The 242,500-nt window shown below is 43.8% G+C and overlaps 7 protein-coding genes and 1 long non-coding RNA gene across 9 annotated transcripts; 3 read left to right on the top strand and 5 right to left on the bottom strand.

The window, feature by feature from the left end:
• Positions 1-31,754: 31,754 nt before the first annotated feature.
• On the top strand, positions 31,755-69,461 carry LOC134456497 (solute carrier family 41 member 1). 2 transcript variants are annotated; one of them, XM_063207861.1, is made up of 13 exons: positions 31,755-31,969; positions 34,114-34,243; positions 34,474-34,595; positions 35,311-35,379; positions 47,180-47,287; positions 47,684-47,755; positions 50,190-50,334; positions 52,374-52,520; positions 54,537-54,681; positions 56,290-56,369; positions 64,655-64,789; positions 65,394-65,542; positions 68,267-69,461. In XM_063207861.1, the coding sequence occupies exons 2-13, from the start codon at positions 34,147-34,149 to the stop codon at positions 68,438-68,440; spliced, it is 1,443 nt and encodes a 480-aa protein (XP_063063931.1). In that variant the 5' UTR covers positions 31,755-31,969; positions 34,114-34,146; the 3' UTR covers positions 68,441-69,461. The 2 variants fall into 2 exon arrangements, with proteins under 2 accessions (XP_063063931.1, XP_063063930.1); XM_063207860.1 differs by having other exon boundaries at positions 34,471-34,595.
• A 3,043-nt stretch (positions 69,462-72,504) lies between these two features.
• Positions 72,505-90,904, bottom strand: LOC134456494 (carbohydrate sulfotransferase 11-like). Its single transcript, XM_063207858.1, has 3 exons — positions 90,406-90,904; positions 77,350-77,432; positions 72,505-73,986 (listed from the first exon to the last, which is right to left on the bottom strand). Exons 1-3 carry the CDS (start codon positions 90,497-90,499, stop codon positions 73,141-73,143), a joined length of 1,023 nt encoding a protein of 340 aa, XP_063063928.1. The 5' UTR covers positions 90,500-90,904; the 3' UTR covers positions 72,505-73,140.
• Positions 90,905-91,296: 392 nt separating this feature from the next.
• On the bottom strand, positions 91,297-99,913 carry LOC134457526 (uncharacterized). The gene is made up of 10 exons (XM_063209535.1): positions 99,715-99,913; positions 99,282-99,342; positions 97,791-97,865; positions 97,406-97,440; positions 97,276-97,307; positions 96,991-97,113; positions 96,111-96,253; positions 92,534-92,765; positions 92,150-92,272; positions 91,297-91,865 (listed from the first exon to the last, which is right to left on the bottom strand). The coding sequence occupies exons 1-10, from the start codon at positions 99,892-99,894 to the stop codon at positions 91,718-91,720; spliced, it is 1,152 nt and encodes a 383-aa protein (XP_063065605.1). The 5' UTR covers positions 99,895-99,913; the 3' UTR covers positions 91,297-91,717.
• Positions 99,914-100,374: 461 nt separating this feature from the next.
• On the bottom strand, positions 100,375-112,722 carry LOC134456405 (mucin-2-like). Its single transcript, XM_063207769.1, has 10 exons — positions 112,535-112,722; positions 111,590-111,740; positions 105,714-105,796; positions 104,930-105,041; positions 104,466-104,524; positions 103,930-104,059; positions 102,700-103,049; positions 102,060-102,248; positions 101,268-101,391; positions 100,375-100,583 (listed from the first exon to the last, which is right to left on the bottom strand). Exons 1-10 carry the CDS (start codon positions 112,637-112,639, stop codon positions 100,375-100,377), a joined length of 1,512 nt encoding a protein of 503 aa, XP_063063839.1. The 5' UTR covers positions 112,640-112,722.
• Positions 112,723-117,282: 4,560 nt separating this feature from the next.
• Positions 117,283-135,428, bottom strand: LOC134456404 (uncharacterized). Its single transcript, XM_063207768.1, has 15 exons — positions 135,190-135,428; positions 134,004-134,090; positions 132,347-132,456; positions 131,398-131,517; positions 130,852-130,925; positions 130,023-130,243; positions 129,030-129,195; positions 127,899-128,102; positions 126,147-126,308; positions 125,019-125,102; positions 123,997-124,132; positions 123,595-123,669; positions 122,836-122,988; positions 121,410-121,534; positions 117,283-117,505 (listed from the first exon to the last, which is right to left on the bottom strand). The coding sequence occupies exons 1-15, from the start codon at positions 135,332-135,334 to the stop codon at positions 117,283-117,285; spliced, it is 2,085 nt and encodes a 694-aa protein (XP_063063838.1). The 5' UTR covers positions 135,335-135,428.
• Positions 135,429-136,235: 807 nt separating this feature from the next.
• Positions 136,236-212,107, top strand: kntc1 (kinetochore associated 1). The gene is made up of 63 exons (XM_063207767.1): positions 136,236-136,413; positions 136,586-136,706; positions 137,273-137,382; positions 138,348-138,426; positions 138,870-138,947; positions 139,460-139,494; positions 139,724-139,834; positions 142,787-142,874; positions 144,568-144,620; positions 144,884-144,996; positions 145,719-145,773; positions 146,071-146,169; positions 146,992-147,041; positions 147,176-147,238; positions 147,600-147,675; positions 148,870-148,995; positions 150,355-150,521; positions 151,229-151,340; positions 151,998-152,141; positions 153,161-153,217; positions 154,745-154,813; positions 159,451-159,570; positions 160,197-160,340; positions 164,292-164,387; positions 165,353-165,456; positions 171,192-171,288; positions 174,401-174,535; positions 175,476-175,595; positions 176,341-176,413; positions 177,447-177,517; positions 177,845-178,085; positions 178,836-178,992; positions 179,894-180,066; positions 180,588-180,688; positions 181,091-181,238; positions 181,696-181,752; positions 182,536-182,690; positions 183,233-183,532; positions 184,862-184,966; positions 185,606-185,734; positions 186,401-186,517; positions 186,932-187,041; positions 187,870-188,128; positions 188,535-188,624; positions 190,465-190,633; positions 190,996-191,054; positions 191,606-191,822; positions 193,021-193,094; positions 194,263-194,473; positions 195,701-195,813; positions 196,089-196,147; positions 198,657-198,735; positions 200,616-200,737; positions 201,287-201,422; positions 202,264-202,359; positions 203,019-203,075; positions 203,311-203,365; positions 204,152-204,215; positions 206,236-206,365; positions 207,044-207,133; positions 208,803-208,957; positions 211,119-211,209; positions 212,028-212,107. Exons 1-63 carry the CDS (start codon positions 136,294-136,296, stop codon positions 212,070-212,072), a joined length of 7,050 nt encoding a protein of 2,349 aa, XP_063063837.1. The 5' UTR covers positions 136,236-136,293; the 3' UTR covers positions 212,073-212,107.
• Positions 212,108-212,208: 101 nt separating this feature from the next.
• Positions 212,209-214,952, bottom strand: LOC134456493 (hydroxycarboxylic acid receptor 2-like). The gene has a single exon (XM_063207857.1). It carries the CDS (start codon positions 213,508-213,510, stop codon positions 212,458-212,460), a length of 1,053 nt encoding a protein of 350 aa, XP_063063927.1. The 5' UTR covers positions 213,511-214,952; the 3' UTR covers positions 212,209-212,457.
• A 12,979-nt stretch (positions 214,953-227,931) lies between these two features.
• On the top strand, positions 227,932-231,490 carry LOC134457525 (uncharacterized). The gene is made up of 3 exons (XR_010036438.1): positions 227,932-227,994; positions 229,330-229,409; positions 231,314-231,490. It is a non-coding gene; the product is annotated as an uncharacterized LOC134457525 (long non-coding RNA).
• The last annotated feature ends 11,010 nt before the right edge of the window (positions 231,491-242,500 follow it).

The raw sequence follows: 242,500 nt of genomic DNA, 5'->3' as shown, positions 1-242,500 counted from the left end.
TGGGAAGAATATTCCCACCGGGAGGATTTTTCCCTTAGCGGCCCTTTTTACCCCCCCACCAACACACACAAAAAAAAAAAAAAAAACACAGCGAACAACATGGTTCCCTAACCAAAAAGACAAAAACCATGAAATCTGCAGTCGTAAGTCTACTACATGTGGACATTAGTGTTGTCAAAATATCAACCTGAAGTGGAGAATTGTAGCCTACACTTGATGAAATAGGCCTATACAGCCATCATCACAGTCCAAAGCATTCACCATAGAACATTGCAGGTTAGGCTACATCACGCTACTGTTCCATGAAAATGTGCACTCCACTGTCATTTTGACAGTTTGTAGGCCTATTGAAATATCGTTTAAGGAAGACAGGATGAGCACGGGCACAAAGTTTTGAGTGTGGGGATTTTTAGAAGAGTAGGTTATAGCTTACAAAAAGTCTATCTACATTGTGCAATAAACCCACCATGCAGCAACTGAGCCAAACCTAGGCTACTTCAAAGCACAACCATAAGTCAACAAAATTAATAACCAAACGGTGTAGGCCTACCTTAAAACGCTGTCTTCGTCGCAGCAAATGTCTTTTTGCAATTACATTTTAATCCACAGTTTAGGCTACACCCAGCACTGCTCACATCAGAATCTTGTGTGGTAATTATTTTGTTCCATTTCTTCAGACATTACATAGGCTACATCCTAAATGTGCCACATATAAAATATATGTATGATATAACATTATTTCGACTGTAAGGAGATATACCGCTAGTTCTAACAAACCAATGCCATCAAAACATGTAGGCCTACAATGTGTTTTCCTGCTTAGCTGCAGTTCACCTCCTTACCACTTGGTGGAGTCTGTTCGTAACCCAAGTCAATAACCACAGAAGTGAATCTGGAGTGGCAGACTGTAAACTGTAACAGTCATGTGGAAATCGGAAAATAAATCACAACTTACTAATATTTCCATTCCTTGGTAACCAATCTAAATATCACAGGTTCTTGAAATACTGAAAACGAAACTATGTTACTAAGATCTAGTAAACTTCCGCGATCTACGGTGTATGAACATTATCAGTAGAGAAGGGGTGTGGCCAATTTACTGTTTGACACCGTCACTGAGGTATTGCGGTCGGGTAGACGGTATATATACTGGTGAGTCATCCACATTCAAGATGAGAATAGAGTCGTAGTTAGTTAACATTTGCAATTACATGAAGACACTCTCAGGCCACTTGTGAATATACTATGCCAAACACTTTAGGGCCGGTTGAGAACATAATGTGGCCGCTGTAATATATTTCGCGGCCGCGGCCCACCGGGACAAGTCCCCGATCTCCCGATGGCCACTCCGCGCCTGGTCAGGTGTCAGGACTTTCTCCCTCTCCCTCTCTCTCTCTCTATCTCTCTCACACGCACACACACACACACACGCACGTACGCACACACACACACACACACACACACACACGTACGCACGCACACACGCACACACACATACACACACACGCACGCACACACACATACACACACACACACACACATTCATATAGGAACGCATGCACGCATACACAACCACACAAACACAAACACACACACACTTACACACACAGGCATTTATCGTGACGCATGCATTCAAGTACGCACACACACACACACACACACAGGCATGCATCGTGAGGCACGCACAACCACACACATGCATGCAGGAACGCACACACACACACACACACACACACACACACACACACACACACACACACACACACACACACACACACACACACACACACACACACATACACACACACACATTCATGCAGGAACGCATGCACGCATACACAACCACACAAACACACACCCACACTCCCACACTCACATACGCACATTGGAACGCATGCACATACACACACACAAAATCTCACAACCATACACACATTCATGCAGGAACGCATGCATAGGCCTACACACACACACACACACACACACAAACACACACACACACACACACACACACACACACACACACACACACACACACACACATGCACACATGCACACACACACACACACGTCGTGAAACCTGAGCTGTTTGGCATGGCGAGGACAGCGAGAAAAGAAAGTGGAGGAGGAAATTCTTTGAGGTAGAAATGCTTCCTGAGGATCCAACTCCAAGCACATGCTGTTCCAAACCTCTCTGGAAAGAGAAAAGAGATCAGGAAATGACAGCCTCTCTGGACAGGGTTGCCAGATGAGGCTGATGATTTCCAGCCCAAAACATGCTCAAAACCCACCTAGAAGCACAAAATCCCGACCAATTCTATTGATGTCTATGGCAGAAATTGGGCGGGTGTTTCTGCTAAATGCCATTTTTACCCGCACACGGCCATCCTAAGCAGCCCAATTGGGCGGGAAACAGCCCAATCTGGCAACACTGTCTCTGGAATGAATGATGACAGTCAAAACGGGTTTCTGTTGCAGTGATGAAGAAAATGTTACTGCAGTTGTAATAATTGTCATGGACTTGTCATTCCCACACACAGCGGCTACAGCTGTTCCTGTGAACTGGAAGTAGCAAGTTGAATGTGAGTACAGAATAGTTAAGACGATGGAATAGATTTCAAATTCTACAACTACATTCAAAAAGAAATCCCAGCCAAACCTCACGCACATCCATTTTAGCCGGGTGCAGAGTCAACATTTTAAGTTCAATGTAAGAAAAGGATGAACCATACACTGATGAACTACCTTTTCATCCTTTTTTTTATTTTCTCTCTATGAAGGCACAGCTATTTTTTTTGTCAAAATTGAGTTTATACTGAAAATGCCCCGTCATAACACCGCCTTAATCTTGTGACCAAGCCTTACTACTAAATGTGTTTTAGAGATGCATATTCTGATGAAGGCCACAAGATGGGAAAGCGCAAGCTCTCTCTTTGTCTATGCAAATGTGCCCACATTTCAGGCATTAATGAGGTACCTCATCTATAAATGTATATGTAGGGTAGATGAGTCAAGTAATGACATCATAATGGGATTGTGCAATGTAAAGGAGAGTGCCACTCAATTCAGATCTGACATATGGAAACACTGGAAAAAGCAGGGGGGGGGGGGGGGGGTTGACTGGATGTTTTATATGTTTGTTTTTGTTGTTTTGTCTTGTAGATAATCTGGACCCTGAGTCTGTTGAATAAAGTTATATATGTCAAATTTTGCAGTAACTAAACTATCCAACCTAATACCCCAACTTTGAAGGCATACAGTGTTGGCATACAGTAGTTACTGCAGGTTGCCTTTGTTTGTAGGGCAGTGTGGGTCATCTGAACGCCCTTGAATGCCCTTGAATGCCCTTGAAATATGGTACCAAAACAGAATGGAGTTGGTTAAGGCCTGCTTACTGTAGCTCCTCTGCACTCGCGTGAGCTTGAGCAGCTTTCTCCCATTGCTTTCCCAACCAGGTCCACATACGCTGGAGGATTCTTCTTTTCAAAGACTTTCTCACGCGCATCTTTGTACTGTAGGGAATCATCAGTGAAAATGGAATAAATAAACAAGGCACTCACACTCAGAAGAATACGAAACCATCTTGGATGGCACATGTATCCACTTTGGGGTATGAAATCAATTTCCTGCATCAAGCGACAGTAAGAGTGCCCTGCTCCCACTGCTGCTCCCAGAGGCGGACTTTCCATTAGGCAAACCTAGGCAATTGCCTAGGGCCCCGACCATATCAGCCCTCCATAGGGGCCCCAACTGTCACATCAGTTGTGATAAACACACCAAAAAAAGTAGGTATGATCTTAATTTGGTGACGTTTTAAATGCATAACTTTTGAGGGCCCCATGTTTATATTTCGCCAAGGGCCCCAAAATGGCTAGATCTGCCTTTGACTACTCCTCCTGGACCCATATGCCAGTCAGGTCTTCACATGCTTTTGGACATCACTCTTCAGTTCCACTGGCATCAAACAAATTCCACCATCCCTGTCACTGCCACTCACCATCAATGAGCTTTCCTAATTTGGTTGTTCTCCATTAAACATCACAGAGAAATCAAGATTGTATTCCTACGAGATGCTGGGTGGTTTAGTCCTGTTGGGTTCCCATGCACCAGGATGTCTTCAGCAGTGATGGGGAAGTTACTTTTTAAAAGTAGTGTGTGCTCGTTACTCGTTACCTATTCAAAAAAGTAGTGCCTTACTTTACTTAGTTATCCCTTGTGGAAAGTAACTTTATGCGTTACTCGTTACTTTTGCGTTACATTCGTCAATCGAGTTTAGGCAGAATCCCTACACACTTCTATCAAGGCAACTACTACAACACAATATGAAAATGTAGCTTTTACCAACAGAATTATCAACTCTGATGGCGCAAACGAAATCGCCACCATCAACAATCATCCTATAAACAAAACGGCTGAGAATGAAATCGCCATCATCAACCTTGCCATTCCGATTAAATTGAGACTGCTGCCAAAGAATATGAAGCCTAATTGCTGCTGCGTTGTCATTTGCCAACATCCTTCTTCCTGAAACGTCACGTTGTCCCAGCGAAACGGCTGAGCTATTGGCACGCCATAATGTAGAGATAAATTGTTGCATATTTTCATAACTCTGTCATGTGTAATTATAACTAAATGGGCATACTTCCAGTGATTGAAAGTTATTGTGGGGGGTTTCCCATCCAAAGTTGCCCCGCTTTCCGCCATGCTGACTCTCCGGAGAGGATCTAACGGCTGTGCTCGCTCTCTCTTCCCGGTGTGCGTCTGACTGCCTCGTGCCTGCCCGCCTGAGATTCTAGAAAGGTTCTAAGTTTGCGCGAATTGTGTGTGTCTCCTCTCCACAGATTTTTTTTTTTTGGAAGGGCAGCATAGAGGCTCCAGTATCAAGACTCAAGAGATACTGGAGCCTCTATGAGCTACAGATGGAGAGATTAATGCGGGGCTGAACCTAAGGTGTCACAGTCAAATCGCACCGATCGGAAAAGTAACGTTTTGCCATATTTAACAAAGAACGGCGTTACGTTACCTAATTTCCCAGTAGTAACGCGTTACACTACTATTTTACGAAAAAAGTAGTTACACTACTGTAACGCGTTACTTTGTACTTTGTACTTTGGGTGTAACGCGTTACACCCAACACTGGTCTTCAGTCACCAACTCACATTTTAAATGTAAACATAGGAGGATATAGGGCACTAAGTAGTGGTGTGGATTGGCACTGCCCTCACGATCCGATTCGATCACGATTCGGGAGGTAGGGATTCGATTCGATCCGATTCTATGCGATCCGATCCGATTCAATTCTACAATGCATTGCAATACATTACATTGCTACTGAAAGCAAAGCATTGGATTGCATCGCCGAATCGATCATTGATTGTTGACACCACTAGTACTAATTGGTTCAAATAATCTACTAAATGCCTATTTCATTCATAGCACACAGATCTCCTCAGCTAGACACCAGAGCCACTAAGTTGTGGAAAGGATAATGAAGCCTGTCCTTTTTGAGACAGTGAGATTGATGGGTGTTAAGAGTTAGAACATGCACTGTTCAGCTCACAGGGTCCGTAGACGATGGGGAATCTATGGGACATCAGAGCAGTATAGCACTATGGGTGATTGGAGCAACAAAATAAGCCCATTCCATTAGACCAGTGGTTCTTAACCTTTTTTCTGAATGCACCCCCTCAGCTTTTCCCAAGACAAGCCGTGCACCCCCATCCCAAATGTCTACACGTGTATACGCACCAAAAAAATGATTTAAGTGATTCATTACAATGATTCTTACTTTAGACATTAACCAATGCTTAAATTAATTTACATGGGGATGAAAACATTTTTGAATTTGGTCTTAATTTGGCCTAATTATAATGTTTGGAAGCAGAATTTTGGTCACAACCTCAAGACTCAATTCCGCGCACCCCCTGAAATCTCTGGTGCACCCCCAGGGGGTTGCCCGCACCAAAGGTTAAGAACCACTGGCTTAGACAACATTACACCCACAGAAGCTGACACTTTAAATCCAAAGCGAGTCACATATATGTACAGAGTACTGGCTACAGTCCCAGGAGCAATGTGCATGGGGTGAGGTGCCTATAGCTCAAGGGAACTTTAGCCATGGATGGATTTGTAGGGGTGGGATTCGAACCTGCAACCCTCTGATCTTAAGACCACCTCCCTAACCATTAGGCATCGGCTGCCACATCCTGCCATCATCTCATCGTGTTCAGACCACCCAGTGTCTCTACAACAGGGGTTCCCAAACTTTTTCTGACAGAGGACCACTTTGTCCCCCCAAAAATGTTCAGGGACCACCTGTCAACTGAATTGACCGTTGACCGGTGCTAATTTCGATGCCGATCCCTTATTTTTTAATTCACATTTACAAGCCTGTCTTATTGTGGAGAAAATATGACTCTAGCTATATTTAGCTTTGCAATAATGTCATGAATATAGCCTACTTCTAGCTTGTCTTTGGACAAGTAGCAATCCCCTCGCGGACCACCTGAGCTCTGTCGCGGACCACACTTTCAGAATCACTGCTCTACAAGGATGAACTGATATGATGTGTCCGACCAGTTTTTGGGGAGAAAATTTCAGTGGTAAAAGTAGGATAGTGTAAGAGATGTGCGCACATCCAGCAAAACAGGTGCTGGATCAAACAAAGGCACGTAGAAGAAGAAGAAGAAACAATCTGCACACTGTTGCTGCCCACCGATTTTAAAAAAAAGTCAGTGGGTCATAGTTACACTCTACCAATGGACAGAAATGTTCTTCATTTATATTTATAGAGACAGACTCCTGTGGCTTGATCAACTGAGGCTGAATGTCTGAGTTAGGCTTGAAATAGAAGGCAAATTATATTTTAAATAACTAAGGCTTAAAATGTGGAGCAGAGTTTCATGTGGACCCATCATTTGCCGATATGACATTTGTATTTAAAGAAAATAAAGATGTCCATGTAGTACAATGGATGGGTAGCTTAGAAAAAATAGTGTGTCATCAAATTATCACATTTATATTTTTTGGATGTGGAGACCTAGTCTCTACTGTTTGTCACTCGTTCAAATTCCTGGAACTATGGCAATGTCGCCAATGCTTTTGTGACATCTATGTTTTCAAGTCTGGAACGTATTTGGCGATGAGTGAAATTCCTAGAAGAATAATAATGTACGCATCACATCACACCGTGTAATATGGGCAAACAACTGGCGCATCGCCACGGCAATTAAAATATTACTGAGCAAAACCCGGCAACACATGCTCCTAATCGGAGGAATTTTAAGTAGGGTTTTGTGTTTTGGCAGCGAACTCAGGAGTAAAACCCACAAGAGTTGGTGGCGGGGGTGTGTGTGTGGGTTGGTTGGGTGTGTGTGTGTGTGTGGGGGGGGGGAGTGGAGAGGGTGCTATGGAGATGTGGGGGAACGTCAAACCCATTTTTTGTAAGGCATTCTTGCACTAGATAAATGAGTCTGTGCTAAAAAAAAAAGAAATAAAAGGTTTATGCATGACATAAATGGGAGCAGACAGTGAGGCACATGCTGCCATTACCAGTGAGACTACAGTGTGTTTAGATTTGGCTCCCCTGACCCAAAAACCCATGCAGCAATTGAGGTAGATATGTCTTTGATCAATACGATACAGTATATTATGGGAAAACTGCACGTGTGGGAGAAAATTTCTATCATTACAGTGCAGACTGCTGTTGGCACAGAACAATGATGCCTATGACTCAGCCACGTCTCTGCTTATTCTTTCATTTCCCTGTTAAAGCCCACGTATACTGTAAAAAATGATATCAGTGATAAATCATGATAGCTTATATAATTAAGTTATTCTCCTATACACTGCAATGGTAACAACATGGTTTAACTTGAAATTTTAAGTTTACCAGCTGCCTCAGAATTCTAAGTTAATTTAAATCTTTATTGTAAGTTCAATGGCAATTCAAAGCTTTACACAACAATAGGGATTTAAATTAACTTGGAATTCTGAGGCAGCTGGTATTTTTGTAGAGTGTAGTAATGGTGGGGTGGCGTCCACGCCAATGTCTTATCCTGGACTTTACATTTTTTCGGCTTTGTTTAATACATTTTTTGATTTTGCATCCAGCTCCAGTGTGCGACTCCTTTCTTCCTTTTATTTTTGTACAGTGTACATGCTGTAATGTGTTTGAAGTGCTGATATATCAAATTTAATGCTTCCATTTCCTCACCAGCGAGGATGATAAGAACAGGATGTCTTCGTTTAACGTGAAAGCCCTTATCTTTTCCAGGAAGCCACGACAATTATACCCTCTGTAATAACATACAGATTTTCCTTCTTTTTCTTTCTTTCTTTCTTTCTTTCTTTCTTTCTTTCTTTCTTTCTTTCTTTTATTTGCACATGCACATTCTGCACGTACAGTAGGCCTACAGGTCTATATTTTGTCCACTTTTCTGCAGCCCTCCAAAACGCACGTTGTTGCAGTAATGTCAAAACCCCTAGTCAAAGAAGTCCGTAAGCTCCTTGTCACCTCGCTGACACATCATAGCGTCCCCGTAGTTAATGTGCCAGTCACTTTTGGCTTTGTACAATGTCCCCTGCGGGCTGGCTGGGTTTGGCATAGTGTTGTAATGATCCCTCCTAACCTATTCAGAAAACAGACACACTAATGGACATCACAGCCATGCTGGGAAATAATGAGAGAGAGAAGGGGGGGGGGGGGGGGGCACAGAGAGTGAGAGAAAGAAAGCAATAGAATATGTGTCTGTGGGAGAGAGAGGGGGGAGACAGAGGGGAAGATAGAGAGAGACACACATAAAGAGAGACAGAGAGGGATGAAGAGAGCAATAAATGTGTGTGTGTGTGTGTGTGTGTGTGTGTGTGTGTGTGTGTGTGTGTGTGTGTGTGTGTGTGTGTGTGTGTGTGTGTGTGTGTGTGTGTGTGTGTGTGTGTGTGTGTGTGTGTGTGTGTGAGTGAGTGAGTGAGAACGAGGGAGAGAGAGAGACAGAGAGGGTGCAACAGAGCGCGACAGAGCGCAAGACAGAGCGGAAAGTAGAGAAAGAGGATCGAGTGCCAAAGCGGCCCGTCTGACACTCGGCCAAGAGAGGCCCCCGAGAGGAGTCCCCTGAGGGGCGAAAGTGAAGCCGCAGAGGAACACTAACACAGAGGCTTTTCGCTCTGCTCGCCTCCTCAACGTATTATTTGCGGTCAGACCCAAAAAAAACTCAAGCTCCCCTCAGAAACTACATTAGGTCCATTGCATGATGGGTAAATGGGGTTGACTTGTGGCCTGGGGTGGAATGGATGGCAGGCGAGGCGAGTCGAGTTGAGTCTTTGGGGGGGTGATGAGGAGGCATGGAGTGGAGGGTAGTAGTGGCACAGGAGAGCAGGGCTGGACTACTGCACAGGCTAGACATGGCTGCAGCCTAGGGGCCCCACAGGTTAGATATGGCTGCAGCCTAGGGGCCCCACAGGTTAGATATGGCTGCAGCCTAGGGGCCCTACCACAGGCTAGATATGGATGCAGCCTATGGGCCCCCACAGGCTTATGGCTGCAGCCTAGGGCCCCCACCACAGGTTAGATATGGCTGCAGCCTAGGGCCCCCACCACAGGCTAGATATGGCTGCAGCCTAGGGCCCCCCACTGGCTTATGGCTGCAGCCTAGGGGCCCTACCACAGGTTAGATATGGCTGCAGCCTCGGGCCCCCACCACAGGCTAGATATGGCTGCAGCCTAGGGCCCCCACCACAGGCTGGCTGCACTGATGCTTGATATGTCTGCAGCCTAGGGCCCCCACCACAGGTTAAATATGGCTGCAGCCTAGGGCCCCCACCACAGGCTATATATGGATGCAGCCTATGGGCCCACACAGGCTTATGGCTGCAGCCTAGGGCCCCCACCACAGGTTAGATGTGGCTGCAGCCTAGGGCCCCCACCACAGGCTAGATATGGCTGCAGCCTAGGGCCCCCCACTGGCTTATGGCTGCAGCCTAGGGCCCCCACCACAGGTTAGATATGGCTGCAGCCTAGGGGCCCTTCCACAGGTTAGATATGGCTGCAGCCTCGGGCCCCCACCGCAGGTTAGATATCTTAGCCCCCCACAGGCTAGATATGGCTGCAGCCTAGGGGGGGCCACAGGCTAGATATGGCTGCAGCCTAGGGGGGCCCACAGGCTAGATATGGCTGCAGCTTAGGGGCAGCACCACAGGCTAGATATGGCTGCAGTCTAGGGGGCCCCACAACAGGTTACTGTAGATATAGCTGCTGCCTAGGGCCCCCACCACAGGCTAGATATGGCTGCAGCGTAGGGGCCCCCACAGGCTAGATATGGCTGCAGCCTAGGGGCCCCCACAGGCTAAATATGGCTGCAGCCTCTGCCCCCCACAGGTTAAATATGGCTGCAGCCTAGGGGCCCCCACAGGCTAGATATGGCTGCAGCCTAGCACCCCCACAGGCTATGGCTGCAGCCTAGGGCCCCCACAGGATAGATATGGCTGCAGCCTAGGGCCCCCACAGGCTAGATATGGCTGCAGCCTAGGGTCCCCACAGGTTAGATATGGCTGCAGCCTAGGGGCCCATACAACAGGCTAGATATGGCTGCAGCCTAGGGGCCCCCACCTGCCAGGAGGTCCCTGATTGGCCAAAAGTTTTTTTTTTTTTTTTAAATGCAGTATTGTGACAAAATGCAATAAACTATTGAAAAATGCATCTGTCATGTTGAGTACAGTTGGTAGACATGTAATCCTTAATTCCTAGCTTGTATACAGTAAGTATGAGAGTGTCTAGCTATGTAAATTTGCCTGTAGCCTAGGGGCCCCACAACAACCTGTAGCCTAGGGGCCCCAGGCCATCTTAATCTGGGCCTGCGGAGGAGGGGGGAAGTTGTGGAGGAGGCCAAGCATCCTGGGAAATTCTGTTTGTGGCAAAAAGCTAAAAACAGCACATTTTTCAGCGTTAATTCAACACTTATAACAATTTAACACTCTAGTTGGCCCCTACTCTATAAGTAAATGAACACTGTGAAATGCACGTATTGTGTGTAATCTAAGTGGATATTCCCCCAAAATAGCCTACCAACTACTACATGTAGGCTACAGTATCTGTGGGATCTTGCAAATTTAAACATCATTTGGGGGCCAAGTTACAAATGTTTCTTTTTCCACTGTTTACACTCAATCAGTAGAGTCTTATCATTATGGTGCCCATTTCCTTTAGTCTGGTCACATGTGTGAGGGCTGAAATTAAAGAGGTTGAGGTTGTGTGTGCTGCGCTGCAGGGTGTGTGATGTGGTGTGAGATCGATCACAATGGGCGATGGGAATGTCATTTTTGGAGTTGTGCCACCATTTGCGTTTGTTACGCTCATTCATTCCTTGTTTGGCCGGTTGGTTGGAATACCAGCTCCAGTGACAACGCCATTTATGCCTGGCAGGCCACAAGGGCTATTGTGTGTGTATGTATGGTGAGCATCTCTCTCTCTCTCTCTCTCTCTCTCTCTCTCTCTCTCTCTCTCTCTCTCTCTCTCTCTGTCTGTCTGATCATGCCTATTTCTATTTCTGGGTTCTGGTTTCCAAGTCTGTGAATGGATGGCATATTTTGATTGATTTCTACAAAGACATTGTATAATGGTCAGTTTTATATGTTAAATTTAAGAAAATTCGAGTAAAGAAGCATGAGGATCACATAGTACATGATTAGTCCAATAGATGGCATATAATGAAAAAAGATTTTAACAAATCATCTTTTCGAACTGTATCCATAGCTACGGTTATAGGGGTACAGGCACAAAAGGAGTCCAGTAGATGGACTGTCCGCATGAGAGGTTATAGAGGAGAATACTAAGCACCCTTTCTAAAGCGCTGACGTTATCTGTAGGCCCTGTGAAAGCTGCTTTAAATAATTCCTCATTGTGCCTGACCCTGGAGCATCTCATATTAAATTTGAGATCTGTTACCCGATACTGCGGGAGAGGAGGGAAGCAAGGCAGCACTGCAATAATGCTCACAAACACTGACAAAGCTTGAATCAACTGTGTGTGTGTGTGTGTGTGTGAGTGTGTGTGTGTGTGTGTGTGTGTGTGTGTGTGTGTGTGTGTGTGTGTGTGTGTGTGTGTGTGTGTGTGTGTGTGTGTGTGTGTGTGTGTGTGTGTGTGTGTGTGTGTGTGTGTGTGTGTGTGAGTGTGTGTAGTCTGTGCTGACATGATAGTAAAATAATAGGCCTGCTAAAAATAGGCCTATTTCAGCCCTCCAGTGGCATACACAACATTGTCCACAACTGGGTCTCCATACTCTGTTAGTCTCCTCTTGCCTGTGGCCAGGTAGACTCTTATCATCTAGTTCAGTGTTTCTCAACAGGGATGCCGGGGCCGTCTCCAAATGTGTTACTTCTACGTTTTTGTGGTATCGGATGCGATGCCATGTCACGGCTTGTTGGTTTGGGGTGCCTTGAAATTTGTCGTGAATTGAAAGGGTGCCTCGTCTACAAAAAGGTTGAGAAACACTAATCTAGTTACCCGATCCATTGCCGGCCAGTGTACAGTACCCCTCCATTTGGCCTGCTCATGTACACGTAAATACAATGCATGCTTGGTTTGCCTCTACACATTGCTAATGAGCCACACTGCCTTTTCATAGCTTCTGGCAAAGACCTTTTACTGCTACTAAAATGAGCATACGTATGCACAAGAGAGAGAGAGAAAAAACGTTTATTTTTTATTTTCGGTTGGCATGAGCTTACATTAGGCACTAGACATTACAGAATTCATAGTTGTTGGCTATTGTGACAGAACAGAAGTAGATGGAATCAGTAATGTTAGGTCCTTTAAACATAAGCCCTGTTGGACAAGGATATTATTATGTAATGTCACAACCTTAGCCTATTAAAATTATAACTAGAGATGCACCGGATCCTGATTTTTAGGATCCTGTCGGATACCGGATCCACTGCTTAAGATCCTGCCGGATCCGGAACCGGATACCGGATCCTACAAAAGGGTTGAAACACATAGCCTACTCACACATGTGGGCCCTTTTTATCACGTTGGCTCTAACTATTTTGACTGAAAAGCCTCGGCTACCGGATCCTGGATCCTGGAACCGGATCCGGATCCTGTGAAAAACCCTATTATCCTGCCGGATCCGGAACCGGATCTTGGATCCTGTACACCTCTAATTATAACTAGAGCATACAGACAGATACAGAGATGAAACTCAGACATGACCGGAGTCCAAACATCCCAAGTCAGTAGGGAAGTGTACGGGGCCGGATTAATGCACAGGCTAGATATGGCTGCAGCCTAGGGGCCCCCACCTGCCAGGGGGCCCCCGATTGGTCAAAAGTGAAAAAAATGCAGAATTATGACAAGATGCAATATTGAATGAATCATCTGTCATGTTAAGTACAATTGGTATATGTGTTGTCCCTAATTCCTAGCATATAATTATGACACTCCATGTCCATGTAAATTTGTCACAAAATTTGCTTTCCGGGGGGCCCCACACATCAACATGTATCCTAGGGGCCCCAGTCCATCTTAATCCGGCCCTGGGCCTGTGAACGTGACAGCCAGAGTCTGTTCCACAAGCCGTAAGACGTTTTATTACTCAGATGTATTTAATGCTCACATAACAAAACAGGTTTTGTAGCTGCTGCATTATGGCCATGTGACGCAGCACAAAATCAGATGCAGGGGGCCGTGTTCAACTAAAGGTGACATTTCAAGAAACCACATCTATTAAAAACGGCTTTCTTTGCTTTTCCCCAAGGGGTAAACATTGTTATTGTAAAGGTTATATATTTGCCTATAGGAAGGTGCCCAACAACCTGCACGAACCTGCAGAGGATTACACAGTTACAGTTATACAATGTGAGGATCAAGATACTTTACAAACGTCTTGCCATAATGAGTCTGGGAACATTCTACTGCTAATGTTGCGCAATACTATTTTAAAAAACAGCTTGTTGTGTAGCCAAAAAATTTTAGTCCCGGGAGTAGCACAATGAAATTCAGATATAATGCATTCATTTTACAGTGTGGATAAAACCACACATCAGTTGAACTCTGTGGCATATTCAAGAACTCTCGAGACATCCCAATTTTCCCCTGAAAAAAAGTTAAATGATATTATTATGTTATACACTGTGAGTTTAAGAGTGAAGTAAGAAGGATCCTGTATAAACTGCAACCACAAATTGCACATAGTATATCTCTGCTGCCCACATGCCAGGGCCATGCCACAGACCACACAGAATACCATTAAGTGGGTGGGGAGAACATAGCTTTGTTTACATTGTGTTTGTGGAGGGTAAAAAGTAAAGACCTGATATGTGGCAACATAGATGTAGAGTGGCATAGCTATACATATGACTTTTATGAAGGATTAAAGCACCACCAAGTGGGGACGCTATGCCGCATCACGCTAAGCCCCCCACATTTGGGCTTGCATGCCCATGGGGACTCCGGTTCAAGTTCGGCCGGGGTAATTTCCCAGTGCTTCCCCATATCTCTCTCCTGCTCATTTCCTGTCTCCTCTCACACTTTCCTATCATAATAAAGGCCACAAATGCCCCCAAAGCATACTTAACACCACCAAGCATTGTCTCCTCTTTCTCATTCAAGAAACCACACAGCCAATATAATACAACAGCTCATCTACTAACAAGAGTCCTTTATTTCCTAGGAGAATGTTCAATACTCATTTAAGAATTGCATTTCTGGAGATTGGACAGTTCAAAAGAAATCAGGGCAGGGCTAGGAGTGAATAACAGCTGGTCTAAATCATGAGATATTCATGAAGGTAGTGAAATGTAACAAAATATTTATTGAATAATGTGTTATGGTTCTTAATGGACTGTTAAACAAATCACAAGAGACCATGTTTCAACTCAACCATTTCAATAACACAAGATGTATTGCGAGTACACCATAGTTTAAGTAGGCTGCTTCTTCATTCAGTCTTGTTTTGACCATTTTATTGTGCCGTTTTTTTACAAGTCTGAAGTTCACGGGTTGCCTAATATTTTGTCATGATACGTCAAAACTATGACAGTGCCAAACAGCAGTCGCTCTCTGCAGGGGTGACAAGAGTTTTCATCCGGTGGGGGCTCAGAGCAGAGGCAGGGCTGGAGAGGGACCACAAACAGGCCCGGGCATTTTGGCATAGACCAACCCCTCATCCCCAGCCCCATACTACAACTATGATGGGCTCAGTCCACTATATTAAAGGGCCGTACACACACGTCGCCACTAGTTACTCGCTCAGCGAATTTAGTCAATAAAATGTCGATGTGTTCCAGCAAGACTCGCAAGCGGGTAGGCGAGTACTGTACAATCGATGCGATGTGGGCGGATCCCGAGTTGAAAATATTTTATCTTCGAGCGAGGCGAGTAAGCAAGCAACCAATTGGAAAGCAGAGTTCGGTACTTCTCGCCTGTTCATTGGCAGTTAAAGCCGCAGGAACTTTCAGCAAACATTCCATGAAAGAGTGGCGAGTAGGCTAGCAAGCGAAAAGCTAGCTTCGTGTAGGATGCGCTGATGGGCCGTCACATTTACATTTTGGTCCGGCCTCTAGGGGAAATTAGAAACCAACAAACGAAAGTCTAGCCCCCCCTGAGGACTGTCGGCTCACCAGGGAAAATGCCCTGTATGCCAGAATAGCCACACATATAGAGTATACCCACTTCAGAAAAGTAGACTACACCACTGACCGGGAAAATGCCCTGCATGCCAGAATAGCCATCCAGCCCTGCCCAGAGTCTGGACCGGGGGGTGGAAGAGGAGGGGGAAGGGGGAAGGGGGAAGAGTTACTGCGGTGCACTGACCCCCTTGAGGTTGCATGGTCTCTTACTACAAATCATTACATTACATTACCTTCAGCCGGCAGTCTTAGAGGGCAACTTAGAGTGAATTACGTGTACAGGAACAAGGACTGTTCCCCTGGAGCGTCGCGAGTTAGATGCCTTAACACAGAGGTTCCCAAACTTTTTCAGCGGGGACCCCACTTTTGGACGTAAGCAGTAGTCTAGTCTACCCACCTTAAAAATTTCAGAGATTTCAGTATACTCACTTAAAGTTGATTGATCCATTATTTAGAAGAGCACAAATATACACCGTATACCCACTTCAAAAATGCTCAAATATACAGTATACCCAGTACCCACTACAAAAAAGTAGACTACACCACTGGACGTTAGAATATTTTTGGCCTGACAAAATTTTATCCTTGGCAATTTGTTTGTACATTAATATTGCTACATTTTCCATTAATAGTTTGTCCACTATAATATTGCTAGAAATCCACAGGACAGCAAAGACATTCATTGATAACTATATAAGTGAATGCTCCAAATTATGGAATTATGATAGCTGTTAACCTGTAGATTTCCCGGTTTTATGCAACGTCCCTTATGTCCGGGACCCCCCTTCAGTACCTCCACAACCCCCCCCAACCCCCAGGGGTCCCGACCCCCAGTTTGGGAACCTCTGCCTTAACCCTCTCATCTCAAGACTATAACTCCCACCTGCCCACTTAAACAGTTAGGGGGTTACTACTCTGGGCCAATGGCATTGACCTTGATCTGATGAATAGTCCTCAAGGCCATTATACAGGACCAGCAAGCTCCATGCTAGAAGTTTGTTTGTGTTCATGAATCACATCATTTTTTTTCTTTTGAGTTTTTTTTTGCGTACAATTGACTTGAATTTTCCAAACCAATCACTTGTCACTCGCAAAATTGGTTTAGAAATTGAATCATATCACCAGACTGTGCACCAGATTATGCAAAGTCGTTGGTAAATGACTGGGTGATTTAATTGGAGATAAGTAATGCATTTTATATGTGGTAAAGGTCTTTCTGCTTAGAGTGCCTACTACTCCTACATTATCAAGATTCAACATTCAACATTCAAGAATTTATTGTCATAGTCAAAAAGGCAACGAAATTGTGTTTGGGGTACAATACTTAGTAGCAGCAGGTTTTCAAGTAAAGTGCAATAAGAGGTAAAAGAGTCACCAGTGCTTGACTTTTAGTGCGGCTCTGAACAAACTTTCATTCATTCACAGTAACTGTAATTGTTGCTGAACATTTCTCTCGGACAGACACAAAGAGCTTTGTTGGGTTATCAAGGAAGCAAGCAGGTGCATGAGGAATGGCTTTATTGCAAATGCAAGTCTGTGCGAATGCCAAGAGTTTTTCAAAAAAATAATACTTTTTGAGCAAATGTACTACTTTTAAGGCCATTCAATTTTGACTTTTTAATTTGTCACCTTTTAATACTTTTTAAAATCCTGCATACACCCTGCATTTACTCCATGAGGTAGATAGACTGTGTTGTTACTGAAAAACACTATAATCCTAACCGCACAAATACACCTACCGCGACAAGAGCGAGGCGAGCGACGGACGTAATTGACTCTGTATTGAGTCGCACTACAAAAGCGATTCTGGAGACTAGAGGCGATTTGCGCTACGAGAGCGACAGTTTGAAGTTGAAATACTCTCAACTTTCTATGACGCGGTTCGTCGACCAGCTGCGACAGCCAATGACTGTATAGAGGTCAGTGACCACCGGCAATGGGAATGTTTGAATGCTTTGCCTTCTGCTTGTAACGGACTTACTGTAGTCGCTTCAATCGCGCGTATCGCTCTGTCGCTTGAATCGCATCTCGCCTGGTCTATTCGTGCGGTAATAAGGACCCACCACAAACTTGATCCAACCGGCTCAGGCTCAGTTTATTGTAAGACAAGTACAGAGATCTAATGAGTTACTCCAGAAAAGTAGGAAGGAAACGGTGTTTCTTTTTTTTTTTAGTTTTACTTTTGACACCTTAGATTTTTTTCTGTATATACAGGCCTAACCATAAGCCTACACTCAGTTTAAATCTGAACTGTGAATACTATACTTGATCCTCTGTAACAGTAAAAACAAGGTGTTCCAGTGCTGATTTCAGGGTTTTTTTTTTTTTTGAGAGACTGTTTTCAGTCTCTAAATAACTCATTACAAATGTTAAGCACCAAATGAACACAGGAGGCTCATTCAGCTAATGCCTGCGTGTTGCTTTCCTCACTCCTCCACTTACTGCTGGCTAAGGGTTGCTATGACATCAGCCTCTGCATGGTAATCGGCCTTCTGTTGCTGCGCTGGCTGCCCTACAGTGCAGACAGGGCTGGACTGGTCATCTGGCACACTGGGCATTTACTGGGGGTTGGCTGATAGTCCTCAGGGGCCCCAATACTGTTGTTTTGTTGTTGTTGTTTCTGTTTGTTTTTCTTTGTTTTTTTTTAAGATGAGGCCGCCCATTTGTCCATCTTAAATGTAGGCAATAGACAGCCACCAATCAAAATATTGTAGAAAACATAGCGGCTGCCGTGTCAAGGGCTGAAAGGACTACTCCAAAAAAATGCTAGGGCCTATTTTTTTGTTTCCAGTCCAGTCCTGCGTACAGATGTTAAAGCTGGCACACAGTGTGCTTGTGAGACCCACCCGAGTTGAATGGCTGGCACCTGTACTGTAGTTGGATGACAGGCAGGCAGGCAAGCAGGCAAGGATGGAGGCAGGCAGGCAGGCAGGGAGACAGGCAGGCAGGCAGGCAGGCAGGCAGGCAGGCAGGCAGGCAGGCAGGCAGGCAGGGAGACAGGCAGGCAGGCAGGCAGGCAGGGAGACAGGCAGGCAGGCAGGCAGGGAGACAGGCAGGCAGGCATGCAGGCACTATGGCTGGCAGGCAGGCAGGCAGGGAGACAGGCAGGCAGGCAGACAGGCTGGCAGGCAGGAAGGCGGGCAGGCAGGCGGGCGGGCAGGCAGGCAGGCAGGCAGGCAAACAGGCAGGCAGGCAGTTCAGACAGGCAAGGAGACAGGGAGACAGGCAGGCAGGCAGGCAGTTCAGGCAGGCAGGCAGGGAGACAGGCAGGCAGGCAGGCAGGCAGGGAGACAGGCAGGCAGGCAGGCACTATGGCAGCTAGGCAGGCAGGCAGTTCAGGGCCCATGATGCCACAAAGGCTGCCGGCCTCTAAAACACTACCACATGCAGATGCAGGGCCAGATTAATGCACAGGTTAGATATGGCTGCAGCTGCAGCCTAGGGGCCCCCACCTGTAAGGGGGCCCCTGATCGGCCAAAAGTGGAAAAAAAAATGCAGAATTGTGACATGGTGCAATATTGAACATTTCATCTGTCGTGTTGAGTGCAGTTGGTAGACATGTTATCTTCAAGTCCCAGCTCGTAATTATGACACTGTGTTAATTTGCTGCGAAATTTGCCTTTCGGGAGGAGCGGCTCACAGCCACCTGTAGCCTAGGGGCCCCAGGACATCTTAATCCGGCCCTGTGCAGAAGGCATAGAGGTGCTTGATAGAGTACAGATGTGTGAAAGAGAGAGCCCACACTATAGCTCCCTCTGGACGGACGTAAAGCTTTACCAGAGAGTGCAATTTCGCTGTCCACCACCGCAGAGTGGAAGGCTATTATGGCACTAGATTTAAATGGACACGATTGGTCGGCAGTTTAGATCCCATTCAGCTTGGCTCTGTGTCCGAAAGGTTCCATGGAGCCAGCCAGGCACGTATAGCCAGTGTGTGCAGGCCTAAAATGCTCGACATCTGGCCATTCGGTTGCACACAAACACAAAGACACCTCAGAATCAAACAAATGTTCCAAGAGAATACTGGCACATGCAGGGCCATAATTGCTGTAAACTTAGCCAAGATAACAATCACAAATCAACCCAGCTCACAGTTTCTTACGATACTTAACACGGCCAGCAAAACTATACAGTGTACTAAACATACAGGTTCCTAGTAGATTGCATTGCATTCCACTTAGCCGATGGATGGATGTATCCAAAGCAACTTACACATTTTTTAGGTTCAGGGTATTGGTTACAGTCCCTGGAGCAATGTGAGGTTAGGTGCCTTGCTCAAGGGCACTTCAGCCATAGACAAAGGTGCTGGCCAGGGTGGGATTTGAACCTGCAACCCTTTTACCCTATAAGGCCAGCGCTTTAACCACTGAGTCATGGCTGCCTCAGTAGATGTTGCCAGGAAAGCTGCCACTGGTTTGCCTGACTAGCCCACGCTAACACACAGTCATAATAACAACACAACACAAAGCACAAAGGGCTCCCAGAGAGGCTTATGTAATAAGAGGTGGACACAGCCAGAAATGTGTGCTGCAGAACCAGAACCTGTCACCAGCTCCACTGCCCTGGTTTACGTTTCCTCCCTGAGCAAGCAGGACTGAGACAAGAAATTAGGCCGGGCATTTTCAGCCAAGAGCGGCCCGCCAGGCATTGAGAGAATCAATGAAGCATGTGTCAACATTTTCGTCATCTAATATGAGTTATTTTGACCACAACAACTAAAATGAATGGTTAAATCTGACTCAGAGGTTTGCGGTAGCGGTATGAGGACTGATACCATTAGGCCTACAAACCGTAATAGGGAAGGCCAGGCCAAAATCATCAACAGTCCACCGGGCAAATGCCCTGTATGCCCTATGGCCACTCCAGCCCTACCCACCAGAGTCCAGAGTCGCTCGCTCCCCTACGTCTCTCCCTCTCCTGTGTTCATCAGAGCCATGCTATGCCTCATGCTTTTCCGTGGCAGTATAATTGACACCACAGAGTACCACTTGAGAAAAAAAAAATCAAAAACAGGAAGAAATCCAAAGGGACGAGTAGTAACGCATCCTGAAGCCTGTTGTCCTGTCAATATGGCCTACTCGTCAAGATGAGCGATAAGCCACTCCAGGAACAAGGTTGGGATTAGGGTTATGTTATCACCTAAACAACAAAAAGAACATCTTCTAATTGGCTGAACAGGTGTCCATTATTTCTCAATGACAGGAGACCTAGGAAGTCATGCGTGCATGCGTGCATGTAACTGACTTCGCGCATAGAATATTTGTTTGGAATGCTGACAATAAAACTTGGCAGAAATGAACAGTTGGGCTGTTTCACACTTCCGCCTTGTTCATTATTTCCCTTATCGGAATACCTCGTCGTTGGCCGTCATTCCTTACTTATCAATCTACAGGTGAAAATGTTTGGGAACCACTGGGCTACTAGGTATCTGATTTTGATGAATCAGCCCCTTTTGACAGCACACCATCCAGGACGTTGACGAATCTGTAACAGTGAGACAGTGGGGTAACACTTTACGGATCGCTAATAAGGTGGTAATTTCATGTTAATTTCATAGTTATTTCAGGGTAATAACTGTTTGTTTTTAGTAACAACAGCATTGTGGTGACACCCTGATGACTCGCAGCGCGTTGACACTTTGTTGACACACACACACACACACACACACACACACACACACACACACACACACACACACACACACACACACACACACACACACACACACACACACACACACACACACACACACACACACACACACAACGCACTGGAAACTGTATGGTTATTTTGCTGTTGTTACTAAGAACAAACAGTTATTATCCTGAAATAACTATGAAATAACTATGAAATTAACACGAAATTTCCACCTTATTAGCGATCCGTAAAGTAAAGTCTTACCGACCGTGTTTATATGCCACACAGGGGACTCATTTAGCGCTGTAAGGACTGGTTTTATTTGGCAACAACTCATTGTGTTCAGTAACATCCCTCTGATTATAAATGATCCACTCCCACTGTATCAGCATGGAAGACATGGCATGATTATGGTTATGTTTCTCTAATCAACAGGGCACGCAGCCTTGGTAAGAAAGAATAAAGGAAAGTTCCAAGAACACACAGAACTGGTCAAGGTTCCCACAAACATTCATTTGTCTCTCTCTCTCTCTCTCCCCGTCTGTCTGTCAGAGAGAGAGAGAGAGAGAGAGAGAGAGAGAGAGAGAGAGAGAGAGAGAGAGAGAGAGAGAGAGAGAGAGAGAGAGAGAGAGAGAGAGAGAGAGAGAGAGAGAGAGAGAGAGAGAGAGAGAGCGAGCAAAGAAACACATGATTATTCTACATTTCTGAGGGGACACACACATACACACACACCTCCATATTTCTCATGAGTAAAAGTGTTTTTTCTTCAGATCAATGAAGGCAATAAGTTGACATCAAGTAAATCCCTCCCGCCGGATCCAAACCAGCTCCAGTGTTTGACCTTTCTTTGCTGGTGGTGTGTGAGAGTAATTTAGTTGCTGCGCTTGAGATGATTTTTCCAGTAAGACAAAGCTCCCCTAACATCCAAAAAAGAAAAAAAAACCAGCATGTCAGTTCGGGGCCAAATCAAGGTTTCGATTAGTGGAGAGAGAGAGAGAGAGAGAGAGAGAGATAGAGAGAAAGAGAGAGAGAGAGAGAGATAGAGAGAAAGAGAGAGAGAGAGAGAGAGAGAGAGAGAGAGAGAGAGATAGAGAGAAAGAGAGAGAGAGAGAGAGAGAGAGAGAGAGAGAGAGAGAGACGGAGAGAGAGGGAGAGAGAGGGAGAGAGAGGGAGAGAGAGGACAGGGAGAAAAAAAACCTTGTATTACACAGTTTGGTTTAATCTCTTTGTGCAATCTTGTTTGTAATCTGTGAGCGTTTTGTAGTGGCTACAGAAGAATGGGGACGCTGTGAGCGTTTTGTAGTGGCTACAGAAGAATGGGGACGCTGTGAGCGTTTTGTAGTGGCTACAGAAGAATGGGGACGCTGTGAGCGTTTTGTAGTGGCTACAGAAGAATGGGGACGCTGTAGTGTGAGCGTTTTGTAGTGGCTACAGAAGAATGGGGAGGCTGTAGTGTGAGCGTTTTGTAGTGGCTACAGAAGAATGGGGACGCTGTATTGCGCTGCGCTGTAGCCTGAGGTTTACTGTAGAGGACTGTGAGCGTTTTGTAGTGGCTACAGAAGAATGGGGACGCTGTAGTGTGAGCGTTTTGTAGTGGCTACAGAAGAATGGGGACGCTGTATTGCGCTGCGCTGTAGCCTGAGGTTTACTGTAGAGGACTATAGATGGACTCAGTGTTTGCCAGAAAATGAGCAACAGCTCCCTCTCTGTCAGGGCTGGACTGGTAATCTGGCATACAGGGAATATTCCTGGTGGGCCGGACTGGTAATCTGGCATACAGGGCATTTTCCTGGTGGGCCGGACTGGTAATCTGGCATACAGGGAATATTCCTGGTGTCTTAGAGTGGTAATCTGGCATACAGGGCATTTTCCTGGTGGGCTGGACTGGTAATCTGGCATACAGGGCATTTTCCTGGTGGGCCGGCCTGGTAATCTGGCATACAGGGAATATTCCTGGTGTCTTGGAGTGGTAATCTGGCATACAGGGCACGAAAAGCTGGACTGGTAATCTGGCATACAGGGCATTTTCCTGGTGGGCCGGCCTGGTAATCTGGCATACAGGGAATATTCCTGGTGTCTTGGAGTGGTAATCTGGCATACAGGGAATATTCCTGGTGTCTTGGAGTGGTAATCTGGCATACAGGGCCTTTTCCTGTTGGGCTGGTGTTGGTTCCGTTTTGTGTTTGTCTTGCTTTTCCCATTGAGACATGCCCACCATTTAGGACGGGGTGGTCCATTGATCCACCTTTAATACACAGTGAGGGGCTGATGGACGCTACAAATGCCCGGGCCGTATTTTGGACCCAGCCCAGTCCTGCTCTCTGCGCTGCCGTCTGCTTTGAACAATACAGCAGGTCGAGTCAATATAACATTTTATTCACCCTTGTCAATGAAATCCAGTTTAGTGCAGGACATCTATTTTTTAATATATTTTTTTCAAACAACATTGAGTTTTCCAAGAAACAGGGCCGTAAAACCAGCTCTGGAAGTAATAACGAACTCCTCACAAAATACACGCCAAGCCCAAGATGAAAAGACATGTGGCCGAATAGAAAACATGGACAAGTGCCTGGTTTGGAGCGTACAGCATACATCTAATAAGGTTAATTGCAAAAAACACACATAACGATGTCTTTTATGATGTTCCCTGGCAATGCTGTACTGTTGTGGCACGTACAACTGCAAACAAGGAATTGTATGAACTTTTATGTTTGTAAGCATCAAAACAAACTCTTCCACTGCTGAGTTGGTGCCAACAAACTTAACATTGAGTACAAGGTCCACTGGTGACATCTTTGAGTGTGACACCATTTTCATCATCATATATTTTTATTTCCCTGATGCATAGATGTTGCCAATAAGAACATGGTGATTGCTGTGTCATTGTTGGGTGCTATGTTTGTTGTTACTACAACATTGCTGAGGAGGTTGCAACAATGTTCAATTCTGTTTGAAATCCAAATAATAAGGTAAGTTAGTTCATTTTCATAATCAGCAGCATGGGTCAGAAAATGTTGCTTGTGAATGGAGGGTCACATTTTAATACTGAGCATTTTATTTCGGCTTTATTTGACATTATTTTAAGTTAGAAAACAATGTCATTCACCACAGAGATGGCCAGAATAAATAAGAAGCGGGTGATTGACAAGTGTAGGAAATATTGTATGTGATGGAGTGACATACAGTTCGACTCCCGACCCGCCAGGTTGGTGGGGGGAGTAATCAACCAGTGCTCTCCCCCATCCTCCTCCATGACTGAGGTACCCTGAGCATGGTACCGTCCCACCGCACTGCTCCCCATGGGGCGCCACTGAGGGCTGCCCCCTTGCACGGGTGAGGCATAAATGCAATTTCGTTGTGTGCAGTGTGCAGTGTTCACTTGTGTGCTGTGGAGTGCTGTGTCACAATGACAATGGGAGTTGGAGTTTCCCAATGGGCTTTCACTTATCACTAGGGCTGAGGATAGACTCTGACTCTTACGCCAATGAGCCTGGCTATTTGGTGTACGATACGATACGATTAGACTTTATTGCCAGTTTTCACTGAAATTCTTTTTGCGTCCCTGAGCAACACTCGCTTAAGACAGGACATAGGCTACACATACCATCACATCACAAGACTATTGCACCACTGACCAAAAAACAAAAACAAGACAAAACAAAACAAAAAATAGAGGACACAGGCCTATATACAAACACGCATACATACATTACATACAACCCACATAACTTGAAGATCCTACCAACATGGAGTGATAACTCTATGCAGTCTTATGACTGATTTAACAAAAGAATCAATCGATGTATGAAAGCATGTTTAAGTCTGTTGCGGTTGAAGCGGGGAACTCTGAAACGCCTACTTGAGGGTAATGGCTGGTATTCTCGGTAAAGAGTGTGTGTGATGTCAGTAGAGATGCAAGTGGCCAGTCGGAGCATGCTTTTGTTATGAGCTTCCTGGAATAGGTTTGCTATGTCTAGGACCGCTATATGTAGCGGTCAGAACCCCATTTTGCTACCCCAGAAAGCCTGGGCTCAAGGCGGGCCAACTCTACTCCCCTTTATTACAAATGGTTTCAGAATGGTATAAGAAACTCAGAACCCCTTCTGTGACTCAACACACTAACGCACCTGACCATGGGGTCACAGGTTAGAGCAGTGGTTCTCAAACTTTTTCCATCATTCCCGCCTTCAGAAGGTCTGAATGCTTCCGAGGGTCTGAATGCTTCATGTCGCACCTCCACCCCATGTCTCTCTCTCCTGTTCACTTCCTGCCTGTTTGTGTGACGGGGTCATTGTGGATCCAATCATGATGCACTTTAACCCTTTATAGCCTCTTACTGCAGATGGGGTCGCCGGCGCGCCTATTCACTATTTGCTGAAAATACTCAACAACTACATCATGACAACATTGGTATGACAGCACCAAGAGCCTTAAGTAACAGATCAAGACATAGCCATTACAATGTTGGTGACAGTAAGGTTACGCTAAGGGTAAGGCATCTGCTGCAAAACAACGCCTGCTAAATGCCTATGCTCTTTTTGGGAAAAGGTGCCCTTAGCCTATAAGAACCTAAATATCTCAGCCTCCGAAGCACACAAAAAACATGAAATGAGTTGCATTTAAAAGCCAAGAGAAGAGCCTTCTCTTGCATTAGAATGTGTTCATTCAGCTCTAACAAACCCACTGTTTTAATTTTTAAAAATCACAAATCTCAAGAGCCTGAGTGCTGTGTCTATGTCGCTCCAGGAGCCTAGGTCAAGGTAGCGTATACAGCATCCAGCCTCAAGCAGTGTTGCCAGATTGGGCTGTTTCCCGCCCAATTGGGCTGCTTAGGATGGCCGTGTGCGGGTAAAAATGGCATTTAGCAGAAAACCCGCCCAATTTTTGCCATATAAATCAATAGAATTGTGCGGTATTTTGTTCTTCTAGGCGGGTTTTGAGCATTTTTTGGGCTGGAAATCATCAGACTCATCTGGCAACCTTGGCCTCAATGGGTTAACAGAACTGGAGTCATAGAGGAGCATAAACAAGTCACACGCCCTCAGGATCTAATCGTCTGGACTTAACAACCTCTAGATACAGTACACACACACTCCCATGGGTCAACTTTGGTCAGTCTTAGTGTTAGTCATGATTTCAAAGGTGTCAGTTCAACACCACAGGTGTTAATGATCACTAAGATTTGATCAAGATGTCACTTGGAGCAATGAGAAGGCAATTAAATTAAGTGTAGAAGAAAATAATAAGTACAATTTGATTCAGATATACAAATCTATCTAAAAAAAAATCCAGACATGTAATGTTAACATACTTCTTTTAACAACCGACAATGAAAAGTAAATAGTTTTTTAATTGCTCTCCAGGGTACAATTATAAAACATAGACAACTGCACTCACTATCTGTCTGGCGCGGAGGTTCAAAGGAACAAAAGTGATGTTTTCCATTTTCATAATTTTGCACATTTCCGGAGGACAAGGAACAATCCATCATTTTTTAGGGCCAATTGTGTCAGAATTAAGTCAGGTCAGGACATTGCGTGCTAAGCTCTTGTATGTATCCATTAAACCTCAAAGCTTAAAAAAAAGGCAAGTGAAAGGTGCACCTGAATTTGAATGGGGGATTTATATTAACAGGGGAGGGGAAGCAGGGAAATTATGCGGACGGTTTCTCATCATCCTCATATTCACATTCACATTCACACACCTAGATGCTGCATCGCCTGATGCATCACTGAAATAAAAGACTAATACAACATTGATGTTAATAAAAGTATGGTTACGGTACTGTCATTTACATAAAAATATATACATACAGTACATGGAACTACAATGGCATTCTGGAAGTGAAAGCCCACCTACTCCAATTTCCATTGCCCTTGTGACACAGCAGCACACAATGGAATTGCATTTATGCCTCACTTGTGCAAGGGGGCAGCCCCCATCGGAACACTACCATGCTCAGGGTACCTCAGGTATGGAGGAGGAGGGTGTGTGTGTGTGTGTGTGTGTGTGTGTGTGTGTGTGTGCTGGCACTAGTTAATTAGGCCTACTCCCCCCACCAACCTCTTGCTGGTCGGGAGTCGAACCAACAAGGCTACAAGTCTGACGTCCTAACCGCTCACCCATGACTGCCCACGAGAACACGTCTGCCCACGAGATGCTGTATCGTTCAAATAAAAGGCCAACACAACATACATAGATATTTAAAATAATATGGATGTGGCCTTGCTGTGTCTCTAATGGTAGGGCACTGGGCTGCTCCCCTGCTGACTCGGGTTCGATTCCAGCCTGGGTGGATTGGAGCCAATTTTGGTCCCCTAGGGTAAATTCTTTCTCTGCACTTTATCCCATTTGGACTAGTGAATCACATTGAAGTACACACACTAGTCCGTAGCAGTGGGCTGCCTGCTGAGCGGCGCCCGGGGAGCAGTGTGGGGGTTAGGTGCCTTGCTCAAGGGCACTTCAGCCGTGGTCCGGTCGGGCATTGAACCGGTAACCCTTGGGTTGCCAACCCAGTGTTCTAACCAGTGTTTGCTGTCGAGTGAACACTGTCTGCTGTCACTTGCTAATGGTCATTCACGCGTTAAGTAAAATCCTGCACACTGTTCATTCCACCAGCAGCCTTTTACATACAGTAATGTAACGTTTCGTTCATCCGACTTTCTTCAGGTAACAATAGGTGCGATCGAGTTCACGTCAACGCATACATGCGCATGTAGACAGCATTGCACCCTGGATGAAAATGCTGCATGACGGTTAGATTTCCTGTCAAACTTCGAAATTTCGTCGATGTTGTTGACGAGGTGACATGTCACATGGTGTCAAACTATCGCGGGATGCATGCGACTGCAATCAGATCTTGCAACCTCTACAGTTGCTTATCCCCTTCACGCGCCCATGAACTGGTTGGTCAACAACTCACTCACATGTGTATATGGGTCTTGTCTCACACCTCTACACAAGTTTGCGCAGGTCCCCACTTCAGCTCCTCCTCACTGCCTGTCCCCCCACTCCTCACACGTGGTGTGTTAGTAGAGCAAACCGGTGCGAGCTCATAGTCTCGTTCATATTTGTGGCCGACTGTAAATGCGCTGTATTTAATAACACCCACATCGTGACAACAAGTTCTCGCTCACGTGCCTTTCGCAACATCGACGCTCGCAACAAACTCGTACGCGCCTAGTGTGCAGGATTTCTTTACACTTGAATGACATCCCCACTGGGATAGTACCCTATGCACCTGCCCAACTACAGAGGCAAAGAGGTGGGATATATAATAAAGAGGAATCGAAACACGCCCACTCAATGCAAAAGCGTGTGCTCAAAATTTGGTCTCCTGACCTAGGGCATTGTCCCTCCTTCTTCTCTTTTCGTGGTGTTTGCACAAGATGTGCGCTACCGCCATCTACAGCGCTAAGGGGACTCCATTTATTCTCGACTTCAAGACTCCGAAGGTCTTCTAATCGAAGGTCTCCTAAAGGGGCGTTCACCCGACGTAAAGTGGATACCAGAAAAGAACCCGCCTGCTTTATCTCACTCTCATATACGATTCTCTGACAGAGGTGTGCAAACGCGTCCTTTTGAACTTGCTAATGGTGGCAAGCGTGTCTGTCAGAGCCCTCATTAATCATGTGGTTTAAACCATGTGACTCTGGACCACTCACTCTTACTGCGGAACAAGGACATTATGTCTTATCTTTAGAATTGTATGATTTAATTGGTTTATTGAGTTCAGAGAGTGAGTGTGAGTGAGTGAGTGAGTGAGTGAGTGTGAGTATTGAATTAATGAACGAACGAACGAATGAATGAATGAATGAATGAAAGAATGAATGAATGAGTGAATGAATGAATGAATGAATGAATGAATGAATGAATGAATGAATGAATGAATGAATGAATGAATGAATGAATGAATGAAACCTTTATTTCCCTGAAGGGAATTTGGCTTGCATTTGTAGGAGCCATAAATGACACAGCTCAATGGGCGTTCAGTAGAGACAGTCGAGTTGGGAGACTACACCCTCCAGCTTAAGGAGATCTGAAGTTGATGTGCTTTCAAGATGTGTATAAAGCCCCCAATGACCGCTAAGTGGGATTTTAAAAAATCTCAGTTCATATCCTCTTCAACTTAATGCTCAAACAGCGATTCCATTCCATTCTAGGCCTGCTGCTGCTGCTGATCTTTGTCTGGAAGGAAGAGCAGTAAGGAGGGGTGAACTGGGATGAAAAAGCAGGCCGGGGGGGCGCTATGGCGCAGCGCGATAAGCCCCCCACATTTGGGCTTGCATGCCCACCCACGGGGGCCCCGGTTCGAGTCCGGCCGGGGTCATTTCCCGATCCTCCCCTGTTTTTCTGTCCCATTCGCTGTCTGTCACCATCTTCGACTGTCCTGTAGTCATCTATTACAAGCTATTCTGACCACAACAGCCAAAATGAATATTTCAATCTGACTCTGAGAGGTCTGCTGTAGCGGCATGAGGACTGATACCACTAGAGTAGAGTAGAGTAGAGTACTTTTATTAATCCCGAAGGAAATTAAGGTAAATTGGAGGGAGGACCAGGCCAAAATCATCAACAGTCCACCGGGCAAATGCCCTGTGTGCCTTATGGCCAATCCAGCCCTGGTAGTAAGTAACCCATTTCTGTGGGCTGGCTGGGGGAGATTTGGCAGTGACGTGAAGCCAGCGGGCTCAGGGCTCAGCTGCTCATCCATCAAGCACTGTGAGGTTACGTAACCACCACACTCTTACTCTTAGAGAGGCTGCCACGCTGCGGTGGGACCGGACCAGCAGGGATATCTTCGAGATTTGAAGTGGAGCTGAAGGGGAACTCAAGAAGCAACAGAGTCATTTTTTTCCCCAACACAAAATCACAACTTTGCAGGGATCTTCTGCCATTTTCCTCACTTCTATTTAATACAGTATACACAGAGGAGTGTCATTGTTTCTGACTATGCAGCACATAGGGTACTTTTTATCTCATAATACGTTTTATGTGAACTTATTCTTCTTAATGTGTTTTTTGTACATTTATTTTCCTTTTTGTCTATGTGTTTGTCTGTGTCTGTAACTATATGTATGCTGCCATTTTGACCAGGACTCCCTGGCAGAGGAGACTCTAGTCTCAATGGGACAATCCTGGCTAAATGAAGGATAAATGAAAATGAAAAAAAATGAAAAAACCTTCAGTTAGCTCATGCATTACACCAGTGATTCCCAAACTGGGGTTCGGGTCCCAAAGGGGGGTCAGCGAGGTACTGGAGGGGTGTCGCGGACAAAAGGGACAACATTACACAAAGCAGGGAAATCCACAGGTTTTGAGAAGAAGATACCGCACACTCTTGTTCATCGTGCTGCAATTAATTAAGAAAACAAAGAGTGTGCGGTATCTTCTTCTCAAAAACTGATCTACCCGCTACCTGCACCTCGAAACCTCTGGTGTGCGTTGGTTTCCTCCTTCAAAAAATCTACAGGTTTATTAACTAACAAGTCGTGAATTATTCTCAGGTCCAAAATGGGGACCCACCCTGCTGAAAAAGTTTGGGAACCACTGAGTCACTACATTGTTTACATCAATATCGTGTGTCATTAATGTGGTCATCCACTCACAGCCGAGATACAGTAGTAGGCCTGTAGGCCTACTTGTAGTTCACTGTAAGCGACAGCTAAGTTTGCTGTAGCAGCCAGCCCCTGAAGGACACTTGAGAGAACATGGAAACAGAAGGGAAAAGTGAAAGCGGCGCGAGGTTGTAAATAGTGGAGACGGCCCAGCGACAGGTGACAGCAGTTTGTCAACGCCACAAGACTTTATTTATAGCCTGTGTGCATCGCTACCGGCAACTCAGAAATCACACTGCCATTGACAGACAGCGCAGAACCTTAAACCACAGTTTATCTTGCTTTAACACCAAGGAATGTATCATGTTATTGACAATACAGAAACTAAAACCACATAGGCCCATTATGTTTCTTTACTTACTACGGGAAATAGGCTAGGTACTAGGCTACCTTATAAATAGTGGTTTAGAGTGTTAAAACTAATCTGTTAAAAACCTTGATCTCTTGTCACAATCTCGAATGGTGTTGGATTAAGCCTGGATTACGACTGAATCTTGTGGGCTGTTTAAAGTGAGCTCTAGATATATGATACTTTTTTAGTAATGTACAAGACACAGCTGAAGTCAAGGGCCAAACTATGGTGAAAGCCAGTAGGCCTATTGGAGAAGCAGCCCTCTGTAGGCCACGCGCAGTGACTGGTGGGCGAGAGGATGGCTCCATCTTGTGGTAGCGAGAAGGATGTGCAGCTACCAACCTCCACAAAAAAACTTTCATTAGGCCTACTGGCTTGTCAAATTAGTTTTCTCAAATGTTAATCATTTGCAGCGATAACAAGAAAACAATTAATACCTTTAGAATCTTGCCATTTTAAATGGCGTAAACGGAATGAATTCAAATGATGGCAATGGCAGCCCTAGCGTATGTATGTAAGAAAGGCATTAAACGTGTGGATGAAGTCTGCGTCTGTCGCGGTTTGCAGCTATGCCATCAGACAGATATGACATCTGCCAACAGAAGTGAAATTTAAGATGCCACTTTACTTTCTGCCCTCCTCAAACACGGGGAGTCCTTGCACTGCATACTAAATTTAGACTATTCAAAGGTCCCCCTCCACATGCGGTGACCTCCTCATTCATTGCTGAAACAATATTTAGGGTAAGTAGGCTAAAGTATTTCTGAATCATTTCTATAACTGTTGGCAGGCCTATATTCAGCACTGCGTGGTGTGTCGTGATTTACGCAGGTACTTCCAGTGTCTTTTTTGCTGTCTATTTTATCGTTACGCACTTGTTACGAGGTGACGTACTGACTCACATGCAGAAAACACCACTGTGCTGTACAAACATGAATAGAGAAGAGTTGTAGTAGCCTATACCTCGTATTGTATGCTTTAAAATGTCAAACTTTTAAGTTGAAGTGAAGGAAAACCTTTCCACGTGTACGTCATCATTTGGAATATGAACATGAACATGGCGCCTCAGTGAACGTTGTGGCAGTGTATGTAAGCCAAGCTGACACCTAGTAAACATGTCCTTAGACTGTTATGTACGCCTTCGAATCATCTGTGAACTCGATACACTGCACACATCGGGAAATTCGCAGCATCGATTAGCAGATGGAGCTCTGCAGTATTCCTTGCCAGCGCGTATCTTTCCGCGGACTGTTGCCTCAATTTAGGAATAGTTCAAACGTCAAAGCAGGGAACGTTGGCGTTTTTGTGTTTTCGGACTAAACATGGTTAGACTTTTGAATGTCTCGTAGTTAGCATGGTGAATCATGTTGTAACGTTTCGTTTTCGTAAAGATTTCCACTGATTTCTTGCTCAGGCTACTTGATGAGGTCAAACGCCAGACCAGGATGCTGTGGTTAAGCGCTAAAGCTAGAGGGAATGTGTCATTACACCCCTTCACTCACTCTGCGTATGGGTCAAAAATATCCATATACAACACAAATTGACAAGAATAATTGAGTTAGGCCTACTGGGGAAAAAAAACATCTGTAAGATCAACACATACGTTCTGGTAGATGGACATGCGCAATGCGTGCGCATCTGGATGCTTTGATTCCAACCCAGTGTCAATGGTTACAGTGACCAGTCAGATTTGTCAGCAACAAGCTACTAGAAGCTAGTGGTGTATAGGGTTATTTCTGGCATTTGAGTGTTCTTACTTTCTTTAACTGCTTGACCACTTTCAGAGGTCATAGATCACCCTCCAAGTTGAAGTTTTCTCCTGAAGCGACAGATTGGCAGGAAAAGTATAGCAAAACAAAATAAAAAATTGAATAATTAATGTTCACCAAAATAAACAAAAGTAAGCTAAATCATATTCCCATGTATTAATAACTGCATCATAATTTGATATATTGCATCTCTCAACATTACACCATTGTCGTTATTTTACGTACAGACGTAGGGGTGCACAGGAAAATGTATCGGTATATGGGTGGGCCTCGTCATGGTTAAGTTTGGGAACCCCTGGGTTAGGTTATGTGAAAGTGGTTCAGTCTCTTTTCAGGTGAGATTAAAAAAAAAAATACATTTATGCGTAGTAGGGCAACATATTGGCTGCATTTTCTATGAAAACAAAGCAGAAGGCCTTCAATTAGGGAGGTTACGTCTTGGTCTCATTGAACTCCCTACTTTTTATATTCATAGTAGCTTTTAAGACCTTGGCTGCTAACCTGTAGCACATATAGGTGTGGTTTGTGTCAGGTCACAAAAAGTATGGTCTCAAAAAGTAAAACAACTTTCATAACATCTATTGCTGGGCAGCCGGTATTCAGCAGCCATAATCCAGTGCCGCATATTCCAAATGGCCTGGTTTGACCTGTCCAAGTGCCCTACCCGGAAAGGTAAAACTAGGTAGGTAATTTGGAATAGATGGCACTGGACTGTAACCTCTGAATTCAGGTTGCCCATCACTATTCTGGCCATATTAGTTTGCCTGTTTCAATGAATTGTCATCACTTTAGCCTCATTATGAAACAGTGTATTCATACCTGGAAACTGCAATGATGAAGATCAAGTTACTCACAACTGCAAATCTCCATCACTACATGAAAAAGACACATCTATATAGTGTGTTGTCATGAACTACTGTATATTCTATTTCAAATATTTTTATATGTTTAATACTGTTTATTGTTTGTCAAGAACCAATCAACTTAGAGCAGCTCCAACGGCCCTGGGTAGAGGCGTGTTTAAGGCAGTGGCGTGGTCTAAGCAGAGACGTTCTATTGGGACTATTGGGATTCTTTGTTTTTCTTTCCAACACTGCGTCATGTGTCTGCTTCAACAGTGGGAGAGCAACTCGGGAGGAGCCACCATCACCATGCCTGAAGATGAAGTCCGCCAGAGGAAGAAGAAGAAGTCCAAGAAGGGGAAGGGCAAGGGGCAGGGTGCGGCAGCTAACGAACAGCAGCTAGCAGGTAGGGCTGTAAATAGTAATCGATATACACTCACCGTTACATTCTTAAGTATCGTAAATCACCTAATCGCTGGCCCCTGCCGAGTGGAAAAAGTAATTGGAAAAAAATCAAATCGAATCGTATCGTGGGGCTTTCTTAAGTATCGAAAATAATCGAATCACTGCCTTTAGAAATCGAACAATATTGAATTGTATTGTCATGGATGCTGTGATCTACACCCCTACTAGCAGGTTTGGACGCCCAGGAAGATGCCAAACTCCTGCCGCCACCTCCACCCAAGAAGCCCGCGGAGACCAAGCCAGTCAAGGCCGCAGCGGAGGAGGAGGAGTCGTCCATCTGGATCTGTCTCCAGGTGCTGTTCCCCTACCTGTTAAGGATGTTCCCCTACCTGTTGATGCTCTTCCCAACACTGTTAAAAAGGACACTGTGTGAGATTTTTAGTTCTTTATTTCTAGAATTCATGCTGTCCATTCATTACCTTTTTCATGAATACTTACCACCACCATCAAATTCTAAGTATTCATTATAACTGGAAAAATTGCACTTTTCATACATGAAAAGGAGGATCTTCTCCATGGTCCACCATTTTGAATTTCCAGAAATAGCCATTTTTAGTTGCAAAAATGACTGTACTTGGACCATACAAAAAATATTTGTTTATTACTTTGTAAACTTTCAAGTAAAGATCACATTTGGCAGTAGGCAGCCCAGTTTCAATGAGCAGCATAGTTGCAGTACCTTTTTTGACCATTTCCTGCACAGTGTCCCTTTAATGCTGTTCCCCTACCTGTTAATGCTCCCAGTTGTGTTTAATTGCATGATGTTTTGGTCCTCAGCCCTTCTTCAAGTGCAACTGAAGTGAGTGATCAATGTATGTCCTGTCCGCAACACTGTTAATGCCCCCAGTTGTTAAATGGCACAACGTTGCAGACCTCAGTGAAGAACGCCATCAAAACACTAGGAGAATTAACAGTGTATGCAGACATTTATCACTCACTTCAGCTATTGTGTTTTGTCCAGCACCTGTATGTGCCACTGATGTGTGCGCTGCGTTGTCTGTTCCCCAGGTGCTGTTCCCGTACCTGCTGGCGGGCATGGGGATGGTGATGGCCGGCATGGTGCTGGACTTTGTGCAGGTGAGACATCAATCTGATCCTTAAGCATAAATTTGCCACATATCAGCTGATGTCGTTCTGTGGTTATTAACGTTTTCTGATGCTGGGCAGCATGTTCTACTAGCTGTCACTCAAATTGTACAGTGTTAAAGATAGCTAAGCCTACAGTACATGGAGTGCATTATTATGCTTCACTGTTAATATGATGTGTGTCATGAAAATCAACTTACCATGCGGTCGCCAACCCAACATCAAATAATACTACAGCCCCCCACGTAGGTTGGTTACAACATTTTCACATAACTGGTATGTTTGTCCATGCTCCAAAGTACACAAGCACAGTTCATAATCATGTTGTACCATGTCCATAAAAGAGCCGATACCGTTTGTGCGTGTGAAATCATCTGTTCATTTCATTTAGATGTCTTTCATTGAGTTATACGGTGTGTATGTGGCTTACAAATGCATACAACAGTCCTTTCTGCCCACTACTCTCTAATATGTGTCCACTGTTCAAGAACATAAGCTTATCATTTCTGTCAACTTAGAAAGGCTAAATACCTATAAAATATGACTTAGAAAACTGACTGATTTTCCTTGCAGGGTGCCTGGTTTGGATTAACCAGAGACATTGGCGTTTTGTTGTGTTTTGATGTGTGGTGAATTTAATCCAGGCATTGGTGGGAAATGCAGTAGTCCTTAGCATTGCAACAGAGGTAACTTCTAAAAGGCAGTTACCTGGTATTGCTCATCAACACAGAGGATATGTGCATGATAACCACTACCGCAAGGGCTTTGCAAGCCTTCACTGTTGTACGAGAAAGCTGATACTGCTGATCAGCAAAGAACAACCCTGTCTTCCTGTGAACAAAATTCAAGAGACACCGCACACTGCTTACTTTTCTTTACTTTATTTCTCGGAGCGAACAACGCGTTTCGCCTGATGACGCATTGGGCGAAACGCGTTGTGCGCTCCGAGAAATAAAGTAAAGAAAAGTAAGCAGTGTGCGGTGTCTCTTGAATTTTGTTCATTGATTCACCTTCTCCTGCCTCACACCTGCACCTGCATTACTGAGGGCTTGTGCACAAGGACTCTCTTGAACCCTGTCTTCCTGTTTGCCTGACTCACAATGGAGTAAATATCACTGCAGATTTTAGCCGGAGAATGGTGCAGTTCTACATCACACATTTCCAGGCAACGTGATGGTAGCACTGTTATGTTCAGTTTTAGTGAATTGCTCAGCTTTTCAAAAAGTCAGTTGCATTTGTCAGACTGACTATTGACTTAAAGTAAACATATAACATCTCATGATGCTGAAGAGTAAACATAAAACATCTTATGATGATGAAGAGTAAACATATAACATCTTATGATGCTGAAGCGTTCCTTCAGAAGCCTAGTCAACTCTAATCGTTCCCCTTGGTGGTCTGTCCTCTCTCAGTGGTGAATGTGCGCTAAGCAGAGGAGGATGGAGGAGGAGGAACATTTGGCAAGCCTAGGCAATTGCCCAGGGCCCCGACCAAATCTGTCCTCCATAGGGGCCCCCAACTGTCAGACCAGTCGCAATAAACACATAAAAAAGTAGGCCTGATTATAACTTGTCACTTGTGAAAAGTAATTGAAGATATGTAAGAGACAAAACACTAAAATAGCACCTTCGCTCCTTCCATGCCAGTTGGTGACGAATTTAAAGAATGACTTTTGAGGGCCACATGAATATATTTTGCCCAGGGCCCCAAAGCGGCCAGATCCGGCCCTGGCGCTACGCTATGCTATGTAGCCAGTTATGCTGCTCAGTGCAAGCCCATCTCTACCAGTGCACCATGGGGTATTTGCCCCTTTATACCCAGCAGCTGTCACAATAAGATCAGAGGGAAATCTACGCCTGGTGGCGGCCTGGCCAGTCTCACATCTTTTTTTTTTTACAGTCACGATGAAAATATTGTTGATGCAACGAGAGCGCGCAGCCGAGCCAAGCAAGCGAGCGACTGACCTGTTATTGAGGATGTCTTTTTAAGCCTATTTTTGCTGACTAATCACATTTACCGTCTCGTCTGGTTTAGGACATCTATTACTTCCTCCATGCTGAAAGCCCCCTTTTCAATTAAGTCTCCCATTTTGATGATACAGATTTTATTTTTTTTTGTCTGGTGGAGGAGCGGAAATTAATAGCCGTGTTAATCCGAGATGAGCGGTGTTTGGAATGCGGTGTGTTTAGCTGGTTACCAGCAGGAGGGGATAGGGTAGAGTAGTGGCCAGGGTCGGATTAATGCACAGGCTAGACATGGCTGCAGCCTAGGGCCCCCCACCTACCAGGGGCCCCCCTTATTAGCCAAAAGTGAAAAAAAAATTGCGAAAGTTGTGACACAATATTGAAAGAAATCATCTATCATGGTGATGAGCACAGTTGGTAGACATTCTATCCTTAATTCCAAGCTTGTAATTATGACACTGTCTATGTAAATTTGTAGCGAAATTTGTCCCCCAGGGGGGGGCTCATAGCAACCTTTAGCCTAGGGGCCCTGAGTCATCTTAATCCGGTCCGGGGTAGTGCAGTCGTGCTGCTGCGCCCATCCTCATCCTCATCCTCATCCTCAGCTGCGGTCTACGTAGGTGCACTTCAGCTTAATCATGGCTCCGGTGGGGGCTGCCTGGCTGCCTGCCTCTCTCCCTGCCTGCCTGCCTGCCTGCCTGCCTGCCTGTCTGCCTGCCTGGCTGCCTGGCTGCCTGGCTGCCTGCCTCTCTCCCTGCCTGCCTGCCTGCCTGCCTGCCTGCCTGCCTGCCTGTGCTGCCTGCCTGCCTGCCTGCCTGCCTGCCTGCCTGCCTGCCTGCCTGCCTCCCTGCCTGCCTGCCTACCTGCCTGCCTGCCTGCCTGCCTGCCTGCCTGCCTGCCTGCCTGCCTGCCTGTGCTGCCTGCCTGCCTGCCTGCCTGCCTGCCTGCCTGCCTGCCTGCCTGTGCTGCCTGCCTGCCTGCCTGCCTGCCTGCCTGTGCTGCCTGCCTGCCTGCCTGCCTGTGCTGCCTGCCTGTGCTGCCTGCCTGCCTGCCTGCCTGCCTGCCTGCCTGCCTGCCTGCCTGCCTGTGCTGCCTGCCTGCCTGCCTGTGCTGCCTGCCTGCCTGCCTGCCTGCCTGCCTGCCTGTGCTGCCTGCCTGCCTGCCTGTGCTGTCTGCCTGCCTGTGCTGCCTGCCTGTGCTGCCTGCCTGCCTGCCTGTGCTGCCTGCCTGCCTGTGCTGTCTGCCTGCCTGCCTGTCTGCCTGCCTTCATCTCCCTGCTCTGGTCTGTTTGTGCCTGCCTGCTTCCTGGCAGCGACGTGTACCAGCGCGTGTAAGCCATCAGACACGACTTTTAAAACCTGCTGCGTGGGTCGGGTACGGACGGTACTGTCTGCCACATCTCTCTTCCTCATCCCTCTTCCTTCCTTCCTCACTCTCTCTCTCACTCTCTCTCTCTCTCTCTCTCTCTCTCTCTCTCTCTCTCTCTCTCTCTCTCTCTCTCTCTCTCTCTCTCTCTCTCTCTCTCTCTCATACACATTTGCTTCAGTGCAATGTGTGTCCCCCCACGCTCCCTTCCTCACTTACTCTATCTCTCTCCATGACGCTTTCTTGGGGGTGGGGAGCAGGCACCGGCATGCAGTCTGCAGCAGGACCATCGAGAGATGACTAGGCAGAGAGAATGAGAGAGAAAGAGAGAGAGAGAGAGAGAGAGAGAATGAGAGAGAGAATGAGAGAGAGAGATGACTTGGGAGGGAAAGAGAGAGAGAGAGAGGGAGGAGGGAGGATAAAAGCATTGTGGTGATGCTGAGTACTAGGGTTGGGTGGGGGATATGTGTATGTGTGTGAAGGAGAGAGCTTGGGGAAATGAGTCAGGGAGGAAGGAGGAGAGGAGAGAAGAGGGGAGGAGAAAAGAGGAGAGGAGAGGCATGAGAGTCGTGAGGAGAGGAGAGGTGTGAGTCGGGGAGGAGGGAGGAGAGGAGAGGCATGAATGGAGAGGAGAGAGGAGAGGAGGGGAGGAGAGGAGAGGAGATGAGAGAAGGAGTGGAGAGGAGAGGAGAGGAGGGTAGGAGAGGAGAGGAGATGAGAGAAGGAGTGGAGAGGAGAGGAGAGGAGAGGAGATGAGTGGAGAGGAGAGGAGATGAGTGGAGAGGAGAGGAGAGGAGATGAGTGGAGAGGAGAGGAGATGAGTGGAGAGGAGAGGAGAGGAGAGGAGATGAGTGGAGAGGAGAGGAGAGGAGATGAGTGGAGAGGAGAGGAGAGGAGAGGAGAGGCGTGAGGAGAGGCGGCGTCTGCAGAAGGGACTTGCCACTCGCTATAGGAGGGGCTAAAACAGACCACCAGAGAGGGAGAGAGAGAGAGAGAGAGAGAGAGAGAGAGAGAGAGAGAGAGAGACAAAGAGGGAGGGGAACGCAGAGAAAGAGATCGAGAGAGAGAGCTAGAGCAAAGAGAGAGATAGAGGGAGAGTGAAAGAGAGAGAGAAGGAAAGGGAGAGAAGGAGAGGGAGGGAGGGAGGGTGACCACACAAAAAAAACACAAAAAGACTTGTGCCATGTGTTAGACTTGTGCCGTGTGTTAGACTTGTGCCGTGTGTTAGACGTGTGCCATGTGTTAGACGTGTGCCATGTGTTTTTGTCAGGTCTTACACCTGTTAGCCCAGAGGGTCCTCTCCAAAATACCCCCAAAGTCTTCCCCAGGCAGAGGACAGCCCTACGCCTGTCTATACCACTGGAGAAGAGGAGAGGAGAGGAGAGGAGAGGAGAGGAGAGGAGGGGAGGGGAGGGGAGAGGAGAGGAAAAAGAGAGGATAAAAGTGGAGAAGAGAGGGGATAGGATAGGAGAGGGGAAGACAGGAGTAGAAGAGAGGAGGGGAGAGGAGAGGGGAGGAGAGGAGAGGAGAAGAGAGGAGATGAGAGGAGAGGAGAGGAGGTAAGGAAATTGATACCTAAAGAAGGGAAGAGAAGAACGGAGCAGTGAGAGATATGGGAGAGTGATAGGGATGCAGTGTGTGTGTGTGTGTTTGCAAGCTGAGAGGTGGATGGGGTTATCACAAGCTCTAAGTGTAGCTCTCGCTGTCGCTCTGAGAGGCACGAGGACTCCAGGAAACGGTGCGTCACGACAGCAGTGACGAAGACTCTCGATCACTCTTCTCTTCCGGACCGGAACAAGACCTGACCAGCCTGCCTCTCTCTCCCTCTCTCTCTCTCCCTCTCTCTCTCTCTCCCCCTACCACGTGGATGCCACTTTGCTTTTTTTCCCCTTTCTGTCACAGTCACGGAGACTGGTGTGTGGAGCAGGACTGGGCAGCATGTTACGGAGACTGGTGTGTGGATCAGGACAACAGGGCAGCGTTACCAAGCAAGGGCATCTGTGGTTTGGCTCGGCTTGGGTTGAAGGTGCACTTCTGTCATTATTGCTACATTTTTACCTGGACTGATGTAAGAAGCTAGTAGGATTGCTTTCTAGACGAAAGTAATTGCTGCATCGAAGTACCTGTACTTTTTTTATGGAGGAAAAAAAAAAGTTGTCTGCTTCGTCTGTCTCACCTGTGGAATTTGAAGGATTTTTTTTCTGTATTGTTTGAAATGAAATCGAAGGATTTTGCTGGAGGATTTTTTGTCAGATAGCTGGAAAATGTTCAACTCTGGTCGGCTTTGTCATAACTTCTGAAGAACCTCTGAACAAGTACAAGAAGAGAAGTATATTTCTTTGGAACTTGGCATTTTTAGAGGCTTCTTAAGACAACCTAGATGTCAATCTACTTCTTCGGAGGAGCTGCAAAAAAAGTCAGCTATGGGAGCACAAGGAAGGGACGGCATAACAGCCACATAACAGGTGCTGCCAGTCGACTGCAGTGAGCATGTTGTATTGCTGCTGAGCCTCTTGACTCTCTGCTGGTTGTATTGCCGCTGAGCCTCTTGACTCTCTGCTTGTTGGGCTGGAAAAAGTCAGTCACGGGAGCTGTAACCTCAAAATCACAAATCAAGTTCCAGTGGACCTACAGTACCTCGGGCATATTGCATCGTGTGGCAGAGTTTGTTTTTATCTCACTGGTGTTGGACTGGGGAAAAAAAAGTCAGGTAGGGCAACTCTAACCTCAAACCTCAAAAACCCCAAAGATCTGGAGCTAGTCAACCGCCGTGAACCGAATCGCGTGGCCCCACAGGTCTTGAGCTGCTGGGAAGAAGTCCGTTAGGGAAACTTTAAACTCAAACTCAAAGTCACAGAACTGTTGCTGTCTGGCTGAGTGTCAGCCTTTGTGGCTGTCCGGCTGGCTGTCAACCTTGTGGCTGTCCGGCTGGCTGTCAACCTTGTGGCTGTCTGGATTTGACCGTCGGATCTTGGGCTGGTGGAAAAGTCGAGGGGGATCCTACCTCAAAGTCACAGAACAGAACAGGGGGCCAGTCGACCGCTGTGAACGTATGGTATCGCACGGCCCCAGTCGACTATTGTGAACCTACTGTGTCCCGTGGTGGCCCTAGTCCGGTAGTTTTGACCGTTGTGAACCTACGGTATCGCACCGCGGGCGGCCCGAGTCTGTTTTGAGCGTGTGCTGTCGGGGATGGGCTGAGTGGTTGGTGGCGGCTGCCATGGTGGTCACTCAGCTGGAGTTGGAGCTGTGCTACCAGGGCTCGAAGCTGCGGGGCTTCACCTGTAAGCTGACGCGCTCCCCGCATGGCTTCCTGCCAGAGAGCTCCTGGCTCATCGCCGCCCAGGTGCTGGTGCCGTACCTGGTGGCCGGCCTGGGGATGGTGGCAGCCGGCATCGTCATGGATGTGGTGCAAGTATGTCATGCGGCTCCTCAGTTCTCACGTGTGTGTGTGTGTGTGTGTGTGTGTGTGTGTGTGTGTGTGTGTGTGTGTGTGTGTGTGTGTGTGTGTGTGTGTGTGTGTGTGTGTGTGTGTGTGTGTGTGTGTGTGTGTCATGGATGTGGTGTAAGTATTTAATGTGGCTCTTCAGTTCTCACTCACTTCAGACTCACAATCCTGTTTCCAGAATGTCAGAAGATTCTATTCTAGAAGATTCTGTTTTAGAATATTCTGTTTTACATGATTCTGTTTTAGAATATTCTGTTTTAGAATATTCTGTTTTAGAATATTCTGTTTTACAAGATTCTGTTTTAGAAGATTCTGTTTTACAAGATTCCGTTTTAGAAGTGTATAGAAACATGTTGAGCACGTGTTTAGCCCTCTACCCTCCCCTCCACATCAAGTACTGCTTATCATGGTGGCAGCTAGCATGCTCATGAATGTGGTGCAAGTATGTTGCTCTTCTCATTCAGCACTCAACATCCTGCTTTAAGAAACCTTTCCTCCACATCAAGTACTTCTTATCTAGAGAAGTGTATATCTAGACCTGTAAGATCAACGGAATGACAATGAATAATTTGATCTTCGTTTACTATTTTGGAAGGGTTATGGGCTGAGTTTTATGTTTAGACAGCAGTTTTAGAGCAGTTTTAGTATTTGACCTTGTGTGTTTAGGGATACACAGTTACTGGCTTTCTATGTGTCTTTTTCTCATTATACTTGATCTAAGTTATGTTATGGATTTTGTATTTTTGGGCAAATCGTAAATCACAAAAATAGTTGAAACCAGATCATATTACGTTATTGGATTTTGCCATAGTTTCTCTGTCCTTAAATTCCTCTAAATATACAAACCTGTATGTAATTTTTTTGTCGAATTTAGATTGACATCAAGTCGAAGTTTGATGCCGACTATTTTCGTACATGTTAATTAATTTAAATTAATTTTGATTCAATAATTATTTAAATCACATCATATCTAAATCATCAAAATAATTGTACTAATTAAAAATCTTCATCATGTAGTTTGTCTCATACAGTGCATCTCCAGGGGCTTTGATAATCATAGTAGTCAATCAGTAATCAGTAATCAGAGTTTGATTTGTGGTTTCCCCCTTTTTGACAAATTTCAAACCATAGTCTGCAGTTAGTATTAACCAAATATTTTCAAAACAAACTCCGTAATGCCAACAGTTTTTCAGCTTCGTGAATGAGTGCATAAGTGTTTTATGATAAAACTTTTATCAAGACCCACAGAAAATTGTGCTCTATGTCCATGTCCACACCACCCCTACCAAAACACAGATCACACTCTTCTCTGATATCAGGAAAAGAAAACGTTCATAACTCTTAATATTCTTTAATAATCATCTGTATAGCATAGGTGGGTACGAAGGCTGAGAAAACCTCACCTGAAGTAGAACTAAAATTATGATTTTGACTATCCACTATTACACTTCTGCCAGCTGTAGCATCAGTTCCTGTATGTTTCGAAGCCTGAAATGTGTGCACAAAGTTGGAGAGGTGACCCCCAAGACCTTGCTGTAAAAATACGTAATTGACATCTATAGACCTCATTGGCAGTTGATGCTATTTTCAATTATGTCTACAGACGTAGTTTTCGTGTGAATGTGGAAACCCTGATCTCATTTCGTAGTACTGTCATCTTTCCATGCATTCAAGTAGGGCTGCACGATGATTAAGGGAAAAAATATATAATCACGATTATTTTGGTCAAAATTGTAATCACGATTATTGATCACGATTATTGATTTTTTTCTGATTTTTTTGAGAATTATAACAAGATGAAATATAACCAAGAATGAATTATTAATACGGGATGAGCAAAATAAAATGAATTGTAATAATTATGCAAAGGCAATAGCATGAAACTTAGGTGGACAGATTTCTGTCCAGAAACAACAGCCTGTCAGTATGTTCTGGCTTCAAGGACGCTCTCAAAGTTAGGTCACTATTGCCACGATTAAATCACAATTGAAATCACGACTGCGATTTTCGATTATTTTCGATTAATTGTGCAGCCCTACATTCAAGGTTGTGGCATTTGGATTTTGGCCCTGTTTCATGTGGTCACTGTCCAGTTTATTTTAAACTTCCTATTTACTGAACGCATGAAACGAAACGAAACACTTGATGACATTTGCAGTGTACTGTAGTAGTCCTCTGTGATATCATGTATTGAAGTGTCACAAGAAGCTGCTCTGCAATATTATGATCGTAAATGTTTATTGCTGGAGGACTTCTCGGTATTAAATGGTGCCCTCACTCACACAGCAGAGTGCCAAGGACAACAGGCGGTGGGGGTGGCGGGTTGACATGACATGGCAGGGTGGCCAAGGGCTCCAGCACGCACACGAGAGGGAGAAGGAGACAGAGAAAGAGAGAGAAGGGGACAGAGAAAGAGAGAGAAGGGGACAGAGAAAGAGAGAGAAGGAGACAGAGAAAGAGAGAGAAGGGGACAGAGAAAGAGAGAGAAGGGGACAGAGAAAGAGAGTGAAGGGGACAGAGAAAGAGAGAGAGGGAGACAGAGAAAGAGAGTGAAGGGGACAGAGAAAGAGAGAGAGGGAGACAGAGAAAGAGAGAGAGGGAGACAGAGAAAGAGAGTGAAGGGGACAGAGAAAGAGAGAGAAGGGGACAGAGAAAGAGAGTGAAGGAGACAGAGAAAGAGAGAGAAGGGGACAGAGAAAGAGAGAGAGAAGGAGACAGAGAAAAAGAGAGAAGGGGACAGAGAAAGAGAGAGAAGGGGACAGAGAGAGTGAAGGAGACAGAAAGAGAGAGTGAAGGGGACAGAGAAAAAGAGAGAAGGGGACAGAGAAAGAGAGAGAAGGAGACAGAGAAAGAGAGAGAAGGAGACAGAGACAGAGAAAGAGAGAGAGGGAGACAGAGAAAGAGAGTGAAGGGGACAGAGAAAGAGAGAGAAGGGGACAGAGAAAGAGAGAGAAGGGGACAGAGAAAGAGAGTGAAGGGGACAGAGAAAGAGAGAGAAGGGGACAGAGAAAGAGAGAGAAGGGGACAGAGAAAGAGAGAGAAGGGGACAGAGAAAGAGAGTGAAGGGGACAGAGAAAGAGAGAGAAGGGGACAGAGAAAGAGAGAGGGTGAAGGGGACAGAGAAAGAGAGAGTGAAGGGGACAGAGAAAGAGAGAGAAGGGGACAGAGAGAGTGAAGGGGACAGAGAAAGAGAGAGTGAAGGGGACAGAGAAAGAGAGAGAAGGGGACAGAGAAAGAGAGAGAAGGGGACAGAGAAAGAGAAAGAGAGAGAAGGGGACAGAGAAAGAGAGAGAAGGGGACAGAGAAAGAGAGAGAAGGGGACAGAGAAAGAGAGAGAAGGGGACAGAGAAAGAGAGAGAAGGAGACAGAGAAAGAGAGTGAAGGGGACAGAGAAAGAGAGAGAGGGAGACAGAGAAAGAGAGAGAGGGAGACAGAGAAAGAGAGAGAGGGAGACAGAGAAAGAGAGTGAAGGGGACAGAGAAAGAGAGAGAAGGGGACAGAGAGAGTGAAGGAGACAGAGAAAGAGAGAGAAGGGGACAGAGTAAGAGAGAGAGAAGGAGACAGAGAAAAAGAGAGAAGGGGACAGAGAAAGAGAGAGAGAAGGAGACAGAGAAAGAGAGAGAGGGAGACAGAGAAAGAGAGTGAAGGGGACAGAGAAAGAGAGAGAAGGGGACAGAGAAAGAGAGAGAAGGGGACAGAGAAAGAGAGAGAAGGGGACAGAGAAAGAGAGAGAAGGGGACAGAGAAAGAGAAAGAGAGAGAAGGGGACAGTTAGACAGTTAAAGTGGTCTCAGACTCTCACTCTAGAGCAGGACAAGTGAACTGGGCTGGCTCCCAGGATAGCCAACAGGGTTGCCAGATGAGTCCGATGATTTCCAGCCCCCAAAAATGCTCAAACCCTCCCTGGAGGCACTGAATCCCACCCAAATTGAATCTAAATTATTTTGATTTCTATTGCCATACATTTGCACACAAAAAACCACAGCCTAAATGCCGTTTTTACCTTTTCACCTGCAGACAGCCCTCCTAAGCAGCCCAATTGGGGGGGGAAACGGACCAATCTGGCAACACTGCACTGATAGCCACGTAACGTGACAGATAGCCGCGGCACTCGAGAGGCCTCTAAAAATACTGCGGCGGCATGCCACTGTAGACAAGCTTTCTTATCTAATCACTTTTAATGTGCCTATTTTGAGAATGCCTTTTAGACTGATGAGTCTGACTGCGCTGGAGCCTGCCTGGGCGCCTCTGATTGTGATTTGCTCTCCTCTTAACAAGCAGTGGCTTTGTAGTTCATCCCTTTTTGATTTTGAGGTTTTTACCTCCGACAAGGAGGTTATGTTTCCGGTCGCGTTGGTTTGTCTGTCTGTCTGTTTATCTGTTTGTCTGTCAGCAGGATATCTCAGAAGGTTATGAACAGATTTTGATTACATTTTGTGGAGTTATTGGAAATGATAAAAGGAACAAGTGATTAAATGTTGGTGGTGATCCGGGTCACGATCCGGATCCAGGCAATTTTGAAAAAGATTCTTCTCCATTGCAGGATAGGGTGAATGTTGACATTCCAGTTTCTAACTCCACAAAAACAAGGCAGAAACATTTGAGAAAAATTAGGGAGCAACATAGTCAAAGTCTTCCTTGGCGAAGGTCTGCACTCTCTGAGTGCCTTTCTGGTGTTATGTGTGGTCTGCACAGGAGGGATCCTTTCTACATGCTGTCACGTTTGCCCATTCCAGTTACTGGATAAACAAATGGGGGTTTTGGGGTCATGTTGAGCGACCTCCAAGTTATGATCTTGTGTAATATGACGCACACAGTACATAAACATGAGTTTTACAACCAGGCGTCTCTTGTCATTGTTTGCTTCAGCTGCCCTTTTGATTTGAACAGGAATGTCAGTGTTGTGGTACTGTACAGTATGTGTGTTGTTTGTGGTCCATACTCTACTTTAGGTGCCAAAACATTACAAATCGTCTAAGCTAATTGTACTCTCATTTTTTACTTTTCTTTCTTAGCACTGGGAGGTTTTTAAAGTCATCACTGAAATATTTATCCTGGTTCCAGCTTTGGTTGGATTGAAGGGAAACCTAGAGATGACCCTGGCATCTCGGCTCTCCACTGCGGTAAGACCACCAGAATACACCAGTATTTGCTAATATTACATGTGTTTTGCTATATTATCAATCAAACCTTTGTTTTGAATGAATGTTCTGAGCAAAGTCTGTCTGTCTGTCTGTCTGTCTGTCTGTCTGTCTGTCTGTCTGTCTGTCTGTCTTCCTGCCTGCCTGTCTGTCTGTCTGCCTGTCTGTCTGTTTGTTTGTTTATCTGTCTGTTGCATCATCTTAAATTTGTAAAATGATATTCAAAGTATTTTCAATCGCTTCCCATCAAAAATATGTGAATATGTTAAAGCCCAGAGAGCTAGTTCATCCAGTGTGCCTCTGTGCTTCAGCTGCCAGTGTGTATTGATTGTGGTTGTCTGTGGACCCCAGTTGACCTGGTCTTTTCTTATTGACTAGGCCAACACGGGCCAAATGGACGACCCTGACAAGCAGTGGATCATGGTGTGCAGCAACCTGGCTCTCATACAGGTACCTCACAGTTTTTTTTTTTTTAATAGGCCTATATTTTTTTTGGTCTTTTTGACTTTATTTATGATAGGACAGCGAAGGTGGTGAAAGAAAGCGAGCGGGGAGAGAGAGACGGGGATGGGCCGGCAAAGGACCTGGGCCGGAAATCGAACCCGGGTCAGCCGCATGGTAGACGAGTGTCCTACCGGTTGACCATGGCAGGGCCTGGTACCTCTTAGCGCAGAGCCTACTCTATGTCAGTGTGGTCTCCCCAAGGGCCAAATCATGTAGCGCAAATGAGGCTGAGGGCCAAACAAATCGCCTGACTGTATGGCCACAGATAGCATAGATATACGTATGTTTTTATTCCAACTTCATGGCTGGTTCTCAGTAATGTCATAGCAATGTTATTATGATGTACTGAAGTTGAGCATTTCCAGCAAATAGTGAATAGGCCCGTTGGCGACCCCATCTGCAGTAAGAGGCTACAGGAACAATCCAATGTACCCATTTCCCACCTCCACACGGGTTAAATAATTGAGTTTAAGATTTCTCCTGTTCTTCTGATTGTTTTCTGGAGTGTGGTGATGTTACTTCTACCGTAGTTCCAAGCTAGCATGTACTGTATCATTCAAGTCAATGAGACCATTTGCTGCTAGCTGCTACCATTCAGTTCAATGCTACATGCTAGCTTGGAGGTACAGTACAAGATGTGTCACCAGTCATATCAGAGAACAGTTGGATGAACAAGGGAACTGTAAAACTCAATTATTTAACTTGAGGGGAGTTGGGAAGTACTGTCAGCACATTTCCAGGAAGAGGGCACTGCTCCTTAAAGTCTACGTCCTCCAGTTCCGTTTAACACTGTATGATTGATTTAATTCAAATGTTATACAAAAAATAGGTTAGACATATAGCTTTTATCCATTACCAAACAAGTTTTTTTTTTTTTTTACTATCATCAAACTTTCCGGTGAATATCACCAACTTGCATAAGTTTAGCCTTAAGCAGAATAACTGAAAAGTAAGAAAAGGTCGCACCATGCACACATTCATTTTATTATGACACGGACGCGTTATGTATGCATGGTGCGACCTTTTCTTTCTTTTCAGTTTTACAATATTTTGGTCAGTCCCTTAAAAAAGAAGAAATAGGCCGATCTGTTTTGGTGAAGCCTGCTCCAACCTTTATGAACCCCAGCCGTAAGCAGAATAAACCTCGTGAACCTGCGTCTCAGTTTAGACCCCTACAGTACAGTGCATCATTTATTTAGCATTGTACACGCACAAGAAGATTAAAATAGCTCTTGTTTAGTGCACTGAAGGTATACGGTACTGTTAGACATACAGGAAGGAAGGCAGGAGAGCAGAGCTACTAGGGGTGTAAATTATAATCGATATGTATCGATGCATCGATCCCACGGCCGAAGATCAAATCGAATCGTATCGTTGGGCATTCTTAAGTATCAGAAATAATCGAATCACTGGCCCTAGACCAATGCCCTAGCTGTTAATTGTGCAACATAATAGAAGGCCAACAGTACAAAGTAATTTGAAAAAAAAAAATCGAATGGAATCAAATCGTACCATATTGTGGGGTATTCTTTAGTATTGAAAGTAATGGAATCGCTGCCTTAAGAAATCGATATCGAATTGTATGGTCATGGAAGCTGTGATTTACACCCCTAAGTCATACCTATGGAAACACGAGACAAATCCTTACATTACACATACTGTGAGCTAACAAACCCTAACAAACACAGTGACAGTGCAAAGTAAAGTCTGCATAGCTCACACACATCGAAGCCATGAGAAAATGATTAGTAATGATTTGTAATGCATGTGCGTTTTGTGTTTGTATGTGTGTCTGTGTGTGCCTGCCTGCCTGTCTGTCTCCCTGTCTCCCTACCTGCCTGCCTGCCCGTCTGTCTCCCTGTCTCCCTGCCTGTCTGTCTGCCTGCCTGTCTGCCTCCCTGCCTGCCTGCCTGTCTGCCCCCCTCCTTGCCTGTCTGTCTGCCTGCCTGTCTGTCCCCCTGTCTGCCTGCCTACCTGCCTGCCTGCCTGTCTGCCTGCCTGTCTGTCTGTCTGTCTGTCTGCCTCCCTCCCTGCCTGCTTGTCTGTCTGCCTCCCTGTCTGTCCCCCTCCCTGTCTGTCTGTCTCCCTGCCTGCCTGCCTGCCTGCCTGCCTGTCTGTCTGTCTGTCCCCCTCCCTGCCTGTCTGTCTCCCTGCCTGCCTGCCTGCCTGCCTGCCTGCCTGCCTGTCTGTCTTCCTGCCTGTCTGCCTGCCTGTCTGTCCCCCTCCCTGCCTGCCTGCCTGCCTGTCTGTCTTCCTGCCTGTCTGCCTGCCTGTCTGTCCCCCTCCCTGCCTGCCTGCCTGCCTGTCTGCCTGTCTGCCTGCCTGTCTGACCCCCTCCCTGCCTGCCTGTCTCCTTGCCTTCCTGTCTGTCCCCCTCCAGGTCCAGGCGACGGTGGTGGGCTTCCTAGCGGCGGTGGCGGCAGTGGGCCTGGGGGCGTTCTCCCGGGGGGGCGTAGAGCTGGACCAGGCGGTCGTGCTGTGTGCCAGCTCCGTCACGACCGCCTTTGTGGCCGCGCTCTCCCTAGGTTAGTGGTTCTCAACCTCTTTTGAACACGCCTCCTCCAGACCTCAACAAAATACCCAACAGTGTTTCCCAACCATTTCTGTCTTGTGTACCCCTAAGCCTTTCTGTTGTGCCCTGAGTACCCCCTAACTCAAGTTCTACTCATCTTCTCTCTTCCAATGTGACTAGCGCACACACATTTGTTATAATTACAATTACATTATCACACATACTGTACATTTGTTATAATTACACATACCCCTTGTTGGGAAACACTGGTCTACAACACCGCAGACTAACACAAGCCAGATCTCCACTCTACCGCGCAACATTATGATGTCAAAGCTATTGTTGAAACCCCCCCTCAGAACGTAATTGTAAACAAGTGTGTCTTTATTGTACTCGAAGTCTACAAGACTTAGTGAAAACATGTGCGGTTTACTGTACTGTCTGTGGTGTGGGCTGTCTCCTGAAAGTTTAGCTGTAAGCAACTTTGAGCTTGACAAAGTTTCACTCTTAAATTCCAAGGTGCCTTTTCAGCAGAATTAAGATGTCTTTAAGCTCAAAGAATAAGTGAAGAACTTCCTTGCAAAAGGACGTATATCCATTTTGGAACATTTTGGCAAGATTACATTTTTGTATTGGGCATTGAATTGTATTGCATTGCAAAATGCATCTTACATAGGTTTAAGTATGTTCTCAAAATATTTGAATGACAAGAATTCACACATAGGTAGATGATAGGACCTCTGAACAGACATTTCCAATAATAAAATGAACGTTACGTCATTTTGCAGCAATACTCTTCAAGTCTACATAGTTGCTTTCAAGTCAAGTCAAGTCAAGTCAAGTCAAGTCAAGTCAAGTCAAGTCAAGTCAAGTCAAGTCAAGTCAAATCGGCTCTATTGTCAATGTCTTTAGATGCACTGGTCATACCAAGAATTGAAATGACTTTCAGCTAAATTCTTTGGATAACGTGACCTGGATGAACGAAAATCTTCAAAATTAACTAAAGAAAATAGACAACCGTGTGGCACCAGATACTTTTTCTTTTCTATTTATGATTCAGTCCTGCTCTGGTTGCACCAGATTGTTACTTTAGCAATGCAGAGAGTACGTATTTCCTTTATTATCTCTCTTGAACCATTAACTGTTTGAGATATTACCATCTGCTAAATGGTAGCCTGAAAGCTCACACTACCAGTCTCCAAAGTAGTTTCTTTCACCAAGCAGTTAGATTGCTGAACTCATGCTGAAGACAACAAGGCACTTTCTTTGTACTTTTTCCACCCCCCTCCCCCCCTCTTTAATTGTTTTTTCCTGAGGAGACAAAAACACAACAATTTTTAGTCTTTGTAGGCTTCAAACCTATAATAAGACGCACACCGCACTTTCTACCTGCACTAAACACATACACACACATACATACACACACACACACACACACACACACACACACACACACACACACACACACACACACACACACACACACACACACACACACACACACACACACACACACACACACACACACACACACACACACACACACACACACACACACACACACACACACACACACACTGCTGCTGGTGTACTTGACAGACCTTTTTAATATTTATTTTCTTCAAATGCTACTATTACCATGTCAGAACGTTATAAAGGACCTTTTAGGAAAAGCACAAAAGCACAACAATACCTCTTAATGTATGTCCTCTACAAGTCTTCTGCTGTCCAGTCTTGCACTTTAAATGTCTGTATGAGCACTGTCTATGTCCATACTGTCTTAAGTCCATGTATAAGTACTGTCTATGTCTATACTGTCTATGTCCTTACCTAGTTTTAGTCTATGTCTGTATGGGAAAGCAAGAAATGTAATTTCAAATTCTTTGTATGACCAGTGCATGTAAAGAAATTGACAATAAAACCTACTTGACTTGACTTGACTTGACAAGAAGTATTAAACAAATCTTCTATCTTGAATCTTGAGCTCTTTGAAGGGTTCGTCAGTAACGGTCCTCCATGTCCCCCTTGTCCTGTTTTTCTGTCTGTGTGCAGGTCTGGTGATGATCGGGGTCATCATCGGCTCCAGGAAGGTGGGCATCAACCCAGACAACGTGGCCACCCCCATCGCGGCCAGTCTTGGAGACCTCATCACCCTCTCACTACTCGCATGGGTCAGCAGCACACTCTTCCACTACAAAGGTCTGTCATTAATACACTCATATACATTGAGTTTTGGCCTTTACTAAGATTTCCTTTTGAAGCAGCAGTTCATTTAGTGTTTTATAACTTGACAATATTTTTCTGTTGCTCGAGATACTTGAGAGTTTCTCGCAGATAAGAACAAAGGTCATATTTAGCACTAGATAATTATGTGCTGATATTATTTCTTAAGTTACTATGGTAAGCATATATGTTGCAAAAATATAATAGACATAATACAGTAATAATTTAAAAAGTATTTAGGCAACACTGTTGAGAAATGTTCTGCAGGCTGGGAAGGCTGTCTTAGCATCTTTTCACCAGTAGAGGTCAGTGTTGGTCTGTAAAGTGCTTCTCTATTCCACCATTCATGATGAACACTTGCCCTGTCTGTGTGAGTGTGCCACTACTGACTGACTCCCAGTGTTAGTCTAATGCTGTTTTGGGGCCTATACTAAGAAGCTGGTCAGGAGTAAACCAGGTTAAAGGGACACTGTGCAAGAAATGGTCAAAACAGGTACTGCAACTATGCTGCTCATTGAAACTGGGCTGCCTATTGCCAAATTTGATCTTTACATATAACGTTTACCAAGTAATAAGCAAATATTTTGTAGTATGGTCCAAGTAGAGTCATTTCTGCAGCTAAAAATGGCTATTTCTGGAAATTCAAAATGGCGGACCATGGAGAAGATCCCCCTTTTCATGTATGAAAAGTGCAATTTTTCCAGTCATAACGAATACGTAGAATTTGATGGTGGTGGTAAGTATTCATGAAAAAGGTAACATTAGTGAATGGGCAGCAAGAATTCTGGAAATAAACAACTAAAAATCTCACACAGTGTCCCTTTAAGTTAAATCATCTAATAGAAGAGCCTGGAGTCCTCATTTTCTGAAGAGTCCAGGCTCTTTTATTTGATGAGTTACCTCTTAACTTAACCTGGTTTGCTCAGCTACTCCTCTTTCTTCCTCTTTCTGAACCAGCTTCTCAGTATTTATACCCCTCTGAAACGTGCTGTCCTCCCTTCTGTGTGTGTGTGTGTCTTCTTCTTCTAATGCTGTTCTCTGGTGTGTGTGTGTGTGTGTGTGTGTGTGTGTGTGTGTGTGTGTGTGTGTGTGTGTGTGTGTGTGTGTGTGTGTGTGTGTGTGTGTGTGTGTGTGTGTGTGTGTGTGTGTGTGTGTAGATGTGTGGTACCTGTCTCCCCTGGTGTGTGTCTTCTTCTTCTAATGCTGTTCTCTGGTGTGTGTGTGTGTGTGTGTGTGTGTGTGTGTGTGTGTGTGTGTGTGTGTGTGTGTGTGTGTGTGTGTGTGTGTGTGTGTGTGTGTGTGTGTGTGTGTAGACGTGTGGTACCTGTCTCCGCTGGTGTGCGTCTTCTTCCTCTAATGCTGATCTCTGGTGTGTGTGTGTGTGTGTGTGTGTGTGTGTGTGTGTGTGTGTGTGTGTGTGTGTGTGTGTGTGTGTGTGTGTGTGTGTGTAGACGTGTGGTACCTGTCTCCACTGGTGTGTGTCTTCTTCCTCTAATGCTGATCTCTGGTGTGTGTGTGTGTGTGTGTGTGTGTGTGTGTGTGTGTGTGTGTGTGTGTGTGTGTGTGTGTGTGTGTGTGTGTGTGTGTGTGTGTGTGTGTGTGTGTGTGTGTGTGTGTGTGTGTGTGTGTGTGTAGACGTGTGGTACCTGTCTCCACTGGTGTGTGTCTTCTTCCTCTAATGCTGTTCTCTGTGTGTGTGTGTGTGTGTGTGTGTGTGTGTGTGTGTGTGTGTGTGTGTGTGTGTGTGTGTGTGTGTGTGTGTGTGTGTGTGTGTGTGTGTGTGTAGACGTGTGGTACCTGTCTCCACTGGTGTGTGTCTTCTTCCTCTAATGCTATTCTCTGTGTGTGTGTGTGTGTGTGTGTGTGTGTGTGTGTGTGTGTGTGTGTAGACGTGTGGTACCTGTCTCCACTGGTGTGTGTCTTCTTCCTCTAATGCTGTTCTCTGTGTGTGTGTGTGTGTGTGTGTGTGTGTGTGTGTGTGTGTGTGTGTAGACGTGTGGTACCTGTCTCCACTGGTGTGTGTCTTCTTCCTGGTTCTCATCCCCGTGTGGGTGGTCATCGCCCGGCGGAGTCCCCAGATCCGCGAGGTGCTGCGATCGGGATGGCAGCCGGTTATAGTGGCCATGTCCATTAGCAGGTACCTCACACACACACACACACACACACACACACACACACACGCACACACACACGCACACACACACACACACACACACACACACACACACACACACACACACACACACACACACACACACACACACAGCCTGTTATAGTGGCCATGTCTATCAGCAGGTAATGGGGAACCTCACACACACACACACACACACACACACACACACACACACACACACACACACACACACACACACACACACACACACACACACACACACACACACACACACAGCCGGTTATAGTGTCCATGTCTATCAGCAGGTAATGGGGAACCTCAGACACACACAGACACAGACACACATCACACACACACAGACACACAGACACACACACACACACACACACACACACACACACACACACACACACACACACACACACACACACACACACACACACACACACACACACACACACACACACACACACACACACACACACACACAGCCTGTCCATCAGCAGGTACTGGGTTACCTCAGACGCACACACGCACGCACGTGCGCACGCACACGCCTGACACATCTTCACTTGTGGGACCATTGATTCACACAGTAACAAAACACGACTAGAAATGCACTCAATGCAGACCTCCGCCAAGGAAACTGTTTGATAGAACATTTGACTATGTTACACAATCATTTTGTTCAAGTCTTTCTGCCTTGTTTTTGTGGAGTTAAAAACTGTAATGTCAAAATTCCCCCTATCCCACAATGGTGAAGAATCTTTTTTAAAAATCCCCCAAAATGTAATAGCTTGTTCCTTTTGTCATTTCCAACAACTCCACAAAGTGTCAAATCAAAATCAAAATCCTTTGAGTTATCCTGCTGATAGAGAGACAAACAAACTGACAGACAGACAAACCAACGCGACCGAAAACATAACGTCCTTGGCGGAGGTAACAATGCTTAATTGTGCTCAGTCCAAACCCACGCTTAAACCAAACAACATGTTCGTAAAACAATCGTTCTGCACTTTTTTTCTTTTTGTTTTGTCATTAACAACAACAGAACCAGGAAAACACAAAGTGTTCCCCATAAATTCATTTTCTGTTTTTTCCAGCTTTGTGTCCTATTGTATGGTCAAATTACAGGTGTACGTACTGAACACATTCACACAGCAAATACAGTAATAGCCTGGTCAGATTACACAGTATTGATTCAAATAGGCTACAGGTTTTCCATAGCTCACACGTTTCTAACATGGCGTCTTGAATGATATTGGATGAACACTGAGTCAAGAACTTTGTCTTTATCGTAGGCATTGCAAAGTTGTTGATGGTGAAGGACAATCATAATAATGAAGGGCAAAAAAAAAAATCCACAAATGTGCAGTTTATCATATAGTACGTATTGTGCTGTAAAATAAACTAAAACAAAAAAACCTACTTTGCATCTGCACTAGTTCTGTATATTTCCTGTGCACTTTGTATCTGCTAGTGATGTTAGCTATGATTATGTCCTCGATTGGAAGTCGCTTTGGCTTAAAAGCGTTTGCCAAATGCAGTGTAATGTAATGTAATTATGCCTATCTAGTACTAATCTGGTATTTATGTTTTTCCTCTGTGCAGCTTTGGAGGTCTGATTCTTGACAGGACAGTGAGTGACCCCAAGTTTGAGGGCATGGCCGTCTTCACTCCTGTTATCAATGGTGAGTTTTCCTGAGCTGTTGTTTTGTAGCCACGGAGACAGTGTGTCTTTCATTAGTCTCACCTTGAGAATTTCAATATATTTACAAAATATTTTTTTTCATAGAATAGAAATTTGCCCTGTGGCTCCTCTGGCAACCTGAAGATCTTTTTTTCTTCTTCTGCCCGGATTTTCAGTGTGGATTAGATTTAGATTTCTGAGATCGCTCCCGTCTTTCCCAGTCAGTCTGGCATTCCTTTTTAAAAATATATATTTTTGGGGGGTTTTCAACTTTATGTGGACAGGTCAGTGAAGAATAGGACAGAAAGTGAGTGGGGAGAGAGAGACGGGGAAGGGTCAGCAAAGGACGCGGGCCGGAATCGAACCGGATCAGCCAGCCGCATAGCAGACCAGTGCCCTACTGTTAACGACAGGCCTTCCTTTTTTATTTCTATGTTTTATGGGCTTTTATGTCTTTATTTTGATAGGACAGTGTGAGATATTGACATTAAGCAAATGGGAGACAGAGGAGGATGGGGCAGGATCGGGAAATTACCTCGGGCCGGAATCAAACCTGGGTCGCCGGTGTAACAGTGTAGTGCCCTACATGGCCGTGGGAAGTAGTTTTTAACATGGGGTGCAGTTTAGGGGGAAAAAAACGGGGGGGGGCAAGGGAGGTAGACAATGTCGGATGCAAAGGAGATCACGTAAAGAAGGGACAGCCAACGCAGAACCGTGAAATTCAAACAAAAAGCTGCTCAGTCAGTGTTCAGTGCCAATTCAACATGAACTGCTTGCACACAACAACAACAACAACAACAACGACGACGACGTTGTAAAGATACCAACAACACACACAACAGGCTATGGCCGGTCAAAATCTGTTTAAGTGGTGACATCTGTGACAGTCATTGCTATGCGGTCATTCCAAAACATTCTCACTTGTTGCAGATTGAGTCCAAACTGAGTAGGCTATGTAAAACGTGTAGAATATGCATTGTCAAGTCCGATCTATTTTCAAGCCTCACGCAACTCTTGCGTCATCTTCAAAACGTGCTATCCACCCCACTATAGTTTTTGCATACATGCAAACATGTACGCAGTGAAATACCATTTGCAGAAATGTTTCCATTAAGAAAAGTAAAAACAACATGATGAGCAGCATGGACACACCGTTTAAAGCGCACGAAAGTTTAAAATGAATAATATCAGTACAACATCTGAGTCCGTCTTCATGGCGCAAACCATCCTTTAGCCGAACCTACTTCAGCATGAACCAACTTTTTCGCAAGGTAAAAACATTCAATGTACCAAAGTCACTGTGCCACGGCGGGCAAAATGAATAACCACAGTGCCTTACCTTAAAACGCTGTCTTGGTTTCAAGACTTTCATCACAAATATTCCACTTGAATCCATGGTGTAACACCCAACACGGCTAGCAAGTGGATGTACTGTAGCTTACACTGTTCGGCTCATTTTCTCACGTTTCTTGTGCCATTTTAACATTACCCCTAATCCAGCAATATGTCATATGTAAAGCTTAATTATGTTGCTTTTGTAACTATTAGGAGGGTAACAAATCAATACAGGAAAATCCCACGACATGTACGCCTCTCAAAACAGAAATGAAATGTTTACTGTTGCATCAGAGTTCTCGCGGGAGTAAAATGGATGACGTAGGCCTTGAGCTACGGGATGCCTTGGGGGACACACAGGTTTGGTTCACCTTAACCACAGATAGGCCTACCTTAACCAAGGGGCGTTGTGAGAAATAGGCTTCTGCTTAACCCGTCAATAAAACTAGCAGTCAGTAGATGGCGACTGTGTACTGCAAATACCAGGCAAAACATCGAGGACCACTATTATAGTAATTCAGACCAGCACGGCCTCGATTCCCGATCGGAGCAGGCAATATGTTATCACGATACATTTTTGTTCTTGCTCCTCCTGATCCCGCAATGCACATTTCTTCTGCACCCCCTGCACCCCAAGCTCCCACAGCAGGGGGTGCAGCTGCACCCCCTGCACCCCTAGTTCCCACGGCTATGGTGCCCTACTGTTTGACCCACGGCAGGGCCCAGTCTGGGGGGAGAGAGAGACGGGACAGGGGTGGCAAATGCCCTCGGGCCGGAATCCAACCCGGGTGGCCGGTGTAGCAGTCGAGTGCCCAGCTGGTTGAGCCACAGCCGGGCCCATTGGCAAAGGTAAAGGGACACTGTGCAGGAAATGGTCAAAAAAGGTACTGCAACTATGCTGCTCATTGAAACTGGGTTGCCTATCGCCAAATTTGATATTTTCGTGAAAGTTTACAAAGTAATTAGCTAATATTTTCTAGTACGGCCCAAGTACAGTCATTTTTGCAGCTATTTCTGGAAATTCAAAATGGCGGACCATGGAGAAGATCCCTCTTTTCATGTATAAAAAGTGCAATTTTTCCAGTCATAATGAATACTAAGAATTTGATGGTGGTGGTAAGTATTCATGTAAAAGGTAACATTAGTGAATGGGTAGCATGAATTCTGGAAATAAACAACAAAAATTCTTGCACAGTGTACCTTTAAAGAATATGCAGAAGGCCAATAAAGTTGAGAACATAAAATAGCCTCCAGTCCAGTGGAATGACTGCAGACCAGCTTGGTTTGGATCCCAATTCCTCTCCTGTCATCTGGCATGCGCTATTACTGTGTCACAAGCATCTGTTCAGTCAACTCCATTCATCTCAACGGCCAGTCCGGCATTATTGGGCCTTTTGAAATGAATGGATGAAAATAATGAAAAGAATGAAATGAAATAAATTAATATCTTTATTGTCATTGTAGAGGTACAATGATTTTTTTAAGTGCAGATGCTCCAGGTGCTTAAAACAACATAAAACAGTATGAACCTACACCTTTAGGCCTACTAAAACACTCAATAAAAAGACTGCAATCATTAACTATCACAACAGACACAGACAGACCACACATACTGTGTACACAGCCTGAGCCCCAGTTGTTAGCAGTGCTACAACAGTAGTTTCTAAACTTCATATTGACGTCCCCCACAGTAACCTTCCCTCAAAGCAATGAGCAGAGAGATGAGTGTATTTAATGGGCCAGTGAATAGACATTGAGATATAGAATGTGCACTGGTGGGTAGACTCCCAAGTTGTATTCAAAGATAGGCAAAGATAGACTGATAGACTGTTTTTAATGTGACACACGTGACCTGAGGAAGGCCGACAGGCCGAAACGTTGTCACATTAAAAACTGTTTATTTAACTTGAGAGTGTGCGGCACTTCTCTCCTCCTGCAATTGTATTTTCTGGTTGCCAGCGCCTCTGTTTCTGGTGTGCGTTTTGCACCTCCACTCACGGATGCTCTAACCACCACGGCACCAGTCACCAGTCTTGTATCATCCTCAGCTCCTGTTATTATGATCTCCAGACGTCTTGATTCATCTCACAGCAGCTAGTCCGGTATTATTGGGCCTTAAGTTACGTCAGTTTATTTGATGGGCCAGTGAAGATGAGAGGGAAAACTCCAGGGGAACTAACCACAGCACCACCCCACCAGTTAGTCTTGTGTCTTCTTGGGACACTCCCAAGTTGTATTCAAAGATGGCCATATTTGTTGTGGTACAGATGCTCTAACCCAGTGGTTCTCAAACCTTTCCCAGCATTACCCCCTTCGGAGGGTTGGTTTTATGAATCAAAGGAAAGGTGACTGGTGAGATATAAAAAGAGGGACGTGTGTTCATTTCCTATGCTATTCAAATTCATGACAATCTATGATATAATGTTGGTGAGGGCTTAAAATGTATTGCTCATTGGAGAGACAGGAAATCATTTCCTTGGGGGGAAAAAATCCAAAATCAGATGTCACACGCCCCCCGCTGTGATGCCTCCGCGGCCCCACAGGGGGGCTTGCGCCCCACTTTGAGAAACATTGCTCTAACCACCACTGCACCACCTCACCAGTTAGTCCTGTGTGGTCTTCAGCTCCTGTTGTAAAGAGCTCTAGACATCCTCATTCATCTCACAGCAGCCAGTCTGGTATTATGTGGCTTTATTTGATGGGCCAGTGAAGATGAGACAGGATGATGGAGATGTTGCGATTAAGGGCAGTCAGGATAAGTGGTTAGGTAGGTCGTCAGACTTGTTGTGGCCCAAAGGTTGCCAGTTCGACTCCTGACCCGCCAGGTTGGTGGGGGGAGTAAATAACCAGTGCTCTCCCCCATCCTCCTCCATGACTGAAGTACCCTGAGCATGGTCACACCGCTTCCTTGAGGCGCCATTGGGGGCTGCCCCCTTCCACGGGTGAGGCATAAATACAATTTTGTTGTGTGCAGTGTACACTACTTGTGTGCTCTGTCACAATGACAATGTGGGTTGGAGTTTCCCAGGTGAGATTAAAGGCTGGATTCCAACCTGGGTCCTCATGGGCATCTGTCTTTTTTTGGAGCTGGGGTGCAGCTCTAATCTGCTCTTCAGCCAGTCTTGTTTTCTTCAGCGTCTGTTATTGATCCGCATACGTGTCCTCCTGGCTCCCCAGGAAATTAGGGGAGGGGGGGAGAGAGAGACAGGGAGGGTTCGGCAAATAACTTCGGGCCGGAATCAAACCCGGGTCACAGGTGTAGCAGTCGAGTGCCCAGCCAATTAAACTACAGCTGGGCCTACCGATTCTTTCCTGTTTGTGGCACTGGGCTGGCACATATGTTTGTTCAAACCACAGCAGCTCCCAGTTTTGTATGGTCATCTTCAACAGCTCTCAGTCTTGTACGGTCATCGGTAACGCTTTACATTACGGTGCAGTTACCATATGTAATTACTGTGTATGTTCTGGGTAACAACAGTGTAACAGAGAGAAGTTTCATGGTATCTAATGGGGGTAATTACAAATTAAATACCATTAATTGGGTAACAACAGGGTAACAGAGAGAAGTTAGATGATTAGATGGTTAGAAAGTACGCAGTAGTTTCATAGTAATTCTTGAGATATGTGTATTACATAGTATTTACTTTGTAATTACCCCTTTTTACCCGTTAGATACCATGTAACTTATCTCTGTTACCCTGTTGTTACGCAGAAAGTACACAGTAAATACTGTACCGTAAAGTGAAGAGTTACCTTTTCATCTTCTTCGTCTTTGTCTTCTTGATCTCAGCTTTTCGGGAGCTCTTCTAATGATCTTCATATTTGTGCTGTCTGACTCATCATGTCCTATTAGGATCCACACTAGAGCGATTAACTCCGTCTGGCAACTTTGAAAGGAAATTTTCCAGAACACCAGCCCCAGACTTGGCAAAGGCCGCGTTCTGGCTGGTGGGATTAAATAATGCCATTAGAATATTCATTAGGTTGTTAAATATTTCAGACGGATAGCGAGGGAAAATTGGTGAAGCCATATGTTGTCACATGGCTGAAAACGCTGGAAAAATCTATAAATCATCAGGACATTTGAGTCCAGGGCTGGACTGGCCAGCGGGCATAGTGGGCATTTCCTGGTGGGCCCCGCACCCTCGTGGTCAGTTCGCTACGGTAATTATGAGGGGCCCCTTTAAGCCAAAAGTGCCCGGGTCCTATTTCTCCACCAGGCCAGCCTCTGTCAGGATGGTATGTATGGAAAAAGATGTATTCCGTGCATACTGTATGTAATCCATGACTCCCACTCAAATGCATTATATGGAAAACGTGTCTGCTATTCACATCATTGGTGGTTTTGGATTGAGTGTCTGTGATGAATACACATGTGTCAAGTGGTGGTTTGAGTTTCTTTTCCGCATGCCTGTTCTGTTCACTGTCTTCTTCTTCTGCGTTCCCCCGTGTCAGAGCGCGTGTTTGGGTATGTCAACTGATGTACGGCTAATTGCTGTACTCAAGTGTGTGCTATACAGTGTATGTTTATATGCATATCTTTGTGTAGCCTTCTATGTTTTGTATCTGTGTATTTGTGTAAGCTGTCAGACACCTTAATTGATAAAAGTACTCTACTCTACTCAGGACCGTTTTAAGACATTGTGGTGCCCCTGGGCACTACAGCCCGCAGGTGCCCCCCCCAATAAACAGTATTTGTAAAGCTTGTGTCATGTGGTGCCCTCTAACTGGCTGTAGTGTAAATGGTTGGTGCCCCTGGGCCACCGTCCCTGACTACTCTACTCTACTCTACTCTACTCTACTCTACTCTACTCTACTCTACTCTACTACTCTTCTACTCTACTCTACTCTACTCTACTCTACTCTACTCTACTACTCTACTCTACTCTACTCTACTCTACTCTACTACTCTACTCCACTCAACTCTACTCTACTCTACTCTACTGGACTCTACTCTACTCTACTCTACTCTACTACTCCACTACTCTACTGTACTCTACTCTACTCTACTACTCTACCCTACTCTACTCTACTCTACTCTACTCTACTACTACTCTACTCTACTGTACTTTACTCTGCTCTACTACTACTACTCTACTACTCTACTCTACTCTACTACTACTCTACTCAACTCTACTCTACTACTCTACTCTACTACCCTACTCTACTACTCTACTCTACTACTTTACTCTACTACTCTACTCTACTCTACTCTACTCTACTCTACTACTCTACTCTACTCTACTACCCTACTCTACTACTCTACTCTACTCTACTCTATTCTACTCTACTCTACTGTACTCTACTCTACTCTACTCTACTCCTCTACTACTCTACTCTACTCTACTCTACTCTACTCTACTCTACTCTACTACTCTACTCTACTCTACTACTCTACTACTCTACTCTACTCTACTACTCCACTACTCTACTGTACTCTACTCTACTCTACTCTACTCTACTACTCTACTCCACTCAACTCTACTCTACTCTACTCTACTCTACTCTACTGGACTCTACTCTACTCTACTCTACTCTACTACTCCACTACTCTACTGTACTCTACTCTACTCTACTACTCTACCCTTCTCTACTCTACTACTCCACTACTCTACTATACTACTACTCTACTCTACTGTACTTTACTCTGCTCTACTACTACTACTCTATTCTACTCTACTACTACTCTACTCAACTCTACTCTACTACTCTACTCTACTCTACTACCCTACTCTACTACTCTACTCTACTACTTTACTCTACTACTCTACTCTACTCTACTACCCTACTCTACTACTCTACTCTACTACTTTACTCTACTACTCTACTCTACTCTACTCTACTCTACTCTACTCTACTCTACTACTACTCTACTCTACTGTACTTTACTCTGCTCTACTACTACTACTCTACTACTCTACTCTACTCTACTACTACTCTACTCAACTCTACTCTACTACTCTACTCTACTACCCTACTCTACTACTCTACTCTACTACTCTACTCTACTACTCTACTCTACTCTACTCTACTCTACTCTACTCTACTCTACTACACTACTCTACTCTACTACCCTACTCTACTACTCCACTCTACTCTACTATTCTACTCTACTCTACTCTACTCTACTCTACTCTACTCTACTACTCTACTACTCTACTCTACTACTCTACTCTACTCTACTCTACTCTACTACTCTACTCTACTCTACTACTCTACTACTCTACTCTACTCTACTACTCCACTACTCTACTGTACTCTACTCTACTCTACTCTACTCTACTACTCTACTCCACTCAACTCTACTCTACTCTACTCTACTCTACTCTACTGGACTCTACTCTACTCTACTCTACTCTACTACTCCACTACTCTACTGTACTCTACTCTACTCTACTACTCTACCCTTCTCTACTCTACTACTCCACTACTCTACTATACTACTACTCTACTCTACTGTACTTTACTCTGCTCTACTACTACTACTCTATTCTACTCTACTACTACTCTACTCAACTCTACTCTACTACTCTACTCTACTCTACTACCCTACTCTACTACTCTACTCTACTACTCTACTCTACTACTTTACTCTACTCTACTACTCTACTACTCTACTCTACTACTTTACTCTACTACTCTACTCTACTCTACTCTATTCTGCTCTACTCTACTCTACTCTACTCTACTCTACTACTCTACTCTACTCTACTACTCTACTCTACTCTACTCTACTACTCCACTCTACTCTACTCTACTCTACTACTCTACTCTACTCTACTCTGCTCTACTCTACTCTACTCTACTCTACTCTACTACTCTACTCTACTCTACTCTACTCTACTCTACTACTCTACTCTACTCTACTCTACTACTACTCTACTCTACTCTACACTCTACTCTACTCTACTCTGCTCTACTCTACTCTACTCTACTCGACTCCTCTACTAGGTGTGGGGGGTAACTTGGTGGCCATCCAGGCCAGTCGTATCTCCACCTTCCTCCACTTCTGGAGTGTCCCGGGGGTCCTGCCCCACAAGATGAGGCAGCACTGGCCCAACCCCTGCGTCACCTTCTTCTCCTCAGGTAAGGCACGGGGGGCATAATATTTTTTTACCTTTATCTGTGTGATAGCACAGTGAAAATATGAGCGAGTGGGAGAGCGAAATGGGGAAGGGTCGACAAAGGACCCAGGCCGGAATGGAACCCTGGTCGCCAGTCTCACTTTCCTGCCTCCATCTCTTGTGTTTCTCTGTTCTCTGTGCTCTGTTTCTCCTTGCATGTCTCTCTCTTTTGCACCCATCCCCCTCCCCTCATCTCTATGTATCTCCCTCCATTTCTTTCTCTCCCTGTCTCTCTCTCCCTCCCTGCATCTCTATGTACCTTTCTTTCTTTCTCTCTCTCTCCCTCCATCTCTAAATTCTCCCTCCATTTCTCCCTCTCGCTCCCTCCCTCCCTCCCCTCTGTTTATCTCGCCCTCCATTTCTTTCTTTCGTTCTTTCGTTCTTTCTTTCTTTCTTTCTTTCTTTCTTTCTTTCTTTCTTTCTTTCTTTCTTTCTTTCTTTCTTTCTTTCTTTCTTTCTTTCTTTCTTTCTTTCTCTCTCCCTCCATCTGTACGTATGTCTCTTTCTTTATTTCTTTCTTTCTTCCTTTCTTCCCCCCTCTCTCCATCTCTCTCTCCCTCCCCCAGGTGTGAACTCCAAGTCAGCGCGTGTCTTGTTCCTGCTGGTGGTGCCGGGCCACTTGGTCTTCCTGTCGGCCATCAGCCTCCTCCAGGGAGGACACACGGCCATCACCGCCGCCTTCACCTGCTGCTACCTCACCGCTGCCCTCCTACAGGTCAATATTACATTACATTACACTACATTACACTATATTACATTACACTACATTACATTATATTACACAGGTCAATATTATATTACACTACACTACACTACACTACATTACACTACACACGGCCATCACCGCCGCCTTCACCTGCTGCTACCTCACCGCTGCCCTCCTACAGGTCAATATTACATTACATTACACTACATTACACTATATTACATTACACTACATTACATTATATTACACAGGTCAATATTATATTACACTACACTACACTACACTACACTACACTACATTACACTACACACGGCCATCACCGCCGCATTCACCTGCTGCTACCTCACCGCTGCCCTCCTACAGGTCAATATTCTACTCTTTCTTCTTTTTTCAACACAATTCAGTTTATTATAGGGACCATGTACAATTAAAACATAAATGTTAACATTGCATGCATTTTAACAGAGTTAGCCTCAGTAGTCTGTAGTCCCTGACAGGACATCAAACATTAAAATAAAATAATAATAATAAAATAAAACAATCAATAACACATGAAAATACACATAAAACAATAAACGAATCACTCATATGGCAAGAGCCCTGCACCACCCCCTCTTTCTTTTCTTTTCTTTTCTTTTCTTTCCTGTGCCAAGTTTGACGAATGGTGACAACAAATTTCTCCTTGGGGACAATAAATGAGTCTCTGTCAGTCTGTCTATCTATCTATCTATCTATCTATCTATCTATCTATCTATCTATCTATCTATCTATCTATCTATCTATCTATCTATCTATCTATCTGTCTATCTATCTGTCTGTCTGTCTGTCTGTCTGTCTGTCTGTCTATCTATCTATCTATCTATCTATCTATCTATCTATCTATCTATCTATCCATCCTGACTTTTCTAATGATTTATTTCATTTGGCAAAGTAGGAAGGAACTGAGATAAATAATTGGAAAAATACTTTTGGAAACACCGCAAGACATTCTGGACTGTTGGAAATATCTTTTTAGTGATCCCCTGATATTTGCATAAAAATCCCCACACCCCCCAGGGCATTTCATCTGGAGCCGAGAGTTGTAAACATTGGTGTGAAAATGTACGAACTGCTGACTCTAATGAGCACACCACTCACCAGATTTAATGTGTGCACAAAAGGAACTGAAAGGAAAAGATAGGTTCGCAACACGGTTCGATGCTCCCAGACAGTTTCGAAACGTTGTGCCATGCATCGGACAGTATGCGGAACTTAATTTTCCTTTCAATTAATGAATGTGTGCGCATTCTCTGACTTTTTACACAAGAATAACTTCTACTTCAGGCTTCTTCTTACTTTCTGAGGAGAGTATCTCCACCCCTGAATAGTGCAATGAATGGAGGTTCAGTACTGAGGAAACACAAGCTTCTCCATAAACAAACAAACAAATATTTGTAATGGACTTCGACCGCTGAGGAACAGTTAAAGGGACACTGTGCAGGAAATGGTCAAAAAAGGTACTGCAATTATGCTGCTCATTGAAACTGGGTGTGCTATCGCCAAATTTGTTATTTACATGAATGTTTACTAAGTAATAAACAAATATTTTCTAGTATGGTCCAACTAGTCCTTTTTGCAGCTAAAAATGGCTATTTTTGGAAATTCAAAATGGCGGACCATGGAGAAGATCCCCCTTTTCATGTATGAAAAGTGCAATTTTTCCAGTCATGATGAATACTTAGAATTTGATGGTGGTGGTAAATATTCCTGAAAAAAGTAACATTAGTGAATGGGCAGCATGAATTCTGGAAATAAACAACTAAAAATCTCACACAGTGTCCCTTTAACCAAACGATGACCAAAACTTGTGGCCAGAGGTCAGTTGATAATATCACTCTGGTCAATATACAGGAATGAAACTAAATGAATTCAAAAAGAGAAATTGAAGCTGTCTGTCCATTACAAATGGGTTGTTGTGTTAGACATATTTATTAATATTTATAACAATATAATGGACATGGACGGAAGTCAGTTATACTGTAATGAAAGTGATGTTTGTTGATGCCGACGGACACAGAGTGACTGCTTGTGGGGCAGCTGTGTCCTAGTGGTTAAAGAGTGAAGAGTTCAATCTAGGGGTTGCAGGTTCGAATCCCCCCCGACCTCTCCCTACACCTCCATCCATGGCTGAAGTGCCCTTGAGCAAGGCACCTAACCTCACATTGCTCCAGGGGCTGTAAACCAATACCCTGAAAATTACTAACTGTAAGTGGCTTTAGATAAAAGCGTCAGCTAAGTGCAATGCAATGTAAAGTAATGGCTGAAGTGCCCTTGAGTAAGGCACCTAACATTGCTCCAGGGACTGTACTTATTTTAACCGAGTCTCTTAGGATAAAAAGCATCAGCTAAATTTAATATAATCTTTAATCTTTAATGCAGGGCTGATAGTATTCAGGCTCCATGCCTGATTTCAGGCTTGACAGAGTTTGCAAAAATAAAAACATTGATAATAATTAGCCATTAGGTTATTCTTATCTCAGAAAGTGTTACATGTTCAGGGTTTTCTTCTACTATCAGGCTTGAACAATGGTCATGCAAAGGCTTTGAATAATGTGTCAAAATAGGCCTACGTTACGTCACTATGCAGTATCTTGTCGTCGTCGTTAGAGCAGGGAAAAAAGTTCAGGCTCAGGATTTTGTTTTCACTATCACCCCTGTTAATGTAATGTAATGTAATGTAATGCTTCTTCGCAGGTGGGTATCCTTCTGTACATGGCCGACCTGATCGTGAGGCTGACGTGGAGGTTGGGTCTGGACCCGGACAACTTCTCCATCCCCTACCTGACGGCACTGGGCGACCTGCTGGGCACCGGCTTCCTGGCCCTCTGCTTCCACCTGGTCTCCATGACGGAGGGCCTGGGGCTGTGACCAGGCTCCAGAAGCCTCCAAGCGGCCCAGGGATCATGGGTCCCGCAAAACGGAGTGGAAAGAAATCCCGTACACTGTCCATTTCAGTGACAAACTTTGGTCAAGTGTCCTCACCTTGTTAGGACGAGCAATGCCCATTTTTTCAAGGTGTATCGTATTATTAATTATTACACTATTATTGGATAGTCTTTGGTGAAATTTGCAAAAAAAAAATGGGCATGGTTACTCGTCCTAGCAAGGCTAGGACCCTTCACTTTGAGAAATACACAGTAATACAATATTTTGGTCATCCAACCTTCTTCAGGTAAAGGAACTTACCGGTACCCTGAAGAAGGTCCGATGGCCGAAACGTTGTATTAATGTTTGTGATGTTGGTGGAATGGACAGTGTACAGGATTTTTTTTTTTTTTTACTCTCGAATGACAACCCCACTGGGATAATATCCTACACACCTGTCCAACTACAGAGATGTGAGAATGTGTCATTTTGATCTCCCTCTAAAAGGACCCATCCCTGTCTCCTCTAAAAGGGACCCATCCCTGAGTGCGTTGCAATATGCGGCCTTATCTCCTCCACTTGTGCTTGTCTCCTCGTCCCGCCTCCTGGCCCCTCCTCCGTGGAGAAAACGATAAAGTTTCCCAGCTGTCAGCCTAGCCACAACAACTTTTGAGGGACTGTTTTTCATTCACCATCCCAATTGAAAATGAGAAAAAGACTTTACAATTGAGCTTTTGCAAGATATTGAAATATAATGCTGTTGTCAGTGATGTCATCATGACATATTACTTCCTGGTACGATGAGACAAGCACAAGTGGAGGAGGCAAGGCCGCATATTGTAACGCACTCCCTGTCTCCTGTCCTGGCCCCTGAGGCGTGGGGTCCGTCAGCCATCTCATCTCGGCCTTGTGGCGGCCGGGCCGGTTCCAGTAAGATGGTGTCGCCCCATGTTGAGGCTGTGGCCATACATGACTCTGCTCTGTTAGCTCTTCAAGAGGACGCTTACTCGGATGGGAAAAACAGTATCTACCTAACTTGTGCTGGTGTGGTGGCAATCCAACATTTTTCAGATAACCTGAAAAATGTAATTATACTGTTGGCACACACAAGCACATGCACAAACGCGTACAAACGTGTGCGCGCACACGCACACACACACACACACACACACACAAACACATACACACACACACACACACACACACACACACACACACACTAGGGGTGGAACGATTGACAAAATTCACGGTGCGGTTCATATCACGGTATCAAGGTCACGGTTCTCGGTTCTCTACGGTTCTTTTTTAGTTCGTGATAAATGGTGCACTGGGAATATTAAACCCTATTTATTTATATAACGATAATTATAAAGTGATGTGCAAGTTTAATCAGCTGTCATCAGCCTTTCAAATGCCCTCTTTCAAGTGGCTAATAGAATCAGACCTATCACTAAATATCCTACATATGGTTTGTATAGGCTTATAATGTGAAAATGGTGTGATTTTAATTGTGTCATCCTCTGATTGGTCTTATATACTAATGTATTAATCAGAGAGACTGGGTAAGATACTCCTAGAATCTCTACTTTACATATTTTTCTGGGCAGTACATGAATTGCGGTTTGCCACGGACTGCATTTCACGGTTCGGTATGGTGTGTGAATTGTACGATTTCGGTTTTCGGTGCGGTTTGTACCATCCCTAACACACACACACACACACACTCACAGACCTCAACTGGATTTAACTGAGACACACACAGACCTGGACTGCAATGGATTGTAAGAAACTGGATGCATATACTGTGTACTGTACACACAACTGGACAGTATTGTTTGGAAAGCAAAGACTTTCTCGTCAAAAATACTTTTTTCTGTGCAACTTGTGATATGAATTAGATGATGTTTACAGTGTCCATGGATGCAGGCTGCATACTGTAGGCTACTAGAAGGGCAAATATAGGCTAAATACGGTACTGTACACTTGTCATATTTTTGCACCAGATTATGGCAGGGGCATTTTAAACGCACTGTAAGAGTAGAGCTTTACCAATACCTGGGTCCTACAGTATACTAAGAAGCCGGTTCAGGAGTAAACCAGGTTTAGATAAGAGGTAAATCATCTAATAGAAGAGCCTGGAGTCCTCATTTTAAGAAAATGAGGACTCCAGGCTCTTCTATTAGATGATTTACCTCTTATCTTAACCTAGTTTACTCCTGAACCAGATTCTTAGTACGGGCCTCTGTGCTTACCATCTCTTTGATGTGGAGATGTGAGAAGACCTGAATCCATGCTGCTTTGCTGTGACTAGCTTGCACTTTAGCCATACATCACGTCATGAATACCATTTTAATAATAACAAACCCATTTCTCATTGACAGAATCTCTCTGACAAATAATTAATCAGATTGTTTCCTTTTACATCTGAAATAGTAATTTGCAATGTGATTTTAACACACGGACTCCCATGACAGTAAAATTACGTTTTTGACATCCATGCGTTGACTCCAAATTGTAAAAATATGTTTCACATTCACAGAATGACTGACATATAAATTATCAGTATTTCCCTTTTACATCTGAAATAGTTATTTGCAATGTCATATTAAGTTCAAATTGTTTTACGTAAATAAAACACTGAATGTCACAAAAGTGCAGGTCTTTATCTTTTTTTTTCTATCTCGGGGTGTGAACAAAACGAGCACCCTGCAACAAAATGTCATGATCAGTTCTACCATGGTCATGGAAACCTTTGTATGTTTTCAAAGCGTTGGAAAATGTTCCCTCACATTTCAACACGTGCACATGGCCCATGGGTGACTGTTATGTAATATTATAGCCGATTACTCCACCACGTAATTCAGAAACTGGAGCTTCTCCTGGTAATGTGATGGTACACTAGGCAACCTTTTGAGCAACACTATTGTGAAATAATTATGTAATATTTTGTTTGTTTATCACTACAACACTTTTATCAGGAGAACTTGGATCAGCAGAGGACGGATTTTTATTATAATTTTATCCGAAACTGATGAGGCGATCATGTCATTGCCCAGCAGCAACATAGCTCAAAAAGCTGCCCTGTGTATCATCCCCTTTAGAGAGGCAAGAGCTCTACTAAGGCAAAGTGCAGTATGGTGTAGTTTTGGAGTTAAGACTGAAAATGGTCTTCACAACACCTCCTCCATGTTGTGTCAAAGCCTTGTGGTCCGAAATGTGTCCCGCCCGTTTTAGAGATATTGCCAAGTCAAATGTGCAGTTACTACAATATCCAACCAATCCAACACCAATACTTTGAAGCCCATTTTCTCAGTTTCAATGTTGGCATAGAACAGTGTTTCTCAAACTTTTCGTGCCATTCCCCCCTTCAGAGGAAGGGTGTCTGTCTGCGCCCCCCTCGAGCAAAATGGTTACGAAAATACAAATAAATAGGCCGTCGCAAAGTTTATTAGAGCCTGATATACACGTACAGTATGGCGTATTATGTTCTCTAAATATTAGTGAATAAATTAATGAATACATTGTGATTGTAAAGGGAATGTGTTGACTTAATGGCAAAGCAGAAAAGTATTAAAAAAGAAAAACCTGACTTCACGCGCCCCCCCTCCAATACCTCCGCGCCCCCCTAGGGGGGCTTCCGCCCCACTTTGAGAAACACTGGCATAGAAGATACTGCAATTTGTCTTTGTAGGGCAGAAGTGCTTCTAGGTGTATGGCGAGCAGCAGGTAGTCTAGTCTAGTCTGCCCCACACTTTACTGTGTACACTACAGGTAGCTTCTATAGTTCAACAAGGCAGGCTCTGATGAGGGTCTCCGCTTCCCCCAGACCACAGCTATGCAGTGCAGTGTTTACACAGGCTGATCATGCTAAATAAAGAGACAAGTCTGGGAAAAAGCAACCTGTGGTGCCCTGTATTTCATTAGAAGGAAAACTGCCCAGTAACACCTAAGACTGCTGCTACAGCTGACACAAATTCAAACTTTTTTTAAAAAAAATGTTAACTTTATGGCTCATTTGATCATTTTTCATTACAACATGAGAGAAAGACCACGCTAGCATCGTAATCTCCAGTTCCTTCGCAATTTTGCTGGTGTTTTATTTATCTTCAAGTAGTCGACAGGAAAAGCAGAGTACATTTTAGGGAGAAAATGTTGTTCGAAATGCTTACTGGTCCACATTGCTTTCATTAAAACTGAATTATGAGATGCCATGGCATGGCTTCACTTAATCTTTCCACACATTAATTAGCAATAAATATGCTTGACAGAATAAATATGAAGTTATGCAACATGCATGGAACAAAGCTGGAAAGAAAGCTGTGTGACTGCGTTTTCCCTTTTTTTTAGAGAGAGGAGTCTTCCTTCTCCACATTCAACTGACACATAATAAGGCACTTTGACACCACAAAAGAGACGCCGTTTTGTGAGGCCTCATGTTGCAATCTCAACAGTCGGGAGTCAATGTACTCACAACGGTTGTTTTTTCACAACGGCTGTGTTGTTTTTCACAGTAGAGATGCTCCATTGAGCAACTCTTTTGTTTCGCCATTTCCTGCCAAAGTCTTTGCATTCAGGGCACGTCTGAGACCTCAAAATCAGTACAAAAGCACAAAAAAAACAAACATTCACAAAGAAAGAAGTAAACATTACTGACATTCACTGTCAATGTACCCATCCATCCATCCTCACATCCATCCTCATCCTCACCTCGAATTCAAGTAAGCTGGTGTGGAATAGTTAAAAAGTAGGAAGTCCATCCTGTAGAGATTAAAGAGTTTTTTCTTGTAGAAGGGGCTTATGTTCTCAAAGTACTTAGCGGCCATGTCCCCGTTGGTGCGTGTGGTCTTGGCCGACGTGGGGAAGCGCACCATGGAGTCCACCCCGGCCAGCTTCAGCAGGTACTGCGAGTCCTGCGCCAGCGTCTCGTACTTGCCCACCACGTCGTAGTGGATGAGGCACGGGTGGCAGAGCGAGTGCACCCGCTCCCAGTGCTCGTTGAAGGGCTCCTCGCGCTGCGTCCTGGGGTCCACCAGGTAGTAGACGAACTCCTCGAAGGTGACGTCGTCGCCGCGCACCAGCGAGCTGGCCTTGGGGTTCACGCGGTGCCGCTCCACGATCTTGGTGCCGTAGCGCCGGTGGAAGGCCGTGTTGTACTTGCGCGTGAACTTGTTGCGGTAGGCCGACACCAGCCGCTCGAACGGTTCGCGGACGAAGATGAACTTCAGGTAGCTCCGGAGACGCCGGTTGATCTCGGCGGGGGAGTACTCGGAGAGCGTGCGCAGGTTCCCCGGCACGTGGGCCTCGTTGGCCGGGATAGCTAAGGGGTCCCTGTAGCGCCCCCTTCCTGTCAGCACCATGAGCACGCGCTTCCAGTTGGTGCAGGCCACCTTGGGCACGTAGCAGTACAGCAGGCCGTGCTCGTCGTCCACCACCAGGTGGCGCAAGTCCTCGGGCGTCAGCACGCGCCGCTTGCGGGTGTACGAGCGGCAGACCTCCTCGAGCAGCTGACGCCGGCCCAGCAGGGACGCCTGCAACGCTGACTGCTCCAGCTGCAGAGGGATTACATTAGATTAGATTAGATTCGATTTGATTAGATTAGATTAGAAAGCTTTTATTAGTACCCAAACACATACATATATACAGAGGCGATTCTAGGGTCAGGTGGGGCCCCAAGCGAAAATGCAAAAAAATGAGCATTTGAACCAAAATCGCCACTACTGTGGTAAAATGTGGGCTGTTATTCACTATCTAGGGGCTTGGGGGCCCCAAGTGGCTGCCTGCCTTGCCTGGTGGTAAGATGCACCTCTGCGTATATATATACATTTATATAAAATGAGGTAAATAGGCCTAAGTAAGACAACAGAACATGCTGACTGGTCCAACAGCAGAGTGAGGGAGGGACAAGAACCAGGAACAGGACGCATAGGAATCATCTGAGACACATGAGGTGTGATACAAAAAAGCAGGTTTAGTCTGGCGGGAATATTAATTTATGCCTCTTTTCCACTGCTGGTTTTCTGGTAGGCCTACAGCTCGAAACAGCGCGACTCGGCCACCACTTTTTGCTTTATGATTGAGCTGTGTCGTTCCTATTCGAAAAGCAAAAAAGTGGCGGCCAAGTAATGTTTTTTCGAGCTGCAGGCCTACCAGAAAGTGCCATTCAGTGGAAAAGAGGCATTAGATGAATATCATCATGTGGTAATGAAGAGAGGCCTGCACTGCAGACTAATCTATCTGCAGAGGAGAGAGACACAAATGATTATAGTGTAAATGAATGTGCGCGCTGTTGATGGTGTCCTCGGTCGTAATATAAGTAGCTTTGGACAAAATCAGTTGCTAATGTACGTAACGTACAACGCAATGTGATAAACGAGACACATGAGAAGGAGTGTGTTCAAGAAAGCAGGTTTTGTAGTTTAATTAACTGGGTGGGGACGTTCCTTCTCAGTATGTATGATGTGGTAAATAATCCTTCTGTAATCAGAGCCCTGTGGCTTTGCTTCAGGAATGAATGAAGCCAAGAGCAGACCATGCCTTCATTAAGAGGTCTAGGACTGAGTCTGAGTCTGAGTTTAACCCCTTAGCGCAGAGCCTATGTTATAACCTAACTGTCACCAACATTGTAATGGCTATGTCTTCATCTGTTACTTAAGGCTCTCTGTAACGTCATACCAATGTTGTTATGATGTAGTTGAGTATTTTCAGCAAATAGTGAATAGCCCCACCGGTGGGCCCATCTGCACTAAGAGGCTACCTTGGGAGTTATTTGTAGAGAGTTACTTGTGCACAATCCCTGGTGCTGAACAAAAAGATTACGTATTTTTGGAAAAAAAGGTTTGTACACTTTGGATTTTTTCTTCTTTAAGTTATTTTTTCTTCTTTTTATTTATCCATTCATTAATGGATAAATAAAAAGAAGAAAAAATAACTTAAAGAAGAAAAAATCCAAAGTGTGCGAACCTTTTTTTCCAAAAATACCTTGGGAGTTATGTCATGTGCCAACTACAGAGACAGCCTACTGGTTTGAGTTTACTTTGTGGGGCTGTAAAACCATTGGGAGTATCAAAGGCAATTTCAAATTCAGTTGATAAGTTAAATTGATTAAGCACAGAAAGCATTTTGGAAATATTATTTTATTGTTGAGAAAAAAAAAAGTTGAGTTGTCTGGAATGCCCGCAGATGGGTTTGGTGAAATCGCATAGACAAATTACTTAAAATTATAGCCAATATGTACGTATAATTGGCCTGAACAAAGACTGCTTTCTGTCAAGTTTTATGATGATTACACTTTGACAACATTTAGGGTGTGTATAAAAACTAAACTCAAATGGTTATAACAACTGACTGAATGCACATGAGGAATCTACCCGTAGTCGTGTTTATTAATCAGCATGAAATTAAATTGTGATGTATACCTCACGACTGTAACATAGTTTATTATAGGAGTAACAGCACAGGAACTGCATGGAAATACTTAAAGCTTTGTAGAGTGCTGCATTAAGCTGTCGGGAAAATGGGGTGAAAAGTTGAACTACATAAATCTATTAGAATCTAAATATGTTTTTAAGCTACTAATAAATATGAGAGACCACTTCAAAAAACTTCACCTACGGTAGGGCGGCAGGTCAGGGTTTTTTTTTCAGCGAAAAAATTAGAAAGCCATCATTCAGCGAGTCACCCCTGAATTCCGGCAGCGTGCCAGCTGTGTGTGTGTGTGTGTGTGAGAGCGTGTGTGTGTGTCTGTGTGTGTGTGTAGGGCAGGGGGCCGTGTGTAAGAAGAAGCTTTGTTTTCTTAGTAATTTCAGTTTTTCCCTCCTGCTTTTAACCCCGTGCCTCCCAGCACCCCTTCCCCTCCTCCAACAAGCATGCAGGGCTGCTAAACAGTGTTGTAGTCTACTTTTTTATGGTGGGTATACTGTATATTTGAGCATTTTTTGAAGTGGGTATACTGTATATATTTGTGCTATTCAAAACAATGGATAAATCAATTTTAAGTGGGTATACTGAAATTCCTGAAATTTAGAAGTGGGTATACTCCGTATACCCGCGTAATACGTAGACTACACCAGTGATGCTAAACCTCAGATAGAGCGCTCTCTGACCCAGACTGAACCAAGAACCTTGAGTGTATACCTTGACTGTATACTAAGAAGCTGGTTCAGGAGTAAACCAGGTTAAGTCGAGCGTTAAATCACCTAATAGAAGAGCCTGGAGTCCTCATTTTCTTTCGATGAGGATTCCAGGCTCTTCTATTAGATGATTTACTCTTATAATAGATGATTTACCTCTTAACTTAACCTGGTTTACTCCTGAACCAGCTTCTTAGTATAGACCCTTGGACTCACACTTGAACCAAAACAGGACAAACGACAACTGCACTTTGGAAGAACAAAAGTATTAGACATTAGAAGACAAATATGACAAAAGGGGAAGTGTAAAATTGATGACAGCTAACTTCACAATCAGTGTTAATAACGACTCAGTGTTACCCAAGCTTGGAAGGGTTGTTTTCTGCAATTAGTGTCATATGACATGAAATGCCCCAACATCGAAAAAATAACTTACCGTGCACAATTTTTGAAAAGGAACTTAAAGGGACACTGTGCAGGAAATGGTCAAAAAAGGTACTGCAACTATGCTGCTCATTATGTATGTATGAAAAAGTGCAATTTTTACAGTCATAGTGAATACTTGGAATTTCATGGTGGTGATAAATATTCATGAAAAAGGTAACATTAGTGAATGGGCAGCATGAATTCTGAAAATTAACAACTAAAAATCTCACACAGTGTCCCTTTAAGAATAAGCAGAATTATTATCTAGTCATCTAGCTAAGGTAGCTAACTATACGTCATTGTTCCTTACTGTAAACTATTAAGTGCTGTGCTGTCGTGAGTGTTTACTGCCGTTACCTGGTCATTGTCATAGAGCGTCTGCAAAGGGCTTCTCCGGGACTTTCCAGTGAAGTTTCGTCTCGGCCCAGCCAGAGTAACCACTACCAGACACACAAAGACATATAGACCACATCAGCAACACACACACACACACACACGAACACGCACGCGCACACACACACAGGAATGACTCATTATACTGTAAAGAAAGAACATTCAGAAGAGAAGAAGGCAAACGACCCAAAAAGACCCCAAATTCTTTCTTTACTTATTTTTTTTTTTACTTTCCTGGCAACAGTGAGTATTTTCATTCAAAGGGAAGTCATCCAGAACAATGCACAGGCCTCCACAATGCATAAGTCTCAGAAAGAAAATGCATCCTACTCCTAGCCTACCACCACCATGGAAGCAGATCGCCTCACAGAAGCTCCTCCTCAGTTATATAGGCTTGCGACTTGGATGATCAATTTCAATATGCTGTTGTATTGCTCACGCTACCCTTGACTTGTCAGTACCCGGTAATGCCACATTTTTTGGCTAAGCCCTTTCCGAGATATGAGCTATTCTAATGGGGGCAGCGTTTGTTTACATTTTTTTTTTTTAAATGAACATAGGCCTACTCCAAGTATTTTCCCAAAAGCTACCGCTGTTTGCTAGTTGTCCGCTGATGTTGCATAACCCTTCTGGGAATACATTTTTTTTAAAATTTGAAATGTAAACAAAGCGCTGCCCCCATTACAATGACCAAGATCTTGGAAAAGGCTGAAGAAGAAGAAGTCCAGGGTAGTGTGAGCATTACAACTGCATGTTGAAATTGACTGAACTGGTCCTTCAACTCATAAAAGTCATCCAGAACAATGCACAGTCCCTCCACAATGCACATTTCTCATAAAGAAAAAACATCCCACTCCTACCCTACCACCACCATGGAAGCAGACCACCTCAGAGAAGCTCCTCCTCAGCTATATAGGCTTGTGACTTGGATGACATGGTTATTAAAGGACCAGTTCAGTCAATTTCAATATGCTGTTGTATTGCTCACGCTACCCTTGACGTGTCAGTACCCGGTAATGCCACATTTTTTGGCTAAGCCCTTTCCGAGATATGAGCTATTCTAATGGGGGCAGCGTTTGTTTACATTTTTTTAATTAACATAGGCCTACTCCAAATATTTTCCCAAAAGCTACCGCTGTTTGCTAGTTGTCCGCTGATGTTGTATAACCTTTCTGGGAATAAATTAAACAAAATGTAATTTGAAATGTAAACAAAGCGCTGCCCCCATTACAATGACCAAGATCTTGGAAAAGGCTGAAGAAGAAAAAAAAAAACAAAAAAAAAACTCAGGTACTGACAAGTCCAGGGTAGTGTGAGCATTACAACTGCATGTTGAAATTGACTGAACTGGTCCTTTAACTCATAAAAGTCATCCAGAACAATACACAGTCCCTCCACAATGCATATTTCTCATAAAGAAAATACATCCCACTCCTACCCTACCACCACCATGGAAGCAGACAGCCTCAGAGAAGCTCCTCCTCAGTTATATAGGCTTGTGACTTGGATGACATGCTTATTAACTCCTAAAAAGCTGGTGTACTTTGCATGAGCGTTTAATTTGAACCATATTGGGGGTCAGCGGGGTCCACATTAAGACTCTGTCACCTTGGAGATCGGCCCATAAACCCCATCCACCCCTCCTCTCCTAATTCAGCATTTACATTCTCTCTCTCTTTCGTTCTTCTCTCTCTCTCTCTCTCTCTCTCTATAGGAACACTTTGTTCCTTTCTGCCGTCCAAGTCCTCTCCTCCCTTGCGCTGCACTCCCCCTCTCCTCTCCTCTCCTCTCCTCCCCTCCCCTCTCCTCTCCTCTCCTCTCCTCTCCTCCCCTCTCTCCTCTCCTCTCCTCCCTTGCGCTGCACTCCCCCTCTCCTCTCCTCTCCTCTCCTCTCCCTCCGTCCTCCCATGCTCCCTCCGTCTCCTCCCTTCTTCCCTTCTCCTCCCTTCTCCTCCCTTCCTCTACCCCTTCAGGCGGGGGTGCATGCCTGGCCCTGTACTGGGGCCCTTCTGCTGCTTCTTCAGAGCGTAAGATTGGTTTAGCACGTGTGCCAGTCAGCTGGAGAGAGAGAGAGAAAGGGAGAGAGAGAGAGAGAGAGAGAGAGAGAGAGAGAGAGAGAGAGAGAGAGAGAGAGAGAGAGGGACAGAAATATAGGGGGGGGGGGCATCTGCCCCTCTGCCATTCAAGAGACAGACAGAGAGAGAAACAGAGACAGACAGAGAGAGAGAGAGAGAGAGAGAGAGAGAGAGAGAGAGAGATAGAGAGACAGAGACAGACAGAGAGAGAGAGAGAGTCCCACTGCCCCAATGCCATTCAAGTCCCTCTGCCATTCAAAACTGAGAGACTATTGGGGACAGTGATGGTGGCAAAGGTAAGACTGTGTGGCTGTGTGGGTGGTTGAGTAAGGGGGTCTTATAACTCAGCCGAGGGTCTATGACGTACAGTACAGTACGTGGTCAGTGTGAGGGAAGCAGAGAAGAAGCGGAAGATGTGACCAAAGTTTTTTTTTTTTTTTTTAAAGAAGACGGTGGGAGGGGGGAGGAATGCACTCTCTGCCCTCTATGTACACATGGGAAGGGGGGCGGGGCTGGCCTGGCCTGGCCTGGAAGTTGTATGGTTGAGATTCACGGCTATTTACATAGTCCCACATCACACACACACAGCCTGCTCTTGCTCTTGTTAATGCCCAGATGCAGATGCAGCATCTTGACTGTTATAGGCTGTTACTATTACAGTATATTACACAAAAAGCTGACGCTTTTTATCCAACGCGACTTACAGTTCTTTTTTTTAAGTACAGGGTATTGGTTACAGTCCCTGGAGCAGTGTGGGGTTAGGTGCCTTGCTCAAGGGCACTTCAGCCATGGAGTGAGATAGGGAGTGGAAGGGTGGGATTCGAACTTGCAATCCTCTGATCTTAAGTCCACCTCCTTAACCCTCTGAGGTCTAAGGCTTTTCAGAGGCTTTTAGGCTGCTTGCACCACCCTGACATTTTCAAGTATTTTCATTTCATATATATATATATATTTGGGACCTGGAAGGTCTGAGGTTTATAATGGTGTGACTTATATGTTTCAATGACAAAAACTCACAGAGTTACAGATTTGTTTTTGGAGACCAATTGCCCTCTGAAGGGCACTCGGACCTCAGAGGGTTAACCACTTGGCCACGGCTGCCCGATTACGTTTCCTCAGCACAGCACAGTGCAGATAACAGACAAATACAATAGGAATCACCATAGAGGTCTTGGCAGACTGTGTCTTAGCTTTCTCAAAGTTCTGGTCAGTTTTCTTCCAGGCAACAGTTCTGGCTGTTCATACAATTATTCTGTTCTGCTTACACAAGAGCTCTGCTTTTAAAAATCAGTTTCATAGTCCTGTAGTAGTCCTCTCTCAGTCTTCAGCAATGTATACACTTTCTCACTTAACTCCCTCCCCCCTTACACAACAATGTTGTGTAGCTATAAAGAAATATCTAATGTTCAGAGCTATATAAAGTAGAAGACCTCTTACCGATGTAATTACAACACTAGAACAGAAGTATCATATCACATCTTCTTTAGGTTTGACTGTAATATCATAATACTAGTGCTGAAACTACATCGGTAAGAGCACCTCTACTTCTACTTTATATAACTCTGCTAATGTCTAAACAGAGTAGGCCTACTAGTTTTAGAGAGACATGTTGACAGAAGACCATCAGGTTTTTATGACAGGTCCGTTGAGTTCGGTACTTGTGAGGACGCTGGGGACATTTCCCTAAAATGGGACATTTCCAGTTCTCACAATGGGAGATTCCCACTTCCCAGTTCCCACAATGGAACATTCCCAGTTCCCAGTTCAGTGAAACTGATGTTTCAGTTACTAAAGCAGGGGAGAAAGGGGGCTTTTACATCCAACCATATTTGAGATATTTGTAGCCTTGTAATGTGCACTCCTTTGACAGTTCAGGGTCAGAGCAGTTTCGCTTCAGTGTAGGAACCTGCTCTCAGTCTCACCTTGAACTGTTCCTTTTGGGTCCACGCACCTGCATAATTCTCTAAGCATCTAGAGCGCAACAATAGCCTTGCTTCCACTCTTTTGACAGTGGAATGCTTTACTGTTTGTTGAAGAAACGTCACTACCATCATACTACATTACTACGACGACACTGCACAAAGTCTTCACTAATACATTACAACTTGGTCACTTGGTCATTCTGGTGACAACACATTTATAAGAGGGCTTGTTATGTTTGGGGATAAGTGTGTGTTGTAGGTTAGGCTTGTCACAATACTACAATTTTCATTTTGTGTGCCAAATATGAACCAGTGATTGAGTCTGAGAAATTCTCTCAGGACCCCAAGCAAGCCACCATACACTGCATAGTGAGTGACATGTCTTACCCAAAGCTGTATAAAGTAGAACTCTTAGTCTTACTGATATAATTACAACACGATGATGGCACGATCTGACATAGTTTAACCCATTTTGTCCTAAGCCCTTTTTGGGAGAGGGTGCCCTCTGCCTATTAAAGCCTAATTATCTCAGCCTCTGAAGCACACACAAACATGAAATGAGTTGCATTTAAAAGCTAGGACCCTCGTTTTGCCTTAGAATGTGCTCATTCAGCTCTAACTTACCCACATTTAAAAAAAAAACAGCTCAAATCTCAAGAGCCTGAATGCAGCGTATGTGTGTCTCCAGGACACAATGGGTTAATACACCAGTTATTAAACTGTACCTAATTAAGCAGATACACAATTAGAGTATGTCCACTTTTACTTTGTGCATCTCTGTTTTTAACAGGAACAACATTGAACAGGCAGGAATGACAATATTTACATATCAGATGATTGACAAGGAATTTCTTTTCCCTCCCCAAGACAAATCCAATTTCACTGTGGTCAACAGTTTATCATAACTAGAAACAGATACTCAAGTACAGTTTGTTTCCCATGACTAGAAACAGATCACCAAATGTGCTGTTCTCAGACACCTTGCTTTCTGCGTTCTGCTTCCGCGGTTGGACCAGACAGACACAACTTCAGACTGAGCTCTCTGATCTTCATTAAAACGCGGGCAAATAACTGCAGGCCCATTTGCTTTTCAGGCTGAGGCATTTACTGTACTGGGCTGGCAGTATTGATATCAATTGTGGCTACGATTGGGCACAATCCCTTCTGCTGAACAAAAAAGGTTTGCACACTCCTTTGGATTTCTTCTTGTTTAAGTTATTTTCCCCTTTTTAATCATTCATTGGCATGATGATGATATCAATGCTATGGATGGGACGAATCAACTTCTTTTAACAGTAACTGCAGGGCATGTGTGCATGCAAAAATCAATCCAGTGCCACATCTTTTAGAAGGAGGTTAACTGTATAAAGTATAAAGTAGTAGTATAAAGTAGTAGTATAAAGTAGTAGTAGAAGTACTCTTACAGATAGTAGTAGTATAAAGTAGTAGTAGAAGTACTCTTACAGATATAATTACAACTAGGGATGCAAATTATCGATTAATTCATTAATCATTAGTTGATAGCCTTATCGATCGACTTAAGATTAACTGATAAGCGGCGTTTTCCCCCCGAAATCTCAATGTTTCTAAAAAAAAAAAACACTACGTGTAAAACTTTTCATTAAAAATTGAGATAAAATACCACCCCTCTTCACACATACTCTTCAAATGCCCATTTAACCTGGGTCTCTTGTCAATTGAATTGTCGATTAATCTTTTTTAATCGATTAACGCATTGTTCGATTAAAGTCGATTAATCAATTATTCGTTTGCATCCCTAATTACAACACTGGTATTATGATATTATTACATAGTTGTAATATGATACTTCTAGTGTTGTAATTACATCTGTAAGAGTACTTCTGCTTCTTCTTTATACTCTGTTGAAGAGCATGTGGGCATGGGCATATTTTTAGGCGTGGATCAGGGCTTGACACTGGCAGCTGCCAACCAGCCAAATGCTGGTAAAACTTGGCTTTGGCTTGTAACAATTTCAGTCTCACTAGCCACTTTGACAGGTAACTTATTCTTTGGTGTGACAGTAGTAGCATTAATTGTATTGAAATACAAGAATATTCTAAAGGGTTAAAAATAACAATATAACATAAAAATATAACATAAAAATAACAACAGAACTCTGGCTCGTAGAAAGCCTAAATGGCTAGTGACACGGTAAAGCCACTAGCCACAGTGGCCAGCAAGCAGAAAAGTTAAAGCCTGGTGTGGATGGTGGGGACATGTCCATCCCACTTTGGAGATAAACCTAGCTTGTCCTCTCCCCACCACTTTTTCCACAAATATAATGCAAACATAGCTAACCCGGACAATTTGTCCCCACCATTTTCCAAGCCAAACCAACACCATTGCATGTGGGCATGCAAAAATCAACCCAGCGCCACATCTACTATAGAGAGATAGGAATAGTAGGCTACATTTTACATGATAAGTGACCGTCAGGTTTAAGTCCTCTATTCAGCAGCTGTTGCTAAACACACAGCAAATCACTTTTGCTGGCCTCAGAAGGCTTCAAGGAGGAAACTCATTTGGACCTTATCTGATCACAGCAACACGGAAGTCATGAGGACACCATGAGAGCTTATCACTGCTGAGGAGTGAGCGATGGTGGATTTCAGAACTGCCTCATTACTTAAAACTTCTGTACAGCACATCCAAGCTCACCTTGAGAATTTGATTTCATTGTTTATTTAAAGGTGCACTGTGTAGGATGGTGGTCAGTGTAGGTACTGCAGGTAGTAAGAAAAAGTACATTAAGTTTTGCAGCTAAAAATGTCTATTTCTGGAAATTCAAAATGGCGGAAAATGGAGAAGATCCCCCTTTCCATGTATGAAAACTGCAATTTTCCCATTCATAATGAATAATTGGAATTTGATGGTGGTTTTAAGTATTCATGAAAAAGGTAACATTTGTGAACGAGCAGCATGAATTTCGAAAATAAACTAATAAAATATTACACGGGTGTAATGTGGTCTGCGTTGTGCATTACCTCTCTTCACCAGCTCACACCACAAACAGACAGTTAGTTACATAATTAAAGTTACGTAATCACAGAGGAAACTACACACATTACATCCTTAAACGGTGCCCACAATTCTGGCTTTGCTCTGAAAGTCCCTAAAATATTCAGTCATCTTGATCAACAGTGGGGAGCGGAGGCCATTAGTGGGGGGCCCTTGGCAATATTAGTATGCAGAGAGAGAGAGAGAGAGAGAGAGAGAGAGAGACAGAGAGAGAGAGAGAGAGAGATGGGAGAGAGATGGACACACAAGAAAGAGCGAGAGAGAGAGAGAGAGAGAGAGAGAGAGAGAGAGAGAGAGAGAGAGAGAGAGAGAGAGAGACGGGAGAGGAGAGAGATGGGAGAGAGAGAGAGAGAGAAATGGAGAGCAGCCTTTTCAGAGTCAGCTGAGGCAAAGCAGCCTGGATGACAGTGAGAGAGATGGAGAGAGAGAGAGAGAGAGAGAGAGAGAGAGAGAGAGAGAGAGAGAGAGAGAGAGAGAGAGAGAGAGATCAGAGCCCCTTTAGAGTCAGCTGAGTGCAAAGCAGTGTGGATGAGAGAGGGGTCTCCTGGTGCCAAGTTACCCTCCTCAGAGCAATTGACTGCAGCCTTGGGCAAACGCTTTCAGACACACCCCTTGTTATACACATTCGCTGTTACCAGAATTCCAAGTTGTGCACTTTTATTCTCTGTACTTTTATAACCTTCTTCAGTGTCGTTTCCCCACTTCCCCAACACTGAAGAAGGTTAAGACTGAAAAGCCTGCCGGGCAATAAAAGTACACAACTTGGAGTGCTGTTCTGTTCTCTTCATTTAGTGTAATTCTTAAGGAATGAGCACTCAGTTGCTTTTTACTTGAGTTGAGCGTGTTATACCACTTAGTTTGTTACCAGAATTGCAATGACCAATGGGCTATTCCAAGAAGAACCTAGCTTAGTACTGTAGTAAACCAGGTTAAGTAAACCTTGTCACTTCCATCATCGTAGGTTTACTTATCCAAGTTTTTCACTTGACCATTTTCTTGAAATACTCCCCAATTTGCCAATGCTGAAGACTCTGTATAATGTTGTAATAGCATAGTTTGGTAGTTCTGTTTTTGTTTCGATGAATAATTAAGTGTTCCACTGGCACGCTGTGTGGATCATTACAGATATCGTCCACTGCTCACTACTATCACTATGCTCCCATACAAAACATGCATTACCTCCGCCAAGGAGGTTATGTTTATTTGGTCGGGTTGGTTTGTCTGTCTGTTTGTTTATTTGTCTGTCTGTCAGCAGGATAACTCAAAAATGTATGAACGTATTTGGATGAAACTGTGGAATTGTTGGAAATGACAAAAGGAACAAGTGATTACATTTTGGTGGTGATTCCAGGTTGAATGCTCAAAATGTCATGATTAAAAGTTTTGAGAAGGAATACTTTAGTTGTTGCAGACTTTGTCGTTCTGCTTGGTTTTCCTGGATTGATACAGCACCAAGACCACTAAAGATGTGTGTGAGTGTGTGCACGCTTAAGCTTTATGCTGGCACATCACATGAGACGTCAAACACAAGGCCTTTCTCTCAACACTAAACTATCCAAGCGACCAGTACATGCATTATTAATGGTTATATGGGCTGGGAGATCTCAAATTGAGCCTGTGATAAAATCACATCCAATCACAGTCATCAGAACCAAACATGTTGAATTAATCAAAAGGCAGATCCATCAAGCTTGTGTCATTTTGAACAACGAAAAAAAGTTTCACAATGTCAACTGTGCACTGATGGTTTAGGTGGTGTGGAGCAAGTTCAGCGGAGATGCTGACAAACTGTCTTCATATTCAATACAACTGCTTTCAGTTTGTTAGTACCATGAGATAAAAGTCATGATGAAGAACAATACTGGATGTCATGGGAAACCATATTCTGTTGTGGTTTGTGTTACCATGTTGTCCCGTTCCAATTTATGGCTAAATTGGTTAAGCTTATACAGTGCAAGTAACTACAGAAAATCTAATGCACTTGTTCACATCAGGCACACACAATCCTACTACATATACTTTATTAAAATGGTCTCTAAACATGTGGTTTGTGTTGCTACGTTGCCCTGTTCCAATGTATGGCCAAATGGCTGTCCAGTGTATCAATTTGTAAAGTAACTGTACAGAAAATCAAATGCACTTGTTTACATCATGAAAATGGCCACTAAAATATCACTGGGTTGTGAATTCTTTGAAGTCAGGGCGAAATTACCGGTACTTCTCTGAGTCACATACGTACGAGCTAAGACATCTCGTTGCTGTGGTTATAACCTTTCATCTTCTCCTCACAGAGGCTTCATAGCTCATCGCAGTAGGCATGTAGCTCAGCGCCACTGCAGCAGCAGATGACGTGATAAGAGGAGGGCCTCAGTAAGAGATGTGCTGATATGCTGTGTGGTCAGGCCACCTTTGATCAGGTTGTGGAACTGATGAGTCAATGCAAAATAAATTGCAAACTGCTGACAGACAAGCAGTCGTACTGATTCCAAAGGAGATTCAAGTGGCACCCTTCACTGTGGTGTGTTAGCTGTTCATGAAAGACATCCTGTCTGACTTCTGCTGTTGCTATATTGTTATTATATTTATACTATGTGGCTTCCAAGGGACTTACCAGGTTAAAAAAGGGAAGTGATAGGCTTACAAATCATATAACTCAAAACTATGACAAAAATAAAGAAAGTTTCTGGCTGAACACAATGTAAATATCCATGTGCTCACTACGGTAGATGCAGCTGAGAGTAGATCAAAGTGTCACAGACACATAGGCCGTAAAAATTGTGTCTTTCTTTAGTGTCACTGTCTCACCTAACCCAACCCTAATGTACAGTGCAAGTTTAGATACTTTTACATCTTATTGCCCACTTGTGACATCCTGCCTACAGTAATTAATGTAACAGGTTACTGTAAAACATTGGTGGGGAACCATTTTAATCCGAGGGCCACTTCAAACTTCATAAAGTCCTCCAAGGGCCGTACTACTGTATGAACACAAACCATGATTTCCTCCTGCACTTTGGGCCTATATATTGAAGGCGGCCACCTTTGCAACAGACCCCACCTTCACTAGGCCCACGGAAAATCTAACCTGATTGTATTGCAAATGTAATTTCTAACATATCTTTACAAAAAATGTCATACTTCATGTGAAACTGCACAACATTAAAATTGTGTCAGGGGCCAGACAAGATGGCCTCATGGGCTGTAAAAGGCCCTCGAGACATGGGTTCCCCTAGCCTCGCAACGCCATCCTCTGTACTCCATGCAAAGATTTTGGCTCCGCACATCGTCTGGCAAAAGCCTCGAGCTCGGTTCTCTCAGTGTTTCGCCAATCAGCAAACAGTTGAGAGTGGTGACGTAGAACTCACCCGCAAGCTCCGTTACTGATTGGTTAAGGTAACTATATTCACACTTTCGTTTTGTTATTTGTATGCTTTTGCGACGCTATAACGTAACAGGCATGCTAATAAAGCACAATATGGGTTTTAATTTGAGTTTGGAACTTCATTTAATTTAAATGATAGAGTAAGATCAGACCATCTCCCATCGTCCACGGAGACGGATTCCTCATGGCTTTTGCCAGACTGATTGACGGAGTCAACAGTCGGCTATTCGCCCAGGCTAGGGTTCCCCACCCTTGCTGTAAAAAATAGTACCCAAGACTAAGCTGTCTTGCTCAGTCATGAGCTCCTATCTGTGCAGAAATGGTACTTAGTCTGAGCTGTGCAATATGAGGAAATCACATACAAGTTCCTCAATTTTGAGGCCTTTGGAGATGTTGCCTTCCCGCCATTTGCTGAAAGAAAACTTGTTGTCAGTGCCTAGCACTGAGTGACGTGTCACATTGAATTACATGCTTTTCGTTTCTAGCATTCTTTTCGACGTAACCCTTTATTAGCAGTCCACTTGGGCATCACTTTAGTTTGGGAATCACACTCAGTTTATATTGAACATCATAATGGGACTAGGCCTAATCATTTCACACCTGCTCTCAACAGCTCTAGCAGAGGGTCTGAGTTTTAGGTCTCCATGTAACTTCAGATAGATAGAGCCTTGGACTGAGAGAGTGTCGTTCAGTTTATTTCTTTTCCAAAGTTTTCATATTGCATACCCTTTAGTCCGTCTGCATCACTTTACACTAAACATCTAAATGGAAGAAATCGCTCAATTCTATTTCTCAGCAACTCAGTGGGCAGTGGGCCTGGATTTCTTGCTACTTCTCAGAGGGGTCTTTTGAGGATGCAGACTAGCGCGCTATGCTCCTGAGAATGGTACAACCTCCCACGACTCGCTCAACTCAACCTTGGGGCTTTCTGGGAGTTTCGGTCACTCCCATCCTGCCAGGCTAATTGTGTCCCTTCTCCTTCAGCTCTACCCCAGGAAGATCGAAACACAATAGGTCTTGGTTGTGTGCTTCCTCTTACAGGTATTTAAGATAAGCTCACAGACGTGAGTGTTGCGAGTACAATGTAGGATCATATTTACTTAGACAACCTCTGCTCTCAATCTCATGCCATTATTCTTTAAGTCATTTGCCTATACCGTACCAGGAAGAGGCCGTTGAGGAAGTGTAGTGGTTTTGTGGCTGACTGGTTGGTAGTCATGAGAGAGAAACAAGAAGACAAGTAGGCTAGGCTAGTCAACAAAGGAGAGAGGGCATGGCTTTAACCCGTTAAGACCAAAGGTGTAGGTTTGGCTCGAAAAGTGGTGGGGACATTTCAATCGCAAATTGTCCGGATACCGGTATGCTGTTTTTGCATTATATTTGTGAAAGAATGGTAGGGACAAGCTAGGTTTATCTGGAAAGTGGTAGGTATGGACATGTCCCCACCGTCCCCCCTAAAATTACGCCCATGGTTAAACCTATACATTTACCAGAATGGTAATGACCAAGTCGTAGTGCATTACTTAAAGTGGAAATGAAGCAGTGACCTAATATAGGGGTCTATAACACCAGTAAGATAAGCCAGCAAAAAATTATAATAGTTGTCAGTGCTTCATTTCCACTTTAAGGCCCTGTGTTATGTAATAGTAGTGTCGTACTATGATAGTTAAGTTTTCAATAACTAGTAAAGCTTGCCAAAGGAGTATGGTGTGCATTATGGAACCACCATGAGGAGTGCTACAGTCAGTCCTAATGGTTATTTTGACCTTTTTATGGCCCCATTTGGGTCCACAATATAGTGCCCCTGTCACGTAGTCAGTTGAGTATGTATGGTCAGAAATACTCCCCATGTGGTTTCAGTTTACAAGGCCAGAGGTTGAGGCAGCTCACAGCCCCTCAGAGTCAGACTGAACAGCACAGGCCTAGCTGTAACTCTGTACACAACACAACCCTCCAAACCAAGTCAATTTCCAGTGATAAGTTAGTACAGTGCCTGCATATGCTTAACTTAGATGTCTGTTGTGTTGTGTTATAAGCTGTGCTTTCACATAAGCCATCCAATCCAAGATGCCAAGAAGGCCATAGCTCACTTCATAATATGCTTCATCAGGTTCATCTACTCTTCATTGACTTCCACACTATTAGTGGAACAACAACCACTGATTGATACTCATCACTAAACAACTGTAGGCTACCTAGTTGTTGGTATGACCTAGCCTACATGTAGGCCTAAAATAAACCTTTTAGGCTACAGGCCTGGCCTAATAGTCACTGATGTTAAAATACAGCTTCTGATTAAAGTAATCCACTTTTCAGTTCTATGAGCAAATCTACCACCTGTCTATCAACAAAAGGCATGGCCCAAAGTTTAACTCTGTTTAACCAGCGTGGTAGTGGAAACAAAAATGTCCCTGACGGAAGCGCTATGGAAAAGTTGACCATCTTGTTCCCCGTGCGACATTTGATTGACACTTGTGACACTGAACTAGGATGCTACATAGCCTGTTGCCACATTTAGCCAAATTGCAACAGATAACGGTTAAACGAAGACGTTGATTAATTGGATTCAAACTGATTCTGAAAACGAACGTAGGCTACTCACCAGATCTAGAGCTGTTCTGAAAATATAATATAAGAAAGAAAAAGGATCCGAGGCACGTTGCCAGAAAAAGTCGTCCCACTTTGATCTTTCTCATTATTCTCCGATAGGATGGAGCCCAGTCCCACAGTGGCTCATGCGAGACAATCCATGTGATGCTGGCTCACGAACGACGACATCTCGATGTAGACAAAGTTCTCATCGGGGATTCCAACTAGTTCTAATCCACTAGTAGCCGAGTTGTTTTGTAACAAAGCCGAGGCAGTCTCAAAGAGAAATAGTGAACTTGTAACCAGCGCATCCTCCTCGATGAATGTTGCCAATGCTATAGAACTCTATGACACAGTGTTGTACCGTGCACGAATAAATGTCGCCTTCGTCTGCGCGTGGGAGCCAATTTCTGATGGTGGAGAGACTCGTAAAACGGTGCGTATCTGTCAAGTATCACTGTGGTTATTCGGTGTCTTCCGCTGTCAAAATGTGACTTCCCCAAAACATGGAGGGCACAGTTTCAAAGTTTAAACCATGACGTCAGTCCCCCCGCTAGCCTGAGGCAGCAGCACAATGCGTGCAATGAGCAGCGAGCCAACCAAAGCGGTCACCACGACCCCCAACAGCTTGACAAGACTTTGTTTACATTTCATTACATAACAAATTAGGGCAAATACAATTTTAGCGATCACAACAGAAATAATTAGGCATTTGTTTCAGACAGTAGAGATGCAAAGACGCAATAACAATTGCAGTGGAAATAACGGGAATGGAGTGATTCTGCGCCATGGCTGCATTTTGGCGACATCTGGTGGTATGCGCACTCTTTCTGAAAAGCGCGAGAAGTATTAGTGAATTCGGATGCAACAAGCAATGATGTTCATGAAGACCGTGATGCATATGTATTGAAAAATAACAACATTTATTATAGAATATTACAACAAACGTATATTTCTTACAAAAAATGAGCAGATAGGTTTAGGTCAAGACCCGTTTCTGATGTCTGATGGACAGAGAGTATTTCCAAAGAGAATACAACTTTTTCAAGTTCATCCAAGAACTACAAACTATATAGAAAAGAGGTACTATGTGGACATTTCAACAAGATGTGACATCTAATAAAACCCTGACCTTATCCTCTTTTCTACAATGATACTGAGCCACTTGTTGATGATACAAGACCCGACCCTTTCAGTAGGCCCAGGCGTCTGTGTGAAACTACACAAAGACATCTTTTTACAAAGATAAACCTTATGAGTGTAGTGCTACTTAATTACACTGTGATTATGTGACCCAGCAGACATAAAGGGGTTAGGCGTATTGTTTAAAAGTATACGGTGTGCAGGGGTATGACCCCCTTAGATGTCAGTTCTTTGTGGTAGCCTGGAAAGCGTTCTCTCAGGAGCCTCTCCTCCAGCTGGGAAGGTAGCTGGCTGACTGGCTCGTCCTCAAAGTGAGTTAACACGAACTGCCTGCAACAGAAAATGATCAAGAAAAGTTACAAATACAGTAGATGTCATTCAATGCAATTGAAACACAAATGTATACTGTATTTAAGATACGTATGTTCAAATGGTATTTGGCAAAGACATCAGTCTGTGATATTATTTTAAAAGAACATACACTTGTGACCATTCCTGAAAAATAAAACCTTACCGTAAAAATACTTTTTCTCATAAGTAAACAGTATGCACGTTATCAACAACATACTATTGTTGTCCCATCCCAATCATACAACGCCATCTACTGTACTTACCCCTTACTGGGGATGGATGGACTAGAGCATGGTCTGACTGGTAGAACTCTGCTCAGACTTCTTGAGCCCTGACTTGGCCTTTTAGTGCTGCTGAAACTTTGGAACGCAAAAGGCATCTGATGTCTGAAACAAGAACACAAGAGCACACGCACATACGTAAGCACAGGAGGGAGAGAGAGAGAGAGAGAGAGAGAGAGAGAGAGAGAGAGAGAGAGAGAGAGAGAGAATTCTGTGTGATTCACAATTTGTCAGCACAATGCCTGGACCAGAATGGACATACATTTGAGAACAATAATAAACATGTCTGTCAACTCTATTCCGCTTTGAAATCCATTACGCATTAGCTATTACACGTTAAACATGAGTTTAAAAACTTCCTCTAACCTGTATGGCGTATCTGTGCTTGAGCCCTGCTGTGTATGAGAGCGAGCTTTGTGGATGAACTGCTGCGGCGTGGTTCCACTCCTGCTTGAGAGACCCTGGCCCAGGATCTGAACCGGGACCTGGTCCTGGCCTCTGTCACAAGACTGCTGGACCTGGGCTTGTCCTCTGTCACCAGGCCGCTGTCCCTCCGCGGAAGCCCAATGCTGATGTCTCAAGGGACACCATGAGGGCCCTGGAAATGGGACAGATGATTGTAAACATATTAGTTTGTACTTGTGTGTTTGTTAAAGAGAGAGAGAGAGAGAGAGAGAGAGAGAGAGAGAGAGAGAGAGAGAGAGAGAGAGAGAGAGAGTGTGTGTGTGTGTGTGTAGGCAGCGATATGCTTAAACTTAATACATTTGCCGTTGTGTCATCAAAAGTCAAACATCTATCAAAGTCAGACATGCTGTAATGTTTGTGCGTAGGCCATATAATGTGAGTGGATAATCATTTAATTTAGTACAATGACAACAAAATGCCAGAGTTGGGGAAGGCTGGAGTCATGCCTCATAGATATACCAAATGTATTGTTAAGGAAAAAAAAAATTCAACACATGAACAGTGGTGAGATACTGTTTTTTTTTCTCCTTCACGACTCACCCCCCTTTTTTTCAACTCATGTCCACTTAGTCACTCACAAACATAATCAGAGAGCTTCTTGCACATCCAACATGAAAGCAGCAGCAGGTGACAAATGACAAATGGCGTATGAAGAACGGGGGAAGGATCTGCACACTGGTTGGGAACATCTATAATCAAAACGTTGCTCACAATAAATTATTCTTTTTCAAGCAGTGTGCAGCTCCTTCCCCCCTTCAACAGATTGTAAACAAGAACATGCAAAAAAGTACTAGAGTGAATAGTATGATGTGAAGAATACTATAAAAAATGAACATTGCATGTATGGCCAAATATGCATATTTGTTGCTGCGTTGCCGTGACAAATGTACTCTCTAGTGTATTTTTTTTTACCTCTATGCCTACATCATAACACCATTGCTATGACAATACCAAAAGTATTGTGTAACAGATTAAGACATGGTCAGACTCATCACCATTTTTGTGACAGATACGTATGTTATTAAATTACATTACACTTAGCTGACGCTTTTATCCAAAGCAATTTACAGTTATTTTACGGGGTGTTGGTTACAGTCCCTGGAGCATTGTGGGGTTACAGTAGGTGCCTTGTTCAAGGGCACTTCAGCCATGGATGGAGTGGAGGTGTAGGGAGGGGCAAGGGTGGGGTTTGAACCGGCAACCCTCTGATCTGAAGACTACCTCCCTAACCATTAGGCCACCAGCAGAGGCTCTGCAAGGAGGTCTTCATCTTTACCATCGGGCCCGCTGTTGTCTTTGCCACAGAGGGCATGGTAGGGCATAATGTTTACCATCGGGCCCCGTGTTGTCTTTGCCACAGAGGGCATCTTAATGTTTACCATCGGGCCCCGTGTTGTCTTTGCCACAGAGGGCATGGTAGGGCATAATGTTTACCATCGTGCCCGGTGTTGTCTTTGCCACAGAGGGCATGGTAGGGCATAATGTTTACCATCGGGCCCCGTGTTGTATTTGCCACAGAGGGCATCTTAATGTTTACCATCGGGCCCGGTGTTGTCTTTGCCACAGAGGGCATGGTAGGGCATCTTAATCTTTACCATCGGGCCCAGTGTTGTCTTTGCCACAGAGGGCATCTTTATGTTTACCATCGGGCCCTGTGTTGTCTTTGCCACAGAGGGCATCTTTATGTTTACCATCGGTCCCGGTGTTGTCTTTGCCACAGAGGGCATGGTAGGGCATAATGTTTACCATCGGGCCCCGTGTTGTCTTTGCCACAGAGGGCATGGTAGGGCTTCATCTTTACCATCGGGCCCCGTGTTGTCTTTGCCACAGAGGGCATCTTAATGTTTACCATCGTGCCCGGTGTTGTCTTTGCCACAGAGGGCATGGTAGGGCATAATGTTTACCATCGGGCCCCGTGTTGTATTTGCCACAGAGGGCATCTTAATGTTTACCATCGGGCCCGGTGTTGTCTTTGCCACAGAGGGCATGGTACAGTAGGGCTTCATCTTTACCATCGGGCCCCGTGTTGTCTTTGCCACAGAGGGCATGGTAGGGCTTCATCTTTACCATCGGGCCCCGTGTTGTCTTTGCCACAGAGGGCATCTTAATGTTTACCATCGGGCCCAGTGTTGTCTTTGCCACAGAGGGCATCTTTATGTTTACCATCGGGCCCCGTGTTGTCTTTGCCACAGAGGGCATGGTACAGTAGGGTTTAATGTTTACCATCGGGCCCAGTGTTGTCTTTGCCACAGAGGGCATCTTAATGTTTACCATCAGGGCCCATGTTGTCTTTGCCACAGAGGGCATGGTAGGGCATCCTAATGTTTACCATCGGGCCCGGTGTTGTCTTTGCCACAGAGGGCATGGTACAGTAGGGCTTCATCTTTACCATCGGGCCTGGTGTTGTCTTTGCCACAGAGGGCATGGTAGGGCTTCATGTTTACCATCGGGCCCAGTGTTGTCTTTGCCACAGAGGGCATCTTAATGTTTACCATCGGGCCCCGTGTTGTCTTTGCCACAGAGGGCATCTTAATGTTTACCATCGGGCCCGGTGTTGTCTTTGCCACAGAGGGCATCTTTATGTTTACCATCGGGCCCCGTGTTGTCTTTGCCACAGAGGCCATCTTTATGTTTACCATCGGGCCCGGTGTTGTCTTTGCCACAGAGGGCATGGTAGGGCATAATGTTTACCATCGGGCCCAGTGTTGTCTTTGCCACAGAGGGCATAGTAGGGCATCTTAATGTTTACCATCGGGCCCCATGTTGTCTTTGCCACAGAGGGCATGGTAGGGCATCTTAATGTTTACCATCGGGCCCTGTGTTGTCTTTGCCACAGAGGGCATGGTAGGGCATAATGTTTACCATCGGGCCCCGTGTTGTCTTTGCCACAGAGGGCATCTTAATGTTTACCATCGTGCCCGGTGTTGTCTTTGCCACAGAGGGCATGGTAGGGCATAATGTTTACCATCGGGCCCCGTGTTGTATTTGCCACAGAGGGCATTAGGGCATCTTAATGTTTACCATCGGGCCCAGTGTTGTCTTTGCCACAGAGGGCATCTTAATGTTTACCATCGGGCCCCGTGTTGTCTTTGCCACAGAGGGCATCTTAATGTTTACCATCGGGCCCCGTGTTGTCTTTGCCACAGAGGGCATGGTACAGTAGGGTTTAATGTTTACCATCGGGCCCAGTGTTGTCTTTGCCACAGAGGGCATCTTAATGTTTACCATCGGGCCCGGTGTTGTCTTTGCCACAGAGGGCATGGTACAGTAGGGCTTCATCTTTACCATCGGGCCCCGTGTTGTCTTTGCCACAGAGGGCATCTTAATGTTTACCATCGGGCCCAGTGTTGTCTTTGCCACAGAGGGCATTCTTAATGTTTACCATCGGGCCCAGTGTTGTCTTTGCCACAGAGGGCATCTTTATGTTTACCATCGGTCCCGGTGTTGTCTTTGCCACAGAGGGCATCTTTATGTTTACCATCGGGCCCCGTGTTGTCTTTGCCACAGAGGGCATGGTAGGGTTGATCCTCCAGCCACTGCTGCCTCCTCTGCTGCATGTCCGACCTCCTCTCCTGCACCTGCCACTGCCTCTGTCTCCGCGTCCACAGCAGACGCCGCTGCCTGGTGAGGAGCAAGGAAAGACTACGGGTGTAAATAATAATCGATATATGTATCGATTAGGGATGCACGATGTAAAAAAATTCGGCCGATACCGATATCGAAGTTTTGGCCGATAACCGATATTAACCGATATCGATTTTAAAAAAAATTTTTTTAAGAGATAACGTTCAATACAGACTGACAATGATGCAAACAAACTGATTTTCTTAATGACCTCATTTCCTAACACTTTTTAACTCCCTGTGATAAAATTAGATAAAAAATAGAGACAAACTAGAAGACAAACAAGGAAAGTCACCATCAAGTCCAATCTTTTAGAACCGTAACATATTAAAAAAACGTTGACGTTAACATCGGCCCAGTTTTCCCCATCGGACCGATGTCCAATGTGTTGAGAAATGTCAAATATCGGCCGATACCGATACATCTGGCCGATACATTGTGCATCCCTAGTATCGATGCATCGATTAAAGACGACTGAGTTTGGTTCACTTAAAGGGGACCAGGTGTGAAAACCCTATGAGAAAACTTTGGCACAGCCTTTTCTTGCCTCGACCAGTAGCAAACCGAGGGAGGCGGGTTAACGAGGCCGTTTGGAAAACGTTTGGAAAACATTATTTGTTATCTTCTTTGTCAGACCAACATCTCGGTACGAGATTTGAAAGTCGATAATAATCTGGCAACCAACGTACTGTATGATGGTGATTATTGGATCTATGTATCTCTGCCTTTCATACCGAACAATTTCTTGGTCTATCCAGTCCTCAAAATCCCCAGTTCTGAATTTCTTCTTCTGCCAGGTCTTCTGAGGTTTAGGGTGTTTTGGTGGAACAGGTAGATTTGACAACTCTTCTTGGGAGCTAAAAACAAGAAGTACCTCTGTCATTGCCCAATTCACCTCTGCTGCCACAATAAATAAAAGCAGAAATAATGGAAAAATATGAAGTAAATATGAAATAATAATTTAAAAAAGTAATGAATGAATTAATAAGCAAATAAATAAAGCAAATAAATAAACATACAATGTCTGCCCTGCTGTGTATGGTGGAAGGTCCTACAAGGAAAAAGAGGGGAAAGTGTACAAGTAAACAAACAGAAAAGCAGGAAAGCTTTTGTTACCATATGCCTTTTACTTTTTGATTAGAACCTTACCATGAGATCTGTTTGTGAAACCCAGTGACCTGGAACTGAAGACAAAGACGTTTGAATTATTACATGTGTAAGACCACAACCAATTACTTGCACTACAGTATTGCAAATTCACAGACTTCTGAATTATATCCAAAGCACTCTCCTTTGAGTCAAGGTAGTTGTCAACTACGAGAGTCAACTACCTTGACAACAGACTACAGGGTGAGTCAACTATCTTGACTCAAAGGAGAGTGGTTTGCATATAATGTTTGGATATTAAAAGGAATAACCATATGCATGGTCCCTTCAACCTGGAGAAAAGACTGCAGAGTGTTCGCTATTCTTTCCTCTTGTCATTGAATGAAAATTCATATTATTAAAGAAAACAGTAACATGGGTACAGTACCTCTTTTGGAAACTTGGCCCTCATCCCTGTGGCTTCCAGGCAGCAGGTCTGTGCTGGACATTTGAGTCAGAGCATCTTCAACACAAAGACAAGAAATTACATAATTTATTAAGGCAGCCTTTTGCACACACACACTGATGCGATTATGAGGGGAGTCTGTACAAAAAAACTCTGCTTTCTTTTTTTTTAATTGCCGAAATCCTGCCAAAATGTTTGTGTTTCACCATATCACTGCACTGATGATGGTCTGACTGTGACCAAGACGTTTGCACTTCACTTGGGTAGAGCTTTTTTGTTTTCTAAAATGCAATAAAAGTACACTATTGCATCGGCAGTCATGTGTGCAAGTTCCCCTTAACTGCTTCTAGTTTACCTATTGGAACCTACGCACCCACCAGGCACCAAGTCCCAAGGTGCGATTAACCTGCTTCTCACGCAATGGTTGTTACCAACCATCTGGAACATTGTCAGTCGCTTAGCTCTGGAAAAGTGTGGGTGTGTTCAAAAGAAACAGCTCGAACCTGATTGGAGAATGCATGTGGCTTGTCTTTTTGAATTATGTACTACTTCAACCATTGACTTGCATACACCCCACCCTGCGATCCCGCCCTGCGATTCTGATTGGACAGGCTGTGAAATTTCTGATTCCGTTCGGGCTCTGGCTCGTCTAAGATTTCCAGACCCTTGTGCGAGCTCAAGAAGTTGAGCGGAAATGCACGAAGGGTCTGCGTGAGAGCCAGGCTAAGGCATACATGTCAACCATCCCTAATTTCCCGGGAAACTCCCTAATTTTGACTCATTTCCTGATTTCTTCCCGATTTGACATTTTTCCCGGAAATTTTCACATTATCAAAAAACACTGTCGGTCCAGTAGGGCCTAATTATACCCACCGCCCTGTCCGACGAGTCACACCGCCTCTTGAAGAGAGAGACAGAGGGTCTTGCTTATCAAGCTACCTGCCAGAAGATTGTATGCCAGAGGCCACCAAAAATTGTAGTTCCTTGAAAATACGAGCTGTCACCCTCGAGCTCCGTAGCGCTTGTGCGCCCACTCTTTTCCTCAGAAACCGTCAGTTCATGCAACGCATAAAACAGCCTCGGAACAGCGAATCATGCGATTAACCTAATCACCTGTTCCAGCATGAAGTTTTGCACGAACAGACAATTTGTGGGACAAAACAAGAAGAAACTCATTGCGCTCATTTCATTGTTTTGTTTTCATTGCATTGTTTCTCCATGCTGTAAACGTGTGCTGAGGGATTTTTAGACAGGACTGTCTTTGCATGCGCGCTGTTGTGAAAAGCAGAGTAGAACGCACCATCTCTGTCATCCCGTTGACTGTCAGAATTTGGCCTTTAGAAAATTTCCCGGATTTTGGCTTAAAATATGGGAATTTTCTCGGATTTTGGGAGCTCAAAGTTGACAGGTATGGGCTAAGGCACGATACCTCCACTGGAAAGAGCATGTTGTGTTTCACCAGCTGGTACTCACCCTCTCTCGTATGATGCTGATGAGAGGAGCTTGGTCCGGATGCTGGACGCACTATTGAAAACTGCAAGAGATGATGAGACAATAGCACATTACTTATGAAGCTGTCACAAGCAAGATGTCACGCACCACTCCTCATTCTCATACTTAAATGTCCAAAACATCAACCAATGTTGGTTGAGCTAATGCTCTTTGAAAAGGAGATGGAACACAGTGCATTTTATTTTGCATTTCACAAATAAAGTTAAGCAAGAGGTTAGCCAGAGGGGAATGAAGAAGAAAGCAACTCCTCCTTTATGATGTCACCACGGCGCCATTTTGATTTCTTATTCTTCTTTTCTCTCTGATTCCGCTTCCCAACCTGAATGGTGGTGCATTAGGGGTTACTACTGTCTGCATTCCTAAACAACTTGCACTGTACTGGTGTAGCTCTTACGTGACTAGCAGATGCTGCCTTATCCTGCTGCTCTCCCTCTGCTGCCTCGTCTGTAAGATCTCCTCCTCTCTCTGTCGCCTGGTAGCTACTGTTGCTCCACGCCTCACTCTCAAACGCCCCCTCATACGCCCCCTCAGGTGCCATTCCCCTCTGGCTCTGCTCCTCAGACCCCCAAGCCATCCCTCTCCCTCTCCTGCTCTGCTCCCTCAGTCTCTCCGTCTCCAGGGACATGTGTGACTGTGTGAGCCCCCCAGGGCCCCCCTCTCTGGACATTAGCTGCTCCGTGGACAAAGCCTCTCCATGCCCGTCTATCGCCTGTGAATAGCCTGCAGCGATAGCGTCTGTCAGCCTCTGTTCTAGCTCTTTGGCGTGCGCCTCACCTCCATCTAGGGATGCAAACAATTAATCGATTAATCGCCTTTAATCGATTAATTTGTTAATTGATTACAAAACATGAATGGCAATTAATCGCCAATTCGACTGACAAGAGACCCAGGTGAAATGGACATCTGAAGAGTCTGTGTGTGTGAAGAGGGGGTGTGAATAGTGTGAATATTTAAATCAGTTTTGGATTTTATTTACATTTTTAGATTGAATAGTTTTTTTTTCATTTTGGGGATCAATTAATCGTAAGTCGATAAGATCCATAGGGTCAATCAACTAAAAATAATGAATTAATGTATAATTTGCATCCCTACCTCCATCTTTACCCTGCTCCTGGGTGACGTGCTGAGCTGATAGAGCATCAGACGGTGTTAGACGAGACTTCGAACTCTTCTTCCTCTGCTTCTGCTTCTTCTTCTTCGTGTCCGCCTGGCTCGCTGGAACATTCTTCGCCCTCTCACTGTGGTCCACTAATGTGCACAGCCCTGTCCAGAAATCACAACAAACACACACTCTCTTTTTCCAAGGAATACAATGGACATTGTACTAGGCAGAGAGACTATGGACACTCCTGGACACTTTATGGCCACTTTGTCTTGGCTTCTATGTGCCACTCAGCTAAGGCACATGTGAACACTGTGGACACTTTACACTTTATTTTTTGGTGTGTGTGTGTGTGTGTGTGTGTGTGTGTGTGTGTGTGTTTGTGTTGTGTGTGTGTGTGTTTGTGTTGTGTGTGTGTGTGTGTGTGTGTGTGTGTGTGTGAGAGAGAGAGAGATGCCTTGGCAAATATATGTAACAGTGAGCTATATATGATGATTGTTTTATGTGTAATATGTGTGTTACGTCTTGTGGGCAATGTCTTTATTTATGTAGCCTATGTGTGTATGCTACTTGACACCTTAATTTCCCCCTGGGATCAATAAACGATACTCTACTCTACTCTACTCTACTCTACTCTACTCTACTCTACACAACCAACATTAACATACAAAACGATGTAGCTCAAAGTGTTGAGTGAACTTACGTGGGAGATTTCAGCTAGTTGTGTATAAGTGTGTCAGTGAAATGAAATTGGGTGCTTGGTGTCGCGGACTTTATTTTCAGGTTTCATGTGATTTTGTGTTTTTTTCTTTGTTACAGTACACTAGAAGTGTTGCTGAACCCACCAACTTGAGATTGTTGTGAGTGTGCAACAGGAGGTCCGTCCAGGCGGCTGGTAGTCCTCATCCTCTCCCCTTTCTGTGACTTGGAGGCTTTCCGTTTCCCATTTTTACCTGCCTTCTTATCCTTCTGAAATCGAGAAGAGCATTTTAGTGTGTATCATCATTGCACTGATTTCATTTACTGTACCAACAAACCCATATGGTATTAAGGACATTTAGCCTCCCATGGAAACTGATAAAAACATCAGCTATAACCAGCTTTAAGGTTATAACCTTACGGTCACCAAAATTGTAATGACCATGTCTTAACAGCATTGCTATGGCATTACCGAGAACCTTAAGCAACAGATTATGATGTACAGTAGTTGAGTATTTTCAGCATATAGCAGGGCTACTCAATTAAATGTCACCGAGGGCCAGGTTTTCGAATTCCTCCCATCAAAGGGGCCGAACATAGAATATGTATGTATTATGGTTGCCAACTGTCAATGTAAAAATTACGGGTCAGTTCATTGAGGCGGGGGGGTTGGAAATGTTTGCATTTCTCTCATGTTACATGTGTTTCCTACATTTCCTGGCCTGTTTCGGCTTAATACGGAACCCGTACTTATATCTCTAAAAGTTTCCATTTTGTTCTGATCTCGTGGGGGGCCAGAGCCTTGCTGTCCAAGGGCCGCATCTGGCCCTAGGGCTGCCATTTGAATAGCCCTGGCATAGTATATAGGCCCGCCGGCGACCCCATCTGCGCGAAGAGGCCTCTGTTCAATAGAGGTCTGACCTAAGAGCTGCCATTACCGATGCGCTGTGTTTGTGGTGGGACCTCAGTCTGGACACGCTGCCTGCTCTCGGACTCTGTGGAGTTGGCGTGGGGGCCGTATCTGAATCCGCTGCTGCTCTGGGCTTGCTGAGGCTGCGACTGGCTCTCCTCTCCAGCTTAGTTGATGCCAAACTTGATCTGGAACTTGATTTCCTCCGATTCAAAATCTGTGAAGAACAGATTACAGGTCGTGGTCGTGCTTACACATACATACAAAATGCATATTTAACAAACAACATGTCAGATTGTTACAATGACTACACACAGCTGATGGAGTGATGGAAGGTGGCGTACGTACATTTTTTAGTAGTTTATTTCCAGAAATTAAACTGCCTATTCACAAATGCTATTAACTCTGCCAAGGACGTAATGTTTACGGTCAGGTTGGCTTGTTTGTCTGTCTGTCTGTCTGTCTGTTTGTCTTTCTGTCAGCAGGATAACTCAAAAAGTTATGCAGAGATTTTGATTACATTTTGTGGAGTTGTTGAAAATGGCATTTCCACTTTTCATACTACTTAAATAGGTGGATCTTCTGTGAAAAAGGCAGCATACAATTTCAAAATTACCAACTGAAATTACATACTCTACTATCCTTAAACAGACCACTAAATGTCGCACCTGCGTTTCATCAGAGGGCGTGATACTTGAGGTGGCAAACTGTCCCTGTGTCCAAAAGTCCGGCTGTTCTCCGTCCTGTGGACCAGTAAGCTGCTTTCTGGAGGCTACGGTGGTAGGAGGAGCTGTCCCCGGACGAGGAGGAGGAGCAGGAGCAGGAGCAGAGGGAGGGGCATGAGGAAGAGGAGGAGGGTGATGAAGAAGAAGAAGAGAAGGAGGAGCAGGGGCAGTAGAAAGAGCTGGGCCAGGGGTAGTGGCAGTAGCAGCAGAGGGGGCAGTAGCAGGGGCAGTACCAGCAGCAGCAGGGGCAGGAGAAGGAAGAATGGGGTGAGGAGGGGGAGGACCTGCACCAGCTGTGGAGAACACAAACACGCTTTTCAGCTAGGGATGCACCGGTACACATTTTTTCACTCCCGATCTGATCTCGATATCTAAATTTGAATATCCGATACCGATACTACTCTGATCTTATACCAAAGTCACATATATGCATGGGTTTCAACTTGAGGTTGTCCCAAGAAGACTATTTGGTCAGAAAAGGAAGTTAGGAGAACAGGAAACCAATTAATATGTTAAAAAGTAACAATCCCATCTTGAAAACTAATATACAAGTGTTCAATTTAACATTACACCTGGCTCAATGTCAGCATCAGCAAAGTTCCGATACTTTGGAAAAATTCCGATCCGATCCGATCTTTGAATTATGTTGATATCTGAACCCGATACCGATACACCATCCCTATTTTCAGCTACTTGGCACTTCACAACATAGGAGACACAGGATTTGTCTACCAAGAGGCTAGGCCTATTCATTTACAACATAATATACGGACCATGGAGTGCAGTTACATACTACATCCTTTTTAAAAAGGGTCTGTAGCAGTATTCGGTTTGGGTAGGAGTCATGAAAACTCTTGATTCATTCCAAATGTGGCCGTGTTCCAGGAGAACGCTGTTCACCACATGTAAACAGAATGATCTGTCAATTGTTTTGAATAATGACCACATTCCTTTTGAAATTTGAATATTCTGTGCGTACAACTGCTCTCCGTGTTAATTTTCACAGGAAATTTTCATTTACCTTTACATTCAATTTACAAAAGCAATTTCGTCGACTTTGTCCATTATTGTGTAACATATACATTACTCTAAATGAAAGATATGCATGAGAAATGAATTTAAGAAAAGTAGAAAGCCCATAAAAGAAACACAGCGACTGCATTACGTACTCACTTCTTGTTTTACTTTTCTTCACTTTAGGTTTCACTTGAGCTTTCGATTTAGACGTGCTGATGCGGATTTTGGCAAAACGTGAAACTGGAGGCCCCTGTGGATCTGGACTAGCAGGATGATGAGAGGTCTTCTGTGGTAAACATTACATCAATATATTATTATACATTTATCAAACACTTGGCTGTCAATGCTACTCGGCAGAAGGGCTGCACGATATATCGAAAATGTATCGATATCGCGATATCACAGCTTGCGATATACGTATCGCAAAAGTTGTGCACATATCGCAAACAGTTTTTAATTTTTAATAATAGCAAATTTGGTGAGAAGGTTAAAAATTAACGTTCGCAATAAAACATTGCTCTCAGTTGTTTTACACATGATAAAGTGTAGAATGGCAAGTAGAGAGGGGAAAATATATGCATATATTAAATATCGCAATTAATATCGTGTATCGCATATTTTTCTAATATCGTGCAGCCCTACTCGGCAGGACCGTATACCAGTTAGGGAGCCGAAACATGATAGTGTCTTACTGTTCTACTGAGGCTTGATGTAGTCTGACGCAAGGAGGATCTGCGCGAGGTGCTGGTGTCTGCCCATGTGGAAGGGATATTGTAAAATCATACACAAGTTTTAAACATTTTTTTTTTTTTTACAAGTTTTACAAATTCTAAAAGATTTTTATATGACAGTGAGCCTTTTTTGGTGGTAAATTTACTCCCCTTTTGGTGTTTTCTCATACAGAATTATTAGGTGAAAATTATTAGTATGAATGAAGTACAAATTGTCTCATTTATTGATCCCGAGGGAAATGAAGGTACATGTACATGGCATTTACAGATAATGTGTATGATACAATTACTTTCTTTGTATTCTTCACATAACATTTTGTTCATATAATAATTATGTATGACAAAACACCAAAAGGGCCCTTTCAGGAGTAAATCATACATGGCATCATACAAGGTATATTTTATAATTATTTTAAGTTCTTTACCACTTTTCTTCCGTATGGGTGGTTCCGCGTGGTGTGTGTCCGTGGTCCAGGCCTCTGGTATGGTCGTCCTGTCCCTCACAGATGCCTTGCTAGACGTCTCCTCTAAGACGGGCTGCTCCGTTATCAGCAGAAATCAATATCTCGATTAGTTAGTCAATATTGATTAGTGGTGTCAAAAATGATTGATTCGGCGATGCAATCCAATGCGGGGCATGGACGATCCAGAATCGATCCGGCAAGTTCCAGAATCGATCCGGAATTTTTTAAAATTTTCAATTACTACCATGGATATCTCGGGAGCAAATGAATTTGATTAAATAAAAGCTCTTCAAAACATTGCAAGACTGATACAGACTGATTAAACATTTGCTTTGCTTTCAGTAGAAATGTAATGCATTGCAATGCATTGTAGAATTGGATCGGATCGCATAGAATCGAATCGAATCGAATCGCTACCTCCCGAATCGCGATCGAATCGGATCGTGAGGGCAATGCCAATCCACACCACTAATATTGATATCACAATATTTTTTAGACAATATTTCTTTTAAAGACAAATAATTGTTCTAAAAAATCCACAATCCCCTTCAGCAGTGTGAGTGGAGGGCCACAGAGAAACACACAGTGGAGGGGAATGTATTACGCTTATGTAGCGTAACCTACTGTACCTTTTGGCAGTATAGACAAATGACAAAAAATATAATGAAAAATATGATGAAATTTGAAATTGTTTGACACCAATATTGATATCATTATATAAATGTTATGTATTGCACAGCCCAACCTCTGAGAGCCTTGGTAGCAGGCCTTCCTCCAGCTGCCCCTCAGAGAAAACCTCTAGCTCCTCCACTGAAGGTATTCTCAAATCTATAGGGAGTAAAAGGGACAGATTAAAACAACCTACCGTATTTCTAAATGACAAAAGAAGGTATCAATAACACAGAAGAAGTGACATGTGGTAGTTTTTTTCGCCAGTGGAACAGGACCTGATATGTCAAAATCAGTCAACTAATTTTTCTTTTTTTTCTTTTTTAAGTGCAATGGGTAGAATATGGTGCAGAATAGTTGCCAACTAAAGCGTTTCTCAACAGGGGCTCTACAGCCCCCCCAGGGGATGTTAGGGAGTACTAATTTAGCACATCTCTATGGCTCTCTGCAATGTCATAGCAATGTTGTTATGATGTAGGTGATGCATTATAGATGCATTTTCAGCAAGTGAATAGGGTCGCCGGCGACCCCATCTGCAGTAAGAGGCTACGAAAGACACAACTGAGAGACGGGACTTTCAGGTGCCATTGGGTTTTTTTTTTTTAAATTTTTTTTTACTACAAACGGTGGTGTTGGCAGGCTTATGATGAGATCAAGAGGGCATTGGAAAGCTTATGATGAAGTCCAGAGGACATTTGTTCAAAAAAGGTTGCGAACCACTGGCCTACTACATCAACAACATGCGGTAGAAGAAAGGGAGTCGGTGTATGTGTCAGGATCCGGACCCACATGTCTTGTTTTTGGACCCTTGTGTTTTGATGTCTCTCCCCCCTTGTGCTCTGTATGGGTTTCCTTGTGTTTTTGTTTACATTTTTGACCTGTCACCTTCTCTGTCCATGTGCTTTTGTGTTTTCCTGTCATGTGTTCTGCCCCACCCCTCGTTTGTGTCACCTGGTCCTCTTGTCTCGTTTGCCTTGCTTAGTTCTCCTGATTGTTTCCATCTGGTACCTGCCCCTTTTCTCGCTTCCTTGTTATCCTCCCGTTACCCATGCCTGCCTTCAGTCACTGTCTGCACCTGCTTACCTTGTTTGTCATTGCGTTCACCTGTTCTAGTTAGTCTCGTTTGCCCTGGTCATTGTCTCCACCTGTGTCTTGTCCTATCATCTGCCCTGCTCGTGTCCATTTGTTATTGTCTTTGATTTTGGGTTTGATTGTCCCATTTGGTTCCTTGTTTGCCCCTCTGCCCTCGGTGATCTTTGTAATTGTCCACTCGTCTCCTTGTAGTCTTGCCACCTGCTCCCTGTTGTCTCCTGCCCTATCGTGTGCCACTTTGTAATCCCCCCTGTGTATTTAAGTCCTGTGTTTCCATTGTCTTGCGTGGAATCATTTGTCCTGTTGTGTCGAATCGCTGTCCGTGAAACCTGTAAGTTTATCCCTGTATCCTGTAACTGTTATCCCGTGTTCTGTGTAGGCTAATGATAGTTTTTTCCCCCTCGTGGGTTTTTGTTTTCTCGTTCCTTGAGCTTTGTTCTGTTCCGAGTTTTGAGTTCTAATAAACCCCTGACCTTCCCTGGATTTTTTGTGTGCTGCATTTGGGCTCTTCCTGAGAAAAACCTGACAGAATGATTCCACCCACTCTGAGCCCAGCAGCATACTTAGCCGAGCTGGCCAGCTCGACTCCTGCCCCCATCCAGCTTGGGTGCATCACCGCAAAGACTGCCAACCAGCCTGACCCCTTCCCTCTAGCCACCAAGCCGGAACCACCAGTCATCCTGCAAGACCTGGAGGACTTCTACCTCCTTTTCAGAAGGTTATCCCCGACCATGTACAATCCAGGTAACCCAAAAAGACGACTGGTGGCCGTACGAGTTTTTAAGAACGTGCTGCTCAAGAAACCATGGCTCCTCCAGTATGGCCAGCTGGATGAGCTGTTGGCCGATGCGATCGATCTCGAGGAGGATCTGATGATTGAGGACTCCCTGACTGCCAAGCCACCAGAGCCAAGCACGCCGCCTGTCCCGGATGCACCAACCCCGGTCAAGACCCCTGCTCGGGCGAAGATCCCAGACGCCATCGCTCCAACTGGTGCATCCGATGACGTCGCTCCGGCGAAGAACCCCACTGCAGCAGGGACCCCCGGAGATGTCGCTCCGGCGAAGAACCCCACTGCGGTCAGGAACCCCGAAGAAGTTGCTCTGGCCAAGACCACCAACGCTGCCGAGACCCCCGACGTGGCCGAGACCCCCGACGCGGTCGAGACCCCCGACGCAGACGTCGTCATCCCGGCCGAGACCCCCGATGCGGCCGAGACCCCCGATGCGGCCGAGACCCCCGATGCGGCCGAGACCCCCGAGGTGGCCGAGACCCCCGGCACTGCCGAGACCCCCGGCACGGACGTCGTCATCCCGGCCGAGACCCCCGACGCGGCCGAGACCCCCGACGCGGTCGAGACCCCCGACGCAGACGTCGTCATCCCGGCCGAGACCCCCGACGCGGCCGAGACCCCCGACTCGGCCGAGACCCCCGGCAAGGCCGAGACCCCCGATGTGGCCGAAACCCCCGGCACGGACGTCGTCATCCCGGCCGAGACCCCCAACGCGGCCGAGACCCCCGATGTGGCCGAAACCCCCGGCACGGATGTCGTCATCCCGGATGAGACCCCCGACGCGGCCGAGACCCCCGACTCGGCCGAGACCCCCGGCAAGGCCGAGACCCCTGGCGCGGACGTCGTCATCCCGGCCGAGACCCCCAACGCGGCCGAGACCCCCAACGCGGCCGAGACCCCCAAAGCGGAAGTCGTCATCCCAGCTGAGACCCCCGACGCGGTCGAGACCCCCCATGCGGCCGAGACCCCCGGCACGGACGTCGTCATCCCAGCCGAGACCCCCGACGCGGCCGAGACCCCCGACGCGGCCGAGACCCCCAACGCGGCCGAGACCCCCAACGCGGCCGAGACCCCCGACGCGGCCAACACCCCCCGTGCACCTGAGACCCCCGGCGCAACCGAGACCCCCAACGCGGACGTCGTCATCCTGGCCGAGACCCCCGGCGCGTCTGGGACCAACGACGCCGCTGAAACCCCCAACACGGTTGTTGCCACCCCCGCTGAGAGCCCCGACGCATCCGAGACTCCGGACGCGGAAGCAGAAGCAGTCATCCTGGCCGTGGACTATGACTTTGTGCTCCCTGACCCTGGACCCCATGCGTCGTTTACACCGCTGGACGCCCCAGAGCCAGAGGCTGTCGCACCTGCCCAGGCCAAGCCCCTGGTGGTTGATGCGTCCACTCTAACCGAGACCCTGGCGGGTGAAGCACCTGATTCTTGGACACCGTCTGCCGGTCTTCCAGCGCCACTCGTAACTGGCCCTCCTGCTGAGGGTCCACCCAATCCTCTCCTTGTTTGCTCCCCCTCTGTTCCTGTTTGCTCTGCCTCTGTTCCTGTTTGCTCTGCCTCTGTTCCTGTTTGCTCTGCCTCTGTTCCTGTCGGCGCCACCCCTGTTCCTGTCGGCGCCACCCCTGTTCCTGTCGGCGCCACCCCTGTTCCTGTCGGCGCCACCCCTGTTCCTGTCGGCGCCACCCCTGTTCCTGTCGGCGCCACCCCTGTTCCTGTCGGCGCCACCCCTGTTCCTGACGGTTCCTCCCCAGCTCTTGACGGCGGCGCCTCCTCCCCAGCTCTTGACGGCGGCGCCTCCTCCCCAGCTCTTGTCGGCGGCGCCTCCTCCCCAGCTCTTGTCGGCGGCGCCTCCTCCCCAGCTCCTGTCGGCGGCGCCTCCTCCCCAGCTCCTGTCGGCGGCGCCTCCTCCCCAGCTCCAGTCGGCGGCGCCTCCTCCCCAGCTCCAGTCGGCGGCGCCTCCTCCCCAGCTCCAGTCGGCGGCGCCTCCTCCCCAGCTCCAGTCGGCGGCGCCTCCTCCCCAGCTCCAGTCGGCGGCGCCTCCTCCCCAGCTCCAGTCGGCGGCGCCTCCTCCCCAGCTCCAGTCGGCGGCGCCTCCTCCCCAGCTCCAGTCGGCAGCGCCTCCTCCCCAGATCCAGTCGGCGGCGCCTCCTCCCCAGATCCTGTCGCCGCCTCACCTGCTCCAGCTCCCGCCTCTCCTGCTCCAACTCCCGCCTCTCCTGCTCCAACTCCCGCCTCCCAGTGTGCTCCAGCTCCCGCCTCCTGGTCTTCGTCTGTGTTCCAGCCTGCACCGCCCCCTGTGTTCCAGCCTGCACCGCCCCCTGTGTTCCAGCCTGCACCGCCCCCTGTGTTCCAGCCTGCACCGCCCCCTGTGTTCCAGCCTGCACCGCCCCCTGTGTTCCAGCCTGCACCGCCCCCTGTGTTCCAGCCTGCACCGCCCCCTGTGTTCCAGCCTGCACCGCCCCCTGTGTTCCAGCCTGCACCGCCCCCTGTGTTCCAGCCTGCACCGCCCCCTGTGACCCAGTTCGCTCCCTCTACTCACCCCAACCCAGTGTTTTCGGAAACCCTTCTTATTCCTGTGCCAGTCACCATCCCAGTTACTCTTCCACTCACCGTCCCAGTATCTGTCCCAATCTGTGTCCAGGTTCCCACTCCTGTGTCTGTCCCTGTTCGTGTTCCAGCACGTTCGGCCCGTTTCCGCTCACCAGTTTTTGTCAATGTCACTGTGACTGTGCCCGTCCCGGTCTTTATATCTGTCTCCGTTCCTGTCACTGTCCCGGTCACCGTGCCTGTCAAGATCCCTGTGTTTGTTCCTGTCAGTGTTCCCCAATCTGTAGTGCCATCCTCCCAACCCTCCTGTTCTCCTCCTCCGTTCGTGTCTACCTGCCCCTCTGAGTCCGCTCGCTCTCCTGCCTCTGCCCTGCCCTCTGCATGCCCCCCTGTTGTTGCCCAATGCCCCGAGCCTGCCCGGTTTGCCTCATCTGTTCCTTGACCTGAGCCTGTCCCATGCTCTGAACTCTGTACCCCTACCTGTTTGACCCCTTCTCTGGCCAGGCGCCCACCACCTGAACTTGCTGGACGTTCCTTGGGCCGTCTGGGAGCCGTCCCTTGAGGGGGGGGGTACTGTCAGGATCCGGACCCACATGTCTTGTTTTTGGACCCTTGTGTTTTGATGTCTCTCCCCCCTTGTGCTCTGTATGGGTTTCCTTGTGTTTTTGTTTACATTTTTGACCTGTCACCTTCTCTGTCCATGTGCTTTTGTGTTTTCCTGTCATGTGTTCTGCCCCACCCCTCGTTTGTGTCACCTGGTCCTCTTGTCTCGTTTGCCTTGCTTAGTTCTCCTGATTGTTTCCATCTGGTACCTGCCCCTTTTCTCGCTTCCTTGTTATCCTCCCGTTACCCATGCCTGCCTTCAGTCACTGTCTGCACCTGCTTACCTTGTTTGTCATTGCGTTCACCTGTTCTAGTTAGTCTCGTTTGCCCTGGTCATTGTCTCCACCTGTGTCTTGTCCTATCATCTGCCCTGCTCGTGTCCATTTGTTATTGTCTTTGATTTTGGGTTTGATTGTCCCATTTGGTTCCTTGTTTGCCCCTCTGCCCTCGGTGATCTTTGTAATTGTCCACTCGTCTCCTTGTAGTCTTGCCACCTGCTCCCTGTTGTCTCCTGCCCTATCGTGTGCCACTTTGTAATCCCCCCCTGTGTATTTAAGTCCTGTGTTTCCATTGTCTTGCGTGGAATCATTTGTCCTGTTGTGTCGAATCGCTGTCCGTGAAACCTGTAAGTTTATCCCTGTATCCTGTAACTGTTATCCCGTGTTCTGTGTAGGCTAATGATAGTTTTTTCCCCCTCGTGGGTTTTTTTTTCTCGTTCCTTGAGCTTTGTTCTGTTCCGAGTTTTGAGTTCTAATAAACCCCTGACCTTCCCTGGATTTTTTTGTGTGCTGCATTTGGGCTCTTCCTGAGAAAAACCTGACAGTATGTCTGTGAAAGCCGTGTTGTATTACTTTCTTGCCTCGGAGATTGTGTATGTCTGTGAAAGCTGTGTTGTATTGTTTTCTTACCTGGTAGATGGTGGATTTCTGTGAAGGACTCTCCTACTGACGGTAGTCTGATGCTGGAGGAGTCTCCTGAGCAAAGAGATGCAGACCCAGTCTCCAGGGAGCGGTATGTGAGGGACGGAGCATGACGAAGCTCCCAGGTGCTCTCCACATCCTACAAAACACCATACAGACTATTGGGTGGGCACATAGTGATATACTGCACCACACAGACTATTGGGTGGGCACATACTGACATACTGCACCATACAGACTATTGGGTGGGCACATACTGACATACTGCACCATACAGACTATTGGGTGGGCACATAGTGATATACTGCACCACACAGACTATTGGGTGGGCACATACTGACATACTGCACCATACAGACTATTGGGTGGGCACATACTGACATACTGCACCATACAGACTATTGGGTGGGCAGTGGCACATACTGACACTGTATACAGCTGTATACAGTACATATTTAAAATTGCATGACTTTTCGGTAACACTTTATTTTAGGGATACATCTATTAGCACTAATACATACAATGTGCCTGTATAAGTAACTTGTAAGGCATGTACAAAGCAAAATCAAACATTTGTTAGGCATGTATTCGCAAATGTCTTGTTCATGCACAATAAGGGATTTATTACCAATTTAACCTTAGTAAGGACCTAGTAGGCCTTAGCGTTTGCTTAGTACATGCCTTACAAGTTACATTAACATTGTATGTATTAGTGATTATAGATGTATCCCTAAAACAAAGTGTTACCGACTTTTCCATGACTTTCCCTCACCCTAAAATAGAATTTCCATGACATTTTTAAGGGTCGATTTGTGATGGCCAGTCTTTCAAATTGCCCATACTCCTGCTATGTGTTGTATGCATCTTGCGAGATCCCCTGAGTGTGACTGAACAGGAAATTGGTTAGATGGTCTTCCCGGTAATGTTTCTTACCTCCTCCTCCTCTTCCTCAGTTGATGATTCCTTCTCTGAGGGGGGGATGAAGTCATGCCCTTCATAAGGCCCCTGTTGGGAACCCAAATCCATGCAGATTAGCATGTTATGTGGACGCTGAATACACACATGCTGCCATTACATTCAGCAATGCATTGTTGACAAATTTAAAGGGACACTGTGCAGGAAATGGTCAAAAAAGGTACTGCAACTATGCTGCTCATTGAAACTGGGCTGCCTATTGCCAAATTTGATCTTTACATGAAAGTTAACTAAGTAATAAACAAATATTTTCTAGTATGGTCCAAGTACAGTCATTTTAGCAGCTAAAAATGGCTATTTTTGGAAATTCAAAATAGCGGACCATGGAGAAGATCCCCCTTTTCATGTATGAAAAGTGCAAATTTTCCAGTCATAATGAATAAGGTAAGCGTACCCATTAAGCCCATGTACCCTTTAAGCCCACTTTCAACTTTGAGGTCAATTTAAAGAAAGGGAAAAGGTGAATTTTGTTGTTCATCACCCTATCCAATTAAAGGGTTTAGTAACTGACAAAATGTTTTTTATTGCAAACAAATCACATTTTTTATCGTCGAGTTATTCCCGTCCAAGTGAATCCAGTCTCAGGACTACTGACAAGAAGTTGCCTCAAAACTTTGCTGTTTTGGGACATGTCAGAAATCATAGAATATCAGCTAGTTTAAGTCAAATGTTTTGAAAATACTTTCATATTTAGTAAACTAAGAGGTAAATGTAATGATTTTTATATATATACATGCAGTGTTTTACTAAATTATAGCATTTCCCTTCAAATGGAAAGATGTGTTTTATGAGCGAGCACACGCCGATATTTTCTTGATACAACCACACACCATCTTTATCTTACTATACCGTAATACTTAAGGTGGTTAGGTATGAATTCTAAGCATATTCCAGTTTGTTTGGCATTGGTCTTTAAAGAAATGCATCATGAAATGTTTTGTGGAGTTGATTATTTCCATAAAATAGCTTTTTGTATAGGCGGGCTTAATGGGTACAAGGTGGGCTTAAATGGTACACCCCATTGAAATGCATGCAAGTTTGCATGCATGCTTATGAAAAATGCCTTTGAGGGACATAAAAAGTGCTGTACAATCCCAAGTTGTTGGTTTAAAAGGCGTAATGTAATGAACTAACAATAATCAATAAGAAAAAATAAATTTCTCTGTTTGGATGAAGAATTTTATGAAGTATATGAAGTAAAAGATGCTGTAATATTTAATTAGGTTTTATGCACTATTTTTTGAGCAAATCTTACATTTTTGGTCTGAAACCATTTATGCCATGTAGGCTCCACTGTTTAAACTCAATTCACACACCTCACCAGGTATTTTGATAGAGAAATAACTATATGAGCTTATTTGGAACACAAGTGGGCTTAAATGGTACCAATGGTACCATTTAAGCCCAGTCAGACTTTTCACTTTTCACAAAAAATCGCCATATTGTACTTTGAAATATCCATCAACTCAGTGACAAACATTGAGAAGAGAGGTAAATCTTACTATTTAACAAAATATTTCACACAAAAAATATTTGAAGATGATTGAAAAATAAAGAAATTTAGATTTTGGTGGGCTTAATGGGTACGCTTACCTTACTTAGAATTTGATGCTGGTGGTAAGTATTCATGAAAAAGGTAACATTAGTGAATGGGCAGCATGCATTCTGGAAATAAACAACTAAAAATCTCACACAGTGTCCCTTTAATGTATAGATTCATCTGCAGATTGGATGGTTTATGTAATCAAATTATTATGCTGCTGTCAAATCCTGCTCTTAGTGTGGTGCAATACCAGTCATTCTTGTGGTACAAGTGTGGTATAAGTGTGTCTGTTTGTCTCTATGTATTGTCTATGTACTGTGTTGTTATTTTTGAAACTGGACCTTCTGGAAATAAAGTTGATGGTAATGAATTTAATGTATTGTATTATTGAACAGAGGTCTATGATACAATATGATATGATATGTATGATACAATAACACTTTATTGCCAGTTTTCACTGAAATTCTGCATCCCTGAACAAAAGTTGTTTAAGGAAGGACAAGGCATACAGTACATGTAATACCACAGTCTATTGCACAATATTGCACATTACATACATGTACATACTGTAAAGACATACATAACGTGAGGACAATTTTCTCCATGGGGTGATAGCACTACCAGAGACGATCTAAATTAATTTAATTAGAATTAAAGAATCTTTGGTAGGCCTACTACTGTCTGCAGGTACTGTAAAGCTGTTCGACAGGTCAGATACTAACAGGTAAAACATCACTACCCATGCTGGATACAGTACATGCCATTTTTTTTCAAAGAAAATAAAAAGTTCTTACAAGATATGTTTCCAGGTCCATGGGGCCATCCTGCATTCCATTCAGTGTTTCTTGAGGCATCTCATAGATGTAAGAATCTGTCAGGGAGTTAGCAAAATGACTGCTGTTTAAAAAAAAACAAAAAAATAAACATTCATGGTAAAAAATTGTAAGATAAGATAAAATAAGTTAGTAGTCACACATCTAGTCAGGACACTTCACGTCCAGTCAGGGCATTTCACAGTCCAGTCATTTAATAGACTTGAATATTTCTGGGGTGTGTAAAATGATATTGAGGGGAGTATGAATTTGTGTTGTGTTTCATGCCGTCTTGTGCGGGAGGGCTGTACTTGTGCCTTACGTCATTCAGAATGACAGCTGCGACGTGGTCCAGAGGATAGCTGGTAGGCTACGTGTTTTCAGTTGAAGTACACCATCAAATGAACTATACAGCAGTTGGCCAATTGGTTATTTAAGCAACACATACAAAACTAGAAATGCATTCTCACAGAAAATGCTGGAAGCGGGCTTGCCTTTTGGGGCAGAGATGAAAAAAAGTACTATTGAGAAAACAAAGCTAAAAGAAATGTTGGGAAAAATCCATCCACCCAGTCAGAAGTTATGGGCCAAACAATTCAGCCATCTTGGATTCAGCCATCTTGAAAGTGCTGTAGCTCTGCGTTTTGGGGATATACTAAATGACATACATGGTATTTTAAGTTGGCTAAGGAACACTGCATATGATATAATTTTGAAAATCGACATGGCTTCGAGCGGGATTAGAACTCACAACCTCCATATCTGTAATCCAACCCCTTTGCCATTGATATTAAATGACATACGATACATGATATTTGAAGTTGGCTAAGGAACACTGCATATGATATCATTTTGGAAATCAACATGGCTTCGACTGGGGTTCGAACCTCCAACCCCCATATCCCTAATTCAGCACATTTGCCATTCATACTAAATGACATACATGGCATTTTAAGTTGGCCAAGGAACACTGCATATGATATACTTTTGAAAATCAACATGGCTTTGACTGGGATTCGAACCCCCAACCTCCATATCTGTAATCCAGCACATTTGCCATGCATACTAAATGACATACATGGCACTTTAAGTTGGCCAAGGAACACTGCATATGATGTAATTTTGAAAATCAACATGGCTTTGACTGGGTTTCGAACCCCCAACCTCAATATCTGTAATTCAGCACATTTGCCATCCATACTAAATGATATACATGTATGGCATTTTAAGTCGGCCAAGGAACGCTGCATATGATATAATTTAGAAAATCAACATTGCTTCATGTGGGTTTCGAACCCTCAACCTCCAATCTAATGCAGCAGCATGCATTACCACTAAGCCAAGCAGCTAATTGTCATGCATAGTCCAGCAAGACTATATTACATTGCATTGCAGAGCTCAACAATGGACTTCTAGAATGCTTGCTCGCACCTGCTCGTTAAGAATGGAATCTTGAGACAGTGACAGTTGAAATGGAATCCTTCACTGGCTGCACCTGTTGTGATTGACTGAAAGACAGTTAGTATTGAGCCTTTAACAGGGGAGAAAATGAGAATGAGTTTTTTGTCTTTACAACATCGTTGTAAAAAAACTAAAAGGAGTTGGCACGTGTCCTTTTCACAGATCGGAGTCATGCTTGTGATGTCTCTAACAGTCTTTGAATGAAGTTTATAGGTTAAATTTTTCAGGCACAAATGGACCTCCGTGTGGGACATGCGCTGATCTCTTGAAAAATGCACTTTTCCAAAGACTGGGATTCTCCATAGACCCAGGCCTGTTTTTTTTACAAACCTGCCATTTAAAAAGTATTGGGAGTTGGGAGATGAAACTTTCACAATTTGGAGACATCCCATAGAGCTCGCTAACAACGCGTCAACTAAACTTCTAGGTGAAAGTGTTGATGTTTTATGACCGAAAAAGCCTCCTACACTCTAATCTCTAGAGTGGCGGAACCTTGGTTCATGGAGGTTCCACCACTGTTTCCAATGGGGACCCAGGCTTTCACTAAATCGCCAAAAACGGGAAAACGACAAGAGACACGGAGAAGCCTATAACGAGACGCGATCTCCAAGCCGAGCCGGTCGTTTTAGTGTTTGAACGGTGTCTCTATCTCGAAAGGCCTAGGAGGAGATCCATTTTCTATTTTTACTGTCCCTGTACAAGAGAACCAATAAACAGGACTTAGAGATTACTATAATCGGGCCTTGCTCTGCAAGAGCTCTGCTCTTGCTCCGCAAGCCCGCTTAATAATCGGGCCTTGCTCTGCAAGAGCTCTGCTCTTGCTCCGCAAGCCCGCTTAATAAGTGGTTTAGCAAACGACAACCCCGATGCAACTGCATGTATCTTGGCAACTACCCACCGGTGAGGGAGGTGTGTGATGATGCCTCCAGGAGGAGTGTGTCGGAGGAGGAGGAGAAGAGGTGTGTGTGGGGCAGCTTGTAGAGGTGCTGCCTAAAGCCCAGCAGCAGGTCTCCACTGGGGTTGAGGAAACACGCACAGCTCAGAGAGGCGTCCAGCTGCACCTCCGCCAGCAGGGTGCGCTGTCGGTCCCACAGCTTAATCAGCGTGTCCGACCTGCAAGGGGCTCCCACACATTACACTACACAGTAACGGCTTTCACACTACATTGCATTTGGCAGACGCTTTTTAACCAACCACAATCGAGGACATAATCATCATCTTTTTTTTTTTTTAAACTAAGTAGCGTACATCATGTCAAAAGTCTGACCTGCAGGGTGGGAGGCCATATATACACGTAATTGAATCTATCAATACTAGAGTAGTAGAGTAGTAGAGAAACTTTATTGATCTCCAGGGGGAAATTCAGGTGTCAAGTAGCTACATAAATAAACACACAGACACACACACACGCCAAGAGGTTTCCCGATCTGGGCCAGCTCTGGCATCTCAGGCAGTCCAATCCCCAGTAATGATGTCCTTCTTAGTGTCCTTCTGTATACTGTTATACAGTTGAATGGCCCATGGGACAAAGGACCTCCTTAGCTTGTCTGTCCTGCAAGTGAGAGTACGGAGTCTGTGGCTGAACAGACTCAGCTGGTTACTGAAGGTGGTGTGAAGGGGGTGTAGCTGATTATCCATAATACAGTCGACATTGTGTGTGTGAAGGTTCTCATTCATCGCCCACTCAGGCGATACACCGCGGGGAGGGTTAAACCCCCCTAGAAGACCTGAGAGCTTCCAAAAGTTTTGTCCAATTACAGAGGACGACCTCTGTAAAATAGTCAGGGAAAGTAAGCAGTCTACCTGCAGCCTTGACGCGATCCCCACATATCTGCTAAAAAACATACTTGGTTGCTTAGCAGCACCTTTACTGCAAATTGTTAACACCTCTATGCTTACAGACATTTTTCCAAGCTCATTCAAAACAGCCATGGTAAAGCCACTCCTAAAAAAGACAAATTTAGATCAGAATTCTTTAAACAACTACAGACCTATATCAAACCTCCCCTTTATAAGCAAGGTACTAGAAAAAGTTGTATTTAAACAGCTTAATCAACATCTGGCTGGGAATGATATCTTGGAAAAATTCCAATCAGGCTTTAGAGCCAACCATAGCACCGAAACAGCACTAACCAAAATAATAAGTGATCTTAGGCTCAGCAATGCCGCAAACAAAGTTTCAGCACTTATCCTCCTCGACCTCAGTGCCGCCTTTGACACGATAGACCACAACATACTAATTGACCGCCTTGAATCTTGGGTAGGCTTGTCCGGTCACGTCTTAGAGTGGTTCAAAACATATATTACAGGAAGGCAGTTTTTTGTCACCATCGGAGACTACGTCTCCAACAAGTATGATGTGCCTTTTGGAGTTGCTCAGGGTAGTTGCTTGGGCCCTCTCCTCTTCTCTCTCTATATGTTGCCCCTGGGCTCCATCATCAGAGAGCACAATGTTGATTTTCATAGCTATGCCGATGACACTCAACTATATATCTCTGTCGAGCCTAGCCAAACCACTGCCATTCATGCCTTGACTAAATGCATGTCTGCCATCACAGACTGGATGAACAGTAACTTCCTAAAATTAAATGAGGATAAAACTGAAGTGTTGCTCATTGGGCCTAAGAAAAAACGTGCAAAACTCCACTCAAGCCTAGGTGACCTAAGCATGCACATTAAAGATAAGGTTACTAGCCTAGGTGTGGTCATAGATTCGGACTTGAGCTTTGAGCCTCACATCAACAAGATAACAAAATCTGCTTTTTTCCATCTTAGAAATGTCAACAAAGTGCGCGGCTTGGCCCCCCGACAAGACGCTGAGAAACTTATTCATGCCTTTGTCACCAGTAGGATAGACTACTGCAATGCTCTCTTCTCTGGTCTCCCAAAAAAAATAATTGACAAACTGCAACTCATTCAAAATTCTGCGGCAAGAATCCTAACAAGAACCAGAATGAGAGAGCACATCTCTCCTGTCTTGGCAGACCTGCACTGGTTACCCGTCTCATACAGAATCGACTTTAAGATTCTGCTCACAGTTTTTAAAGCATTAAATGGACTTGCCCCTAGCTATATCTCAGACATGCTCTCTTTTTATGCCCCTGCTCGAGCTCTCAGGTCCACTGATGCCAAGCTGCTAAGGACCCCAACCCCCCCCGCAGAAGAAGATTGGCGACGCCGCGTTTGCCTGCTATGCGCCCAAGAGATGGAACGCCCTCCCCTTCGAGAAGCAGCTGAAGACCCACCTCTTCATCCTTGCCAACTCCTAGCTGCCAAGGCGTCATAGTGTCCCAGCTACCGCAGCGCCCTTACTACTCGCAACCAGCCCTGGCAGGGGGCTCCCCTAGGTGGCCGCTGGTCTCTGCCTGAGGTTGCTTCCTGACTATAGGGGGTCTTTTTTCTCAGACCTCACTGAGCTTTTTTTCCCCCTTACAAACTATGAATCAAGCGAAAGGGAGTTTTTCCTCACCCCTGATGCCACCAGGGGCCGCACCTGAGCACCCAATCTCTGTGTGACTATCTATGACTTATGATAGGCCCAGCCACTATGGACCTTACACATCTAAGAATCCTGGTCCTAACCTACGTTGACCTTATGACTTTACATTCTCTGTCAATCTCTTCTTCCTCTGCCTTCCTGCTTTTTCTGCCTCTCCTCTATACCTCTCCTTTTAAATCTATCTCTAACAATGTTTTTTTTTCCCATTTGTTAAGCACTTTGAGTTACATGCCTTGTATGACACAGTGCTATACAAATACAATTATTATTATTATTAAATTATTATTATTATCTAGGTTAGCATTTTAACAGGGGCGTTGAGAAGGATACAGCTGAGAGGGTAGTGCACAGTCGCCATTGAGGACATTAGTCTATTCTTTTTTTAATACGTGTTTTTTGCACATTTCTTTTCCCTTTTGTCTATGTCTGTAACTATACAGTATGTATGCTGCCATTTTGACCAGGACTCCCTGGCAGAAGAGACTCTAGTCTCAATGGGAGAATCCTGGCTAAATAAAGGATAAATGAAAAATGAAAAATACTAAGGGGGCGTTGGGAGGTTTATGATAAGGTCAAGGGGGATTTTGTGAAAAAAGGTTGACACCCCTGATGTACGTAGGTCGTCTTTGTCAGAAGAGTTTAGTTGATAAGCTCCAAAAAAAGAAGTCCAGACGCCATCGGTGAGGCCTCACCCAAGAATATCAAACCCCTGATCCTGCTACTACTACTACACAACTACTATTACCGGTACAATCCAGGGAAATAGTAATTGCGAGCAGAAGATTACGGATGGCTAAGACCAGGATAAAAGCCGTTATATCACTTACAGTATGACTTACCCACAACTAAGGAAGAGCTGCAGTGAGGATGAAGCGTCCACAGAGAGCACAGGCCCCTTGTGATCCTGTCTCAGTTTGGGATTCAATGCTAAATCACTGTCTAAAAACACAAAATGTTATTAATATTCAATGTTTGCTGTACAGTTAGGTCATGATAACAATTCAATTCATAAAAGCCATTAGAGCCAACACTCTGGTCAAATAGGCAAAATCTGTATCAATCAGGTATTATAGATATAGAGCATGCATGTGGTGTGAAATGTAATGTACTTGTGTACTTCGTTCGTTGTATTTTTCTCTTCATCAAACTACATTGTTTTCAAAAGAAGCCACTGTGTTAGCCAATCCCATGGTGACCTAGCCAGGCTGTGCCCTCCTGGTGACGCAACACTTTCAGCGTTGCAACTAGTCAGGTCAAGAGCAAGTAGGCCTACTTTCCGAGTTCCCGCAAATACGGGAACTCCTCCCACTTTTTCAAGAAGCAAACAAACATAAGCAAAACCAAGGGAGGCAGGTCAACCATGCCGTTTGGAAAACGTTAATTGTCATGCTCTTGGTCAGACCAACTCTCGAAGAGATTTGAACGTCGATGATAATCAGGCTAATGGTGACCTGCCTGCACTGTGTGAAACATGCACTGGAGTACAGTCACGTCGATGATAATCAGGCTAATGGTGACCTGCCTGCGCTGTGTGAAACATGCACTGGAGTACAGTCTCCAGAGTTGCCTCTGCCGTCTCCCGAGTCTGCAGCGCTGACCAGCCTCACTGCTCCACTACGCAAGCCCACGAAGAACAGGTCCTCCTGCAGACACATAGCAACATTCACAACGAAGTTTACAGCGACTCTCCCAGGAGTGCTGTGGAGCAGTGGTTCCCAAACTTTGTCTTAACCCATTGTGTCCTGGAGCGACATATATGCTGCATTAAGGTTCTTGAGGTTTGAGCTGTTTTATTTAAAATGTGGGTATGTTAGAGCTGAATGAACACATTCTAGTGCAAAATGAATGTTCTAGCTTTTAAATGCAACTTATTTCATGTTTTTATGCGCTGAGATATTTAGGTTTTAATAGGGAGAGGGCACATTTTCTCAGAAAGGGCTTAGGCTAAAATTGGTTAAGGGACCTACATTTTTACCATTGTAAAACTTTGAACACCCACCCCACCCCACACCTCACTGCTCCACTACGCAGGCCCACGAAGAACAGATCCTCCTGCAGACACATAGCAACATTTCTGAGAAGCGGTCGTTCTTGAATGTCTGTGAACAAACATTTCTGGCGTGGATTTCACTTAAAAGTCCATCGGAGGTTTACCGAGAAGTTTACAGCGACTCCCCCAGGAGTGCTGTGGAGCAGTGGTTCCCAAACGTTTTCTTAAAGGTACAGGAAATGGTCAAAAAAGGTACTGCAGTACAACTATGCTGCTCATTGAAACTGGGCTGCCTATTGCCAAATTTGATATTTACATGAAAGTTTACTAAGTACCGTAATAAACATATTTCCTAGTATGATTCAAGTAGAGTCATTTTTGCAGCTAAAAATGGCTATTTTTGGAAATTCAAAATGGCCGACCATGGAGAAGATCCCCCTTTTCATGTATGAAAAGTGCAATTTTTCCGGTCATAATAAATACTTAGAATTTGATGGTGGTGGTAAGTATTCATGAAAAAGGTAACATTAGTGAATGGGCAGCATGAATTCTAGAAATAAACAAAAATCTCACACAGTGTCCCTTTAAGGGACCCACATTTTTACCATTGTAAACTTTGGTGACTCCCCCAACACCAGGCCCCCAGTTTGGGAACCGCTGGCGTAACTCATCATCCATGTGAAGGCGGTGATGTCACATGGTACGGGGATCATAACCATGGAGGTAGTATAATAAATATTCACGCCCACTTTCCCGAGGTTTTAGGTCGCTTTCTTGGGATTCTCGACTTTTTGAACGAGCCATTACCATCCATGTGAAGGCGGTGATGTCACAGGGCACGGGGATCGTAACTCACCATCCATGTGAAGGCGGTGATGTCACAGGGCACGGGGATCGTAACTCACCATCCATGTGAAGGCGGTGATGTCACAGGGCACGGGGATCGTAACTCACCATCCATGTGAAGGCGGTGATGTCACAGGGCACGGGGATCTGCAGCAGGTTCTGCAGCGAGGGCAGACTCCAGGTCAACACCAGCCGGCTGCTGCTCTCCTTGCACATGCTCAGTAGGCAGTTCTGCTCCAGGTCATGGTGCAGCCACACCACCTGGCGGAACACATGTAGGAGAGACAGAGAGAGTAGAGAGAGAGAGGTTCCATTGGCCCATTGTTTCCATTGGCCCATTGGCATATCTCTATATACTTAAAGAATCCATGGTACAGGTGAGACAGACGACCACATCATGACCAAGGACACACATGAACCAACTGGTCATTCACATTGACATAACATACGGTTATGGCAATACAATAAAATGAACAATACAATGAAATTATTCAATCAATAATGAAGAATATATATATAATAGGTAGCATATACTGTATGTAAAAAACTGTACAGTAGTCTGTATAAACTGTATAGTCTGTCTGTATCCTATCTGTCCTGGCTATCCTATCGATCAAGTCTGTTTGTATCCCCCCATGTGCTGCTGACTATGTCCTCATTTGATAATGTCCTTGATTGTACGTCACTTTGGATAAAAGCGTCTGCCAAATGTAATGTAATGTAATGAAATGACATGGCCCAAAAATGTGCAGGGCTAAGAGACAAATCAACAGGTTCTGCACACTGCTGAACAAAGCCATGTTTAATTCTGGCAATGCACTGATATGGGATTGATATGACTTCTACAGAAGTGTTCACAGAACTTACGGGATCTTTGTGACTCCAAAGCTGGTAATACAACAAGTTACGAATGGCAATATCCATGAAGAGTATACGTCCATCCTGAAAATACAGAATGACTTGATCTACATGCAAGTAGGTGATAACGCAAAGGTGGATTTACAGTTATCTATGCTTTCTACAAAGAAAACATTTGCTTAGGTAAAAACGCATCAATTCAAAGCCATAGAAGTTAAATCTAAATGTCCATGATCCTTGTGGATTGCATTTCTACATGTTTGTGTGTTGGTGGGAAGAGTCCTTGTATAATGAGATTATTAATATAAATAAAAAAATATATAAATTAAAATGTACTTTTATAATATATTGTATACATTACTTGATATCTTTACAACGCTTTGGCAACAAAACAATGTAAATGTCCATTACCGCCATGCCGCACAGCAGGAAGCTAACAGCGTCGGCACAGACGGGCCCTTCCTCTGACTCGTAGCAGACGGGGGAGTTCAGGAAGCCCACACAACAGCAGTGTGATGTGGTCTTCGGCTGCTGCGTCTCGGAAGCTCTGGAGAGCATACAGTAGGTGCACGCAGGCAGGCACACACACACACACACACACACACACACACACACACACACACACACACACACACACACACACACACACACACAGACAGACAGACAGACAGACAGACACACACACACACACACACACACACACACACATATTGAGTAGGGGTCAACTGATACTGGTTTTTTAATGGCCGATGCAATACCGTTTTTTTTCTTTCATCACCCTTGGCCGATACCCGATTTCCGATACCCGATATTTGGGGCCGATATGGGTTAAAAAAAGGTTAAAAAATGACAAATATTCCAGGTCTCAAGTTAAAAATAAACATTCCTTTAACATTATCAAATTGAGGTAGAACTTGTAACATGTAAACACCCACTCTAACAATCAAGTAATGTCTAACAATCAAGTAATAAAAAAATAAAGTGTCTTGGTGCTTTTAAAAAGATCTGAATGACATAAAATAATAAATATTGCATATCGGCCAAAACCACAAGCGTATCGGCCGATAACGATACACTTAAAAAATGCAAATATCGTCCCGATATCAGACCGATATATATCTATCCTTAAAATTGAGGCCCATTCATCCCCTACCCACCAACTACGCACAGTATTTCTGTTCATACGTTCTTTCTAACCATCAGCACCTTTATTATACCCCTGTGCTTCTCTGATGTGTGGCACCCCCATTGCTTTCAATCGGTTTCGTATATAAATCCAGCTCCTCAATTTCGGTTCAAATTACACAATGTAGGAAATAAAAAATGTTGCACTTGATGAGGGGACTAAGAGCCTAAAGCGTTGTGCCATTGAATATTTGGGAGCACAGAACAGTGTTGCGTTCATTTATTATTTCCTTTAAAAAGAGACTCACACAGATCGTGTACTCTTTCTAGCTCTAGATTGGGGGGTGAACTCTCGAACATCAAGCTCGGCCACTCTGCATGCAGGGTCTATTCTGTGAACATCAAGATAAGAAAACAGATGAAAGGGAAGACTGTCAGAAATTACAAGGCAGAAAGACTAGCCACATCTCTTTCAGCCTTCAAGAAGCAAGTGCAGATCTGTATGTGTGTACGAGAGAGAGAGAGAGAGAGAGAGAGAGAGAGAGAGAGAGAGAGAGAGAGAGAGAGTCTGTGTATGTCTGAGAGCATTATTGTCTGAGCATTAAGGCCTGAGAGCCCTTACTGTTACTGATACATACTGTTTCAGTTCAGTGGTAACCACAGCTTTCTTATAAACCACGTGATTATCTGGAGCCCCACTACACTGAATATTCTCCTCTCACTGTGACTGTATCTACGGTGAAAAGGTGAAAGATTTTTCTTTCAAAACTGTGAAGCAATGCATTGGTCGAAGCATTTTATGAAAAATAATGCCTGCAAACAGCAAAAACAGGAACTTTCTGTGGGTAGTATGGCACAGTGTCCTAATACACCAGTAGCACACAGTGTGGGCAACATCGCCCATGGGGATCCAGGTTTGAGTCTGCTTCTTCCCCTTGACTTCCTCCACGACTCTCCTGTCCCTCTTGCCTGTCCTATTCTACTATACTGTAACTAACTGAGTTTTACCCCCGTTATTTTTCGTCTTTTTCTTCGCATTTGTTTTTTGACCCAGCGCATTCTGGAGACGACTTTTGAATTGGTAACTTGACCTGGGGCCTGTACTAAGAAGCTATTTCAGGAGTAAACCAAGTTAAGTTAAGAGGTACCGGTAAATAATCTACCGGTAATCTGGAGTCCAGGCTCTTCTATTAGATGATTTACCTCTAAGCTTAACCTGGTTTACTCCTGAACCAGCTTCTTAGTATAGGCCCCGGAGGGCACATTCAGACCTACTGAGGGCCATGCTGGCGCACCTATTGTGTCACGTGCAGAAAAAGTTCAGAGCTCGGTATGAACACGGGCGGTTCACAGGTAAGCACTTTAGCACAGAGCGTAACTGGTGCCGGCGCCATCACCGGCTCCGTTCCGGTTGGCATGAAAACAGTATTACTGACCTGGCAGTGTAGACCCAGAGTTCCCAGGAGCTGAGCAGCAGGGCGATGAGGCCGCTCTGGCGGTCGTAGGCAAAGCCCGGCAGCTCTTTGAGCGGCGAGAGGAACGGGTGAGGAGGCAGCAGACACAGCTTCTTCCCAGTGGAGCAGGAGAACATGTGCAAACTGGACGAACAAAACAACAACCAAACTCACTCAAGGGGAAAAATGGCACTTCAAAAAAAAAAAAAAAAAAAAAAAAGAATCTACCGGTATTTGAAGAGTTTTGGGGCAAAATGGTGTATCCATTTTTGCATCTATTATTGGAAATGACTGTTCAGAAGTCCTATCATCTATACGTGTTAATTCTTGCCATTCAAATGTTTAAAGAACATACTTTTTAAAGCTACTGTATAAAATGCATTTTGCAATGCAATGCAATAGAATGCCCTTTTTGTAAAGTTGACTTTCAGCCAATAACTGTTCATAATCATACCCAATGTTCAGATCTTGTAATACAGTAAATACTCTAGATATGGCAGCAGCATGAGCAAAAACAGTACAGTGGTAACAGTCATATTGACTCAATATTATTTTTCACATACCAGATATTTACTATTCTCAATCCGGAAAAGGTTCTAGTGCACTGTAACATTGAATATGCGGCAAGGAAGAGCATAGACTCCAAGCAAGTTGCCAAAGGTGGCAATCTCAAGTTCAGAAAGTAAAAAAGCCCTGCCACAGATTTGATCCAACCAGCTCTGAATCAGCTGATGATAATGAGTGTGCAAGGCAGGTACCGTAGGTTAGCTACTCAGTCTACTTAGTAAGTGAAGAATTCTTGCACACCTCCTTGGTCAGGTGCGTAGGAGTGGAACCCCTAGGTCACCAACGTTAAAGCAAAGAAAGCTCCCGCACACTGTTCACATTCGCATGGTTTAATGCAACGTTTCGGTCTACTGACCTTCTTCAAGCAAAATTGCTTGAAGAAGGTCAGTAGACCGAAACGTTGCATTAAACCATGCAAATGTGAACAGTGTGCGGGAGCTTTCTTTGCTTTAGTTACTCAGTGAAGTCACCAGTGTTGGAGGGACACTGCGGCAGGGTTTTTAAACTTCGGAACCGGATTTTTGACACATCTGGCTGTTGCCAAAAACCTGCTTAGTGTGTGGTGATGTCATGCTAACCCACTAAAATAAAATGCAAGAATCACACAATCGAGAGTGCGGCTTTTCTACAAAATATCACAATCGAGAGTGCAGCTTTTCTACAAAATATCACAATCGAGAGTGCGGCTTTTCTACAAAATATCACAATCGAGAGTGCGGCTTTTCTACAAAATATCACAATCGAGAGTGCGGCTTTTCTACAAAATATCACACTCGAGAGTGCGGCTTTTCTACAAAACATGTACGCATCTGTTTGCTCACACCCTAAGACCTTGTAAGAAAACAGTTTGGAGTTGAGCGCTCTTTCAGAAGAAAAAAACGGTAACACTTTATTTTAGGGATACATCTATTAGCACTAATACATACAATGTTAATGCCTGCATAAGTAAGTTGTAAGGCATGTACTAAGCAAACACTAAGAACTACTAGGTCCTTACTAAGGTTAAATCCCTTATTGTGCATGAACAAGCGAATACATGCATAACAAATGTTTGATTTTGCTTTGTACATGCCTTACAAGTTACTTATACAGGCACATTGTATGTATTAGTGCTAATAGCTGTATCCCTAAAATAAAGTGTTACCAAAAAAATAAAAAGTAACAAACCTGCTGCCATCTCCCAATGTGAGGAGACGGTTGGTCTTGCCGTGTGCTTTGCACATCCTGAAGGCCAGCGCCGGGTAGCGCAGGTACCCCCAAAAGTCCAGGAAGTGGTTCAGGTTGTACAGCAGCACCGTCCGCTGGGACCAGGAGTACAGCAGGTTCTCCTCTGTCAGGCCAAGACCTACTACACCTTCTAAACATGGGATGCTGAAGATGAAGAAGAGGATAGAGCAAACGTATCTTATCACCCCCTGATCTGGAAAACGGGGGTTTTTACCTAAAGGAACAGTCTGAAAATATGGTCATATTACATCTTTTTTGCTTGAGACATTAATCAATACCTTAATGACTTTAAAGGGACACTGTGTGAGATTTTTAGTTGTTTATTTCCAGAAATCATGCTACCCATTCACTAATACCTGTATTAGCTTTTTCATGATTACTTACCACCACCACCAACTTTTAAGTATTCATTAAGACTGGACATGAAAAGGGGGATCTTTTCCATGGTCCGCCATTTTGAATTTCCAGAAATAGCCATTTTAGCTGCAAAAATGACTGTACTTGAGCCATACTAGAAGATATTAGTTTATTACTCAGTAATCTTTCATGAAAAGATCAAATTTGGCAAAAAGCAGCCCAGTTTCAATGATCAGCATAGTTGCAGTACCTTTTTTGACCATTTCCTACACAGTGTACCTTTAAATGGGAACCAAAACATGTTTTCATTTGGTTATAATGTTAGCAGGCAGGCTTTTGGTCACAACCTCAACACAAACAAAACTCTGCGGACCCCCTGCCATCTCTGACGCACGCCCAGGGGGTGGTCACACTGCAGGTTAAGAACCACTGTCCTAGTAGGCCTAGTTTCCCTATGACCACTTGACTTTTTCACAACAGCTACACCCGTGCCACAACTACGTTCACTTTCTAGAGAGAACTTCACCTTGTCGTTGAGTCTACACAGCTATGGACAATTAAGAAAACCGTCTACTTTTATTTTATGATGTATAATTCATTTATGTAATTTATATTCTTCTGCACATATGGAGTTACCAACTCTCATTTCACTGCACGCTAAGCTTAAGCTAGGGTTATATGTGACAAATAAATTACTCTTACTAGTAAACTCACCTGATGAGCTGTGTGAGCGTGTTGAGGCACCAGAAGCGTATGCTGCAGTCCAGGGAGGCGGAGATGAAGATGGCGGATGTTTCAGGATGCAGGATGAGGCCCGTGATGACTTTAGTGTGCCCATGGAAGATGTGCAGGAGATGCCCCACCTCACTCCAGGCTCTGACTGATACACAAGTTGAAGGAAACCTTTTTGTATAGATCAGTCCACAGCCATGATGTTTGAGACGGTCTATGTAGTCTTGATGCAGCCCAGACAAAACTTTCCCCATCATGTCTCATGCCTCAAAGCGGTACATTATTCTGTTTCACTAATATGCTCTATTCTCTCCAAATATTAGTTAATTTTGTGACTATTTGAAACCGAGGTCGAAGCACAGTACGATACATTACATTACTACAGTACATTACATGACATTGCTGTTCTAAAGCTCCGGACAGATAGCTCAGGGCTACAGATACAGTACTGTATGAGGCTTCGGGAGGGAGGTTTGCAGCCGAACTTTGCTAGTTGGCATCCGTTACACATTAAATTGATTAAAGAGGAATTCTCACAGCCAAAAAGTACATAGCTAGCAGCAAAACAGGCTATTTTAGGGGCAGGTGCTTTGGCGCCATCTCGTCTCTTTCTGTGCACAACTAGGTGGGGCTTCCAATATGTGGACTTCCATCCTCCCTTGCTCTCTTGCCTGCTTGTGACATGATGATGTCGCTGACGACAGAAATTGAATCTTGCAAAAGCACAATTCTGATGTCCTTTTCTCATTTGCATTTGGGAATGAATGAAAAACAGTCCCCCTAAAGTTGTTGTGGCTAGGCTGACAGCTGGGAAACTAAAATGTTTTCTCCACGGAGGCTGGGCCAGGAGGCGGGGCGAGGTCACAAGCACAAGTGGAGGACAGGAGTGTGCATATTGGAATGCACACCTACAGTAGTATGTCCGTAGTCTGTGTGGTTGGTTTTAACGGTTTGAAGGAAAGAGAACCAACCCACTCTCTAGATCGCTGGAGGCGGTGAGCAGCACCCTGGCGTAGGGGGAGTAGACGGCGCCCATGACCCTCCCCGTGTGGGTGTTCTTGAGCTGCGTGAGGAGAGTCCCCTGCATGTCGTAGCACAGGATGCTCTCGGAGGAGAAGAGGTACAGGCGCTGCCGAGGCACGTCCAGCTCCATCTGGGTACACCATCGCCCACCCTCCTCAACGCCAAACTCCAGCCTGCATAGTGCACACATACCATCCCAGTCAACAACGTCAACAGGTACAGGGTAATGCAACGCAACAAAACTAAACTAAACCAAACAAAAAAGGCGAAGAGTTATATTCTGAGTCAATCCTTAGTCTTGTCCCATGTCAAGGACTGAAGTTGATACTGGATAGGATGAAATTGAAAAAAAGAAGCTAAAAGATGGTTACAACACAATACAATACAGCATAAAATGCAACATAATTATATAGCACAGTATCAAATGTATGAACAGCCGTGGCCTAGTGGTTAGAGAGTTGGTCTTTCAATCTAGGGGTTGCCGGTTCGAATCCCCCCTGACCTCTCCCTGCACCTCCATCCATGGCTGAAGTGCCCTTGAGCAAGGCACCTAACCCCACATTGCTCCAGGGACTGTAACCAATACCCTGAAAAATAATAGTTGTAAGTCGCTTTGAACAAATGAAAGCGTCAGCTAAGTGCAATGTAATGTAATGTAATAATGTAACATGTATCACATTAATGATGTTGTCTCCAAAGTGCTTTCCAAACACAAACATACACATTCCCATGTTCACACACCAGCTCTGGTCAGGAGGCTGCTGTAATTTTGTTCATTTACCTGAGGGTCAGGGAGTAGTTGGACATTGCCACACTGTTTAACTTGTTCTTCTCCACACGGCTGTAGTTCCAGAACTGAAGGAAAATGAATTGAAAATGCATTACAATACACATAGTAAACACTTTTGTTTAGCTCTAATGAAAGATGGCAAAATACGATACTTTTTTACATAATAGGATGTAATGACATAATAATAAAGGCTATATTAAATACATGTAATCATAGTGTATATCTAATGTATATTATTATATTAGATCCTAGGGAAATTTTAAAAGACCCTAGTGATGAATGGTGAACAGTATATTACATTACATTTACCTGACCTTTTTATCCAAGGCGACTCAGTTATTTAGAGGTAGAGGTATAGAGGTAAGTCCCTGGAGCAATGTGGGATTAGGTGCTTTGCTCAAGAGCACTTCAGCCATGGATGGAGGTAAGGGTGGGATTCAAACCTCCAACCCTCTGATCTTAAGACCACCTCTCTTACCATTAGGCCACAGCTGCCCCTTACTAATGTAATGTACACTAAGATAGTGAGGTACACACCCGCACACAGCCACCCCCAGTAATGAGTTCATTCAGCACGGGGTTGAACAGGAAGTGAGTGACCACATAGGTGTCATCTGTAAACGATCTGCCCGTCTCCTCAAAGTTCCTGTTGTACACCTGTAGGCAATGGAAACACATGAATGTAGATGTTCAAATGAGTAGATGGGTCCCCGATGGGTAAGGTGCAGGACCATCAAAGCAATAATCCAGAGAAAGTGAACAAAGCCCACAACACTGCTTATCTTCTGTGGTGAACTCAATAGCAAGAGGCCTGATGAAGACCTGAGGGTCGAGATGTTGTGCTCCTGTTTTAAATTCAACACAGAAGACAAGCAGTGGTGTGGGATTTATTTACTCTACTTGGACACATATAGATGCTGAGAGAAAATCTATTCCAGGCATAACAATCATCACACTTTATAATTACTCAATGTAGTGTCATAAACAGAATGGAGAAAACAGCAAGCCTAGTAAGCTAGACCACACCGTACCGGCAGAATACATGAGTATTTTTTTGCCTGACGGGATGATCTAGCCTCACACCATAGCAGATAACTGTAGCTGGGCCAAGAATCTGGCCTGGTTCAGCCCTCTACATGTAACAAATCTTAAGGTTTCTTCCGTCTCCATTAGCACGTCACACTTCAACATCCATGTGACCCTCTGATGGAGACGGAAGTTTCACCGTCGAAACATGTCAGGTAAAAGATCAAAAACTTTTACATGTCTGAAACAAAAGAAATCTTAAGATTCGTTATATCTCCAAGACATAATGAACATCATGCATCCTCTACATGTAATTATAATACTTCGTCTTTAATCGGTTAGACACTGGGATGTGGATGGGCTTAGCAGGGCAACTTTATACATATTTATGCATACTACTACACATCTCATGTTATACAGCAGTCTAGCTTGTCAGCCTAGGAAAACATGGCTTTCCTACCCTCAGTGAGCGGTCCTTTCCCAAGGCAAAGTACACATTGAACTCCTCACAGTACAGAATTTTTTGAAGAAGGTTGTACTGAAACTTTGGGAAGGTCAACTCTCTCCGCACTAGAGGAAGAAAACAAGGGCAATCAGAGATAGCAACATGGCGCCCTGCCCAATGCTAGATGCACTTAGTGTTGTGTGTTTGGCTCCAGTCTGTGTGTGCAGTGTGACACACACAGACAGACAGATAGACAGACAGTCAGTTAGACAGACAAGCAGACAGACAGACAGACAAGGTCATTGCAGTACATGGCCCTCATGATGATGTCACTGACGACGGAATATGAATTCAATATCTTGCGAAAGCACAATTCTCATGTCATTTTCTCATTTAAAATTGGGATGGTGAATGAAAAACAGTCCCCCAAAAGTTGTAGTGGCTAGGCTGACAGCTGGGAAACTTTATTGTTTTCTCTATGGAGGAGGGGCCAGGAGGCGGGGCGAGGTCACAAGCACAAGTGGAGGACGGGAGTGTGCATATTGGAATGCACCCAGGGTCATTGCCATGGCTGGGTGGTAGGGTGACCATCTCGGTGACAGGAAAAAGGAGGACATATTTTGGGGGTCCTCCCCCAAGAATATTAGCGTTTCTTAGATGCAATTTCATACATTTTAATGCATTTTGTCCGGTTTAATGCTGTTCCTTACGCCGGACAAGGTACTGAAAAGGAGGACGTCTGGTCACCCTACTGGGTGGGCAGGTCAAAATGCTCCAATATCCTACTGCTGTCATCCCAAGGCTATTCTGCCCTACAAAGGCAAAAGACCTTAACATCAATTTTGGTCAAAATTGAGTTAATGTCATTTTTGGGGTATTTCAGACCACCTTTATCATGTGAATAAATATTGAGAGCCAATTTGATTGTTTTTAATGTCAAAATAAAGAAAATAGGAAGTTAAGGTAGTTTGCCTTGGTACGGCTCCTTATTTTTCGCCCATGATTCAAAGGCAGAGAACCTTAACTTCCAACTGCCATTTCATAAATATAGCCTTTTATTCAATTTTGATTATATTTTCTTCAATTTTAAAGTATGTTGTGTATTTATTCATGATATATTAGTCTTTCTACACAGTAATTTGTCTGCCAGGCTGTTTATCTGAACAATTTTTAGATATAATGAAATGCAATGTAATTCAATGCAATGTAAACACATTCCCGCCATATCCTAATCTAACTAAATAGGACATCTAAATGTCATCTATGTAATTTAAAACAGACATTATGACCAGACCTTGCTTATAGTTTCTTATATAAATGTATAATTAAAGTTAAAATGAAAAAAGGGGGGGAAATATGGCAGTTACTGCCTTTTGGCTCAGCATGACTCCTCACTGTTGGCCCATGATACAAAGGCAGAATACCTTAACTACCAAATAACGGTCAAAATTCACATTTGAATTTTTAAAAATTGCTATACATATATATCTCCTTTATAGTAACCAACTGTCAAATTTTGAGAGCTATGACTATTGTACTTTTATCTGGACATAGGATAACAAAACAGAAACTTTGAAGCCACTTTTCTCAGTTTCACACTCTGGTGAGTTAAGGTTCTTTGCCTTTGTAGGGCAGTATTGAGAAGACTTCCCTGTGGAGGGCACTCACTCACACGAGTTAGAATTGCGAGCCACAGACCAGCATGATCCTCCCCTTGAATCCAGGAGAATCAGCTTTTGCCTTTTGCTGTTGTAGGTCACTGTGGGAAAAGCAGAAAAAAAACTGACATAGTTTAGCCAAACAGAGTTGAATGTATAATAGGCCTACTTCAGTTCACACACTTACTGACAACTCCAGCTATGAATAACTTAGGTTACCGGTATTTTGTGCATGCATTGCGACGCACACATACAGGACAGGAGGCCTAATGGCAAATCACTTGGCATTTCCACTAGGGATGGCGAAAATTTAAAAATATCTTAACAGGTTACTGAGACTCATTAACCGGTGGTTAATCGGTTAACTGGCAATCTTAAATTATGTAACGTTCGCGTACCTGATAGGCACATCACAGAATTTTTTTACATTTTATTTTTTACATAAGCCTTTCTTTTTGCTGCTCAGACAGGATCTGTCATTTCCAGCCAGTGTCGCCAGATGGAAAATGCTGAGTTATCGTACCAAAACCTCAAAATTATCATTTTTGGGGCCCTTTTGGGAGGAAATTATTATAATTATTATTACCGGCTAACCGATGTAAGAACTTTTAACCGGTTATCATTGATCCCGTAGACTATCGGTTAACCGGTTACCGGTGAACATCCCTAATTTCCACCACATTTAATTTAGATTTGCCAACGTATTGCGCAAGGCATTTTCATCCACCCAATCATCAAAACATGTAGTTATAGCCTAGGCCTAGGTACAGAGTTGGACTGGAACTAAAAAACAACCATAGCATATTTTTTCAACAACAGGCCTATTATGGCTGATTCAGTCCATTGTCTTCATTACAGAGGGACCAATTTGCTGCATCATTCATGTACATGATTGGCCGGTGTCAAAGAAAAAAGAACAACAGACAATAACCCCCCACGACAACAACAACAACCCAGAAACAACAAAAACCCCAACAAAGAAACAACAGCATCGCCCCCTGAGGACTGTCCGGGAAAATGCCCTGTGTGCCAGATGACCAGTCCATCCCCGAGCCTACTTCTTTCTAGAGCTTTAAGTCGCAAAAACTACTTGGGGGAAGAAGAACTCATTTGCATTAAAACCAATGAACAAACATGGTATGTGATGTAAGATACATCTATAGGCCTAAGTAATTTGAGCCCAGTCTACAGCTTACTTACCAGATTTTATGTCCGTTCGTTGTTTGGGTTGGTTGAAAGCTTTTAGCAGACGAGGACCAAAAACAAGGGAATGCAGTGGCTTATCGCCATCCAGGCGTGTGTTGGACCCGCCGTTGTAGTAGTTTGGTGGGTCTCCCGCATTCATTCTGCAACCTCAAGTCTAAAACATTGTGGCAAAACTCAATATGAGACCAACAGAACTTTGACAGCCGCCACTACTGGTGATTTAGCGACATTCCTCAGTTCACAACGTGGACATCAGTCCTTGAGTCCTACTGTACATCACCTGTCGCGCTTTGGTTGCTTAGCAACCGTAATCCTTTTTTCCCTTGCGAGTCACGGTCAAAGTTCAAACAAAATGCATGCATAGGTCTGTTGACAATGTTTTACAAGAATGGAATTAATGTTTATCTCACTAAACAGTTGTCATAATCTACACTTTTTCATTCATAGCCGTATGCATTGCTTGAAATACATTTCCGAGACAGAAATTCTTTTCCTTCAGCAGACAGCAGGAGGCGTTGTTTGTCTTTCCCCCACCCAGCTGGGCGCTGTACGCTTGTAGCCTACTATCTGGGAATTGAAGTTTATTGTGCTTTCCACTATATATGTCTGCGGTTTTAAATGTGCTTTACAAACATTAAAAATCATACAAGTATTTTAAACTACTATGAATAAATAGAACCAGCTTTCCTTTTTTTAAATAACATGTGCTAGTTAGTTAATGCGTTCAATTTAAAATAGCGCCAAACTACAACTGCAATGCATGGTGGGAAATATAGCTGACGTATGGCGCGAATTTTCAACAAAATAGAAAATTGTCAACAGCGGGTTCCTGTGTTAGGAATGGAATTGAAAAAAGCATTTTCTGCACTTAATAGCGTTTTCTTTCGCGATAAGTATCCGTTTTAACCTGTCACATATTTTGGGACGTGTGTCGTTGGTTAGCAAGCGGGCAAGTTCACACCTTACAAAAGTGAAACTTCATTCGGGATTAGCATTTCGCTAACGCCGAGAGTTTGGTGCCTACCTGCAAACGTTGGAAGTAGGCCTACTAAATATTAATTTTACATCTGCCAGCGATTCCGAAGAGCAACCGCAGTCATGTGGAATAAAGTGGATCTTCTTATCAACGATGACACCAACACTGTTCGTTTATGCAGCGTTGGTGACAGCACGTTGTACCAAGCTGACACACTGGTCAAACTTTCCTCATCGGAAAAGGTAGGATAAAAACATGGAATAGACATTTCATACTGTCTTGACTTCTGATCCATTTGTTCTCCGGTAAAGCGGTGCTGTTGTTTGTTTGTACTATGCTGTCGTCCCTTCGATGCATGACATTCGTCCCTAGACCCGCGAACTGATGTGTGTTGTATTGTGTCCACTTATTCAGGTTGTGTCCAGTCCAAAGCTGTTCGCTGCACTGACACCTGCGAGTTGCATTGTCGTCTGCGATACGTCAGTGATCCTGTTTGATCCAAGTTTTCAGACGATCTTGCTTCACCTGTTCTTCGGTAATGGGGTGTTGTTTGTTTCACTACTACAGTATGTCTTCCCATCGGGGTATGAAATTGGTAGGCCTATTTGTTATTGGTAGGGATTCTGAACATCTTTTCCCACAGAAGAGGAATAGGCACAAGAAAAGAACAATACTACACTTACACTACACTTAAAACACTATATTGATGGATTGGCACAGTGTTTCAAGTACTATGAAGTGTCATTCACCTTTTGTTTTGTCACTATTGCAAACAGTAACACTTTATTAGACGTATCATGACAGTCTTGGCCAAGTCATAAACATTATGTCAATAACAAACTTTTTAAGGTCATGGAAAGTTGGAAAGGTCATGGCATTGTTTGGGCTGTCTTTGCCGTAACCTAATGTCAGTGAATGACAAAAGTAATACAATATTTTGGACATTGGCATAATGTCTGTTATGACACTGTTTTGTCATGTACATGACGCCGGTGTCAAGTAAAGTGTCACCAAGTAATTAACATCCCTGCTATTAAGTTACTGTCATCTCTCATTCATGTCATCTCTCTCTCTCCTTTCTCTATGCATTAATTGTTACAGAAACGTCAGTGGATGCAGTATGCACAGAAGGCAATTTCCTGCTAGTTGGCGAGAGAAATGGAAATCTCAATCTGGTCTATGTTCCCATGCAGAAGATAGTCATGACACGGGTACGTACGATGCGGTAGTGTTAAATAACAGGGTTTTACCGTTCTCCTGTACTTTCAACCATTTTCTTTGAGTATGACGGTGCAAATTTTACCTCTAAGCTAGCAGTTAACATTGAGTCCTATGAGACCAGCCGGCGGCTAACTAGTCTCATAGGACTCAATGTTAACTGCTTGCTTGGAGGTAAAATTTGCACTGCCATACTCAGAGAATAGTTGAATTCCACTTAATTCAAGGGGAGGTTTAATGTGAGCTTATTTCTGAAAATGGGACAGTATCACTTTAAAGCCTGCACATCCAAACTAGAGGTGCACCAAAATGAAAATTTGTGGCCAAAACCGAAACCGTATAATAATTAATCACTTGGCCGAATACCGAAACCGAAACCGAATATTACAATTCAGTCAAAAGTTATCAAACGTTAAGTTTTTCACTATATCTAACTATTGCTTAAATCTACGGCTTACAATAAATGTTTTGACATGTTTTTGGAAGAAAATAAATGTGTATTTGAAGTCTTGAAATGTTAGAGTAGAACTAAAATTAGTTTAATTAATGCACATTTTCAATTCATTTTCTATTCGGCCTTCGATTCGGCCACTCAATTGGCTTTCGGTCGAAAACCGTAAGTGCCTTTTTTGGCAAATTATGCATATTTTTGCATATTTGCAATATTTTCTGCGGCCAAATTTTCGGTGCACCTCTAATCCAAACGTCTGATCTGGGAGCAGGACAAACACATGATCAGGTGAAAAGAAAAAGGCCGCTGCCTTCAACCAGGAATTTTCTGCAAATAACACAAGTGGGAGGAGGAGAAAATCCTGGTTGAAGTGGACTTTTTCACTTGTTATCTAGTGTTTTCACCCCATCGCATATTTACAGCAGTATAACATGAGGACAGGAAGTTGTCTATATTTGAAAGAGCCGATACCCACCAATCACGATAAAACATTATTATTTTTAACAGGCATTGCAGCAAGCGCCTTCCAATGGCGAGGACGCCACCTACAAGAGTCTCATCCTGAAAGAGGTGTCTGATTGCTCAGGTGTGTTTCTATGCTTTACTGAAAATAAATGGGAGACGAGGACAAAACCAGTGCCTTAGGTCCGTAGATGAAGCAAGTTTATTATTGGTATATAGGTACGCCCAAGATGACTACTTGATCAGAAAAGGAAGTCAGAAGAACAGGAAACCAATTCATAAGTAAAAGTAACAAGTAAAAAAAGTAACAATCCCATCCTGAAAACTAATATGCAAGTGTTATGACTTCAAATTAACATTACACCTGGCTCAATATCAGTCCTTTGAAAATTCCGATACTTTGGGAAAATTCCGATCCGATCCGATCTCTGAAAATATGTTGATATCTGAACCCGATACCGATACACCGATACCGATATCCCATCCCTACCTTGGTTACATGTGCACTATCGCTGATGTTATACATTATCACAGAATTCGTTGTAACATGCATCATCTGTTGGCCAGGGTTGTTCCAACTTTTTCTGACCGTTCAAGAAGGAATCGTGATTATGTCTGGATTTGACTTGGGAAAGGCACAGAAAGGTATGTACAATCGTCTAGATGAAATGCTCTGCTTGATTGGAAATGGGGCAACACTTTATTTTAGGCTCACTGATTACATTGAATCTACCACATTAGGTACAGTGTAACAATATTTAATACCGTGTAATACCAGTGTAATAGCATGTACCAACCCTACCCCTAACCCTAACCCTAGATGTACAAAATTGGTACATGGTGTTAGACTGGTTTTACATGGTATTAAATATTGTAACACTGGTTATTACACTGTACCTAATGTGGGAGACTAACAGTAGTAGTGAACCATTAAATAAAGTGTTACCCAAAAGTATAAGTAATTTGTCTTAGTTTTCGGTAGGGTGCGCACATCCAAAAACACTTGCTGCAGGTGCCAGACAAAAAGGTAGGTCTGCACACTGCCGATAAGCTCCAAAAATAAACGTAAATATTTAAAAAGCAAAGTTTCGATCACGCTGGATCTTCATCAGGCTCCACTCCAGTGTAATTCTGAATCCTTTGCTTTGTTTCTCTAGCTATCGATGCCAAGGACTTTGGGAGTCTTAATGAGGTAATGAGGCCCTAACTACATTGGATTGCTTTGGCATGGTGTTTATTTTTATTTATTTGGGGACAATGTACATAATGTGACTGTGTGTGTGTGTGCACACACATTTTGAGACAATGGATTCACCACTGTGTGTGTGTGTGTGTGTGTGTGTGTGTGTGTGTGTGTGTGTGTGTGTGTGTGTGTGTGTGTGTGTGTGTGTGTGTGTGTGTGTGTGTGTGTGTGTGTGTAGCTTAAGGGCCTCATCAAGGCCGACTTCTGCTCGACCGCAGACGTTCATGATGGAGACTGCAGTTGTACAGTGATGGCTGACCTGGACAACAGGGAGCAGCTTCTTATTGGGGTATGTCTGCAATATTATGCTTTGTATGGGGCAGCTATGGCTCAATGCTTAGAGTGCTAGCCTTTAGATCAGAGGGTTGCAGGTAGGGCTGGGCGATGTGGAAAAGAAACAATATCACGATATGGATTACTTTATATCACGATGACGATATATATCACGATATAGCACAATTACATACATCAGTTATTCTCTTTATTTGCTCTTTATTTTTTCATGTCGCAAAACAACCTTTCTTTCAAATGGATCTTTTTATTCTTATTTTTACAGTTACATTAACTTAAAGTGTGTATTGTGACAACATGAAATGTAATTAAATGATATTAAATTGTATAAAATTGATAAAATTACTATCACGATATAAACGATAAAGGAGAAAGGTGACGATATACACTTTTATATCACGATAACGATAGATATCGTCATATTGCCCAGCTCTAGTTGCAGGTTCAAATCCCACCCTCACCAGCACCTTCTTCCGTGGCTGAAGTGTCCTTGAGCAAGGTACCTAACCCCACATTGCTCCAGGGTAGGGATGCAAATGATTAATCGATTAATCGACTTTAATCGATCAATCCATTAATCGATTAAAAAACATTAATCGCAATTAATCGATAATTCAACTGACAAGAGACCCAGGTGAAATGGGCATGTGAAGAGTGTGTGTGAAGAGGGGTGTGAATAGTGGGAATATTTACGTGAATCACCTTTGTATTAAGGAATTGAAGTAGAATTAATTTACATGTGGTGTTTTATCTCAATTTTTAATTCAAATTTTTAGATTTAGTAGTTTTTTTTCGAGAAACATTGAGATTTCGGGGGGAAAACACCGCTTATCAATTAATCGTAAGTCGATCAATAAGGCTATCAACTAATGATTAATGAATTAATCGATAATTTGCATCCCTACTCCAGGGCCAATACCCACTACATAAATACTGTAAGTCACTTTGGATAAGAAGCGTCAGCTGAGTGTAATGTAACTTATGCTGATTTCCCACCTCCTCTCAAGTTAAATAGTTCCCCTGGAAGAAGAGGTTTCATGCCTCATTGGGACTTTCCTGGTTAAATAAAGGTCAAATAAAAAATAATTACACAGTGCACCTTTTAAATAATTGAGTTTTACCTTTCCCTTAACCCGACCAGCCAGACCATTCATTTTTGCCTTACTTCATAATTATTTATTATTTATATCCCCGAAACGCGGAGCGTCGGGGATGTAATGGTTTTGCGTGCGCCGCCGCCGCGTCCGCGTCCGCCGCCGCGTAAGGTCTTTCGTGTTAACGCGATAACTTTTGAACGGATGTTTGGATTTGTCCCAGATTTTTTGGGTGAATGCTCTAGGGCAGGTTCATGAACTGATTCGAGTTTGGAGGTCAACACTTTCAAGATGGCTGAATTCAAGATGGCCGAATTTTTGTTTGGTCCATAACTTCTTACCGGGTGGATAGATTTGTCCCAGATTTGGTGTGTGAATGCTCTAGGGTAGGTTCATGAACTGCTTTGAGTTGGGAGGTCAACACTTTCAAGATGGCTGAATTCAAGATGGCCGAATTTTTGTTTGGTCCATAACTTCTGACCGGGTGGATGGATTTGTCCCAGATTTGGTGTGTGAATGCTCTAGGGTAGGTTCATGAACTGATTCGAGTTTGGAGGTCAACACTTTCAAGATGGCTGAATTCAAGATGGCCGAATTATTCTTTGGCCCATAACTACTGACCGGGTGGATGGATTTGTCCCAGATTTTGTGTGTGAATGCTCTAGGGTAGGTTCATGAACTGATTCGAGTTTGGAAGACAACACTTTCAAAATGGAGGAATTTTCATTTGGCCCATAACTTCTGACTGGGTGGATTGATTTGCCCGGTAACACCTTATTTTAATGGTTCACCATTTCAGTGAATCTACCATATTAGGTACAGTGTAATAACCAATGTAACAATATTTAATACCATGTAATACTAGTGTAATACCAGTGTAACAATATGCAATATCAGGTACAGTGTAATAACGAGTGTAACAGTATGCAATACCATGTAATATAGTGTAATACCAGTGTAACAATATGCAATACCATGTAATACCACTTACGCACAAACACATGATGTAAGCAAAAAAATTATATTGTATTAAATATTGTTACACTGGTTATTACACTGTACCTAATGTGCTATATTCACTGAACCATTAAAACAGTATTACCATTTGCCCCATTTTTTGCTTCATTTTCACAATAGTCGTTTGGTTTTAAGCCTATGCACGTTATGTCACGTCTGTATGTATCATATACGTTTACGAAATGGTGGACGGGAGTGGTAGGAATGATGGGGGACTGGAAGCGTCGCGTTTCGGGGATATACCTTAAGCAGTCGAAGGCGACTGCACAGGCAGTCTAGTTCACTACTGGTCTGATTAGTGATTACTCTTCTCTGGGGAGGGTTTTCAGTAAGCGAACGCACTTGGATGCATAATAACATGCGCTATGAACGTCAAGTGTCAGCGATTGGTCCCAGCTCATTTCAAACCAGAGCTGAGCTCACGTTTCCCACCCGAGCGCTCCAGGCCACAGAGGATCCAGACCAAAAATGAATCACCAAGTAATTAATGTGGTCTGGTAAAACCAAGCTTCCGCTCTCCTGTTCCTCCAGATGTTTTGGAAGTCTGGTGATGTTACATCTAGTTCCAAACTAGCATTTATCATTAGACTAAATCCCTTATAAATCATAGACCATTAGCTGCTAGCTGCTACCATTCAGTTCAGTTATGCATGCTAGCTTGGAGGTACAAGATACGTCACCAGTCAGAGAACGTTTGGAAGAACTCTTTAACTTGAGGGGAGGAGGGAAATGAAGATACTTACAGAAATAGTGAATGATCCTTTAAGCGTGTTGGCTGAAACAGCAGCTAATCCTATCTGACCTTACATACTGAATGAAGCTGTGCATTGTAATTCCAGGGAAGGGGTGAATATTCCTTGTCCCAGTGGCGGGTGGATGAGTGCTGTCTGTCCAACAGTTCTGCGCTGGACTCCTCCTTAGTTCCAGGTGATTATGCTGTCTCTTTCTTTTGTCATCCTGACCTTAAAGGTACACCGTGCAGGAAATGGTCAAAAAAGGTACTACAACTATGCTGCTCATTGAAACTGGGCTGCTTATTGCCAAATTCGATAATTATATAAATTCGATTCAGTAATAAACAAATATGTTCTAGTATGGTCCAAGTATGGTCCAAGTAGTGTCATTTTTGCAGCCAAGAATGGCTATGTTTGGAAATTCAAAATGGCGGACCATGGAGAAGATCCCCTTTTCATGTATGAAAAGTGCAATTTCTCCAGTCATAATGAATACTTTGGTAATGAAGAATTTGGTGGTGGTGGTGGTAAGTATTCATGAAAAAGGTAACATTAGTGAATGGGCAGCATGAATTCTGGAAATAAACAACAAAAAAATCTCCCACAGTGTCCCTTTAATTCCAATGTAATGCTGTACTGCAGTGGTTCTTAACCTGGGGTGCGGGCACCCCCTGGGGGTGCGCCAGAGATTTCAGGGGGTGCACGGAACTATGTTTGTGTTGAGGTTGTGACCAAAATTCTGTTAGCAGACATTATAATTAGGCCAAATCAAAACCACATTTAAACTGGTTTTGGTCCCCATCTCAAGTCATTAAGGAATTGATTAATGTCTCAAGCAAGAATCATTGTAATTAATCACTTTTTATAATATATAAAATATTTTTTCAGTGTGTATAGAAGTGTAGAAGTTTGGGTTGGGGGTGCGCGGCTTGTCTTCAGGCACAGGTAAGGGGGTGCGTGAAGAAAAAAAGGTTAAGAACCACTGCTGTACTGGACTGGGGCCCATACGAATGAACTGGTTCAGGAGTATGCCTGGTGTGGGTGTCAAGGCTGGGTTCAAAAGATCGAATCGCGATCCAATATCGATTCACATTCGAAAAGGCCAATGTTGATTCACAACTTTGTGGATCGATCTTTTGATGATCATTATAGGCGCTATTTTCTCAACCACATCCTGTAGCTCTCTTCCCCAGTTTCCCCACTTATTTCTCACATACCAAGGTATTTCATGTTTGTGTGGGCATCAAAGGCTGAGATATTTAGGTTTTTATAACCGGCTTTAGAATTCTAGGCATAAATGGGTTAAAGTGACAGCCCAGCAATACAAAAGATCGATATCGAATTGAATTGGATCGTGGCCTTCTGGATCGGAATCGAAACGATCCAGGAAATTTTGATCGATTCCCAGCCCTAGTGAGTGTGAGTGTGAGAGAGGGAGCATGCACGCGTGTGGGGGGGCAATCGCTATTCCAACATAGCGCTATTCCGACATGCCGCCATTGCGACATGCCGCTATTCCGACACTTTTTAGGGGTTAGGGTTAAGGTTAGGGATGTCGGAATAGCGGCGGACGGTGGAAAACGTGTCGGTATTCCGACAATAGAGATTAACGTCGGAATAGCGACATGTCGGAATAGCGCCACGTAACCGCGTGTGTGTGTATGTGAACTGATGTAAGGCTGATTGCTGTACTCAAGTGTGTGCTATTTGCTTACTTCAATATGCAATAATGTGTATTAGGTCTTTGTGTATGTTTTGTGTTTGTGGGTTTGTGTATTTATGCAAGCTGTCAGACATGGTTATTTCCCTCGGTATTAATAAAAGTACTCTACTCTACTCTACTCCACTCCACTCTACTCTACTCTTCTTTACATATTGTCTCCCAGGGGTCAGGAAGATTCAAGTGGTCGACACGATCATGTATGTGTTGAGTGAAGAGGTAAGAGACTTTCTTGGGGTTCCAAACTGGTGAAACAGTTTTGTTAAACGATTTTATTGCACAGTTAGCAACCAATTAGAAAGCAGCATTCAATTCCAGAGTCCTGTGTGTGTCTGTGTGTTTGAAGGTTATGTTGAGTGTACGGGACGTGTACACCCATGTCATTTTGTATTGTGTGTGTGTGTGTGTGCAGGACATGTTGAGCGTATGGGATGTCTATTCCCTTGTCATATTAGTGTGTGTGTGTGTGTGTGTGTGTGCAGGACATGTTGAGCGTATGGGATGTCTATTCCCTCGTCATGCTGTACTGCTGGCCAGACGTTGCAATCCAAGACTTTCTACTCATCACCGAGGGAGACTCCACCTCCATCGCATCGTAAGTGCCATCATGACTGATTGAAGTCATCACCTGATGTTTCTTTGTTTGTTTGTTTCTCTGTTTGTTGTTTTTTTAATTGCTGAATCTGGGGTCCGTTTCTCGATTTCTCGACCGTCTTATGTTCAATTGGATTTAGTGGTGAGCGTCGCTGTCGAGAGAGAGTTGAGTCGCTCTTACGCAGGGCTGATAGTATTCAGGCTCCATGCCTGATTTCAGGCTTGACAGAGTTTGCAAAAATAAAAACATTTATAATAATTAAGTAATTAGCCATTAGGTTATTCTTATCTCAGTAGAAGAAAACCCTGAACCTGTAAAACTTTCTATCAGACTTGAATAATGTTCATACACAGGCTATTAAATGTTTGAATAATGTGTCAAAATAGGCCTACGTTATGTCACTATGCAGTATCTTGTCGTCGTTAGAGCAGGGGAAAAAGTTCAGGCTCAGGATTTTTTTTCACTATCACCCCTGCTTACGAACGACTTTGCTAACGACGATAGCAAAGACGCTTTCGAGAAACGGACCCCTGGACCCCGTTTCCCGAAAGCATCATTGCTAACCAGTCAGCAACTTGGTGACTTTGCAGGTTGCCGATGGGAAATTGCATTGCAACCAAATACGATGCGAACTTGGTTAGCAACGACGTTTTCAAGAAACGCATTTTTACCATGTGTCACTCTTGTTTGTTTGTTTTCTTTCTTCTTTATAACTGACCTAGGCAAGACCGCACCAATATGAAAATTGTTACTCTAGGAACTGAAAATGACAAACAGGTGAGACTTGTCACTCTATTCCTTTAAGTACTCAAGAACCACCATGCTAATATCAATTATAGCAGAAGATGTAAATATTGTCATGTCATTACCATTTCTGATACACTATTTTTATATCAGACAATACTAAATGGCTGGCAATGCTCTTGTTGTTCTAGTTTGCATGAAACAAAACTAAAGCGAAAACTATATTTTCACCATAAAACTTGGTAGTGTTGCATTGGTTTTGGTGTTAGGGGGGCCTTTTATCCAGCTGCATGATCTGTAATGGCAGTTGTGTTTTTTGTGTGTTTGCAGAAGAGAAAGCTGATGGTGCAGTCTCTCCCCTCGATGGACATGATCTATTCAGTAGAGGTGTCCGGGGTGTCTGCTCTCGTGCAGACTGGAATGAACATGGTGAGTGTTGGGGCCAGCCAGGTAATGTTCATTTGATAACAGCCCACGAGATGACTGGTTCCACAAAGTTAAAGTGATACTGTCCCATTTTTGGAAATAAGCTAATTTTACACCTCCCCTTGAGTTAAATAATAGGGTTTTGCCGTTCTCCTATACTTTCAAACGTTCTCTGGCTAATGGCAGTGCAAATTTTACCTCGATGCTGGCAGTTAACATTGAGTGCTATGAGACCATCTTGCGGCTAACTGGCTCAATGTTAACTGTTAGCTTGGAGATAAAATGTGCACTGCCATAACTAGAAAATTTGGAAGTTGGAAGTACAGGAGAAAGGTAAGAGCCTATTATTTAACTCAAGGGGATGTGTAAAATAAGCTTATTTCCAAAAATGGGACAGTATCACTTTAATTCCGAGGTGGCGGCTCATTGCCAGGCTGTGCCGTCCTAGTGGCGCAACACATTCAGTGTTGCTGCTAGTCAGGTCAAGAGCAATGCAAGTACTTTCTGAGTTCCCAAGAAATCGGGAACTCCTCCGACTTTTTAAGGGAGCAAACAACCATTAGCAAACCAAGGGAGGCGGGTCAACCATGGCGTTTGGGAAATGTTAATTGTTATGCTCTTGGTCAGACCAAGTCTCGAAGAGATATGAAAGTCGATGATAAACAGGCTAGGTGGCTCAGAACTCCGGCGATATGCACAACACGGAGACGGAGTTGCCTACGCCAAGCCATTAACTTTAACCATCCACAGGTATCTTAGCTGGTAATTATAAGTGGAGATGGAGCCTATTACTCTACCTAAATACAATATCTTGTGTTTTTACAGGATACAATTTATATGTTGGAGAAAATTGTGGAGAACCCAAAAAGGCGAGTGTTTTAACCATATCCAAACTGAGTTTCGTGAACATATCACCATCACTCTTGCAATACGTCAGCTCTGCTGGAATTATACTGCATGTCCTTGTCACACTTTTAATATTTAATACTGTTTTGCTCCAACATTACAGTCAGGACAGTGCATTGCCTGCCGTCGTACTAAGATGCTTCACAGAGGCCCTGCCTGAAAACAGGTACTAAGTTATGAGATATTACTGTTCTTGTTTTTCAGACCTTTCTATACAGCAGAGTTTTAATAGCCATTTCAGGAGTCATTGTTAAGAATTGAAGAGTTTATTTGCAAAACGGTGTATCTACATTTTGTAGAATGTTGGGAAATTGACATTCTTTATTGGGCATTGCATTGCATTGCAAGATGCATTTTATATAGGTTGAAAAAGTATGTTCTCAAAATATCTGAACGGCAAGAATTCACACATAGGTGATGGGACCTCTGATCAGTCATTTTCAATAATAAAATGCAAAAGTCAAAAATGGTAGATACACCGTTTTGCAAATAAACTCTTCAATTGTTCCCAACTTTTCTCTTTAAAGGTTCAACAGGCTTCTGCACAAGCACAAGTTTGAAGAAGCAGAGCAGTTTGCCATCACCTTTGGACTGGACGTAGAGGTAAGCCGAAGTCACAAGTATGGATGGCGAAAATTGAAAAAACTCCGGCTACTGAGACTCATTAACCTGTGGTTAACCGGTTAATCGGTAATCTTAAATTATACAACGTTCGCATGCCTGATATGCACAGCACTGATTTTTTTTTTTTCAATTTTATTTTTCACATAAGCCTTTTTTTTGCTGCGCAGACAGGACCTGCCATGTCCAGCCACTATTGCCAGTGTAAAATGCTGAATTATCGTACTAAAGCCTCAAAATTATCATTTTAGGGGGGCTTTTGGGGAGGAAATTATTATTATAATTATTATTATTATAACAACCGGTTAACCGGTGGCAGAAAATTTTAACCAGTTAAAGTTAATCCGGTCGACTATCGGTTAAATGGTTACCGGTTAACATCCCTAGTCACACGTGAGGAATGCGTTTCTTGAAACCATAGTTGCTAACTAAACTATGCTAGCTACTTTGTTGGTTGCAGTGCAGTTCCCCATTGGCAGCTACTCAAGTTGCTAACTGGCTAACAACTAAGGCTTTTGAGAAACCCAACCCTGGAAATTAATGCTTCACTAACTTGAAGAAATGTCCATATCTCTCCCCTGTTCAGACAATAAGAAATCACAATAATAAAGTTGAATGTCTACACACTTGCTCCATTTTGCTTTTTCATTTGTTCTTCGCAGTAAAAGTTTCCAAGCTATTTACTTCTCATCAGAAGAAGAAAAACTAAAAAAGTAAAATGGGAGCAAGTGTGTGGACATTCAAACTCCAAACTTTATTTCCATAGTTGTCTTGAACCCTTTTGTCCTACACCTGCAGTTTGGATGCGCTCACCTCTTCCTCTTTACTAAATATTTGAATGGAATAAATGCAAGAAAACTCAAAATAGTTTAACCTTACAAGTCAAGTCAAGTTGGTTTTATTGTCAATTTCTTTACATGCACTGGTCATACAAAGAATTTGAAATTACGTTTCTTGCTTTCCCATGCAGACATAGACTAATGAAGGTAAGGACATAGACAGTATAGACATAGACAGTACTCATACATTACTTACCTTGACTCTTAACTTTAAGATATAAAAATGTTTGATATTTAAAGTTTCATTACAGGTTTTTATTCTTTTTTTTTTTAAGTAATTAGAAAGCTAGCTGTTCCTTGTATCAAGTGGCTCATTGATGATGTTTTCCTCTTTCAGCTTGTGTACAAGGTGAAGCTGGACACTATTAGTGGGAAGCTGGACTGCTATTCCTATGGCCAGCAGGACCAGAGTAGATGGGCGGAGCTAATCGAGGACGCCAAGGCCAGCTTGGTCAAGATTACGGTAATCATCATCATCACCCGTATTACCATCTTGCATTTGAAAATTGATGCTACGTGACTGTCTAGATCAGTGGTTCTCAACCTTTTTGAACAAACGCCCCCCTTGACCACATCATACGTTAGTCCAACACTCCCTTGACATCATCATAAGCAGCCCAACACTCCCTTGACCACATCATAAGCACCCCAACGCTCCCTTGACCTCATCATAAGCACCCCAACACTCCCTTGACATCATCATAAGGCCCCCCGTTTGATCTCATCATAAGCCTTCCAACCCCTTAAGAAATAAAATGGCCTAATGCCCCTTAACCCTTTGATGAGTACCATCACAAATATGTGATTAGAATTTTGTCCAAATTTTGAGTTCTCATTATGATGTCATAAGGACGTTGCAACATTTTTAACACAGACTTCTATGGGAGCTGTAGAGTGTTCAAGTGAAATTCTGGAAGAACCTGGGGAAAGTCCTTACTCTTCTTAATGGCAATTGAGCACCCCCCCGCCCCTCTCAACTGCATCCTTCTCAATGCCCCTTAGGGCCCCCTAACAGTCCCTTGGGGAGGCTGTAGATCCCCAGTTGAGAAACACTACTCTAGACCAGTGATTCTCAAACTTTTTCAGACCGAGGACCACTTCGTCCCCCCAAATATGTCCAGGGACCACCTGTCAACTGAATTCACTGTTGACAGGTGCTAATTTGACACTGCTAATTTCGATGCAGATCACTTACTTTTTATTCACATTTACAAGCCTGTCTTATTGTGGTGAAAATAATACTTCAGTTTTGTTTAGCTTTGTGATTATTGCAAATATAGCCTACTGCTAGCTTGTTTTGTAAAAGTAGAAATCCCCTCACGGACCACCTGAGCTCTATGGCGGACCACCAGTGGTCCCCGGACCACACTTTGAGAACCACTGTTCTAGACTGACCCTGATGCAAAGTTTATGAAGAAGACATTATGCATATATAATGGCTAAAGCAGGGGTGGGGAACCTTTTTCATTCGAAGGGCCACTTCAAATTCATCCGAAGGCCGTAAAAGTCCTCCGAGGGCCGTATTATCAACACAAACCAGGATTTCACCCTGCACTTTAGGCCTATATTGAAAGTAGCTACCTTTAAAACAGTCCCCACCCTTCTCTATGACCCCTGAATATAAGTTAATTGTATTACAAATGTAATTTCTAATATTCCTTTACAAAATATGTCATATTTCATGTGAAGCTGCACAACATTAAAATCATATCGGGGGCCGGATAAAATGACCTCAAGGGCCGCAAACGGCCCTCGAGACAGAGGTTCCCCACCCCTGGGCTAAAGTAAAGTAATGGATCAGTTTGTACTTTGTTTTGCGTAGGATGAGCAGTACGTGGTGCAGTACTGTCTGACGGCCCTGTGGCCCACGATGGATGCAGCGGAGGAGATGCTGAGCTACGCAGCCACCCGATTCCCCTGCGCAGAGATCCAGATGGCCCTCGCCAAGCTGGCCACCTTCTGCAGCATATACGGCCTGGACAACTTCAAGTAAGCACATCATGTAATGTCTTCCTCAGTAGTACTATGGCCTGGACAACTTCAAGTAAGCCGGTTGGGTAGCTAGCTTCCCAAGTAATATGTAAATATGCTGATTCATTGCCATGTTAGGTGTGACTTGACTTTCTGCTGTAGCAATTTAAAGTGATACTGTCCCATTTTTGGAAATAAGCCCACATTACACCTCCCCTTGAGTTAAATAATTGAGTTTTACCTTTTGTCCTGTACTTTCAACCATTCTCTGAGTAGGCAGTGCAAATTTGACCTCCATGCTAGCAGTTAACATTGAGTCCTATGAGACCAGCTGGCGGTTAACTGGTCTCATAGGGTACTATAGTGCAGTACCACCCAGGGAAGTGGCGACTCTGTTTCCCATTACAATCTCTCCGAGAGCAGGAGGAGTGAGCCAATCAGACACGCATTTCCACGAGAGCAGGAGGAGTGAGCCAATCAGAGACGCCTTTCCACGAGAAACCCGGAACACCCTCTCGTTACTCCACAAGCCACCTTGCTAGCTTGCAAAAACGGCTTGAAACAAAGCAAACAGAACGTTTTTTAAAACAGGACCAAAGCGTAACACATTCAATAACAATGGGGAACACGGCAATGTTAATGAAATGAAGTTGAGAGGACATCTTTAATGGCTGTATTATAAATGCCATTCCCATGTTGTTTCATGTGGTGTTTGTCATTTGAAGGGGAGCTCTGTGGATTGAGTTCCTGAACAGCGATGACTACCTGAAGTACATCTTTGAGCTGCTGAGGTCTGGGAACATCAGTGGAGCACAACACCTGTGGCTCAGACATGAGGTAGAGTACTGAGGTCTGGGAACATCAGTGGAGCACAACACCTGTGGCTCAGACATGAGGTACAGTACAGTGCAGTGCAGCACAGTACGGCAAGGCAGTCTTGTAGGAAGACAGCCACGCATTCACTGTTTTATTACTACATTTGATTAAATGAAATGCAATTACTACATTGCATTGCTTTTTTTTTTTTTTAATTGTTTATTTATTAAGATGTTCTCATTAATACAACAGAAACTGGAAACAAAGAGACAAAAACAGAAACAAAAGACAAACAAACAAAAACAAAAGCACAAGTAAAAGTGCATTCATTGTACATACAGTACATAGGACAGGGAAGATCAAGGTTAATTCAAATGTCCAGACCGGGCAATGGGTCCACGTGTCTTATGAAAGGGTCCTATGTTTTCTGAAACGACTGGAGGGAGGCATTTAGTGTACCTCTTATTTTTTCCAGTTACATTGCATTACTATATTGTCAGCTTAGGCCAGGTGTGGGTTTACCGCACGCTGCTTGGCTTCACAGTTTTTGAGAGTCTTTTGCCTGCAGCGTCATCAGTTTTGCTGGTAACGCTGAAGGCGATGCTCAATCTTGATCTCGAGTCTATGGAAAAGTAGTGGTCTCTAGTCTCTCCTAAAGCAGCAGTGTCTTGTTTGCAGGGTGAGTTTGTGCAGCAGTTTGACGAGGACATGCTGAACTGCCTGCTGAGCTGTATCCCCCTCGCCATCCCCTCCAGCCAGCTCTGCCAGTGGTTCAAGGCCGTCATCGTGCCCTTCGTCTGGAAGGTCATCCCTGAGGAGCAGGTAACGTAATGTGTATACACCATAGGGGTGTAAATCACAACTTCAAATACTAATCGATATCGAATCATATCGTCACGGAAGAGTTCAGATGCAAAACCCCCTAACTGCCTTTTCAGAAAATAATCTTAATTCATTTTCATTTAATACAAAGCTATCCAAATTGCATTTTTTTATTTATGTAATATAACTATTTATATGTATTATCAAGTACATGAACCAACAACGGGGTTCTCTAAAAATATAGAAGTGCAGGTCTTCAGAAATGAAGTTAGGGGGTTTTGCATCTGAACTCTTCATTTACACCCCTAGTCAGGGCTCTAAACTAGCACCAGCCAACTGGCCAAATGCTGGTGGAATTTCAGTTTGGCTTATAGAAAAGACCAACAACTTACTAGCTTACTAGCACTTTGTGTGTGTGAGATTAACATCTACAAGCCATTTCCGCTGGTGATGAAAAATGTTGATTTAGGGCCCTGCCCCTAGTATACACCACTGGTCGTCTTACAGCCCATGGCCATGCATGAATTTGGATGTGCGTGCTCTCCAAAACGCTACATGCATGAACCTGTGTCACTGTAGGGCTGGGCGGTTATGGAAAAAATGTGCATCACGGTTTTATTGATGAAAATTGATATCACGGTTTTCTGCACGTTTTTTTTTTTTTTTTTTTTTTTGTTTTTTTTGATAAGCGGCCATTTTCCCCCACATCTCAATGTTCCTGAAGAAAAGACTGAAATTAAATTTAAAAATGAAATAAAATCCTGAATTTTACTGAATCTCTTTTAATCACTTTTGGGGAATAAAAACAAAAAAAACCCTTCTCATCAGAAAGTGAACCTTGTGTGGTGAAAACCGTTATCACGTTTTTTTAACTGTATACCGCCCAGCCCTATGTCACTGTTCAAGCGAAAAACCTTGTGTGTCCACTCCAGTGTTTCCCACCAAAGACCAAATAGAAACTTTAAGAATTGATTTAACTTTTAAACATAAGGATCATCATACATCTATGTTCTTCACAGAAAATCTTGGCAAGATGGTTGGAGCAAAGGGCCCGGACTTTGGAACTGACAGAAAAGGTAACGACATACGTTTGGGGATGAGTGTCTGTTCACTGTGCCAGGATTATAGCCCATGTTCATGTACAACACACACACACACACACACACACACTTTGTTTATATTTTGAGGAGGCAAAACAGAAAGAATTTTACTCTTGATACACCTATTATGAGATGTAATAAAATTAGTGGTGGGCCGTTATCGGCGTTAACGTGCTGCGATAATGTGAGACTCTTGTCGTGCGATAAAGAAAATATCGCACGTTAATCTATTCTCAAAATATAGGTTTGGAGTTTGGGTATGCACGTCACCATAGCGTTTAATTGACAGACGCTTTCAGACTGCGCTCCAGTCGCTTCTCCTCTCTCCACCTGTTGTTTCAGCAGACCTACTAAATATGAAGTGTTTGCATGCTGAAAACATTAATCCCTCTGCCGTGGTAGTTGTTGTTTGAGTGCTTTTTCATAAGTGGTAGACTAAAGAGACGTTATTGTTTGAGGTGAAGCATAGAGAGACATTATTGTGTGTGAGTAGCTACCAGCCCGACATAGCCTACATTTCCTCATGCATTGCATAGAATACATAAACAACTTCCAGAAATCTTGCCTGTGCTATAATTGCAAAACATTCCGTGTGATAGTCCTATGCAATTTGAAGATTGTCAAACTGAAACTGTCAATATCTACTCTCGCTGAATGTTTGTGTTGCAATCGCGCACATTTGCGATTCAGTGAGATATTCTCATGTCCGACGGTAATAAAGCTTGCGGTTGTCGCGCTTGACTTTTTTTTTGCAAACTGAATTCATGTCGAGTTGTAACTCATCTGGCATTCTAACTCTGAGAACAACTGTCAAATCGCTGTGTGCCAGTGCTGTAGGTTTTAGATGAGGGCCGCTGTGACAACTACGCGCAGAGCTCCTCCCTCTCTTAAAGGAGCCGCTGCTCCTTTTAACAGTCAGTGGCAGATATCTCTCTCTCTCTCTCTCTCTCTCTCTCTCTCTCTCTCTCTCTCTCTCTCTCTCTCTCTCTCTCTCTCTCTCTGCCCATTAGAAATGCTGCATTGTTGAGGTAATTTTGTTTAAAATTAAATGTTTGATAGATTTATCTGTATTTGCCTCTACAACTTATAGCGCTGTTCATTTTGAAATTTCAGTATCTTATAACTGTAAATGCTTCCTAACATATTGGACACACTTTACACATATTGCTGTAATTTTTTCATCAAGTATCAACATGACCATTTTTTGAAGATGAGCTGCATTTTGGAAAAAAAAGATGAGCTCTGGTCTAATGCGCCATCTGTCTTAAGAAACCCCAAGGTTTTTTCGGCATTATTTCGCTATCGTGCCTATTCTGAATGAGCCATTTTGATATAGATTAATCTAGATTAATCTAGATTAATTTCATAATTACAGTGAGATTAATCTAGATTAAAAAAATTAATCTATGCCCACCCCTAAATAAAATACTTCTTGGATCTAAGTCTGAATTTGTGTTTTTGGTGTTTATGGTTATGTGTATGTGTATGTTTGTGTTTGTGTAGAGTGACTGGCCCCATAATGGCCTGAGGCTGGCTGAGCTCGGCCTTCCCTCCTTCATGTCCCCGCCCCTGGTGAGTTTGAGTTATATGTTTTAGATTGGATTCAGTGTACTGAAGTAGCTATACAGGTATAGCTATACTAACTAGGGTTGCACCGATACCATTTTTTGGCCCCGATACGATACCTGATACTCGACTGTGCAGTANCGGCCGATACTGATACCATACCGATACTACTCTGGTTAAAATGTATATACAGTATATAGGCGTTATGAAGAGCTGCATATACTACTACATGGATGTAACATCATTGCTATCATGGCTTTGTTAGGCTGCTGCCTACCTTTGTGAAACAGGAAAAAGACTAATACTGTACAAAGTGAATCCAGTATACTTTTTAAAATACCTCTGATATCGAAATATAATATAAAAAGTTCAAGGCTGCGTTGAAGTGTCATACAAGCACCTGTAAATGGTATCGGTGCCCTATTTGTTGGTACTCGCCGATACCGATACCACCATTTTAGTGGTACTGGTATCGGTATCGGTGCAAAACTAATACTAACATTATATACATTTGGCTGTCTTTACCAAAACCCAATGTCACTTAATGATTACAATGTTGACTTTTTATGACCATAAGACATTTATGACATTAAGCCTGTCACGATATACGATAAGTCAATAAATCGGACGATAACTTTTTACAAGAACGATCACTTTTCTGGCCCCGATAAGTAACGATAAGTTATTTGCGTGATGTTTTGTTTTCCCTCTCTCCCTTTCTCTACCGTAGCCGTGAGACTACTGATGGCGCGTTATAGGCCAACGCAGCGCAATGACTCTTAAATGTTGGTGTAATATTAAGTTTCAGTGCAGTTCTGGTTGGAAAAAAGTGCATTGATCTGGCTACTTGCGTCTTTGAAATAGAACGCTGGTGTTCCCGCGCGTCGCTTATAAGCCTCGACAAAGAATCAGCGCTAGAGACTAGGAGCGCAATATTCTTCCAGTCTCAGTAAGCACATCTGCAACGTTCCTCAGAGAGGGGAATGAACAGCTCCAACACGGAGGCAAATGTTCATTTTGAAACATGCGCAGCAACCCAATATCCACGACGAAGACGTGTTTGTGCAAACATGCAATAGTGGTGCAGTCGCGACAAACTTGCTCTGAGGCTGTTATTTTAAACCTCGCCGAGTTTCCACTATTATTTCAATGCGCCTCCTACCCCGACGTTCGTTGTCTGTTCTTTTTGTGATTTTCGCTATATTCCTTGTTTATTTAGACCTAACAATATGAGTAGGCAGACCGCAAGCAAATCATGAAGATAAGATTTGTCGATTTAAATCTGTCACACCAGGAGAATGTGAACGGTTGAGCGCGCTACAGGGGAAACAGAGGCATGGCGACTCATAACTCATAAGAATCAATGTATGGGCGTTCATAAAGGACTTTAAAGTGCGCAGAATTGCCACTTGTAACAGTCGAGGGTATGAGAGAGAGAGAGAGAGAGAGAGAGAGAGGGAGAGAGAGAGAGCTGGAACTTGTGCATCTGTTCATGCTCTTTTGCTTTTTGCTGATGTTGAAATGCCTTTAACAGGGCTGATTTGGGTTTTGACTGACAATTAGCTAGTAGCAACGTGCATTTGTTTGAAATAAGCTGTCTAAGTAGTAATTTGTGAATTAACAATACCCTACCAGTAGGTTATTTTACATCACACCATGGATAAGCCTATAAGCCATTCAGTGTGCTTGAGAAAGATAAATAACAGAAAATGTTGAAGAAAGACTATATAAAACTTACCTTAATAATAAATACAAAAAAGCCTATTTAGAGCCTATTGTGCTCCATGAGGATGTATTTAAAAACATATATATATCCCCCGCCGTGATGCTTTAAAAATGTGAAGGGGTGTAGTCACATTTTTATTGCATTTTTACGTCATTATATTGTTTGACACATTTCTTCTTGGAGCAGGCGTCAATCTTAATTATTTAAACCTCTGAGTCTGCTGGCCCAAATGTTACATTCAATGTTTCAAGAAGGAGGCCGCACCTTGCATAGCAGTGTTTTTTTATTGCACATTATATTGTTTGAAAATGGCGAGAGAGACAATATTATCGATTATCGCAATAATTTCTTGTTATCGTTATCGTCTGGCAAAAAATGTTATCGTGACAGGCCTATATGACATTGACATTGTGATTATGACTCATTCATGACTGTCATGACACCGTTATGACACTGTTGAGATACTTGTCATAGCATGCAGGGATTAAAGTTTTCCGTCACTACGACGGATTTCCGTCAACTGGATTTTCGTTTGGACGGATTTCCGTCCGTATAATTTATGTCAATTAATTTACAATTTTTACTTTCCAACTGAACACAAATCGAGAGCACTCCTGGTCATGAGAAGGTGACGAGAGGTGTGTTTGGTGTACGGATTTAGTTATACACTCCATCACTGGTGTGATAGGCCTACAATTCACTCATCAATAGTTTTGAGCCATCCCCGTTCTTTCAAAAAAAAAAAAAGAAGTACAGCACGAGCGGTCAACAATTCGGTGGCGGCGCAGCGCGAGAGATTAAAAAAACAAACAAATAGCCAACATTGTTGCTGATGGCAGAAAAGAAAATACGTGTAATACTATGTCTTTAAATTGCAATGACAATCGTTAAACGAGTTGGACTGAGATTCCAATATGGGCTAATAATGCATATGCATGGAATGCATAGCTGGAAGAAGGTAGGACACGTTTCCATTATCGTTGCACCTGCCGGGGCAGATTGTTAGAATAAAAAAAGAATAGTTTACTTCGACTGCGCATGATGTCTTTTTCATGAAGGGTTTGCCTTTTAAGCATTGTGGCTTTTACTAACATTATTCATAGACCCAATGGGACGGCTATCTTTGGCAGCTAGGATACCACGCGTTTCATCCTCAAAGTTTAGCGCGTTTGACTGGCTGCGTAAAAGGGCTATGATAGAACTAGCTCTAGTTGTCTTTCTGACAACGGATACTTAAATGACTCATCTGTAATCATAGCAGATTAACTTTGTTGTTGCCGATATATATTCAAGAAATAAGTTAAAAATGGGTTGCATTTTACAGGAGTCACTGTTGCTATCCCAGGCAGAGCCAATATTTTATGCCACGTCTTGTTCTGGGAAGCAGTGTTCTGATGGGTGGACACATATGGTCGATAAATGCCGTTTCGATGTTTGTTTCACTTCCAAGGCTTGTTGTAGGCTATTGTGTGATGCTATTTTTATAGTTTGGAATAGTGTGCAGCAACAGTTGTGTGTGTGCTTGTTTTTGAGTGGCTCAACGTCTGTGCCCATCTTCTCGGACTATGCGTGTCGTTTGAGTTCAGTTATTTGCGCACTGCGCACTCAGGGCTGATGGGTGGGCGATTTGCCTTGATTCGAGTGGAAAGTTGCGCGACAAGCGTGGGAAAGTGTGTTACTTTTGTTAAACGATAGACGTCTGACTGTGACTTTGTCGTGTCTGCGTGCGTCGTGTCAGCTTGTATGAGAGAACACTAGTGCGTGCAGGAAGCGGGAACGTTTTTTATATCAATGGTAAGCGTGTGCCTGGCACCGCACATCGAGAGGCAAAAAAGTAGCCATAGGTTTTCAAAACGGTAGAACACAGAGGCAGACTACCGCATCCTTTTTGTAAACGTCAACAAGTTGTTTGTAACAGGATGAATAGTGAAAAAGGGTGAAAAACATACAAATAAGTTATAACCAACAACTAGTTTTCTCCCTCTGATTGCTATGACCAGACCGTGCATTGTTTTATAAATGTCAGAAATACAACTGCAAGCAATGCGCACCAGTGCTTTCACCAGAACAGTGTTAATGGGATCACTGTATCAACGCATTGCAATTCCAAGTCAATAATTCTGTGAGATCAGCTACCATTTTGAAGCAACACTCATTGTGAATCCAATCTGCATAATGTTGTGAACAATTCATAAATAATGGGTAGAAATAAGAGGAAATAACCAAAACATGCCCCAAATTGCAGTTCAGTGTTTGCAGTCTGATATAGTATCCATCATTCCTCCATTCTCGGCCAGTTCTAGTCAATCTGGTGGCCTAGGCCTGCCCCCTTTCCCTCTTTCCCTTTTTTGTATTTAGAAATTGGCATCTGTAAACATAGCATTGTAGGCCTACATCTGATTGAGCACATCTGATCTAGTACCTACAGGTACATTCATATTGAGTGTATACAGACCTACTTAGTGTATAATGAATATTCATTGTTAATGTGAAGTGTAAAGTTTTATGTTGGTTGAAGTTCTGATTTTGTGGCAGTTTTTGGTATTACTGGCACCCTCAAGACATAGGCCTATTCTGCTCTAGGCGACTGCCCTGTCTGCCTATGTCTAGCGCTGGCTCTGACACCATTCCTTGCGTAAAACCAGTGTATGTTTCGTTACGAGGGCAGAGCCTGGCTACATTGGTTTTCGTAGGGTTACGGAGTGATACTCGATCGGGTACCTAACCGGTAAAAAAGTTCAGTCAGATGACTTTTTTTTGCTTTAATCCCTGAGCATGCGTATGACGCCATCGTCAAGTTAAGTGAAACCTTCTGTTGTGTCCAGCAGGAGGGCAGTGGTCTGGAGGGAGCTCTTTAACTATTATTTAATAAACTTGACTTCCTTCCTTCCTTCCTTCCTTCCTCTGCTGTGTCCAGGAGGAGGGCAGTGGTACGGAGGCCGTAGAGCAGCTGAAGGTCCTGGTGGTGAGCCTGCGCGACCTCTGTGACCTCTACGTCAAGTACAACTGCAAGCTCACGCTGTCTGAGTTTGAGATGGTACGTGGTGCCTTATTTTACTGAACATGATGGATTTCTGGAAGATGAAGGGGTGTCTAGACCCATGGGGGATCTAGTGCATAACCATGGCCAGGTTGATGCACAGGCTAGATATGGCTGCTGCATAGTGGCCCACACCTACCAGGGGGCCACTGATTGGCCAAAAGTGAAAAAAATGCAGAACTGTGACGCCATGCAATATTGAAAAATGTATCTGTACATTTGTGCATCTGTAAATGTCAGTAAAGTTCTTAGACATGTTATCCTTAATTCCTTGCTCATAATTAAGACACTGTCTATGTAAATTTGTCGCAGAATTTGCCCTCTGGTGGGGCCGTCAGCAACCTGTAGCTTAGGGGCCCAGGCCATTTTAATCCGGCCCTGTGTATACCTATGTTGTTATTGGAGGAGTAACACCTTTGGATGTACTGGCTGGCTATCTTTGTGACCGTGAACGTTAATTTTACTTCCAGTATTTGCTCACTTATAGTTTGTGTGTTTGTGTGTGTGTTTGTGTGTGTGTGTGTGTGTGTGTGTGTGTGTGTGTGTGTGTGTGTGTGTGTGTGTGTGTGTGTGTGTGTGTGTGTTTGTGTGTGTGTGTGTGTGTGTGTGTGTTTGTGTTTTAGAGCAACACGCGTAACATGGCGTTCCTGATGCTGGATAAGGTGCTGGCCCCGGAGCTCATCTCCTCTGTGATCGAGAACAGCGTGCGGCCCTACGCTCTGGAGCACAACCTGGACTTCAACAAGACTCTCCTGCTCTACATCAAGGTTCATTCCCCATCTCCCTGCCTCTCTAAACTAGCCAGACTCAGGGTTGCCAGATGAGGCTAATGACTTCCAGCCCAAAAAATGCCCAAAACCTGCCAAGAAGCACAAAATCCCGCCCAATTCTATTGATTTCTATGGCAAAAATTGGGCGGGTTTTTCTACTAAATGCCATTTTTACCCGCACACGGCCATCCTAAGCAGCCCAATTGGTAGGGAAACAGCCCAATCTGGCAACACTGGCAAGGCTACGCCCTCCTAATGACGCACCACCGTCGGCGTTTGCTAAATTAGTCAGGAAAAGAGCTTGTTCAAGTACTTTCTGAGCTCCGCCGGGCTGGGGGACTCCACCCACTTTGTCGGGAAGCAGTCAACTTTGATCAGCTCCAACGGCCCTGTGTAGAGGCGTGTTCAAGGCAGTGACATGGTTTAAAGGATAGTTCCGGCGTAAAATGAACGTTTCACCATCGATTTCCCATGCCCCAAAATGTATCTAATGATGAGCCATTCAGGGGAATGCCGCGCCGTTATGGAGTTAGCTTATTTTAAGCTTTTTGGCGAATAACGCAGCCAATGCATCACGGCGGGGCCAATTTGTAAATATTATTTTCTGATGTTTCCCCGCTATAAACGACCTCAAAAACCCTACACACTTCATCACAAAGGTCTCGTCAATCAAACCGAGGGATTGGCTAATAGCATCAGAAGTGGACGAAACTGACATAAAAACCCGGAGGGATCGCGACTACCGTGTGTGCAGGCAGCTGATTTGAAGAGTTGTATGGAGAGTACAGGTAGGCCTAGACTACTCTTACAAAGTAATTGCAACACGGTATGATATAACATGAATTCAACTTTGTAATATCACACCACTGGTGGTGTACTTAGGCCTACATCTGTAAGAGCACTTCTAGTACGACTTTCCTCCGTAGACCTCCTCCTTTGCGTAATGGTCCTCCATCTGACCTCGCGCGCCCTCGTCAATTAGAGTCTACTTCACTGAAACTACTCTAGAAAACTAGCATGCTTGACATCAACCACCTCGAATGCCTCAGGTCGCTCACAATTTCACTTGCCATCCCGCGCTAGTTTGTTTTGACAGTTTATTTATCTCCTGTAGTGGGCTACATTTACTGCACCTGTATGCCTTCCCAAAACGAGTGCTTGCTGGCAAAGACGCGCGGTGTTGCGACCAGTTTCTCAGATTCACAGACAGTCAAGATTCATGAGCCAGACAAATTTATACATGTTTCTCTCTCTTCAAACATACCTCCATAGCCATGCGCCTTTTTGACACAGCATTCCTCTTTAGACGGTTTCGTTTAGGTGTTCCATCTCCCTCACTCTTCTTGTAGTCATCATCCTCGAAATGCTGCCTGCACACACATCAGATCCCTCAGGGTTTTTATGTCAGATTCGTCCACTTCTAATGCTATTAGCCATTCCCGTAATATGGCTGATTTAGACAGTGGCAGTCGGTGAAAACTGTCGGGGTTCCAGCTTTTCATTTTACGGCCGCAGCCGGTAGGCTATAAGAACCGCGGACCATGTTTAGCATACCTAGCCACCTGATGGAGTAGCCTGCATCCGGGTCAGACTAGAGAGTTGCAACAGTGAGACATTTCTGAAAACACTGGCCAGTGAAAGACTGTGTGGTCCGATGATGTTATCTATGCCTCGGTTTGATTGACGAGACCTTTGTGATGAAGTGTGTAGCGTTTTTGAGGTTGTTTATAGCGGGGAAACATCAGAAAATAATATTTACAAATTGGCCCCGCCGTGATGCATTGGCTGCGTTATTCGCCAAAAAGCTTAAAATAAGCTAACTCCATAACGGTGCGGCATTCCCCTGAATGGCTCATCATTAGATGCATTTTATGGCATGGGAAATCGATGGTGAAACTTTCAGTTTACGCCGGAACTATCCTTTAAGCGGAGATGTTCTGTTTGGACTAAGAGGATGTTTGGTTTAAACTTCGGCCCAGCTCTTTCTGGCATCAAACACTAGCAAACCGAGGGAGGCAGGTTAACCATACTATTTGGCTACGTTATTCGTTATCTTCTTGGTCAGACCAGAATCTCAGTATGAGATTTGAAAGTCGATGATAATGAGGCTACTCTAAACGGTCTTCATTTAAAATTGTATTTCAAATGCATTGCATATACAGTTGAGGACGATATTATTAGCCCCCCTCCTGAAATTAGACATTTCTCTTGACTTCTCAGTAAGAATTACCATTATTAACCGTTTCTGTTATTCTGGAAAAAAATACACTGATGGAGATAATGTTCAATGACTTGAATTTGGATTTTTTTATTGTTATGATGAGTTTAAACAAAAATAGGCAAAAATGACAAGGACAAAATGATTAGCCCCCTGATCATTAATAGTCAATATGGTGCCATTTATGAACCAAAACTGACAACAGGCTCTGATAAGTTGCTACTTAGGTTGGCACATGCCCCACTAGGGATTTTGGCCCATTTCTTCACTGCAAAGTGTTCTAGCTGGTCCAAATCGCATGGATGCTGAGCATAGACATTAACCACAGACTCTCAGTGGGATTGAGGACTGGACTATGAGCGGGTGATTCCAATATCATGGTTTTAGTGTCCTTGAAGAACCTCTGAACTAATCTAAATGTATGCTTTGGGTTACAATGTTGTTGGAAGACCCAGAAATCCAGATTCAGACCCAGACTCCCTGTGTCTGAGGCTGAATAACAGACTAAACTTGATGCCCTTCCACTATGTGTAACTGTGGAAACTGCTTAGCCTCATTAGACCAAAGAAGCATTGGACACCTGCCTAGATGATTGTTATTGACCTGGCCTCACCTGGAGGTTTTTCCCCCCCAAGAAAGACAGCTGTTAGGGCTTGTCATCATATTGGGATTTGGGGCCATCATCACAGAAGAACCCCTTTACTAAAGGCAGTGCATATTAGAGTGTTATTGAGCTTTGCCTATGAACATTTGAAAGTCAAAAATGAGTTTTGAACGTCTTTGCTTTCATCTGATGAGATTCAAATGCACCTGCTTTGATGCATGAATTCTGTCAGGTGAAGAAAGGGATAGACCTTGAATCGTTATAAGATGGTTTCCACAATTAAACATGGTGGTGGATGCATCATTCTGTGGCAGCCTCAGCCACAGGAAACCTTGTTCGGGTGTACGGCACCATAAAAACTGAAAATTATGATAGAATGTGGAAAGTGACCTTGCAAAAATATGCTCATAGAGGGAGCTAAGACCTTCACTGGATCTTTCAATAAGATAATAACCCAAAACTTGCATCCAAAATAGTTCAAATGTTCTTCAAGGATACTAAAACCATGGTCATGGAGTGGTTCAGACCTCAATCCTTCAGATACTATTGGAAGAGTGCTGAAAATGAATGTCCATCCTCAACATCCATGCAATTAGGACCAGCTTAACTATTTGCAATGAAAAAATGGGCCAAAATCCCTGGTAGGACATGTGCCAACGTAGTTAACAACTAATCAAAGTGCCTGGTGTCAATTTTTGTTCATAAATGGCACTGTATTGACTATTAATGATAAGGGGGCTAATAATTTTGTCCTTGCCATTTTTACACTTTTTTGTTAAAACTCATTGTGAAAATGGAAAAGTCCAAATTTAACTTATTGGATACTATCTCCATGGTGTATTTGTTTCCAGAATAACAGGAACGGTTAATAATGGTCATTCTTACTGAGAAATCAAGAGATATGTCTAATTTCAGGAGGGGGGCTAATAATATCGTCCTCAACTGTAGATTGCACTCGGCTTCTTCCTTCTGTTCTGTTATTTTCTCTATTTATTCATCCATTGGTGGGTTAGACAGATGTTTCGGCTGCTAGAGCCTTCATGCAGCGCAATACCAACTCACATGATTCTTTTTCCATGTCTGTGTGTTTTCTATGTCTGATTTGTAATGCTCCTCCCTCCTGTAGGACCTGTCTGACTCCTGCAGTTCCCAGACGACGACCATCTTCTCCGAGTGGGAGGACAAGGCTGTGGCCATCCTCCGCTGTATGACCAACGCCGATGTGAGCACCTCCCATTCTTTTGTTTCAGTCATGTAAAAGTTTATATCTTTGACCTGACATATTTCGACGGTGAGACTTCCGTCTCCATCAGAGGGTCACATGTGGTTTAACCCATTTTGTCCTGAGCCCTTTTTGGGAAAATTTGCCTTCTCCCTATTAAAACCTAAATATCTCAGCCTCCGAGGCACATAAAAACATCAAGTAAGTTGCATTTAAAAGCTAAAACCTTCATTTTACGCTAGAATGTGTTTTTTTTCTGCTCTAACTCACCCACATTTTAATAAAACAGCTAAAACCTCAAGAACCTGAATGCAGCATATATGTTGCTCCAGGACACAATGGGTTAACATATAATTTAGCTCTTCGACATAATGAACATCGTACATCGACTGATGTGAGCAGCCTGAACACTGGTCTGTTCCTCTGATGACCTTCTTAAGGAAATCAGATGAAAAGAAAAAAAGCGAAAGCCCATTGGGGAAACTCCAACTCCCATTGTCATTGTGACACAGCACTCCACAGCACACAAGTGAACACTGCACACAACGAAATTGCATTTATGCCTCACCCGTGCAAGGGGGCAGCCCTCAGTGGCGCCCCATGGGGAGCAGTGCGGTGGGACGGTACCATGCTCAGGGTACCTCAGTCATGGAGGAGGATGGGGGAGAGCACTGGTTGATTACTCCCCCCACCAACCTGGCGGGTCGGGAGTCGAACCGGCAACCTCTGGGATGCAAGTCTGACGCCCTAACCGCTCACCCATGACTGCCCCCGCTCACCCATGACTGAGATGCTAATCTTAACTCTAATTATTTACACAGACATGTTGATTAAGTACTTTATTTACTAGCCATTTACTCTAATTATTATTTTTCTGTACTTTTGAAATAAATTGTATGCATTCTGAAGAGAGTGGACTCACATCTACGTATAACAGCACTGTACCCCTTTTCCTCCCATACCAGTTGATTATGGATGCCGTCCTGGCCATCATGTTCAAGGCCGTGGTGCCCTGGAGCGAGACGGTGGAGAACCTGGTTCAGCAGCACCTGGAGAAAGAGCACCCCAAGTACGTAACGTATCATGCTTAAAGGGACACTCCACCCATTTTGCATTAGGCTTTCCATTGCTAGACACCCGGTCATACTTTTGAATGGTCTTGCAAAAATCTCTCAATTCCCTCTGAGATAGGAGAAATCTGCATTCATCTCTTAACACTTCCTCTGTCAATGATGTAAAAATGGTCATTTTGCATCATCGACAGAGGAAGTGTAAGAGAGGTGGATTTCTGTTGAGACTACAAGCCTTTTTCCCACCTTTTCAACTCCGCCCATAGGGGGTTGGACCTAATGCTCTAACAGACCTATCACAGATCAGTGTCCCAGTGCTTTTGAAATCACTGGCATTGAGGCTCCAGTAAGCAGTGTTGCCAGATTGGGCTGTTTCCCACCCAATTGGGCTGCTTGGGATGGCCGTCTGCGGGTAAAAAAATGGCATTTTACAGGAAAACTCGCCCAATCTTTCCCATCGACATCAATAGATTGGGCGGGATTTAGTGCTTACCAGGCGGGTTTTGAGCATTTTTTGGGCTGGAAATCATCAGCCTCAATCTGGCAAACACTGCCAGTAAGTCACTGGCATAGCTGGAAAGGAGAAGCTGGAGCACACTGCAGCTTAGTTTTCAAGACTTTATTTTGTGCACACACCCGACCAACGTTTCGGTGTTGCTACACCTTCTTCAGAGTCAAATGATAGCAAGAGAGAGACACACATTTCAAGACTTGACATTCACAGGTGATCCCACTTGGTTTGGCTAAATTGGTCTCATCTAATTGCAGGTAATTGACCCCACCCCTCAACACCAGGACAAGATTGCAGACAATTAGACAGAGAGGCTTCGTAGAAAGGCATTTTGGATTCATACTCTAAATTCAGTGGAGCCTCAGGGCATAAATGAGGAACACAATATGTCTTGCTCTCTGTAACAAATTGTTCCAGCATCGGGGCTGTGGTCTTGTAATAATTGTAGCTGTGGTTTTATTGACAATGTTCTTTGTGTATTGTTTTTTTTACTTTTTTATTTTGTTTTGGGAAGTTGGCAAGCTGTCTAATTGTCTACAATCTTGTCCTGGTGTTGGGGGGTGGGGTCAATTACCTGCAATGAGATCAGACCAATTTAGCCAAACCAAGTAGGATCACCTGTGAATGTCAAGTCTTGAATGTGTGTCTCTCCGCAGAGATACACCAGCGGCGACGCGATTCAAGCGACAGAGTGTAGCAGCAAGCGATACGAGAGATTGAGGAGACTAGAGTATGTCCGTACAGGCAGAAGGCAAAGCATTCAAGCATTCCCATTGGCTGTGATCACTGACCTCTATACAGTCATTGGCTGTCGCGGCTTGTCGCCGAACCGCGTCATAGAAAGTTGAAAAGATTTCAACTTCAAATTGTCGCGCTCGTCGCGCAAATCGCTCTAGTCTCCAGAATCGCTTTTGTCTCTCGACTCAATACAAAGTCAATTACTTCCGTCGCTCGACTCGCTCAGATCGCCGCTGGTGTATCTCTGCGGTCTCTCTTGCCATCATTTGACTCTGAAGAAGGTGTAGCAACACAGAAACGTTGGTCGCGTGTGTGCACAAAATAAAGTCTTGAAAACTAAGCTGCAGTGTGCTCCAGCTTCTCCTTTCCAGTGATGTCTGTCCCACTGTGATGCACCTGCAAGCAGGGTTGCCAGATGAGGCTGATGATTTCCAGCCCAAAAAATGCTCAAAACCAGCCTAGATGTTCAAAATCCCGCCCAATTCTATTGATTTATCTGGCAAAAATTGGGCAGGTTTTTCTGCTAAATGCCATTTTTACCCGCATACGACCATCCTAAGCAGCCCAATTGGGTGGGAAACAGCCCAATCTGGCAACACTGCCTACAAGCTGAGGGAGGGATGATGCATAGAGTCCCAAATAACTGGGTGTGGCCTGTGGAACTTGAGCATTGCAGTGCATTATGGGGATTGTTGTCACAAATCCACAAGCACTAAAAAGTCATTTTCTGCCTTTTCTTGGCCAATAGTCTAGTCGTGATTTCATGAACCCAGAAATGTTGAGTACCCTAAAGTTTTATTGCAGAAATGTCATCTATGGGTCAAATGAAGGAGATTTAGCTTGGTTGCCCAAAGTTGCACTTTGGGCAATTTGCATAATTAGCATAAATATAATATAATATAATATAATATTGGGGTTGTTTTGAATGTTGTTGCAACCGGATAAGACTATTTTTGGGGGCAGGCTACTACCATATCCGTTGACTTGCGTTAGCTTAGCAACATGGATATGAGAATTCACAAGGACTGCATGGAATGTGAAAAAAACGTTCTGGACACATTGTTTACACCCTGGCTGACTCGGAAATGAGGTCTGGTGTCCAAAATCCCGGAGGTACACTTTAAGGTAAGACTACTATAGGTGAATAGGCAAAAAAACTTAAATCATAGATATCACCTTGAAACTTTCTCAGTTCATTACTGGTGATGAGAGAAGAAAAAAATGTATTGGATATTTTTTGTATTTTGATGTTAAGATATGCAAATGAGGGCACGAATGATCAATTATGCACTAATTTGCATACACACGAAATCAGCTTTGTATGGTAAAACCAGACTCACAATTATTTTTCTGTGGGTAAAATATGTATATTTCAGGGTTGAGTTAGTGATAACCCTTTGAGGAACCTGGTCAAGAAGATGTTTTGACCTGGATAGATTAAGGAATTGCCCCATACAATATTATATACAGTGTATTACATAGCCTACTGCATAGTTTGTATACAGCATGAAGATATGCAGTGTAGAATAACTATTTGCAGCATGCTTGTGTATACAAACACAAAATAACTATACAAGAGTAATTTTACTGGTTTGAGGAAGGGCTATAAGGCCTTAAATATCATATATGGTAGCGAAACATTTTGGAGCAAAATCTGATTGTAGTACACTTTCACTACCTACTACTGCTAAGATGCTGAACAAATGGGCTGCTCTCCGGAGCTCAGTGAATTCATGTGTGAATTCTATTCTCATAGAATGTCACCTGTGTTACAAATTCAGTTGTGAAATTTTCTCATTTATACGTATTCCACAATCAACTATCAGCTTTATTATAAGAAAATGGACACTGGGAACAACAGCTCAACCATACTGAAGTGGTAGGCCAAACTGACGGAGAAGGACATAATGCAAAGATGTCATTGAATAGAGTTGATTGCTACAGAGCCCCAAACTTCATGTGACCTTCAGATTAGCCCAAATACAATGTGCAGAGTGCTTCATGGAATGGATTTCCATGGCCAAAAAGCTACACCCAAGTCATGTATCATCAAGTGCTAAGCGAAGCCTCAGATGCAATGGTGTAAAGCACACTGCCACTGGACTCTAGATTGTTGGAGACTTCTGTGGTTCTTTGGAGTGATACACAGGCTTTTCCATCTGGCAATCTGGGTTTTGGAGGATGCCAGGAGAAGGGTCAATTTCGGACTGCATTGTGCCAAGTATGACATTTGGTGCATGAGAAATTATGATGTGGGATTGTTTTGGAGTTGGCCTTGGCCCCTTTGTTCCGGTGAGATGAACTTTAAATGCTTCAGGATACCAAAACATTTTGAACAATTCCATGCTCCCAACCTTGAAGGAACAGTTTGGAGAAGGCCCCTTCCTCTTACAACATGACTATGTACCTTGTACCTTGTTTGTGCATTGGTGCACACAGACCTGAATGACAGAGTATGGTCGGTGTGGATAAACTTGACTGGCACAGAGCACAGAGTCCTAACCTGAGCCTGATAGAACACGTTTGGTATGAATTACTGAGAGCCAATCCATTAATTATTGTATACCATTGTGTAAGCAGGCGCACACATGTAAACACATTTAGAACCACATAGCCTTCACCATCTCCATATTCTGTTTTGAGACACTCTTCAGCCTCATTATCTACTTGGTATTCATCATTATGAACTGTGAATGGTTTATTTTTGTTGTGGAGTAAGATATGGTCCCCCCAAAACTTTTTAAATGGTGTGGTGAGGGATGCAAATTATTGATTCATGTTATCACGATTGATAGATTATGCATAGAGTAAGCTACAGCTGTTTAGCATGAAACACCTAATTCATCCATCTACGGTACATGTCAAAACTTCCTCTTAACCAGGGTCCTCAAAAGGTTTTCACTAACTCAACCCTGAAATACACATATTTTACCCACAGAAAAATAATTTGGAGTCTGTTTTACCAAGCAAAGCTGATATCATGTGTATGCAAATTAGTGCATAATTGATGATTCATGCCCTCATCTGCATATCTTAACATCAAAATACAAAAAACACCCAATACATTTTTTCCTTCTCTTATCATCAGTAATGAACTGAGAAATTTTCAAGGTGATGTCTATGATTTCAGTATTCACCTATAGCAGTCTTACCATAACGATATATTTATGCTAATTATGCAAATTGCCCAAAGTGCAACTTTGGGCAACCAAGCTAAATCCCCTTCATTTGACCTATAGATGACATTTCTGCAATAAAACTTTAGGGTACTCAACATTTCTGGGTTCAGTATAGGGGCCTATGGGGATCACGACTGGACTACAGGAAGGCACCACATTAGAAATGTATGTTACTATTCTACTATAAATATGACCCACTTTCAGTAACATATTCATGTCTCCACCGGTGGAATGCCCCTTTAATGAGCACCCCAAGTACGTAACGTATCATGCTTAAAGAGCACCCCAAGTACGTATCAGTCTTAATGAGCACCCCAAGTACGTACCCGTCTTAATGAGCACCCCAAGTATGTATATCCTGCTTAAAGAGCACCCCAAGTACGTACCCGTCTTAAAGAGCACCCCAAGTACGTAACGTATCATGCTTGAAGAGCACCCCAAGTACGTATCAGTCTTAAAGAGCACCCCAAGTACCTATCAGGCTGAAAGAGCACCCTAAGTACGTATCAGGCTTAAAGAGCACCCCAAGTACGTAACGTATCAGTATTAAAGAGCACCCTAAGTACGTATCAGGCTTAATGAGCACCCCAAGTACGTAACGTATCGTGCTTAAAGAGCACCCCAAGTACGTAACGTATCGTGCTTAAAGAGCACCCCAAGTACGTATATCATGCTTCAAGAGCACCCCAAGTACGTAACGTATCAGTCTTAAAGAGCACCACAAGTATGTATCCGTCTTAACCCATTGACGCCTAAGGCACCTGCAAAACAGGGTGCTGAATGCCTGAGCCCTTTTTAAGAAAAGCTGCCCTCAGCCTATAAAAACATAAATATCTCAGCTTCTGAAGCACATAAAAATATGCCCTAAGCTGCATTTAAACGCTAAGGCCGGCATCTTTCATTAGAATGTGTTCATTCATCTCCAACAAACAGAGATTTTCAATAAAGTTGTCTCAAATCTCACGAGCCTGAATGTTGCGTAATGCAGCTCCAGGCGCCATGGCCAATGTTGCGCAACGCAACATCAGGCATCAATGGGTTAAAGAGCACCCCAAGTACGTATATCCTGCTTAAAGAGCACCCCAAGTACGTAACGTATCATGCTTAAAGAGCACCCCAAGTACGTAACGTATCATGCTTAAAGAGCACCCCAAGTACGTACCCGTCTTAAAGAGCACCCTAAGTATGTATATCAGGCTTCAAGAGCACCCCAAGTACGTATCATGCAGTTGTATTTAACTGCAGTTGCAGTTACAACTGAGCTGCAGTGCTTTTTGACTGAGATCGCCGGTTGTCCTCTCCTCAGACAGGAGCTCCTGAAGAAGAGCTATCGCTGCATGGAGACCAAGAAACTGCTCAGCCACTATGGAGTGCGGACCTTCTCCCAGTCCACAGACATCATGGTACAGTATTATATTACAGTATTATACTGCCTTTTCCCAGTCCACAGACATCATGGTACAGTATTGCATTACAGTATTATACTGCCTTTTCCCAGTCAACAGACATTATGGTACAGTATTATATTACAATGTTATACTGCCTTTTCCCAGTCAACAGACATCATGGTACAGTAGTATACGGCCATTTCCCAGTCAACAGACATCATGGTACAGTAGTATACGGCCATTTCCCAGTCAACAGACATCATGGTACAGTATTATACGGCCATTTCCCAGTCAACAGACATTATGGTACAGTATTAATTGGTTGTCCACAGAGGTCATGGTAAGGTATTAGTATTATACTGCCTTTTCACAGTCAACAGACATCATGGTACAGTATTATATTATATTATATTATATTATATTATATACAGTATTATATTACAGTATTATACTGCCTTTTCCCAGTCAACAGACATCATGGTACAGTGAGTGCGTATACATGCAGTTCAGTATCCCGAATATGATCGGGATATTAAGTTTCCCGAATTTGCGTTTGAGCATATAAACACGTCTTTATCCCGAATAAGCCCTTATTCGGGATACTGAGAAATCGGGATATGCTAGGTGGAGTATTCCGACAGAAGCGGAATGACTGCCGCATGTAAACGCCTTATCCCGGATACAGGGGCTTCCCATAGAACGCTGTCAGTATTTTTTTTTTATGTTTTGTATGTCTTTTATAATGTATTGTATTGTATCTGGACCTTGAGTCTGTGAATAAAGTTCATTATTATCTACAACGGCCGAGAATGTTGACTGGGATATTACGTTCTCTGCTCATATAAACACCTTATCCCGAATATGATCATAACCGGGATATGCCTCATATTCGGGATACTGAACTGCATGTATACGCACTCAGTATTATATTACAGTATTATACTGCCTTTTTCCAGTCCACAGACATCATGGTACAGTATTATATTACAGTATTATACTGCCTTTTCCCAGTCAACAGACATCATGGTCAGGGCTCTGAATTAACTTTTTCCACCACCAGCCAATTTGGCTAGTGGACATTTTTTTCTTACCAGCCAAACAGAAGTTCAACTAGCCATTTTTTTTTAATCTTGCCAAAATAAACTATGCGTTTAGGCTAATTTTTTTTTTTTTTAATTATGGTCATTTTGTTCAACTATGTCTACAACACAGATACACTATAGGCCTGCATACTATGCCTACGTAATAAGCATATTATAGGCTATATATTTTTTCTGCTTCTATTTCTGCTTTATTTTTTACTTTCGTTACTTAGGCCTAATAAATTTCATTAGTTTTTATTAAATTCCTCTGAAACAGTGAATCACATCACAAGCCACTCGCATAACAGACCTTAACATAGGCTACAGTAACCAAACACAGCCAAACACTACAAAACCTCACATACGCACACCCTAAGGAAGGAGCAGAGATGAGAGGAAAAGGAGAGGAGAGAGGAGGAGCTCTTCTCTACCATGCGCAACAAAATGACAAGAAGCCTATGTTTAACTAAAAGTAAATAATATCACGGGAATCTTAGCTTCATTTGTTACTTCCATAGCTTCGTCGTTGGTTGCTTTTTTGTTATTCTTTTTCTTTCCGATGGCGTGGGCTTTCCAACTTAGTTGCGCCAGGACTCGGAACATTTAAGAAGACAACTGACAGCTACGCTCACACTACTCTGACAGTCAGCTCTCCTTCTCTGCCCTTGTCGCAATTTCGTTCCACAACCACTTTTTTAACGTCACTACTATTACTGTTACAATTACTACTGGCATTCACCAACACAGAAAACCTTGCTCTAACCCCCGCCACATTCTCATCACTCGCACAAAATATACAGAACAGAAGTAGCTCTATGCATAATCTGCGTTAGTCCTGTTATTGAAACGGTCAGGCCCTCGAAGCTTTAAAAAGGCAGCCTGTTACAGCAAGGTTCATGCTAGTAGCAGTAGCAGTCGTGACGTTAAAAAGATTGTAGCGAAAGCGACGGGAGCATAGGAGGAGAGCTGCCTGTCAGAATAGTGTGAGCGTCGCTGACAGAAGGCTGGTCATCTGAAATGTTTTCAATCCTGGCGCGCGCAACGGCATAGAGTTGCCGCTCACTGCACTGGAAAGCCCACGGTGGGAGGCTACGTCGTGACGCTAGTGTCCATGGGTAATGTAGGAAATCTCGCCGTCTAACGTTCGTCATAGCAGCGGTTTACCGTTCATACTTTATCGTACTCGGGCGCCACTAGCCAAATAGGCGGGTAGATATTTTTTTCTACTAGCCAAAATGATTTTTCATCCATGTTTGGCGGGTTGGCGTGTGTTAATTTAGAGCCCTGATCATGGTACAGTATGACCTTGTGAATGAATGAAGTGAAGGACGGCACTCTTCAGATTATTTTCTGTGTTAATTTGTCCGTGGGCGAAGTTCAGGCTCAGGATTTTTTTTTTTGCTGTAATCCCTGCCTGTAGTGCAGTGATTCTCAAAGTGTGGTCCGGGGACCACTGGTGGTCAGAGCTCAGGTGGTCAGCGAGGGATTTCTACTTTTCCAAGACAAGCTAGAAGTAGTCTACATTTGTAACATTTTTACAAAGATAACATAGTTGAAGTCATATTTTCATCACAATAAGACAGGCTTGTAATCTGTGAATACAAAGTAAGTGACCTGCATCGAAATTAGTGTGAAATCAGTTGAGAGGTGGTCCCTGAACATTTTTGGGAAGACAAAGTGGTCCTCGGTCTGAAAAAAGTTGCTGGTGAGACACATTCTGAAGCAAAACTTGCCAAGCTCCCTGGAGGATGTCATTATGTCTTAAGATAATATCAAATCTTCAAGTGTCTTTTGTTTCAGTCGAAACTTGAACATTTGAAGTTGCAGGATTATTTTGACATTTTCTGTTTTCTCTTTGCGTGTATCATGTAGATGCTGGTGAGACACATTCTGAAGCAGAACTTGCCGAGCTCCCTGGAGGATGTCATAATGTCTTAAAATAATATCAAATCTTCAAATGTTCAAGATTTGTCTGAAACAAAAGAAACTTGAAGTTGCAGGATTATTTTGACATTTTCTGTTTTCTTTTTGCGTGTATCATGTAGATGCTGGTGAGACACATTCTGAAGCAGAACTTGCCGAGCTCCCTGGAAGATGCCCTATGCCTGGCCAAGGCCTACCAGCTCAACCCCTCCGAGATACACTACCTCTACATACAACGCCTCCTGGATGACGCCAAGGTCTGTGTGTCTGTGTGTCTCTGTGTCGGTGTCTATCTCTGTCTCTGTGTCTGTGCGTGTGCCTGTCCCTGTGCCTGTGATTGAGAGAGAGCGAAAGAGAGAGACACAGAGAGAGACCAGCAGCTACCATTTGCTCATGCAACTTCAACATGATATTATTTTTGGTCAAGGTAGAGGTGGTGGAAGTAATTCGAAATTTGAAATTATGCATTTGTTAATTATTTAAAAATGAAGAAATAAATGGGTAGGGTACAATACTCTGCTTTGCTATTGATTTTTATATTGGTGAATTTTCCCCATTGTTTGACATTTTGAAAGATTTGCTTATACTGAAAACCATACTTTTAAGTGATCTATGCGGTTTGCTCATAGCATTTATAGATTGAATACACTAGTGCTGGATCTCAAATGGGGCACTTGTGCACTTCAGTGTTCATGTTTCAGTGCGTGTGGCCTATTAACTACGCACTAAAACATAGTGCCCGAAGTGCACAAGTGCACCATCTGAGACACAGCATCTGTCACCTGAATTAGGGATGCAAATTATCGATTAATTCATTAATCATTAGTTGATAGCCTTATCGATCGACTTACGATTAATTGATAAGCGGCGTTTTCCCCCCGAAATCTCAATGTTTATTGAAAAAAAACTACTAAATCTAAAAAATGTAGGTAAAAATTGAGATAATGTATCACATTTCAATTAATTCTATTTCAATTCTTTAATCCAAAGGTGATTTAAATATTCCCACTATTCACACCCCTCTTCACACACACTCTTCACATGCCCATTTCACCTGGGTCTCTTGTCAGTTGAATTGTCGATTCATTGCGATTAATGTTTCTTAATCGATTAACGCATTGATCGATTAAAGTCGAGTAATCGATTAATCGCTTGCATCCCTAACCTGAATCCCACTACCGGTGTGTGCCTTTCCAGATGGATGAGATCATGTTGCTGTTGAAGCAGATGGACCCCAAGGAGGCTAAAGTGACCATGCTCCGCTTCTCCTGCTGGGCCAGAGTCTTCTTAAGCGAGAAAGATCACATTTGTGAAGAGGTCAGATTTGTTTTGAATTTTATATGTAAATACAAGAAATATCATAGCCTCGCTTACTGCAGATGGGGTCGCCGGCGGGCCTATTCACTATTTGCTGAAAATGCTCAACTACATCATAACAACATTGCTATGACAGTACAGAGAGCCTTAAGGGCTTCCGCACATAGGCTCCGACAAAGTGCTGAGCAGAGCTGTACAATGGAAGTTTGATTCCATTGTTTTCAATAGAACCCCGCGCACTGGCGCCGATATTCGCGGATCTCGGATAGCAATTAGAGATGATCTCTATTTTGTTGGCGCCGCCCATTGACTATCAATCAATGCTACGTTCGTGTGAAATTGGGTTTGGGGGTCCGAATTATGTTGGAAGCGAAAGTGCTCCGCAGTGCTTAAGTAAGCCTTAAATCTTACAAGGATAATACACATAATCTTCAAGGCTACTTACAGTGGATGTCACCTACCACATACTGTAGATATGATGTTTTTTATTTTATTTTAATTGCTTTTAATCCCCCAAAATTCACAGCTAGATGTATGACGTTCAATATGTATGAGTTAAATCAATTCCTTCAAAACTTTTACATGTCTGAAACAACAACTTCCGTCTTCATCAGAGGGTCACATGGATGTCGATGTGTGATGTGCTTTAAAGAAACAAACAAAATAATTGAAAATTCACATCTTGATAGAAATGAACGCAGTACAGTATGACTTGTTTGTAACACGTGTGCCTGTTGTGGAGCAGCATAAGAAGAAGAAGATGCTGGTTACCAAGATGGCAGTGGAGGTCCTCAGCTACTTGCAGAGCGTGCAGAGGAGTAAGTAGTGTTTACCTTGCAAACTCTTACAAATAAAAATTACTTACTTACTTTTATCAATCACATTTTAAAACAGTGCAAAGTTGACCAAAGTGCTGTGCAGTGTCTGGCTGGAACAAACAAATAAAGCAATAAAGCATTTTATTAACACATTTTAGAGGCATTCCAATACACAAAAACATCTGCATGCTGTGTACAGTTGCAACACTGACAGCATTGATAATAATACATTAAGTATGTTATGAGCAATTTAGATACATAAAACGCAAAAAAAGTCTGCTTATACCAGGATTTTTCTGCCTCCACTTAGTTTTATTTTTTCGTGACGTTTACCCAAAAGACACCCCCCCCCCCCCCCCAACCCCCCCTGACCTCTCCCTACATCTCCATCCATGGCTGAAGTGCCCTTGAGCAAGGCACCTAACCCCACATTCCTCCAGGGATTGTAACCAATACCCTGAAAAATAATAGTTGTAAGTCGCTTTGAATAAATGGAAGCGTCAGCTAAGTGTAATAATGTAATAATAATAATAACAATGTAATAATTAACATATGGTCCTTGTAATCTGATGAGGAGAAAAAAAGTCAGCTTCAGCCAGGATTTTTCTGTTCCCACTATTATTTATTTTTCCGTGACGTTCACCCGAAATAAAACTAAGTGGGAGCAGGTCAGACGTTTGGATGTGCAGGTTTTACCTTACAGTAACCCCCAACCCCCAACCCCCACCCCCCCACCCAAGAAGCAGTGTGATTGATACATGGTGTATTTATTCTTTATAACCTATAAGTAAATTATCATTCAATAATAGTGTGATTTGAGAATGATGCCAAGACATCAGTAGAGGATTTTGAACAAAAGTAGCCCTCGGATAGCCCTCAGAAGCCCTCGGGTAGCCCTTGGGTAGCCCTTGGTAGCCCTCAGACCCAGAAAGGTTGGGGACCCCTGACTTACTGCAACCCCCCCACCCCCACCCCCACCCCCACCCAAGAAGCAGTGTGATTGATACATGGTGTGAACATTGTTTTCTCACAGCGGAAAACTCTCCGATGCAACAAGAATGTGAAGATGACCTCCAGATGTACATGACTATGGCTCATCTGCAGGTACGAGCCAAGCTTTCATTTCCACAGTGAGGGATCCGCACACTTAAAATCTTTGTTCAAGTCGAAACGTAATCATGAAATAAAAAATAAAAAAAATGAAAAGTATTTTAAGTGTATAGACTCCTCACTCCAAAAACTGCAGTCAGCCTTCGTCTTGCAACTTTTCCTGGGATGTGCACGATCTTCACCTTCCACCAAGCTTTCATTTCACTTACTGTGGTGATGATGTCACTGTGGACTAGACTAGCGTAAACTTAATCACCGGTAATTAATTAAATTAATCCTGAAGGAAATTAGTAATTGTAACAATGGTTATTTTTTTCCCAGGAGGATTTTGAGGTCTTCCTCACCCCGGGCGAGATGGACAAGCCCAAGGTGTGTAAGCTTCTGGAGGAGCAGGTGAGCCGGGCGTACGAGAACACCAGGAGAGCCAGGCAGTACTCCACCTCCACCTCCACCTCCTCGTCCAGCGGTGGCGGTGACTCGGAGGCCGCTACGGCCAAGGCCTCAGCTCCCCAGGCGGGGGTGAAGACGGCGCCGACAGCGGAGAGTCTGGTGGTGGACGGGGGTGGGTATCGGTAGCAGCCAACATCAAGTCATGTACTCAGGGCTGATAGTATTCAGGCTCCATGCCTGATTTCAGGCTTGACAGAATTTGCAAAAATAAAAACATTGATAATAATTCGCCATTAGGTTATTCTTATCTCAGAAAGTGTTACAGGTTCAGGGTTTCCTTCTACTATCAGGCTTAAATAAGGGTCATACACAGGTTATTAAATGTTTGAATAATGTGTCAAAATAGGCCTACGTTACATCACTATGCAGTATCTTGTCGTCGTCGTTTGAGCAGGGATTAAGTTCAGGCTCAGGATTTTTTTTCACTATCACCCCTGTGTACTTGTAGTAGCCAACAACATTACCACCAAAGTCTCTGGCAATGTGCGCAGCTCGGAGACAGTTGCGTCCGCCAATACATTAACTGTGTGGAAACCGGTCCACCTCGAAGGCCGCTATCCCACTTATCTGCCGTTACGGTAGATAGAATCTGCCGACGGTTTTGCCGACGCTGTTATTATTTAATCTTCCGTAGACAATGTGCATGATTCCCTTAGAATCTTTGCTTGGAATGCCAGCGGTATTTAGCACTTCTAACTTAGTCGCACGCTCGACGCCTGACCGGTTCCACGGAATTAATGTCCACCCCATCAGCCAATCAGAAAAGAGAATTCGAGAATTCCTTTGCGAGGGCAGATGATTTGAAAATAAGTATCGCGATGCAATGTGATGAAGTTGTGATTTTTTTTTTCTACACCCCCAGTGGTGGACAGCCTGTCGGGCGGCAACACGCCCTTCAGCGAGGCCAGTGTGTGTCGCCTCGTGCGCCACCTGCAGCTGTCGGAGCAGGAGCTGTGGGCCAGCATGGCACACCGAGCGCTGGAGGCCGGCAAGGTGGAGAAGGCACTCCGGATACTCGGGTGAGAACGGGGGATGCTAACACTTTATTTTAACTTGCATGTTATTTCACCACGTACTACATATAGCTTTGCTTAAAGCATGGGTGGGGTACCTAGGAGCTCGGGGCGAGTATGGCACACCGAGCGCTGGAGGCCGGCAAAGTGGAGAAGGCACTCCGGATACTCGGGTGAGGACAGGAGACTTGTGATGTCACATCTGATTTAACCCATTGAAGCCTGAAGCACCTGCAAAAAAACGCCAGCTGAATGCCTGAGCCTTTTTTGGGGGGGGAAAAGGTGCCCTCAGCCTATAAAAACCTACATATCTCAGCCTCTGAAGCCCATAAAAAGCATGAAATGAGTTCCTTTTAAAACCCTCTTCTTGCATTAGAATGTGTTCCTTCATCTCTTACATACCCACATTTGTAATAAAAATCTCAAATCTCAAGAGCCTGCGTCTATGCCAGCATGGCACACCAGGCGCTGTAGGCCTGCAAGGTGGAGAAGGCACTGCGGATACTCGGGTGAGGACAGGAGACTCGGGACTAGGGGGTGTAAAGCATTAGCCTGATTATCATCGACTTTCAAACTCTTCGAGACTTGAGTAGCAATGCTGAAGGTGTTGCGTCACGAGGAGGGCGCGGCCTGGCTAGTAAATCATAGCTTTCATGACAATACGCTTTGAGGGCTACGTAGTATTTGGTAGTGATAACCAGAGCTCTAGATTAACATCATCCAACCAGCCAAATGCTGAGGAAATTTCAATTAGGCTGGTATAAAAGACAAAAGTGCATGCCACTTTGACCCATTAGTGAGTGTGTGTTTTTGGCTAGTGAGATTAGCATCTACTAGCCATTTTGGTTGGTGATGAAAAAAGTTAATTTCGGGCCCTGGTGACTGTTATGTTTCCAACCCCCCTCAGTGAGCTATACAGGCAGTATCAGAACGCGAACACGGGGGCGGTTCTGTTCTGGGCGGCCCAGCGCCTGTGCCAGAGCCTGGATGATGACGACCCCATGATCCTCCCGGAGAAGATCGACCTCCCCGCCGTCATCCACCAGCTCGCCTGCCAGGCCACAGCCACCTGCAGCTCAGGTCTGATAGCAACTGAGTTTTACTACTAATTCATGTTAAAGACTTCAGATCCAGTTCAGCAGTTGGAATTCAGAGGCATGGTTTATTAGTTAGGGAGGGGGATTAATTAATGATACTCACCTCTACGGGGTCAGCTCTATGTTCCCACGGCCCATTGGTCCCACAGCCCAATGGTCCCACAGCTTATTCTTATAGCTCCATGTTCCCACATTTTTTATAAATTATTCAAATATGGGCCCTATGTTCTACCACTCAATGTTCCCACATCTCTAGGTAAACTCAGACAATATGCCTTTGAAACATAGGGCCTAAATTTGGATAAATTCCTAGAAATGTGGGAACATGGATCAGCAGGAATATAATGTGGGACCAATGGGCTGTGGGACCAATGGGCCTAAAAAATAATGTTAAAAATCTTAGTGATGTGGGACCAATGGACTGTGGGACCAATGGGCTGTGGGAACATAGACAAGCTCCCTACTCTACTAGCTAAGTGTATTGTGATGTATTCTCTTCCGCAGACTTGTTGCTGGACGCTATGGAGCTGAGCAAGAACACCCAGAGAGCAGCACATCTGTATAGCCAATGTCAAATGGATGACAACTATGGATTTGTTGCTAAGGTGCTTTTGAACATTACTCATGTGGTCCTGTCTGTGCAGGGTGCATGCTATGAGTAGACGTAACTTTCTCTCCATTGGTCTCTATAAGTTGTCTTTCAATTTCAATTGAGAAGTGAAAATGTAGCCGGAGTCCAGCTGTTTTGATCTTTAGTTGTATTCATGCCAAGTATGGGGTGGATTTCTCGAAACCATAGTTGCTAACTACATTAGCTCCTTTGTTGTTTGCAATGCAATTTCCCATTTGCAACTACCCAAGTTGCTAACTGGCTAGCAACTACACTTTCGAAACGCACCCCTGGATGAATACTAAGAGTAAACTTTCTCCTGCATGGTCTCTCTAAGTTGTGTTGTGAAAAAGTAGCTGGTTCTGTCTTTGTTTTGATGTTTGGTTGTGTTTTCCAGAACACCAAGACTGACGGGGAGCAGGAGGACGAGCAGGAGTGGGGTTGGAAGAAGGTGTTCGTCGAGGATGATGGGATTGTTCTGGATCCGATCACCGTTCTGCCCCTCCAGTACAAGATCACCACCTGTCTGATGCCCCTCCTCTCTGGTAACACTCAGGGTACATCCCAATATGTGTCCTTGCCTCCTCCACTTGTGCTTGTCTCCTCGTCCCGCCTCCTGGCCCCTCCTCCGTGGAGAAAACGAAAAAGTTTCCCAGCTGTCAGCCTAGCCACAACAACTTTTGAGGGACTGTTTTTCATTCACCATCCCAATTGCAAATGAGAAAAAGACTTTACAATTGAGCTTTTGCAAGATATTGAAATATAATGCTGTTGTCAGTGATGTCATCATAACGAGAAGCAAGTGGAGGAGGCAAGTGGAGGAGGCAAGGTCACATATTGGGATGCACCCTCACACTCACTTAGCTGGTAGATTAGCTTGACTGAGTTTAACAAAGAGAAAACGCCGCAAATCCATCGCAAAAACATTTTGGGTGCAGGACTGAAAATAATGGTGAACTTGCACTGTGTTTAATTGTGTTGTTTTTTTTCTTCCCTTCTTAGATTCTAAAATATATCCACTGGAATCTTTCTCGCTGGCCTATCGTCCAGTCAGTAAGGGTAAGGAACACTTAAAACTGCTAGAAAATGAATTTCTTCAACCAGGATTTTTCTGCTCCCACTTAGGGATGCAAACGATTAATCGTTTAATTGACTTTAATATATCAATGCGTTAATCGATTAAAAAACAATATCACAATTAATCGACAATTCAACTGACAAGAGACCCAGGTGAAATGGGCATGTGAAGAATGTGTGTGAAGAGGGGTTTGAATAGTGGGAATATTTAAATCACCTTTGAATTAAATAATTGAAATAGAATTAGTTTAAGTGTGGTATTTTATCTCATTTTTTTATTATTTTTTTTAGATTTAGTAGTTTGGGGGAAACACTGATTATCAATTAATCGTAAGTCGATCGATAAGGCTATCAACTAATGATTAATGAATTAATCGATAATTTGCATCCCTACTCCCACTTCATGTTTGCTTAATGTTTCGGTCAGACATAAAGAAGTGGTAGCACTAAATTCCTGGTGGAAGCATACCTTTTCACTTTTATCTTATAATGTCTTGATCTGTGGTGTGTGTGTGTCCCTCCCTCCTTCCTCCAGATGGAGACTACCTGTGTCCTCCTATACATATACATATAAACTTTTATCTTATCTACCTAGTATATCCTATCTATCTATCTATCTATCTATCTATCTATCTATCTATCTATCTATCTATCTATCTATCTATCTATCTATCTATCTATCTATCTATCTATCTATCGTATCTATCTATCTATCTTATCTATCGTATCTATCTATTCATATATCGTATCTACTGTATCCTCCAGATGGAGACTTCCTGAGTCCTCTGATGACTCCGCTGGCCAGCATGCTGCAGAGTCTTCAGGAGTGCAGCCAGCTGGAGCTGGGAATGGGGCTGCTTATCGAGTCCTACATGGCCATTCTGCACCATGTGGCATCCTTTAGCACCGCTACAGACCAGGTATCTAATACAACACACCTTACCTATAGAGTCCTATATGGCCATCCTGCACCATGTGGCATCCTTTAGCACCGCTACAGACCAGGTAAATACCTACCAGGCATCTAATACAAGAGCCTGGAGTCCTTATTTCCATCCTGCACCATGTGGCATCCTTTAGCACCGCTACAGACCAGGTAAATACCTACCAGGCATCTAATACAACACACATTACATTACCTATCAAGTCCTATATGGCCATCCTGCACCACGTGGCATCCTTTAGCACCGCTACAGACCAGGTATCTAATACAACACACATTACCTATAGAGTCCCATATATGGCCATCCTGCACCACGTGGCATCCCTTAGCACCGCTACAGACCAGGTATCTAATACAACACACATTACCTATAGAGTCCCATATATGGCCATCCTGCACCATGTGGCATCCTTTAGCACCGCTACAGACCAGGTATCTAATACAACACACATTACCTATAGAGTCCCATATATGGCCATTCTGCACCATGTGGCATCCTTTAGCACCGCTACAGACCAGGTAAATACGCTCCTCATCGAGTCCTTTATGGCCATCCTGCACCACGTGGCATCCTTTAGCACCGCCACAGACCAGGTAAATACGCTCCTCATCGAGTCCTTTATAGCCATCCAGCACCACGTGGCATCCTTTAGCACCGCCACAGACCAGGTAAATACGCTCCTCATCGAGTCCTATATGGCCATCCTACACCACGTGGCATCCTTTAGCACCGCCACAGACCAGGTAAATACGCTCCTTATCGAGTCCTATATGGCCATCCTACACCACGTGGCATCCTTTAGCACCGCTACAGACCAGGTATCTAATACAACACACATTACCTATAGAGTCCTATATGACCATACTACACCATGTGGCATCCCTTAGCACCGCCACCGACCAGGTAAATACAGACCAGGCTGTTGGACCAAAGAGACAAACGAATTACTATAGGTTATTTTCTTAGCTAAATGACAGCTGTGTGCTACCTATCGAGTCCTACATGGCCATCCTTCAGCACCACCACCGACCAGGTAAAGCAGGCTGTTATTATCACTATAGGTTATTTTCTTAACGAAATGATACATGGGGCTCCTTATCGAGTCCTATAAGGCCATACTACACCATGTGGCCTCCTTCAGCACTGCCGCCGACCAGGTAGATCAAAGAGACAAATGTACAGTATTTCTTGACTAAATGACAGCTGTGAGCTGCTCATCGAGTCCTATATGGCCATCCTGCACCATGTGGCATCCTTTAGCACCACCACCGACCAGGTAAAACAGTCTGTTATTATTACTATAGGTTATTTTCTTAGCTAAATGATACATGGGGCTCCTCATCGAGTCCTATAAGCACCACCGACCAGGTAAATGCAGACCAGGCTGTTGGACCAAAGAGACAAACGAATTACTATAGGTTATTTTCTTAGCTAAATGACAGCTGTGTGCTACCTATCGAGTCCTACATGGCCATCCTTCAGCACCACCGCTGACCAGGTAAATGCAGACCAGGCTGTTGGACCAAAGAGACAAACGTATTACTATAGGTTACTTTCATAACTAAAAGACATGTGTGCTATCTATCGCGTCCTACATGGCCATCCTACACCACGTGGCATCATTCAGCACTGCCACCGACCAGGTAAAGCAGGCTGTTATTATTACTATAGGTTATTATCTTAACGAAATGATACATGGGGCTCCTCATCGAGTCCTGTATGGCCATCCTGCACCACGTAGCATCACCGACCAGGTAAATACAGACCAGGCTGTTGGACCAAAGAGACAAAGATATTACTATAGGTTACTTTCTTAACTAAATGACATGTGTGCTACCTATCGAGTCCTACATGGCCATCCTACACCTCCTTCAGCATCGCCACTGACCAGGTGAAACCAGGTATACACTTGGCATATTCACATCTCACCGCCACTGACCAGGTGAAGCAGGGGAGTATGGGAGGGGGAGTTTGGCCGCGTGGCACTAACAAAAAGGACCTTCCTTTATTCTTTAAGATGCCAATTTTCCCTTGAAGAGTACCTGCACTGCACAACTGATTGAGAATCAAGGCTGCGCTTCCCCCATCTCTCTCTTAAAAAAAAAATAATCCTCATCTAGTCTTGTCTTGCTTGTGTTGTTCAACAGCACCCTGATAGCAAGTGGCGGGTCAAGCTGGAAGAGCACATCTCCCTGGTCAGGACGAGGGCCTTCTCAAACCTCAATAAGATGGTGGTGATGCTGCTGCAGAAGGTATGTATGCTGTTTGCTCAGCAGTTTGCTCTGTTTACGTTTAAATCCCTCCTGACCTCTCTCTACACACATCCATCCATGGCTGAAGTGCCCATGAGCAAGGCACCTAACCCCACATTGCTCCAGGGACTGTAACCAATAAAAATACTGTAAGTTGCTTTGGATAGAAAAAAAACCGTCAGCTTAGTGTAATGTAATGTGAAATGTTTGTGCTCCTTAGAAATACAAGGTGTTGCCCATTGGTTTCAGATGTAAATCTTGATGGATGATCTGACTCGTATTAACATACAGTAGTAGTGTTAGAAGCTGCAGTACAGTGTATAACAGGGGTCCCAAACCTTTCTGGGTCTGAGGGCTACCAAGGGCTACCCGAGGGCTACTTTTGTTCAAAATCCTCTACTGATGTCTTGGCGTCATTCTTAAATGACACTATTATTGAAAGATAATTGGCTTATAGGTTATAAAGAATGAATAATCCCATATTTAAATCAAGAAAAGCATAAACTGTGACTAAAATCTGGTAGTCTGGTAGTATTAACGTCCTTTGTGGGCACCTCAGAAGCTCCTGGTGGACTACCTGGCGCACGCGGGCACAACGTTGGTGACACCTGGTGTATAACATGGTTTCCTGCTTTGCAGATTCTCAACTGGAGGATGGTGGACTTTGAGCTGGCCATCGGACTATCCACCCTGTTGCCAAAAGCTGAGATCCTGGCGATACTGTGGAGAATCATCACCAACACCTGGCAGAACTATGACAAAATATCGGTAAAGTTGACCACAGATCATATATACAAACTAGGCATGCAAATTGTCGATTAATTTTTTTTTTTTGTTCATTGACATTATCGATCGACTTACGACGAGCAGCGTTTTTTTTTTTCCAAATCTCAAGGTTTCCCCAAAAAAAAGATTAAATCTGAACATTAAAATGAGATAAAAGGCTACATGTCTTCATACATTTCTATTCATATTTTTTTAAATCCAAAGGTGATTGAAATGTTCCCACTATTCACACACATTTTCTCATTCCCATTTCACCTGGGTCTCTCACCAGTGCAGTTGTTGATTAATTGCAATAATTTTGAAAAATCGATTCACGTTTTAATTGACTAAAATCGTTAAATTGTTGGCATTGTTTCCTCCTGTTGTTTGCGGTTTAGGATGTGGCCAAGGTCGGGATACTGCGCTATATAACTACATGTTGTATTGTATTGTATTGTATTGTATTTAGGACGTGGCCAGGGTTGGGATAATAGTTGTGATACTGTGCTATATAAATACATATTGTATTGTATTGTATCTAGGATGAGGCCAAGGTTGTGAAACTGCGCTATATAACTACATGTTGTATTGTGTTGTATTTAGGATGTGGCCAAGGTCGGGATACTGCGCTATATAACTACGTATTGTATTGTATTGTATTGTATTTAGGACGTGGCCAAGGTTGGGACGTACATCTGCTCCCTCTATGAGGACGAGGACGAGCGGCAGAAGTTCCTGACGGTCATAACGGACGCAGACTGGGGAAGCAAACTCGCCAAGCTGGGGGTGAGCAGGGAATCAAAACATATTGAAAAAATGTACTAAAATAGTTCAAAATTGTTGGCAGTCATAATGCTCTTCAGTTAGTGAGCTGGAGTGAGCGGAGAACCTATTTGAGGCAGTGCCATGTAGTATAGCACATTAGTGAGCACTGAGGGTAACTGTGTCCAGCTCTGATTATTTTCCATTATCTTACGAGGCGCCTGAGCAATTTTGGTACTTTGGTACTAGAGTAATTGCAGTGCACTAAAATGTGAATCATATCTACACAAATGTTGACACGAACTAACAGTATTCGTGTTCTTATTTGACCCTATCGCTTGGGAAACAACGCATAGCTACTTTTTGAATGTTGCCGTGTCCTATGGCGTATTACCCATTTTCCTCAGCTGATTAAACACTAAACATGTTTTTGTTTAGGTGTCCATCCAGTCAGTATTCAGACAGTTGCCTGAGACCAAGAGGAACCTCATCCCAGTTCTCGTCAAGAACAAAAACATCACCCCAGAGATCATTCTGCAGTATTGCAAGTAAAGTCACTAAAAGTCACATTTCAATTTCATAATTCTGAGAAATATAGGACATTTGCAAACCCGACATAAATATTTTGTGTACATGTAAATGCACTGACTTCACTGAATCATTATTATAGCATTCCACTGCTGTAAAGTTTACTTTAAGAACGACAGTTTAACTGAACATTACACAAGGTGCGTTAAAGACAGGTAGCAGAACTGCTGTGTGGCCGATTTTGACCTCCACCCTTTAATCCATCGACATATACTATACATATAGACACTCTGAAGTTATGTCCATTCAATTACATTGGTTTGGGGGAGGTTGTGGGGCCATAGGCAATATGGCGATAACAGTTGTGCATCGTAGCAATGGACCAGCAAACCTGTGAGGCGCCTTTGTCCCAGGGTTCCCACTGGTCATGGAATTTGAACATTTTAACAGTATTGTGCTTTTGTTTTGTCTAAAATACTTCCCACGTCATTATAGAATCCAAAAATGGCAATTTGAGAGACGGTCTATTACAAATTGATGACCACATAGCTAAACGTCTCCTTCTTATCAATACTTTGGCCATTGTGCTTTGGTTGTGTCTAAAATACTTCCCACGTCATTATAGAATCGAAAAATGGCAATTTGAAAGACTGACTATTACAAATTGATTACCACATAGCTGAACGCCCTTCCTCTTATTAATACTTTGAACATTTAGTTTTACGAGAGGTCATGGAAATTCTGTTTTATTATGGTGAGGAAATGTCATGGAAAAGTGGAATGGAATTTTATGCCTGGCATGGAGTGGAAACCCTGATGTCCAATGTTTCTATGCTTCTCCCCTGCAGCACGTACGGCCTGGACGGAGAGCAGGCCATCAACCTGCTGATCACCACGCTGCTGCAGCAGGAGGACGCGGTGGTGGTGGGGGAGGAGGAGGTGGGGGCAGGAGACGCAGGGGGGGAGGCAGCAGGAGGAGCAGGAGCAGGAGGAGCAGAGGGAGGCGCCGCCGCCGCAGTGGACCCTCTGGAGCGTGCCCTGCAGGTCATCCCACAGCTGCACTCCACACGAGACGTCTTCATTAGCCTCAACGCCGTCATACCCAAGGTAACCAGCCTCTACGTACTCATCCACAACGTCTGTACAAGGTAACCAGCCTCTACGTACTCATCCACAACGTCTGTACATTACCAACCTAAATGCCATCATATCCAAGGTCTGCACATTACTACACAATCAGGGCTGCATTTTCCAAAAACTCTTAAAGTAGTACTTAAGCCTAAGTAAAAGTATCCATTTAATAGTTTAATATTGGCTGCGTACAATCAAATCAAAGCAAATACCGGTAACTATGTTTTTGAGCTTTTCCTTTCTTTTTCTTTTTTTGAAATGTATTCTGGGTTTTATTATAGCAGGTATTGGATCTTGAAAGCATGACACAAGGCTCATCAGTGTATAAAACGTAATTGGACAATTTGACCAAACTAATTCCCAATTCTTTCCCTTGCCACAGCTTAACCCGTACAGCTATGAGAAGATCGAGAGGATCCTCAACACCTTGGAGACGGCCAACGAGGGCACCACCCTGTTCCCCCTCAGTCAGGTAAGAGCCATACACCACCCTGTTCCCCCTCAGCCAGGTGAGAGCCATGCACCCTGTTCAGCCAGGTGAGAGCCATGCACCACCCTGTTCCCCCTCAGCAGAGCCATGCACCACCCTGTTCCCCCTCAGTCAGCAGAGCCATACACCACCCTGTTCCCCCTCAGCCAGGTGAGAGCCATACACCACCCTGTTCCCCCTCAGCCAAGTGAGAGCCATGCACCACCCTGTTCCCCCCAGCCAGGTGAGAGCCACACACCACCCTGTTCCCCCTCAGCCAGGTGAGAGCCATACACCACCCTGTTCCCCCTCAGCCAGGTGAGAGCCATGCACCACCCTGTTCCCCATCAGGTGAGAGCCACACACCACCCTGTTCCCCCTCAGCAGAGCCATGCACCACCCTGTTCAGCCAGGTGAGAGCCATGCACCACCCTGTTCCCCCTCAGTCAGCTGAGAATCATACACCACCCTGTTCCCCCTCAGTCAGGTGAGAGCCATACACCACCCTGTTCCCCCTCAGCAGAGCCACACACCACCCTGTTCCCCCTCAGCAGAGCCATGCACCACCCTGTTCAGCCAGGTGAGAGCCATGCACCACCCTGTTCCCCCTCAGGTGAGAGCCACACACCACCCTGTTCCCCCTCAGCCAGGTGAGAGAATCATACACCACCCTGTTCCCCCTCAGCCAGGTGAGAGCCATACACCACCCTGTTCCCCCTCAGCAGAGCCATGCACCACCCTGTTCAGCCAGGTGAGAGCCATACACCACCCTGTTCCCCCTCAGCAGAGCCACACACCACCCTGTTCCCCATCAGCCAGGTGAGAGAATCATACACCACCCTGTTCCCCCTCACATGCTCATGATTGTCTTGACCCAAGCTCAAACTACACAACCCCCGATTTTGTGTCCGATTTTGACGTCGGGTTATGCCGCATACACCCTGGAGACGGCAAACGAGGGCACCACCCTGTTCCCCCTCAGCCAGGTCAGAGGCATGCACCTGCTCATGGTTGTCTTAACCCATTGTGTCCTATGCCTTTTTTGGGAAAGGGTGCCCTCTTCCTATTAAATCCTAAATATCTCAGCCTCCTACTTTAGTGTAAAGTTTCATTTTGTATAGTTTTGTGTTTTCAAAATAACCAATTGGTTTTTGTGCTTCATTTGAACCTGTGTATGATCTTGCGAGCTGGTCCTAATTTAATTTGGAAGATGGTATTGAAAAGTCTTAAAATGTCTTAATTTTGACTTGCTAAAACCTGTGAACACCGCGAGTTGGTCTTAATTTTATTTGGAAAATGGTATTGGAAAGTCTTAAAATGTCTTAATTTTGACTTGGTCAAACCTGTAGACACCCTGTGTATGTGTCTCCAGGACACAATGGGTTAATCCAGGCTCAAACTACACGACCCGCTGATTTTGTGTCCGATTTTGACGTCGGGTTACGCCGCACACATAGAGAATCGCTGCCAAACTGTCAATCTTCTACCTGATCGTAAACTCCCGAGACAATGCCCGACGTTCTATTTCGAATTGTAGATATCAAACACTGTCATAATAACTTAGGTAGAGTATTTATAAATCTCATGACTATCCGTTCTTACACCCTCAGAATATGCAGATTAGCCTTTTGATAATCCATTTGCCATACATACTCGCACGGGTCAGGCAGAAATGCAATTTCGTTGCGTGCACTTGTGTGCTGTGGAGTGCCGTGTCACAATGACAAAGGGAGTTGGAGTTTCCTCTGTAGGCTTTAATGTTGAATCGATGCTTGAATGCATGCACGCCTAATAAATAAATAGATGAATGATTTCACTGTGTGGTTCCGGTTGGGTTCCCCAGATGACTGGCCTCCTGCGCCACCTGAAGTCCTACCGCCGCATATCGCCCCCTACTGACCTGGAGAAGACCTACCTGTTTGAAAACGCCCTGGAGCTGTCTCCACTGGCCAACACGCGCCTGCCCTTCCACATGCTGTTGCAGACCAGCCACTACTTCTGGAAGATCATATGTGAGTTACATGTATTTAGGTGCAGGGTATTGGTTACTAGCCTGGTTGCTGCAGATCAGCCACTGCTTCTGGAAAATCATCTGTGAGTTCAGGGACAGCATCCCTCAAGCACAGTTGAGTCATCTTGTCATCCGTCTGACAAGTGCAAAAAAAAAAACATATTCTATATTAATTATTTTTTTGTATATTTTCATTATTGTGTGTGTTTGTGTCTGTGTGTGTGTGAATCTAGCAGCAAATATTGTTTTCAATTAATTATTTTAATAAATTATTGCAGTATTTTAATTCATTCATTTTTACTGATGAGCATGCACATTGCACAGTTGAATGACCCTTGATGTCTCCCTTTGTGTTCCCTGCAGCTCCGGAGCTAAGTGAAGAGACATTCCCCACTCTCTTGCTAATATGCAAGCTGTTGAAGGTAAGGCAACATCGAGACGGCTTAACACTGTTTTCTACAATTTGTTTCTCCATTTCTCCCTGAATTGACACACTGTAGCTGTGTGTATGCTTTTATATGTGTTTATGCAATTGTGTTTCAATCCTCTATCAAGTCCTTGTACGTCTACAACAAGCATTATACAGAGTACACTTTTGACTTTGGCTTTTGACCCCTGAGCCCCTTGGAAGGCCAATTTCATGACAAATGTACATAGACAGTGTCATGATTACAAGCTAGATATTCAGAATAGCATGTCTAGCAACTGAATCTCATGTACTCATGTACTTAGTCGCTTTGGTTATAAAGCATCTGCCAAATGCAATGTAATGTAATGTAATACTCAACATGACGCGTGTTTTTTCAATATTGCATCCTATCACAATTCTGCAATTTTTCACTCTCGGCCAATCTGGGGCCCCCTGGCAGATGGGGGTCCCCTAGGCTGCAGCCATATGTAGCCTGTGCGTCAACCTGGCCCTGAGCATGGTAATTTAACCCCCGGTGGTCTGTTCCTCATCCCTGCTGTACAGGTCAGTGTAGACAAGCTCTACATGCTGGTCGTCAATCACGTCTCTGAGAAGAAGCTGAAGCCGATGATTTTGGAGCGAGCCAAGAGGGGCCAGTCCCACACGCGTAACGAGGAGACGGAGGCGGTGGTCCACTCCATCATCCAGTACGCCCTCTGCATCCAGAACCTGGAGCTGGCCGCTGCCACCGTACACAAAGTCGCCCAGGAGCTCACTGCAGGTTGGACCCTGAGTTTTAGGACTGTGCAATAGATCAAATAAATATCATGATTATCAATATTGCTGTCAAACAATATCAAATTTCATAATATCAACTTGAAACAGTATTGTTGTAATTTGTCTATACTGCCAAAAGGTAGGTTACACTTAGCACAAAGGGTGAATCCCATTACACCCCTTAGCCCTACGCCGATCCCCTTTGCCTCCGGTTTGCGCGTCCACGTGTAGGCGTAGTGGCATCCCGATTCACGTTCAGACAGATGGGTAGGGGTTCGGCGAAGGGCTTTCATCCTCAATTGTCGGTTTTAAAGTGGTAATAATTATTCCATTGTACTAAGTTTAACATTATCCTAATGTGTGATGGCCCTTTTCTCCGTGAAACGTGTATGACAGAAATCGCTATTAACGCCAACCTAATGCATGGAATTAGTGACAGCTGTGAGTGTCATTCCGTGATTGTTGAAGGGGCATCCCAATCCAAAGGGGTTGCGTTTCAAGCCCTACACCTTGCGGCGTTGTTTGAAAGCACAAGGGGCAAGAGGAAGGCAAAGGGGTAGGGTTGGAGATTAGTAATGGGAAAGGCCCAAAGTCGCCCAGGAGCTCAGCGCAAGTTGGGCCTGAGTTGGTTCTCAAATGGTTAAATATTGTATTACAATTGTTCACATTCACAAAAACAATAATCCAGGTGCCAGACAAAAGTGGTAGACAGTGTGATTAAGTGGCCTGAACACCGATCCACTAGGGCTGTAACGATATTGTATCGAACCGAGAAATCGTGATACACAGAGTCACGATACTGTATGGTGATACAAAGAGGCAGTATCGTGATACGCCCTTTTAACGTTTTGATACCCATCTGCCCAGAAAACAACCACATGATATGAAGTGATAGTGCTTCCAAGCATCATCATTATTATATAGAAACTTAAAAAATATATATTTGTAGCCTCTTGTAACCTATTCTACCTTTGAACTATCATAGTTTTTATTCATAAAGATTATAATGTGGGCATATGTGAAATCGTGGGGTGTATCGAACTGTAGGTCATGAATCGTGATACAAACCGAATCGTGAGTTGAGTGTATCGTTACAGCCCTACGATCCACTGGTGGGATTGAAAATATTGTATTACCTCTTTACACTTGATTTCTGATCTTGATTTCAAATGTTTCTGAACGTGTTTTTTTCCCAACCTCAGGAACAGAGAAGACACTGTTTTTGAAGTTCTGCTGGAAACTTGGAGACAAATACCTGAAAGCACCAAATCTTGAGGTTGGACACATTGCAAAAATAATTTCAGTATAAACTGACAATTAACCCATTGACGCCTGAGGCACCTGCAAAAAAGGGTGCTGAATGCCTGAGCCCTTTTTAAGAAAAGCTGTCCTCAGCCTATAAAAACCTAAATATCTCACACATAAAAACATGCAATAAGTTGTATTTAAACGCTAAGACCCTCGTCTTTCAGTAGAATGTGTTCATTCGGCTCTAACATACACACATAGTTAATAAAACAGCTAATGTGTTCATTCATCTCAAATAATCCAAGATTTTTAAAAAAGTTGTCTCAAATCTAATGAGCCTGAATGTTGCGTAATACAGCTCCAGGCGCCAGGGCCAATGTTGCGCAACGTAACATCAGGCATCAATGGGTTAAGTAGATGTCTTGCCATATACTGTATTTTGTGCATTTTTACAAATCGGTGCCAAGATATCCCTGGAATCCCCCAAACCCAGTGATTGTTACATGTTCTGACTTGATCACTGCTATTCTTTATTATGGGGTGGTGGTGGCTTAGGCAGCCAGAAGGTTGCAGGTTCGAGCCCCGCTTTGTCTGACCCCATTGATGTGTCATTGGGCCAAGATACTTAACCCCAAATTGCTCCTGGCCTGGTGGCAGGGGTGGTATCCTGCGTGGCAGCCACTGCCACAGGTGTGTGAATGTGAGTGTGAATGGGGGAATATGAGGCATACATGTAAAGCGCATTGAGTGCTCGTTGGAGTGGAAAGGCGCTATATTTAAAAGCAATCCATTTACCATTAATTACGGCTGCAACGGTTAGTCAACTAATCGTGACTAATCGACTATAAAAATTTGTTTATAAAAAAGTTTTCATTGTCGACTAATCATTTCATTAAATTCACTGCTTTTTTACTTGCATTACTAAAGCTTTATTATTGAAGCCTAGAATTGCCCAGCATGCATGAATTGGATGTTGTATCTTGGAGTAAATAAGCTACTATCCTGATTTAAAGATCATTGTGAGCTGTAAGAATTTTTTCACTTCCCTGAGCTAGAGGCCGGGAAGGTTTGTCGGAGGTTGGAGTAAGTCTTTTTTTTGGACTAATCGTGACTAGAGCTATTGATTACTCGACTAATTAAAATAATCGTTAGTTGCAGCCCTACCATCAACCATTTACCATTCTCCTCTGCTCCAGGATGATGTGCGCGTGCGTGGGGAGGCCATCATGTCCAAGATGAAGCTGCAGTACCAGCGGTCGGCCATTGAGAACATGGTGATGGCCAGCCAGCTCGGCTCCCCGGAGCTGCTCAAGCTGACGGGGCAGCCGGGACGCCTCATCGTGGCCCTCTTCGAGCACAGCAGCGTGGAGCAGCGCATGAGGAGCGCAACCGCACACAACTACCCTGGTGAGGACGGGAAAGGCTGATTTTTTTTGCCTTTTATAAGCAGACCTGACAGAAAATGAGTGGGGAGAGAGAGACGGGGAAGGATTGTCAAAGGACCCGGGTCGCCGGCGTAACTGTACAGTGCCCAGTCATTTTAGCCACGGCTTTTAAGATGTTTTTTGGGGGGCTTTTTGTGCCTGTATTTGTGATGGGACAGTTGAGAGAGACAGGAAGGGAGTGGGTAGAGAGAGACAGGGCAGTATCTGCAAAGGACCCAGGTGATAATTAAACCTGGGTCGCTGGTGTACCTGTTCGAGCACAGCAGCGTGGAGCAGCGCATGAGGAGCGCCACCGCACACAACTACCCTGGTGAGGACCGGACTAGCCTGATTATCTACTGTCCAATCTCTTCAAGACTTGGTCTGACCTAGAGCATTACATTACATTGCATTTGACAGACGCTTTATAACCCAACTACCCTAGTGAGGAGCACAGGACCGGACGGGCTGCTTTTTTGCCTTTCATTATTTTTGGGATGGGATAGTGCAGACCTGACAGAAAATGAGTGGGGAGAGAGAGACGGGGAAGGATTGTCAAAGGACCCGGGCAGGAATCGAACCCGGGTCGCCAGCGTAACTGTACAGTGCCCAGTCGTTTTAGCCACGGCTTTTAAGACGTTTTTTGGGGGCTTTTTGTGCCTTTATTTGTGATGGGACAGTTGAGAGACAGGAAGGGAGTGGGTAGAAAGAAGGGGAAGTATCTGCAAAGGACCCAGGTCATAATCAAACCCAGGTCGCTGGTGTACCTGTTCGAGCACAGCAGCGTGGAGCAACGCTTGAGGAGTGCCACCGCACACAACTACCCTGGTGAGGAGCACAGGACTGCTGTTTATTTAAAGATTTTTTTTTGCCTTTGTGTCTTTGTTTGTGATAGGGCAGACCAAAAGGGGTTGCTTTTACATTTTATTTTCCCTTTTAAACACAGTGTTATAAATTTGCGTTCTCCGGAACGGCCAAGTCTTAGTGCATTACTAAAGGTCCTGTGTTATGTCATAGTGGTGTAGTACTATGGTAGTTAGCTTTTCAATTACTATTACAGCGTACTTCTGGTGGAACGCCGTGCATTATGGGTCTACAAAATGTGATGAGTAGTGACTTATCGTAAAATAATGTCGTCCTCATTATTATAATATAGATTTTTTTTGGAAACATTATTAACTATTTCTTGTCTCTCTTGACCTCTCCTCAGACATTCATGCCATAGCTAAAGAAATTGCCTCCATCAGTGGAATAGATCCTCTGAACGCCAGAAACTTCCTGCTAGAGAAATGGCTCTGTAAAATCGACTCCGAAGCATCAAAGGTAAACTTTGTTTTTGTGCAGTTTTTCACAAATGTAGAAATGTTACAGTCACAAAAATCTTGTAGATATATTGTAAATTTTGCACAAAATGTGTAGCTTTTCAGGGTTTTTTTTTTTTTACTATTTCATTGGCCCAACTTCCTTTCAGGTGGAAGTGATTATAGGAAGTAGAACACATGTCTACAATAACTTTGCTAATGGGCATGAAGAGGACATAGTATATGATCTTCATCACAGGTTTTGCAGTCTCATCATGTCAATCTAATGCTTTCCAGGATCCCAACGCTCAGGAAGACAACATCACAGACATCGAGAATGATCCTGACATGATGAGGTGTGTAAACTATGGGCTCTCTTTAATATCCTGTAGTTAAAGAGAAAACACGCACATCCGTCTCAAAAAATTGGGTGCAGGACCAACAAAAATACAATGTCTGATGAAGGGCATGCTGCCCGAAACGTTACATTAAAAAGAGCAACGGGAGCTTGGTGTCGCGGACTTTTCATTCAATTTTTTCTTTTTAATATCCTAACTCCAGTCCTCCCTTGCTACCTTGCCTGCTTGTGACCTCGTGAGGATGGAAGTTTATTTCAAAATCTCGCAAAAGTGCAATTCTGATCTCATTTTCTCATTTGCAATCGGGATGGTGAACAAAGAATAGTCTCCCAGAAGTTGTGTCTTGGTTGACAGCAAGGAAACTTTATTGTTTTGTCCACGGAGGCGGGGCATCAGCGAAACACAAGGCCACAAGAACAGGCAGAGGATTGTAGTCCGCATATTGAAAACAACTTAGGATCCTTACTGCTCACAACTGCTTACTGCTCACAACCAGCCCTGGCAGGGGGCTCCCCTAGGTGGCCGCTGGTCTCTGCCTGAGGTTTCCTCCTGACTATAGGTTTTTTTTTTCTCAGACCTCTCTGAGCTTTTTTTCCCCCTACAAACTATAGTCTCTTTTCCATTGGGTTCCGCGTTCCGGTGCGGGCTTTATAAATATTCATGAAACTTGACGGGGGGTCGATGGTGCTGTCTCGCACGCATTTCCATACAACGCAGACTAGAATTGGGCCGTATGATCAGCTGCTGCAACTAGCCGCGACAACACCGTGTTTTCACGCCATTGTGAATCTAAGCCCTAATCCAAACAATAGGACCTATAAACTAAATATAACCAGCGATCTCCTTCTCTTAGACCCATAGACATGTGTTTGGGCNTGTTCGAAAGCNGCGAATCTTAGCTTTTCGCAGGTTTTTACGGAATGTTTTTATGTTCTTTCAATCCAAAGTTATATAACTCTAAGCGGCCGCTGTTTCAAGTGAAAAGATAGCGCTTTCCAACCAGCGTTTACCTCGTCATTTTGTTTTCGAACAGACAGCGGATCTCCTTAACCTAGACCTACAGACATATGTTAGGGCTTGTTCGAAAGCTGAGATTCTTAGCTTTTTACAGGTTTTTACGGCACATGTTTATGTTCTTTAAATCCAAAGTTATTTAACTTTAAGCGGCCGCTGTTTCAAGTGAAAATATAGCGCTTTCCAACCAGCGTTTACCTCGTCATTTTGTTTTCGAACAGACAGCGATCTCCTTAACCTAGACCTACAGACATGTGTTAGGGCTTGTTCGAAAGCTGAGATTCTTAGCTTTTTACAGGTTTTTACGGCACGTGTTTATGTTCTTTAAATCCAAAGTTATTTAACTTTAAGCGGTCGCCACTTCAAGTAAACAATGGCGTTGTTCTCCAGCCGGATAGAGAGGAAATCTTTGTTCCCTCGAATAAACCACAGTTGTCTTTTTCATTCGAAATTTTCATTTTTACATTTAATTTGATAACAGCAAATTCGCCATCCCTCTGCAGGTTCGTAGGCTATATGAAGATATGTGCAATGAAAAGGGCTACTTTAGTGTGCCCTATTTTGCATGGTGGTAAAAAAAAACGACTTCTCACAAGGAGGAGGCATGGAGCTTTGGAAATAGCGTGATTTTAAAATAATAGCCTAATAGGCTAATAATATAACTCCTTGGCCAAGGACTGGACTTAGGCTACTTTAAAGAACATGATAATTGCTTGAGCAAATTTTCTCTGTCTACTGTAAAAACTGCCGACAGAAAAGTTGATTTTTAAAGTGCGTGGGTGGGGATAGGTGTTTTCACATGCCGGTAAATCCTAACACAGGCAACATTTAGCCTAGTGGAACTCAGCTCCGCACGCCTCGAACCACGTCTTTCGCGATTCTATAATCGCCCCTGTTTGAGCCCTGTTTGAGCTGATGATGGGTGTGTATGGGTGGAGTAAATGCAAAAAGAAAACGAAACCACGCCCCAGCAGCGCGCAGCCCCGTTCTACCAGGGCTAGTCGAAAAAGGACTTTTGATTCAAGCGAAAGGGAGTTTTTCCCTCACCCCTGATGCCACCAGGGGCCGCATCTGAGCGCCCAATCTCTGTGTGACTATCTATGACTTATGCTAGGCCCAGCCACTATGGACCTTACGCATCTAAGAATCCTGGTCCTATCCTACGTTGACCTTATGACTCTATAATCTCTATCTATCTCTTCTTCCTCTGCCTTCCTGCTATTTCTGCCTCTCCTCTATACCTCTCCTTTTAAATCCATCTCTAACAATGATGTTTTTTCCCCATTTGTTAAGCACTTTGAGTTACATGCCTTGTATGATACAGTGCTATACAAATACAATTATTATTATTATTATTATTATTATTATTATTATTATTATTATTATGTGTGTTTTGTAGTGGGGTTGTATACAGGCACCAGAATGTCAACTATAAAAAAAAACATACGGACAGACATGGTGTCCTTTCATTGCCTGTGTTTTCTTTTTCCAGAGTTGTGTATCTGCTGCGCATGCATCCAAAGGAAACGAGTGCTCGTCTGCTTTGCACGTACATGACTGCTGACTCCTGGGTAGGTGAATCAAGCATTTGTGGCAAAAACGATGCCCTCGATCCAAAGACATTTTACAACCCTTGATTTTTTTTTTTGTTTAACACACCTTTTTTCATATAGTAGAGTAGAGTTCTTTTATTACTGGGCAAATTAAAGGGGTATGCCACTATTTTGGGGCTTAATACAGTTAAAATTGTTGGCCAGGGTTTATAAAGGTGGTAAAGTAAAAAATGTTTCATGTAAGCCGTTGTCTTGCTTTAAGACAAGTTAAAAGAGGGAATATGTCGCTAAGCTAATGAAAGTCAATTGATCTGTGTAGCATGCTACAATGCTACACGGATCCATTGACTTTCACTAGCTTAGCAACATATTCCCTCTTTTAACTTGTCTTAAAGCAAGACAATACTTAACATGAAAAATAGGACACTTTACCACCTTTATACACTGGGTCCTCTCCTCTGTACTCTCCTCTCCTCTGTACTCTCCTCTTCAGCTCGCCCCACAGGTTCTCAATGGGGTTGAGGTCTGGGGACTGAGATGGCCATGGGAGGAGCTTGATTTTGTGTCTGGAGAACCATTTCTGTGTAGATTTGGCCATATGTTTAGGGTCATCGTCTTGCTGAAAGACACAGTGACGGCCCATCTTCAGCTTTCGGGCAGAGGGCAACAGATTTTGATTTAAAATGTCCTGGTATTTCAAAGCATTCATGATGCCATGCACCCTAACAAGCTTCCCAGGGCCTTTGGAAGCGAAACAGCCCCACAGCATCACTGACCCACCCCCATACTTCACAGTGGGTATGAGGTGCTTTTCAGCATGCGCATCTTTCGTGGCACGCCAGACCCACTTAGAGTGTTTGTTGCCAAAAAGCTCAATCTTGGTCTCATCTGACCAAAGCACACGGTCCCAGTTGAAGCCCCAATACCCCTTAGCGAACTCCAGACGTTTGCGTTTATGATTGTGGGTGAGGAAAGGTTTTCTCCGTGCATGCCTCCCAAACAGCTTGTTGGCGTGTAGACAGCGCCTGATGGTTGATTTGGAGACTTTGTGACCCCAGGATGCTACCATTTGTTGTAATTCTGTAACAGTGAGCCTTGGAGATCTTTTGATTTCTCTTACCATCCTCCTCACTGTGCGTGGTGGCAAAATAAACTTGGGTCCTCGTCCAGGCTTGTTTACCACTGTTCCAGTTGTTTTGAACTTCTTAATTATTCCTCTCACAGTGGATATGGGCAGCTGCAGTTGAGTGGCAATCTTCTTGTAGCCTCTGCCTGACCTGTGAAGGTCGGCGCACATCTGCCTCACTTGTATGCTGTGTTCCTTTGTCTTTCCCATGTTTAAGAGTGGATAAGAGAAATGGCCTCGGTGTCGCATCATATTTATACCCCAGGGAAACAGGAAGTGATGAATTACTAATTAAATGTTCCTACATACTCTGGTAAACTTTGTAAACTACTGTAGAAATGACAGAAATGCTTCAATTATATTTATTTCCTGGGAATTGTTAAGGGTGCCAATAATTGTGGAACAGGTGATTTAATGAAATTTTTTTTTTATTTTCCTACAATTCATTTGAGTTGAAGGCTACATTTTCCTAACATTTTCAGTGTGACAGTATTCTTCTGCAATAAACACTGAATTTATTTTAAGGCTTTTAACACATCTCAACCAGGGGTGCCAATAATTATGGAGGGCACTGTAAACCCCAGCCAACGATTTTAACTGTATTAAGCCCCAAAATAGTGGCATACCCCTTTAAGGTGTCATGAGCTTACATAAATACACAAAAACAAAACAAAGACCTAATACTCATTGTTGCACATGGTAGTAAACGTGTGTGTGTGCGTGTGCGTGTGCGTGCGTGCGTGCGTGCGTGCCATTGTGACCTCTGTTACAGCCAGGAGGAGCTGGAACGCGTCTCACTTTTGAGCATCGGAGCCGCATCCTCTACTGCCTCAGCCACATCGCAGACGAAGCCACACTAGAGGAGCTCCTACGCATCCCCAGAACCAAAGTCAAGTAAGCCCCTGTTACCCTCCTCAAGTAAGCCCCTGTTACCCTCCTCAAGTAAGCCCTGTTACCCTCCTCAAGTAAGCCCTGTTACCCTCCTCAAGTAAGCCCCTATTACCCTGTTACCCTCCTCAAGTAAGCCCTGTTACCCTCCTCAAGTAAGCCCTGTTACCCTCCTCTAGTAAGCCCTGTTACCCTTCCTTACGCATCCCCAGAACCAAAGTCAAGTAAGCCCTCTATTACCCTTCCTTACACATCCCCTGAATGAAAGTCAAGTAAGCCCTTTTACCCTACTCAAGTAAGCCCTGTTACCCTACTCAAGTAAACCCTGTTACCCTGTTACCCTCCTACCTGGTTCTCCCCCCCCCCACAGGTAGTAGATCAACTTACTAGCCACTTTGGAAGATCAATATCTTACTATCTTTTGTTCTAGGAATATGTATGGTAGGGTAACGCAGGCTTTCTTGAGTAGGGTAAGGGGGGCTTACTTGACTGTAGGTCCTGAACTAAGTTAGAAAAGGGTAACGTGTGTGGCGTGGTGTTTTTTTTCTCCTGCAGGGAGTACACGCAGTGCTATGTCTTCCTGTCCCAGCTGGAGAAGCTGAATATCCGCTACACACTGGAGATGTTTGTCAACAGCCCGAAGGAGGGCCTCATCAAGAGCCTGTGGAAGAACCACAACAGAGACCCCAAGGTATGTCTTCAGTTTACAGCAGAGACCCCAAGGTATGGCTTCAGTTTACAGCAGAGACCCCAAGGTATGGCTTCAGTTTACAGCAGAGACCCCAAGGTATGTCTTCATTTAGAACCACACCAGAGACCCCAAGGTATGCCTTCAGTTTACAGCAGAGACCCCAAGGTATGCCTTCAGTTTACAGCAGAGACCCCAAGGTATGCCTTCAGTTAACAGCAGAGACCCCAAGGTATGCCTTCAGTTTACAGCAGAGACCCCAAGGTATGTCTTCAGTTTACTACAGCAAAGACCCCAAGGTATGCCCCCAGTTAACAGCAGAGACCCCAAGGTAAGCCTTCAGTTAACACCAGAGACCCCAAGGTATGTCTTCAGTTAACACCAGAGACCCCAAGGTATGTCTTCAGTTAACACCAGAGACCCCAAGGTATGTCTTCAGTTAGAACCACAGCAGAGACCCCAAGGTATGTCTTCAGTTTACAGCGCAGATTACATTAGACTTTTAATTTGTCCCCCTGGGATCAATAAATTGCACTCTGCACATCAAATTTTACAGGGCTACAAGTAGAGTAGTCAGGTGAGATACATTTCACAACAAGGTGCATTTCACAACAAATTTACACAGACAGTGTCATAATAACAAGTTAGGAATTAAGGATATTACTGTATGTCTACCAACTGTACTCAACATGATGGATTCGTTTTTCAATATTGCATCTTGTCACAATTCTGCAATTGATCACTTTTGGCCAGTCAGGGGCCCTCTGTCAGGTGGGGGCCCCTAGGCTGCAGCCATATCTGGCCTGTGCATTAATCCCGCCCCGTGCTGTGCTGTCCTCCTCAGGCTGTGCGTCTGGTGGCTGACATGTCTCTGGAGTACCAGATGTACGACCTTCAGCTGTGGGACGGAATCCTCCAGAAACTAGTGGCCTCAAATATGGTGAGGGGATGTAATGACCTTGAGAAACTAGAAGCCTCTGATGGTGAGGGGATGTAACAGGAACTAGTCGTTTTTAATATGGTGAGGGAATGTAATGACCTTCAGAAACTAAACTAGTGGCCTCAAATATGGTGAGGGAATGTAGTATTGACATCAGAAACTAGTGGTTTTTAATATGGTAAGGGAATATATTGACCTTCAGAAACTAGAGTCCTCTAATGTGGTAAGGGAATGCAATGACCTTGAGAAACTAGTGGCCTCTATTATGGTGAGGGAATATATCAGAAACTAGTCGTTTTTAATATGGTGAGGGAATGTAATGTCTTGACCTTCAGAAACTAGTAGCTTCTTATTTGGTGAGGGAATGTATTGGCCATTAGAAACTAGTGGCCTCTATATTTGGGTTTTTTTGTGTGGATTTTTGTTATCAAACTTAAACAAAGAAAGGCGTGTGCGATTCTTTTCTTCTAAACACACGCACACACACACTTTTTTGCTCAGGACCAAGGATTGTGCCCAAGCAAAGGCAAGAGTCTGGACCATCTGAATCCTCACAGATTATGGGACACATGCTAACCATCAATCTGTTTTTGTGAAGTTTTACAGCAATAATGATCAATGTCTGTTATTTCTTTAATCTATTTCATTGACCCCTTTAGACCAGCTACTTGCAGAAGCTGTTGGAGGCCATTGGAGCTATCCCTTGCCTGAGAGAGGTAAGGAGCGCAACACCTGCTTTATATCTGACAAGTACTGGGTGCAAACTCCCACTGTTGTGCCATTGCTACATGTCGTACGTTTATAATGACAACCTAAAGAACGAGTGTGTGTGCGTGTGCGTGTGCGTGTGTGTGTGTGTGTGTGTGTGTGTGTGTGTGTGTGTGTGTGTGTGTGTGTGTGTGTGTGTGTGTGTGTGTGTGTGTGTGTGTGTGTGTGTGTGTGTGTGTGCAGGTTCCCAGCCTTCTGAGGACATGGAGGAGTGTGATCCTCAGCCCTTTCATGACAGGTACCGTAGGGGTGCACAGTGTTGCCAGATTGGGCTGTTTCCCGCCCAATTGGGCTGCTTAGGATGGCCGTAGCAGAAAAACCCGCCCAATTTTTGCCATAGAAATCAATAGAATTGGGCGGGATTTTGTGCTCCTAGGTGGGTTTTGAGCATTTTTTGGGCTGGAAATCATCAGCATCATCTGGCAACCCTGGGGGTGCATGGGGGTTTGCAAAACATGGCAAACGCTAGTCAACAGAGTTTAGCTCCAGGCAACTTTTAACTAAAATGACCTGGATGAACGGGAGTCTTCACAGGCATGTCATGTGTCTGTATCAGTAAACATACACCCAGACACTTGCACACAGAGCACCTTCCTTGCGGTTCTATTATGATGTTTTTCACATGTTCTTCTACACATCAGACAGCAGGTGGAAAACATAGTTCTATATATTTTGCTTTTAGCAGTCTTTTAAGCTGTAGCATGTGTAGGGTGTGTCTCTTTAATAACATTTGGTTTTTATTTATTTTTATTTATGAATGTATCTGTTTGAGTTGCTGCCATCAGGCAGGCGTTACAGGACTCTGGGTACAAAAACCAACAGGCTAAAAGACTTTTTTCCAAAAGCAATCTGCACACTTCATTTTGCACAGCTGACTTTTTAAAATCTTATTTTTTAAGATTTTTAAGCACCGTGAGCATCTGCCCTTTACCAATTTCGTTGTACCTGTACAATGACAATAAAGTTTCTTTCATTCATTCATTCATTCATTCATTTATATGCCTTTTTATTTGCCCCCTTCTAGCCTCCATGTCCCAGAGACCGGAGCAGGAGGCCACGTTCTACAGAACATTTCTACTTATCCTCAAGTAAGGCTACAGTTGGAACAGAGAATCATATATGATAGTGAGATAAAGCAGGCGGGTTCTTTTCTGGTATCCACTTTACGTCGGGTGAACGCCCCTTTAGGAGACCTTCGATTAGGAGACCTTCGGAGTCTTGAGGTAGAGAATAAATGGAGTCCCCTTAGCGCTGTAGATGGCGGTAGTGCACGTCTTGTGCAAACACCACGAAAAGAGAAGAAGAAGGAGGGACAACGCCCCCTTAGGAGACCAAATTTTGAGCACACGCTTTTGCATTGAGTGGGCGTGTTTCGATTCCTCTGATTATATATCCAACCTCTTTGGTTGGAACACAAATTAGACAGATCTCACGCTAGCCTGATAAACCAGCCTAAATGTGAGCTCTGACCAATCGGCAATCTTTGCCGTTGATGTGCTTTCCCAACGGTGTTGCAAGCTTAGTCGTCACTCCCTCAAAACCACGCCCACTTTGATTCAAAAGAAATCTCTGTGTTGTAATTGGTTTTGCCAGACCCAGGGCACAGTGTTCAAAACGTTCTCAGATCCGAGGCCAGACCCACTCGCAGCTGAAAAATGTTGGCGCCCAGCGGGTGGCTCTGGTTTACCAGGCTAATCTCACACACATCCAATTCCTTTCAGCTGGGTTGCAGGGTCAAATCGTAAAGTTCATGTAGGGCAAGAAGAACCACATACCGATGAGATCCTCTTTTTTTTTTTTTTAGCTCCATTTTTGTTTTTTCGTGACGTTTCGAGCCACCACGGCCGCCCTTTCTTAGACTACCGTAGTCACGAAAGTAAAGATGGATTGAAGAAGGGAGCTCATCGTTGTTAGGTCTAACTAGGGCTATATAACTTTATTCAACAGACTCAGGGTCCAGATTATCTACAAGACATAAATGTACTGTATAAAAGAAACAACAAAAACAAACATATAAAACATCCACAGTCATCACCCCCCCCCCACACACACACACACACACAATATCTTTATTGTTTTAAAAAATCACATTCATTGGTGATACATACAGTTGCTTTTTCCAGTGTTTCCATATGTCAGATCTGAACTGAGTGGCACTTTCCTTTACATTGCACAATCCCATTATGATACCATTAGCCTACTTGACTCATTTAACCTACATATAAATTTATAGATGAGGTTCCTCATTAATGACTGAAATGTGGGCACATTTGCATTGACACAGAGAGAGCTTGCGCTTTCCCATCTTGTAGCCTTCATCAGAATTCTAAAAGCATCATTATAGGCCTCCTTGATATAGTATAGTTGGAACACAAGTACCATATACCTGTTTGTTTTTAATAGACATGGACCAACAGCATCAGAGCATTTGAGATCGGCAGTGAAATTATCTGAAACATTTCTGAAAGTGTCCTCTATTTATCAGTATTGTCTGTAATATTTTGTGGAACAAAAGAAAGCGCTTACTCTGAACTTCTAGTGACATTTCGGGGTAACCAGTCTAGGACCAGATACGAATTAGGGATGCAAACGATTAATCGCATTAATCGATTAAAAAACATTAATCGACAATTCAACTGACAAGAGACCCAGGTGAAATGGGCATAAGAAGAGTGTGTGTGAAGAGGGGTGTGAATAGTGGGAATATTTACATCATCCTTGGATTAAAGAATTGAAATGTAATTCATTTAAATGTAGCATTTCATCTCGGTTTTTTAATATACATTTTTAGATTTAGTAGGTTTTTTTCGAGAAACATGGAGATTTCAGGGGGAAAATGTTGCTTATCAATTAATCGTAAGTCGATCGATAAGGCAATCAACTAACGGTTAATGAATTAATCGATAATTTGCATCCCTAATACAAATATAAGGGAAGAAATCTGGTGCCACATCAATGTCTTTTTTTTAGTTATTTTCTTATTTATTTACAGTGTATTAGACTGTAAATTAGACTGATGAAGTCGCTTTGTCGAAACGTTAGTCTAATTCACTGTACATAAATAAGAAACGGCTTAATAATTGTTATTTATTCTCCATTTTACGAAAGGTGTCCGTTGCTCCTGAACCTGGATCTGATTGGTGTTGCCAAGCGCTTTGCCCAGTTCAACATGCCGGCGTACTCCCTGGCAACCCTGCTCCTCATCCCCTTCGCCCAGAAGAGAGAACAGCAGATACAGGTCAGTACACCAGGAGAGAGAACAGCAGATACAGGTCAGTACACCAGGAGAGAGAACAGCAGATACAGGTCAGTACACCAGGAGAGAGAACAGCAGATACAGGTCAGTACACCAGGAGAGAGAACAGCAGATACAGGTCAGTACACCAGGAGAGAGAACAGCAGATCCAGGTCAGTACATCAGAAGAGAGAACAGCAGATACAGGTCAGTACACCAGGAGAGAGAACAGCAGATCCAGGTCAGTACAGCAGGGCAGTCACAAGCACTCATCACCAGATCCAGGTCAGTTTACCAGGGCAGTCACAAGCTAGGCTGTGAAATCCCATGCTGCTTTGCACAATCTGTACCCAGAGAACGGACAAGATCGGTGCCTCCAATCAGACAGTGGGGAAGGGTGGAAAGACGGTGACTGCAGTTTGTTCGAATAGATACAGCTGATGCAATTGGCTATGGCTTTGGCGTATGCCCGCCCTGTGCACTACTTAACAGATATGATTTTGCTCATTGACCAATCTGCTGGTCACTGAATGATTAATTATGAATTAACTTTTAGCTTAAAACTCACCCAACATGTCGTATAGCTAAGACTGCACTTAGAGATTTTAAGTAACGCATTATTCACAGTATAAAATGGTCTCAAATGGTTTGTAAATGCCTGATTCTTGTTGTGTATTGCAGTGTTTCATGCAGTCCTATGATCCAGCCCTGATCATAGACCAGGTGAAGACACACATGTGCACTGGAGAGCTGGCAGGAGTTCCCTCATTGGTGAGTATAAGTTCTCACTGGTGCTTGAATTCCTTGAAAATGCTTGAATCTCAATTTAGTGTTTTCAAGGTTGTGATAATGCTTGAATGTCTAGTGAAGTGCTTGAGAATGCTTGAAATTTGTGTCAAGTCAAATTCAGTTGGCCAAATAATAGAAATTAATTGTTCATTTACATCAAAAATCTGAGGGAGTGAGATGTCAGATTGGATTTGCCATTCGACACCCTAAAATTGATTAGATTGCAGTAAATTGCATCATTAAAACACAAAAAACACACCCCCTTCCCGTGACCTATTTAAAGGTGCTGGAAAACTGAAAATTTGGGGCTTGAAGGTGCTTGAAAAGTGTTTATATTTGTTCATGAAAAAGGTGTGGGAACCCTGACGAGTGCTTCAAGTTTCCAATATGCAGACTCCCGTACTCGGCCTGTACTTGTGGCCTCATGTTTTGCTGTTGCCCCGCCTCCACTGAGAAAACAATATACACCGCATTCCACCTTATTACGCAAATGGCATTTTTCGCTGTTTCCCCAAATAATCAATAGAAATGACAGTCGTCATAATTTTCAAGTCATCAGCCATTAGAGTACAATTTAAAAGTTTTTGAATGTAGATGTCCATGCCACGTTTAGGTGCTTTGGTGGTCTCGACATTCTAACTCACCAGACATAAAACCCCATTGAAAATGAATGGGATGTTATGTCTTGTGAGTTAGAATGTCGATACGACCAAAGCACCTAAACGTGGCATGGAAATCTACAGGTATATTGAAGAGTGAAGTGTGGGCCACCAGACCAAACAAACAAAAACAGCTGAGAGCAAAGCATCAAGGATATCTGGGCATCCATAACTCCCTTGCAATGCCTGCCATTGACTTCAATGTTAAACGCAGCATTCTAGTTACTAAGGCAAAGAGCTTATAACCAAGTGTTGAACATTGAAATGTAATTTAGAAGGTACCAAATTCCAACTGTTTTGATGTAAATGGGAAAAAAAGAAAGAAATTTGGATTACACTACAAAACTGTTTTGCATAATAATTCGGAACAGAACATTTTAAGGTTTTTACTATTTTAAAAAATACCGTTATCATTAGAAGGTTCATTCAAAAACGTTTTAATTGTACTCTAATGGCTGATGATTTGAAAATTATGAAGACTGTCATTTATATTGATTATTTGGGGAAACAGCGAAAACTGTCATTTGCGTAATAATGTGGAATGCGGTGTAGGTTCCCCTGCTGTCAGACACTTTTGGGGGACTATTCTTCAAAATGAGAAAATAACATCAGAATTGGGCTTTTGCAAGATATTGAAATACACATCTGTCGTCAGTGACGACATCAAGAGGCCACAAGCATGCAAGTGAGGACGGGAGCATGTTAGAAAGCACCCACTGACCACTGCCTTGGAATCTAGGACAAAAGAAAATTAGTTGATAGCTGCAATTGCATATGCTGTTACTTGAAATGAGAAGTAGGAAAGTACGTACCAAATTGTGATTTTTAAGGTTCTGCCAAATACTAAATCCACTGCTTAAGATTTGACCGAAACCAAAACTGAATACCGAATACAGAAGGGCCGCCTCTTGAATTATATATCAATTGTATTATAATTTTGATATATTAATTAATATATCTGTTATAAATTATATATTTTTTTCTCCGTACAGGTTATGGGCACAGTCTTCTCAAATCTCCTGCAGAAGCGTCAGTATGACAAACTGATCAAGATGGCGAACTCCTGTGACTTCAAGGAGCACTTGGTCAAAAGAAGCGACCCAAATCATGTGAAGGACTTGATGGAGTATCTCGTCAGGCACAAAAGGTGAGTTTTAATTGGTCGTTGTCTGTCTGTGGTTATTAAAGGATAACTTCTGCCAATTCTGACATGCAGTTGCAATGCTCACACTACCCTGGACTAGTACCTGAGATTTTTTTTTTCTTCAGTCTTTTCCTGGTCATTGTAATGGGGGCAGAATTTACATTCCAAAAATATATAGATTTATTCCCAATAACATCCAAAAGGTTATGCAACATCAGCAGACAACTAACAAACAGCGATACCTTTTGGGATAGGGATGCAAACGATTAATCGACTTTAATCGATCAATGCATTAATCGATTAAAAAACATTAATCGCAATTAATCGACAATTGAACTGACAAGAGACCCAGGTGTAATGGGCATGTGAAGAGTGTGTGTGAAGAGGGGTGTGAATAGTGGGAATATTTAAATCACCTTTGGATTAAAGAATTGAAATAGAATTAATTTAAATGTGGTATTTTATCTCAATGTTTAATTAAAACTTTTAGATTTAGTAGTTTTTTTTTAGAGAAACATTGAGAATTTGGGGGGGAAAACGCCGCTTATCAATTAATCGTAAGTCGATCGATAAGGCTATCAACTAATGATAAATGAATTAATCGATAATTTGCATCCCTATTTTGGGATAATATTTGGAGTAGGCCTATGTTAGAAGATTTTTAATGTAAACAGTCTGCCCCCATTAGAATAGCTCAGATCGGAAAGGGTTCAGCTGAAAAATGCAGCATCAGCGAGTACTGACAAGTCAAGGGTAGCGTGAGCAATACAACAGCATATTGAAATTGGCAGAAGTGCTTTTTACTTTAACTGTTTATGCTTTTTTTTTACTGATGTGAGCATCAGGAGTGACCTCTCTGAAATGAATGATTGCGATCTCTTTAGTCAACATAGTGTAGTACAGTGTTTCTCAAACTTGTTCAGACCGAGGACCACTTTGTCCACCCCAAAATGTTCAGGGACCACCTGTCAACTGAATTGACGTGGAGGGTGCACATGTTCACATTACAAGCCTGTCTTATTATTGTGGTGAAAATATCACTTCAGCTATGTTTAGCTTTGCAATAATGTTTCATATATAGGCTACAGCTAGCTTGTCTTTGAAAAGTAGAAATCCCCTCGCGGACAACTTGTGCTCTGTCGAGGACCACCAGTGGTCCCCGGACCACACTTTGAGAATCACTGGTGTAGTAGAAGGTGCGCACCTCCAACAGGAAAGCATCAGCAGGTGCGAAATTAAAAATGACGCATCTAGAACGAGGGGGAAACGAAATCGGGGATCGAAACATGGCTCCTGATAAATTGCAGTGTTTTGCAATCATTCATTTCAGTTAATTTTAACTTCAAAGGAAACTGAAAACTTCCAACTACTGCTCTACTTCTGTGCCATTTTGTGTGTGGAGACAGTTGAGTGTGCACACAGTTGATGTACTAGTATTGACCTCTAGTGGTTCAGACTGAGGTTTACCCAAATAATAAGCCCACTAGGAGGAAAGTCTCAGAGAATGATTAGAGATGGTCTTCCTCTATGTTTACTGTACCTGTAACCAAAAGTGTAGGTTTGGCTTTGAAACTGGTGGGGACATTATTATTGGAAATTGTCCAGATTAGCTATTTCTGCATTATATTTGTCGAAACTTGGTGGGAATAAGCTAGGTTCATCTCAAGAGTGCTATGGACATTTCCCCACCATCCACACCTAAAATTATACCCATGCCTGTAACACTGAAAAAGTTCAGCTTTGATGGGAACGTGGTCCATGCTAAATGAGTATGGAAATGTAACTTTTCTACCTCAAGTTATGTGTGGATGTACTGTAAGTAAACCCACAAGAGGTTACATAAACTGAAACACCAGCGTGTGTGTCACATTTCTGAAATCACTACCAAATCACACGGTTAGGAATTTCACGATTTCAACTTACTGATGAAGATGACAGCCACTATGGATAATATCATTTTCATCACTAGCCTGTTTGATGAGGGCAAGGGAAATGTTACTCATTGGGCCTTCTAAGACCATTTAAGCAACGGCCCTACATTAAAAAGAAAAAGAAAATACAAAAATTAATGTTAATTTTGATGTCATTAGTAAGCTGTTTTGGTGTCTAAGCTGTTTCCCCTCTCAGGATGTGTGGAAATAACGTTTCTGAATTTGTGTGATAGGCAGCAGGATGCTGTCAGCCTCGCTAAGGCTTACCTGAAATCAACGGAAAACAAGGTTGGGAAGAAGTCTTCAGAGACTGATCCGGTCAAGGTAAGCTATATTTTATCAAAAAATAGAAAATGGAATGCTTCACTTGGTCCTGTATCCAATTGGTAAAAAGTGTGCTCGTCAAAAAAACTTGGGCGTCCAAACTTCCATGAAAAGATTTTAAAAAACACTATTTGAGGCACTCCTTACTAAAGTTAAAAAGCCTGAATGTAGCCAGTGTTCAATAATGGCTTTTTAACTTTAGTAAGCTATATTATGTCTGGACTCTAGTCCAATGCATAATTACAGTCCACAACACAACTCTAGCATACTTATCCAGGCTACTACTATTCCACTTAGTGTAAAGTAACTACCATCTTTACGAGCAGAATAGAAATGTTAAGTAGAATTGTTTATTACACAGCTTTTCTTTTTCTAATTGCCATGTTGAGACATGAGAGAGAATGACCTTTCAGTTCATGCCATTAAGTACACAACCAACTTATCCCACCACATACAAACCGTTCTAAGACCAGACACTGGGTAAAATGAAAAAAAAAAAAACCTTTTAATCTTCAAGTGTCTTTTGTTTCAGACGTGTAAAAGTTTTTATATTTTACCTGACGTGTCGACGGTGTCTCCCTGTCGAAACATGTCAGGTACAAGATAAAAATTTAAACATGTCTGAAACAAAAGAAACTTTAAGATTTGAAATAACCTGAGGACATAATGACCTTCATACATCTAAAAAAAAAAGTAGTCCTGCAATACTGTGTTCCACCAAATATATATTTATGCCTTTTCGGTACTTGTCGTACTTATTGTAGAGAATGTAAACATTCAATGAGGGTCATTGACAAAGTGCTTTGTGCTCTTTTCAGGAGTACATGGAGCGGACGTCTCTTGGGAAAACAGATGAACTGTAACATACAAACATTTAAACGATTTTTCTGACAAATTGTATATTATCAAGAAAACCTTTTTTGGCAGTTTTTCACATGGCAATGAGTCATGACTGCAACCTCCTGTAGTCTGAAATGTATATATTTAAAAAACACTTGCACTCCGGGTATACTGTAGTTGTCCGTATATGTTCTCCTTACCCATTTTGTTTTTTTTTTGTCCGTCACAACGCTCTACATTTTGAAGAGCAGCAAACAATTTGTTGACATGTGTCCTTTGAGGCCTCTTGCGCTCGGCTGTCCGTGTCGGCCCGAGCCCGTGTATGAGCTTAGCGGCCACCAGCTGGCTGAACATGCCTCTGGATGACAGTAACTGTAATCAATTCAGTAATCTGAAATGTACATGTGTTTAAATCCCGCTGGTACTCTGAGTACTGTGCTGTAGTCGTCCTTCTGTTCTCCTCACCCCATCACAACTTTCCACGTTTTGAAGATTAGCAAACAATTCGTTGACGTACGTCCGCTGAGGCCTCTTGCGCTTGGTGGCGGTCGTCCGTGTCCGTCCGAGCCCGTGCTTGACCTTAGCGGCCACCAGCTGGCTGAACGTCCTCCTGAAAGACGGGCTGGAGAAGTAGTAGAGCACGGGGTCCAGCATGCTGTTGAGGTACGTCAAACAGATGGTGATGTAGAAGGCCATCTCCAGCGCCTCCACGCTCTCCCACTCGCACGGCTTCTTGGTGCCCCTCATCCAGATGAGCACGCGAGTCACGTTGCAGGGCAGGAAGCAGACGGTGAACACCACCATCACCAGGTTCAGGCAGCGCATGATGCGCCGGATCCTCGTGTCGCTCTTGGCGAACCTCTCGCGCAGCTTCTCGTAGGTGCGCGTCGTGCAGAAGATGATGACGCCCAGCGCGACGAGGAACTCCAGGAAGAACACCGCGCTGTAGTACTGGCTCGGGCTGTTGAAGCTCTCGCACTTTACCGTCAGGTTGGTCCGGACGAGCCGCGACTCGGTGAGCAGGGTGACGTTCAGCGTGATGGTGACGGTCCACAGGAGGCCCGCGATGCGCACCGCCCGGCCCACGCTCATGGAGTTGAGCGCGTGGAGCGGGTGGACGACGCGCATGTAGCGGTCCACCGCCACCGCCGTCAGGAAGAGCACGCTGCCGCAGCGGTTCATGGCCAGCATGAAGAGCGACACGCGGCACACGGTGTCGCCGAAGCGCCAGTCGATGCCGGAGAGGTAGTAGCTGGCGCGCAGCGGGAGGGCCATGTTGAGCAGGAAGTCGGTCAGGGCCAGGTTAAACAGGAACACCGTGCTGCTCCGCCACGGCTTCATGTGGTAGAAGATCCACAGGGCCACCCCGTTACCTGTCACCCCCAGCACAAACTCCAGCGTGATGAATGTCGGGAGCACTTGCACCAGTATTTGTCCCTTGTCAATGTAGTCACTACTCATTTTTAGTAGTAATTATATTAGAAAATACCAGGGCAGTTCAATCACAAATATGGCTATTCCAGTGTTATGAACTGCGGCAGGACTTGCACCTGGATTTGTCCCTCGTCAACGTACGCACTCATTTTTTTAAATTTTAAATGTCAGGGCAGTTCAATCACAAATATGACACTTCCAGCGTGATGAACTGTGGCAGGACTTGCACCAGGGTTTGTCCCTTGTCAATGTAGTCACTACTCATTTTTTTTTTGTTATATTAGAAAATGCCAGGGCAGTTCAATCAGAAGCAAGGAATGGGTACTTGCTTCTAGTTTACCTATTGAAACCTACGCACCCACCAGGCACCAAGACTAAAGACGCGACACCTCCATTGGAAAGGACAGTCTAATCACAAATATGGCTATTCCAAGTAATTCCATTTTGCGTTCAATTCCAAATTCCATTCCACTGCCTCCACTTCCACTGTTGCAGTCGAACAGGAGAATAAGAAGACGACGCTTGGTTATATAAAATCCCATAATGTTCCAGTCAGAAATACAGTATGGTTATTTGAAGTAATTCCATTTTAGAGAAAGTGAATGGAAAGCAAAGACGCGAGTAGAGAGTGTCGCAGCAGAGCCTTTTGAGATAAGCCACCACACTCCACTGGCAGCTGAGCGTTAATGATAAGACGGCGTTATGACCAGTCGCTGACTCTTCATGGCCAATATAGATTAGTGTACATAACAAACAGGCCGAGCTACCCAAACCAAACCACACACAAACATTCACAGCCCCGGGGCAAAATGCTTCCCTTTTCTGGAGGCTTTTCCTCTATCTCCCTTATTATTATTATTGAGAGGAAAACTATTTCTGCATTTTTTGGGAAGCACTTCACTTCAGACACATATTGTCCTGATGAAACGGCAAAAGTAGAAAGTGTAGAAGAAAAGACAAACTATAACTCAAGAATCTCAGTGACTTTTCCTCTTTTTCCCTTATTATTGAGGGGGAAACCTTCCTTTTTTTCTTTTCTTTGGGAAGCACGTCAGACACAATGTCCTGATGAATAGGCAAAAGTAGAAAGTGTTAAAAAAAAAAGACAAAAGACCAAAACAATTACACTATAACTCAAGACTCTCAGTGTCCTTCCTGTGTCTTTCTCTCCTGCTCTTGTCTGAGTCCTCTGTTCTATTTCTGTCTCCTGTGATGTCACAGCCCATTAACCTTGCTCCACGTGTCTGCTCCCTTTACTGCAATTTACTGTAAATTGACCCCAGAACTTGTCTAACAAGGTTTCTTGTTGTGGCCGCCCGGCAACTCTCCTTTCTCAACAAGAACAAAAAAGGGCCTCACAGGGGTACCTCTATGTACGGTCTGTAACTCTTTGTTGTATGACATTTCTATGTTGCCCAACTTGATATATTATTGTAAGCTGAGTTTTATACAATTAAAATAGTTATGCTATTAAACCTGCTTGATTTTTTTTTTCTGTTTAAAGAAGCTTAACTCGAGGGAAATCTACAGTAAAAGTAGTGGAATCCTGGAGGAAAAATAATGATGATATTGATTATTATAATACTGAGAAAATGTGTGGCTTTTGGCGAAAAACACAATTGTTGTAATGCTTTGTCTTATGCATGGTGCTACCAACAAACATTTGTCATAAATACACAGACTACCCTTGGCTTTCCTCTGTGAGAAGATTAAAGTAGGACTAGCAGCATAACAGGATCAATGGTTTTTAAAGCAGAAAACTTCAACAATGACTCAATACGGCTTTCAGACAAACAATACAGTATTCAACATCAAATGCTAAAAAAACAATGAAAAAATGAACAAACAGTAAATGTGAGAAAGATGTCTTTCTTTTACTCCTGGTGTTAATCAGACCCCAATATGTTAGTGAGCTCGCTGTCTTGTGTCTTGTCAAATTAGTTTTGATATTAATGGAGTTCTGTGTGACTTGACACTTAACAACATGGCTGCAATACCATGTCATCTTCCAAAATACCTCCCAGACACTCAATTTTACATCAAGACAACATGCAACTAGGTTGCATATGCTCGTGTGTGTGTGTGCGTGCGTGCGTGCGCGCGCACATGTGTGCGTGCGTGCGTGCATTTGCACAAGACTAGATGTGTCCTGGCTGCTGCTGTTGAACTGAATGAGCATCAGCCGCTAGTGGTGTGGATCGGTACTGCCCTCACGATCCGATTCGATCACGATTCGGGAGGTAGCGATTCGATTCGATTCTATGCGATCCGATCCGATCCGATTCAATTCTACAATGCATTGCAATGTATTACATTTCTACTGAAAGCAAAGCAAATGTCATGATGAGGCAATACAAGTAGTCAGATACTGAGCAACAATTTATTGGCTGTTTTCTGTATCAGTCTGTATTAGTCTGTATCAGTCTTGCAATGTTTTCAAGTGCTTTTAATTGATTTAACATTCATTTGCTCCCGAAATATCCATGGAAGTAATTGAAACTAAAAAAAATTGCCGGATCGATTCTGGAACTTGCCGGATCGATTCTGGATCGCATTGGATTGCATCGCGGAATCGATCATTGTTGACACCACTATCCTCCGCCAGATGGAGATTATGCATTGATTTGCTCCTGACAATGCTCCTCGGCGAGGCTGACAGCCTTCCAGCTGCTGCAGACGCGGCCATGCTCTAGTTCAGTGTTTCTCAACCTTTTTTTAGGCACGGCACCCTTTCAATTCATGAAAAATCTCAAGGCACCCCAAACCAACAAGTCGTAACATGGCATTGCATCCGATACCACACAAGCTTAGAAAAGTAAACATTTGGAGACGTCACACGACCTACGTTCGAAGTTGCAGCTGACTGATTGTGTGTAAATGGCAGATGAAAGATTCCACTGACTAGCAATAACTTATCAATTTAGAAAAATATGTATTATATTACATAATTTATTTATCAGCCACGTTTCCCCAGCACCCCTGTTGAGAAACACTGCTCTAGTTTAGATGACGGCTGAAGACTAAGGGGCTTCTTGTGGAGCAAGCAAAGCCATTATCACCTCCTGCATGGATTAGCATACACTTGCCTATGTTGTTTTATTATTTACTGCTTTTTGTGATTAATTCCAAGCTTCTAAGACAGTCACACAGTCACAAGTGGTTGGATTTTTATGTATGCTTTATCTTTGTTTTATTTTGGGTTTTTTAAACGTGCAATTATAATGCACTTTGATTTGTTGCTGTAGTGTAGGACAATTCCTTCACAAATTGGGAGAAACGAGTGAACCAATGTAGTGTTTTTTGAAAAGGTTCAACTGTGTCCGAGACGATTTCTATATAGGCCTACTCTATTCTTACCTGAACCCTTACACAAATATTTAAAGATTGGAGCAAACTTATGCACTTAACCTTAACCTAGGTGTTAGGTTTAGGTCATGACACGCCTAAAATATCCAAGGAGAGCATGATGCAGGCCTGATAGTATTCAGGCTCCATGCCTGATTTCAGGCTTGACAGAGTTTCAAAAATAAAAACATTGATACTAATTAGCCATTAGGTTATTCTTATCTCAGAAAGCGATACAGGTTCAGGGTTTTCTTCTACTATCAGGCTTGAATAATGGCCATACAGAGGCTATTAAATGTTTGAATAATGTGTCAAAATAGGCCTACGTTACGTCACTATGCAGTAGGCTATCTATCGTCGTCCTTAGAGCAGGGGAAAAAGTTCAGGCTCAGGATTTTTTTCACTATCACCCCTGATGATGTGTCCTGTTGGTTCCTAGTTCCTATTGCACAACTAGGAGAGTGAGCTGTGATCAGCACAGATGCTGTCTATAGCCTAGTCTATGTGATGGCCATGCAGTGCACACATGTGCAGTATTTGATGCTAGGCAGGCCCGGATTAAGATGGCCTGGGGCCCGTAGGCTGCAAGTTGATGTGGGGCCCCCCGGAAAGCAAATTTTACGACAAATTTACATGGACAGTGTCATAATTACATGCTAGGAATTAGGGACAATATGTCTAACAACTGTAGTCAACATGACAGATGATTTTTTCAATATTGCATCTTTGCATGAGTGCATCTGCATAATTTTGCGATTTTTCACTTTTGACCAGTCGTGGGCCCCCTGGCAGGTGGGGGGCACTAGGCTGCAGCCATGTCTAGCCTGTGCATTACTCCGTCCCTGATGCTAGGCATACCAAAGCCGGCTTCTCATCGCTGCTATTCTTAACTAGCCAGCTGTGTCATCCTCTGCATTGATTAATTTTCGATTCACTGATGGAAGACCGACGTGCCATTTTCACCATACATAATATAATCCCCAGGGGTGATTTGTGTGTGGAAAGCCTCGCACTCTCTCCCTCCCCTTTTTGCAGATACATTCAACTGAAATGGCATTTGGTAATTCAGGCCTGTAAGCACAAGACATTTGACAGAGGAATGAATTATGGGCATCACTCCCTCTTTGTGGTGAGGGGGGGGAAACACGCGATTACATTTTTTCATCTATTTACAAAAGAGATTGTACGAGTTCCAGGAGACCGTGCTGTGGTGCATATCTCCATTACCATTGCATTGTGTTTGGCTATTTTGGAACTCAGACAGTGGTAAATTCAAAATTAATTTTGCATGAATTTGATGCATACATTACAAGAGAAAGAGAGAGGGAGGGGGTAGGGGGACAAAAAAAATGCAAATCGCGGATCCCCATCAAAAGAGGGTGTCAAAAGAAATTCAAGATGTGCGGCACAGATGAGAAAATAAATGTATATTCTCGGGTCAGTGCAGATGTTAATTAGGATAGTTTTTCTTTTTTTACTGGAGAGAAGAAAGCCAGAGTGAGATTGCTATTGTGTTTCAGCAAGGTGTGCCTTTGTAAGCAAATTCATGGCCTGCACACACACACAGACAGACACAGTGGCTATGTCTCAAATCACACACTTGTGTCAGTGCACTGACAGTCAGTGCACAGTGCACACAGTGCACTGAGGTCTTTAGTGCATAGGGTCGTGGAAAAACTAGAGCACTACGCACTGTGCCTTCGCTGGAAGTGACGGCTGAGCATGGCATTAGCTCGCCAAAATATCAGTTTGCTACTGTGTACAATGCACAGCGTCTGGTGCTTGTTTTTCCATTTCCTTCACCCAAAAGGACAACAATCACACATACAATACTTTGGTTGGCATGAAAAGATTGGTGCACCATCAACATTACTTACAGAATTAGGAGACTGTTGACCAAACTCTTCTACTGAACTGACTGCCACATTTCCTCCGTGTCATTGTCAACATGGCCGCCGTTTAGTGCATGTGGTGTCCATCATCCAAGCACTGCATTTTTCCGCCATTGTTAGGGGATCATCCTGTCACTTTCAGTGCACTGGCTCAACTGAAATTTTCAGCGTGAGCGCCCTATGCACTGAAAAACAGTGCACAAGTGCGTGATTTGAGACATAACCAGTGTCTAAATTCCACATCATTGTTGTGTGTGTTAAATTGCATGCCTTGATTAGGATGTGTCAAGATTTAATTTTTGTTGCCAGACTTTCGAAAGCACACTTAATCCCATACATATTTGGACATAGGCACAATTTTCATCTTCTTGGTTTTACCTGTATACACACACCACCCCAATCGCTCGAAACAAGCAAGATGTTTTGAAGATACAGGCTGTTGGTACAGGGTACCTGCTGGGCATTCCCGTCATTACCAACTTGTAGTGAAATCTTGGTGGGTATAGCACATCTGGAGGTCGGAAGTAATTTGACACTAGACGCGAATGCAGACGGATATAGAAGGAGACTCTGAGCTGGTGGGGGACTGACCCGTATCCATTGGCAAGGTCTAGCCCAGGGGTGGGCAATTATTTTGGCCCGAGGGCCGCATTGGGTTTAGAATATTGACTGAAGGGATGGATGCCACAGACAACTTGTCAATGATAAAACAGTGTACGCTGACGTAACTTGGCAGCAATGATATTCCTGCACATGTATTTAGATGACGCCTATGTCTTTGGTTGATCGTAAATTCTCAAGACTCTTGTTTTAGGAAGCATTTTAAGAATGTTGAGTAACCATTTGAATTTGTATTTAAAAGTTTTCTTTCTTGTAAAGGCTCTGGGGGCCACATGAAATGGCTCAATGAGCCGCATGTGGCCCCCGGGCCTGAGTTTGCCCACGTCTGGTCCGTCTAGCCACACCACATGCAGGTCGCTTTTCTCTCTTTCTGCTCACTGGATCTGCTCCCATATTACTGCCGGGTGTTCCCTGCACGCTGGGAGAAAGGAAGCACGAAGGCAGAAAGTACAACACTCACCCTCTTCATACAACAAAAAACCCTGTTATTGTTGGGGGAAGAATATAGCGGTTGCACTCAATGACGGCATTTTGTACCATCATGAGGATTTCTATAGTGACAGCAGAGTGTGGTTAATAACTGGCTCCCACCAGGGCGTCCACTCTCCCAAACATTAATCACCGCAGGAAGGAACCTCATCTGTATTTGCAGAGTGCTGCGGAGCTAAGCACACACACACACACACACACACACACACACACAGGGGCAGGGCTAGACTGGGGGAGAAATAGGGCCCGGGCACCAGTGGCGTGGAACAGGGGGGGAAAACCCTGACTCATTCTTAGGGCCCAGCCCACCTGGGGGGCCCACCGGGGGGCCCCCTTTGGAAAATGTTCTTCTTGTTTTGTTTTTTTAAACATTATTCTTAAAATAATGTCAAGACATGTTGGTAATTTATGTAATTCCAATGTTCTCTGGAAATACATATATTGAATTGGATATCCTAGCCTGCAAATAGGCTATAATATATCCGACACCCCCATTATCAATACGCATTGGTTTAGTCCGCAGCTCTCGCGGACTTTTGATTGCACAATATGCGTAATCAACACTCACTCACTTCATTATTAGGCCTAGGCATTAAACGCAGCAGCCGGTTAGCAATGAAAGATGTCTAAAATACCAGGTTTTCACAAAAAGAATAGAAAGGCAAGAGAGACAGAGAAAACCAGATGAAGCAACTGCTGCTGATTTCTTGCAAGAAAGGTGAGCAAAAATGTCAAAATTACAGCCTACACAGTAGGCTAACTGGTTATCCCATTCCGTGTGGCCTACATGTCATAGGCCTAGCCGAAGTCAAATAAAAAAACAATCTCATTTTTTTGGCTATAATTGTGATAGGCCTAGGCCTATAGAACCCATATTTGTCTTTGATATATTCATAACAAAAAGTGTCACAAGACCAACATAAGGTCGATTTTGGTTCGAATATCCAAATGATAGTAAAGCAATTTGTAAAATGAATCCAGAAAATGTCACGAACGTGAAGATGCCCCCTGTCACAGCAGATGCAAATGGTGTGAACTTGAGAGAAGGTGAGCCTATTTTAGCTAGCCTAATATCCTAGTCTGGAGGAAAAACAGTTTCTCGACAGGCTGCATCAAACTCGTAACGATATTAATCGACGTCATGTTCATCAGTTGCCAATGTCAAGGTGACGGTGCGAACAGCTGTCAGTCTTGAACCGTCATTCTGCTTTTATTTTGCAGTCTCAACATTCTCAATAGGAACTCTGGTTACTTCTGACAACGTCCGTTAGGCCTATAGCTGAAGGGTGGTAAATTAATGACGAGATTTTGACAGGGCACCAGTCTGCGTTTTGAATGCTGCTGACGCCATTCTAATCTGCGCAAAGCGCACGATAAAAGATAGGCAGAGTAGCCTATAGCCTATAGGCCTACCTCCGTGCTGAGCAGGTAGCCTATCTGCATTGAGTGTTCATGACAATTACCCTGTTTAAGGTAGGCTACTGTGAAATAGTTAATGGCCAATTTAAATCTGAAACTATATGCAGGAGCCTAATAAATAATGATTTCAAAGAAATAATAAATGTTCGGGCGGGGTGCCCTGACTTTAAAAGGTTGAGAATAACGACATCAAATCCAAACAGCGATACTTTTGTTCTAGCCTATTTACTCTGCTTTACAGCAGGTTTTAAGCGACATTTCATCAGTAAATCACCGCTGATTCTCTATCCCTTGCTGTCCCAAACCCCAACTAACAAGATACAGGCAAACGTGACGTGCGTGCAGCGGGCCAGTGCAAGTGAACGAATGTGTGCGCGAGCGCGTGTGTTTCTGTTCAGGGATGCACATTGAAGAAAGTTCAGTTCAACATATCAATGTCTCATGTGTCCTTAGTACACAAAATATTAGGCTAAATGCATTGTGAAGAGAGATTTACAAGTCTCTCTCCTCCCCCTCACACCATAGTGATGATAAAGTGATTAAAAGTCATCCCTATGAATGGGCATATGATAGCCCACTTTTAACTGGTAATGTGAAAAATAAGGACATTTTATACTTTTATAATTTTATTATGTCTGTTCTGTGTTATCATATGATTGAAGATGAGGATGATTCAAGTGAAGGAGAGGAAAGCATAGAGGGGTATTCTGAGGAAGGCAAGAAGGATGACAATATCTGGAGGTAGGCGCGTGGTCGGGGGGGGTGGTATGTGTGTGAGTAGGGGGGCCCATGAAAGAAGTTGTTCCAAATTTGGTGCTACGCCCCTGCCGGGCACTATTGGCTTAAATGGGCCCTTTATAATTAGCGGCACAGAACCGACTCACCGGTGGGCCCACGAGGGTGCGGTGCCCACTGGGAAATGCCCGCTATGCCAGATGGCCAATAGGGGCCCACGAGGGTGCGGTGCCCACTGGGAAATGTCCGCTATGCCAGATGGCCAATAGGGGCCCACGAGGGTGCGGTGCCCACTGGGAAATGCCCGCTATGCCAGATAGCCAGTCCAGCCCTGCACAGGAGCCAAACAGTGGGGACTTCTAATGGATTGCAATGCTTGGCTGGACAAAATGGTCTCATCTTTTTTGTGAAGTCCTCTAGTCTATTCAGTAAAAAGCTGTTTTTTTCATCCTCATTCCAATTTCTCTGAGTTAGATATCGGTCTCTCCTCTCTCTTTCCACGCAGCTCGATTCCCCATTTTCTCTCCGTCACACATGGTATACTAAAGAAGGCATTTTAGATGTCCAGTTGAAAATATAACATGCAGTTAGTGTGGCTCAAACTGTGCTATGGACATTTTGTCGTCCTAAAATGGCTCCACAGCCTATACTTTGTCATTGGTGTTGGTTAGTACAGCGGCTTTCAAAGTGGGAGTAGGGGACCCCTGGGGGGGCAGCGAGGGGGTGCTAGGCGGGACGCACAAAGGTGGAAGGAAAAGTATAGCAAAACAAAATGGCTAATAATTTAATAAATGTAATGACTTACTGTATGTACATCAGAATATACCAAAAATAAGCTAAACAATGTTGCTTTAGTTAAGAATTGCATTATAATTAGGGTTGTCAACCGTCCCTTGAAATACGGAATCGTCCCGTATTAAGAGATAAAAGTACAGGGTTCCGTATTGAACTGAAACGGGACACGGGACGTTAAAATGCCGGAGGGGGCTTGGTTGGAATCTACCTGTATATGGGGGCCTTGTTGTGGTGAAGTTCGGGAGCCCCTGAGTTAGTATAGGCCTACTCACCCCACACGAGTAGAATGTTATTACAGTGGTTTTGACTTAAACGTAGTGTAACTGGAAAAATACACATTGGGTCTGTTTTATTCATGAATCACTAGACTAGAACTTTCAGAACATCTGAGATGAGAGCAACAGGAGGTCATATGTGGTAGACCTCAAACTACACAACAAGCTACCGAGCCACTTCCTATCAGCCAAAACCTATTGATGTTTTAAAGCCCCACAATGCAAGTGGGAATGTTTCTCAGCTGGTTCTCACAAATCTCCCACTATCGACCTTATAATATTTGGATACAAGGGTGGCACCATTACTAGGCTATTTGTGTCAGTTGCTAGTGCTAAATCATTCAGACGGGCTATGGGCAGCCTAACAGGAACGAGCAGACAGGAAATGTGAAAGCACGAAATATGTTGAATGGGGCGGGGTGATCAGGTGGATAGTTGGCCTATGTTCCTGACAATCTGCACTGATTTTTAAAAACGTATATGTAGGCTATTGTTGTCTTGTGATGTTCGAGACTTTGTGTCTTTGTGTGGCTTTTGTTTTATGATTTTTTTTGCAAAGCACTTTCTTAATCCTGCTAAAGCACTTTCTTTAAAACTGTGTTGTACTGTATAAATAGGAGTCTGCCTACTAGCCGGTATGATTGAGCATCTGGGTGGCATGTGTTTAAATAAGGCCACTAATGGCGTCTAATCTGCTGTTCGCCACCACATTCAGACGCACCATCTGGTTCCTGTGTCCTGCTTGTATGTGCTATTAAGGCTTTATTAGCAGACTAACTGCTGCAGCGACGCTCTTTGTGGAAACAGATGTGCATGTAGAAGTGATGAGACGGACAGACTGTGCATCCTCAAATTGAAAAACAAAAAAGATCTTTAGAAAAAATTGGCCTTACCGTGGCTGATATGGTAGGGCACACGTTTACCACCCGGGTTCGATTCCCAGCAGGGGCGGAGTGGCCCACCTTTTCCCACCGGGAGAGTTTTCCCCTTGGCGGCCCTCTTGTTTAAAAAAAAAATAAATAAAAAAACCAAAGCGAACAACATGGTTTCCTAACCAAAAAGACAAAAGCCACAAAATCTGCAGTCGTACTACATGTGAACATTAGTGTTGTCAAAATATCAACCTGAATTGGAGAATTTAGCCTACACCTTGATGAAATGCACAGCCAGTGGTGTAGTCTATGTAAAACGCAGGTATACACACCCATGTCCAAAATTCAGGGATTACAGTATACCCACTTAAAATTGATTGATCCATTATTTACAATAGCACAAATATATACAGTACAGATCAAAAAATGCTCAAATATACAGTATACCCACTTCAAAAAGTAGACTAGCCTACACCACTGGAGCCATCATCACAGTCCAAAGCATTCATAGGCCTACTAGGTTAGGCTACATCACGCTACTGTTCCATGCAAATGTGCACTCCACTGTCATTTTGACAGTTTGAAATAGAAATATCATTTAAGGAAGACAGGATGAGCATGGGCACAAAGTTTTGAGTGTGGGGATTTTTAGAAGAGTAGGCTTACAAAATATAGTATAGTAGCCTATAGCTTACACAAAGTCTGTCTACATTGTGCAATAAACCCACCATGCAGCAAATAAGCCAAACCTAGCTACTTCAAAGCACAACCATAAGTCAACAAAATGTATAACCAAACGGTGTAGGCCTACCTTAAAACGCTGTCTTCGTCGCAGCAAATGTCTTTCTTTCTTGCAATCACTCTACTTTAATCCACAGTTTAGCCTACACACCCAGCACTGGTCACATCAGAATCTTGTGTGGTAAGAATTATTTTGTTCTTCTTCAGACATAGGCTACATCCTAAATGTACCACATTAACATATAAATAAATGTATGATAATAATATTATTTCGACTATAAGGAGATATGCTGGTAGTTCTAACAAATCAAAACAAAACCCATTGCTTCTGTTAGGTGCAGTTCTCTTCCTTACCACTTGGTGGAGTCTGTTCGTAACCCAATTCAATAACCACAGAGCAAGTGACAGAGCAATCTGGACTGGAAAGACTGTAAACTGTAACAGTCGTGTGGAAATCGGAAAATAAATCATAATTTACTACTATTTCCATCCTTTGGTAACCAATGTACACATCACAGGTTATTTAAATACTGAAAACGAAACTGTGTTACTAAGATCTTGTAAACTTCCGCGATCTACGGTGTATGAAAATTATCAGTAGAGAAGGGGTGTGGCCAATTTACTGTTTGACACCGTCAGTGAGGTACTGCGGTTGGGTAGACGGTATATATTCTGGTGAGTCAACATCTTAGACGATAGGAATACTACTAGTTAGCAACAGTGAAGTACAGGGTCGGAGGTCGGGAATACAGCGCAATAGGAAAATGTCAGGGCCGGATAAGATCCCAGGGCGGCCGCGATATTTCATTTTACGGCCGCGGCCCACCGGGACAAGTCCCCGATCTCCCGACGGCCACTCCGCGCCTGGGTGAGTATGTGCTCCCTGCTCCAAGTAGAACTTAACTGAACTGCACGTGAAGGGGGCGGACTAGGCACTAATGTCAGAGTCTTTCTTACAGCCGCCCCCGAATTGCTGTGGCAATTCGCTCACGAGAAAGACTCGGATGAGTCTCAGGTAGACGAAGGATGATCTCCAGCGCCGTCGGTGTCCGGAAGGGCAGGAAGGCAGATGAGCCGGGCCGCTGGACGGGTGTAGACTCGGTCCTTCACCTGGACGTCCGCCGATCGCACACGTCCATCTGCACTCCAATGCGCTGTGATGATCTTCCCGATAGGCCAGCTTGCTCTTGGTAGCTGTGGGTCTACCAGCAGGACCACTGCGCCCTCAGCGAGTTCCTCTGTAGTATCATCATGCCACTTCTGACGACACTGTAGAGTGGGCATATAGTTGCGTATGAATCTTGCCCAGAATTGGTCGGCCATGACTTGGCAATGCCTCCATCTCTTCCTCGTCAAGCCTTTGTCCATGGGGTACACCACCTGTGGCAATGCACCATCAGGCCGCCCCATCAGAAGAACATTAGGCGTCACAGGGTCTTCGTCAGCAATACTGGACGACGTATAGCCCAAAGGCTTAGAGTTCAGGATGGCCTCAACTTCTAGCAGAACTGTACGAAGCACTTCCTCGGAAACTGACTGTGCTCCTATCACAGTATAGAGAGCAGACTTTGCCGATCTAATCTCCCGCTCCCAAACCCCACCGAAATGTGGGGAGGCAGGTGGGTTGAAGTGGAAGTCAATCTTCTGCTTTGCCAGGAGCTTCTGCAGTTCTGGACTCATGCTGGCAAAGGACTTGCGTAACTCCTTCTCTCCAGCCTTGAAATTGGTCCCTTGATCTGAGTAGACCTCTGCAGGGGTCCCCCTGCGAGCGATGAACCTCCTGAGAACCATCAGATAAGAGTCCACGTCGATACTGTGTAAGAGGTCAAAGTGCACAGCACGGGTAGTGAGGCATTTAAAGATAATGCCCCACCTCTTCTCTGTGCGGCGGCCAATCTTGATCTGGAATGGCCCGAAGCAGTCGACACCAGTTGAATAGAACGGTGGCTGGAAGAGCCTTAGTCGAGCTGCAGGTAGGTCAGACATCTTCTGCACTACTGGACGAGCTTTCCATCGACCGGCACTCTTGGCACTGGTGCTGTATGCGTCGGATGGCCTCTCTTCCGCGCAGAACCCAGAAGGTCCGCCTCATCTCGGCGAATACACGTTCAGGGCCTGGATGACACAAGTGAGCATCATAATCCTGAATCAGGAGCTTAGTAGCTGGATGGGATGGATCTAAGACGATTGGATGGATGGTGCTGGGATCCAGCGCCTCCGCTCGTCGCAGTCTTCCTCCCACTCTGATAATCCCGACCTCGGGATCCAGCTCAGGCGACAGGGTGAGGAGCCGACTGCTCCTCTGGACAGGTTTGCCAGCCCGAAGAAGGCGTAGCTCCTCTGGGAAACAGTCCTGTTGCACTTGCTTGAAGATCAGCATCTCTGCCTGCTGGTAGTCGGACGCAGTTGGGACTGAAGACGGGGCAGCCGCCCCATCAAGCCCCTGGACAGTGGCGTCGACCAGGTCCGTCCAGCAGGAGTACCAGAGATATTCTATAGAGATATGCCAACATAATAGGCTTCTATGGGCACCTAGGGCACCAGGTTCCTGTCTGCCTAAAGGGGCGTGTCATAATGCTCCTACAATGAATAGAACAGTCCTTAGGTCTGCCTAAGGGGGGCCATAATAGAACCAGGAAACAATGGGCCAATGGAACCTCTCTCTCTCTACTCTCTCTGGGAGTACTGCTTGGCAGTGGTGACGCTGGATGGCTCGACTGTGGACGTCAGGCCGCAGAAAGTAGACTTACGGTATTCCGCTGAGTCTGGCTCAGGCACTGTGTCAGGTTTCACTGGCCACTCCTCTGGGCTCCCTTACGGAAGGAAAATATACTGCAATATACTACAATTTATACTGCAATACATTAGAAAATATATCACAATATATCACAAACACGCTCATATATTTGAAAATATATAGCAATATATTATTGAACAACCTATTACTATATATTGATCCATATATTTTAAAATATATGGCTGGCAAAACAAAAATGTATTCCACTATTCGGTCTGTATTTCTTGATGTTTTTAGTTCAGCAAGCACATTTTGCACAACATTGGACATTTACTCGACATTATAAAGTCATTTTAGGTGGATCATATATGGCCATATATAATAATATATTGATCAATATACAGCAGTCTATGATTGAATCATCTCAGTTCTCATATCACGTATGACGAGCCTACGTCACGTCGTCACAACCTGAAGCTAAAGTGGCGAGATAGCCGTCTCGGCTTGAGCGCGGTCCGGATTGTAGCTCCACACACAGTCGCCAGCCAGACTCCCCACCACAGTGACACAAACCAACCAGCCGCCTCGAGGTAAGTTATAAAGAGAAGTTTGTTAATTTGTTAACATAAATATACAAGCATATAGTCTGAAACGTCCACAGTGGTTGATGTGCAAAGTTTAGCCAAGTTGTTATCGAAGTTGGATGTTTGTTCAGTTTTTTCCCAAGGACTAGAAATACGTTATTTTTTTGAATTTCCCGCGCTACCAAGCTGTTGTACTACTAGCGATGTTTGCGTTGTCGAAATGGTGTGTAGTTCTCATTGACAGTAGATATAGTTCTACACATCTCGAAAACGTAAACGTAATACTTCTGTCGATATTATATGGTTGTAGTGGTCAATTTCAGGTGAGCCCACTTTATTTGGCTTGTCAGAGAACGTTAGCAACGTCTATCTGGCTAATACTGCTGAGCCCCAACGTCAGCCTAGAAAGCCAGGCCTCAGTTAATTAGCCGCCTAGCTTACTCGGCTAACGCAAGGGAAGTGAAGTGAAGTGCGATAAGATCTAAATGCACATCGCTAACTTGCTTAAAAAATGGGCATTAGAGTGTAGTAAAATGAGGCAATGTCCTGCATTATTTTTGGTAAAGCATAGCTGTTGCTGCTTCGGTTTTCCCATTGTGGTAACATCAATAGGTTTTTTTGAGTAACTTGCTCACGAACTAACTGCACTGTCCCGTTCCTGTAGAGCTGTTAGAGGTTAACGAAGCCTTGTCGTCAAATTGGCGAATTTCAAAACGGCACACGTCGTTGTCTTCAGCTACTCTGTGATAGTTCGGAGTTTGCTTTGCTCACAGCAATTGCATTCATTGAGTCATGTTGGTGTTCATGTTTACTCTTAAACGAATGCGCGAGTCATTCTTGTTCATCAGAATTCATTCTCGCCAGTTACATGCATGAGTTTAAGTCTTCCTTCGCTTCATCATCTTCATAAAAGAGTGCCTTCGTGCCAAGAACAGACGTGCAACTGTTAACGATGTTGGCTGCTGCGATTTCAATGTGTCTTCCCTGTTGTCGGGACGAGACACAGAGTGCCACTACCGACGCTCTGCGACTGCGAGCTAGAATGCTGTAGTTCCACCACTCGACATGAACTTGGTCCCCATCCCCCCGCCCCATCATCCTCCTGTAGTTATTTGATGATTTGCTGTTCATGCATAATTGCTTAATTGTATGACACAAATGTTTCATTTCACAGACCATAGCTTACACAATTCTGGTGTGTTTTTTATATCACTGTCAGAATAGCTCACAATTCTGACAATGGTATAGAAGTGATGAGCTTGGTGGGTATCTTTGTGCCTATTTAAGGTTAAGTGTGTGAGTGAATGTTAATTTTCTGTTGCTCTTTTAACTTTTTTGCAGAGGTTGCTGAAGAGGTATGCAGCGATGGTCTGGAGGAAAAATAGTCACATGGACTGGTGTGCATTCCAGTACTTGAAATGGTAAGCGATACTGTGCCTTTACTATGCTCACTCACTGGTGATCATGCACTAAATGGGGAATACATCTATCTGAACTTTGGGAGGAGGTTCAGACTCCCTTGGTGCAAATATAATCGTTTCAAAAATACCTCATTCAATCAAGCTACTGAATAAACAGGGAATAAGAGAGATTGAGTGGGACAAAATGGACCTCTTAATTATGGAATGGATGTAACCTAGTTATTTATTGCAGGGTGAAGGTGTGGTTGGTTGTAGGACGGTGTGTGTGTGTGTGGGGAAGGGGGGGGGGTACTGAGCTGTGTGTGTGTGTGCGGTGTGGGGGGGGGGGGGTGGTCTGGATGGGTCAGGGGCAGTGGGTTAGGACATCCAGATTTAGAGTTTACTTGAGCTACATTATTAACTGCACATTGAATGTGTGAAACTTGCTGAAGTAACATGTTACATTCAATGGTTCATTGGGCTAAATGTGGTTAAAATCATTGACCTGGGTTTACAAAGCTGGGCAATGTTGGGCACTTGTTTCAGACTATTGAAAGGAAGGAGTATGAGAATGTAACACAATGCTTAACATGAAAAATAAAACCCTTCATGAACCAACGGTGTATTTGGCCCCAAACTAGTGGCATACCCTTCAAGTTTCAACTGTACATTGGTCAAACACAATTTCAGCGTTCTGTGCACCTGTTCCATTTTTTCTAACAAGAAGTACACTTGATACATTACATTTAGCTAACACTTAAATCCAGAGTGACTTGAAAGAGGTCATAGAGCATGAACTACTATTTGGTGGCAAATCACTGCTGAAAACCTGGGTCTGTGAAGGAGGGGAATGGACTTACTTTTCATTGTAGGTGGTGTGGTGTTTTATACTCCCTCTTGCCCTCTGGCTTTTCACTTGCTATGTGGACTCTGTATGAGCATTGATAGTCAGTCAAGAGACAAAATAAATGTTTCCCAAATCATTTACAGGACTTTGGTCCATATATTCTTGCTAGCTTAGCAACATTCTTCCTCTGAGGATATGTAAAACAAAACCAAAAATGAATAATAAGATATTTTACACACCCAGGTCAACAATTTTAAGTGTTACCCCTAAATAGTTGCCTGCCCTTTTAAAGATGCACTGTTTAGGATTGTTCCCAGATTAGTTATTGTGACTATGCTGCTCATTGAAACTACTACTACCTAATGTACTGCACAGCCATGGAGAAGATTAATCTTGCATGATTGAATGGTGTAATATTCCCAGCCATAGTGAATACTCTGTCTGAAATTGATGGTTATGGTAAGCATGTAAGCAGGTGGGGGTTGGGCGTGTCGAGCAATGTTGCCATCGAAACCAAGTTTTTGTTTGTCCAGTTAAATAGTTGGCGTAAAGGGCAGAATGAATCCTCGTGCATTTCCTCCCGACAATTATATGTTCTCATATACTGTTTTATGGACATACTTGGCTCTGCTGTCAAGTGTTTACCTACCAGTACAATGTTGTAACATAACTCCATGAAATAACTTTCATTTGAAACCTCTCCCACTTGCTACCGCTTCATGGGACAAAGTTCAGTTTTAGTTACAATCCAGTTCCACATATTCCAGGTGACCTGTTTTTACCTGTCCAATTCAGCCTGGTGATTCGATGGTGGAATGATCACATGGTTGAATTAGACAGGTAAAACAAGGCCATTTGGAATGTGTGGCCCTAGATTGTAACTGAAACTGAAATTTTTCCCATCACTACGTTTCATTAGCATATCTTTCAGCCGAGCCCAACTTTCCCGCCCGCTCGCCTCGCTTGTCTACGTCACCAGCCTATGCTTCCTTGTCGCTTCCCAACGGAAAAAGAAATGGAACGTCTCGCCTGCACAATGGGTTAGAGAGTTAACATTCTTTTTACTTTACTTTTGCAGATGCTGTTGCTCAGGCACATCCAGGTGCGAGGATGGGGGAGATCCGGATGTCGCTAAATAAAAGAATCTGTGAACTGCTTCACCAAGAGAAAAAGAAGTCCATGGACAGGCCTATGAGCCCTCTTGTTGACCTTGAGTGACTGAGGCTGCGGGCGGTCTGCCCCTGAATTCACCTTCACTTTCATTTTTTTTTTAAAATATAATAAATATCTGAAGGTGTGTGTGTTTGTGTGTGCGCGGGCACGCGTATGTGTTTGTGTGTGTGCGCGTTTGTATGTGTGCACGCGTGCATGTGTGCCAGTGCTTTATGTGAGGTGATTCGCTTACCGGCCACAGCCACAGTTTTTTGTTTTGTTTTTATTTTTGTTTTATTTGTTTTTTTTTAAGAATTTTTCTGCATCTACATTTTAAGTACAAGTTACTGGCCAAAGTGGGAGACTGAAATTGTTACTGACCACAGGCAAGTTTCACCAGCATTTGGCCTGTTGGCCGGTGTCGTTGTCAAGTCGTGGTTTGTGTGCGTTTCCCTGCCTGTCTGCCCCTCTGTCTCTGCGAGCGGTGGTGTTAAAGGGTCGGTTAGTTTCATGTTTTTAATAAACCAATGTCAACAGTTGAATGAATTGAATTGATGTTTGGTCATTGTTGTAATTACACTACTTCATAAATGCCTTGTATAAAGTAAGTTACAGTATGTTGTGTAGTGTAATGCAATACATAAGTCAATATATGATTTCATTAATAAGCCATATACTATGGGATATAATCCAATATATGCAACAGTATACTTTACAGTATAATGCAATACATAAATCAATATATGATTCATCAATAAGCCATATATTATGGGATATAATTCAATATATGCAGTAATATACTGTACAGTATAATGCAATACATTAATCAATATATGATTCATCAATAAGCCATATATTATGGGGTATAATTCCATATATGCAGTAATATACTGTACAGTATAATGCAATACATTAATCAATATATGATTCATCAATAAGCCATATATTATGGGGTATAATTCAATATATGCAGTAATATACTGTACAGTATAATGCAATACATAAATCAATATATGATTCATCAATAAGCCATATACTATGGGGTATAATTCAATATATGCAACAATATATTGTACAGTATAATACAATACATAAATCAATATATGATTTATCAATAAGTCATATACTATATGGGATATAATTCCATATATGCAAAAATATATTTCACAGTATAATGCAATACATAAGTCAATATACGAAAACGGCAATAATGTCTATATTCTCGTATACCGCAAAATATATCACTTTATATTGCGCAATATACTGCTGTACAATATAAAACGATATATTGGCAAACAATATATTGTAGTATATTATAATATATTTTCATTTCTTATATTCAAAAATATATTTTCCTTCCGTAAGGGCTCTTCAAGAGGAAAGGTGGCCCTTGAGACCAACGGTTTGGCTGGGCTAACTCTCCTAGAGTCTTGCCTCTGGTAATGTCATCGGCGGGATTCAGGGCAGATTCTACGTAGCGCCAGCAGCTGGAGTCAGTTAGCTCTTGTATTTCCGACACGCGAGTGCCCACAAACACTTTGAAACGACATGACTCCGATTGGAGCCACGTCAACACTGTCGTCGAGTCTGTCCACAGAACGACGCTGTCGATGTGCAGCGTGAGCTCTTTCGCTAACAAGCTGGCTAGCTGTGCTCCAGTGAGGGCTCCGCAGAGCTCCAGTCCTGGCATCGATGTCTGCCTGCGGGGAGCAACTCTGGATCTGGCCACAAGGAAGGACAGGTGGGTCTGCCGCCTAGGGCGAACTACTTCACTGCTTTCTTGCATCTTGATCCCACATCAACACAGTATCCGGCTCGAAGGACCAAAATGTTGGTGAGGATCACTAAAGGACTGTATTGCGCTGGTTCTGAATTGTTGGGATGTTGTGTTGTATGGGGGGCGTCGGTTAGAACACCATTAAGCAGTTAGAAGCAGTTGTCTCCCTTTAGTTTCTTTATTAAACTTCACAGATAAATTACATGGGCAAGAGCCTCAGTTGTGTGTGGTCTGCAAATACAGAATAAGGCTAATCAAAACACTGAATTAACTAACAAAATATAAACTGACTAAATAATACTCGTCTTAGCATCATTACTTATCATTACTTCAAATATCTAACATAGCTCAATTAGCATGACTTACAAATTTCCTATACAAATGACTACAATGCTAGTTCTCCGCTAATCGCGATTAGCACCCCAATCTAACAACACTGTCACATCAACTCTACATCAACATACACACTCTGAAACGAACTACTAACTCACTATTCTGACACAACAACACTTACTTGGTGGAAAGGCACGCACACAAACTTCTCACATGCAATCATCTTGAGGTAATAACTCAACTGGAGCAGCAGAGCTGAGTATGTGCTCCCTGCTCCAAGTAGAACTTAACTGAACTGCACGTGAAGGGGGCGGGACTAGGCACTAATGTCAGAGTCTTTCTTACACTGCTATATCCTTCTCAACACCCCCCTAGGGTTCCCCAACGCCCCCAGGGGGGCTGTAGCACCCCCGTTGAGAAACACTAGATTCTAACGTAACCAAGTGTGGCATAAGAACGGTTCCTATACATGATGAAACTCAAGGGCAACTTCTTTTTCAGGGAAATCCTCTGTTTATGTCAAAAAGCTTTAGTGACAGGCAACTGACCTTCTTTTTGTAGCTTTAATGAGAATCTTCAAAGACTGCATAAGTTGGACAGCAAGAGAAATGGTCAATAACAGGCTTGCTTATAGGCTATTATTCATCCTAAGTTCTTGGAGAGTGTTGAGGCAACATTGTATGTAGCCCTTCTCACTTTTTAGTGCATCTACATGTAATGTGTGTGATGATGTACTACACTATGATGCACTACAGTACTTCACAACAAAATATAAAAGTCTAATACACATGCCATAATACAGGACTATGCCTGTGGCATTCCAATAAATTACCCATATGTGTCATTTAGTTCAGAAAAGGAGGACTCCCGGCTCATCCATTGGGTGTGATTTACCTCAATGTTATCCTAACCTGGATTACTGCTGAGCCGGGTTCTTAGCATACTCCCCTGATCGATATAGCATGGAGATTAAAATACTGTGTAGCTCATTAACCTTTCTTAGTAGTGTGCTCACTCACTGCGAAGGAGCACAGAGCAGGATGTTAAGAAGAGGGGACTGTCCTGGAAACAGCTGGAGAAAATGGCCCAAGACAGACAAGGGTGGAAACTCTTCATCAATGGCCTATGTTCCAAAAGGAATGTAAATGCCTAAGTAAGTAAGTAAGTATAGTGTGCATTCAGGCAATGGAAAAAACAAATACCCCACATAGCAGAGTAGGTTTTGAAAAGATCTACCGCGTTATTTACCAATAGGGGGGTTGGCAAGGGTGAACAAAGGGGTCAGTTGTCCCGGGCCCATGGAGGGGTGGGCCCCAGAAATGGGTATTCAGTATATTGTAACAACTACGTAATGGGTGAAGGGCAGGGCTGGACTGGCTATCTGGCATAGCAGGCATTTCCAAAATTCTGAAAATAGGGGCCCACGACGGTGCAGGGCCCACCGGTGAGTCAGCTCTGCACCGCTAATTATGAGGGGCCAAGAGTGCCCTTGTTTCTCCCCGGGCACAGCCCTGGTGGAGGGCTCCTTTTAGATGACTAATGATGTGGTCACGCAGCCGGCGATGAAAGAGCCACAACGCTGCTGACTCCTGCCTGGAAAGCACTGGTCAGGGGCGTTGAACGAGGCAAACCAACCGAAGCTCGTGTTGAAAAATGTGAACATTCCCTTGACTGACGCCTGCCGCCGCCGAGTTCATTGCATATTTTTAGATGAAGTTCAACTTTTGACGCCCTTGGCTTTTGACGCTTTTGACTCTAGACACACTTTGCGGCTTTTAACGCTTCTGCCGCCTGCTCTCCCATACAAAGTCAATTACTTCCGCATCTTTCCACGCGTTCAACGCCGGCGGTGTGACCGCGCGGTTAGTCCCAGGCCCAGCCAAAGCTGTCAGCGGCCCTATTCACCAGTGTAATCCCCAAGCATCCTTTTCCACAGGGGAAATTAGTAAAACAAGCAAGTTTGTCTCTGTGTGCCAATTATCCCGTTTTAATGCGCTGAGTGTGCTGCCCTTTCACAGCCTGCGCCCTGACCTTTTCTGCCTCCCTAAAAAACCCGTCTTTAGCATTTCCCTTCTGTTTTTAGGTCAGCACTACAATCATTTCCTGCCTGAAAACCCCGCAATCAATCCAGCACAGCGCAGCGGGCCAATTAAGCAATTGCAAAGCCCAGTGAAGGGTTGCAGTTCAGGCAGTGCAGTCAGAGCAGTCAGTGCTTGGCTGTTTGGCAAATGTCACATTTGGAGGGAACTTATGCATACATATTGCTTCTAATGGAAGAAAAACATCTACATAGGCCTACTGGTAGTTGTAAATTCAACTATTTTCTTGTGGTGGACAAGAACGTCCATATTAGAAACCAAATATACACAGAATAAGCATCAAAGCTGTATAAAGTAGAAGTGCTCTTACATAGGCTATGTAATAACAACACTTTAGTATGATTTTACGAAGATGAAACATTGTAATGTCATACCACTAGTGTTGTAACTACAGCTGTAAGAGTGCTTCTACTACTACTACTTTATACAACTCTGATAAGCATGCGGTCATAATCTGATGTAATGATGTCTGGTTGAAGGTGTGGCAGTTTGCCTTTGTGCCTGGACTAGATCAGATAAGGATTGAAGAGAGGTAGCCGGGGTCTCATATTGAGATTAAGATGGCCTGGGGCCCCTAGGCTACAGGCTGCTTTGGGGCCCCCGGAAAGCAAATTTCATGACAAATTTACATAATTTGGAGCTAGGAATTAAGGGTACCATGTATACCAACTGCACTATACATGACAGATGAATTTTTCAATATTGCATATTGTCAAAATTCAGCATTTTTTCACTTTTGTTCAGTCAGGGGGGGCCCTGGCAAGTGGGGGCCCTAGGCTGCAGCCATGTCTAGCCTGTGCATTAATCTGGCCCTGGATGTTACAGTGAATGTTGCATTTACGGTAAGTTAGTCTGGCCCTATTCTCAAGTTTGTCCTCACTTGGAAAGGCCTTAATCAACTGCAAAACGAGCACATAATGTAGGCCTACGACTACCATCCATGGTTTCCGTCTGCTAGGTTGCACACAGAGGCATTTGATACACACCTGATCACCTGTTGATCTTGCGTTTTAGAACTACCTGAGGTTTGCCAGACCAAACTGTGTCTTGCTGTTGGTGCAATAACAGGGAAGAAAGGGGATGAGCAGAGGTGGCCAAAAAAAGTAGGCCTAGTAGAAATAAAAATGATTAAAAAATAATAATAATAAAAAAAACTGCCATAGTTTAAAGGGGTATGCCACTATTTTGGGGCTTAATACAGTTAAAATCGGCTGGGGTTTATAAAGGTGGTAAAGTGTCTTATTTTTCATGTTAAGCGTTGTCTTGCTTTAAGACAAGTTAAAAGAGGGAGTATGTAGCTAAGCTAGTGAAAGTCAATGGATCACTGTAGCATGTAGCATAAGACACTTTACCACCTTTATAAACCCTGGCCAACGATTTTAACTGTATTAAGCCCCAAAATAGTGGCATATCCCTTTAAACTATGGCAGTTTTTTTATTATTTTTTTTTTAATCATTTTTATTTCTACTAGGCCTACTTTTTTTTTTTTTAACTGAAGGCCTATTAAGCCCTAAAATAGTGGCATACCCCTTTAATTCCAACACAAGTAGGCCTAACTGGTCTGAATTCACAGTTGGTCACAGTTTGAGTGATTCTGTGCTGGTTGGGTCAAATCTGGGGTTTTTCGTTTTGATTTTTTTTTCTTAGAGCATGTTTTCTTTTTTACTGGGTACCTCTGGGCATGGGGATGCAGATTGTTACGTGGAGGTTAGCCCCATATGCATCCTTCATTCCAAAACCATCTTGCTCACAAGAAGGGCTAAGTCAGTAGCCTATCGGTGTTAATGGTTTTGCTTGATTAAATGCCAGCAACACCTTGGAGACGGGCAGCGATAAAGCTGTGATTTGTACTCGCTATTTCAGTTGAGCTAAGTGTCATGCCATGATCTGAGTCATGTTGTTTCATAAGGGTGCCATCCGAAAAATGGTCCAATGACTTTAGCATGAGACACGGCACATAATGTCCTTAACGGTGCAGGCTTATTGATACTTTACATAATTTATGTAGATTTAGGAGGGGGAAAGTGTTTTTTTTTTCTTCCTGCAACTGCAATACAAGGACATGCTCTCTCCCTGGGGATCATGGAGCGTGCCGTCAGGTTTTTGTGTTGTTGTTTGTTGTGGACCAACAGTTGACCTGCAGCTGTAAAGGCAGCAGAAGCCCACTAGAGGGCAATATTGCACTCCGTATAGTGGTTGAGTTCGCAGGAGTGAGTAAGCGGCTCACTGATGATTAGGGAGCAACTGGCTCTGCCTCATCTCCGCTCCCGTTAGACATCTATCTACTTATCCCTGCCAGCCTGCCTTTACATAGAGATACATGGAGTATGTTATCCCTGCCTTTAGTTTACATAGAGATACATGGAGTATGTTATCCCTGCCTTTAGTTTACATAGAGATACATGGAGTATGTTATCCCTTATAGACTTTAGTTTACATAGAGATACATGGAGTATGTTATCCCTGCCAGCCTGCCTTTACATAGAGATGCATGGAGTACGCTATCCCTGCCTTTAGTTTACATAGAGATACATGGAGTATGTTATCCCTGCCTTTACATAGAGATATATGGAGTATGTTATCCCTGCCTTTAGTTTACATAGAGATACATGGAGCACACTATCCCTTAGCCTTCACATAGAGATACATGGAGTAGCCTATGTTATACCTGCCTTTAGTTTACATAGAGATCCATGGAGGCACGCTCCAGCCAGCCATGGAACACAGCTACAGTTTCTCATGCAAAATAATGACTGTCAACATCACTTGCGCACACACACACACACACACACACACACACACACACACACACACACACACACACACACACACACACACTACACACACTACACACATACACTACACACACACACATACACTACACACACACTGTATGCACAGACAAACATACATTCACTCAGAAATGAGTGCCACAAATGAATAAGCTAAATCCGCGTTGACAGGATGAAGATATTTCTGCGTTCCTCATATATTGCCATGAGTATTTTGCTCGGCTTGCGGGCCGTAGATAAATATTTCATGATGAGTGGTAACAGGCTGACACATTCCCTTCTTATTCCATACACTAGTCTCAGAGTTGGCGATATGGAAGGTGGATTTATAATAAGAGCTCTTTTCCAAAATGAGATATATTCATTTTATAGATGTTGGGAAATTGACATTTTTCTATTGGGCTTTCCATTGAATTGCATTGCAAAATGCATTTTATTGAGGTTTTAAAAAGTATGTTCTGAAAATATTTGAATGGCAAGAATTCACATATAGATTATAGGACTTCTAAACTGTCAATTCCAATATTAAAATGCAAAAAGTAAAAAATGGTGGATATAGCGTTTTGGAAAAGAGCTCTTGTTCCCTTACAAAAACAGACCTTCTTGTTCCAGGTACTGTAGACCAGTGGTTCCCAACCTTTTTCTTCAGGGACCCATATTTTTACCGTTGTAAGCTTTGGTGACCCAATCACCCGAGCGGGAGTCGCATGATACTCTGTTTCCTGCAAAAACTCATTAGTTGTCATTTTATTCCTCAATTTGTCTTCAGTCAAATATAGTAGAATAACTGTTTAATGTATCACATCGCTTACATTTTGTTGCTTCTATGCATATATTAGTTTAAATGCTTTGTCATTTATTCAACATAGGGGGCTATATATGGTATGAAAATTAAACACCTTAAAATCAAGAGAGCTTTGCGACCCACTGTGGATATTTGGCGACCCATAGGTTGGGTCCCAACCCATAGGTTGGGAACCACTGCTGTAGACTTTAACATGACATTGCATTTGACAGACCATTTTCAACCAAAGCGACTTACAATCAAGGACATAACCATAGCCAACATCACTTCATTTTTAACTGTACAATGGCTGTGTGTGTGTTTTGTTTGAGATGGTCATGAATTATTATTTTTTAAAAATAGGACCAATGCAAAGGCTGTGATAGACTTTGTTGATTCAAGATACTCTACTGCACATGAAGAAGACTTGAGTTCATCTGTTCTTTATCTTGTACAAAGGGTTGTGTATGATTTGCTTGATGTGGTGTTGAATTGGGTTTTTTTTTTTTTTTGATAGGTCTACTTTGTTTGTATACAGACTGTCATGGGCTTTCTACTGCACATTAGCGCTTTTGGAGAGCATGCACATCCACAGGGGCGGACTTTCCATTAGGCAAACCTAGGCAATTGCCTTGGGCCCCGACCAAGTCTGTCCTCCGCAGGGGCCCCCAACTGTCACACAACACACAAAAAAGTATGCTTGATCTTAATTTGTCACTTGTGTAAAGCCATCAAAGACATAAATGAGACAAAATGCTAAAATAGCACCAATACACTGAATTTTACGTCTATATATTGACTTTTGAGGGCCCAATGTTTAGCCTATGTTTTGCCTTGGGCCCCAAAATGGTTAGATCCGCCCCTGCACATCCAGATACAACAGGTGCCGGACTTAAACACGATGAAACAAGAAAGGAAAGAAGGTCCGCACACTGTTGCTGCTCCCAGTTTATTTAACACAACGTTTCGACCAGTCTGGTCTTTGTCGCGTTTTGATGGTGGTGAATACTTTTTGAGAATAAACCTCATACAATATAATGTGATGGACTTTCTTATTCGAGGCCTTCCGTTGCACATACTTGAGTTCATCCCTCGTTTTTGATGTATGCCTATACAGTAGTAGTCGTATATGATTTGTTTGAGATTATGTGTAATACAGGGAAGTGGTAAGCGCGGTTAGGGCGTCAGACTTGTAGCCCAAAGGTTATCGGTTCGACCCGCCAGGTTGGTGGGGTAGAGTAGGCCTAATTAACCAGTGTTCTTCTCCCATCCTCCTCCATGACTGAGGTACCCTGGCCTGAACATAGCACCGTCCCGCCACACTGCTCCCTTTCAGGCGTCATTGGGGGCTGTCCCCTTGCATGGGTGAGGCATGAATGCAATTTCATTGTGTGCAGTGTGCACTTGTGTGCTGTGGAGTGCTGTGTCACAATGACAATGGGAGTTGGACTTTCACTTTCACTACTTTTAGGTAATAGGTCTTCATAGGTCTTAATAGGTCTTTAATAGGTCTTAATAGGGCTTAATAGGTTGTGTTCTCAGCCCCCTGCTGTTCACGCTGCTGACACATGACTGCACAACGACCCACAGCACTAACCATCTAGTGAAGTTTGCGGATGATACAACACTGGTGGGCCTCATCACTAAGGGCGATGAGACCCACTACAGAGAAGAAGTAGACCTGCTGGCCAGATGGTGCAAAGACAACAACCTCCTGCTGAATGTCAACAAGACCAAGGAGATTGTTGTCAACTTTCAGAGGGTCCAAAAACAACTGCCACCACTGACCATCGACGGTGATGCTGTGGAGAGAGTGAGCAGCACCAAGTTCCTTGGAGTGCACATCAGCGACGACCTCTCTTGGACCACCAACACTACATCACTGGCGAAGAAGGCCCATCAGCGTCTCTACTTCTTGCGCAAACTAAAGAAGGCAAGTGCTACACCCTCCATCATGACAACATTCTACAGAGGAACCATAGAGAGCGTCGTGTCCAGCTGCATCACAGTGTGGGGAGGAAGCTGCACGGAGAAAAACAGGAAGACACTCCAGCGTGTTGTGAACACAGCGAAGAAGATCATTGGAGTACCACTCCCCTCCCTGCAGGACATTTACACCGCACGCCTCACCCGAAAAGCACTGATGATCATCAAAGACACAAGCCACCCTGCACACAAACTGTTCAGCCTCCTGCCCTCTGGAAAGAGGTACAGGCGCCTCCGTTCCCGTACCACCAGGCTTGCAAGCAGCACGATGCATCAAGCAATCAAGATACTGAACACTCAACCCACTCTCCCTTCACTGTCAGCCTCTAGCCAGCCAGGCCACTGACAACGCTCCCCCCCCTCATCCCCACCACCATATCTGCGACTGAACATTCCACCTGCACTACTACATCTGTGACTGAACTTTCAACCTGCACTAACTCAAAACATGCACACACACACACACACACACACACACACACACACACACACACACACACACACACACACACACACACACACACAAGCACACTGCACTTTCTGCACAAAACCCAAACATACTGTGTTTCCTGTGCACATGACCCGTTACACAATTCAAAAACAAACAGCCCATTGCCTTGACACCGTTTCTGTCCCAACCATACACACAACTCATACTCACACACATACACACACACACACACACACACATACACAGGTACACACACACAGACGCACACCGCACTTTCTACCTGCACTAAACACACACACACACACACACACACACACACACACACACACACACACACATGCACACAAAACACACACACACACACACATACTGCTGCTGGTGTATTTAATAAAACCTTTTTTAATTATTTATTTTCTTCAAATGCTACTATTACTATGTCAGAACGCTATAAAGGACTTTTAAAAAAAGCACAACAAAATACCTCCTCTTAATGTATGTTCTCTACAAGTCTTCTGTTGTCCAGTCTTGCACTTTAAATGTCTGTATGAGCAATGTCTACGTCCATACTGTCTATGTCCATGTATGAGTACTGTCTATGTCTATACTGTCTATGTCCTTACCTAGATTAGTCTATGTCTGCATGGGAGAGCAAGAAACGCAATTTCAAATTCTTTGTATGACCAGTGCATGTAAAGAAATTGACAATAAACTTGACTTGACTTGACTTGACTTGACTAATAGGGCTTCTTTATAACTACACTGACTGTGACCATCTGTGATCCAAAACCTTCTGCTGAACAAACAAAAGACTTGAGTCATCCCTTCATTTAGTTTGCTCCCGAAATATCCATGGAAGTAATTGAAACTTAAAAAACTTGCCGGATCGATTC

Source organism: Engraulis encrasicolus, chromosome 10, assembly GCF_034702125.1.
Source record: "Engraulis encrasicolus isolate BLACKSEA-1 chromosome 10, IST_EnEncr_1.0, whole genome shotgun sequence".
Classification (NCBI taxonomy): Eukaryota; Metazoa; Chordata; class Actinopteri; order Clupeiformes; family Engraulidae; genus Engraulis; species Engraulis encrasicolus.
This window is presented reverse-complemented; position numbering and strand designations above follow the sequence as displayed.

Excerpts from the sequence above, each read along its gene's own strand:
- LOC134457526 (XM_063209535.1), bottom strand. The coding sequence starts at position 99,894 with ATGGCTTGGGGGTCTGAGGAGCAGAGCCAGAGGGGAATGGCACCTGAG. Across the intron at positions 92,766-96,110 it reads AGACAACACGGGGCCCGATG|GGCCCTCATGGTGTCCCTTG; the intron begins GTAAACATAAAG and ends TCCCATTTCCAG. Across the intron at positions 92,273-92,533 it reads AGCACAGATACGCCATACAG|ACATCAGATGCCTTTTGCGT; the intron begins GTTAGAGGAAGT and ends TTCTTGTTTCAG.
- LOC134456405 (XM_063207769.1), bottom strand. The coding sequence starts at position 112,639 with ATGCTAATCTGCATGGATTTGGGTTCCCAACAGGGGCCTTATGAAGGG. Across the intron at positions 103,050-103,929 it reads GAAGAAAAGTAAAACAAGAA|CTGGTGCAGGTCCTCCCCCT; the intron begins GTGAGTACGTAA and ends TGTTCTCCACAG. Across the intron at positions 101,392-102,059 it reads ACCACAAACACAGCGCATCG|AAGGATAAGAAGGCAGGTAA; the intron begins GTAATGGCAGCT and ends TCTCGATTTCAG.
- kntc1 (XM_063207767.1), top strand. The coding sequence starts at position 136,294 with ATGTGGAATAAAGTGGATCTTCTTATCAACGATGACACCAACACTGTT. Across the intron at positions 159,571-160,196 it reads CGCTGTCTGAGTTTGAGATG|AGCAACACGCGTAACATGGC; the intron begins GTACGTGGTGCC and ends TTTGTGTTTTAG. Across the intron at positions 165,457-171,191 it reads CTGGAGAAAGAGCACCCCAA|ACAGGAGCTCCTGAAGAAGA; the intron begins GTACGTAACGTA and ends TCCTCTCCTCAG.
- LOC134456404 (XM_063207768.1), bottom strand. The coding sequence starts at position 135,334 with ATGAATGCGGGAGACCCACCAAACTACTACAACGGCGGGTCCAACACA. Across the intron at positions 130,244-130,851 it reads AACTACTCCCTGACCCTCAG|GCTGGAGTTTGGCGTTGAGG; the intron begins GTAAATGAACAA and ends TGCACTATGCAG. Across the intron at positions 128,103-129,029 it reads ACGCTCACACAGCTCATCAG|CATCCCATGTTTAGAAGGTG; the intron begins GTGAGTTTACTA and ends CTTCATCTTCAG.
- LOC134456494 (XM_063207858.1), bottom strand. The coding sequence starts at position 90,499 with ATGAGAAAGATCAAAGTGGGACGACTTTTTCTGGCAACGTGCCTCGGA. Across the intron at positions 77,433-90,405 it reads TCAGAACAGCTCTAGATCTG|TGGTTACTCTGGCTGGGCCG; the intron begins GTGAGTAGCCTA and ends TGTGTCTGGTAG. Across the intron at positions 73,987-77,349 it reads CGCTCTATGACAATGACCAG|CTGGAGCAGTCAGCGTTGCA; the intron begins GTAACGGCAGTA and ends ATCCCTCTGCAG.
- LOC134456497 (XM_063207860.1), top strand. The coding sequence starts at position 34,147 with ATGCCTGAAGATGAAGTCCGCCAGAGGAAGAAGAAGAAGTCCAAGAAG. Across the intron at positions 35,380-47,179 it reads TGGTGCTGGACTTTGTGCAG|CACTGGGAGGTTTTTAAAGT; the intron begins GTGAGACATCAA and ends TTTCTTTCTTAG. Across the intron at positions 64,790-65,393 it reads CGTCACCTTCTTCTCCTCAG|GTGTGAACTCCAAGTCAGCG; the intron begins GTAAGGCACGGG and ends TCCCTCCCCCAG.
- LOC134456493 (XM_063207857.1), bottom strand. The coding sequence starts at position 213,510 with ATGAGTAGTGACTACATTGACAAGGGACAAATACTGGTGCAAGTGCTC.